General features: G+C 43.3%; 5 protein-coding genes, 2 non-coding genes and 2 pseudogenes across 12 annotated transcripts; 5 read left to right on the top strand and 4 right to left on the bottom strand.

The window, feature by feature from the left end:
* Nucleotides 1–34,636: 34,636 nt before the first annotated feature.
* On the top strand, nucleotides 34,637–39,284 carry LOC122703118 (annotated as a pseudogene).
* An 8,684-nt stretch (nucleotides 39,285–47,968) lies between these two features.
* LOC122703515 lies at nucleotides 47,969–55,761 on the bottom strand (annotated as a pseudogene).
* Nucleotides 55,762–61,195: 5,434 nt separating this feature from the next.
* LOC122702803 (endogenous retrovirus group PABLB member 1 Env polyprotein-like) lies at nucleotides 61,196–67,951 on the bottom strand. The gene is made up of 2 exons (XM_043916636.1): nucleotides 67,887–67,951; nucleotides 61,196–63,165 (listed from the first exon to the last, which is right to left on the bottom strand). The coding sequence occupies exon 2, from the start codon at nucleotides 63,162–63,164 to the stop codon at nucleotides 61,608–61,610; it is 1,557 nt and encodes a 518-aa protein (XP_043772571.1). The 5' UTR covers nucleotide 63,165; nucleotides 67,887–67,951; the 3' UTR covers nucleotides 61,196–61,607.
* A 32,609-nt stretch (nucleotides 67,952–100,560) lies between these two features.
* Nucleotides 100,561–135,719, top strand: TTL (tubulin tyrosine ligase). Its single transcript, XM_043917871.1, has 7 exons — nucleotides 100,561–100,901; nucleotides 106,084–106,162; nucleotides 113,048–113,280; nucleotides 118,199–118,334; nucleotides 120,008–120,277; nucleotides 125,015–125,158; nucleotides 132,086–135,719. Exons 1-7 carry the CDS (start codon nucleotides 100,745–100,747, stop codon nucleotides 132,198–132,200), a joined length of 1,134 nt encoding a protein of 377 aa, XP_043773806.1. The 5' UTR covers nucleotides 100,561–100,744; the 3' UTR covers nucleotides 132,201–135,719.
* LOC122704178 lies at nucleotides 124,004–124,126 on the bottom strand. The gene has a single exon (XR_006343792.1). It is a non-coding gene; the product is annotated as a small nucleolar RNA SNORA26 (small nucleolar RNA).
* A 4,994-nt stretch (nucleotides 135,720–140,713) lies between the features above and the next one.
* On the bottom strand, nucleotides 140,714–140,786 carry TRNAG-UCC. The gene has a single exon. It is a non-coding gene; the product is annotated as a tRNA-Gly (tRNA).
* A 2,040-nt stretch (nucleotides 140,787–142,826) lies between these two features.
* Nucleotides 142,827–169,937, top strand: POLR1B (RNA polymerase I subunit B). Its single transcript, XM_043917870.1, has 15 exons — nucleotides 142,827–143,090; nucleotides 144,797–144,964; nucleotides 145,797–145,943; nucleotides 147,775–147,907; nucleotides 148,745–148,881; nucleotides 150,033–150,256; nucleotides 150,957–151,128; nucleotides 152,551–152,722; nucleotides 153,827–154,108; nucleotides 156,786–156,919; nucleotides 159,412–159,582; nucleotides 160,132–160,288; nucleotides 165,474–165,670; nucleotides 166,287–166,540; nucleotides 167,451–169,937. Exons 1-15 carry the CDS (start codon nucleotides 142,914–142,916, stop codon nucleotides 168,331–168,333), a joined length of 3,408 nt encoding a protein of 1,135 aa, XP_043773805.1. The 5' UTR covers nucleotides 142,827–142,913; the 3' UTR covers nucleotides 168,334–169,937.
* Nucleotides 169,938–178,089: 8,152 nt separating this feature from the next.
* CHCHD5 (coiled-coil-helix-coiled-coil-helix domain containing 5) lies at nucleotides 178,090–244,884 on the top strand. Of its 6 annotated transcripts, XR_006343516.1 has the most exons (6): nucleotides 178,090–178,533; nucleotides 180,121–180,261; nucleotides 180,344–180,509; nucleotides 203,152–203,265; nucleotides 223,025–223,114; nucleotides 232,369–233,475. XR_006343516.1 is itself a non-coding variant. In XM_043917867.1 (4 exons), coding segments are annotated over exons 1-4 (354 nt in total). In that variant the 5' UTR covers nucleotides 178,096–178,531; the 3' UTR covers nucleotides 180,818–180,824. The 6 variants fall into 6 exon arrangements, 3 of the variants coding, with proteins under 3 accessions (XP_043773802.1, XP_043773804.1, XP_043773803.1); XR_006343515.1 differs by lacking the exon at nucleotides 223,025–223,114 and having other exon boundaries at nucleotides 203,152–203,916; XR_006343517.1 differs by lacking the exons at nucleotides 203,152–203,265; nucleotides 232,369–233,475 and adding an exon at nucleotides 244,361–244,884 and having other exon boundaries at nucleotides 178,097–178,533.
* Nucleotides 244,885–245,022: 138 nt separating this feature from the next.
* SLC20A1 (solute carrier family 20 member 1) lies at nucleotides 245,023–261,862 on the top strand. The gene is made up of 11 exons (XM_043917866.1): nucleotides 245,023–246,666; nucleotides 247,157–247,772; nucleotides 247,955–248,095; nucleotides 248,286–248,371; nucleotides 253,247–253,343; nucleotides 255,883–256,002; nucleotides 257,688–257,957; nucleotides 258,076–258,634; nucleotides 259,221–259,406; nucleotides 259,776–259,860; nucleotides 260,899–261,862. The coding sequence occupies exons 2-11, from the start codon at nucleotides 247,427–247,429 to the stop codon at nucleotides 261,070–261,072; spliced, it is 2,064 nt and encodes a 687-aa protein (XP_043773801.1). The 5' UTR covers nucleotides 245,023–246,666; nucleotides 247,157–247,426; the 3' UTR covers nucleotides 261,073–261,862.
* The last annotated feature ends 26,496 nt before the right edge of the window (nucleotides 261,863–288,358 follow it).

Genomic DNA, 288,358 nt, shown 5'->3' with positions numbered 1-288,358 from the left:
CTCCAGTCCTCCCCCGGAGCTGCAGCCTGCATGTGGAGCCACTTTGATGTGAAAGACTTGTCAGGGGCAATGCTGTCCTTCTGTAGCACATTTCTGAAAAAGAGCTTTGATTTGTCTGTTCTCAGTTCCCCGGGGCCATGGATGAGTACGATGGCCAAGTTGGGGTTTTGGAAACTCCCGTGATGCCCAGCCAGCTGTGTACTCATCGCAAGCTTTAACTCAGCTCCAGAGCTTCAAAGGCCCAGACACAGCACAGGCTCAATAACTGACTTGCAATGATATGTGAGTTTCTGGTGTACAGCAGTGATTCAGCTGTATTCTTTTTTCATATTCTTTGTTTAATTTTTACAATGTTGTGTTGGCTTCCACCATACAACAATATGAATCATCTTCTGATTGCTTTTTATAGTTTCCAGTTGGCTGTTTAGATTCTTCATCTTGTCATCTAATTTTATGACATCTTAATCGTAATTTGCCAAATTCTATCAATATCGTTAGCCGAGATGATGAGCAGGAAGTTACCAAGTATCTGCTGTGTGCCCAGCCATGCTCCACATGGTCCTCTGTGTTGCCTGGACCTTACTCAAGATCCTCCTTACTCAGTGTGGTCCTCTTTTCCGTGCTGACCACAGAAGTAGAGAAAGGGGTGACAGGACCACACAGTGATCTAAATAGAGGATGTTCAGTTGAAAGAATTATTACGCAGTGAGTTTAAAAAGTAAATGTAAGATGTAAAGAGATTTCTCCATGGCTCCCAGGGTGGAGGGATGATGTCCAAGGAGGGACAAACTTGGGAAGGACCACCCCAAGGCCGGTGCAGACCTCCCAGGGAAGTGCAGCTGCAGCCCCTGGATGGAGGAGCTGCTGGCAGGAATGGCGGGGTGGGACTGGTCCGCAGGCCCTGGGCGAGCAGGAATCCCTGGGGCGCAGGTGAGCCTCCACCCGTGTTCAGCTGCGCAGACCTGCTGGTGGGAGGGGCCCGCAGTTGGGAGACTTGGGGCTTGTGAAGAGGGGTTGCAGGGAGGTGACTAGAAGGCCCCTTTCTCATGTCCTGCACCTGAGACCGGCTCCCTCCAGAGGGGGCATGTGAGGACATGCTCTGGAGTTCAGCCCCAGCTGTGCAGACGCTAACAGGAGCTGCGATCTGAGAGGCACATCAGGATGACCAGTATGTGGGAGGCTTCAGGGGAGGACGGGAGTGAAGCCCTCGGAAGCCTGGTTCCCACCAGCTGCTCTAAGAGCAGGCCTTTCTCTTTAACCTGAGTTTGCCTTTGGCAAACTTGATCCACTTAATTTATGGCAAATGCCAGTAAGCCCATTTCTAGAGGCCTGGAGGATACCTCCCAGAGACCAACATGTGGACAGAAAACCAGGGAGGAAGCCCAAGGCCAGCTCCTGTCCATGTAGCTGCTCACGGTCCAAACACTGCCCCCACCCTCCCTGACATGGCTCGCCTCTGAAATGCCAGCTGCCAGTGTTGTGTGAGAAGAAAAGGCAAGAAGAACCAACCATTCCCCTTGTCATCACCACTCCCTCCCCAGCTGTATCAGGTTCCTAAGGCTGCTGTGACAAAGCCCATCCACCAGGTGACAAGCAGCACCAGTGCATTGTCCCCGGTTCTGGAGGCCAGATGTCAGAGGTCACGGGGTCACAGACTCGGTCCCTCCTGTGGGATCTTACCGAGACTCTGTCCCAGGCCTCCTGCCCCCCACTGGTGTCTCCTAGCCTGCTGGAAACTGACTTGCCTTGTAATGTGTGCTTAGTCGCTCAGCTGGGTGCAGCTCTTTGCAACCCCGTGGACCGAAGCCCACCAGGCTCCTCTGTCCATGGGAATTCTCCAGGCAAGAATACTAGAGTGAAGTTGTCATGCCCTCCTCCAGGGGATCTTTCCAACTCAGGGATCGAACCCAGATCTCCTGCATTGCAGATGGATTCTTTACCATCTGGACTACCAGGGAAGCCTTTGCCTTGTAACGCGTTCCCCCTAATCTCTGCCTTCAGGCTTACCTGGTCTTTCTCCCTGTGTTCTTGTTTATGTCCAAAGTTCTCCTTTTTATAAGGAAACCAGTAGTACTGAATAAGTGCCCACCTTCCTCCAATATGACTTCATCTTAACTGATTCTATCTGCAGCCACCCAGAGTCACATTCTGGGAACTGGTGGTTAGGTCTTTAAGCTGTGAATTTGGAGGGACTCAGTTGAACCCTTAGCATCAACCTCTTGCCCTCCTCAGGCTGCTCCCTTGTGGGCAGCAGTGAGGATGAAGCCAGTGTGGGGCTTGGGGTGAGCTCAGTGGACGAGAGCGGGGGCCAGGACTGGACAGGGCTACAGGACTCTGTCTAAGAGCTCTTCTTTATTAAATTGCTTATTTTTATTTGGAGGACATTTGCTGTACAATATTGTGTTTGTTTCTCCCATATATCAACATGAATCAGTCATAGGTATATGTATGTCCCTCCCTCATGAATATAAACACAAGATGCTCAGCATCACTCATTATTAGAGAAATGCAAATCAAAACTACAATGAGGTATCAACTCACATGTGTCAGAATGGGCATCATCAAAAAATCTATAAACAAATGCTGGAGAGGGTATGAAGGGAACCCCCTTGCACTGTTAGTGGGAATGCAAATTGATATAGGGCCTATGGAGAGCAGTACAGAGCTTCCTTAAAAAAAACTATGAATAAATTTACCTTAGGACTCAACAATCCCACTAAGAGCTCTTCTGTCTCCTTCATCCCTTCCCTCCATCGTCATCCTTTTGGGGTGTCATTTTCTCCTGTCCCAAGTGTCCCCTGCTGAGCTGACCTGCTGACTTTCCATCCCATCTTTCAGGTTTGCCTCGCCATCTAGAGATCACCTGTTTCCTACCAGCTCCCTCCCTGCCTCATGGCTTCAGGTGTCTGGTTTCCCAGCCCCAGCGGCCTGGCCAGCTCCCAACTGAGCTGCCTTCCAGAAAAGTGTAGTCCAGGGCTTCCCTCGGAGCAGGGCCAAGTCTCACTAAGTCTAGGGTTGTCACTGTTGTTTAGTCGCTAAGTCATATCCAACTCTTCGGTGGCCTCATGAATTGTGGTCTACCAGGCTCCTCTGTCCATGGGATTTTCCAGGCAAGATAATGGAGTGAGTTGACATTTTCTCCTCCAGAGGACCTTCCTGACCCAGGAATCAAACCCACATCTCCTGCATTGGCAGGCAGGTTCTTTACCACTGAGCCACATGGGAAACCCTGAGCTAGAGGAACCAGGCAGTAACTGATGTTCATATGAGCATCTGAGTCTCGGAAGAAAGGGGCCATTGGGTTCACCATGGGCAGTAAGTGGGTTCTTGTCTTTGAAACACTACTACAGTTTTTAAAAATCTGTAACAGGTTTCAGTTACCCAGGGAAAACCACTCAGCTGGTGTCATGAAAATTCTTTGTAAAGGTAGAACTGGGTTAGCTGTTATTATTATTATTATTTTAAGAAAGAAGCTGCAATAACCTGTTTATGCACCAGATGGCAGAGTTGATTTTCCTTTGGCTTTTAAAAACCATTCCGAAATAAAGAGTTGGTCCCTTTCAGGTGGATACAATTTGACTTACACCTTTTCATGCAAGGACATCGAACGCTGCAATTCCTTTACTCTGAGCATTTTCTTGCAGAAGTAGAATTCCCGGCCATCCGAAGGGTGTGATTTGGGCTACTTCATACCTATTTTGTCAAAGGAATAAGTGTTTAAGGACTGACACAATTTTTCGTGTGGTTTTTTAAAATGTTTTGCACAATTATACAACCATAAAGAAGGCTGAGTGCTGAAAAACTGATACTTTCAGATTGTGGTGCTGGAGAAGACTCTTGAGAGTCCCTTGGACAACAAGGAGATCAAACCAGTCAGTTGCAAAGGAAATCAACCCTGAATATTCACTGGAAGGACTGATGCTGAAGCTGAAAGTCCAATGCTTTGGCCGCCTGATGTGAAGAGCTGACTCAGTGGAAAGGACCCTGATGCAGGAAAAGATTGAAGGAAAAAGGAGAAGGGGGTGGCAGAGGATGAGATAGTTTGATGGCATCATCGACTCAATGGATATGAAATTGAGCAAACTTTTGGAGATGGTGGAGGACAGGGGAACCTGATGTGCTGCAGTTCATGGGCTTGCAGGGTCAGACATGACTTAGCGACTAAACAACAACAACATGCAACCTACTAGCTGATCATTCCAATAGTTTATATGAACCTCGATTATTCAGTTTCCCAAATGCATTTATCAGCTGTGCCACATGGCTCATGGATTCTTAGTTCCTAAACCAAGGATAGAACCCAGGTCCTTGGCAGTGAAAGCATCGAGTCCTAACCACTGGACCACCAGGGAATTCCCCCTCAAGTGCATTTTTGAAAAATATATGTCTGATAGTCTTAACATTTATAAGGAACTATTAATAATCTGCACTATTGTTCCTTCTCTTGCGTCTTATTTATTGTCTTCATTCTATTTTTTCCCTATTAAACTCAGAGTAAAAACTAAACTATGAAGAAAGAAATTCTTTTTTAACTCCTAGCAGAATAAACATTCAACATGCCTGAGATCACAAAATAGAGCTTCTCTCTGGTTCCAGCAACAAATGACTACTTAGCAGACACAAGTATCCATGCAGACTGTGCTACCATACGCATTTCAGAATTTAGCCCTGAACTCCGACAGTGTGATTATAACCAAAGTTTGAGAACATGAAATGTCTTCATTCATGTGTCGACTGTTGGCATTTATGTTGTTAGTGTATGTATCATCTTAGCACTGTTCTCTGATAGGAGCATGGAGGTTAGTTTGCCATCTTGCTCTCCCTGGAAAGCTGGGCTGCATCCCCTCATACATGCTCAACAGCACTGCAGTGTGGACAGATGCCCAGACAGGAGTGAGAGGATGGAGGCCATGTCTACTGATATACATTCCCCAAATGCTTGCATTTCATCCCAAATATTCCACAGTTCCATTCCTCTTTATCCCACATCCTGGATGCAGTCGTTTAAACCCAGACCTCTGTGCTTAGCCCATGATCAGAACTGATAATGTTATAATAATAACACCTTTCTGGTCTCTTCTTTTCTTTGGTCTATGATGAGAGCCCTTGGGAACACTGAGATTTAGGGTTTATGTTCTATGAAATGAACACTATAGTGCTGTGTCTCTGTGTTACGGAAGAACAGCTGAAAATCTGATCTCACCAAACACTGGAGCTGACTTGGCTAAAACAAGCCCAAAATATACCTGTGGGACAACTGTCTCCAACTCTGCACAAGCATTAAACTTGCTAATTTTTCTAACATCAAGTTCTTTACAGTCAGTCTAGAAAAGATTTTTATTTAAAGACAAGCCAAAGAACAATGGTGATGGTACTTTGAGAGCTGGACATCTTCCAGGAGGTAACATGGTGGGATGGAACATGCTCATTTTTCCCGTGACATTTTAACTAACCGATTCTTTGCAGTTTATACACTTTGAACATCCACACTGGACCAGGGTTTTGCTTTGTGTTTTTAATAGTTATGAAGAAAGGAAACCAAGAGTCTATGAAAAGCAAAGGTTAAACGGATTTCTCTTCAGAGAGTGTAATATTAATAAGAGCCAACCTCATTGGGCTTTGGGCTTCCCTTGTGGCTCAGCTGGTAAAGAATCCTCCTGCCATGCCGGAGACCTGGATTCGATTCCTGGGTTGGGAAGGTCCCCTGGAGGAGGGGAAGGATACCTACTCCAGTATTCTGTCCTGGAGAATTCCATGAACTGTATAGTCCATGTGATTGCAAAGAGTCAGACATGACTGAGTGACTTTCACTTTCACTTTCAAGCTTATTGGGAGTTTCCTGGTGGTCCAGTGGTTTAAACTCCATGTACTCAATGCTGGGAGTGTGTGTTCGATCCCTGGTTAAGAAACTAAGATCCTACATGCCACATGATGCAACCAAAAAGTAAAAAAAAACAATAGAAGAGCAAAGATTTGGGCTTCCCAGGTGGCACTAGTGGTAAAGAACCCGCTTTCCCTGGTTTAGGAAGATCCACTGGAGGAAGGAATTCTTGCCGGGAGATTCCCATGGACAGAGGAGCCTGGCAGGCTACAGTCCATGGGGTCGCAAGAGAGTCAGACATGCCTGAGCGACTGAGCACAGCACACAGAAACATGGAAAGTTGGGGGAGGCGCTAATTTCAACTAAAAATAACCCCTGGAAACCAGATCCACTGCAGCGGAATGTGTTTGTATATGTCACACCTGGCAATGGCCAGCCCCTCGGGAGCAGACATGACAGGGGCAGCTGGAGAAGACTTGATCCTGGGTTTACTGGTGTGAGGAAGACCCAAAGCAGCTGCATCCTGAGGCCAGATGCAGGCTGAAAGCCAGCTTGGTAAGGGATACCCATGAAAGTCAGAGGGATTGAACCGCAGGGCTCCGGGCCCCAGCACGAGGCTGGCCCCACCCTCAGGGGTGGCAGGAGGAGGGCCGACTTCTACATCGAAGCTATGGGAGGTCAGGCTGTCATCTCCCGGGGGCAGCCCTGAAGAAGTCCTGCCACGTTCTTGTGTGATGTGAGTGGCTGGGATTATCTGAATGTAAGTGGAAAAATGGATTTCAGCTTTTATACTTTGATGGCTTCATGGGCTCATTAGCTGGGCAAATGTACTCTAAAGAAGCCCCACTGAAGAGGGAAGCCAAGATGGCGGAGGAGTAGGTGGCTGTAGAGTACATCTCTCTCCACAGATACATCAGGAATACACCTTCAGACACAGAAGTGCTTACAGAACACCAGCTGAGAGAGGGCAGGCGTACCTGACCACAGGAAAAGAATATGTAGAACCACCCAAAACTGGGTAGGACAAAGGAACTAGGGGGAAAAACAGGAGTGTTAGTAGGACTGGACCTGCCCTCGGCAGGTAGGGAAACTGAAGCAGGGGTCCAGTCCCCACACCGGGGGCAATTGTCTGGGGCAGAGGAGAAATATTTGAGCCTGAGAGTGAAGCAGTTGATCTGTGACAGCCTAAATGGAAGGAGAATCAGGCAATCCTTGCCACAGCTTAACATAGGTCAGACAGGAATGCAGGTCCCCAAGATGGTGCAGCATCTGGGGGGTGGAGTGTAAGGATTGTGGAGCAATCCCACTGCTGACTGTGAAGAGATGGACTGAGGGGCCGTGAGGGAGGAGATTGTGGTGGGAAACGCCAGTGGAGGAAAGCTAGGCAGCCATGGAAGAAAGGCGATACTGCTAAGTCACGCGTGAGGGGTGGAGCCATCACCGTAGGCTTTCTCTCTCTCCCCACGTCAGCAGCTGAACAATAGAGAGGCTGGCTCATCAAGCGCCTGGCCCCAGAACAACAGAGTAGGACCCCACCCAGGGTGCTGCTTCAAACGCCAGAGGCACCAAACAACAGAGGAGGACCCCAGGCAAGGGAGCCCTCTAAGTGCCTGAACGAGTGGAGCTAATGGAGAAAGACTAGTCAAAGAGGCCTTCTGATCACCAGCTGCTAGAGGCTTGAAAAAAGACTCTGATAGGGCCATAACTCCTGTGGCTGAGGCAGTCGATGTCGCTTTACACTTGGCACCTCCAGGGTCCCCAAGACCCAAGGGGCTTCACTCTCAACCCTCATTGAGGCAGAGATGCCACAGGCAAAAGAAAGTCTTGCAAGAAAGACCTTGCGCGCGGGGTCACTTCAGTCATTTCCAACTCTTTGTGACCCTGTGGACTGTGGCCACCCCAGGTTTCTCTGTAAGGGGGGCGGTTCTCCAGGCAAGAATACTGGAGTGGGGTGCCATACCCTTCTAGAGCACTATATTTCCTGCTGCCCTAGGTGCCAACTCCACTGAATGCCTGGTACTGCCAGGGGCCCTGCAACCCAAGAACCTGCACCACCGCCACACCTGGGACTCGCTGGGGCAGACCCAAGTCCTCCAGGGCAGCCTCAGGAGCAAACCCCAGTGGATGACCCACCTGCAGAGGTGGAGATAAAACCACAATTGAAACTCAGGGGCAGTGTGGCTGAGGAAGAGGACCCAAAACCCTCCCACCAGCTGTACAAGGAGTAGGACCAGCAGTGTTGGAGGGCATTCTAGGGAGGTGAGGTGGACTGTGACTCCCAGCAAGGGAGAGGATGCTGACAGCAGAGACTCAAGAAAAACATTTATTATTCTTATACTTTGACTTGTCTGTAGTTTCTTTCGGATTTTTTTTTTTTCTTTTTCTTCACCCCCCCCCGCCTCGCCGCTCCACCATTGTAGTTGTCAATTTTATTAGCACTATGAAATCTATTTAAGCTTTTGGGATTTTTTTTTCAGTCAGACTTTTTATTTCTGTTATAAACTTCTGCCTGTCTGTTAGCCTTTTGCAGTTTTGTATTCTATTTCTTTTTTTAATTTTAATTTTAAAATTATTTAAACATTATTTTTCTACATTTATTCCTTTGTTTGCTTTCCCTACTGTTATTTTACCCTTGCAGTTAATCTTTAATATATATAAATCTTCTTATCTACCTCTATTTAACTTTGCATTTCTATTCTTTCTTTCTTTTCTTTCTTTTTCTCACCATATTTGTTAGTTTTGTTTTCATTGCTTTATTCCCCAGTTGATACCTTTGTTTAGTTTTGCTTTCTAGTTTGTGATTTAGTTTTATTCTTAATTGGTGAATATCATTTTTGGTTTCCTTTGTTCACTGGGTCAATCTACTGCACTTTATTGTCCTTGGACTGTTTTGATTTTGCTTATGGTTATACATAAGCATGTATGTTCCATTATTTTAATTATTATTTACCTGATTTTGTATTTGCCATTTGTGTGGGGTCATCTTTAGTTTCTCATTTTGGGGTATTTGTCTTAATCCCATTTAATGCCATAACAAACCTCCTGTGGAATCTCTGTTCCTGATCAGATATCAAGCCCTGAGCCTTTGGAGTGGGAGCACTGACTCCATGACCCTAAACTACCAGAAAACTCCTAACCCTAGGGAGTATCAAATAGGGAGAACTCCCACAAAGGCAACCACTTGTATACAAGATCCAGCATCACCCAACTACAAGTTGCAGGATGCCTCATCCAAACAACAAACAAGGCAAAAATACAAACCAAATCATCAGTAGACAGGATTACCAATTTACCCAGCCCTGCCCATCAGAGGAAAAGAAACACTCACCTCCTCCCACCAGAACCCAAGCACAGGTTACAGCCTACATGAAGCTTACACAAACCACTGGACCAAACTTATGAGGGCAGAAACCAAAAGAAAAAAAGAATTCACCCTTGAAGCCTGGAAAAAGGAGACCTCAAACACAATAAGTTTTTAAAAAGATAATGAAAAGACAGAGAAATACAGCACAAATGAAGGAAAAAACTGGAAACACACAAGTCCAAATAAATGAAGAGGAAATAGGCAAACTACCTGAAGAAGAATTCAGAATAATGATAGTAAAGATGATCTAAAACCTTGAAAATAAAATGCAGAAAATGCAAGACTCAGTTAACAAAGACCTAGAAGAATTCAAGAATGCAGAGACAAACACCACAATTACTGAAATTAAAAACACTCTAGAAGGAATCAATAGCAGAATATCTGAGGCAGAAGAATGGATCAGTGAGCTGGAAGATAAAATGGTGAGAATAACTGCTGAAGAGGAGAATAAAGTAAAAAGAATGAAAAGAACTGAGGATAGTCTCAGAGATCTCTGCAACAGTATTAAACACACCAGCATTTGAATTATAGGGTGCCGGGGTCCAGCCTCGGCAGGATCCAGGGGATACCCTCAGGATGAACGGCGTCAGTGAGAGAGAGAAGACATGTGAGACCAGCCTTGATAGGGCCAAGTCTGTGTTTTACTGTTTGACAACAGTTTTTACATCCTCACTCAGAACGTTTCCAAGGTACAAGATGCTTACTCATGCTTACACAGGATTAGTATTACATCAGTTTGTTTTTCAGGAAAAGCAAGATGTTTTCTGCTTTCTAATTCTATAATAAATCTTAACACATTATCTTCTGGCCTTGGGACCCATTAACATTTTATGCGGGTCAGGTGAATGCAAACCTATTTTCTGTTTCTGTGGTGACCTTAACTGAAAGGTAGCAGTCTCATAGGGCAACAGTACAGAGTAGAAGTATATCCTTGTTAACACAAAAATTAATCCTTCTGCAGAAGCTGTCAGTTGAGTTTATCTAAGAAGTTTACCCCACACTGACTCTGCGACTTTGGTGAGGCAGCCCCTGCCTAGCACTCCTGGCTAATAATTAACAACCGTTTCATTGTTACCACACTAGGGCTAACCTCTTATTTTTCTAGATCTTATAACTATATTAACAATGGTTTCCACAGCACAACCTTAGCACATTAAAAGCAAAAACACAGCAAGCAAAACACAGCAAGCAAACGTCAACCCAATAATCACCTTTAGAATAATTTTTCTTATGTTTTCTAATAGGACTCCTTCACCCCCAAAAAAGGCTCTATGTCTATTAGGGCCTTTATATGATCAGGTTCTTTATGCTATTTTATGAATAGGGTACTATAAGCAATCATGCATATTAGTACCAAGGGCATAAACGCATTTGCCAAACAAACTAAAATACCAACAAAGGAGTTTAAATTAAAACACTCCTCTCACCCTGGATAATCTCATAAAATACCACCACCCGGGAAACTTATTGATTAAAGTTCTAAATTGATTCTTATTTGAGAAGAGGTCGGGGAAGGCCTTCTGCCTGTGTCACAGAAATTAGGGAGTAGTCTATTGAAGCAAGCATCAGAAAGACAGATATCATCTTTAAGGTGAGCGCCGAGGGCAGCTTTTCGGAATCCCTGATAACCTGATCCGCCTTGCCTGTCAGGTTTTCTCCTCATGACCTTGTCATGGGTGGGATCTCGTGAGCTGGCTCCCGGCAATAGGGTTCCCAGAAGAAGAGAAAAAGAAAGGGTATGAGAAAATTTTTGAAGAGATTATTATTGAAAATTTCCCCAACATGGAAGACGAAATAGTCAGTCAAGTCCAAGAGGCGCAAAGAGTCCCATACAGGATAAACCCAAGGAGAAACACACCAAGACACATACTAATCAAACTAACAAAGATTAAACACAAAGAAAGAATATTAAGGAGCAAAGGAAAAGCAACAAGTAACATCCAAGGGAAATCCTTAATAGCTGATCTTTCAGCAGAAACTCTGCAGGCCAGAAGGGAATGGCAGGATATATTTAAAGTACTGAAAGGGAAAAATCTACAACCAAGATTACTACCCAGGAAGGATCTTATTCAAAATTGATGGAGAAATCAAAAGCTTTACAGACAAGCAGTTAAGAGAATTCAGTACGAGCAAACCAGCTTTATAACAACAGTTAAAGGGATGTATATAGTCAGGAAATACAAGAGAAGTAAGAGATCTACAAAAACAAATCCCAAACAATTACGAAAATGGCAACAGGAACATATATGTCAACAAATACTTTAAATGAAAATGGATTAAATGCTCTAATCAAAAGACACAGACTGGCTGAATGAATACAAAAACAAGACCCATATATATGCTGCCTACAAGAAACCCACTTCAGACCTAAAGACACATAAGAATGAAAGTGAGAGGATGGAAAAATATATTCCATGTAAATGGAAATCAAAAGAAAGCTGGAGTAGCAATCCTGTATCAGACAAAATAGACTTTAAAATAAAAAATATTACAAGAGATAAAGAAAGACACTACATAATGATCAAAGTATCAATCCAAGAGGAAGACAACAATTAGAAATATCTATGCACCCAACAAAGGAGCACCTCAATACACAAGACAAATACTAACAGACATGAAAGGAGACATTGACAGTAATACAATAACAGTAGAAGATTTTAACACCACACTTACACCAATGGACAGATCATCATAACAGAAAATAAATAGGGAAACACAAGTCTTTATTTTTTAATCTTTATAAACATTATTTTTTTTTCTTTTTTCTTTTCCCGTTTATTTTTATTAGTTGGAGGCTAATTACTTTACAATATTGTAGTGGTTTGTGCCATACATTGACATGAAAGAAACACAAGTCTTAAATGATACATTAGATGAGACGGATCTCATTGATATCTTCAGGACATTCCATCCAAATGCAGAAGAATACACCTTTTTCTCAAGTGCACATGGGTCATTTTCCAGAATAGACCATATCTTGGGTCACAAATCTAACGTCAGTAAACTGAAGAAAACTTAAATTGTATCAGGCATCTTTTCTGACCATAACGCTATGAGACTAGATATCAATTAAAAGAAAAAAACAGTAAAAAAAAAAACACAAACACATGGATATTAAATAATACATTTCTAAATAATGACCAGGTTACTGAAAAATCAAAAGGGAAATAAAAAAATTCCTAGAAACAAATGACAATGAAAACATGAAAATTCAAAACCTGTGGGATGCAGCAAAAGCAGTTCAGAGGGAGTTTAGTTCAGTCACTCAATCATCTCCAACTCATTGCAAACCCATGGACCACAGCATGCCAGGCCTTCCTGTCCAACACCAACTCCCAGAGTTTACTCAAACTCATGTCCATTGAGTCAGTGATGCCATCCAACCATCTGATCCTCTGTCGTCTCCTTCTCCTCCTGCCTTCAATCTTTCCCAGCATCAGAGTCTTCTCAAATGAGTCAGCTCTTCACATCAGATAGCCAAAGTATTGGAGTTTCAGCTATAACATCGGTCCTTCAAATGAACATTCAGGACTGATCTCCTTCAGGATGGACTGGTTGGATCTCCTTGCAGTCCAAGGGACTCTCAAGAGTCTTCTCCAACACCACAGTTCAAAACCATCAATTCTTCGGTGCTCAGCTTTCTTTATAGTTCAACTCTCATATCCATACATAACTAGTGGAAAAACCATAACTTTGACAAGACCAACCTTTGTTGGCAAAGTAATGTCTCTGCTTTTTAATATGCTATCTAGGTTGGTCATAACTTTCCTTCCAAGGAGTAAGCGTCTTTTAATGTCATGGTTGCAGTCACCATTTGCAGCGATTTTGGAGCCCCATAAAGTAAAGTTATCCACTGTTTCCCCATCTATTTGCCGTGAAGTGATGGGCTTGGATGCCATGATCTTAGTTTTCTGAATGTTGAGCTTTAAGCCAACTTTTCCACTCTCCTCTTTCACTTTCATCAAGAGGCTCTTTAGTCCTTCCTCACATTCTGCCATAAGGGTAGTGTCATCTGCATATTCTGAAGTTATTGATATTTCTCCCGGCAATCTTGATTCCAGCTTGTGCTTCATCCAGCCCAGCATTTCTCATGATGTACTCTGCATACAAGTTAAATAAGTAGGGTGACAATATACAGCCTTGGCATACTCTTTTCCCAATTTGGAAACAGTCTGTTGTTCCATGTCTGGTTCTAATTGTTGCTTCCTAACCTGCATACAGATTTCTCAAGAGGCAGGTCAGGTGGTCTGGAATTCCCATCTCTTTCAGAATTTTCCACAGTTTGTGGTGATCCACACAGTCAAAGGCTTTGGCATATTTAATAAAGCAGAAATAGACGTTTTTCTGGAATTCTCTTGCTTTTTCAATGATCCAGCAGATGTTGGCAATTTTATCTCTGGTTCCTCTGATTTTTCTAAAACATCTGGAATTTCATGGCTCAAGTATTGTTGAACCCTGGCTTGGAAAATTTTGAGCATTACTTTACTAGCGTGTGAGATGAGTGCAATTGTGCAGTAGTTTGAGCATTCTTTGGCATTGCCTTTCTTTGGGATTGGAATGAAAACTGACCTTTTCCAGTCCTGTGGCCACTGCTGAGTTATCCAAATTTGCTAGCATATTGAGTGCAGCACTTTCACAGCATCATCTTTTAGGATTTGAAATAGCTCGACTGGAACTCCATCACCTCCACTAGCTTTGATGTAGTGATGCTTCCTAAGGCCTACTTGACTTCATATTCCAGGTTGTCTTGCTCTAGGTGAGTGATCACACCATCGTGATTATCTGGGTCATGAAGATCTTTTTTGTATAGTTCTTCTGTGTATTCTTGCCACCTCTTCTTAATATCTTCTGCTTCTGTTAGGTCCATACCATTTCTGTCCTTTTATTGAGCCCATCTTTGCATGAAATATTCCCTTGGTATCTCTAATTTTCTGGAAGAGATCTCTAGTCTTTCCCATTCTATTGTTTTCCTCTCTTTCTTTGCACTGATCACCGAGGAAGGCTTTCTTATCTCTCCTTGCTATTCTTTGGAACTCTGCATTCAAATGGGTGTATCTTTCCTTTTCTCCTTTGCTTTTCACTTCTCTTCTTTTCACAGCTATTTATAAGGCTTCCTCAGACAGCCATTGTGCTTTTTTCATTTCTTTTTCTTGGGGATGGTCTCTATCCCTGCCTACTGTACAATGTCATGAACCTCCATCCATAGTTCATCAGGCACTCTGTCTATCAGATCTAGTCCCTTAAATCTATTTCTCATTGCCACCATATAATCATAAGGGATTTTATTTAGGTCATACATGAATGGTCTAGTGGTTTTCCCTACTTTCTTCAATTTAAGTCTGAATTTGGAAATACGGAGTTTTGATCTGAGCCACAGTCAGCTCCCGGTCTTGTTTTTGCTGACTGTATGGAGCTTCTCCATCTTTAGTTGCAAAGAATACAATCAATCTGATTTCAGTGTTGGCCATCTGGTGATGTCCATGTGTAGAGGTCTTCTCTTGTGTTCTTGGAAGACAGTGTTTGCTATGACCAGTGTGTTCTCTTGGCAAAACTCTTTTAGCCTTTTCACTGCTTCATTCTGTACTGCAAGACCAAATTTGCCTGTTACTCCAGGTGTTTTTTGACTTCCTACTTTTGCATTCCAGTCCCCTATAATGAAAAGGACATCCTTTTTGGGTGTTAGTTCTAAAAGGTCTTGTAGGTCTTCATAGAACCCTTCAACTTCAGCTTCTTCAGCATTTCTGGTCGGGGCATAGACGTGGATTACTGTAATATTGAATGGTTTGCCTTGGAAATGAACAGAGATCATTCTGTCATTTTTGAGATTGCATCCAAATACTGCGTTTTGGACTCTTTTTTTGACTATGAGGGCTACTCCATTTCTTCTTAGGGATTCTTGCACACAGTAGTAGATATAATGGTCATCTGAGTTAAATTCACCCATTCCAGTCCATTTTAGTTCGCTGATTCCTAAAAAATGTCAACGTTCACTCTTGCCATCTCCTGTTTGACCACTTCCAATTTGCCTTGATTTATGGACCTAAGATTCCACTTTCCTATGCAATATTGCTCTTTATAGCATTAGACCTTGTTTCTATCACCAGTCACATCCGCAACTGGGTGTTGTTTTTGCTTTGGTTCTGTCTCTTCATTCTTTCTGGAGTTATTTCTCCACAGATCTCCAGTAGCATATTGGGCACCTATGGATCTGAAGAGTTCATCTTTCAGTGTCCTATCTTTTTGCCTTTTCTTACTGTTCATGGGGTTCTCAAGGCAAGAATACTGAAGTGATTTGCCATTCCCTTCTCCAGTGGACCACATTTTGTCAGAACTCTCCACCAAGACCCATCCATCTTGGGTAGCCCTACATGGCATGGCTTAGTTTCATTGAGTTAGACAAGGCTGTAGTCCATGTGATTAGATTGGTTAGTTTTCTGTGATTGTGGTTTCAATCTATCTGCCCTCTGTTGCCCTCTCTCAGCGCCTACCATCTTACTTAGGTTTCTCTTACCTTGGACGTGGGATATCTCTTCATGGCCGCCACTACTGACCTTGGACATAGGGTATCTTCTCTCGGCCACTTACCTCTCCGAAGTTTATAGCAATACAATCCTACCTCAAGAAACAAGAAAAACATAGACACACGTAGCTTTACACCTAAAACAGCTGGTAAAAGAAGGAGAATAACAACAACAACAACAAATTATCAGAAGGAAAGAAATCATAAAGCTCATAGCAGAAATAAATTAAAAAGAAATGAAAGAAAGAATGATAAAGATTAATAAAACTAACAGCTGGTTCTTTGAGTGGATAAACAAAACTGACAAACCTTTAGCCAGACTCATCAAGAAAAAAAGAAGATTCAAGTCAACAACATTAGAAATGAAAAAGGAGAGGTTACAGCAGACAATGCAGAAATACAAAGGATTATAAGAGACTATTATAAACAACTATATGGAATAAAATGGATAACCTGGAAGAAATGGAGAGATTCTTAGAAAAGTTCAATATTCCAAGACTGACCAGGAAGAAATAGAAATTATGAGCAACCCAATTACATGCACTGAAACCAAAACTGTGATTTAAAAAAAAATCTCCCAGAAAACAAAAGCCCAGGACCAAATGGCTTCACAGGTGAATTCTATCAAACCTTTAGAGACGAGATAATACCTATCCTTCTAAAACTCTCTCAAAAAATTGCAGAGGAAGGAAAACTTCCAAACTCATTCTATGAGGCCATCATCACCCAGACAAAGACAGCAAAAAAAAAAAAAAAAAAAAGAACACTACAAGCCAATATCACTGATGAACATAGATACAAATATCCTCAACAAAATTCTAGGAAAAACAGTTCAACAACATATTAAAAAGCCCATAAACCATGATCAAGTCAAGTTTATCCCAGGGATGCAAAGATTCTTCAATATATGCAAACCAATCAATGTGATACACCATGTCAACAAATTGAAAGATAAAAACCAAATGATAATCTCAATAGATGTAGAAAATTTGACAAAATTCAGCATCCATTTATGATTAAAACTCTTCAAAAAATGGACACAGAAGGAACCTACCTCAATATAGTAAAGGCTGCCAGGAGCCGTTATGGGGGGTCCCGCCCGTGATGAGGTCATGAAGAAAATACCAGGCAGGCAAGGCCGTCCGGGACCCCATCCATGACGAGGTCACGAGGAAAGAACCTGACAGGCAAGGCCGTCTAGGATAAGGGACCCTCCAGGTTGGCCTCGGCCTCTACCCCACCCTGTATCCTCCCCGCTTTTCTGCTGTTGTTCTTGTTTGCCCTGTTGCAGATTCTTGTGTTGCCTGCCGAGAGTTCTCCTGCTCCTCTTTCACTGAATGAGGACCAACTTAAAACCCTAATTAATAAATCCCCTGGATGCTGCTGCCCTATGAAGGGGCCAGAGATGAAGGAAATGCTTCCATTCAAACATTTTGCTGGCATTCTGGCTTGTTTGATAAATGTGTGATCTCATTGCACAAAATGCTCTTGATTGTTCTAAACATCCTAAGCACAGCACGCTAACAAAAAAAACTATTAAGCGTAGGCCTCTTCACGGGGTGAGAAAAGCTCCACAAATATGATAGCCACAAATGTGCCTAATAGAAAATACTTTAGATAGAGATTAGCTGGCGACTTCTTGCAGGTAATTAACTTTTAGACTAAGAGCCTGTTTTGTGCCATATCTGCTGTTTTTGCAATCCTTTGCATTTCTGTCCTGTGAAAATGCAATCCTATCTAGTTCCCTTGGAGATGACACCTAATAGAAAGAAAATAGATTAACCACAAAAAAGACAGGGTCAGCTACTGAAGTTGCTTAAAGTTGCACCAGGTGCAAACCATAAATTGTCAACAGGCCTGAAAGCCAAAAGATATGATACATAGAGATTAACCATTAAAAAGGCCCTAATAGGCACAGAGCCCTTTGGGGGGTGAGGAAGCCCTATTAGAAAATACAAAAAATATTGTTTTAAAAGTGGTTATTAGATCAACGCTTGATTGATGTTATTGCGCTGAGGTTGTGCAGTGGAAACTATTGTTAATATAGTTAAAGATATAGTAAAATAAGAGTCTAGCCCTAGTGTAAAAACAATAAGATAATTGTTAATTTTAACCAAGAGCGCTAAACAGGGGCTGCCTCACCAGAGCTGCAGAGTCTTTGTGTGTTAAACTTTTTAGATAAATTTAGCTGAGAATTTCTGCAAAAAGACTGACTTTATGTTAACAGGATTGTACTTCTATTATGTTACAACTTGCTGTACCATGAGACTGCCACTTTTCTGTTTTCTGCTAACCTCAAGGCCAGAAGATAATGTACAAAAAATCTATGGGAAAAGACTCTCATAAACAAAAAACATACAGAGAACACCTTCGTGAAGGACAAGCTGATGTCATGTCAGCTTAGGACAAACTAAGTCTGTGTGCTTATCTCCCCCTTAGAAATGTACCGACTTAGGGTATAAAGGCTATGGTGAAAAATAAAGCAACTGCCAGACTCTGCTGCATATTCCTGGTCTGGTCTCTTTCTTTCTCTCTCTCTCCCTAGCAGACTTGGCCCTATCAAGGCCGGTCCTACGTGTCTCTCTCTCGCCGACGCCGTTCATCCTGAGGGTTCCCCTGGATCCTGCTGGGGCTGGACCCCGGCAAAAGGCCATATATGATAAGCCCCAGGAAACATTATTCTCAATGGTGAAAAACTGAAAGCATTCCACCCCCCACCTAAAATCAGGAACAAGATAAGGGTGTCCACTCCAACCACTGTTATTCAAAAGAGTTTTGAAAGTCCTATCAGAGAAGAAAAAGAAATAAAAGGAATCCAGATCAGAAAAGAAGGAGTAAAGCTCTCACTGTTGGCAGATAACATGATACTATACATGGATACTATCAGAAAATTACTAGATTTAATCAGTGAATTTAGCAAAGTTGCAGGATACAAAATCAATACACAGAAATCACTTGCATTCCTAAATACTAACAATGAAAAATCAGAAAGAGAAATTAAGGAATCAATCCCATTTACCATTGCAGCAAAAAAAATAAAATATCTAGGAATAAACCTACCTAAGGAGACAAAAGAACTGTATACAGAAAATTATAAGACACTGATGAAAGAAATCAAAGATGATATAAAAAGATGAAGAGATATTCCATGTTCCTGGCTGGCTAGGAAGAATCAATATTGTGAAAATGACTATACTACCAAATGCAATCTACAGATTCAATGCAATCCCTATCAAATTGCCAATGGGATTTTTCACAGAACTAGAAGAAAAAATTTCACAATTCATAGGTAAACACAAGAGACCCTGAATAGCCAAAGCAGTCTTGAGGAAGAAGAATGGAGCTGGAAGAATCAACCTTCCTGACTTCAGATTATACTGCAAAGCTACAGTCATCAAGACAGTATGATACTGGCACAAAAACAGAAATATAGACCAATAGAACAAGATAGAAAGCCCAGAAATATATCCATGCACCTACAGGTACCTTGTTTTTGACAAAAGAGTCAAGAATATACAATGTTGCAAAGACAGACTCTTCAATAAGTGGTGCTGGGAAAACTGGACAGCTATGTGTAAAAGAATGAAATTAGAACACTTTCTAACAACATACACAAAGGTAAACTCAAAAATGAATTAAAGACCTAAATGTAAAACCAGAAACTATAAAACTTTTAGAGAAAAACATAGGCAGAACACTTGATGACATAAATCAAAGCAAGATCCTCTATGACACACCTCCTAGAGTAATGCAAATAAAAACAAAAGTAAACAAGTGGGACCTAGTTAAACTTAAAAAGGAAGTTAAAAGGAAGTTAAACTTCCTTTTGCACAGCAAAGGAAACTATAAACAAGGTGAAAAGACAACCCTCAGAATGGGAGAAAATAATAGCAAATGAATCAACTGACAAAGGATTAATTTCCAAAATGTACAAGCAGCTCATACAACTCAATAGCAGAAAAACAAACAACCCAATAAAAAGTGTGTGTGTGGGGGGGTGATCTAAACAGACATTTCTCCAAAGAAGACATACATATGGCTAACAAACACATGAAGAGATGCTCAACATCATTCATTAGTAGAGAAATGCAAATCAAAACTACATTGAGATATCACCTCACACTGGTCAGAATGGCCATCATCAAAATGTCTACAAACAATAAATGCTGGAGAGGGTGTGGAGAAAAGGGAACCTTCTAGCACTGTTGGTGGGAATGTAAACTGATACAGCCTCTATGGAAGACGGTATGGAGATTCCTTAAAAAACTAGGAATAAAACCACCATATGACCCAGCAATACTACTCCTAGGCATATACCTGAGGAAATAAAAATTTAAAAAGACACATGTACCCCAACATTCATTGCAGCACCATTTACAACAGCTAGAACATGGAAGCAACTTAGATGTCCATCGACAGATGAATGGATAAAGAAACTGTGGTACATACACAATGGAATATTACTCAGCCATGAAAAGGAATGCATTTGAATCAGTTCTAATGACACAGATGAACCTAGAGCCTATTATACAGAGTGAAGTAAGTTAGAAATAGAAGGATAAATATTGTATACTAGCATATATATATATGGAATCTAGAAAGATGGTACTGATCAATTTATTTGCAAGACAGTAATCTTCCCTGGTAGCTCAGATGGTAAAGCGTCTGCCTACAATGCCGGAGACCCGGGTTTGATCCCTGGGTCGGGAAGAGCCCCTGGAGAAGGAAATGGCAACCCACTCCAGTATTCTTGCCTGGAAAATTCCATGGACTGAGGATCTTGACAGGCTATAGTCCATGGGGTTGCAAGAGTTGGACATGACTGAGCGACTTCACTTTTCACAATGTAGCTAAGTTGGTAAAGAATCTGCCTGCAATGCAAGAGGCCTGGGTTTGATTCCTGGGGTGGGAAGATCCTCTGGAGAAGGAAATGGCAACCCATTCCAGTATTCTTGCCTGGAGAATCCCATGGACAGAGGAGCCTGGCAGGCTATATAGTCCATGGGGTTGCAAGAGTCGGACATGACTTGGCAACTAAACCAACATCAACCAACAACCAATGGAGAAACAGACATGGAGAACAGACTTATGGACATGGGGAGAGGAGAGGAGAGGGTTAAATGTATGGAGAGAGTAACATGGAAACTTACATTACCATGAGTAAAATAGATAGCCAATGGGAATTTGCTGTATGTCTCAGGGAACTGAAACAGAAGCTCTGTATCAACCCAGAGGGATGGAATGGGGAGGGAGTTGGGAGGGAGGTTTGAGAGGGAGGGGACATATGCACACCTATGGCTGATTCATGTTGACATTCATAAGTCTAACAGAAAGCAATGAAATTCTGTAAATCAGTTATCTTTCAATTAAATATAAATAAAGAAACAAAAAAGAAACCCCGCTGCCAACCTTCCCTACATCTCAGCACAGTGGGAAGTGAGCTGAGCTTTGAAGTCCTTGATATTTAGAGTTTGGACTCTACAAAATGACCATTCCAATTGGGTCTCCTTTGCAAAAGGTACAAAGGAAGAGGTGTTTATCTGATTATTCCTCACAGAGACTGCCTTACATAAGAAGTACCTTAAAGATTCACATTAGATACTGTGACATGTGGTAAGGAAATGGGGGGAAAGTTGCAGAGGTCTTCATTTAGTTCAGGCACCATCCTTCCAGACCCACATACTCTAGTGTTTAGGTCAAATTTTACATGTCTTGTTCACGTGTCACAGCAATTCAACAGACGATGACCGAGTGGGACCAGCTGTGCAGTGATCACGTCACTGAATTGCTGAAATATGTCAAGGAAACCACAGGCTTTTTTGCCAACAGCAAAAAACTCTTGAGACAAGGCACAATGTATGTGTTTGTATCCCAGAAAGTATGCCTCAGGACTCCCCTGGTAGTGCAGTGGATAAGACTCTGCCTCCCAATGCAGGAGGCAAGAGTTCAATCCCTGCTCTGGGAAGTCTGGGAAGATTTCACATGTGGTATGCAGAGCAACTAAGTCCATGTGCTGTGACTACTGAACCCACCTGCTACAGCTACTGAAGCTCACACTCCCATGCCCATGTGCCACAAAAGGGAACACCACTGCAATGAGACTGAATTCAATGAGTCTCAAGAGACTGGTTCAGACTCTTTTGTTTTGTTAGAAGGCATGTCAGGTTTTCATCATATAAAAGTGCTAATTGGTTCAGTTTCAATGCTCTTACATGGTGCTTTCATCCAACACCCAGACAAGGACAATTATTTAGAATTTTGTTAGTGCATTTTCCTTACAAAGAATCCACGTGGTTGTGCTTTTTTTCTCTCCACCTTTAAGCACAAATGCTTTGTCAGGAGCCTCACCAGCTTGATCACATAAAATCCAAATCAGAATTTGAGCAGGAAGAAGAACATGTCTAAAAGGAAATCTTAATGTATTTTTTTCTGAAGAATAGAGGCTGTGACAGATCCTACATCACAGGAAGGGGTAGACCTCACTAATAATAATAACAACCTACCCCATAGAATTTCCCAAAGGGTTAAATAAATAGTACAGGTACAACACTAAGAACTAAGCTTGACATATATTGGGTTGACCAAAAAGTTCTTTTGTGTTTTTACATAACATCTTATGAAAAAATAATTTTTTTTGCCAACCCAATAATAGGATTCTGCCACTGGCAGCTATTACTGGCATTCTAAGGCAAAAGGAGAAGGGGTGGCAGGGGATGAGATGGTTAGATGGTTTGAGCAAACTATGTGAGATGGTGGAGAGTTCTGACAAAAGGTGGTCCTCTTAAGAAGGGAATGGCAAACCACTTCAGTATTCTTGCCTTGAGAACCCCATGAACAGTAAGAAAAGACAAAAAGATAGAACCTGAAAGATGAACTCCCCAGGCTGGTAGGTGCCCAATATGCTACCTGAGAAGAGTGGAGAAAAACTCCAGAAAGAATGAGATGGAGCCAAAGCGACAACACCACCCAGTTGTGGATGTGACTAGTGACGGAAGTAAAGTCCAATGCTGTGAAGAGCGATATTAATAGGAACCGGAGTGTTGGTCCATGAATCAAAGTAAATTAGAAGTGCTCAAACAAGAGATAGCAAGAGTGAACATTGACATTTTAGGATTCAGTGAACTAAAATGGACTGGAATGGGCAAAATTAACTCAGAAGACCATTGTATATACTACGGTAGCAAGAATCCCTTAGAAGAAATGGAGTAGCCATCATAGTCAACAGAAGAGTCCAAAATGCAGTATTTGGGTACAATCTCAGAAACGACAGAATGATCTCTGTTCCTTTCCAAGGGAAACCATTCAATATTACAGTAATCCAAGTCTATGCCCCACCCACTAATGCCAAAGAAGCAAAAGTTGAGTGGCTCTATGAAGACCTACAACACCTCCCGGAACTAACACCCAAAAAAGATGTCCTTTTCATTATAGGGGACTGGAATGAAAAAGAAGGAAGTCAAGAGATACCTGGAGTAACAGGCAAATCTGGCCCTGGAGTACAAAATGAAGCAGGGCAAAGGTTAACAGTTTTGCCAAGAGAATTCACTGATCATAGCAAACAACCTCTTCCAACAACACAAGAGACGACTCTACACGTGGACATCACCAGATGGCCAACACTGAAATCAAATTAATTATATTCTTTGCAACCAAATGGAGAAGTTCTATATACTTATCAAAAACAAGACCAGGAGCTGACTGTGGCTCAGATCATGAACTCCTTATTGCCAAATTCAGACTTAAATTGAAGAAAGTAGCGAAAACCACTCAACCATTCAGGTATGACCTAAATTAATTCCCTTACAATTATACAATGGAAGTGACAAATAGATTCAAGGCGTTAAATCTGATAGACAGAGTGCTTGAATAACTATGGACAGAGGTTCGCGACATTGTACAGGAGGCAGGGATCAACACCATCCCCAAGAAAAAGAAATGAAAAAAAGCAAAATGTCTGAGGAGGCCTTACAAATAGCTAAGAAAAGAAGAGAAGCAAAAAGCAAAGGAGGAAAGGAAAGAAATACCCATTTGAATGCTGAGTTCCAAAGAAGAGCAAGGAGAGATAAGAAAACCTTCCCCCGTGATCATTGCAAAGAAATAGAGGAAAACAATAGAATGAGAAAAACTAGGAATCTCTTCAAGAAAATCAGAGATACCAAGGGAAAATTTCTTGCACAGATGGGCACAATAAAGGACAGAAATGGCATGGACCTAACAGAAGCAGAAGATATTAAGAAGAGGTGGCAAGAATACACAGAGGAACTATCCAAAATAATACCTTCATGACCGAGATAACTGTGATGGTGTGGTCACTCACCTAGAGCACGACAGCCTGGAATGCAAAGTCAAGTGGGCCTTAGGAAGCACCGCTACAAACAAAGCTAGTGGAGGTGATGGAGTTCCAGTTGAGCTATTTCAAATCCTAAAAGATAATGCTGTGAAAGTGCTGCACTCAATATGCCAGCAAATTTGGAAAACTCAGCAGTGGCCACAGGACTAAAAAAGGTCAGTTTTCATTCCAATCCCAAAGAAAGGCAATGCCAAAGAAGGTTCAATCTACTGCACAAGTGCACTCATCTCACACACTAGCAAAGTAATGCTCAAAATTCTCCAAGCAAGGCTTCAACAGTACATGAACTGTGAAGTTCCAGGTGTTCAAGCTGGATTTAGAAAAGGCAGAGGAACCAGAGATCAAATTGCCAACAACAGTTGGATCTTAGAAAAAGCAAGAGAATTCCAGAAAAACGTCTACTTCTGCTTTATTGACTATGCCAAAGCCTTTGACTGTGTAGATCACAACAAACCAAGGAAAATTCTGAAAGAGATGGGAATACCAGACCACCTAACCTGCCTCCTTAGAAATATGTATGCAGGTCAAGAAGGAACAGTTAGAACCAGACATAGAACAATAGACTGTTTCCAAATTGGGAAACGAGTATGCCAAGGCTGTATATTGTCACCCTGCTTATTTAACTTCTAGCAGAGTACATCATGAGAAATGCTGGGCTGGATGAAGCACAAGCTGGAATCAAGATTGCCAGGAGAAATATCAATAACCTCAGATATGCAGATGACACCACCTTTATGGCAGAAAGTGAAGAAGAACTAAAGAGCCTCTTGATGAAAGTGAAAGAGGAGAGTGAAAAAGCTGGTTTAAAACTCAACATTCAGAAAACTAAGATCATGGCATCTGGTTCCATCACTTCATGGCAAGTTGATGGGGAAACAATGGAAGCAGCGACAGACTTTATTTTTAGGGGCTCCAAAATCACTGCAGATGGTGACTGCAGCCATGAAATTAAAAGACACTTGCTCCTTGGAAGAAAAGTTACCAACCTAGACAGCATATTAAAAAGCAGAGACATTACTTTGCCAACAGAGGTTCGTCTAGTCAAGGCTATGGTTTTTCCAGTGGTCATGTATGGATATGAGAGTTGGACTATAAAGAAAGCTGAGTGCCAAAGAATTGATGCTTTTGAACTGTGGTGTTGGAGAAGACTCTTGAAAGTCCTTCAGAGAGCAAGGAGATCAAACCAGTCAATCCCAAAGGAAATCAGTTCTGAACATTCATTGGAAGGACTGATGCTGAAGCTCCAATACTTTGGCCACCTGATGCGAAGAACTGACTCATTTGAAAAGACCCTGATTCTGGGAAAGATTGAAGGCAGAAAGAGAAGGGAACGACAGAGGATGAGATAGTTGGATGGCATCACAGACTCAATGGACATGAGTTTGAGTAAATTCCAGGAATCGGCAATGAAAATGGAGGCCTGGTGTGCTATAGTCCATGGGGTCACAAAGATTTGGACACAACTGAACTGAACTGAACAAGGCCCCAGTTCCCAGGTTCACAAACATATGCTTCCTAGCTGTTTCAGAGTTATGTAAAGACACTGCTAGGACACATTGTACCATTCCATGAAAAAAGATGTCATTGTAGAGTGTTCTGTGAGTGTTGGCTGCCATACCGGTTTTTACTCTGATTAGATGAAACTGCTGTCAAATGACTTCCCAGCAAGAAGAAGCAAGCAGCCTGTTCCTTACAGAAACATCAAAAACCTGACCAAATCTGTTGTTATAATGAAGAGAAACATGAACCAGTGTGCTTTCCTGGCAGGTCTGTGGCTGCGACTATACAGGTTTCACAGTAGAAAACTACTTCTTATGTCATCAGGCCCCAATTCCCAAGTTCACAAAAACATGTTTCCCAGCAGCTTCAGAGCTGTGTGAAGACACTACTAGGACACAGGGTGACATTCCATCAGAAGAGAGGTCAGGGGAGAGTGTTCTATGAGTGTTGACTGCCATACCTGTTGTCACACTGATTAGGTGAAAATGTACTGTCACATGACTTCAAGGAAGAAGTGTTAAGCAGCTTGTCTCTTTCAGAAAACTCAAAATCATGACCAAAGCTGTTTTTGTAATGAAAAGCAAAGTGAACCAGTGTGTTTTTCTGGCATGTTTAGGCTGCAATTACCCAGCTTCCATAGGTGGAAAATATAGATTTTTAGCATAAGGGCCCAATTCCCAGGTTCACAAAAGTATGTTTCCTGGCTGTTTCAGAGTTTTGTAAAGACAAACCTAGGACACAGTGTACTAGTCCATGAGAAAAGATGTTCAGGGAGACTTTTCTGTGAGTTTCCATTGCCATATCTGTTGTTACCCTGATTAGTGGAAAACAGTTTTGTCAGATGACTGCCCAGAAGAATTGGCAAGCAGCCAATTTTCAGTTAAGTCGCTCAGTCATGTCTGACTCTTTGAGACCTCATGGACTGCAGCACATCAGGCTTCCCTGTCCATCACCAACTTCTGCTCAAACTCATGGTGATGTCATGCAACCATCTCATCCTCTGTCGACCCCTTCTCCTCCTGCCTTCAATCTTTCCCAGCATCAGGGTCTTTTCCAATGAGTCTGTTCTTCTTATCAGGTGACCAAAGTATTGGAGTTTCAGCTTCAGCATCAGTCCTACCAATGAACGTTCAGGACTGATTTACTTGAGAATGGACAGGTTGGATCTCCTTGCAGTCCAACGGGCTCTCAAGAGTCTTCCCCAACACCACAGTTCAAAAGCATTGATTCTTTGGTGCCCAGTTTTCTTTATAGTCCAACTCTCACATCCATACATAACTACTAGAAAAAGCATAACTTTGACTAGACTTTGTTGGCAATGTAATGTCTCTGCTTTTTAATATGCTGTCTAGGTTGGTCATAGCTTTTCTCCCAAGGAGCAAGAATCTTTTAATTTCATGGCAGCAGTCACCATTTGCAGTGATTTTGGAGCCCAAGAAAATAAAGTCTCTCTGTTTCCATTGTTTCCCCATCAACTTGCCATGAAGTGATGGAACCAGATGCGATGGTCTTAGTTTTCTGAAAGTTGAGTTTTAAGTCAGTTTTTTCACTCTCCTCTTTCACTTTCATCAAGAGACTGTTAGTTCCTCTTCACTTTCTGCCATAAGAGTGGTATCTGCATATCTGAGGTTATTGATATTTCTCCCAGCAATCTTGATTCTAGCTTGCACTTCATCCAGCCCAGCATTTCGCAATTTTCAGAAAACTCAAAACCTTGACGAAAGCTGTAGTTGTAGTGAAAAGAAAAATGAACCAATTGAGATCCTCTTTTCTCATGGATTGGTATATTGTGTCCTAGGAGTGTCTTTACACAGCTGTGAAAATACAGGGAAACATGTTTTTGTGAACCTGGGACTTGAGGCCTGTTGGCAAAAAAAGTATTTTCGCACTGTGAAATCTGGATAGTTGCAGGCTAAAACCTTCCTGGAAGACACACTGTGAACAGTTAGTTGCAGCTGTGAGCTGTGAGCTTCGTGGAGATTCGTGAGGGTAGCAGGTAGGAAGGCCAGGGGTCCCCATGAGAAGGAAATAAACTGCAAGTGGCAGAGGAATTTTCTTTCTTAATTGGAAGTAGGAAATAAATTGCAAATCACAGACCTTTTTTTTCCCTTCTCTATACAAACGTAAAAAGAGGTTTCTTTTAAATTCTGTGTTGTCATGACGACACCAGGTTCACTTGAACTTAACTTTTCTCAAACCTTGAACTAATCAATGCGTTTTTCTGGTGGAAATGTTTATCTTAAGTTACCTTAATGAACTATGTATTTGCCTTGGAATCTGCCTTTCTTCATTTGTTCCACCTAAGACTCAAACCTTGAACCAATAATGGCTCAACAAACCAGTATTTCTTACTCATGGAAATGTTCTCTTAAGCTGTGTATTTGCTTGGAAATCTGCCTTTCTTTAAGATTCAGGTCAATTGTTTTGTGGTCAGGGATGATTCACCTTGTCCCAGTGCTATCTGAAAATGCATGTTGTTGGAGTGGTTCCTGATGCAACTCTCTCAGTTTTGATGTGATTTTTTGATCTGATTAGCAATTTGTTAACAGATATACAGCTCCTTGCTAAAAACTAGCAAGGGGGCACTCTTTCTGCCCCCTTCTGATGTGTGTACATCAGAAGATTCCTTTATCCCTTTTATACTTTAATAAAACTGTATTACACAAAAGCTTCAGGTAATCAAGCCTCGTCTCTGACCCAGGATTCAAATCCTCTCCTCTGGAGGCCACAAATCCCCACATAGCTCACAGCTCACAGCTGCAACCATTCACCATGTGTCTTCCAGGAAGGTTTTGTTGCAGGAAGGGGGACCCTTTCCAGGGCCCGAAACTGGGCTCTTGTCTAACACTCAGAAATGAATTGTCTGAGGAGACACATGCTGACAAAGCAAGAGATTTTATTGGGAGAGGGCACCCAGGTGGAGAGCAGTAGGTAAGGGAACCCAGGAGAACTGCTCTGCCGCATGGCTCTCAGTCTTGGGTTTTATGGTGATGGGATTAGTTTCCGGGTGGTCTTTGGCCAATCATTCTAATTCAGAGTCTTTCCTGGTGGCGCACGCATCGCTCAGCCAAGATGGATGCTAGCAAGAGGGATTCTGGGAAGTGGACAGACAGGCAGTGTCTCCTCTCGACCTTTCCCAAAATCTTCCAGCTGGTGGTGGCTTATTAGTTCCGTATTCCTTATCAGGATCTCCTGTCATAAAACAACTCATGCAAATGGTTACTATGGTGCCTGGCCAGGGTGGGCAGTTTCAATCAGTGTGCTTCCCCTAACAGTTTTAGCCTGTAACTATCCAGATTTCACGATGAGAAAACACTTTTTTTGCCAACAGGCTTCAAGTCCCAGGTTCACAAAAACAAGTTTCCCTGTATTTTCACAGCTGTGCAAAGACACTCCTCAATTCAGTTCAGTTCAGTTCAGTCACTCAGTCATGTCCGACTCTTCGTGACCCCATGGACCACAGCAAACCAGGCTTCCCTGTCCATCACCAACTCCCAGAGTCTACTCAAACTCATCTCCATTGGGTCGGTGATGCCATCCACCCATCTCATCCTCTGTCGTCCCCTTCTCCTCCTGCCCTCAATCTTTCCCGGCATCAGGGCCTTTTCCAATGAGTCAGTTCTTCGCATCAGGTGGCCAAAGTATTGGAGTTTCAACTTCAACATCAGTCCTTCCAATGAATACCCAGGACTGATCTCCTTTAGGATGGATTGGTTGGATCTCCTTGCAGTCCAAGAGACTCTCAAGAGTCTTCTCCAACACCACAGTTCAAAAGCATCAATTCTTTGGCACTCAGCTTTCTTTATAGTCCAACTCTCACATCCATACATGACTACTGGAAAAACCATAGCCTTGACGAGACAGGCCTTTGTTGGTAAAGTAATGTCTCTGCTTTTTAATATGCTGTCTAGGTTAGTCATAACTTCCCTTCCAAAGAGTAAGCATCTTTTAATTTCATGGCTGCAGTCACCATCTGCAATGATTTTGGAGCCCCCCAAAATAAATTCTGTCACTGTTTCCCCATCTATTTGCCATGAAATGATGGGACCAGATGCCATGATCTTAGTTTTTTTAAGACACTCCTAGGACACAATATACAAATCCATGAGAAAGGAGGGCAGGGATGAGTGTTCTTGAATGTTGACTGCCATGCATGTTGCTACCCTGATTAGGTGAAATGGTATATCATATTACTCTCAGCAAGATATGACAAGCAGCCTGCTTTTTCAGAAAATGCAAAAACTAGACCACAGCTGTTGTAATAAAGAGAAAAGTGTGCTTTTCTGGTAGATCTGAGGCTGTAATTATCCAGCTTCCCCAAGTGGAAAATACAGCTTTTATCGTAAGGACCCGATTCCCATCTTCAAAACCAAGTTTCCTGGCTGTTTCAGAGTTGTCTAAAAACACACCTAGAACACACCCTACCATTCCTTGAGAACAGATGGCATTGGAGACTGTTCTGTGAGTGTTGACTGCTATACATGTTGTTACTCTGATGACAAGAAACTTTTGTCAGATGACTTACCTGCAAGATGTTGGAAGCATCCTTTTTATTTTAGAAAACTCAAAATCATGAAAACTGTTGTTGTAATTACAGAAGAGAAAAATAAACCAGTGTGTTTTTCTACAACTATCAAGCTTTCTTGCAACTATCCAGCAACTATCCAGCTTTCACTGGGTGAAAACACTTCTTTTGCCATTAGTCCCATTCCCAGGTTCAGAAAAACACATTTCCCTGCAGTTTCAGAGCTGTATAAAGACACTTCTATGACACATTGAATCATTCTATGAAAATAGATGTCCGGGGAGAGTGTTTTGTGAATCTTGTTTACTACACCAGTTGTTTCTCTGATTATGTGAAACCGTATTGTCAGATGACTTCCCAGTAAAACATGCCAAGCAGATTGGTGAGCTTGTTGCTTTAAGAAAACTTAAAACTTGACCAGAGCTGTTCTTGCAATGAAGATAAGAATGAAACAGTGTGTTTTTCAGGCAAGTTTGAGGCTCCAATATTCCAGCTTCCACAGGTGCAAAATAAAGCTTTCACCATAAGGGCCAATACCCATAACAGCTACTTCTTTAGGGCAAAACACAGCAGCCAAAAGTGTCTCACTCTGTATTGCTGTAATGTAGAAATAAAAGAACCAAAGTTTTTCAAGGTAGGCCTCAACTATCCAGCTTCCACAGGTAAAATACTGCTTTTGCCATCTGACCCCAAGATCTAGGCTCACTAAAGCAACTTTCTCTGCAGTTTCTTAGCAGTGTAAAAAGACACACCTAGAACACACTGCACCCTTTCATGAGTAAAGATGTCTAGGGAGAGTGTTTTGTGAGTGTTGACTGCCATATCTGTTATTATCCTTGTTAGGCAAAACTGTACTATCTGACAACTTCCCAGAAAATAGTCGAAAGCAGCCTGTTTCAGAAAACTCACTTAATTGACCAAATTTTTAGCTTTAATGAAGAGATAAATGAAACAGTGTTCTTCGGGGAGTCTGAGGTTGCAAATTTCTTGCTTTCACAGGGAAAAAAAACTGCTCTTGCCATCAAGCACAATACTCAGGATCACAAAAGCAACTTCCCTGAAGTTTCCAAGCAGTGTCAAAGACACACTTAAGACACACTACACACTTCCATGAGAAGAGATGTTTTGGGAGAGTGTTCTTTGAGTGTTGACTGCCATACCTGTTGTTACTCTGATTAGGCCAAACTGTGATGTCTGATATATTCCCAGCAAAGGGTGGCAAGCAGCCTGTTTCTTTCAAAAAATTCAAATGCTCAACTAAAGTTTTTGCTGTAATGTAAATGATCCAGAGTGTTTTTCTGGCAGTTTTGAGACTGGAACTCTACAGTTTTCACGGGGAGGAAAACACTGCTTTTGCCATCTGGCCCGAACATACAAGCTCAACAATGCAACTTTCCCTGCAGATTCTGAGCAGTGTAAAAGACACACCAAGACACACTGCCCCTTTCATGAGTAAAGATGTCTGAGTAGAGTTTTTGGTGAGTGGGGACTATCATATCTGTTATTACCCTAATTAGGTGAAATTATACTGTCTGATGATGTCCTAGCAAGTAGTGGCATGCATCCTGTTTCTTTCAGAATACTCATATGCTTGACTAAATTTTTTCTTCAATGAAGAGATAAATGATCCAGAGTATATTTCTGACAGGTTTGAGGCTGACCTTTCTAGTTCTCACAGGGTAAAGTATGGCTTTTGCCATCAGGCCCCAATATTCAGGCTCAAAAAAAGCATCTTTCCCTGAAGTTTCTGAGCCATGTAAAACACCTAGGACATATTGCACCCTCCCATGAGAAAAGATGTCTGGGGAGAATTTTTAGTATACGTTGATGCCATAGACGCCGTTACCCTAATCAGGCCAAATTGTACTATGTGATGACTTCTCAGCAAAGAGTGGCAAGAAGCTTGTTTCTTTCATAAAACAAAATTGCTTGAACAAGGTTTTGCTGTAATGAAGAGAAATGATCCAGAGTGTTGTTCTAGCAGGTTTGAGGCTGAAACTCTCTCTTGATTTCAAAGGGGGAAAATACTGCATTTGCCATCAGGCCCCAATATCCAGGTTAACAAAGGCAGCTTTCCCCGCTGTTTCCAAGCAGTGTAAAAGACACAGCTAGGACACACTGCACTCTTTCATGAGTTAAGATGTCTGAGGAGAGTGTTCTGTGTGTGTTGACTTCCATACCTGTTGTTACCCTGATTAGGTGAAACTGTATGCCTGATGACTTACGAGCATATAATAGCAAGCAGCCTGTTTCTTTCAGAATACTCAGACACTTGACCAAATGTTTTGCTCCAATGAAGAGATAAATGACCCAGAGTGTATTTCTGGCAGTCTTGTGGCCTGACCTCTCTGGCTCTCGCAGGGATAAAATAATGCTTTTGCTGTAAAGAAGAGATAAATGATCTTGAGTGTTTTCCTTTCAGGTTTCAGGCTACAACTCTAGCTTTCATAGGAGAGAAGTACTGCTTTTGCCATCAGGCCCCAATATCCATGCTTACAAAATGAGCTTTCCCTGCAGCTTCTGAGTAGTGTAAAAGACACAACTAGGACACACTGCACCCTCTCATGAGTACAGATGTCTGGAAAGAATGTTCTGGAAGTGTTGACTGTCATACAATTTATTACCATATTATGCAAAATTGAACCTTCTGAAGACTTCCCAGCAACTACTGGCAAGCAGCCTGTTTCTTTCAGAAAACTCAAATGATTGACCAGAGTTTTTGATGTAATAAAGAGATAAATGAAGCAGAGTGCTTTTCTGGTGGGTTTGAGGCTGGAACTCTCAGACTCTCACAGGGGAAATATACTGCTTTTGCCATCAGGCTCCCATGACCAAGCTTACAAAGGCAGCTTTCCCTGCCGTTTCTGAGCAGTGTAAAAGACACAACTAGGACACACTGCACCCTTCCATGAGAAAAGGTGTCTGAGCCAAGAGTTCTGTGAGTTTTGACTGCCATACCTTCTGTTAACCTGGTTAAGTCAACTGTACTGTGTGATGACTTCACAGCAAGGAATGGCAAGCAGTCCATTTCTTTTTTTTTCCCCCCATTTATTTTTATTAGTTGGAGGCTAATTACTTCACAATATTGCAGGTGTTTTTGCCATAAAGCAGTCCATTTCACTCAAAAAATTCAAATGCTCACCAAAGTTGTTGCTGCAATGAAGAAATAAAGGAACCAGAGATTTCTTTCAAGGCAGATTTGAAGCCGCAACTATCTGGCTTTCACAAGTGGAAAATACGGAATTTACCATCAGTCCCTAAGATCCAGGCTCACAAAAGCAGCTTTCCCTGCAGTTTCTGAACAGTGTATAAGATACACCTAGGACACACTACACCATTTTATGAGTAAAGATATCTGGGGGGAGTGTTCTTTCAGTGTTGACTGCCATACCTGTTGTTACCCTGATGAGGCAAAACTGTACTATGTCTTCCTAGCAAGCAGTGACAAGCAGCCTGTTACTTTCACAAAACTCAAATGCTTGGCCAAAGATTTTGCTGTAATTAAGATATAAATGATCAAGACTGCTTTTCCGGCAGGTTTGAAAACTGCAACTCTCTAGCTCTCACAGGAAGAAAATAGTTCTTTTACCATCAGGGCCCAGTACCCAGACTCTCAAAAACAACTAACCTTACTTACCTTACAGTTTCCGAGCAGTGTAAATCACACACCTAGGACACACTACACACTTTCATGAGTAAAGGTGAATGGAGAGAGTATTCTGTGAGTGTTGACTGTCACACCTGTTGTTACCCTGATTAGGCCAAACTCTACTATATGAAAACCCCAGCAAGGAGTGGCAAGCAGCCTGTTTCATTCAGAAAACTCAGATGCAGACAAAAGTTGTTGCTGACATCAAGAGATAAAAGAATCAGAGTATTTTCTGAACAGGTTTGAGTCTACAACTTTCTAGCCTCAAAGTGGGAAAACACTGCTTTTGCCATCTGGCCCTGCAGTTTCTGAGCAGTGTAAAAGACACATAGGACACACTGCACCCTTTCATGAGTAAACATATCTTGGAAAAGAGTTCTATGAGTGTTGATTTCCATATAGGTTGTTACCCTGATTAGCTGAAACTGTACTGTCAGTTGACTTCCCAGCAAGTAGGGACAAGCAGACTGTTTCTTTCAGAAAACCCAAATGCTTGACCAAACTTTTTGTTGTAACGAAAAGATAAATGAACCAGAGGCAGGTTTGAGGCTGCAACTTTCTAGCTTTCACAAGGGGAAAATAATCCTTTTGCCATCAGGGCCCAATATCCAAGCTCACAAAAACAGCTTTGCTGCTTATTTAGCTGAATATTAAAACCACAAACAACTCAGTCAAAAATGGGCAGATGGTCTGAAAAGACATTTATCTAAAGAAGACATACAAATGGCCAAAGAACACATGAAGACACATGTGACATCACTAATTATTTTTAAATAAATGCAAAGGAAACCCACAATGAGGTGTCACATCACATGGGTCAGAATGGCCATCATCAAAAAACTTACAAACAATAGGAGGATGTAGAGGAAAGGGAATCCTCCTACTTTGTTGGTGGGAATGTAAATTGGTAGAGCCATTACAGAGAATGGTATGGAAGCTCCTTAAAAAACTAAAAATAGACCTACCATATAATATAGCAATCCCACTCCTGGGCACATACCCAGATAAAACCAAAATTTAAAAAGATATATGCACTGTTTACAATAGCTAGACATGGTAGCAATCTAAATGTCCATTGAGGAGTGGATGAATGAAAAAAGATGTGGTATATATCCTAAAGGAGATCAGTCCTGAGTGTTCATTGGAAGGACTGATGTTGAAGCTGAAACTCCAATACTTTGGCCACCTGATGCTAATAGTTAACTCATTTGAAAAAACCCTTATGCTGGGAAAGATTGAAGGCAGGAGGAGAAGTGGGCCAACAGAAGATGAGATGGTAGGATGGCATCACCAACTCAATGGACATGAGTTTGGGTAAACTCCGGGAGTTGGTGATGAACACGGAGGCCTGGTGTGCTGTGGTCTATGGGGTCGCAAAGAGTCGGACATGACTGAGGGACTAAATTGAACTGATACATATATATATAGATAGATAGCTATAATGGAATATTACTCAGCCATAAAAAATGAGATAATGCCATTTGCAGCAATATGGGTGGACCTAGAGATTATCATATTGAGTGAAGTAAGTCAGACAAAGACAAATATGATATTGCCTATATGTGAAATCTAAAAATAAAGTCACAACTGAACTTATTTACAAACAGAAATAGTCACAGGTATAGAAAAAAATGTATGGTTACCAAAGAGGAAATGGAGGGGGGAATAAATTGGAAGACTGGTATTGAAATATGTACATTACTATATATAAAATACTTAACTAATCTGGACCTACTGTATAATACAGGTAACTCCAGTCAATACTCTGTAATGACTTATATGGGAAAATATTTTTAAAAGTGCAACATGTATAACTGATTTTGCTGTATAACAGATAATAAAGCATTGTAAATCAACTATACTCTAATAAAAATTAATTTTAAAATCTCAGGTGAAATTGAAAGAAGAAGAGGAAAGCATACATTAATTCAAGTATATCAATGGTTTACAAGCATTTTAACAACAGAATTGTGTTCTGGGCTCTCAAATTTTATTTTAGTTCTGAGATAACTTCTGGAGTACCTCTCAAAAATTCGATATTTTCCTATGCACACTTGTCTTTTTTGTTGAACTTCTATTAATAGCCTTTTCTGGACAAACTGTGAGTTTTATGGGTTGATAATGTCAATATAAGAACTTAGACTGCAGGATGGATGCCTATGGTAGCTTAGGGTAGACTAGGATTCATGTTCTTAGTTCAGGGATTTTTGTAAATGATCACTCACTCATACATACAAATGTACACATGCTCTGTGTTTGCTTGTCTGTTTTCCATCCTTGTTCTTACTGATCTAATCCTGTTCAAAGAAATAACAATATGGGTTTAACTAACGTCTGTTGTCAATGGCTTATTAATATTATCAGTTCTCAAATGGGATTTCCAGTTGAAATCAAGTTGTCAATTGAAAAATCTTTAAAATTATCCAGATTTAAAAGTGTTGTTTCAGTTCAGTTCAGTTACTCAGTCATGTCTGACTCTTTGTAGCCCAATGGACTGCAGCACATCAAACTTCCATGTCCTTCACCAACTCCCAGACCTTGCTTAAACTCAAGTTCATCAAGTCAGTGATGCCATCCAACCATCTCACCCTCTATTATCCCCTTCTCCTTCTGCCTTCAGTCTTGTCTTGCATCAGGGTCTTTTCCAATGAGTCGGTCCTTTGCATCAGGTGGCCAAAGTATTGGAGTTTCAGCTTTAGTATCAGTCCTTCCAATGAATATTCAGGGCTGATCTTCTTCAGGATGAACTGGTTTCATCTCCTTGCAGTCCAAGGTACTCTCAAGAGTCTTCTCCAACACCACACTTCAAAAACATCACTTCTTCAGGGCTCAGCTTTCTTTATGGTTCAACTCTCACTTTCATACATGACTACTGGAAAAACCATAGCTTTGACTAGACGGACCTTTGTCGACCAAGTAATGTCTCTACTTTTTAATATGCTGTCTAGGTTGGTCATAGCTTTTCTTCCAATGAGCAAGTGTCTTTTAATTTCATGGCTGCAGTTACCACCTGCAGTGATTTTGGAGCCCAGAAATAAAGTCTGTCACTGTTTCCATTGTTTTCCTACCTATTTGCCATGAAGCGATGGGACCAAATGCCATGACCTTTGTTTTCTGAATGTTGAGTTTTAAGCCAGCTTTTCACCACTTCAGTATTCCTGCATTGAGAACCCCATGAACACTATGAAAAGGCAAAAATGCTATTTGGATATATCTAAAGATGTGAATGCATTTAAGCATAAGCTGATTATTGTTTTTATGGATCACCAGGCATCTTTTACAGGTAGAAACCAGAAGAAAGGACTGTTGTTTGCATGTTACTTGATGAACTCTCAATGACTGAATCCCCACTGTCTTCCAGTCTGATCCTATATGAGGATAGAGTACTGGCCAACATGAGTAAGTTAATAAAGAAAATAATATTGAATGATTTGTTCTTCTGTAGATATCAATGCTGTTAGCAGAGTTATGCTTCTGTATTTTTCTTAAGCATTTCTGCTTTCCTTATGTGCAGAAAAGAAGGATCACAGTGACAGGTATACTTTCCGTTCTAATGTTAGAACTACTGAGTCTCAGATTGTCTATCAAATCCAGAGTGATCTCCATTCCAGAAACAACAGCTTTCCCTTGTTTCTGAAAGTTTAAAAAAAACTTGAGTTAGTAGTAATATTAGAATTTATTTCCCTTTTATTATTTTATCAAAAAATTGTCATTTCTCTTGAGGTCTTTTTCATTTTACTCATTCTCTTTTCCTATTTTGTACCCTCTCCAGCATGTACTCTAATATTTTTCACAAAACAAACTCCTATTCATCTTTTAATAAACTTGTCCTTCCCAGATGGCTCACAGATAAAAGAATCTTCCTGCAATTCAGGAGACATGGGTTCTATCCCTGGATTGGGAAGATCCTCTGGAGAAGGAAATGGCAACCCACTTGAGTATTCTGGCCTAGAAAATCCCATGGACAAAAGAGCCTGGCAGTCCATGGGGCTGCAAAAGAGTCAGACATGACTTTGTGACTAAACAACAGCAAGGATCTCGAGCAGTATCTGGGAGTCTGTCAATTCCTCTGGTTTTTACCTACTTACAAAAAGAGACTTTTTCCAAAAGTTGAGGATCTGTGTACCTTTAGTAACATTCATGAGAGAGAGTGTCTTGATTCTGATTTTGTCCTGATAATGTGCCTGACTAGCCTATTCTTTTATACAGCAAGAGGTGGAAAAAAATCAAGCTCAGAATTTCTATCAGACTTCTGGAGAAATAGCTAAATAATGAATACATAGCTAAAGAGTGCAGACAGAGTGCGTTACTTACCTCGACTCTTAGTATGTCGGGGATGGTAACCAGGATCTGGTGTCTACTCCTATTGCCTGCACCTGCTGACCTATAGCCACCACGCATTAGTGCATCTCCTTCCACGTTGGCCGGGCTGGTGTCCAGATTAGCAATGCCTGCTGGGAGCTCTACTGCCTAGAACACAGCATCCAGCCTGATGGCCAGATGCCAAATGACAAGATTATTGGGGGAGGAGATGACACCTTCAACACCTTCTTCAGCAAGACAGGTGCTGGCAGGGCAGTGTCTGTAGACCTGGAACACACAGTCATTGATGAGGTTCGCACTGGGACCTACTTCCAGCTCCTCCACCCTGAGCAGCTTATCACAGACAAAGAAGATGCTGCCAATAACTGTGCCTGAGGTCACTATACCATTGGCAAGGAGATCATTGACCTTGTCTTGGACCAAATTTGGAAACTGCCTGACCAGTGCACAGGTCTTCAGGGCTTCTTGGTTTTCACAGCTTTGCTGGGAGAACTGGTTCTGGGTTTACCTCCCTGCTGATGGAACATCTCTCCGTTGATTACAACAAGAAGTCCAAGCTGGAATTCTCTATTTACCCAGCCCCCCAGGTTTCCACAACTAGTTTAGCCCTACAACTCCATCCTCACCATCACACCATCCTGGAGCAACTGATTGTGCCTTCATGGTAGACAATGAGGCCATCTATGACACCTGTTGTAGAAACCTTGATATTGAGCACCCAACCTACATGAATCTTAACTGCCTTATTAGCCAGATAGTGTCCCCCATCACTGCTTCCCTGAGGTCTGATGGAGCCCTGACTGTGGATCTGACAGAGTTCCAGACCAACCTGGTACCCTACCCCCACATTCATTTCCCCCAGGCCACATACACCCCCGTCATCTCTGTGGAGAAAGCCTACCAAGAACAGCTCTCTGTAGCAGAGATCACCAAAGCTTGCTTTGAGCCATCCAACCAGATGGTGAAAGTGACCCTCGTGATGGTAAATACATGGCCTGCTGCCTGTTGTACTGTGGTGACATGGTTCCCAAAGATGTTGTATCACCATTGCCACCATCAAGACCAAGTGCATCATCCATTTTGTGGACTGGTGCCCCACTGACTTCAAGGTTGGCATTAATTACTAGCTTCCCACTGTGGTACCTGGTGGAGATTTGACCAAAGTCCAGTGGACTATGTGCATGTTTATGATTAATTTTAAAAAATTTAATCCAAAGGATTTAATGCTTTAAGCTTAATGCTTAAAGTTGCTTATGTACAAAACTGCAAAATAAATTGTAGACTTACAGGAAAATTTTAAGAAAATCTTTAAAAAATGACACATGTAAGCAGATTGATATATATTTATCATAGTTTAATTAGGGATGTTAACAAACTAATACATTATATTGGCAACTTGCACTAGTGAAGATTCTTCCTCCTAAGAATGTTTTTAAGCTTATGAACTATATTTGCCTAAAGCAATCCTAGCAAGCTTTTTAGAAAACTGAAGCAATTATCAATCAAGGAGACACATGAGAATGTTCTGGTATAGGTTTTCAGAATATTCTTGTCTAAGATGGACAGGGAGGCCAGGTGTGCTGAGATTCACAGGGTTACAAAGAGTCGGACATGACTGAGTGACTGAACTGAACTGAAGAAATCAAAGATGACATTAAAAGATGAAGAGTATACCATGTTTCGGGACTGGAAGAATGAATATTGTGAAAATGACTATACCACACAAAGTAATCTACAGATTAAATGCAATCCCTATCAAATTACCAATTGCATTTTTCACAGAACTAGAACAAAAAATTGCACAATTCGTATGGAAACACAAAAGATCCCAAATAGCCAAAGCAATCATGAGAAAAAAGAATAGAGCAGGAGGAATCAAGCTTCTTGACTCCAGACTACATTACAAAGTTACAGTCATCAAAACAGTATGGCACTGGCACAAAAGAGAAATAATGCTCAATGGAACAAGAGAGAGATGCCAGAGGTAAACCCATGCACTATATCCTGACACCTTATTTTCAACAAAGAAGGCATGAATATACCATGAGGGAAAGACAACCTCTTCAATACATGGTTCTGGGAAAACTGGACAGCTTTGTGTAAAAGGATGAAATTAGAATGCCATACATGAAAACCAAACATGAAACCACCATACATGCGAATGAACTCAAAATGGATTAAAGACCCAAATGTTAGACCAGAAACTATGAAACTCTTAGAGGAAAACATAGGCAGAACACTCTTTGACATAAATCACAACAAGATACTCAATGATCCACTTTCTAGAGTAGTGGCAATAAAAACAAAAATAAATACATGGGATCTAATAAAACTTAAAGCTTCTACACAGCAAGGGAAAATATAAACAAGGTGAAAAGACAAGATCAGAATGGGAGAAAATAATAGCAACTGAAACAACTGACAAATGCTTGATCTCCAAAATATACAAGCAGCTCAACACCAGAAAAATAACCAATCTAATCAAAAAGTGGGCATAAGACCTAAATACGTTTCTCCAAAGAAGACATACCGATGGTTAATAAATATATGAAAAGATGCTCAACATTGCTCATTATTAGAGAAATGCAAATCAAAACTACAATGATGTATCACCTCACACCAGTCAGAAAGGCCATCCTCAAAAAATCTAAAAGCTATAAATGCTGGGGATAGTGGGGAGAAAAGGGAACCCTCTTGCACTGCTGGTGGGAATGTAAATAGATACAGCCACTATGGAGAACAGTACTGTTTGTTGTTCAGTCACTAAATTGTGTCTGACTCTTTGGAAACCCAAGGATCACAGCATGCCAGGCTTCCCCGTCCTTCACTATTTCCCAGAGTTTGCTCAAACTCATATCAATTGAGTTGGTGATGCCATCCAACCATCTCATCCTCTGTCATCCCCTTTTCCTTCTGCCTTCAATCTTTCCCAGCATCAGTGTCTTTTCCAGTGAGTCAGCTCTTTATATCAAGTGGCCAAAGTATTAGAGGACAGTATGAAGATTCCTTTAAAAACCTAGGAATAAAATTGACCAAATGACCCAACAGTCCTACTAGTGGGCATATTCCCTGAGAAAACCATGATTGAAGAAAACACATGTACTCCAATGTTCATTGTAGCACTGTTAACAAAAGCTAGGACATAGAAGCAACCTAGATGTCCTTTAACAGATGAATGCATAACCAAGCTGTGGTATATATATACACAATGGAATATTTCTCAGCCTTGCAAAGGAATGCACTTGAGTCAGTTCTAATGAGGTGGATAAACCTAGAGCCTACTATACAGAATGAAGTAAATCAGAAAAAGAAAAGCAAATATCATATATTAATGCACATACATGGAATCTAGAAAGATGATACTGATGAACCTATTTGAAGGGGAGCAGTGGAGATGCAGGCACAGAGAACAGACTTGTGGACACAATGTGGGAAGGAGAGGGTGGGATGACTTGAGAGAGCAACACGGAAACATACATATCACCATATGTAAAATAGTGGGAATTTGCTGTATGGTGCAGGAAATTCAAACCATGCTTTGTGACAAACTAGAGAGTTGGGATGGGGTGGGAGGTGGGAGGTGGGAGGGAGTTTCAAGAGGGAGGGGACATATATATACATATGCTAATTAATGTTGATAAATGGCAGAAATCAACACAATATTGTAAGACAGTTATCCTTCAATTAAAACTAAATAAAATTTTTAAATGCTCTTATTTACCCTTTAACTTCTCTCTTACCTGCTTTTGTCAAATTTTTCTACACAGTTGATAGAGCTTTTGTATAAGACAATGTAAATAAGAGCAACAGAAAAGGCCTCTTATAATAATTTATTCCCTTTGCTGAAGTTGCATCCTTTGGATCCTTCACCTTTGGGAGGGAGTTCTGAAGGAGGAAAAGTTTCTGCACACTCAGAAACCTTCTCACAGGCAAGGACCAGGGGAAATTTCAGAACTTCAGAGGGGAAGTGCAGCTACAAGTGTGTGGAAGACAAAGAGGAGAGAATTTGGCAGAGAGATCAGTGCTGACTAGCAACTCACAACCAAGAAGCTGTATGTAAGTCCATTGCTGCAAAATTGGTGCTGGGTGCTGAGGCTCAGGCTTTGGGGGTTGGACCCCAGGGAGAAGCCTGAGGTTGACTGCTGTGAAGAAACTCTGAGAGACTAATATGACAAAGCTGAGGGGTTTCAGGGAAAATTCTGCACCTGCCAGAGAGTAAGAGATCATTGTTAGGGGAATCTCTAACTCCTTGGATCCTGTAACTCTAAGTGTTCTCAGATTGCAGGATCCTGCCTTCACAAGTGCCATAGGTGGGATGAGCTGGCTGTGGTCTGCAAACCCAGAGATTGGCACACCTGTCGACCTGCTGTTGCCAAGTTCATGAGTGCCAGAAGTGTGGATGAGATAAGGCTGGGGTCTGTGACCCCAGAGGTGGGTGTGATGGTGGTTCCAGTGACTGCCAACCTGTGAGCAGGTGCATATCACTAACCACAACTTCCTGTGAGCCTGTGCAGCTTGCCTCTTTCTAGGGATCCATGACCTAGGGCTAATTCCTCTGGGAGAGCTCATGACCTGCCTCAGACTATAGCAACATATGGCAGGCCTCTACTCCCGCAGGCACTCCTTGTACATTCCAACTGTGGCTTCCATACCCCTCCCTCTCCCCAGTCCGACTGAACAGATAAGCCTTAATAAGCCTGGACCTTCACTCCCTCTTTTCTGGGCAGAGAACAGATGCTGGAGAGCAGCCTGCAAGCAAGCCTGCAAAGAGGCAGGACCAATACCAAAGCAGAACACGGGTGCTGTGTGAATAAAGAAAAGGAGAGAATTCACTCCTGCAGAAGCAGGTGCTTTGGATTTAAACCCTACAATTAGCTTGAGACTGTGGGCCCTGGGGGCAATTGTGGACTTTGGAAGCAAGAACAAGCTTCAGTTAGGGCATATCTGAGTAGGAGCTGACTCCACAGTGCCTGGAACAGGCCCAGAGACCTTCTGAGAAATACTGGAGGACTTTCTGAGTAGGCACTTTGACTGGAGCAAAATGTGTGTGAGGACAACTAATGTCACAGGATAATATTCTTCTTAGTACCTCTCTGTCTATATATCTATATATAGTTTTTTCTGTTTTTGTTTTGTTCTGTTTTTATTCCTTTTTAATAATCATTTAATTTTTATTTTTTGCTTGCCTTTTATTCTTTTTATGTTTTATTTTAAATAAATTTATTTTATTTCCCTCCTATTTCTACAATACATTTTCATTATAATGTATTTTCCCATGTTTTGGTTTTGTATTTTTGCTACTCAAGTTTTTAGTGATTGTTTTCATTTATGAATTTATTTATTGATTTGATTGTTCTTTTCTTTCTTTAGTTCTTCTCTTTATTCTTTCTTTCTTCCTTTTTCTGAGTATGAGTTTGAGTTTCTTTATGTGTTCCTGTCTAATTAATATTGTTTTACTGCTTATGTTGGGGATTTGTCTGCCTGTCAATTTTTTTCATTTTTGGGTGGGTTTCATTTTTTTCTCTCTCTCTTTCTTTTACAATTCTGTACCATGTGACTTGTGAAGGTCTGGTGCTCAGCAAGGGGTTGGGCCTGAACCTCCAAGATGAGAGACCTGAATCCAATATGTTGGATCATCAGTGAACCCCTAAACCAAAGGAATATTAACCAGTGAGAGTTCTCCCAAAGGCCTCCATCTTAACACTAAGACCTGGCCATATATAAAGGCCAGCAAGCTTCAATACTGGACATCACACAACAAACAACTGCAAAAACAGGAACACAATCCTACCCATTAACAGTCAGGCTGCCCAAAGTCATACCAAGCTCACAGACATCCCATATCACACCACTGGGCATGACACTGCCCCTTAGAGAGACAAGATCCAGTTCCATTCACCAGAACACAGGAACCAGTCCCCTCACGAAGAAACTTTCACAAAGCATTGGTCCAACTGCACACACTGGGGGGAGACTCCACACGTAAGATGAACTGGGACCTTGCAGTCTGCAGAAAGGAGACTCCAAACATAGTAATTAAACAAAATGAAAAGACAAAGAAACATGCAGCACATGAAGAAGCATGGTAAAAATTCACCAGATGCTGAAAGCAACTAGAAAAAGAAGAATAAAAAGCCCAAATTTACTAGAAGGAAAGAAATCATAAAAATCAGAGCAGAAATAAATATAAAAGAGATGAAGGAAAAAATAGCAAAGATCAACGAAACTAAAAGCTTGTTCTTTGAGAAAATAAGATAGACAAACCATTAGCCAGACTCATTAAAAGAAAAAGGGAGAAAACGGAAAGCAATAAAATTAGAAATGAAAAAGAAATTACAACAGACAGTGCAGAAATACAAATGATCATAAGAGAGTACTATGAGTTATATGCCAATAAAATGGACAACCTTGAAGAAATAGCCAAATTCTTAGAAAAGCACAACCTTCCAAAACTGAACCAGGAAGAAATAGAAAATATGAACAGACAAATCACAAGCACTGAAATTGAAGCTGATCAAAATCTCCCAACAAAAAAAAGCCCGGGGCCAGATGGCTTCACAGTCTAATTTTATCAAAACCCAGAGAAGAGCTAACACCTATCCTGCTCAAATTGTTTCAAAGATTTGCAGAGGAAGGAAAACTCTCAAACCTATTCTACGAGGCCACCATCACCCTGATACCAAAACCAGACAAAGATATCACCAAAAAAAGAAAATTATAGGCTATATCACTGATGAACATGGATGCAAAAATCCTCAACAAAATTCTAATGAACAGAATCTACCAACACATTAAAAGAATCATATACCATGGTCAAGTGGGGTTCAGCCCAGAGATCCAAAGATTCTTCAATATAAGCAAATCAATCAACATGATAGACCATATTAAAAAATTTGAAGATAACACAATGGAATATTACTAGTCATAAAAAGGAATACATTTGAGTAAGTTCTAATGAAGTGGATGAACCTAGAACCTATTATACAGAGTGAAGTAAGTCAGAAAGCAAAAGGTAAATATATTCTAACGCATATATACAGAATCTATAAAAATGGTACTGAAGAATTTTATTTACAGGGCAGCAATGGATAAACAGACATAGAGAATAGACTTATGGACATGGGGAGAGGGGAGGAGAGGGTGAGATATATGGAAAGAGCAACATGGAAACTTACATTACCATATGTAAAATAGATAGCCAACAGGAATTTGCTGTATGGCTCAGGAAACTCAAACAGGGGCTTGTATCAACCTAGAGGTGTGGCAAGGAGAGGGAGATGGGAGGGAGGTTCAAAATGGAGGGGGTGTATGTATACCTATGGCTGACTCATGTTGAGGTTTGACAGAAAACAACAAAATTCTGTAAAGCAATTATCCTTCAATTAAAAAAAAATGTTTAAAAAAATTTTTTTTTAATTGAAAGATAAAAACCATATGATCAAGAGGACCTTCAAGATGACAGAAGCATAGGATGGGGAGAATATCTTCTCCCTCACAAATATATTGAAAAATAACCTGCATGTAGAGCCACTCCCACAGAACATCTTCTGAATGCTGACAGAGGACCCCAGACTTCCAGAAGGTCAAACCAATCTCCCTGGAATGAAGTAGGGCAAAAGATAGATACTAAAAGGGCTACAAAGGATTTCAGAATGGGGACCTGTGCCTTGGGAAAGGGAGTCCTGAAGGAGAGGAGGTTTCTGCACGCTGGGAAACCCCTCACAGGCGGGATCAGGGGGTGCTTTGGAACCTCAGAGGGGAGTGCAGTGCAGCAAGACAGGTGCTCCAAAGGCAAAATAGAGAAAATTCACCACAGAGATTTAGCCAAAGAGCACTTCCCAGTTGAGGAGTGGCTCAAGTGCTCTCCTGTTGGGGTCCTTTAATGGGCCGGAAACTTGTGGTACGGAGTCGACGATAAGAAAGTGAAAGAGAGAAAGAGAGAGAGAGAGAGACAAAAAAGACCCGGGGACCTAAGTTCTGATGGAGCAAATGTGCTTTAATGATTTTTCTATGAGTATATATAGGCTGCAGTACAAGAAACTTCTTTCGGGAATGATAGAGATCAGAAAACCAAATGTACAGCAACCGTTACCAAGGGAACAAGGGGTAATGTTAGTCACAAGGTCAGGAGACAATCCATATCTCAAGAAAGGGGAAGGAGATTAAGCTGTTTTGTCCTATGGAGAATGTTTACTAAAGGAGACTCACGCTTGCCTCACACAATGACCTCAGTCCCTGGGAGCAGCGTGCTGTTCCGCTTGAAGAGGGACAAAGGACTCATGAGAGACAGCATGTAGGAATCCTCCCATCAAACATTCCCTGACACTCTCCTCGGCCCACAGTGAGTGGCGGCTAGCTGCCAAAGCCCAGGCTTCAGGAGTCAGACCTCAGAGAGGGGGGCCAGTGCTGACTGCCACAGAGATACTCTGAGGCAAACCAGGAAAACTCTCAATCTGCCAGAGAAACAAAGGATCATTCCTGCAAGAAGGCTCTAATGCTACACTTCGATTACGCACACTCACAGAACAAGGGACCCCTCCCAAGCAGATGCTGAAAGGGGGTGAGCTGCTTGTGGTCTGCAGCCCCAGAGACAAAGAGATAGGCATGGTGCCAGAGGTGGAAGGCAGAAGAACACTATGAACCCAGCCCCAGAGATCACAACTACTGCCAAGCTGTGAGTGTCACCACCCACATCTTCCTGGGAACCTTAGGGGCTTGGCTCTGCAAAGGGTTCCACAACCTGGGACCAACTGCCCTGGGGAAGCACACGACCTTCTTCAGACTGGGGCGACCCCTGCACAGCCTCGCTGCAGTGACCACTCCCTACACACCTCAGCACAGCTGAGCAAATGAGCCTGAATAAACTGCTGCTTTCACCCCCTCATGTCTGGGCAGTGAACAGACACGGGAGAGAGACTTAAAAGCAAAGGCGGCCCCAAACCAGAGCAGAACGCCAGGGGCTGTGTGAGCAAAGGAAAGATGGGAAAACTGTCCTAGAAGTTACAGCTGCAGTGACTTAAATTCTAGGATTTAGCCTGAGACTGTATGTTAGGGACAACTGTAGATTTGAGAGAAAATCTAAACTGGAGCAAGACCTGAGTCTGAGCAGAGCCCACACTGCCCACAGTAGGTCTAGAGACCTTCTCAGATATATTGGAGGACTTTCTGAGTAGGCAAGTCAACTGGAACAGGAAAATGGAGAAATTACTTGGACATTCTTCTCACTTCTACTCTCTACATATTTACCTGTTTCCCCCCTTTATATTTTTTTTCTCATACTGCCCTAATGTGGCTCTTTATTACTTCTTTAATTTGTATTTTTTTTTTTTTTAGTGGAGTGCAGTTTATTACACCGGCGGGCCCAAGGCAGAGTCTCCTCTTAGCCAAGGACCCCGACCAGCATTTGTGAAAATCTTTTATACCCCATGTGTACGTGTCCAAACCCACTACCCCAATTCCCTTGAGACTTACATAAACAAAGGAAGGGTAAATACAACTACAATAACCCCATCATTCACGTGTTATGTGTTCAAACAGTCAATAATCAATAAGCCTGCAGTTACATTCCAAATAGTTAATAACCGATAAGCCTGTGCTTACATTCCGATATATACTGTCCGGAGGCAGGGGTGATTAGTGTGTTTTCTCTTAGGCAATGAGTAACCTGGATGTGATCTTCAAGATTCTCCTGCCCAGAGGGGGGTCTTATCCTTCCATTGTCATTCCCACAGGCGCTAAGCACAGAGTTCAGAGTCCACTGGAGAGGTGGCCGTGCACGATCAGCACAGACAGGCCTGAGATGGAGTCCAGGCCCTATGAATTCCTTCTTCATTCCCCCCTCTTGATGCTCTTAGTTTCCATAACGAGCATCATTTATTGAGATATATTGTACCTTAGCCCTCCTGCCACCCACATGAGAGAATGCTATCAACTTCTGGGTTACAAAATTCACAAGGCATTGTAGGAAGCAGGGCCCACAAAGCAGTATGATCAAGATTACTATAACAACAGTTCATTAGACATGGCTTTCACTTGATTTTGCATATCCTCCAAGGCAGCAGATACATCTTCAGACAGGTCAGGGATGTACACACCATTCGCCAAAGTCCCTCCTTGGGCTGCTGTGAGTATGTCTAATGCCATCCTATTTTGAATTACTGCCTTCTTCATCTGAATCTGTTCTTCGTTCAAAGCTTGAATGGCTTTAGTACTGTCTAAGAGGGCCTGTTTATTGCAATTAGTTAAAGCCTCTACTTTAACCATGATATCCGTTGTCCCTACAGAGGGTATAAACAAGGCAGCAAGATAGTCATACCATTGGAACACAGATCGTGTCCATCTTGCATGCAGATAAGGCAGATTTACTGGAGGCTGGTGTAGGCTAGGCTTAATTCTGCCATGGGCGAAAGCAAATCCTAATGTGCAACGCCGCACCCAGACAACTGGTAACCATGGCCATAAGTTAAGCCCACAGAGCCACTGGGTCCCATTGGGGGCTACCCAGCGGATTCCAGGATTATATTTCCAGTCGGAACCGGGCCACTGAGCAGACTGATTGGGGTGATAGGTAACTTCCAAGATTTGTTTACTTAGTTCAGGGGACAAATAACAATTCTTTTGGGTCTAGGGGATGGTCTCCAAATCCAACTTTCTGTTCTTTTTTTTCCTAGCAAATAGTAGCAGGGGCAATCAACTGTCCTTTCTCAGGAGTCATCCAGAAATATTCATCTCAGACCTGGTAGTATTGCTCAAGGCACCGGGAGGCCTGTCCCCCTTTTGTAAGGGAGCCCTTTTCCTCTTTAATTCTCATATATGAGGTATAAGCCTTTGTTATCTCCGTAAGGCTGGTGTTCATGTTAAATGTAACCCTATGTCCCTGGCCCATTGATGGCTTCTTCTAACACCAGAGGGCAAAGAAAGGTTATGGTTGGTGAGAGAGAGGAAGGTTCCTTTCTGTTGTCAAAGTCTCCATAACGGAGTGACGATACCCACCAGGGGAGTCTGTCTATTACTGACAGGGGCATAGCTCCACATACCCAAGTTCAGAATTGCATTGGTGAGGCCGAGCAGCAGGAGTCGTTTACCCAGCTCTATCCTGTAGAGGGCTCGTCTGGGACCTAGTTTTCTTCTTTCTCCTCAGAATGATCTTGGTTTCCCGTGGGTCGGTGGGGTCCTTCTGGGTGGTCTACTCGGCGTCCTCCGGGTCAGCGTGGTATGCCTTCTTTGCTCTGGTGTGATGGATCAAGGGACAATACCTGCAACTTTAACTGAAGTAGGGGTAGTTAGAATAACATAAGGGCCCTTTCACCAAAGGGCTAGCAAATCATGTTTCCAATCTTTGACCCATACTTGGTCACCAAGTGTAAACTCATGAATCTGTTCCCCAAGGGGGAACGGCACCCTTTCTTGTACAAACTTAGTTACCCGATTTATTACCTTACCCAGTTCTATCTGCTGTGAAATCCTATCCCCCCTTATCTGAGGCAAATTTGTTGACACCTGTTTTCTTATGGGAGGAGGCCTCCCATACAAAATTTCGTGTGGAGAATAGCCTTGGGACTGTGGGGTCATCCTGAGTCTGAGCAGAGCCATTGGGAGCAAGTCCACTCAGGAGCAGTCAGTCTCTCTGATCCACTTGGAGAGTCTCTTTAAGTGTCCGGTTGGTTCATTCCACCATCTCAGAACTCTGGGCCTATATGCAGTGTGCAGTTTAAAGTTTTGCTTACTTGTTATACTAAATCAGCTACAAAAGCCAGGCCATTGCCTGATCTAATGCTGGTAGGAAATCTAAATCTAGGAACCATTTTCCTAATCAGGCACTGGGATACTTCTGATTCTCTTTCAGTCGAGGTAGGAAAAGCTTTTACCCATCTCAAGAATGCACATACCATGACCAGCAGGTAACGGTAGTGTCAGTGAGGTTTCATTTCAGTGAAGTCCACTCCCAGGTGTTCAAGAGGCAGTGTGCCTTTCAGTTGAATACCCGGAGGTTTTTGTCTGAATACCCAAGAGGCAGCATTAACCTGTGAGCAGGCAGCATAGCCTAGGTGGGTCGCTTGGTGTGTTTGGCTTACCAGAGTGTGTGCCAGCTCCTCCGGTACCAATAATTTGCCACTTGGCAATTCCCACCCTCTCTTTTCAGTTTTGATGGCCCCTTCCACTTTGGAATACCCGAGAGCTGTTGTCCTTGTTTTATCAGGCGAGTGCCATCAGTATATAGGACCCAATTAGGGTCTGGAACCTTGAGTCCTTCTTTAAAACAAACCCCAGATACCTTACCTCCTCTTTGTAGATTGTGCCTTCTTTTTCAACACCCGGTAACCTGCTTCCATCAACAGCTGGAGCAGTGCATTTGTCCCTTTCCAGCATTTTTCCTTGGTCTCAGGCAGCCAGCAGCAGGTCATCCCCCTATTGTAGGAGCTGACATCCATACTCTTCCGGATGGAATGAGTCCAGATCAGAAGCCAAGGCTTCCCCAAAGATGGCTGGGAAGTTTTTAAACCCTTGTGGGGGAGTTCAGATGAGCTGTTGTTTGGTGCTCTCCACTGGATCTTCCCATTCAAAGGCAAAGATGGGCTGTGACGCTGGGGCGAGGTGTATGCAGAAGAAGGCATCCTTGAGATCTAGGCAAGTGTAAACTTTAGTCCTCGGTGGGAGGAGGCTAAGTAAGGTATAGGGGTTTGGAACAGTGGGATGTAAAGTCACAGTAGCCTGGTTGACTAGCCTGAGATCTTGTACAGGCCTATAGTCCTGTCCTCCTTCCCTTTTGACTGGCAGGATCGGCGTATTCCAAGCCGACTGGCACTCTACTAGAATGCCTGCTTGTTTCAATCTATTGATGTGGGGCAATATGCCGGTTCAGGCTCCATCCATAGCGGGTACCGGCGCCCTCTAACCGGGATGGTGCCTGGTTTGAGTTCTATTATCACTGGGGCGTGATGTTTAGCCAGCCTGGGGGGAGGGGGGGTTGTCTTCCACCCAGACCTCAGGGAATAATTGAGTTAGCTCTCTCATGCTCTTCTGGCCCACCCGGTTCTGCCTTCAGAGGCTCATGCAACCTCCACTCATCTTGCGTTGGTATTGAGAGAGAGGGCAAATAAGTCATAGAGTCTGTCCAGAAGGTGGGCCTCTCCTCAGGGGAGAAAGTCACTTGTGCTCCTAGTTTGGAGAGCAAGTCTCTTCCCAACAGGGGTACTGGGCACTCAGGAATGTAGAGGGATTTATGAATCACTTGGTGCCCCCCCCATCTGACATTTTCTGGGCTGGCAAAACGATTTAATCATCTCTTCTCCCGATACCCCAGTTACAGCGGTAGTCTTTGTGGACAGAGGTGCCACAGGTTTTGTTACTACCGACAGTTCTGCTCCTGTATCCACATGAAGTCAATGTTTTGGTCCCCCACTTTTACGGTTACCATGGGCTCTCAGGGACCTGATATCTCTGAGCCCTGGCAGCCCTAGTTAATTTCCAGGTCAGCAAGCCCCACAACTGCGGGAGCTTCCTCTTCCTTGCCTTAGGGCAATCATTTTTCCAGTGGCCAAAAGCTCGGCGCCGGGCACACTGGTTTGGCTGTAACGGGCCCAGGGCCTCCCTTGGGACCAGCTGAAGGACTGTCCTGTCCCTGGGGCAGATGAGGTTTTCCGGAGGGCCCGAGATAGACTTTTCCAGAGCAGCAGCTAGCACTGTAAGTCTCTTGTCTGTTCTCTTTTATTCCCTCCAGCTCTCTGGCAGAGTGCAGTCTCTGCTTAATTCCAACGTCTCCCTCCCCCTCTTGTCAGTACTCACTGGGAGAGGCGGGTATAGCTTGGGCGGTTCTGTTGGAGCCGGATTCTGAAAGTGTTGGCCAGAGGCTTCTGTCACCGGGATCGGAGCCTGACCAAACGGCGGCTCTACGAACTCCGGGAAAGCTGGCGGAGGAGCAGTGGCTGTTGCAGAAACTTCACCTGGCCCTGGATCGGGCATTAAGGCGGCCTCCGGTCCTGGTGAAGCACTGGGAGGCAGGCGTGTCATTATCCAGCATGGGGGAGGGGTCAGGTCATCCCCATCCAAATCCTGTAGAATTTCCTTTTTTATCATCAGTCAATTTTTGTGCCATTAATATTTTTCCCTTTTCCTTCTGGATATAGAACCTTGTCCAAGTAGGAGGGTCTCAAGCTAACCCTAGCCATGAGTCAATAGATGGATATTGATCCAGGTGTCCTGGCTCTCCTGTGACTACTATATAGATTGCTTCCACTATTTTTAAGTTCACGGTGTTCTCTGGTGGCCATCCTGCTCCCATAGGGGGCCATTCGACCTCACAGAGTATGTGGAGGCAGTTAGGCTTCATCTTCACCCCATAGTCTCCTCCTAATCCCTTCTTTAAATTTTTAATCATGCACTCCAATACAGTTGCCTTAGATTCACTTTCCCCCATCTTGCTTACCTTCTCGGACCTTCTTTTACTTTTCCTTTTCGTTCTGTCTACGAAGTTCTCAGTACCCTATGTACTTCTGATATTTCCACTCAGTGACACTTAAATTGCCATTCTGCCTCCTTCCTAATTGGGGTGAGAAGAGCCTTACCTGCCAGACCCCAGAGGGAGAAGGGGGAATCGGCATGTCTTCACCTGCCAGTCAGCACAGCTGAACCAGAACATCACATGGTCCAAGACTATTTCTCCCTTAAAGTCCATTCTGCCTTGGTGGGCTTGATCAGGTGCAGATGAAAACACAGATGGGTTAAATATCCCATGTCCCAGGACATCTCCGGAAAAGCCAATTCATACTCACTTCTGTATCCCCCTCCTTCTAGCCTAACAATTTCGAGGGAGTCAAGAATTTCACAGCAGACAGGACACCTCCTGGGGGAGGGCAGAATACGAGCATACAAGGACTAGTTTCCTATCCTAAAAATCTCCTGGCGATCGCTTGGTAATAATTTTCCCTGAGACGGCGTGGACACACCTCCTAAAGGTCCTTCACAAATTTCCTTCCTAAACCCTAGCACGCTCATTGACCTGTGCACCAAGCAATCGCCGCCTGCCTATTCCAGGCTCCTGTGGGTCCCCGCTCCTTCTAGTCCCTCCCAAGGGGGTGATCAGGCCCCCTCTTCCACCCTGCCGGGTGGGTTCCTCCTCACCTGAGCGCTCAGTTCCCCTGCTGCCGTCCGCTACCTGCTGATGTGAAAGGTCCGGGCGTTGAGAAGCAGAATCCTTCCAGAGGGGTGAGGCGCCTTCCCCCCTCTAGGAGATTCAAGCTACAAAGCCTCGGGTGGCCTCAAATGAGACCTGTCTCCTCAAAGTGAGGAGTTTCCCGGCCAATGCACCAAATGTTATAGCCACGCTTTCCGGGAAACAAACTCACTCAGAAGGACAATGCAGATAGTGGAGTGCAGTTTATTACATCGGCGGGCCCAAGGCAAAGTCTCCTCTTAGCCAAGGACCTAATTTGTATTTTTTTATAACCTAATTTTTCCTCTTTTAAAAAACCTTATTTTAAAGTAAATTCCATGTTTTTGTTTTTTGGTTTAGATGTCTTATTTTTCACTTTGTATTTTTGAGAGTTTAATTTTTTCTGTGCTTTTGATTTTTGTTTTATTTTATCTTTTGATTTCGTGTCTTTGAGAATCTATTTAAATAATTGTAGTATCTATATTCATTTAGGGGTTTGATTACTGTTTTGATTGTTCTCTTCTCTTTTGACTCTTTTTTTCTTTTTCTCCTTTTACACTCTTTCCTCCTCTGTATAAGTGTGTGAATCTTTTGGGATAATCATGGCTGTTGAGAGTAACTTCACCATTAGTCTAGGGATTTTGTCTTCTGTGCTGTGTGGCCTGTGAAATCTTGATGCTACGGTAAGAAGTCAGGCCTTAACCCCTGAGGGAGGAGACTCAACTCCAGGACTTTGGACCACTAGAGAGCTCCTGATCCCACAGATCATTAATAGGCCAGAAATCTCCCTAAGGCCTCAAGTGTAAATGGGCTAAATAGTCAAACCAAATGACATAGATTGACTGAATGGATAAAAAAAAAAAAATCCCTATATATACTGTCTGTAAGAAACCCATCTCAGACCTAGGGATGCATACAGATTGAATGTGAGGAGCTGGATAACGTAATTCCATGCAAAAGTAAATCAAAAGAAAGTGGGAGTAGCAATACTCATATCAGATAAAATAGACTTCAAACTAAACTCCGTTACAAGAAACAAAGGACAATGCTTAATGATCAATGGATCAAACCAAGAAGAAGATGTAAAAATTATAAATCTGTTTGCATCCAACATAGGAGCTCCTCAACACAAGCCAAATGCTAATATTTATTAATGAGGAAATCTACAATAACAGAATAATAGTGGGGAAATTTAACACCCTGCTCACAACAATGAACAGATCATCCAGCAGAAAATTAACAAGAAAATGGTATATTGAACCGGTTGGACCTACTTGATATCTATAGAGCATTTCATCCAAAAACAATAGATTTCACTTTTTTTTAAAGTTCACATAGGCTATTCTTCAGCATAGATCAAATCAGTTCAGTTCAGTTCAGTCACTCGGTCATGTCTGAATCTTTGCGACCCCATGGACTGCAGCACACCAGGCCTCCCTGTCCATCACCAACTCCCGGAGGCTGCTCAAACTCATGTCCATCAAGTAAGTGATGCCATCCAACCATCTTTTGTGTGTGTGTGTATGTGTAATAAAGTTTTATTAAAGTATAAAGGAGATAGAGAAAGCTTCTGACATAGGCATCAGAAGGGGGCAAAAGAGTACCCCCTTTGCTAGTGTTAGTAATGGAGTTATATACTCTCCAATGAATCCAAAGAATGTCTGGAGGTTGTAAAGACCTCACCAGACCTACTCCCATAATTTACTTTTTAAGATAACAGAGTTGGCCGGAAGGTTTAACCCAAAGATTGTCCTCAGGCAGGATACATCCTTGTAAAGACCAGACCTACTCCCATAATTTATGTTTTAAGATAACAGAATTAGCCAGAGGGTTTAATCCAAAGACTGTCCTCAGGCAGGATACATTATTGTTATATAATCCTAAGGAATGTAGAGGAAAAAAAGTAAAAAAGTTTGTTCCTTCTTCCTCCTTGAATATCCCAGACCTCTCTCTCCTTGGAGACCCCTAGACTTCTTATCAACCTGCCTAGGAAATGACTCTCATTCCCCCCTTTTCTTTTAGGAGAATTATGTTGCCTAGGGAAAAGGGACATCGTTCTCATTCCATAACTGCTTCCGAGCTGACAAGGGGCGTTGTCCCTAAATTGGTGAGGCAACATATTCTCCTAATCCTCATAGTGAGGATGTCTGATCCAGGGGCTCCAAGTAATAGTTAGAGGAGGCTGTGGCACTCATAGGAGCTCGGACAACTATTTGTAAATTAAAAGCTTTTAGATGGTTAGAAAACCCCATTATACAGTTACAGATGTAAGGCAAAATAGTCATTAAACCAAGTTAAAATCAAAATGAAGTCACATTATGTCCATAGTTAAGGTACAAAGTATTACACCAGTCCATTCTAGGGTGGTTAGATGTCATTAGAGGAAGAAGAGGCATCACATGTGATTGTTGTCGAAGGTATTCGCAGACTTGGAGAAAGTCTTTTCCTTGAAGTGGAGATGTCCACCACGGGAAGCCTTCCACCGATGAAGTGGGGAGTGCTCCGCAGACCCAGCAGTTAGACCGATTGTGGAATGCAGCATAGGAGTGAGCCCAGGACAGGAAGGCATTGTCTTGAGGATCAAACGGCAGACTCAGGATTTCTGGAGTCAGCAGAAGTAGGCTCACATAGATTATCAGGCCCATCTTGTCCTGAAGGATCCTGGATGAGCCCCCAAGATGAAATGTTGTTGCTGAACGATGAGACGCGGGATTCTTGGCCTCCAGAGGAGATGAATTCAATCCGGGGCCAGAGACGAGGCTGGATGGCTCAGAGCTTTTGTGTAATAAAGTTTTATTAAAGTATAAAGGAGATAGACAAAGCTTCTGACATAGGCATCAGAAGGGGGCAAAAGAGTACCCCCCCATCCAACCATCTTATCCACTCTCATCCCCTTCTCCTGCCTTCAATCTTTCTCAGCATGAGGGTCTTTTCCAATGAGTCCATTCTTCAAATCAGGTGGCCAAGTACTGGAGCTTCAGCTTCAACATCAGTCCTTTCAATGAGTATTAAGGACTGATTTCCTTTAGAATGGACTGGTTCCATCTCCTTGCAGTCCAAGGGACTCTCAAGAGTCTCCTCCAACACCACAGTTCAAAAGCATCAATTCTTCAGTGCTCAGCTCTCTTTATGGTCCAGCTCTCACATCCATACATGACTACTGGAAAAACCATAGCTTTGACTAGATGGACATTTGTTGGCAAAGTAATGTCTCTGCTTTTTAATATGTTGTCTAGGTTGGTCATAACTTTTCTTCCAAGGAGCAAGCATCTTTTAATTTCATGGCTGCAGACAAAATCTGCAGTGATTTTGGAGTCCCTAAAAATAAAGTCTGACACTGTTTCCATTGTTTCCCCATCTATTTGCCGTGAAGTGATGGGATCAGGTGCCATGATCTTAGTCTTTTGAATGCTGAGTTTTAAGCCAGCTTTTTCACTCTCTTCTTTCACTTTCAATAAGAGGCTCTGCAGTTCCTCTTTGCTTTCTGCCATAAGAGTGGTGTCATCTGCATATCTGAGGTTATTGATATTTCTCCTGGCAATCTTGATTCCAGTTTGTGCTTCATCCAGCACACATTTTGCATGATGTACTCTGTGTAGAAGTTAAATAAACAGGGTGAAAACATACAGCCTGGACATAATCCTTTCCCAATTTGGAATTATATGGAACAACCAATTTGCAAAAACCAGTCTGTTGTTCCATGTCCGGTTCTGTTACTTCTTAATCTGTATACAGATTTCTCTGGAAGCAGGTAAGGTGGTCTGGTATTCCCATCTCTTTAAGAATTTTCCACAGTTTATTGTGATCCACACAGTCAAAGGCTTTGGCATAGTCAATAAAGCAGAAGTAGATGTTTTTCTGGAACTCTCTTGCTTTTTCTACGCCCCAAAGGATGTTGGCAATTTGATTTCTAGTTCCTCTGCCTTTTCTAAATCCAAAATATCTGGAAGTTCTCAGTTCATGCACTGTTGAAGTATTGCTTGGAGAATTTTGACCAATACTTGGCTAGCATGTGAGATAAGTGCAATTCTGTTGATAGTTTGAACATTCTTTGGTATTGCCCTTATTTGAGATTGGAATGAAAACTGACATTTTCCAGTCCTGTGACCACTGCTGAGTTTTCCAAATTTGCTGACATATTGAGTGCAGCATTTTAATAGCATCATCTTTAGGACTTGAAATAGCTCAGCTGAAATTCCATTACCTCCACTAGCTTTGTTCACAGTGGTGCTTCCTAAGGACCACTTGACTTCAAATTCCAGGATCTCTGGCTCTAGGTGAGTGATCACACCATCATGGTTATTTGGGTCATTAGGATCTTTTTTGTTCTTTTGTTCTTCTGTGTATTCTTGCCACCTCTTCTTAATATCTTCTGCTTCTGTTAGGTCCATACCATTTCTGTCCTTTATTGTGCCCATCTTTGGATGAAATGTTCCCTTACTATCTCTAATTTTCTTGAAGATAGATCTAGTCTTTCCCATTCTATTGTTTTCCTCTATTTCTTTGCATTGATCACTGAGGAAGGCTTTCTTATCTCTCCTTGCTATTCTTTGGAACTCTGCATTCAGATAGGTATATCTTTCCTTTTCTCCTTTGCCTCCTCAGACAACCATTTTGCCTTTTTGCATTTCTTTTTCTTGGGGATGGCCTTGATCCCTGCCTCTTGTACAATGTCACAAACCTCCATCCATAGTTCTTCAGGTACTCTGTCTATCAGATCTAATCCCTTGAATCTATTTCTCACTTCCACTGTATAATCATAAGGGATTTGATTTGGGTCATACCTGAATGGTCTAGTGGTTTTCCCTACTTTCTTCAATTTAAGTCTGAATTTGGCAATAAGGAATTCATGATCTGAGCCACAGTCAGCTCCCGGTCTTGTTTTTGCTGACTGTACAGAGCTTCTCCGTCTTCAGCTGCAAAGAATATAATCAATCTGATTTCGGTATTGACCATCTGGTGATGTCCATGTGTAGAGTCGTCTCTTGTGTTGTTGGAAGAGGGCGTTTGCTATAACCAGTGTGTTCTCTTGGCAAAACTCTGTTAGCCTTTGCCCTGCTTCATTTTGTACTCCAGGGCCAAATTTGCCTGTTACTCCAGGTATTTTGATTTCCTACTTTTGCATTCTAGTCCCCTATGATGAAAAGAGCATCATTTTTTTTTTTTTTGTATTAGTTCTAGAAGGTCTTATAGGTCATCATAGAGCTGTCCAACTTCAGCTTCTTTGGCATTAGTGGTTGGGGCATAGACTTGGATTACTGTGATATTGAATGGTTTGCCTTGGAAGCGAACAGAGATCATTCTGTCATGTTTAAGATTGCACCATGTACTGCATTTTGACTCTTGTTGAATATGAGGGCTATTCCATTTCTTCTAAGGGATTCTTGCCCACAGTACTAGATATAATGGTCTTCTGAATTAATTTTGCCCATTCCAGTCCATTTTAGTTCACTGATTCCTAAAATGTCAATGTTCACTCTTGCCATCTCCTATTTACCACTTCCAGTTTACCTTGATTCAGGGACCTAACATTTCAGGTTCCTTTGCAATATTGATCATTACAGCATAGGACTTTACTTTCATCCACCACTAGGCACATTCACAACTGGGTCTTGTTTTTACCATGATCTTAGTTTTTTAATAATTAGTTTCAGGCTGGCTCTTTCACTCTCCTCCTTCACCCTCATCAAGAGGCTCTTTAGTCCCTCTTCAGTTTCTGCCATTAGAGTGGTGTCATCCACATATCTGAAGTTGTTGACGTTTCTCCCACCTATCTTGATTTCAGCTTGTAACTCATCCAGCCCAGCATTTCTCATGATGTGCTCAGCATATAGACTGAACAACAGACAGCCCTGTTGTACTCCTTTCTCAATCTTGAACCAGTCAGTTGTTCCAGACAGAGTTCTAACTGTTGCTTCTTGACCGGCATACAGATTTCTCAAGAGACGTGTAAGATGGTCTGGTATTCCCATCTCTTTAAGAGCTTTCCATAGTTTCTTATGGTCCACATAGTCAAAGGCTTTGATGTGTCAATGAAACAGAGGTAATTTTCTGGAATTCCCTAGCTTTCTCTATAATCCATTGAATATTGGCAATTTGATCTCTGGTCCCTCTTCCTTCTCTAAATCCAGCTTGGACATCTGGAAGTTCTTGGTTTGCATAATGCTGAAGCCTAGCTTGCAAGATTTTAAGCATGACCATACTAGCATGGGAGATGAGTGCAATTGTCAGATGGTTAGCACATTCTTTAGTACTATCCTTCTTGGCAACTGGACTGAGGATTGACCTTTTCCAGTCCTGTGGCCATTGCTGGGTCTTCCAGATTTGCTGACATATTGAATGCAATACCTTGATAGCACCATTCTCTAGGGTTTTGAACAGTTCTACTGGAATTTCATCACATCCACTAGCTTTATTAGCAGCAGTGCTTCCTAAGGCCCACATGACTTCACACTCCAGAATGTCTGGCTCTTTGTGGCTTAACACACCATGTGGTTCACTTGAATCTTTTTTATATAGTTCTTCTGTGTATTCCTTCCATTTATTCTTGATCTCTTCTGTGACTACTACGTCTCCACCATTTATGTCCTTTATTGTGCCCATCTTTGGGCAAAATGTTCCCTTGATAGCTCCAATTTTCCTGAAGAGATCTCTGGTCTTTCCTCTTCTGTTGCTTTCTTCTAGTTTTATACACTGTTCATTGAAGAAGGCCTTCTTGTCTCTCCGTGCTGGTCTTTAGAAATCTGTGTTTAGTTGGATACATCTTTCTCTTTCTCCCTTGCTTTTCTCTTCTCTTCCATCTTTAGCTATCTGTAAGTCCTCCTCAGATAACTACTTTGCCTTCTTGCTTTTCTTTTTCTTTGGGATGGTTTTGTTTGCTGCCTCCATAATATTGAAGGTACAATATTATGGACCTCCATTCATAGTTCTTTAGGCACGCTGTTAATTAGATCTAATCCCTTGAACCTCTACCACATAGTCATAGGGGATTTGATTTAAGTCATACCTGGCTGGTCTAGTGGTCTTCCCCACTCTTTAGTTTAAGCCTGAATTTTGCTATGAGAAGCTGATGATCTGAGTCACAGTCAGCTCCAGGTCTTGTTTTTCCCAACTGTGTACGGCTTCTCCATCTTTGACTACAAAGAATATAAACAATTTGATTTCGGTATTGGCCATTTGGTGATGTTCCATGTGTCTGGTGGTAGAAGTAAAGTATGATTCTGTAAAGAACAATATTGCATAGGAACCTGGAATGTCAGTTCCATGAATCAAGGTAAACTGTGTCAACTACAAATTGGCACTTACCAAGAGCATTGCCAACAAGTGAACAACAAAGGCAATTGCCATCTTCCTCTAAGGAGATTAAACACCATGCTGCTATAGCTATTGACCTTCAACAACCCAGGAGAAAGTTCAGCATGGAGTGAGTCACTCTGTGCTCCAGGGAATTTGGTGGGACAGGTCTTATAGATGGATGTTTTTAGGAATAGATTTTATGATCTCGATCCTTGCATTTCCTCATATCTCAGTTCAGTTCAGTCACTCGGTCGTGTCTGACCCTTTGCAAACCTATGAATTGCAGCATGCCAGGCCTCCCTGTCCATCACCAACTCCCGGAGCTTACTCAAACTCATGACCATTGAGTCAGTGATGCCATCCAGCCATCTCATCCTCTGTCGTCAACTTCTCGTCCTGCCCCCAATCCCTCCCAGCATCAGAGTCTTTTCCAATGAGTCAACTCCTCACATGAGGTGACCAAAGTATTGGAGTTTCAGCTTCAGCATCAGTCCTTCCAATGGACACTCAGGACTGATCTCCTTTAGGATGGACTTGTTGGATCTCCTTGCAGTCCAAGGGACTCTCAAGAGTCTTCTTCTGCCGGAGCCTGCCAGCAAACGAACCGGTCACGGACGCAATCGCCGAAATACCTAAGAAAATAAAGACTCGGAAAGATGGGGTTGAGAGAGACGGAGTCAGCTCTTGACTGAAACTGACAACTGACAACTTTATTGAGGGGTAACATACATATATATGCTAACAGGACTCACTGAATTTAGATCAAGGACATGTATACATGCAGAATCGCAGGCATTAGTCTTCGCTCAGGAATTTTATCTTAACTCTTTAAGACTAGCAGAGCAAGGGACTAGCGTCTTAGTATGATTACAATCAGTTACAGGTTACCTAGACATAAACCATAAACAGGAGCCTGACAATCAGGAAAATGGGTAAAAGGTCGCTACAGCAGTTTCCTTGAGGGAGGTAAGGAAGGCCAACCTGCACTTTAATAAATCAGGGGTGGCGGGACAGAGAGGGACCTCTTGATCTCTCTCAGGGCCAAGAAGGAGCCTGAGCAGTCAGGCCGGCTCCCTGCATCTCCCCCTTTTCTTTTGACTAATGGCCTTTATATCTCCCTCAAGGGAAATGGCTGCATTTGCAAACGGGAAAACATCAACAATCTTTTATTTATCATTTCAGATAGGCACTGACAAATGCAAGGGCCAAAACACAGCAATAATAATATGCATATAATAATAAAAATTATAGATTTCCACCAACCACCATGAAACCAGGTGGATATCTGACTCCAAATGCTGGAGTCAGAAAAATCCATAGCGGCTACTTGTTGTTTCATATCTTCTAAAGCATCAGAAACATTTGAGGAATAATCAGGAATATATACACAGCACTCCATTTTTATTAAGGCACATGTCCCCCCTTGAGAGGCTGTTAGAATATCCAGAGCCATACGATTTTGTAGAACGGCTTTTCTCATCTGTTTTTGTTCTTCATTAAGAGCCTCTAAAGCTCTTCTAGTATCTGTCAAAGCTTGTTTTGTAAAATTGTTCAAAGCCTCTACTCTGAGCAGAATATCAGTGGCTCCTAAAGAGGGCACAAAAATTGAGGCTAAATAATCATACCAATGAAAAACAGAGCGTGACCATCGGGCTTTAACATAAGGTAAATTAACAGGATGACTAATTTTTTGCTTATGAATTTTTCCAGGGGCAAACACAAACCCTAGGGTACATCTCCCCACCCATCCTACAGGGAGCCAGGGCCAAAGATTGTATCCACAAATCCATCGAGTGTTATTTGGGGCTACCCATCTTATACCAGGGCCATTTTCCCAATCTGTCCCTGGCCATTTAACAGACTTGTTGGCAATAAACGTTACATCCATTACAGTCTTACATTTTTGGGTAGGCAATAGTCCCATATGTTTCATGTGATATCTTGGAAATTCCCGGCCTCCAAATGTTGGTACATGAGTCTTTTGCTCCCAGCAAATGTCGGCAGGGGTCAGTAGCTGTCCTTTTTCAGGGGTCATCCAGAAATATTCATCCCAAATTTGGTAGTAGTCACCCTCAAATCGATTAAAATCATTAGGAGAAGAAACGGATCTATTTTCGTAATATGAGTATGCATTAACAATTTCCTGATAACTTTGTGTTACATCAAAATAAAAAGAAGAAGCGTCTAAAGGATCAGAGCATCGAGTATCTATATCAAAATTAACTGTAATTAAGCTTCGATGTTTCTTCTGATATTTTTTTAAAAAATCACATAAAGCCGAAGTTTCATTTTTTGGAAAAGGAAGCACCCACCAAGGCAATCCTTCGGTAACCGATAATGGCATGCTTGTGCAGACCCAACAGGCTGTTTCATTGTAGAAGTCAGCATAAGAATGAGCCCAGGAAACAAAAGCATTGGCTTCAGCCTGAGGGAAGGCTTGATTGATTATCGCACAAGCCAAAGTGAGCACAATGTAAGCTAGGGCTTGTCGAGGTTGAGCCGTCTCTGCAGCCATCCTCCTTGCTTGAAGAATAAACTCATGCATCTGCTGATTTGTCGGGAGAAGATTCCTCTGCTGAAGAGTCAGACGACTCATCTGCTGGTTTAGGGATCTCCTCCGTCTGGCGTACCAGCCTTTCCGGGAGCCAGCGCGGTGCTTCGGCATCCTGTGGAAAAACACGTACATGACCCCTCCCCCAAATTAACATGGGATCTGGGCCATGCCAGTTATTATCTAGCTGGTCCTTCCACAAGACCATCTGCCTTCTGCTGGAAATCTGAGGGTCCCAAAATCTCTGCGTGGCTGAATGTCCTTCTTTATCTAAAATTAAAAAATTTAAAATGTATAAAGCATGATTAAGGTAATTTCTGGGTAGAAGGGGGTAGAGCTCCCCCCTCTGTATTTTTTGAAGCTGTAATTTCAAAGTTTGATTGGCACATTCCACAATGGCTTGACCTTGTGGATTATAAGGAATGCCTGTTTTTAGGGTGATAGAAAAAGAGGAACAAAAATTTTTGAAGGCAGAGGAAACATAGCCGGGGCCATTATCAGTTTTTATAATCTTTGGCGTGCCTAAAATGGAAAAAGCATAAAGACAATGCGAGATAGAATGTTTTGCGGCTTCACCAGTCTGTAAGGATGCCACAATATATCCTGAAAAGGTGTCAATAGATACATGAACGTACTTTAAACAACCAAAAGAGGGGACATGAGTGACATCCATTTGCCAAAGATGATTCGGTAGAAGCCCGAGAGGATTAACGCCAAGATGTGGAACTGAGAGAAACTTATTGTCACCCTGATTATTTAATGTCTGTACAGAGTACATCATGCAAAATGCTGGGCTGGATGAAGCACAAGCTGGAATCAAGACTGCCAGGAGAAATACCTCTAACCTCAAATATGCAGATGACACCACCCTTGAGGCAGAAAGTGAAGAGGAACTAAACAGCTTCTTGATAAGGGTGAAACAGAGGAGTGAAAAACCTGGCTTAAAACTCAACATTCAAAAAACTAAGATCATGGCATCTGGTCCCATCACTTCATTGCAAATAGATGGGAAAATAATGGAAACAGTGAGAGACTTTATTTTCTTGGGCTCTGAAATCACTGCAGATGTTGACCGCAGCCATAAAATTAAAAGATGCTTGCTCCTTGGAAGAAAAGTTATGACCAACCTAGACAGCATATTAAAAAGCAGAGACATTACTTTGCCAAAAAAGGTCCATCTAGTAAAAGCTATGGTTTTCCAGTAGTTGTGTATGGATGTGACAGTTGGACCATAAAGAGAGCTGAGTGCTGAAGAATTGATGCTTTTGAACTGTGGTGTTGGAGGAGACTCTTGAGAGTCCCTTGGACTGCAAGGAGATCCAACCAGTCCATCCTAAAGGAGATCAGTCCTGAGTGTCCATTGGAAGGACTGATGCTGAAGCTGAAGCTCCAGTACTTTGGCCACCTGATTTGAAGAACAGACTCATTGGAAAATACCCTGATGCTGGGAAAGATTGAAGGCAGGAAGAGAACGTGATGACAGAGGAGGAGATGGTTGTATGTCATCACCGACTGGATGGATGTGAATTTGAGCAAGCTCTGGGAGTTAGTGATGGACGGGGAAGCCTGGTGTGCTGCAGTTCATGGGGTCGCAAAGAGTAGGACATGACTGAGTGACTGAACTGAGGGTGGGCTTGCTCCATGAGAAATCATTCCCAATGAACCAGTTCAGGATAGAGTCCAACAGTACCCCCCTCTGCAAATGGGTACCCCAACCAAACTGGCTTGTCCTGTAAAGGAAAAGCCCAGATTTAGGTGGAAAATGTTCTTGTTATGCACCCCGGAGTGACTTACCCTCCAGAATCAACAAACGAACTGGCTGAACAAGCTATCGAATTGGATAGACTTATCTTACAAACTGAGTCTGACTCTAGAAGTTTATCCGTTCCTTGTCTCAACTTCCAAGCCCTGGGGGCAGCTGGCGCTGATTCAGAGAATCTTGAAGGAAAGAACCTCAGACAACAAATTGTCCCAGCAGCTTCTAGGGTCTTGCCCAAATATTCCCTATTCAGAGCCAGCTAGCCACGAGTAGCAAGGCTTCTGGTAGGCTAAGCCAAATTTTTACCGATTGCTGCACAACAGGCCAATGAATTCATTGAGAGCTGAGGTGTTGAGGCAAGGAAGAGACTTTAATCGGGGAGCCAGCTGACTGAGAAGAAAGCAGGCTAGCACCCCAAAATAATCATCTTGTCAGGGCCTGGTTGCCAGGTCCTTTTATGGATGGCAGGGAGGTGAGGAAATAAAGAAAAAAAAGTCTATTCAATCCTTGCAAATGTCCCCTAGAATAGCAAGCCTCAGGCAGGGGAATGTGTTAGTTTCACTTCCTACAGCCCTTCACAGGTGGGAGGCTCAGGTGGCAGGCCATTTTGTTTGCTTACTGTAACAAAAAGGGCTAAAGTCACAGAAGCAGAGCCAGTGTAAATTTAAAATGAACCCTTCCAGGTTACACTTCCAATAGCAAAGACACACAACCAGAAAAATCTCCAACAAGGGGTTAAAGCTGGAACAAGATGTGGTACATATATACAGTAGACTATTTCTCACTCATTAAAAACAGTTACTGAAATTAAGGAATAGAGACACTGTTGGCCACAGATGGACCCTGAAGGATCATAGGCACAGGGAAGTCAGGCAGGCAGAGGAAGACTATGGTATAGGATATACCTTCCCAGCAGAAGAAAAATAGACATACAAGGCAAAAAACTTACAATCCGAAAAGAGACTCAGAGAATTCAAAGACAATAAAGGGTTCCAGGAAAAAAAGAATATGTGAAGGGCCTTAAATGAATTAGGAAGTCCTTATCCTCATAGACAAGAAATGTGACTCTGTAATCCACAAGGAATATTCTTTTCTCTCCTTCCAGCCTACCTTCCTTGCATAGATATGCAGAAATCTGTAACTCTAAGAGATAATCCACAATAATTATCTCCTAAGTTTGTTCTATGCATACACAGAAAAGTATAACTGAGATAGATAATTCAGAAGGACCTGATGTTCAGGATTCTTCTCATTCTTATATGGCAAAAAAAAAAAAAATAGAGCTATCCCATCCCATAAATAAGTATGCCGGAGTCAGGAGGCTGTACGCTGACAAAAACCACAAATTGCAGCTAGAGTGCGCTACACTGCAGCATGGACAAGATGGTAAGAAAAGGAGAGGAGAGGAAAGCAGTGCCTACGCTCTTATCTCCCCGACTTGGGATTCTATCACGTCCCCTGGAGCCTGGACAGGCTTCTGTCCCACTGGTGAGCAGGGGGTGGTTGACACAGCCTGGCAGGGCACCCATGGTCAACCCTTTTAAAGGTCTACTGTCGCCTATGTTCTGGCTGGGACCAGAGTCCCGTGTGGTATCAAGGCCTCAAGGGGTTTGAAGGCAAGGTTCAGCGAGCCTCGACCTCTCCTGGTGCTGGGGATCCCAGCTTAAGCCTCGTTCCTGAGAGTGCAGCCTCCTAGCACTAGCACCTAAGCACCTCAGCAGCGTACTGTGGTCCCGGAAGGCTGTTTGTGTGATGTTTTAGGGAGAAAGATAACTGAGATTCAAGCCCTTTCGGGTTAGCTCAGGCACATTCCTCCTTATTTCACTGCCCAAGAAGAAAACTTTCCCTAAGGTTTTGGTTACCGCAGGAACCAAAGGTAGGCTGAATAATGCTGCTGCCTTGTGGACATTTTCTGTAACTACAACATTCTCTCCGGTGTTCACTGGCAACTCAAATCATGAGGGCTGGATTTCTGTTAATAACAGAAATCAACATTACCCGCCTCAGGAACTATCCTGGGGCAGGTAATGGAGAAATAAATTCCAAACACAGCCAACTTTCAGCCCAATTGTCAAAGGCAAATTCTCCTGACAACCTTTTAGGGAGAAAAAAGAAAAAAAAAAAAAAACAAAATCAAACTTCCACAACAGGACAAGATACTAAGGCTCCCTAATTGCTGGAGGAGTGCCATTCAAAACGACAATGGGAAATCAAATCCCACCAGTCACAGGGGTCATCATTGCCAACTACAACTGATAAATGCAAGAGAGAGCCTGGAGGAAAAAGAATCCCCCTCAACTGTCTCTGGGACAGTTTCTGAATGTCTGAAAACATACTCTCAGAGAGATTAAAACTAGGATCTGACATTCCCACACCTTGGGCTATATCCTGAGGAAACCATTGATCGAAAGGCACAGACACCCCAACAAAGCTTCAGCACTGCTTCTGATAGCTGAGACACACTACCAGCAAAATCTCCAACAAGGGATTAAAGCTGAAACAAGGTGTGGTACATATATACAGTAGGCTATTTCTCACTCATAAAAACCATCACTGAAATTAGGTAATTATGACAGTAGTAGCCACAGGGATGGTCCTTGAAGGATCATACTAAGGGAAGTCTGTCAGGCAGAGGAAGACCTGGTATATGAGGTAACTCCCAGGCAAAATAAATGTAGACATTCAAGGCGCCAAGCTTACAACCCAAAAAGAGACTGAGAATTCAAAGTCAAACAAAGGACTCCAGAGAAACTAAGTGACGGCCCAGGAATGAATTAGAATGTCCGTGTCTATGTACACAAGAAATCTGTACTGTAATAGATAATGTACAGTGATTATCCCCTTCCTTCCTTTCTAACTTCCTTCCATATATAGACAGCAATCTGTATCTCTAAAGACAGAAATCTGTATCTCTAAGAGATAATCCACAAAAATTATTTCCTAACTTCCTTCTTTATGTACACAGAAAAGTGTATCTGAGATATATAATTCACAAGGACCTGATACTTGGCACTCTTCTCGACCTTCTACAGTAAAAAGTTCAAAAATGCAGTAGATACACCATGGATATCTTATACCTGAATCAAGCGGCTATACACTGTGGACAAGCACAACGCTGCAAATCGACTATCCTCCAACACAGCACCAGCACAATGTTAAAGAACAAGAAACAAAAACAACGCCTGCTTTATTCCCTCTGACCTCCTTGACTTGGGCTGTGATCCATCCTGGAGCCTCTGCAGGCTTGGCTCTCCAGGCTAGACTGCTGTGTTTTTGTGACAGCCTGGCAGGGTGTTCATTGAGCCCTTTTTAAGCCTATACAGTCTGCTGTGCTCTGGTTGGGACCAGAGACCTGAGTGGGATCAAGTCCTCGAAGACCTTGGGGGCAATAGTCACCTAACCTCCACCTCTCCTGGTGCTGGAGCTCCCAGCTCGAGCCTCCTTCCTGAGAGTGCAGACTCCTAGGCCCTGAGCAAGGTGCTGTGGCTCCCATTGGGATTAGTGTGGAAGCGTGTGTGTGTGTGTGTCTGTGTGTGTGTGTGTGTGTGTGTGTGTGTGTGCGCGCGCGCGCGCGCGCGAGTGTGATGCTTTATGGTGGAAAAAGCAGAGAGACACAAGCTCTTAAATTTTCCTTCAGGCACATTCCACTCTGTTTCACAATGCTGGAAGCTGACTTTCCCTAAGGCTCTCTTTGCCCCAGAGTGAGCATCAAATAAGTGCTGCCAACTTGTGGACATTTTCTGTAACTACAACTTGACCAAAGGCATTTACCAGCACCTCCAATTCACAAGGGGGCAGGGGTGCTGCCATTGACAGCTTGCCTCCAGCAAGGTCCTGGGGTAAATATTAGAGAAATAAATTGCAAACACACCCAACTTGCAAGTTTCCAATCAAAATGTAAATTTTCCACACATTCCTAAAAATAAAAAATTTTTTAAATGAAAGAAAAAATACCCTAAGCACCACAAAACAAGATGCTCAGCATCCCTAATTATTGCAGGAGGAATGCTAATCAAAAAGACAACAAGAAATCAAATCCCACCAGTCAAATGGCCAGTCAGAATGGCCATTCTCACAAGTCTAAAACAATATATGTGGGAGAGAGCAGGGAGGAAAGGAAACCCCCAATGGTCAGCAGAAGGAACACTAGCAACAGCCACTAGAACTGACAGCTTCTGCACGGCAGAAAAAAAAATTTCAAGAGAGCTAACCCTAGGACCTGACATTCCCACACCTGGGCCTATATCCTGAGAAAACCATTATTCAAAAAGTCACATGCACCCCAACATTCACTTGAGCACTACTTATAAGAGTTAAGACACAGACCCAGCAAAATGTCCACTGATAGATTAAAGCTTTAAAAAGACCTGGTACTTACAGACAACGGACTATTATTCAGCAATGAAAAAATGGCCCTGAAATTATGAAATCATTCCACTTGTAGCCATAGAAATGGATGCTGGAGGATCACATACTAAGCAAAATCAGCCAGACAGGGGAAGACAAGAGCATATGATGTCCCTTCTAGGCAAAATTTAAAAAGAGATACAAAGGAACTAAACTCTAAGAATTCAAATACAAGAATTTAAAAAAATTAAAAAGGAAAGGCCAAGGAATTAATTAGGAGGTTGGGAATAACACATACACAGAAATTTGTGTCTATACTAGATACTCCATAAGGACCTGATGATTAGCACAGGGAACTATGCTGACCTTCTGCAAAAACCTCTATGGCAAAAGAATACAAATAGAACAGATATGCTGTATGTATATGTCATAAATGAATCGGGCAGCTGTACACGAGAAACAGAAAACTGCAAAATTAATATACTTCAACATAGCATAGGCATGAAATTAAAGAAAATAAAAGCATTGCCTTGTTTATTCCCTCCAACCTTCCTGACTTGGGTGCTATTCCACCCCTGGAGCCTGAACAGGCTTGAGTCTGATCACTGAATTGGGATGGAGTCGAGACAGCCAAGCAACGAACCCTTAATTGAGACCCTTCTTAAACCTCTTTTGTCTGGTTTCCCTGACTGAGACCAGAGTTTCTAGTGCTCCCAAAGGGTGGGGACCCAACCCTCTGTCTTCCAGGACCTTGGAAATGTCACCTAGTTCCCAGGACCTCTGGTGCTGGTCCTCAAGCTTCCTTCCTGAGAGTGCAGCCTTCTAGGCCCCTCAGCAGGGTGCTGTGGCCCCGGCTGGAATGCGTCTGGAGAGGAGGGGTGAAGCTTTAGGGGCAGGAAGTGAGACACAACCCCTTAGGTTGTTGCTCAGGCACGTTCCACTCCAATCACAGCCCAGGAAGCCAAGTTGCCCTAAGGCTCCGGTTGCCCAAGGAACCAGAGGGGGCCTGGGGGAAGTGCTGCCACCTTGTGGACACTTTCTGTAACTACAACTGCATCTCTGGCGCTTACTGGCACCTCTATTTCTCAAGCATTGGGGTCTGTTAATGACAGCTGTCCTCAGGACATGTCCTGGGGCAGGAATTGCAGAAATAATTTCCAAACCCAACCAGCTTTCAGGAAGCCAACTGCCACAGGTAACTTTTCCTCACACCGCTTATGGAAAAAAAAACAAAGACCGAAACCTCCACCACAAGACAAGATGCTCAGCATCCCTAATTACTGCAGGAATGCCAATTAAAGTGAAAACAAGAAATCAAGTTCCATCAGTCCCATCAGAGCATCCTCAGGAGGCCACAAACACTAAAGGCAGGAGAGCCTGAGGAAAGGGAACACCCCTATACAATAGGTGGGAAGGCACATTGACAACATCCAGTATAAAGACAGTCTCTGAATGCCTGAAAATACACTATCCAGAGAGGCTAAGCCTAGGATCTGAGATTCCCACGTCTGGGCCTAGATTTCGCGAAGTCCATCATTCAAAAAGCCACATGCACTCCAAGTAGCACTGCCGCACTACTCACAACAGCGGACACAGACAGCAAAATCTTCACCAGCAGGTTAAACTTAAACAAGATGTGCTACAAACATACAATGGACTATTAGCCATAAAAACCAAAACCGGAAGTAAGGAAATTATGCCACTGGTAATCACAGGGATAGATCTAGAAGGACTATACCCTAAAGGAACTCAGCCAGACAAAGGAAATAAAACAAGATGTCCCTTCTAGGCAAAGTTTTTTTTTTTTTTAAGTGAAACAAAAGAAAGAATTTACAACCCAAAGACAAACTCTGAGAATTCAAATTAAAACCAAGAGTTTAAAAAAAAAAAAATGAAGGGCCTGGGATGAATTAGGAGGTCGGGACTAACAGACACAGAAATCTGTATCTGTAATAATAATCCACAAGGATTATCAGCTTCCTTCCTTCCTTTCTCCCTTCCATATACACACAGAAATCTCTCTTTCACCTATACACAGAAACGTGCATTTCTAAGAGATACTCCGCATAGACTATTTTCTTCCTTCATTCCTCATATGCACAGAACACTGTATTGAGAAAGATAACCATAAGGACCAGATGCTCAGCGTGTTGCTCGACCTTCTGCAATAAGGTCTATGGCAAGAGAACCAAAAAAAGGCTAAATATGCTCCATGGATACGCCACACCTGAATCAGACGACTGTAACTGACAACAAGCACAGGGTGGCAGATTGACTGTACTCCTACATACAATCGGGATGAAGTCAAAAGAAAGGAGAGAAAATCAATGCCAACTTTATTCCTCCCAAGCTCCCTCATTTCGGCTTCGATGGCATCCCAGGCGCCTGAGTAGGCTTGAGTTCCAAGGCTGGACTGGGGTAGGGTCCAGACAGCCTGGCAGGGTGCCCTTCATTGAGCCCCTTTTTAGTTATTATTATTATTTCTGAGCCCCTTTTAAAATCACAGCTGTCTGCTTGTCTTGCCTGGGACCAGGTTCCTGAGTGGGATCAAAGCCTGGAGGACTGTAGAGGCAATAGTCACCTAGCCTGCACATCTCCTGGTGCTGGTGATCCCAACTCAAGCCTCCGTCCTGAGAGTGCAGCCTCCTAGCACCTAAGTACCCTCATCTGGGTGCTGTGGTTCTTGGTGGGGTTAGCCTGGGGGTCGGGTATGTGAAGCTTTAGGGGGAGGAAGCAGTGAGGCACAAGCCTGCAGGTATTTGTTCTGGCACGTTGCACTCCAATTCACAGCCCAGAAGACACTTTGCCTAATGCTCTGGTTGTCTGAGGAACCAGAGGCGGGCAGGTGAAAGTGCTGTCCCCTTGTGGAGATGTCCTGTATGACAACCACACCACGTGTGCTTACTGGCACTTCTACTTCAAAGGTCCTTGTTCCGTCACTCAGTCACGTCTGACTCCTTGTAACCTCATGGTCTGCAGCACGCCAGGCTTCCCCATCCTTCACCATCTCCCAGAGCTTGCTCAAACTCATGTCCATTGAGTCAGTGATGCCATCCAACCATCTCATCCTCTGTTGGCCTTTTCTCCTCCTGCTTTCAATCTTTCTCAGCATCAGGGTCTTTTCCAGTGAATCCGCTCTTCGAATCAGGTGGCCAAAGTATTGGAGCTTCAGCTTCAGCATCAGTCCTTCCAATGAATATTCAGGTCTGATTTCCTTTAGGATTAACTGGTCTCATCTTGCAGTCCAAGGGACTCTTAAGAGTCTTTTCAACACCACACTTCAAAAGCATCAATTCTTCGGCACTCAGCTCTCTTTATGGTCCAAATTTCACATCCATACATGACTACTGGAAAAACCACGGCTTTGACTAGATGGGCCTTTATTGGCAAAGTAATGTCTCTGCTTTCTAATATGCTGACTAGGTTGGTCATAGCTTTTCTTCCAAGGAGCAAGCATCTTTTAATCTCATGGCTGCAGTCACCATCTGCAGTGATTTTTGAGCCCAGGAAAATAAAGTCCGTCACTGTTGTTATTTCCATTATTTCCCCATCTGTTTGCCATCAAGTCATGGGACCAGATGTCATGATCTTGGTTTTGTGAATGCTGGGTTTTAAGCCAACTTTTTCACTCTCCTCTTTCACTTTCATCAAGAGGCTCTTTAGTTCCTCTTCACTTTCTGCAAGTAAGAGTGGCTTATCTTTAGGAATGCAACCAGTACGATTTATCACATAAAAGATCAGAGGGGAAAACCACTGTAATTTCTATTAAGAATTACACTTGAACCAGTGCACGTAGGCTACAAAGAAGAGATGAAAGTCATAGGAATTGGAAAGTAAGAAATACAAAACTGTCATTTATTGTATACGATGTGATTGTGTCAAAAATCCAAACAATTTTTAAAATAAATTTGAATTTAAGATGATCACTGTGCATAGGTCAGTGATCCATTGCATTCCTTTATAAAAATAAAAAGAAACTGAAAACAAAAGGATTTTAAATATGATTTACCAAAATGCATAAAAGACCAAATACCGGAGAAGGCATAGGTTACCCACTCCAGTATTCTTGGGCTTCTCTTGTGGCTCAGCTGGTAAAGAATCTGCCTGCAATGAAGGAGACTTGGGTTCAATTCCTGGGTTGGAAAGATCCCCTGGAGAAGGGAAAGGCTACCCACTCCAGTACTCTGGCCTGAAGAATTCCATGGACTGTATAGTCCATGGGGTTGCAAAGAGTTAGACACAACTGAGTGAATTTCACTTTCACCAAAAATACATAAAATACCTAGGAATAAATCTAGTACAAGTTAGATTGCAAACTGAAAAATATTATTGAAGAAAATTAAAGGGGAAACATTTAAAGACCAAATAGAGGATATATCAGATTTGTGGACTAAAATTTCAATATTGTAAAGCTATCAGTCCTCCCCAGATTGATCCATAGATTTATTCCTAATTAAAATCCCAGTAGAATGCTCCAATATATTTTTTAAAATCCCAGTAGAAGTTGTTGTAGAAATTATCAAGATGGCTGTAAAATCATATGGCAAGTCAAAGGGTTTAGTATGTCCAAGCAAGAAGAACAAACCTGGATAATTTACATCATCATCTATGGAGAACTTTTATTATAAAGTAATTAACACAGTAGGAAATTGATCCATGGAGAGAAAACCCAACTAAGGGAACAGAATTGAGAATTTAGAAGGACATACACACATAGGGAGAATTATCTGATTTATGATAAAAAGGACAGTGTAATGGAAAGAGTGACTTTTTAGTGATGGTTCTGGGTTGATTGGCTCACTATAGGGGAACAAAATGCCTTGAAACCCAGCATAAGAAAAAAACAAACAATGTCCAATGTATTTCAGCTGTAAAAGTGAAACATAGAATCATGTGACTAACTGTCTGGGAGTATTAAATATGCCATAAACACTGTTGTATTACATTGCTTCTCCATTTCTGTTTATGAGGTGTGCATGGGTGCTCAGTCGTGTCTCTTTGAGGTACTTACTAACTACTTGCTAACTGAATGAAGCAGTAGTTTAACTCAAAATATGAATTGGAGTATCACATTCTTTTTTTTTGTAAAACATATCTATGATTCCAACTATAACATCATTAATCTCTTTGCTATAGACATCTTTACTATGTGATTTTTAATGAGGTAAACCATCCATTGATGTAACACTTGCAAAAGATAGGTATTTTACTTTAAATTATATACTAATCGCATTAGAATGGTTTAAGAGAAAAACATCAATGCCTTTACAAATGTTGTCACTTTTATGCATTTCTGCACACCTAAAATGAATTCAGGAATGCTGTATTTTCTCTGTCCATCTAGAAAGGTCTGTATTCTCTTATCTCTCTATGGTATCCAAGAAATCTATCATGGTTATCCTTTCTTGAATAACATCAAGGATATTATTTTTGCTTCCTTCCTGAATCCCTGCACTCACTGTACTTGTTGGTCACTTATCAAACACTGCTTTTCTTTGTCAGAAAATTAAAATGTTAGCTCCTCAGTCATATCCCACTTTTTGCAACCCCGTGGACTCTAGCCCGCCAGGTTCCATGGGATTCTCCAGGCAAGAATACTGGAGTGGGTTACCATTCCCTTCTTCAGGGGATCTTCCCAACCCAGGTATCAAACCTGGATCTCCCACACTGCAGGCAGATTCTTTACCAACTGAGATATCGAGTATAGTATAAAGCTGTGTGGCTCCAGATGAATTTTAAACCCCTTTGCTAGAGGTAGAAATCACACCTATTTACCAATAATCTAACATTATATTTTGGACATAGCATAATTTAATTGACTTGTTACAAAGACTGATCAAGATTGAGCTAAGATCTAATATATGAAACAAATCTTCAAATATTAGGAGTAGTATCTCTTGAAGATATAGTAAAAGTTATAATTGACTTCCAAGTAATGGAAGTCACAAGATTGAAGAACAAAAACAAAACCTATTCAAGGAAGTCTGGGTTTAAAGAACAAAAATAAGACCTATTCAAAAACAAATAAATAAAACTGCCTATAAACCTTCAGAGATGGTAGAATGCTAAAATATTGTGAAAAATCAAACCTACTCCATTTAGTTCCTGACATATTCCAAAAAGACAGAGAGACGATCCAATAGGTTTCATCAAGTCAGTTGCTAAACAACTCACTGCTAAGATGGATGTAAAGTGCCTTGACAATGATAATGGGAATCAGGGGATGTCCTTGCATTAGTCCAGTGACACAATTGTAGAGAAATACAAAAGTAAAGAAGGATAAAATCCAAGTGGTCCTCAGATGTTAACCTCAAAATGACTGACCTTTGAAAAGGTCTTATGTCTTTAGCAGAAACATAAGTACTGAACACTTGACCATTTCACAGCAGATAGTCTTCATTACAGAAGTGCTTCACGAGTCACAAGAGTACTACAAAAACAATCTGAGTAATGACATGCTTGGAAAAGATCAGTTTTCATCCCAATCCCAAAGAAAGGCAATGCCAGAGAATGCTCAAACTACCACACAATTGCACTCACCTCACACATTAGTAAAGTAATGCTTAAAATTCTCCAAGCCAGGCTTCAGCAATACGTGAACCATGAAATTCCAGATGTTCAAGCTGGTTTTAAAAAAGGCAGACGAACCAGAAATCAAATTGCCAACATCTGCTGGATCATCGAAAAAGCAAGAGAGTTCCAGAAAAACATCTATTTCTGCTTTATTGACTATGCCAAAGCCTTTGACTGTGTGGATCACAATAAACTGTGGAAAATTCTGTAGGAGATCGGAATACCAGACCACCTGACCTGCCTCTTGAGACACCTGTATGCTGGTCAGGAAGCAACAGTTAGAACTGGACATGGAACAACAGACTGGTTTCAAATAGGAAAAGGAGTATGTCAAGGCTGTATATTGTCACCCTGCTTATTTAACTTATATGTAGAGTACATCATGAGAAATGCTGGGCTGGATGAAGCACAAACTGGAATCAAGATTGCCAGGAGAAATATCAATAACCTCAGATAGGCAGATGAGACCACCCTTATGGCAGAAAGTGAAGAAGAACTAAATAGCTTCTTGATGAAAGTGAAAGAGGAGAGTGAAAAAGTTGGCTTAAAGCTCAACATTGAGAAAACTAAGATCATGGTATCTGGTCCCATCACTTCATGGCAGATAGATGGGGAAACAGTGGAAACAGTGGCTGACTTGATTTTTGGGGGCTCCAAAATCACTGCAGATGGTGTTTGCAGCCATGAAATTAAAAGACGCTTACTCCTTGGAAGGAAAGTTATGACCAACCTAGACAGCATATTAAAAAGCAGAGACATTACTTTGCCAACAAAGGTCCATCTAGTCAAGGCTATGGTTTTTCCAGTGGTCATGTATGGATGTGAGAATTGGACTACAAAGAAAGCTGAGCACCGAAAAATTGATGCTTTTGAACAGTGGTGTTGGAGAAGACTCTTGAGAGTCCCTTGGACTGCAAGGAGATCCAACCAGTCCCTCCTAAAGGAGATCAGTCCTGAATGTTCATTGGAAGGACTGATGTTGAAGCTGAAACTCCAATACTTTAGCCACCTGATTCGAAGAGCTGACTCATTGGAAAAGACCCTGATGCTGGGAAGGACTGGGGGCAGGAGGAGAAGGAGATGACAGAGGATGAGATGGCTGGATGGCATCACCGACTTAATGGGCATGAGTTTGAGGAAACTCCGGGAGTTGGTGATGGACAGGGAGGCCTGGCGTGCTGCGATTCATGGGGTCGCAAAGAGTGGGACACAACTGAGCAACTGAACTGAACTGAACTGAATGGCTAATAATGTTTTACTTTCATATGAAAATAAATTCTTTTCCAGGAATTTTTTCATATGCTTACTTGCCATCTGTGTAGTTCCTTTGGTAAAGCGTCAGTTCAAATCTTTTGACCATTTTTATGAAGTTTTTTTCTCACTATTGAGATTTAATGGTTCTTTACACATTTTTGATATAGTTCTTTATCAGATTGTTGTTGTTCAGTTGCTCAATCGTGTCCGACTCTGTGATCCCATAGACTGCAGCATGCAAGTCTTCCCTGTCCTTCACCATCTCACGAAGCTTAAACTCATGTCCATTGAGTCAGTGATGCCATGCAACCATCTCATCCTCTGTCATCCCCTTCTCCTTCGGTCTTCAATCTTTCCCAGCATCAGGGTCTTTTCTAATGAGTCGGCTCTTTGCATCAGGTGGCCAAAGTACTGGCGTTTCAGCTTCAGCATCAGTCCTTCCAATGAATATTCAGGGTTGATTTCCTTTCGGATTGACTGGTTGGATATCCTTGCAGCTCAAGGGACTCTCAAAAGTCTTCTCCAGCACCACAGTTCAAAAGCAAGAATTCTTCGGCACTCAGCCTTTTTTATGGTCCAACTCTCACATCCATACATGACTACTGGAAAACCACAGCTTTGATTATATGGACTTTTGTTCAGATAGATGCTTTATTAATATTTTCTCCCAGTTTCCAGCTTCTTTTCATTCTTTTAGTAGTAGCTTCTTTTCATCCTCTTCTTTTGAAGAGCAAAAGTTTTTTATTTTTGAAAAAAATGTAATTTTTTCTTTTATAGATTATGCTTTTGACATTATGTCTATAAAATCTTTTGCTAACCTGAGATAGCAAAGATTTTTTCCCTGTATTTCCCTCTAGAAGTTTTATAGACTTAGAATTGATATTTATGTCTGTGATTCATTTGGGGTTAATTTTTATATATGATCTATTTTTGTATACCCAAGCCTCCTGTGTTGAAGGTAGATTCTTTACTGACTGAGTCAACAGGGAAGCCCTATGATCTAAGACAGTGGTCCCCAACCTTTCCAGCACCTCGAAGACAATTTTTCCACAGACCAGGGGGCAGGGAGATGGCTTCAGGATGACTTAAGTGCATAACATTTATTGTCACTTTGTTTCTATTGTTATTACATCAGTTCCACCTCAGATCACCAGGCATTAGAACCCAGAGGGTGGAGACCCCATTTTGAGGTATATATCAAAATTCATCTTTTTGGTATATGAACATCCAATTATTTCATCAGTATTTGTCGAAAACCTAACCACTTTCACTGATTTGCCTTTACACCTTTGTATTAATAAAAAATCATTACTAATTTATATTAGAGTCTAAAAAGTCAAGGATTAATGCCATAATGAACTAACTAATGCACAGTGTACAACATTAAAGGAATAATTTAAAGATATATAACTGCATAATGGAAGAGAAATCGTATAGAGTATTTACTGGACCACAATGTACATTGGACTAGAAATCAGAAAGATAACTAGAAAATATTCAGCTGTGTGGTCCAGGAGAGACTGAAGTTAGAAGTGAAGAAGAGAGAAGATGTGTTAAGCCAACACCTTTCCCAGGTTTGCTGTGATGCCCATGCGGGCTGTTCAGGCACAGCCCCAAAGGCACTGTTCACCCAGACCCTGAAGCACATGGTACCCCAGGGCCCTTTCCTGTCTGATCTAATGTGGCTTCCCAGGTGGCTCGATGGTAAAGAACCTGCCTACCAATGCAGGACACACGAGTTTGATCCCTGGGTCAGGAAGATTCCCCCAGGAGAAGGAAATAACAACCCACTCCAGTATTCTTGCCTGGGAAATCCCATGGACTGAGGAGCCTGGTGGGCTACAATTCACAGGGTTGCAAAAAGAGTCAAACATGACTGAGTGACTAAATGACAACAAAACAGCATGATCTAATATATTACACACACACATACAGATATACGCATTTGTGTGTGTGTATGTGTGTGTATTGATGAATAGATATGCTTTATATGAAATTTTAGATAAAAAGGGAGAGATAGGGAAGGAAAAAGGATAGGAAGAGGGAGTAGGAAGGAGAGAGAGAGAGAAAGAAAAAATCTCTGGAATCAGTATATACCAAATGTTCCCAGTGGGTGCCTATGGGCTAGAGGTTTATGGATAATTCTTTTCTTCCTTATCACATCCATATTTTCTAAATGTACATCCCATGATACATTTTTAAACAAAAGGAAACACACTTGTGTTGGCCTCTTCTCCTGGGGTCTCTCCTTCTGCCCACACTGACATGGCAAGTTCCTCTGGCCTCCTGAGAGCTTAGTCAGCAGAGAGAGACATGGAACTTGCCAGCCAGACGCTTAGCACATTCTCTACTGACTGCATCCACTTGCATTTTCCTGAGTACCATTGGAGGAGCTGCCCTGAAAGCTGAGGGAACCTGGGTCTCCTGCATTGCAGGTAGATTCTTTACCATCTGAGCCACCACAATTGCTGTATCATATGATAATTCTATTTTTGGTTTTTTGAGAACTTATGTACAATATTGAATTCTCTTTGCTTCTAATTCACATGCCATGTGAGTTGTGGGATCTTAGTTCCTCAACCAGGAACCAGTTCCTCAACCATGGAACCCAGACCATAGGAGTGAAAGCACTGAATCCTAACCATTAGACCACCAGGTTTGATCCCTGTGTCGGGAAGATTCTCTGGAGAACGGACTGGCTACCCACTCCAGTATCCTTGCCTGGAGAACCCCATGGACAGAGGAGCCTGGTGGGCTACAATCCATGAGGTTGCAAAGAGTTGGACACAACTGAGCAACTAACACACACACACTAATTTAATGCTCTTTTGTACATTCTAAGTTTTTAATGCAATACATTTTGTTATCACACACAAAAGGGGCACACTAAACTTTGGGAGAAGTTAAATATCATTTTTGTCTGCTTCATTATAAATGCCTTTGCTGTATCATCCATTATGGGCAAGCAAATTATTTATAAAGATCTATTTATAATGATCTTTGCTCATGACCATTGGAACTAGTCCAGCCCATCATATTGGAGCAACACTGCAAATAATTCGTATTCTGACAGGGATTGGTTCCCAGGCCATAGCAGTGAAAGCACTGAATCCTAACCATTAGACCACCAGGGAATTCCTTGGTATTTTATTAATAGATTTGGTTTTTACATCTTTGGAATTGATTTCACAGATGTGGTGCTGTGTCCTTCTCAATGGACCACATCAGCAGGTATGTGATGTTATTTTTGTCCCAATAATAGTAATATTCATTTTGACCACTTAGGTGGAGTGAAAAATGCCATGTTTCTCCTCTGTAAAACTACTATTTCCCCTTTGTAAGTAGTAAATACTCTTCAGGGAGAAACCTAAAAACAATGTAAATATCCTGCTGTTTGTTAGCACTTATTTTGGCATCTACCATGACCCTTGCCTGGAACAGCTATTACTATGATAGATGATTCTCTGTTCATATTAATTCTAGTTCTATATTAGCTTAAAAATTTTGTTTGAAAGCCTTCTTCCCCATTGTAAATCAATACTATAAGTATCTCCCCTAATTAACAAATGTTAATTAACACTTTGGGCTTCTCTGGTGGCTCAGAGGGTAAAGAATCTGCCTGCAGTATGAGAGACCTAGGTTTGATCCCTGGGTGGGGAAGAGCCCATGGAGAAGGGAGTGGCAACCTACTCTAGTATTCTTGCTTGAAGAATTCCATGCACAGAGGAGCCAGGGGCCTGGTGGGCAACAGTCCATGGGCTCACAAAGAGTTGGACACCACTGAGCTACTAACACACAGACACACACAATCGATATTTAAGCAACTACTTTGTTTTAATGTTTCACTATAAGGTTTACTAAACTAGGTCATTTTGCTTGTTTCTACTTTTCCCAATTTTAAATAATGACACAATAAATGTTCTGTAAATACATCTTAGCTCGTATTTGTCAGTGTCTCCTTAGGATTAATTAGTAAGATTGGAATTAATGAGTCAACAGGTACCTATTTCTACAGTCTTGGATCTATTTTATCAAACTATGCTCAAAGACACCAATTACCATTTCTGTCATGAGTATATGAGATGACCCATTTCTGCCAACATTGAATATTATCATTATTCTTTAATCTTTGCCAATATGTCGGGCCAGAAAAATAATGTCCTACCACTTTAATTTGCATTTCTTTGCTAAATGTTTGGTAAAATAATTATTGAGGATTACTAAGATTGAATGTATATTTCAGATTTTAAAATTCACTTTTATTTCTTCTTCACTGAAATAGTTGAGAAATAGTTTCATCACTTTTCTGTTTAGGTATTTGACTTTTCCTAATTGATATAGTTGTATGTTTTCTGTTTGCTCCACTGCTCATGAGAGCAAGGACTGTGAACATATTGGGTTTTTTTTTTTTTTGGCCATGCCTTGAGGCTTATGGGATCTTAGTTCCCAGACCAGGAATCGAACCCGTGCCCTCAGAAGTGGAAATGTGGAGCTCTGACCACTGGATTGCCAGGGAATTCCCCTGTGAGTTTCCTGTTCATGCTAGGTGGTCAATAAATACATGTCAGATGAAAGACACAAATATTTATGAGTTTTTTAAGATATAACTGAAGCAATCACGTGTCAGGTACCATGTGCCAGGCACTGTGCTCAGTGACTTGTGTGTATTATTTCTCATACCCTGATGACAGTCCTATGAGATTTAGTTATTATCTTTACCTTCACAGAGGAGACATGGAGTAATTTCAAGAACTTAGCTTTAACTGAACAATGAGTAAGTGGTGGGGATGGGATTCAAACACAGGAAATGTAGTTCCAGCATTTACATTAAAGTTTGGAGCTATAAAAATATAAAAGTTTTGTTGTAGTATTCAACTTTCATTTATAGAGTTTGGTTCTGTGGTTACAACTAAGCTCTTTTACATTAACCTTGGAACTGGAAGTTTAATATGGAAATAATTTGTGTGCCAATTTACAAGTAAAGAATCAGTCCCCATGTACCACATGACAGGCATAAAAACTATGTTTAGACAACTCTGATTATTTCCATAATAAAAAATAATCTGTGGAGGAGATGTCCCAAGATGATGGAAGGATAGGATGGGGAGATTTCTCCCCCACAAATTCATCAAAAGATCATTTGAATGTTGAGTAACTTCCACAAAACAACTTCTGAATGCTGGCAGAGGACACCAGGCACCCAGAAAGGCAGCCCATTCTTTTCAAAAAGGAGAGATGTGATTGATTGTCTGATTGCTCTCTACCCTTTTGACTCTCCCTTTTCTTACCCAGGTCACCTCTATCTCCTTCCTCTCCCTTCTCTTCTCTACTTAATTCTGTGAATCACTCTGGGTGTTCCAGGCTGTGGAGAACACTTAGGGAACTGATTACTGGCTAGACTGCTCTCTCCCATTTTGACTCCCCCTATTCTCCTCCTGGCCACTGCTATCTCCCTCCCCTCTCTCCTCTTCTCTATGTAAGTCTGTGAATCTCACTGGGTGTCCTTCATTGTGGAGAACTGTTTCACCATTAACCTAGATGTCTTATCATCTGTGCTGTATGGATGGAGAAGTCTTGAGGCTACTGTAAGAGAAAGATTGAAAGCCAGAGGCAGGAGGCCTAACTCCAAAACTTGAGAACATCAGAGAACTCCTGATTCCGGGGAACATTAATAGACAAGAGCTCACCCAAAAGTCTCCATACCTAATAACTACACTGAAATCAAGCTCCACCCAAGAGCCAACAAGTTCCAGTGCAAGACATACCATGCTAATTCTCCAGCAAAGCAGAAACACAACCCTAAGCATTAAAAGACAGGCTGCCCAAAGCCATGCCAAACCTATAGACACCCCAAAACTCACTACTGGACACTTCATTGCACTCCAGAGAGAAGAGATCCAGCTCCACCCACCAGGACACGGATGCAAGCTCTCCCAATCAGGAAACCTTGACAAGTCACTAGTCCAACCCACCCACAAGGAGCAGACTCCTCAATAAAGAGAAACCACAAATGTCCAGCCTCCAGAAAGGGCACAGCAATCTAAACAAAATGAAAAAGCAGAGAAATATTCAGCAGGTAAAAGAGCATGATAAATACCCACCAAACCAAACAAAAGATGAGGAGATAGGGAATCTACCTGAAAAAGAATTCAAAATAATGATAGTAAAGATGATCCAAAATCTTGAAAACAAAATGGAGTTATAGATAAATGGACTAGAGACAAAGAATGAGAAGATGCAATAAATGTTTAACAAGGACCTAGAAGAAATAAAGAAGAGTCAGTCAATAATGAATAATGCAATAACTGAGATCAAAAGCACTCTGGAGGGAACCAATAGTAGAATAACTTAGGCAGAAGAGAGGATAAGTGAGGTGGAAGATAGAATGGTGGAAATAAATGAAGCAGAAAGGAACAAAGAAAAAAGAATTAAAAGAAATGAATACAACCTCAGAGACCTCTGGGACAATGTTAAATGCCCCAACATTCAAATCATGGGTATCCCAGAAGAAGAAGACAAAAAGAAAGGGCATGAGAAAATACTTAAGGAGATAACAGTTGAAAACTTCCCTAAAATGGGAAGGAAATAGCCACCCAAGTCCAAGAAACCCAGAGAGTCCCAAACAGGATAAACCAAAGGCAAAACACCCCAAGACACATATTAATCCAACTAATGAAGATCAAACACAAAGAGCAAATATTAAAAGCAGCAAGGGAAAAGCAACAAATAACACATAAGGGGATCCCCATAAAGATAACAACTAATCTTTCAATAGAAACTCTTCAGGCCAGAAGGGAATGACAGGACACACTTAAAGTGATGAAAGAGAAACACCTACAACCCAGATTACTATACCCAGCAAGGATCTCATTCAGATATGAAGGAGAAATCAAAAGCTTTACAGATAAGCAAAAGCTGAGAGAATTCAGCACCACCAAACCAGCTCTTCAACAAATGCTACAGGATCTTCTCTAGACAGGAAACACAGAAAAGGTTTGTAAACTCAAACCCAAAACAACAAAGTAAATGGCAATGGGATCATATGTAATAATTACCTTAAATGTAAATGGGTTGAATGCCCCAACCAAAAGACAAAAACTGGCTGAATGGATACAAAAACAAGACCCCTATATATGCTGTCTACAAGAGACCCACCTCAAACCAAGGGACAAATAGAGACTGAAAATGAAGGGCTGGAAAAATATATCTCATGCAAGTGGAGACCAAAAGAAAGCAGGAGTAGCAATACTCATATCATATAAAATAGACTTTGAAATAAAGACCATGAAAAGAGACAAAGAGAGACACTACATAATGATCAAAGGATCAATCCCAAGAAGATATAACAATTATAAATATATATGCACCCAACATAGGAGCACTTCAATACATAAATCAAATGCTAACAAGTATGAAAGGGGAAATTAACAGTAACACAATAATAGTGGGAGACTTTAATATCCAGCTCATATCTATGGGTAGATCAACCAAACAGAAAATTAGTAAGGAAACACAAGCTTTAAATGATATAATGGACGAGTTAGACTTAATTAATATAAAAAAAAAAAGCAGAGACATTACTTTGCCAACAAAGGTCCGTCTAGTTGAGGCTATGGTTTTTCCAGTGGTCATGTATGGATATGAGAGTTGGACTATAGAGAAAGCTGAGCACAGAAGAATTGATACTTTTGAACTGTGGTGTTGGAGAAGACTCTTGAGAGTCCCTTGGACAGCAAGGAGCTCCAACCAGTCCATCCTAAAGGAGATCAGTCCTGGGTGTTCATTGGAAGGACTGATGTTGAAGCTGAAGCTCCAATACTTTGGCCACCTGATGCAAAGAGCTGACTCATTGGAAAAGACCCTGATGCTGGGGAAGATTGAGGGCAGGAGGAGAAGGGGTCGACAGAGGATGAGATGGTTGGATGGCATCACCGACTCAATGGACATGGGTTTGGGTGGACTCCGGGAGTTGGTGATGAACAGGGAAGCCTGGCATGCTGCGGTTCATGGGGCTGCAAAGAGTCAGACATGACTGAGCGACTGAACTGAACTGAACTGAGGACATTTCACCCCAAAACAATGAATTTCACCTTTTTCTCAAGTGCACATGGAACATACTCCAGGATACATCGCATCCAGGCCCATAAATCTAGTCTTGGTAAATTCAAAAAAATTGAAATCACTTCAAGCATATTTTCTGATCACAATGTAGTAAGATTAGATGTCAACTATAGGGAAAAAAAATACAAACATATGGAGGCTAAACAACACACTTGTGAATAACCAACAGATCATGAAAGAAATCAAAAAGGATATAAAAATATGCATATAAACAAATGAAAATGACAACACGACAACCCCAAACCTACAGGATTCAGTAAAAGCAGTGCTAAGAGGAAGGCTCATAGCAATACAAGCTTACCTCAGGAAACAAGAGAAAAGTCAAACAAATAACCTAACTTTATACACCTAAAGCTAGAAGAAGAAGAAGAAATGAAGAACCCCAAAGGTAGTAGAAAGAAATCATAAAAATCAGAGCAGAAATAAATGAAAAAAAAAGATACTATAGCAAAAATAAACAAAACTAAAAGCTGTTTCTTTGAGAAGATAAATAAAATAAACAAACCATTAGTCAGACTCATCAAGAAAAAAAGGGAGAAGAATCAAATCAACAAAATTAGAAATGAAAATGGAGAAATCACAACAGATAACACAGAAATGCAAAAGATCATAAGAGGCTACTATCAGCAACTATATGCCAATAAAATGGACAACCTGGAAGAAATGGATGAATTCTTAGAAAAAATATAACCTTCCAAAACTGAACAAGGAAGAAATGGAAAATCTCAACAGACCCATCATGAGCATGGAAATCGAAACTGTAATCAAAAATCTTCCAACAAACAAAAGCCAGACCAGATGGCTTCACAGGTGAATTCTACCAAAAATTTAGAGAAGACCGAATACCTATCCTACTCAAATTCTTCAACAAAATTGCAGAGGAAGGTAAACTTCCAAACTCATTCTGTGAGGCCACCATCACCCTAATACCAAAACCAGACAAAGTTTGCCACTAAAAAGGAAAACACAGACCAATATCACTGATTAACATAGATGTAAAAATCCTCAACAAAACCCTAGCAAACAGAGTCCAACAACATATTAAAAAGATCATACATCATGACCAAGTGGGCTTTATCCCAGGGATGCAAGAATTCTTCAATATTCACAAATCAATCAATGTGATACACCACATTAATAAACTGAAAGATAAAAACCATATGATTATTTCAATAGATGCAGAGAAAGCCTTTGACAAACTCCAACACCCATTTATGATAAAAACTCTCCAGAAATCAGGCATAGAAGGAACATACCTCAACATAATAGAAGCCATGTATGATAAACCCACAGCAAACATTATCCTCAATGGCAAAAAATTGAAAGCATTTCCTCTAAAGTCAGGAACAAGACAAGGGTACCCACTCGCACCACTACTATTCAACATAGTTTTGGAAGTTTTAGCCACAGCAATTATAGAAGAAAAAGAAATAAAAGGAATCCAGATTGCAAAAGAAGAAGTAAAACTCTCACTGTTTGCAGATGACATGATCCTCTACACAGAAAACCCTAAAGACACCATAGGAAAATTACTGGAGCTAAAAATCAATGAATATAGTAAAATTGCAGGATATAAAATGAACACACAGAAATCCCTTGCATTCCTATATACTAACAATGAGAAAACAGAAAGAGAAATTAAGGAAATAATCCCATTCACCTTTGCAATGAAAAGAATAAAATACTTAGGAATAAATTTACCTAAAGAAACAAAAGACCTATATATAGAAGACTATAAAACACTGATGAAAGAAATCAAAGATGACACAAATAGATGGAGACATATACCATGTTCTTGGATCAGAAGAATCAATATAGTGAAAATGAGTACACTACCCAAAGCAATCTATAGATTCAATGTAATCCCTATCAATCTACCAATGGCATTTTTCACAGAACTAGAACAAATAATTTCATAATTTGTATGGAAACATAAAAAAACCTCAAATAGCCAAAGTAATCTTGAGAAAGAAGAATGGAACTGGACAAATCAACCTGCCTGACTTCAGACTGTACAACAAAGCTACAGTCATCAAGACAGTATGGTACTGGCACAAAGACAGAAATAGAGATCAATGGAACAAAATAGAAGCCCAGAGATGAATCCACACACCTATAGACACCTTATCTTTGACAAAGGAAGCAAGAATATACAGTGGAGAAAAGACAACCTCTTCAACAAGTGGTTCTGGGAAAACCGGTCAACCACCTGTAAAAGAATGAAACTAGAACGTTTTCTAACACCATACACAAAAATAAACTCAAAATGGATTAAAAATCTAAATGTAAGACCAGAAACTATAAAACTCCTAGAGGAAAACAGGCATAACACTCTCTGGCATAAATCACAGCAAGATCCTCTATGACCCACCTCCCAGAGTAATGGAAATAAAAGCAAAAATAAACAAATGGGACTTAATTAAACTCAAAAGCTTTTGCACAGAGAAAGAAACTATAAGCAAGGTGAAAAGACAGCCTTCAGAATGGGAGAAAATAATAACAAATGAAGCAACTGACAAAGAATTAATCTCAAAAATATACATGCAACTCATGCAGCTCAATACCAGAAAAATAAACAATCCAATCAAAAAATGGGCCAAAGAACTAAACAGACATTTCTCCAAAGAAGACATACAGATGGCTAACAAACACATGAAAAGATGCTCAACATCACTCATTATCAGAGAAATGCAAATCAAAACCACAGTGAGGTACAATCTCATGCCAGTCAGAATGCCTGCTATCAAAATGTCTTCAAACAATAAATGCTGAATAGGGTGTGGATTAAAGGGGACCCTCTCACACTGTTGGTGGGAATGCAAACTAGTACAACCACTATGGAGAACAGTGTGGAGATTCCTTAAAAAACTGGAAATAGAAGTGCCACACGACCGAGCAATCCATCTGCTGGGCATACACACAGAGGAAACCAGAATTGAAAAAGACACATGTATCCCAATGTCCATATTTGGCAGCTGAATGGATACGAAAGTTGTGGTACATATACACAATGGAATATTACTCAGCTATTAAAAATAATGCATTTGAGTCAGTTCTCATGAGGTGGATGAAACTGGAGCCTATTATACAGAAAGAAGTAAGTCAGAAAGAGAAACACTAATACAGCATATTAACACATATATATAGAATTTAGAAAGATAGTAATGATGACCCTATATACAAGAGAGCAAAAGAGACACAGATGTAAAGAACAGATTTTTGGACTCTGTGGGAGAAGGCAAGAGTGGGATGATTTGAGAGAATAGCATTGAAACATGTATATTACCATATGTGAAATAGATGACCAGGCCAAGTTCGATGCATGAAACAGGGCACTCAAAGCCACTGCACTGGGACAACCCAGAGGAATGGGATGGGGAGGGAGATGGGAGGGGGTTCAGGAAGGGGGGACATGTATACACCCATGGCTGATTCATGTCAATGTGTGGCGGAACCCACCACAATATTGTAAAGTAATTAGCTTCCAATTAAAATAAATAAATTAATTTCTAGAAAAAGAAGTGCAAATAATAATAATAATCTGTGAAATAAGAATGACTCTAGAAACCTTTTGATGGGACATATGATGGCTTCTTAGTGGAAAGCTCAGCTAATTCTGAAATGTTTGCCTATTGAAATTACATCCCAACTAATAAATAAAAATATGTTAAGTAAGTTTGCTTTATGTTTTTATCAATTTATTTGTCACCTCTGACTTCTTCCCAAAAGTATCTGAGTCTATAATAAGGATGTGTTTATACTCTTCAGCAAACTGATCAAAATAAAGGGATCTTTAAAATTATTACCTTTGGGCAACTTGCACAAACTCTTCACTAGCTTGAACCAGTTCCTCTGCCATCTTCTCCAAAGATGCAAACACTTCATTCTCCATGCCTTTTTTCTCCATTGAGAGGATCAGATGACAAAGCTGAACAGTCATTGGCGAGATGATTCTCTCACTGGCTTTGTTGTGTATCATGGAGCTGACATCATTCAAGAGAAAAGACTCCATCTGTGGACAGAAGTGTGACATGAATGAGATGGAAAGAGGAAGGCTCGGACTTAACCGTCTAGTTAGGATGTGATAGATTACAACAGATCCAAGTCCCTGCTATGACAGAAGTCAGAGAAATTGTAAAAATACATTTCAAGCACATCAGAGAGCTGAGGCAGCAAGGATTATGAGACATTAAAATTCCAGAGATGGGAGAATCTTTTGGAGACGAGTTAGTATAGATGATTGTTCTTTTGGGGGAATTTGTTAATTCTGGGCACAGTGTGAGGAACAGCACCTGCATGATTTAGAAGTCCAGTGCTGAACTTCCCCAGTGGTATAGTGGATAGGAATCGCCTGCCAATGCAGGGGACACGAGTTCAATCCTTGGTCCAAGAAGATTCCACACACCAAGGAGCAACTATGCGCATGCCACAACTCCTGAAGCCTTCGAGCCCTAGAGTCTGTGCTCTGCAACAAACAGCAGCCCCCGCTCACTGCAATTAGAGAAAGCCCACACACAGCAATGAAGACCCAGTGCAATCAAAAATGTTAATAAATAAGTAAAAAAAAATTAGGACCAAGTTTAAAAAAAGAAGTGCTAAAGGAAACAAAAAGAAAATTTTTATAATAAAAACACCCTCCCAAACTTCAGAAACATTACATAGTCCAATTGCTGAAAACTAAATATAAAGAGAAAAAAAATTACAAGCATCCAGAGAAAAAATTATGCTATCTCTAAAGGAATACTATTAAATTTGACAGGTGACTTCCCCATAGAAAGAAAAGAATCCAGAAGATAATAGAATGACACCTCTAAAGCAATAAAAGAAAATAAATAGATATTTTTAACTTATTTCTTCTGTGTCCCACTTGAGCATTCTTGCCTGGAAAATCCCATGGACGGAGGAGCCTAGTAGACTATAGTCCATGGGGTCGCAAAGAGTTGGACACGACTGAGCGACTTCACCTTTACCTCTGTGTCTCAATGGTTAAAAAATTAAAACATAAAATTTGTTTTTATTTAGTATTTTTCTAATTTTGTTATTTTAGTGGATCATTTTTAATTGGACATCCACGCAATATTTTTAGTATGAACTCTGTTCATAAAACATTTTAATGCACCAAAAATGTATTATAAAATAAATTATTCCAGATAAGAAAGAGTTTAAGAGTTTATTCTAGATAAAAAAAAATTACTCCCTATAAGAAAAGGAGAATATGATTATTCCTGCTTCTGAGTATGCTTAGAGATCAATCAACACCATCTTACACCAAGAGCATGAGTCATAAAAACTGTTTGATTCATCTTTGATTGACAATCATGAAAGTGTAGCCACCCATAGAGAACCAACAAGGGGGAAACATGGACATTTTTGCTTACCTTGATGGGAAGATGCTTTCCACACTCTAAACCAAAGAGCAGAAGACTGGATTCAGTTTTTTAAAACCAGCCACAGAAATCTATTTACATCCACACTGCAGTTCAAGATTATGGTATCTCCTGACCGTTAGCTGACTCTGTCACTGACGTCACCGACAGTATTGCTGACAAGCAAACATCATAATTTATGCATGGAACTATTGAAGGTCTACTGTTTCTGCAGTATTGAAAGTCCTGCTTATTTACAGAAACAGGAATCAGATACAGTCTGAGAAAGAATCTAATTGTTTTAATCAATTCAGTCATAAAAATAAGACTCAACTGTGTGTCTTTGAAAAGTTTTGTTAAAAAAAAAAAAAAAAAGAAAAGTTTTGTTGTGGGCAACTGAAAGGAAAGTAGGCAGTTTTATTAACCTGGCTCCTTTCCAGCTCCCTCGTGGGTAGATTTTTGCAAGAAACTGGTTTGTGAGTGAATATTCAGGCTGCTGTTTCCTGGGGAACAATAAAAGAAATGTAGTCTTAAAGTGGAGAGGAAATAGAATTAAATATGTATTTAATGTGGTACTGAGGCCCAAGGGCCTCCCTGGTAGCTCAGATGGTAAAGAATCTGCCTACAATGCAGGAGACCAGGGTTTTATACCTGGGCCGGGAAGATCCCCGGGAGAAGGAAATGGCAACCCACTCCAGTTATTCTTGCCTGGAGAATTCCATGGACAGAGGAGCCTGGCACGCTACAGTCTATGGGGTCAGAGTCAAAGAGTCAGACAGGACTGAGTGACTAACACACACACACACACACACTCACTGAGTCTCAGATGTTTCCCGTACATCATCTTCCTTATTTCCTAAAACAATTTAATTAGATAAGTGCTATGAATTTCACTTTGATTTCTCTTTACAAGTGAGGAAACAAAAGATTGGGGCACATGAATGGTGCCAAACCTTTTGAGAATTATTTCCTATTCAAATTATCACTCATTCCTCGATTTGCAATAAGTTCCTAAAGGCTGCATGGTGTGTGAGTTGTGCCTAATCAGGAAAACAGAAGTCAGTTTAGGTACTTAAAACAGAGGGAATTTGATTCAAAGAATTAAATATGAAAGCTTTGGGAAGGATAGTTGATTTCAGGCAGTACTTCTGGATATGGTTGAGTGAGGAGACTGTCAAATGCTTTCCCCTAAAAACCACCATAAAAATGGACAAAGTTGCCCCAATCATTTCTGCACTCTGGAAATTGGCCAGAGGCATTCAACAATCTGAGAAGTTTACGCTTGAACAAATGCTGGACTTGGTGGAAATCAATGGCATTCTGGTCTGTGTCTAATCCCATCTCTCCCTTCAACATGGAGCTCTACCAGCTAGGAAAAAGCCATGAGAACTAGCAACTTTTCTTTTGCCTAAAGGGGACTCACTCAATTTGGAGCTGCAGACAATGGCCACACTCAGGATCCTACTCAGTGAAAGTAGTTTCCCAGAGCCAGGATAGTCTAGGAGAGTCAAGGACTCGTTTCTACTGGCCAGAGGTTGAGGTTGTGATAAGGGTAAGCACATTCCCAGCTAACACTTTGCATATATGTAAGAGAGATCAAGAATCCTCAAGCTATTTATGGACTCCTGACTGTCGCTAAGGTCTTGGACATAAGCATAGAAAACCCAAAAGCACCCATCAGAAATGAAACCACTTGCACAGACCTGAGAACAGCCTACATCATGAATGTGCTCTTCTGACTACATAAAAAAATGCATCAGCATAAGATGAAGCCTAACTGGTTTGAGGTGTTTGAGTACAATCTCTGTCCAATCACTGGCTGACCACTGAGCTGTGGAGACACAGGGAAACCATAAAAAACAAGGCTAAACAATAAAAACAAAAATATATTCTTGAGTAAAGCCATCTATGAATATGTGGTCACACACCACAGAAGAGATAGGCAGATTCCATAGATATAGTCCAAGCAGACTAGTAAATGTTATTGTTCAGTCACTAAGTCACGTTCCACTCTTTGCAACCCTGTGGACTGCAGCATGCAAGGCTTCTCTGTCTTTCACTATCTCCCAGAGTTTGCTCAAATTCATGTCCATTGAGTCGGTGAAGCTATCTAACCATCTTATCCTCTGTCACCCGCTTCTTCTCCTGCCCTCAATCTTTCCCAACATCCCAACTTTTCTAATGAGTCAGCTCTTTCCATCAGGTGGCCAAAGGTTTGGAGCTTCAGCATCAGTCCTTCCAATGAATATTCAGGATTGATTTCCTTTTAGATTGACTAGTTTGATTTCCTTGTTGTCCAAGGGGCTCTCAAGAGTTTTGCCCAGCACCATCGTTTGAAAACATCAGTTCTTCAGTGCTCAGCCTTCTTTATGGTCCAACTTTTACATTCGTTCATAACTACTGGAAAAACCTTAGCTTTGACTATATAGATCTTTGTTGGCAAACTGATGTCTCTGCTTTTTAATACACTGTCTAGGTTTGTCACAACTTTAGGAGAAAAAAGAAATCAGAGTCACTAAAGTGACCAATTTCTAACAAAAATTATGAGACATGTAAGAAAAAGGAAAAAAAAGCAGTCAGTAGAAACTGTCTCTAAGTGACTAAAAATGTTAAATTTATTCACAAAAAAGTTATTTTTATCAATGTTTTCAAAACAGATACAGTATGTTCAAAGAAAACTATGTGCAAAGACTTGAAAGAAATTAAGATAACAATGAATTAACAAACAGTGCTTCTCAAGGATGGTCCCCATCAGGGAACTAAGATTCCACGTGCCACGAGGCAAATAAGTCCAAGAGCCACAACTAGAGAAAGCTCGAAAGCAGCAATGAAGACCCAGTGTAGCCAAAAATAAATAAATACTTTTTTAACTTATGCTAAGTGGCAACTTCCTGGATGTCTTGGTTTGAAAAGATGCCACCAATATCTGATTAAGTTGGTTATTCACAGGTCTGTCACCCTGTGTGTAAACTCTGAGCAGGGATCACTTTGCAGCAACATGATCCAGGCAGGAGGAGGGTGTGGGCTCCACTGAACAGGAGGCGTGGGTGTCACCTCAGTCACTGGTACCCTCTAACTCTAGATTTCACAATGTCCTTTGACTGCAGCTCACTGAGTTATTTTTCTATTTTCCTGTATCTCTGCATGGGAGTCATTGCATTCATCCCAGAAAGAGCATGAAGACAAAGGAAAAATGACTTCCTCCAACAGGGTGAGGTGTGAGGTTTCCTGAAGGTATTCTTGTCCTTTACGACTGTCACTCCCACCCCAAACTGCAGCTGTGGAGATAGTGGAAATAAGTGCTCCTTCAGTTAAAATGCCTCTCCCTTGCATCCGGGAAAATCCAGACTTCCCCAGGAACAGAAACTCTGTGCAGGCAGCATCTTGCATGCTCTGTGCCTCGGGGAGCGAAGTCTGGAACAAGGATTTGTTAAATATTGAGTGAGCAGTTCATGCCTTGAGAATAAGGCATTTCCTGTGTTCCAAGGCCTCTGTTTCTATCACCCCTGCTGCAAGAAATACCAACACAGTCATTGCAATCTCAGCATTAAGAAGTTCAACTGAAGTGGAAAATATTCTTGTTGTGGTAAGAGAGATGCTTGGATGGACCTAAAGATGAAAAGGTCAAGGTGCTGTCCTCCAAGGACTTTACAACTTAGTGCATCAATTTGGTGTCCATTGGCTGCATGGATGGGCTGGATGAGGATAGAGGAGTGCAACACTCTCTGGGCAGAGTGGCTCAGAAAATGTTGAAGCTGTTAATTAGCAGATTAACACATTTTTTAAACTTATTTTTAATTTTAAGGTAATTGCTTTACAGTATTGTGTTGGTTTCTACCACACATCAATATGAATCAGTCATAGGTATACATGTGTGCTCTCCCTATTGTACACTCCCTCCCACCTCCCTCCCCATCCCACTCCTCTAGGTTGTCACAGAGCACCAGGTTTGAGCTTCCTCTGTCATACAGCGAACTCCCACTGGCTATCTATTTTACATATGGTGATGTATACTCTTCAATGATACACCGTCAATTTTGTTTCAATGCTACTCTGTCAATTTGTCCCACCCTCTCCCTCCCCCACTGTGTTCACAAGTCTGTTCTCTATGTCTCCGCAGACACTTCTTGACATAAAATGCAGTACAAAAAAAGCACAAAAAAACAAAACAATTCTCAGGACTTCCCTGGCTGTCCAGTGGTTAAGACTCTACACTTCCAGTGTAGGGAACTAGGGTTCAATCCCTGGCCAGGAACTAAGATCCCACATGCCGTGCAGTGTGGCTGAAATAAAGCAAAAACAAACCAAAAAAACCCCATCGATTCTGGTATTACCCACCATTGACAAACTTCGTAGCTTCCTCCAGTCCTTCTGTTCCATAGTCATAATTGTGGGTACATTCTGGTCTCTATTGGTCCTATTTCCATGGCTCTTTTCCATGGTTGGATGTGTTGTTGTTCAGTTGCTAATTCATGTCCAGCTCTTTGTGACCCCATGAACTGTGTGGAGGTAGGTCTCCTCTTTGTCTGTGTTCACAGGCTGCAAACCCATCCCACTCTCAAGGTCCAGCAGGAATCTGATGGGAAAGGAGTTATCTGGTCAGAACTTACCTCACTGCCTTAAAAGAATGGTACCAGGATGTGCAGTGGGGCCCTGGCTGGTGTGGGGTGTGGGCTGAGCTGGGGTAGGGTCAGGAAACTAGTTTCCACATGCTGCAACTAAGAGTTCACACGCTGAAACTACAAGATCCCACTTGCCACAACTAAGAAGGGGAGCAGCCAAATAAAATTTTTAACTCTTTCATTGAATGTTACAATATCACTTCTGTTTTAGGTTTCTAAGTATCTTTTTTTTTTTTTGCCCAAAGGCATGTAGGATCTTAACTCCCTAATGAGGGATCAAACCCACACCACCTGTTTCAGAAGGTGAAGTCTTAACCACACACCACTGGGGAAGTCCCAGTAAAAAATTATTAAAAAAAAAAAAAAAGAAAAAAAATCTGTGTGGTCCATGGACTTTTGTATACAGCATAATATGCAGGAAGAGTTTGCTAAAATCAGTCTATCAAAGGCAGAAGGAATGTTTCCAATTAAACTCTTCCTGTATGTGAAAGCTTTTCATTTTATAGTTTCATGTCCTTATTGGAAAAACAAACAAAATTCTCTCATCATGCTTTCACAACAGTTAGGACTATTTTTTTTTTCTTTCTTCAGAAAGTATTAAATACCTGCCATGGGAAAGTTCAGCAAGAAACGCTGAAATGTAAAACTGAACAACATGGTCCTTGAGCTTATGATCCAGTGAACATAACATCATGTGCTTAGCATCATGAGAACAGCAATATAGGTTCTCTGGGGGCAGAAGGATGTTGTGGGCATTCTTCTTCAGGGAGGGGGTCAACGGCTCCATTGAAGGGTATCTCCAAAATGCTTAGGAGCAACTGAGACCTCAAGCTAAAGAAATAGTAAGTCTTATTTTACTTAGCATAATTATGAAAAAGAAAATGCTGGCTCATTAAAGATTTTGATTAATAAGGACTTTACGATTCATATGGTATTTGGTTCATCTATTTGGGCAGGTTCAATACACACTCAACATTAAAACACAGTTTTATTTGACCTTGATGATGATCAGGGCACTTTAGAAACTGGCTGAAGAAGTGTGGGAGACACTGCAGGGAACGTCCAATGGGAAGATTTAATGAAAGGCTATGAACTTGAAACTGAGGATGCTGGCTTCAATGAACCATTGCAGTTTCTGATGGATGGACAGACATGATGAATGTTGTGTTTTAGAAAGATTAACCCAGTAATGATGTTCAGGGAAGAGGGGCGGTAAAGGAGCTAGAATAAGAAGAACAACCAGGAGACACATGCAGTAACGGAAGCATGGAATGACTGTGGTGATGTCACAGATGGTAGAAGGTAAAACAATTTTGAGTTGCTTTGGTGTCCAAGTAGGAGACACAAAGGGCAAAGAGAGGGGAAAGGGTGGTTGAGGATTTTGCAACTTGCATCTTCAGAGCATCGACCTTAGGCCGTGTAAAAAATGTCCATCCTACTGTATCCTAGAGAACTCTGTTCAATGTTATGTGATGGCCTGGATGGGAAGGGAGTTTGGGGGAGAATGGATATCTGTATATACATGACTGAGTTGCTCTGCTGTGCATGTGAATTTGTCACAACATTGTTAATTGGTTATACACCAATATAAAATAAAAAGTTAAAAAAAAAAAAGGTCCTTCTTTAGAAGCTCCCATTCTAGCCAAATCCTTCTCTACGTGAGATATTTGTGAGGTCAAGGGGATATGGCCACCCCAAGACTATAATCTTCCTGCTTTCCTGCTTTCTAGACTAGTCTAGGTATCTGAGAACCAGAATTCACTGGTTCAAACAGCCCAGCTCATGGCCTGGGCACTCACAGGCTTCTTCCCTGGGTCCATGCTCCCAAGGGTCAGTGGCATGGCTGGTGTAGGCACCTCTAGGCCTGCAGGGTGGGAGAAGACCAGCTGTTGTGGGAGGTGTTTGGTGAGTGAGTGGAGCTTAAATTCCCTGGATACGGTGTCCCCATGAATGATGCACAACTCTTCACAGCGCAGGATGGAGTCAAGGAGGTGGGCTGTGGGCAGGGGCCAGGGCCATCTCTTCTGGTCTTACCAAGGTCTGGCATGGAACTTCTATGAGTCAGAGAATTCTAAAAATCCTGACCTTCCGGGTCATTCTCATAAATGTATATTTGTAAGGTAGAGGGATAGACACATTATTTAGCAACTTATTGGCTTGGTTTATACCTTTAAAATATTTAGACATGTGGCTCCCTTTTTACTCATTGGAGGATAATTGCTTTACAGTGTTATCTTGGTTTCTGCCATACATCAACATGAATTAGCCATATGTATACATATATCCCTCCCTTCTTCCCTTTTCTAGAATCAATCTTTCTAATAGATATAAGATTATTCAGATTTTATAATTATGTGTCAGTTTTGGTAAACTGGGTTTTTCAAGGAATTTGTCTACTTTTATCCAAATTGTCAAATTAATTGGCAAAAAATTATTTCTAGTATCTTATTCTTTCTAATGTCTTCAGGATTTCTAGTGATGTCTACTTTTTTATTTTAATACTGGTTCTTTGTGTTACCTTTTATTTTTGTTTGGTTTGAATGTGTAACAATTTGAATTGTCTTAAAAAATTTTTTTAAACCTCCTTTTGGCTTACTTACTTTTTTTATTGTACATTTGTTTTCTATTTCCTTGGCCTCTTTTATTCCTTCTTTCCTTTTACTTACTTTGGGTTTGATTTGATATTCTTTTTTAATCTCATGAGGTGAAAGTTTAGATCATTGATTTTCAGTCTTTCTTCTTTTTCTAACATATGAACTATAGACTATAAATTTACATTTAAGGACATCTTTAGCTGTGTTCTACCAGTTTTGATATACCACATCTAAAAATGTTTGCATACTATTGTGATTTCTTCATTGACTCGTGGGCTATTTAGAAGGGTTTTATTTAATTTCCAAGCAGCTTGATTCCACCACAGTCACAGAAATTGTTCAGAATCAATTCAAATCTTTGAAATTTGTTGAGGCTTATTTTATGACCCAGCATTCAATGGGTTTTGATAAATTTCCTACAACTTTGCATTCCACTACTGTTATTGACTGTGCATCCTGCTTCCAGGAGAAGGAGAAGGTCTGTCCAAACTCTAAGGTCCAGACTTGGAAGAAATGCACAGCATTTTATTTACATAATATGACAAGTCCATATTCCTATACCTACATGGCAAGGCCTAATGCAAAGGAGGATGGGAAACAACTCTCAGACAGGGTTTTCCCCAACTAGTGTCCCACACAATCTCCAACCTAAGCAACTGCATTTAGGAAAAGAGGGGGAGAGAGTCTTTATCTTTATCCATAGCTCAGGTAGAAAATTTAGATTACTCTTTTATGTTTTACCAATCACAATGGCAAAAGGGATGGAGCTGTCCTGTTGGACCAAGCCTGGATGTTCATTTTCCAATGCCTATAATGTACAGTGTTGATCCCACCAGAATAGCACAAAGTGGGTTCCAAGCATAAAAATGAGTCGCAGATAAAGGATGCTGTGCAAAAACTAAAACAAACAAGATAATGTTCACTATAAAATGTAGGTAAGAAAAGGGAGAAAAGAAACGACTGGATTTAGACAGCCAGAGTCCTAATGAAATTCATGGCTGTGGAGCAGTAGAGAGAGAAGCCAGCTTGCAGGGGTGAGTGGGTGGTGCAGGAGGAGTGAGTGAGGAAGAAGGCTGAAAGTGGGTGTCACTGTCAAGATGACTGGCTGTGAATGGCACTTCCCTGGTGATCCAGTGGCTAAGACTCCATGCTCCCAATGCAGGGGCCATGGGTTCCAGCACTGGTCAAGGAACTAAGGGTTTGAATGCGGCAGCTGAAGATCTCGCATGCCGCAGTCAAATAAATATTTAAGATGACTGGCTGCGAAGAGAAGCAGTTACAATGTTTTCACCTGAGCTCCCCCAAAAGGTGGACCTGATAAAGGGATTGAGAGCAAGGAGTTTATTTGATACGTGATCCCAAGAGATATGGGACAGTAAACCAGAAGGAAGGAATCCAACAAGAGAAGATGCATGAATGAACAGGTTACAGCTGTGGACAACTGGAGTGCTTCTGCTGATGACCTTGAATTAAGGTGTAGGAAGTATGCCTCCCCTCAGACTCAGTCACTGGAGAGGTGAGGAAGCCGGGGGACTACCTACCAACTCTCATTCCTCAGGGATGTCCGACTGCTGGGGGTGGGACTTGGGGGGTGAGGAAATGTAATCACCCCAGCCCTCCTGGTCCTGCTCCTGTTTCCCCGCTGAGCCAGCTTCTCACTGCCAGTGATGCCTCCAGGTAGTGGCCCAACTGGATGCGAACGAGGAGCGCGCTTTTACAATATGCTAAGTAAATATCGTGAGCACTGGGACAGCAGGTCCCGGATGCTCTTTCGCTGAAGAAGAGTAAGAGATGTGAGGGGCCTGGCTTGATGTGGGTGATTTATAAGGAAGTCTAGGAACCTCTGCGAGAAATCCTCTCTCCTTCCCTCAAATGCATCAAAAATTGTTTGCTAAAAGGAATTTAGAGTGAGATCAGGACTGAACGGACTTCAAAGTACCACCCTCCCCTCACTCCTAAGGAGAAATCGGTCTGAAGAAGGGAAAACGAGTGACCCATCGCTGGTAAGATCAGGGCAGATCCAGGGCTCCCCAGGGCCTGTATGCAGGGGACCAACAACCTTAGTCGCTCCATCGTGACCCTCTCTTTGCGACCCTACGGACTGTAGATCGCCAAGCTCTTCTGTCCATGGGATTTCCCAAGCAAGCCTGCTGGAGTGGGTTGCCATTTCCTTCTCCAGAGGATCTTGCCCACCCAGGAATTGAACCCCAGTCTCTTGTGTCTCCTGCATTGGCAGGTGGATTCTTTATCACTAAGCCGTCAGGGAAGCCCCATGTCAGTGACCTAAGGAATCTAAAGTCACCTCCAACCCACGGCTGTGCGCCACCCAGGAGGTCTCAGAAAGTGTAAGGAGCATTCGCCCCAAAGGAAACCAGCAGCCACCGGAACGCTTCTGGTTCTCTGCGGTCTTTAAGCAGGAGAGTAAAAGGAGAGCATCGTAGACACAGTATGAAGCCTTAGAACTTGTTTCTAATCCATAAAATGTCCCCTTGAAATAGCAGGTGGAAAGCTACCTGCAAGCCCCCTGAAAAGTGATCCTCCGACACCGCCGAGTCCCCGCCCCTCTGCAGTGACCCAGGGCTCGGGAGGACCGCCCCAGTTTCCGGTCCTCTCCAGGGCCCGCTCCCGCCGCCGCGCTCCCCCTCCTCCAGCCAGCCCCTGCACCCTCAGGCTCAGGGAGCCGGCCCGGGAAGGGTGCCGGGCGCGCCTATAGGTGCAAGCCTCAGGGAGGGCCGCACGGAATCACGGGGCGGAGGCGGGGCCGCGCCGGTGGTGGGAGTGGCCGCGCCAGGGATGGGCGGGACCGCGCCGGGGGTGGGAGCGGCGTCCCGGCTGAGCTCGCTGCTACAGCAGACGCGCAGGCGCCCGACCGCGGGCAGCCTTCGGGACCCGGGAGTCGCTGGGGGCGGGCGCGGGGGCGCGGTCGGAGCGTGCGGGGCGGGGCCGGAGCGGGGCGGGAGCGCGGCGGGAGCCCGGGATGGTCCCTAGCTGAGCCGCAGCCCGGCCGGCTGATCCCTGCGGCGGCTGCCGGGGCGGCCCGGGCGCGCGGCCTTTCGCCATGTACACCTTCGTGGTGCGCGACGAGAACAGCAGCGTCTACGCCGAGGTGTCCCGGCTGCTGCTCGCCACCGGCCACTGGAAGCGGCTGCGGCGGGACAACCCCAGGTTCAACCTGATGCTGGGAGAAAGGAACCGGCTGCCCTTCGGGAGACTGGGTGAGCGGCCCCGTTTTGCGCCCTCCTGCTCCCTCCCTTCCCCCGTAGGACGAGCGCTTTTGTTTTAAGGTCGGAAACCTTTTCCCCTCCGTCGTTCCTCGGTCAGATCGAAAACTGCATCCCTAGTGGGCCAAGCGCAGCGTTTTTCTTGCCTTCTCTTGCCCTCGATCGAATTTGGGGCGGGAGTGGCTGTGCGGGCCCCCGGGACGGCAGCTGCCTCCTGACAATGACCGGCCCCCGCAGCCCCCTCCCCCCGGCGGCGTCGGTCTCTCCGGGGGCGGGGAGCCGAGGCCGCTTGTTCCCCGGATTCCCCAGGGCCCAACACCCCCAAATCTGGTAGGTCGGCTGGGCGGATCGCCGGGCGGCGCGAGGCTCTGCGAGCCGGGGACGGATGTCTGGCTGGAGTCCTCTTGCATAGTTCCTCCTCCGAGGATTCCGCCCTGCCTGTTTGGGCTCGGGAGGGGTGCTTGCGTGTGTTGAAAAAGCTCTGAGGATTGAGCTCCCCGAGTACTCAAACTGTCAGGGGATTTGGAAGAGACCTCTGAATTCCAAAACCTGTGAGCCCAGCCCGGCGAAGGGCGGAAGGGTGTCTGATTTTGGACATTTCCTTAGACCACCAAAGATCACGTTTTCACAGTTTCGTGTTGAATGCAGATTTTTTCGTGACACTGGGTTCTCTGCCTGCTCTCTCCGAGGGAGTTCCCTTCGTGCCCATGGTTGCAGCAGGCAGCACCACATCTCCATATCCGCCTGTAGGAAGGGGCTGGGGAAGGAGAGGACCAGCGGCTCCTTTTTAGATGACGTAATCCAGAAGTTGTGCGGATCACTTCCTTTCACATCCCATTGACCTGAGCATAGTCTCACGGCCACTCCTCACTGCACAGTCATCCGAGAATTGCAGCCTCACTCGAGGTCGCCAGTGTGCCCTGCCAAAATTCCCCTGGGTTTGGGACCCCAACGTATTACCAAAGAATGGAAGGGGAGGATCAATAATGAGGAAAAGTCATCTCTGCTTTGGAGGGCGTCCCAGAGAGGGCAGTGTCCTACCTCCAGTAGAGGAGACCGTTTTTTAGAAATAGGTGTGGTCAGAGGGTGGAGAGATGCAAGAGGCAAAGAATGAAAATAGCCATCTGGAATTGACTTGCCCTTGCTGAAGGCTTTCGTGGTGGCTCAGCAGTAAAGAATCCACCTGCCAATTCAGGAGACATGGGTTCGATCCCAAGATGGAGAAGATCGCCTGGAGAAGGAAATGGTAACCCCCTCCAGCATTCTTGCCTGGAGAATCCCATGGACAGGGAAGCCTGGCGGACTACAGTCCATGGGATCACAAAGAATCATACACAACTTAGTGACCAAACAACAACAATAAGCCCTTGGTGAGCTTGCATGGAGAGCACAGTTGGGTGGGGGCCTGTAGAATTGTAATGATTTGAGCAATGAAGGGGGTTCCCCTATCCTTACTGAAATTTCATTAAAATGGGACCACGAACAACTTTTTATTCTTACACAAATTTCTAATGTATGATGGGAACTCCATGGAAGAGCTGATTCCAACCCCCAGAAATTCTGGAATACAGAGAATGTGCCTGGAGATTGCCTTTTGTTAAACTGTCTCCCCAGGAAGCCCTCAGCAAGAAGAATGCCTTCCCTGAAAGAAGAAGACCTGCTTATAGTTGAGAATGTTAAATTTCCTCCTTACTCTCTCTGCTTCCCTGACTGACAGACTTCTTCTTTGGACTGGGTGGTGCCTGGCTGAAAGAGCTGAGGTTGGAATCCTAAAATTAAAAACTGACAACACACTATCTGAAAAAAAAATAAAAAAAAATAAAAACTGACAACAATCCTTCAATAAAAAATAAATAAATTAGAAAAAAAACACCAACTGATAACAGTGGCTCAGCGGTGGTGGAAGCAGGGGCCACCAGCACTGCTGTGGGGCTCAGCACTAGGATGTAGAAGCAGAATTCTAGGAGGTCCAAAACCTACACCGGTACCATGAAGTCAACAGTTGCTCAGTACACGTTTGGTTTGTATGAGAAAGCTGAGGGCTTCCTGCGGAGACAAGGGGCAATCTCCAGACACATTTTCTTTTTTTTTTTAAATTTTTTATTAGTTGGAGGCTAATTACTTCACAACATTTCAGTGGGTTTTGTCATACATTGATATGAATCAGCCATAGATTTACACGTATTCCCCATCCCGATCCCCCCTCCCACCTCCCTCTCCACCCGATTCCTCTGGGTCTTCCCAGTGCACCAGGCCCGAGCACTTGTCTCATGCATCCCACCTGGGCTGGTGATCTGTTTCACCATAGATAGTATACATGCTGTTCTTTTGAAATATCCCACCCTCACATTCTCCCACAGAGTTCAAAAGTCTGTTCTGTATTTCTGTGTCTCTTTTTCTGTTTTGCATATAGGGTTATCGTTACCATCTTTCTAAATTCCATATATATGCGTTAGTATGCTGTAAAGTTCTTTATCTTTCTGGCTTACTTCACTCTGTATAAGGGGCTCCAGTTTCATCCATCTCATTAGGACTGGTTCAAATAAATTCTTTTTAACGGCTGAGTAATATTCCATGGTGTATATGTACCACAGCTTCCTTATCCATTCATCTGCTGATGGGCATCTAGGTTGTTTCCATGTCCTGGCTATTATAAACAGTGCTGCAATGAACATTGGGGTGCATGTGTCTCTTTCAGATCTGGTTTCCTCAGTGTGTATGCCCAAAAGTGGGATTGCTGGGTCATATGGCAGTTCTATTTCCAGTTTTTTAAGAAATCTCCACACTGTTTTCCATAGCGGCTGTACTAGCTTGCATTCCCACCAACAGTGTAAGAGGGTTCCCTTTTCTCCACACCCTCTCCAGCATTTATTGCTTGTAGACTTTTGGATAGCAGCCATCCTGACTGGCGTGTAATGGTACCTCATTGTGGTTTTGATTTGCATTTCTCTAATAATGAGTGATGTTGAGCATCTTTTCATGCAGACACATTTTCTTATTCCAAGATTTCTGGGGGTTGGAATCAGTCCTTCGATGGAGTCCCCATCATACATCAGAAACTTGTATAACATTAACTCCCAAGCATCCTGATTGGGAGTTTGACATTAGCAGATGCAAACTATTCTATATATGTATAACTGAACCACTTTGCTGTATAACCAGAAATAACAACTGTGTGCATGGGCGCTAAATCTCTTCAGTTGTGTCCAACTCTTTGCAACCCTACGGACTGTTGCCCACCAGGCTCCTCTGTCCATGACATTCTCCAGGCAAGAATACTGGACTGGGTTGCAGTGCCCTCTCCAGGGGATCATCCCTACCAAGGGATGGAACCTTCGACTCCTGCATTGTAGGTGGATTCTTTACCACTAAGTCACCAGGGAAGCCCCAGTTCAACTCTAGTCCCATATAAAATAAAAATTAAAAAAAGAAATTCTAAAAAGAATGTCAGCCAAAAAAAAAAAACCAAACACACTTCAATAAAAAAAATTTAAAGGTTAGCTTCTTAAAAACAAGCAGAAAAAAAAAAAGCAAAACAGCATCCCACAGCCAAGTGGTTATATGACTTCAATGTTAGGGATATTTACCTTTTGTACACAGTGCAAAACCCAAAGAGATGGCCCAGCTGGATAAAGGCCCAAGAATGCTGGTGCCATGGAGATGAGAAAGTGGGCAGTTTAGGTGTGAACCAGTCCACCTGTTTTAGGGAGATAATAAGAGCTAGTTAGCACCTGAAACTTCTTATTTGGTTATATGCTGTCCTCAGATGAATTATTCTTACCTCTGGCATCTTCAATTCAAACTCCCTTTGTTTCATTCTACTTTTGTGTGGCTGAAAACTCAGTGCATTTTGTTAGGATGTTAAATATACATTGAGGCTTTTGTAGAGATTATCATACTGCGTGAAATAAGTCACACAGAGAAAGACAAATATGTATCACATATATGTGGAATCGAAAAAATATAGTACAAATGAATTTATTTACAGAACAGAAACTGACTCACAGACATAGAAAAGAAACTTACAGTTACCAGAGGGGAGGGAGGGGACGGGAAAAATTAGGCCTATGAGATTAACCAATTCACACTACTATATAGAAAATAGATGAAAAAGAAGGATTTATTGTATAGCACAGGGAATTATATTCAATATCTTGTAATGGATATGATTATTAAATACAGTGGAAAAGAATCTGAAATTCTTTTAGCCCAAGAAGATAGAGTGGGAAAAACCTATAAATAAAGAAGAAAACTATTTGTATTTAAAAAAAAAAAAGAATCTGAAATATATATATAGAGATACATGTATAACTTAATCACTGCTGTACATCTGAAACTAACACAATATTGTAAATCAACTACTTCGATAAAAAAAATTTTAATTGAGGCTTTTGTTTTTATTTGTATCCTTCTGCTTTAGTTTTATAGAGGAGGGGGGCATGCAGTGCAACCTACTGAAAATGAGTTTCCCAGTGGGAGTATGCACAGAAGAGTATTCTCAGGGCTTCTGAATTTATAGACACGACCTCTCCACCATCCCCCCTCAGCTAGCTAATGGCTCCCCTAGAAGCTTGCAAAGGTAGACATGCTTGAGAACAGCAGGATCTTAGTTCTACTGCCTTCCTCGATGGCTATAGAGAGCAAGGGTAGCAACATCAGAAGTTTGACCACTTAAGTTTTTACTGTATCTGTTCAGTTCAGTTCAGTCACTCAGTCATGTCCGACTCTTTGCGACCCCATGAATCGCAGCACGCCAGGCCTCCCTGTCCATCACCAACTCCCGTTTACCCAAAGTCATGCCCATCGAGTCGGTGATGCCAGAGATTATTAAATCCATGTGTTAAGCCACGAGTGGGGTACAGTGGGGATCCAGGAGAGGCAAAATAGAAATTACTCGTTCACACTAGGAACAAAGGCAGCAGTAGTCTTTGGCAGACCTTTGATACTGGTGTAATCTCCACTCTGGGGAGGGTGAGAATTGCCAGCCGAAAGCCGAGCAAAGGGGCATTGAGGTGCAGGGCAACAGAATCGCTCCCTTTCCAACACCCAGTCTGATAATGGGGGAAAGACGAGCTAAGCATGACACGCTGCTCTCTGTCCTGTATGTGGGTGCTGACATTGTTTTCCATCGGAGAAATGGTCTGTTTCCTTTCTGAACCTCCTCTTTGCTTCACAGGTCATGAGCCTGGGCTGATGCAGTTGGTGAATTACTACAGAGGGGCCGACAAACTGTGTCGCAAAGCATCTTTAGTGAAGTAAGTGTTCTTTAAGACCCAGTGTTTTCCATTGTCACCTAAACGTGAGCTTTCATCCTAAAGCATTTAAGCAGAATGTGGAGTTGTCTTTTAAGAGTGAAAATACTTTCATTTAGAAAGCAATCAAAGGTCAGTTTTGGTGTGTGTGTGTGTGTTGCCACATTGCCCGAATCTTAGTTCCCTGACGAGAGATCGAACCTGTGCCTCCTGCATTGGAAGTTAGGAGTCTTAACCACTGGACTGCCAGGGAAGTCCCCAAATAGTAGTTTTGATTGTTATCCAAACTTTGCTGTATATGTCTGGTAAAGCCTGTCTGTCTCTTACATGAGGGGCTTCCCTGGTGGCTCAGTGGTAAAAAAAAAAAAAAAAATCTACCTGCTAATCCACAGGTTCAATCCCTGGGTCTGGAATATCCCCCCAGAATGGCAACCACTCCAGTATTCTTGCCTGGAGAATCCCATGGACAGAGGAGCCTGGCGGGCTACAGTCCATGGGGTCGCAAAGAGTCGGACACTACTTAGCGACTCAACAACAATAACTCTTGGGTGAGGATCCCTTGAAGCAGAGCCTGAGACAGGGCTTTTCATGGCAGTGATTAATGAGGAGAGGCTCGCAGGAGAAACTCATTGAGAACCAGGGAAGCCGGGGAAGCAGCCAAGCAAAGAGGTGGTTTCAGCTGAAATCTCAACTCAGCCTGATTCCATGGAAATTGGGAGCAAACGGTCCCTTAATAGTCTAGACTCTGATGTTGGTCAGCCACTGGCTATGGGAGGACGCACCTTCCCAGCATTTCTAGGCAGCAGCTGGTCCCTAGAGAAGGGGTGCACATAAGCTTATAGCAATAAACTTGCAGCAGCCAGGGGCCCCTCAGAAGGGACACCTGGGGAGAATATACCAGTATCTACCACACTGCCCATCTCTGAGCAGTTCACTTATGGCTTACTGCCAAAATAACAGCATCATGGGACTTCCCTGGTGATCCAGTGGTTAAGACACAAAGAGTCAGTCACTCTTTGTGACCCCATGGACTGTAGCCTGCCAGGCTCCTCTGTCCATGGGATTCTCCAGGCAAGAATACTGGAGTGGGTTGCCATTTCCTCCTCAATGCAGGGAGCATGATGAGTTCCATCCCTGGTCAGGGAACTAAGATCTCACATGCCTTGCGGTGTGACAGAACAAAAAAAGAAGAGCAGTGTCATAAGATGGAAGGGAGCAGCCTGATCCAGTGATTAAGATCTAGGATCAGCAGCTTGGGTTTTAATTTCAACTCTTCTTAACAGCTTGGGCAAATTTTCTGATCCCTCTAAGCCTCAGTGCATCCTTCACAAAGAGGTTGTAACGCACATAATGTCTGTAACAGTGGCACAGAGTGAGCATCTGACTCTATGCCTTAGTTTCCTTTTCTGTAAAATGAGGATATTAATAGCAACTACCTCGGGGTTGTTGTAAGGATTAGTTGAATTAATTTATGTAAAGTCTTGGACTCATGCGAGGGTCAGAGTCCATACTGTATAAATGAAAGAGGGATGGGGCCCCTCAAATCAGGTCTCCAGGATTGCCTCTACGGTGACTGGTGTGAATGCGTATGTAGCCAAACACATCACTTAGGTAAGACACTAGAAGGCGTGACTCAATGAAAATACTCTTTTCCCCAATCATACTGCTTTCCGGGCTCTAGATATTTACTGACTTGTGTTGATAGGAGTATTTCCACCTCTTGGCTCAGACTCACTGCCCTCAGTAACTTATGTATCCACGTCTCCCTGTGATGGATTTTCATGATTTATCAGCTACTCCTAAAGGAGAACAAAGCTTCATAAAGTCTTCTTTTTACATATTTACGTATTTATTTGTTTTTTAACGTTTATTTACTTGACTGCATCAGATCTTAGTTGTGACATGGAATCTTTGTTGCCTTATGCAAGATCTTTAGTTGTAACGCATGAATTCTCTAGTTGTGGTGTGCAGGCTTAGCTATTCCACAGCCTTTGGAATCTTAGTTCCCTGACCAGGGATCAAACCCATGTCCCCTGCATTGCAGGGTGGATTCTTAACCACTGGACCACCAGAGAAGTCCCCTTATTTACATATTTAGAAGTCAGAAGTTTGTTTCATAAGAACTAGGAGTAGAAGTGGGATTATTTATTGAGGTTATTCATTTAGATATTTTGATAAAGTGCTTGTTCTTTCTATGATTTTTTTCCTAAAGATAAAGGTAGGATTTTTTTTAAGTGAAAAGCAGAGGATACTGTGAAAAGTAATGTTCTCTATATTTGCATACTTGGCAGCTAAGATAAGATGGAGAGAGTTCAGAGCTAGAGGCATGAGTAGATCTGAGTAAGTGTCTGGATCTCTGTGACCTTGGACAGTGCCACTCAGAATCTCCGTGTCCCATCTGTGGGGATGTCGGGGATCATGCCCGCTCTTTGCCTGCCCATGGCATGTGATGTGGTCTGTTATGGCACCCTATACATGGCGATGTGACTTACACGGGCTGGGGGTTGTCATCCTCTAAGCTCCCTTCATTCTCTCAGGTGTCCTGTGAAGGATGGTGGTCATTCCCTTTGTCCCGTAGTTTATATGGCTCAAAGTGAAAGTAAAAAGTGTTAGTCGCTCAGTCGTGTCCAACTCTTCGCGACTCAGTGGACTGTAGCCCACCAGGCTCCTCTCAGTGGGATTCTCCAGGCAGGATACTGGAGTGGGTTGCCATGCCCTTCTCCGGGGGATCTTCCTGACCCAGGGGTTGAACCCAGGTTCCCTGTGTTGCTGGCAGATTTAAAATAAAGTAAATAGAGTGCTAGCTGCATGTGTCACTTTCAATTGCCTAGTAGCCCCATTAAAATGAGTACAAAGAAGGCTTCCCTGGTGGCTCAGTGGTAAAGAATCTGCCTGCCAATGCAGGAGACTCGATTTCCGTCCCTGATGTAAGATCCCACGGGCCTCAGAACAACTAAGCCCATGTACTAGAGCTACTGAGCCTGTGCCCTAGAGCTTGGGAGTCACAACTACTGAGCCCATAGGCCCTATAGCCCGGGCTCTGCAACAAGAGAAGCTGCCACAATGAGAAGCCTGCGCACCACAGCTAGAGAGTAGCCTCCACTTGCCACAACTAGGGAGAAACCCGTGCAGTAATGAAGCCCCAGACAGCCCCAAAAATTAATTAATTAATTTTTAAAAATGAGTACAAAGACATTGTACAATTTATTTTAGTAATATATTTTATTTAACCAAATAATTCTAAAACGTCAGTTTGACATGTAATTAATATAAAAAACAACTAATGAGATATGTTATTTTTGTATTCAAGTCTTCAAAATCTGGTGTGTATTTTATATTTATATTTATCTAAACTCAAACATTAAATTTCCATTGGTGTACTTCCCAGGAGGTGTAGTGGTTAAGACTCTGCTCTTTGACTGCAAGGGGGCACAGATTTGATCCCTGTTTGGGAATTAAGATTCTGCATGCCTTGGGTGTGGGGAAAAAAAAGAAAGAAAGACACATGCAGCATGGATATAGGTGAAAAAATATAAATCACAAGGCCATTTTTTATCTTTGACTATTGAGTGAACTAATAATTAAAAAGAATGATTTGGTAAGCATTCCTCTTATTTTAAGAGAATGTGAATTGGAGTTAACAGTACAAGAATCCTGGTAAAATTCTTCTATCTCTCACTCAGGGGCATTGGTAAAGAACACAGGATGATTAAATTCATCATCTTGTGTTTCTTCCATTCTTCATTGTATCATTTGCAAGTATGTATTGAACCATTTTAACAATTTATCCATACTGAGTACAAATGTTTTCAGTATGTGTCGATATGTATCATGCAGTAAAATATAGCAATAAAGAAAAAAAAACAACAACAACCAAGCAATCATCAGTTTATTAAATCCCAGTAAATCCAGACTTTAACCCAGGTTAGCTGAAGTAATGTCTGTCATGACAGAAACTATTTTTTCACATGTAGATGAAATTCTTCTGACAAATGTAAAAGATTAGAAAGTATCTTTACCATGTGTTTATATTTTAGGCTGCAATTTGACAATATTTTTTCATATATTTGGAAATCTTTTGAGGCAAAACATACAAATTATTAATTGGGCAGCTTCTGTCACCCAACTCATCTAACGCTAAGGAAAAATATTTCAAATTTTTCAAATTTTGATTGAATCTTTGATATTGTTAGAAATGCTTTGTACTCTCTGGGCAGTTATTGATGGCTTAACTAAAGACCATCCACTTTTTGTAAAATATTTTTTTAGGCTTTCCTCAAAATTCTTTTACTACATTTCCATCTAAAACGATACTGTTTTTTTATGTAAGAATCCAAGCCATTTCATAGCTGAACAAAGTTACAAACCCAGATCCTATTAAAAATGTGTTTAAAGTTTTTTTCTGTTGAATTTTTAATTCTGATTTTAGCCACTAATTTCATTGTTTGTTTTTTGACTGTTGAGAGGTAAACACTTACCAAATTCCTTATGTTTCTTGAAAATGTCCCCTTTATACAACAAACTTCATTTTTTCTTCCACAGCAGATTTTAATTGCCATCCATGTTGAAATTTGTGACACACATTGAATGTCTTCAAGTGCTTATTTTTCCTTTATTATGTAGTTATAGCTCTAGCTTCTGCATCTCTGCTCAGTTTTGAATCAGTAGTATACCTTTGTTTTAAATTGAAGAACTTGTCCATACACATTTTTTTTTATTTAAAAAAAATTATGCTTGTTTACCAATTATGATTACCTAGCTATTACTAGGGCTTCCCAGGTGGCTTAGTAGTAAAGAAACACCTGCAGGAAATAATAGGTTCAATCCCTGGTTCAGGAAAATCCCCTGAAGAAGGAAATGACAACCCACTCCAGTATTCTTGCCTGGGAAATTTCATGGATAGAGGAACCTAGAGGGCCACAGTCCATGGGGTCATAAGGAGCTGAACACAACTTATTGAGTAAACAACAACAACAAAGCTATTACTATAACTTGTGCTATGAGCATAATAAGCATGTTATAATGTTTCATCAGTGGCTGGAAAACAATTTGCATGAATCCATCTATTGTCCACAAAGAGAACAGTGATGCTTTTATGTTTTATGTTTAATACTAGAAGCAGCGTGTGCCCCCGACACACAGGCCACCCTCCAACAACAGCATCTTAGGTCACCCAGTGGTTAAAGGGAAACATCATCTTGCCAAAACAGTACTGTTGTGCTTCATGGAAACATATCTTACAATGCTTCAACTTTTAAATTAAAACTAAACACAATTGGAAATTGGGTTCCTGAGTTGCATTGGCCACTTTTCAAGCGCTGTGAAGCACTTGAAAGTTCCATGTGGCTCATGGCCACCATATTGGACAGTGCAGATAAAGCCGAATGATCTGTGAGAAGAAATGTATGGTTTTTTTTGTTTTTGTTTTTTGGTTATTTTGAGTTCTTTAAGTTAAATTCCATTGCCTCTGACTTAAAGTGAAAGTGAAAGTCACTCAGTCGTGTGTGACTCTTTGCGACCCCTATAGTCCATGGAATTTTCCAGGCCAGAATACTGGAGTGGGTAGCCTTTCCCTTCTCCAGGGGATCTTCCCAACCTAGGGATCAAACCCAAGTCTCCCACATTGCAGGCGGATTCTTCACCAGCTGAGCCACAAAGGAAGCCCAAGAATACTGGAGTCGGTAGCCTGTCCCTTCTGCAGCAGATCTTCCTGACCCAGGAATTGAACCAGGGTCTCCTGCATTGCAGGTGGATTCCTTACTAACTGAGCTATCAGAGAAGAGCTTTATTTAAAAATCTAAATTTATAGCTTCTTTTCATTATTTCTGCTGTTGGCTCGCAGACTGAGTTTTGCTGATTACAGACCAGGCTCTGCCGTTTCTGTTTTAGAGAGACAAAGAAGTTCAGCTCAGGAGACACTTGTGAGTGTCTTTGGCTAGGTTCTTCCCTCCTCTGATTCCTGGGGACCAAGAATGGGTTTAGAGTTAGGACTTGGGAACGATTCAGAGCTTGCATCCTACCTGTTCCTCACTACCTTTATGATGTTGGGAAATTCATTTCTTTGTGACCCAGTACCTCATCCATGAAAGGTGATGCTGGTGCCTCCCCCTAGAGATCTCATTGGGAAGGAGATGCCGAGGGAAGCCCTTGTGTGTATTAAGTGCCTGATTTTATATCCCCCTTGTTATGTTATTTGGGAGGCAGGAGATGTGCTTAGTTATGACCACCAGAGTCCTGTGTTCCATCAGAAAGACTCTTCCTGGGAATTCCCTGGCAGTCCAGTGATACAGGTTCAATCCCTGGTCTGGGAACTAAGATCCTGCAAGCTACATGGGGCTGCCCCTCCCCTCACCAAAAAAAGATTCTTCTTACTCTGCCACTGTAACCAGGCTGAGCTAAAAGCAAGAAGTAAAAGACTAAAATAAATCTTTAGATAATTCAAATTCCAGAGTATTAGGCTTTTCTCTCCAGAGTTGGGCCAAGGTAGTATTTTTGCTAGTAATCCAGATAGTTTCCTCAATTCTCCACTTGGGTTTGTTAGTGCAGGTCTAGCTTGGCTACAGCGTATTTGTTGGAAATATGTTGGTTCAGGATCATTGCAAGTTAAGTTTCCTTAGTGATGCATTTTAAGAGGAGTTAAAGTTCTGGACATTAAGCCCCTTTGGAATTCCATGGAGTGTGCCTGTAAGGTCCTGCGTAACAGCTGTGTGCTGCTCTGTGGTCCATTGGAGGTCTGCCCAGTGAGGCCAAGAGTGGGGCGTGGTATGCCCCAGGCTCTCCAGGCTCTGGCCATGCCTCCTTGGAGAGCTGTGGAGCGAAGCACTGGCTTTTCTGAATAGAGGGAGAGAGTGTCCTCAGAAGAGAGACTGACCTTCTATCGTCTGCCAGGCTCATCAAAACCAGCCCAGAACTGGCTGAGTCCTGCACATGGTTCCCCGAGTCCTATGTGATTTATCCAACCAACCTCAAGACCCCAGTTGCTCCAGCTCAGAATGGAATCCATCCACCGTTCCATAGTTCAAGGACGGACGAGAGAGAATTTTTCCTGGCTTCATATAACAGAAAGAAAGAGGAGGGAGAGGGCAACGTTTGGATTGCGAAGTCATCAGCCGGAGCCAAAGGTGAGTTGGCATCACTGCCCCTCTCCCTTCCCTGTGGGTGCATAATATGCTTTGTTAGATTCAAATGATGTCTTTAGATCAGTGACTATTCTAATCTGAATCCTCCAGAATAGAGACCACATCTAGTTACACAATTTAAAATAACTAGGTTCTGATGACCTAGAAATGTGTATCTCCAAATCACTTACAGAAAGTCCTACGTTCGAATTAGTTCCATTCTGAGAGCACATTCATAAGCCCAGTTTGTTTGTGCGTGTGCCTAGTAGCTCAATCGTGTCCGACTTTTGGCAACCCCATGGACTGTAGCCCACCAGCCTCCTCTGTCCATGGGATTCTCCAGGCAAGAATACTGGAGTGAGTAGCCATTCCCTTCTCCAGGGGATTTTCCCATAGGTACCCAACTAACACAGTCGGCCATATAGTACTGTACTGTAATAGATTTATAATACTTTTCACACAAATAAGACATTAAAAAAAAATAAACATTTTTCATCTTACACTACAGTACCACGAAAAGTACAGTAGTAGAGTACAACAGCTGGCACACAGGGGCTGGCATCGAGGGAACAGGCAAGAAGAGTTACTGAAAGAGGAGGGAGAGGAGGTGGGAGATGGCCGAGCTGAAGGGTCAGGAGCAGCAGGAGACGAAGGGCAAGCTGCACAAGCGGTTGTGGAGGACGCAGCACGTGACAGCGTGCTCCAGACACGTGAACTGCCTTACGTGATTTTGACATACAAACGCACGTTCTCATCTTTGAAAGTTTGCAACTTCAAGGTTCGTATGTAGGGGACTTACTGTATACTAAAAATAAAGTAAAATAAAATAAGCAAAAGTGTCTCTGAGCTGAGGGCTTTCTCTTTAAGCTCCAAACCCAACGGTAAGCATTTTCAACTTAATATGTCTGATGTAGAACCTTTTGTTTCCTTCCAAACTATACCCACCCCAACCTGCTCCTCTTTCTGCCTGCTCATGGAGTACATGATCCCACTTTTCACCCAGCCTCTGGACCCCAAACCTGGGAGTCCTTCTTGCCTGCTCTTTGCTTTACAGTCAATCTCTAACACATCAGCAAGTCTTGCTAACTCTACCTTTAAAATAGTCTCGAATAGAACTTTTCTTGCCATTTCCACTGCTCTCACTTGACATCAAAGCTCCTGTTCTCTCTAATCTGGGTAATTACAATGCCTTTTCACAGCAGCTCTCCTGCTCTCGGGCCCAGTGATGTTTTAAAAATGGAAACATGATCATATAACTCCCCACTCAAGACTTACCAGCTGCCTCCCTGAGGCAACTAGAATAAACTCAAGTCCTGCTGGAAGTCGACACCACTTGATATTTGCCCATATCTCTGATCTCACCCCCTATTCTTGGCCTTGCTCCCTGTACTGTAGCCAGGAAGCCTGCCTAGAGTCCCTCAAATACTCTAAATTCATCTCTGTACCTGGAACGCACTTCCATGGGCTGTTTTTCGTTTCTCAGCTCAGATGGTGCCTTGTCAGAGAGGCTTTTCTGATCTAAAATAGCCTCTATGTCCATTGCTTTCTATCCTTTCCCCTGTTTTAATTTTCCATCCCTGCACTAACCTTTTCCAGCACTCTATTACTTATTAATTTATCTCTTCATCTCCTCCATAATCCTGCAAGCTCCATGTAAACACAGATTTTCTGTTTTCTTCATCTCTGTACTTTGCCCACAGGCACTTAATAAATGTGTGAGAATCAATGCACTAAAGGTATGAGGTATGTCATAACTCAGTCTTAAAATAAGACAGTTGCCAATGTATCGATCACATAGACATGGTCCCTCTCTATAACTACTATCATATGCTATCTTAAAAACCATTCCATTTTGAACTTACACATCTCTGATTGCCTTGAAAGACCATCTGGCCATTGGTACTCTTTTTTTTTTTGAGTCAAAATCAACTTCATTATTATTTCCAACCTCACTTTTGATCTTATAAACAATATGGGTTCATTACAGGAAGTTAGAATGTACAGATACTATTATTCCCCTATTACAAATTAAAACACCTATTACCATCATTTTGGTAATTATCTCTTTTTTTTTTCCCCCTCCCTAATTATCTCTTTTTTAAAAAAAAACTTTTTATTTTGTATTGGGGTATAGCTGATTAACAGTGTTGTGATTTTATAGTTTAGATAAACAGCTAAGGGACTCAGCCATACATACACATGTATCCATTCTCCCCCAAATTCCCCTCCCATCCAGGCTGCCACATTACTGAATCGAGTTCCCTGTGCTGTATAGTAGGTCCTTGTTAAGTTATCCATTTTAAATACAGCAGTGTTACATGTCCATCCCAAACTCCCTAACTATCCCTTACCTCATTCTTCTCCCTGACACATTGGTACCTATTTTTATCCCAGGTCCAGTGGACCTCACCTTCTTTTTCACCAACTGTGAGACAGAAGGGCATCACCTAGAATCTTCAGGTGCCTCACCTAATTCTCCCTCTCCTCCTGTGACCTCTTCCCCAGAACTGTCCCCTAGCTTTGTTCCAATAGTAAACGGGGGAATTGGAAGAGGAAATAGTCATCCACAGCATTCCAGATTCCTCCTGTGGATGGAGAATGGAGTCAGGGTGGCCACCGTGAGGACATCTTGCGTCCTTGTGTCATGGACTTGACTGGCACGAGAACAAGGAGTGAGGCGGGCCTTGGGCAGAAGGACATGACAGGTCATGGCGGTGATCCCACCTGGGTGGTCCCTGGACCCTCCCCAACACAAGACAGAGAGTGATGCTCAGCAGCAGATGGAGGTACAGAGAGAATTAATGCCAAACAGAGGAGACATTTCACTTTAGGAGCTGAGGAGATTAGTGGTGTGGATTTGTTTTATTTGGGAATTACAAAATGAAATGAATAGCTGAATAAATGAATTGTATTCTTGTTAAACAGACACATAGTACCTAGTGCATTCTAGGTATAGTTGGTGTAACTTTATACTATATTCAGAGCAAGCCACTGTTTACCATCTCCACCACCCATCTTGGATCTGAGTCACCTTCACCGTCACCTGGGGCATTGCTCCCTGTCCTCCTATTCTCGGCCATTCTCCCGAGTCTCCACACAGTACAGCAGACAGAGATCCTATTAGAGCAGAGTCAGACCATGTCACATTGGTACTCAGCACTGTCCCTGGGACCAGGATAGCACCTGACAGTCAACAGAGGATCAAGATATATATTGAGTGAATGAATGAATGTATAGATGGATGGATGAATAAGAGAAGTAATGAACATTTGGAGATAGAGATAAATGAGACAGACATGGGTCTCTTGTGCTCATGGACCCACAGTCTAGTCAGAAAGAAGGCTAATGATGCTAATTTCCAAAAGAGATGGAAACATTTTTCAAAAGTTTTTGAAAACAAAAACTATGATACAAGTCTCCATAGCACCTTTATAAGACCCAAACAAAAATATATGTATTTGTATAACCGAATCAATTCTGCTATACCCCTGAAACTAACACAACATTGAAAATCAACTGTACTCCAGTATAAAAGTTAAAAAGCCAAACTACAATGGATACAATCCAAATGTGCATCGATTGATCGATTGAAAAAAATGTGGTGTAGCCATCCACACAGTGGAATATTTAGTCATAGAAAGGTGGAAAGGCATATTAACACATGCTGCAACATGGATGAAGCTTGAAAAAAACTTTATTAATGGAAGAAGCTAGACCAAAAAAGGCCTCTTACTATCTATTTCCATTTATATGAAGTCTCTAGATTCGGCAAACCTGTGGAGATAGAAAGTAGGTTAGTGGTCATCAGAGGCTTGGGTGAGGAAGGAATGGCTATAACTGCTTAGTGGATATGAAGTTTGGGGGGAGGTGATGAAAAACATTCTAAAATTAGATTGTAGTAATGGTTGCAAACCTCAAATATACTAGAGACCATTGAATTTTACACTTTAAAAGGGTGAATTTTATAGTATGTAAAATGTCTCAAAGCTCTTTTAAAATATTGCATCATTTATTTAATGTTGAGGGACACTTTTTATTGGAGTCTAGTTGATTTACAGTGTTGTGTTAGTTTCAGGCATACAGCAAAGTGAACCAGTTATGCATATACATATGCATATCCGATCTTTTTAGATTATTTTCCCATATAGGTCGTTATCAAGTATTGAGTAGAGTTCCCTGTGCTATACAGTTAAGTCCTTATTAGTTACCTGTTTTATAGGTAGGAGTATGTATATGTAAATCCCAATCTCCCAGTTTATCCCCATCCCCTTTCACCCCTGGTAACCATAAGATTGTTTTCTACATCTGTGACTCTATTTCTGTTTTGTAAATAAGTTCATTTGTACCTTTTTTTGCTTTAGATTTCACATATTAGTGGTATCCTACGATATTTGTCTTCTTCTGACTTACTTTACTCAGTATGATTATGTCTCGGTTGATGGACACTTTGAATGTACCCAGTGTGTTCTATCACAGTGCTTCAAGAATGTTCTATTGCATTTGTCTTCATGCCGTAACCTTACTGATGTTTCTGTAAAATATAGTGTTTCCAGTGGGTGTATTGGTTATAAGCAACACACAACCTTTATTGTGATAGCCGGTGATCAAGAGTAGTGGCCTGTAATCAAAGTGCTCAAATTTTGAATATCCGTCAAAATGAAATTTCATGGTCGGAGCCTGCCATGATGGTGCTTACAATCCTATGTAAATAGAGAGTGGGGTTGGATAATGCAGGTGCTTTTGTAGGGAGACAGGAAAGTGAGAGATGGAAGGAGGGAAGGGATGGAGAAGAAAAGCAAGCCGGCCATTAACAGCCTCCTGTCGGCTTTTTCCCAGCGTTTCCCTTCTGGCTTTGCGGAGAGCTTTTCTTTTTCCTCCTGGGATGAATTGAACTGATCTTGCTTTGCTTTTGCCCTGTTAGGTGAAGGCATCCTCATCTCCTCAGATGCTACAGAACTGTTGGATTTCATAGACAACCAAGGCCAGGTGCACGTGATCCAGAAATACCTGGAGCGCCCACTGCTCCTGGAGCCTGGTCATCGCAAGTTTGACATCCGGTAACGCATCCACATCTGGAGTTTTTGTTTTTCAAATCTGGGAAAAATGCAATCGTGTGTGATGAGCAGTGTGATCTGGAGTGTGAGAAAGTATTGGGCTGCATTCAACGTCACCCAAGTTGGGCTTCCCTGGTGGCGCGGACAGTAAAGAATCTGCCCGCAATGCATTGATCCCTGGGTGGGGAAGATCCCCTGAAGAAGGGAATGGCAACCCACTCCAGTATTCCTGCCTGGAAAATCCCATGGACAGAGGAGTTTCACAGGCTACAGTCCATGGGGTCGCACAGAGTCGGATATGACTTAGTGACTAGCACTTTCAAGCTGAGAGGCTGAATGGAACTGTTGCTACACTTCATTTTCTGTTTTTCTTTCACTCTTGTCTTTCTATACAATGTTACTAAGACGATGAATTTTCTCTCTCTCTTTTTCTTTTAGTATTCTCTCTTTTAAAAACTATTTATTTATGGCTGCCCTGGATCTTTGTTGCTGCACACAGGCTTTCTCTAGTTGCGGCGAGTGTGGACTACTCTCTAGTTGTGGTGCGCAGGCTTCTCATCGCAGAGGCTTCTCTTGTTGTGGCGCACAAGAATCTAGGGCTTTTGGGCTTCAGTAGTTGTAGCACATGGGCTTAGTTGCCCATGGCATGTGAGATCTTCCCAGACCAGGGATTGAACCCATGTTCCTGCATTGGCGGGATTCTAAACCACTGGTCTACCAGGGAAGTCCCTTTAATATTCTTTTTACTAGAGATGACTAGTGGATCCAAAAGGAAGGGCATCAGTGTGTGGGGCTTGCTTATGAAAGAAGCAAAGAGATATACACAGAATACATAGTCAGACACAGCAGATCACATGAGCCTGCTAAAGGCTGTGTCCTCCCTCTGTTATCTGAGTCCCACTTTTTAAGGGTTTCTTGAACACACCTTAGGGTTTTGGACTTTATGTTTCCAAGAAAGGACTTGGCAAGGAGAAAGAGGTTGTAGGTGCTTTCAAAAGCTGAATAGCCCTGGCCCCAGCTTGCCCTGGGCCTTGCTGTCATCACCCAACCAGGACTCTGTCACCTTCATGCCTACACTTTGACTTACTGCTTCTCAAACACCTGTCTTGTCAGACCAGCTTCAGTAGGAACAGTCTTCTTAAGATTACTAAAAGAGCAAACATGGCAACTGGGGGTTTCATATTAACCGTGAAAAATGGCCCACTCAGATCACTTCAAAATACTGTATCTTTTGAATGGACCAGAGTCTCCTTGTCAGTTATGATGAAATGTTTTCTTTGCCTCATTACAGTGATAATTCACTCTTTTGGCTAATTGTCATGACTTGCCTCATATAATTTTATTTATTTATTTAATATTTGTTTATTTATTTTTGGGTGCATTGGGTCTTCCTTGCAGCACGTGGGCTTCTATGTAGTTGTGGTGTGCAGGCTCCGTTGCCCCACGGCATGTGAGATCTTAGTTCCCCGACCAGGGCTCAAACCTGCATCCCCTGCATTGCAAGGCAGATTCTTAACCACTGGATCACCAGGGAAGTTTGTAACCTCATATAATTTTAGAAACTACCTCCTTCCTCTGTTTCCTCCCAGAATAGTCAAGGTGTGGGGATGATAAATAGAATATGGAGAAGCTTTGGATAACTTGAATAAAATAGTGTTTTTTTTTTTACTTTGCAGAAGCTGGGTCTTGGTGGATCATCAGTTTAATATCTACCTCTATAGAGAGGGTGTCCTTCGGACTGCTTCAGAACCATATCATATGGATAATTTCCAAGATAAAACCTGCCACTTGACCAATCACTGCATTCAGAAGGAGTACTCAAAGAACTATGGGAAGTATGAAGAAGGGAATGAAATGTTCTTTGAGGCGTTCAATCAGTACCTAACAAGTGCTTTGAACATCACCCTGGAAAGTAGTATCTTACTGCAAATCAAACATATAATAAGGTAACCTAATCCTATCTCTTTTGGTTAAATGTGTCTTGAAGGAGCTTTGGGAGTTTGTGCCTTTCAAGGAATTGTTCCATTTCAGTTGTCTAATTTAAGGACAAAAATTATTTGTTATATCCCTTTATTATCCTTTTAATACAATCTGTAGTGATGAAGCTTTTTAAAACCCTTATGCTTAATCCTTCGATTACCTTATATTGGTAATTTATATCTTCTCTCTTTCACTTGGGCAGATTGGTTAGAGGCTTATCAGTTTTATTCATCTCTTCTAAAAGTCAGCATTTGGCTTTATAGCTTTGCTCTGTTGTTTTTGGTTTCAATTTCTTTGTGTTCTTTATTATTTTTATTCTTCTGTGTTTGAGGGGTTTGCTTTTCTCTTCTTTTTCTAGTTTCCTTAAAGTATAAGGTCATATCACTGATTTGAGATATTTAGTTTTCTTAGAAATATAAGCATTTAATGCCATCAGCTTTCCTATAAGAACTCGTTGGCTGCATCCCATGGATTTTGCTGTCATGTTTTTGTTTTCATTTTATTAAAATACTCTCTAGTTTCCCTTGTGACTTCATCTTTGACTTGTGTGTTATTTAGAAATTTTTGCTGAATTTCCAAATATTTGGGATTCTCAAGGAATTTTCATTTCATTATGGTCAGAGAACATACTTTGTATGGTTTTAAATTTGTTAAAGTTTGTTTCATGGTCCAGAATATGGTCTATCTTTACTTATGTATTTATTTAAAATTTTTTCTTAATACGGTCCATCTTAGTGAATGTTCCACGTGTACTAAAAACCATGTTTATTCTGCTGTAGTTGAGCAGGTGTTCTACAAATGCCCATTAGGTGAAGGCAGTTGGTAGTGTCATTCAAGTCTTTTGTATTCTTGCTGATTTTCTATTCTACTTGTTCTGTTCATTATTGAGAGGTAAAACTTTGGAAGTCTCCAAGTATAATTATGGATCTGTCTATGTCTCCTTTTAGTTTTATTTGTTTTTTGCTTTGTGTATTTTGAAGATCTGTTGTCAGGTGCATATACATTTAGAACTATTATTTCTTTGGGAAGAATTGACCTCTTTATCATTAAGTAGTTTCTGTCTTTGTCTCTGGTAGTGTTTCTTATTTTGAGGTCTGTTTTGTCTGATATTAACGTAGTCACTCCAGCTTTCTTTTGATTAATAATATATATCTTTTCATCTCTTTATTCCTCCTCTCTACTGTATAATTAAAATGGGCTTCTGATAGACACATCATTGGATTTTGTTTTGTTTTGCTTTTAATCCAGTGTATCATCTCTGTTTTTCAATCGTTGTGTTTATACCATTCAAATTTTAAGTAATTGCTGGCTTGATGCAATTTACATCTACCGTGTTATCATTCATTGTCCATTTGTCCCTTCTTTTTTTTTTTTTTTTTTTCCATTTCCTTCTTTCTTGCCTTCTTCTGAATTGTCTGAACTTTTTTTAGAGTTCTGTTGAGTATTTGCATATATCTCTTTGTATTTTTGTTTGTTTGTTTTAATGGTTACTCCAGGGGCTATGATATACTTAAACCTAATATGTAATGGATTACCTTGTTGGATTAAAAAACAGACCAAGCTGTATCCTGTTTACAAGAAACCCACTTTAAATACAAAAGAGGGAAACACTCTTTTACATTTACCCAGATATTTGCTGTTTCCTTTGCCCTTGCTTCAGCCCTAAAATTCCAAGTTTCATGTCCCTTCAGACTTCATCATTTCTTTTAGAGCAGTTCTGCTGGTGATAAGTCCTCTTGATTTTCCAACATCTTAGAATGTCTTGGTTCCTCCTTATTCCTGAAGGATTTTATCACTAGAGTTACCCAAATACAATGCCAAGCAAAAAATTACAAATTGGCCCTGTTCATATAAATTGAAAAACAAGCAAAGCTAAGTAATACATTATTTGGAGAAATGTACATATATCGTAAAAATCTAGTGAATTTTAAATTATTCATACATTCATCTAATCATAGTGTAAATCAGGATAGAAAACATTTATGGCATCCTAAAAGATACCCTTGAACTACCTCAAAATATATACTCTCTGCCAGAGATAGCCACTCTCCGACTTTTATCACCATAGATTCCTTTTGCTTGTTCATAAACTTTATTTAAGTGGAATTATACTGTAATTCTTGCTTTGTGTTCCGATTTTTTCAATATTGTTTCTGTGTCATATTTCATTGTGTGAATGGTCCATGGTTTATCCTTTCTGGAGTTGATGGACCTCTGGGTTTTCTCCCATATTTTAGACCTGTAATCTCTTTGAATTGTTTTATGTCAAGTGTCGTGTTTTTCTAGAATATATTCTGTTGACCCAGGGTCACTTGTACATATGACTGTCCCTTCCCCACCACGTTGTGGTGGCCCTTTCTGTTACAAATCAGGTGGTCATTTGTGCGAGAGTCTATTCCTGGGATCGCTATTCTGTTCTGTCGCTGCTACCCTCTCATGATGACTGAAGCTTTTTCCTTAATGTATTCTTATACTGGGCTTCCCTGATGGCTCAGTGGTAAAGAATCTGCCTGCCAACACGGGAGATGCATGGGGTTTAATCCCTGGGTTGGGAATATCCCCTGGAGAAGAAAATGGCAACCCACTCCATTATTCTTGCCTGGAGAATCCCCATGGACAGAGGAACCTGGCGGGCTACAGTCCACGGGGTCGTAAAGAGTCAGACACGACTGAGCAACTAAACAACAAAAATAACAACATTCTTACATAGAGTCCAGCAGGATAATTACAAGGCTCAGAGTTCCATTTCTTCAGGGATTATACGTGCTTAGAACACCAGATAAATCAAATATACTGAAGAAAGAATTCCTATTTCAGCAAAAGATATATTTGATATTTGCTATCCCCCTCCTTCTCATTGTTCTGTGCCATTCAGACAGTGTTCCTACTTAAGTTCTATAAATGCTCCTCCTGGATCTTATGTTCTTTTTTTTCTCCCCCAGCTAACTTCCCCCAGACTTCCTACTCCAGCTAAAAAAAAATTAGCTATATAAAAAAAAAATTCTTCTAAAGTGATTTATTAACTTGAACTCCGAACAAATAATAAATATTTTGTTTTGATTTGGTTCTGACTTCTGGTTTTTCCTATAAGTGTTGGAGTGTAATGTTTCTTTCACTTTTTATCCTTTATCCTTTAGTATTGTTTTTTTATTTAAGAAAAATTTTTAAATGTAATAGATTTTTTATCATGAGAACCCATTAAATTTTAAATGTTTTCTTAATTATAATATTGTAAAGGGCATTTTAATTACAGAAGTCAAGGGTATTCTCTCATAGAGATGTAATACAGAAAATGCAGAATACAGAAGCCCCGGTTCTTCTTTAAAGTCATAAGCCAAAACCTACTTATAAGACACATCTTTTTCCTTCTAAATATACAGCTTGGGTAGAAGGAGAGCTGTCTCTGATATTCTTAGAGTCATCCTAACATACTGTATTTACTAAAATAAATATTTTGCCCCAACATCCAGTTGAGGGAAAAATCAGGGAGGAGTTTTATAAAATAGAAATGGTATAGACTTTCTGGGATGTTGTACTAGATAAGAGTCTTTTTCTTTTCTTTTTTTTTTTTTTAATCGCAGTAAGTTTATTTATTTATTTATTTATTTATTGAAGGTCAAGTTTAAATTTAATGACTTTGGTATTAACTACACACATACTAGTAAGTGCTAAGACTTAAAATCTTCCGGTTCAGTTGTGACTCCAGACAGGATCCAGAGAAGAGTTCTAAAAATCTCTTCTCTGGGTTTTATGGAGACTTTCTTTACCCTCCTGTGTTAGCCTCTTATGGCACTGCATCAGCCTTAAAAGGGCACTGGAAAGGGTGAAGAGTCTTTTTCATTCATAAGTAATAGGTTCATGATTATCCAAAATTAATGATAAATTAATAAAATATAACAACAATAAAATAAAACAAACAAGTAAATATACTTGTTCACTAATAACAACATTCATTAGATGCCTCCCAGCTTCCAGGACGTATGACAAGTTCCTTATGTAATTATATTATGGAACCATCTCAGCACTGGGAATATGTGTTATTTTTACCCCAATTTCACAGACAATGAAGTCAACACTTGGCTTAAAGAAGTTAAAAAATTTGTCTGAGATTCTGGCTTCGGCAGCATGACCTCAGGCTTCGTGTACTGTTTCATCATGGTTTCTAAGATTCACTTTCAACTTTTCCTTGTCGCTAAAATCCTCTAATTTTTGCAAACAGTAGTTGATCCTAATAACAGTCCCATATCTCAATATCTTGTTTTAGCATATAAGGCTTTTAGTTAAAAGCAGCGAACTGGAGCTTGTGAAAGAAATGAGATCAGCCTTCTCCTTGCAAATTCTGTGTCACAAAATGGTGGGCCATATTTTTAATATGGCAAAAATATATAGAAGTGGTTTGTTTATTATCAGCAAATGTGGTAGCAGCCCACCCATTGGAGGAATCCACATTTAAAGGGACCATGATGACTTAGCGCTTGCTGGGAGAGCAGCCACTACTTGTAAGAACAAGGGTGATGGCAGAGTTTTCTAACAAATAAGTTGCATCGCCTTGAATAATCTATTGGTAATACATTTAAAAGAGAGAATTAAGCCAAAGCCAGTTTTCATCGGCACATTGGATGTAAAATCACCCCAGCACCTCTGCCCTGGTCTTGCTGCCCAGACCACCCCACCCTCAGCAAGCTCTCCCCTGTGCCCTGTAGGAGCTGCCTCATGAGCGTGGAGCCCGCCATCAGCACCAAACACCTCCCTTATCAGAGCTTTCAGCTCTTCGGCTTTGACTTCATGGTGGACGAGGCGCTGAAGGTCTGGCTCATCGAAGTCAACGGCGCCCCTGCTTGCGCTCAGTAAGTCTCAACACCACTGGGGGTTTTTGTGGGTGTGTATTTTTATTGGGGTATAGTTACTTTACAATGTTGTGTTAGTTTCTGCTCTACAACGAAGTGAATCAGCTACATGTATAATATATCCCCTCCCTCTTGAGCCTCCCTCCCACCCCCCCATCCCACCCCTCTAGGTCATCACAGAGCACCCAGCTGAGCTCACTGTGCTATACAGCAGCTTCCCGCTAGCTCGACTTGATAGTGTATATATGTATCAGTCCTAATCTTCCAGTTTGTCCCTCCCTCCCCTTCCCTAGTGTGTCCACCTGCCCATTCTCTACATCTGCATTTCTGTTTCTACCCTGCAAATAGATTCATCTGTTCCATTTTTCTAGATTCTACGTATATGCATTAATATGTGGTATTTGTTTTTCTCTTTCTGACTTCACTCTGTATGACAGACTCTAGGTCCATCCATGTCTCTACAAATGACCCAATTTCATTCCTTTTTATGGCTGAGTAATATAGTCACTGTATATGTACCACTTCTTCTTTATCCATTCATCTGTCCATAGACATCTAGGTTGCTTCCATGTCCTGGCTATTGTAAATAGTGGTGCAGTGAACATTGGGATGCCTGTGTCTTTTTGAATGAGGTATCACCTCACACGGGTTAGAATGGCCATCATCAAAAAATGTATAAACAATAAGTGCTGGAGAGGGTGTGGAGGAGAGGGAATCCTGTAGCACTATTGTTTGGAATGTAAATTACTGCAGCCAGTATGGAGAACAGTATGAAGGTTCCTTAAAAAACTAAAAATGGAACTACCACCACTGGATTTTAACAAGTGGGAATTTGGTTCCACAGGTGGGGTAGTCTGTCTTGACACGGGGTGAGCTCCCATTTCCGGGGTGTCCAAGAATATGCATGTGTGCTTGCTAAGTCCTTCAGCATGTCCAACTCTTTGCAACCCCGTGGACTATAGCCCACTAGGCTCCTCTGCCCATGGGATTCTCCAGGGGATCTTCCCAAACCAGGAATCGAACCCATGTCTCTTGTGTCTCCTGCAATGGCAGATGGGTTCTTTACCACTAGCACCACCTGGGAAGTCCATTACTGGGTGTTCTAGCATAGACCCTTTGAATGATGTCAAGGAGGATGTACCAGCAATGGTAGTGCTTTGGTTGGACCCTGGCCAGCAGGGGGCCTTATCGGGTCATTCCCTTTTCCATCTCCTTCCCATATGAGCTGAGCATTTAGCCTGTGCTGAGGTGGGTGGTGGATGCTGTAAAAGTTCCAAACAAAGCCAGTAGTAGCAGCCGAGACCCTCTTGTGTGGCAAGGTGATGGGTCAGCAGGTCCCGTGAGTGGGGGAGAGAGTGATGAGCAAGCATTTCAGGGGCTCCCTGGACAGGAGGTGGTCTGAGAAGGTGCCGTGGACATAGTGGAGCTGAAGCTGAGTTGGAAGAGGAGAGAGTCACCTATGCCAAGGGGAAAGGGACCCAGCCTCCAGCTGCACCTTGATCTGGGCCAGGCTCTAGGGGAGATGTACAGAGAACAGACCCTGCCCTCAGGGAACTTCCAGTCCTCCTGGGAGGAGTCTGGCTGCAGCATGGCATGAATGTTGTGGGGTAAGGAAAGGTGAGGGTATAGTTGAGTTGGGGTCTACCTGTGGGAAACCTTTCATGTAAGGGAGTCATTTGCATTTCATCCTCAAAGGTTGCAGCTTCATCTGTGCCTGCAGCTAACGGTATTTGTTAGGTCCCTGTCACATGCCAGGCCCCGGACTGGGCTCTGGGTCTTAGCCTTTGTACCGAGAGACCTCAGCCCCGCCCTTTGTAGAGGGAGACTGGGAAGGACCAAGGACAAGACAAATATAGATGACAGACTGGGACACACGCTGTCATAGAGTGAAAGATGTTAGAAGATAATAAAATTGAGCACAAGGGTCCCCTTGGGAGGTGATGCTTGGGACTGAGATCTGAAGGAGGAGGAGAGTGAAGGAGGCTGGGGTGGAGGGGTATGGAACGTTTCACATCCTCCCTCCATCACGTCCTTGGGGTGCCCACCTTCTCCTGTCCATCCTGTTGGCGGTACATCCCTCCTTGTGCTCTGGGAGGCACAGTCCCCTCCCTCCAGGCAGGAGGGTAGGATGAGGACGCTGTGCTCAGCTACCTTCTCCCTCTTTGCTGCATACTTCCCACCAGCATGTGGTACCCAGCAGGTTTCCCCAGTGATTACAAAGAGCCCTCCTGGACTTCCCTCGCGGTCCAGTGATTAAGACTCCATGCCTCTTATACAGAGGGCACAAGCTCAGGCCCTGGTCAGGGAACTAAGATCCCACACACCTGCTGTGCAGTGAGGTCAAAAGCCCTCCTCTGATGCCCTGTCCTGCTCCCCTGACCACTCCCTCCCTGCTCCCTTCACAACCACACTTCCTTATTTTTTTGGCCACTCTGCATGGCATGTGGGATCTTATTAGTTTCCTGACTCAGGATCGAACCTGCACCCCTTGCACGGGAAGCACAGCCTTAAACTCTGGACTACTAGGGAAATGCCCACAGCCACACATCTGGAGAAGCCACGTCTGCACACACTATCTCCTCTTCCTCAGTCCCCATCCACACTGTGGTCTGCGCCAGGCTGAATTCCATCCACGCTCACAGAAACTGCTCTTTCCAGGTCTCCAGCCAAGTCCATCTTGCACTCCTAGATTTTAAAGCCAGCCAATTACATTGCATCCCTGAGTCCCAGGCCAGTATCTGCACCTGTCTTCCCGGCATCCTGCAAGGAGCTGTGTGGATGTCCAGTGGGCATCCCACCCCAGAGCTGCCCATCTCAGTGAATTTCCAGCTCCCCTCTTTTGGAGTCCTGAGCCAGAAACCCACCTAAGACCCAGCCTCCCCCTTTCCATGACCCCCAAGGTTCTGTCCATCAGGCCTGGTCAATTCTGCCTCCAGCTTTGGCTCAAGGGTTGACCTGTAGTCTCTGGATAGGAAAAGGTGGATCTGCCTCTTTTATTCATGTAAGGATTGAAGGCTAGGGAGGGCAGAGAAACAGCAATTTCTCAGTTCATTTGGAGTGATGAGTAATATCCTTGACCTCTTTTCCCATCAGTGGCATCCACACACTGGCGAAAGCTCACCTGCTTGCTGAGATGCTCTGCAGGGTCTGGTCATGCTGGAGCCTGACAGAGGCCTCTAGTGATAAGCCACTGGGCATCAGGGTTCGCTGTCTTCTCTGGGCTCCATCTCACTAGCCCCTCAAAGCTACTCCCTATATGCTGGATCCCCTTTGCTCAGAGTCCTGATGAGAGCAGTGGGGTCTAGCAGAAGAGCGGGGTTTTGAGAAACATGTGAAAATGAGCATCCTTAAAGAATCCACTGGAGGAGGAAGCCAGACACTGCCCAGTTAATTATTGTATGAATTATTTTGAGTTACAGTTGCTGTTATAGAAAAGAAACAGATTCTATCTTCTAGAAGAAGTGAAGTGAAAGTGTTAGTTACTCAGTTGTATCTGACTCTGCAACCCCATGTATGTAGCCCGCCAGGCTCCTCTGTCCATGGGATTCTCCAGGGAAGAATACTAGAGTGGATAGCCAACCACTTCTCCGGGGGATCTTCCTGACCCATCAATCAAACCCAGGTCGTATGCATTGAAGGTGGATTCTATACCACCGAGCCAGAAGGGAAGCTCTTCTATCTTTTAGGTGCATAATTTTGAGTAGGGAGAGCTCTTGGAATGGGGGGGTTACTGTGGGGTGGCTTGGAAAGCCCCAAGGGACCCAGGCCACACCATGAGGTGGATGGATCCTGTTCTTATGCCGAAGGAAGTAAACATTTTTTTTTAATACAACAATGATATGATTTTTCCTGATTTTTTTTTTTTTTTGACTATGCCTCGAGGCATGGAGGATCTTAGTTCCTTGGCCAAGGATCAAACCTGTGCCCTCTGCATTGGAAGGTGAAGTCTTAACCACTGGACCACCAGGAAATAAATAGTCCTTGAAGGAAATAAACTTTCAAATGCCTTTATCCTTGCTTCCTAAAGGACAAATGGGGAAGAGAGTTGATAGAGATGATGATACAATGGCGTAGTCAAAGGAAAGTCTTTATTCAGGAAGCACGGTTTCCATTGTTGTGCAGGTGTTAAAACAGGACTTACTTGTCTTGCTGTGTGAACATAGCAGGATGTTCAAAGACCCATACTTGCTTGTATATTGGGCACCTCCTATGCCAGAAATACCGAAGTTGTGAGTTGACTTGACGAGGTTGAAGCTGTGTTTCTCCCCCCGCCCCCAGCATCCCCTTCAGAAAATCTTCCCCAAGGTGGCTAATGACACCCTTCATGGAACACCAAACACTGTCTATTTCAATGGTTTTGGCTCTTAGTGACTTGCCAAGACCCAGGGCTACCAAGACCCAAGCTACCATCCCTCCCGTGCGGGCCTCCTGATCATTGTCCCATCAGAAGGGGAAGGTTGAGTAGTGTAGCCTTGACCATGGGGCTTGATCCATGTAGACAGAAGAAGCAGGCTGGGGGTTGGGGGGAAGGGAGATAGGAAAGAGCAGACATCTCACAGGAGAAACGAAGCTCAGCCGGCAGTTAGGGCTTACCAAGACAGACAGCAGAAGCATGGCTTTGCATGAGCTCTCTTCCCAGAGGGCCTTACAAAAGGTTAGGACATAGCAATTCCAGCCTCAAGGGAAGTAGAAGGGGATGAGGGGTGGGAGAAAGTTTCTATGATGAGGATAATAGCAGAGATTTGCCACTGGATCAGGAGGGACGGGAATTCGGTTGTGAAAATTTCCCACCTGGTGGAGATTGGGAAATAGCATCTTCTTGAAGTCAGGATAGTGAAGACCTCTGTTCCTCCAGGTTGGGCTGGCCTAGACTCCTGCCACCTGTATCCCAGCAGTGTCCTGAGCAAGTTAGGCACATAGCAAATAGGCATATCTGGCCCAGAGCATCATCTCAGATGAGGGTTTTCTCTTTGAACCATATGTCTCTGGTTTTTTGCTGCGTTGACATAAGTGTGTGCTAAGTTGCTTCCGTCCTGTCCAACTCTTTGCAACCCCATGGACTGTAGCCCACCAGGCTCTGTCCATGAGATTCTTCAGGCAAGAATACTGGAGTGGGTTGCCATGTCTTCCTCCAGGAGATCTTCCTGACACAGGGATCAAACCTGAATCTCTCACATCTCCTACATTGGCAGGTAGGTTCTTTACCACTAGCGCCACCTGGGAAGCCTTCCCTGTGTTGGAGCCAGTCCTAAAAGAGCTCGCCCTGGGGCTTCATACACTGCTGTGTGAAGCAGATAAAAATCCTGTAGGGAACAAGGCGGTGTGGAGTTTGAGGGCCTCCTTATAGCTCTGGATGGGAGGTTTTCCTCTTTGGCTTTGGTGGTTCCTTGGCCTCTGGCTGAAGTCCAGGTGCCAGCACGTGGCATCAGGCCCCTCCTTGTCCCCTGCCTCACACTGCGACAGTCCCCTTTCCCAGATTTCCTGAGTTCGCTCTCCTTGGTGAGTGCCCCTCCCTCTATTTGCATGGCCCCTCCTCTCTCTTTCTCCCTCCCCTCCTTTGTCTGTGTATCTCACCCTTGTTCTTTTTAATTATTATCTTTAATTTTTATTGGAGTATAGTTGCTTTACAACAAAGTGAATCAGCTATGGAAGTTTTGTCACTTGGTCCTGTCCGACTCTTTGTGACCCCCATGGACTGTAGTCCATCAGGCTCCTTTGTCCATGGGATTCTTCAGGCAAGAATGCTGGAGTGGGTAGCCATTCCCTTCTCTAGGGGAATCTTCCCGACCCAGGGATCGAACCTGGGTCTCCTGCATTGCAGGCAGATTCTTTACCATCTGAGCCACCAGGGAAGTAATCAACTATATATATATGCCCTCTTTTTAGATTTCCTCCCCATTTAGCTCACCACAGAGCATTAAGTAGAGTTCCTTGTGCTATGCAGTAGGTTCTCATTAGTTATCTATTTTATATTAATGCATAGTATATATGTATCAATCCCAATCACTCAGTTCATCCCACCCCTCCCTTCCCACTTTGATGTCCATACATTTGTTTCTACATCTGTGTCTCTATTTCTGCTTTGCAAATGAGAGGACAAGACAAAGAAGCTGTGTGTATATACAGTGGAATATTACTCGGCCCTAAAAAGGAACAGAATTTTATCATTTGTAGAGACATGGATGCAACTAGAGAATGTCATACGGAGTGAAGTCAGTCAGAAACAGAAATATTGTATATTAACACACATATGTGGCCTCTAGAAGAATGGTACTGATGATCTTACCACCCTCGTTCTCTGTCTGACTCCCCTCTCCTTCCTCCTCTTTTCTGCCCTGTCATCCATTCTCTGTCCAATGTCACTCATTCTCCAGGTCTCAGCTGAGCTGTTGCTCTGAGGAGTCTTCCTTAAAGGCTGTCTTTGGAATTGCCTGTCTTCCCTGCAGTTAGTTAGAGCAGGCATTGCCTTGTCTGTTCACCTGCAAGACCTTCCAGAAATATCCATTGAGTGGATGCTTTATCTTCATGCAGTAGTACTTCCTGCAGTATTTGTATGGACAGCTGACACATGTCTTATAAATACCAGCTGGAATTTGGGGGCAGATCGTGGTAAAAGAGTTCCCAGGTGGTGCAGTGGTAAAGAATCCACCTGCCAATGCAGGAGACACCAGAGACTCGGGTTCAATCCCTGGGTCAGGAAGATTTCCCTGGAGAAGGAAATGGCAACCCACTCCAGTATTCTTGCCTGGGAAATCCCATGGACAGAGGAGCCTGGCTGGCTATAGTCCATGGAGTTGCAAGAGAGTTGGATAGGACCTAGCAACTAAACAATCCTGATTTAAAAAAACAAAACAAAAAAACACCTTTCATTTTCTCACCTGCACTTTGATGTGCATCCTCAATAATAGATCTCCGAACCCATTTCAGGAAGCTTTATGCAGAGCTGTGCCAGGGCATCGTGGACATAGCCATTGCCAGCGTCTTCCCGCCCCCGGACACGGAGCAGCAGCCCCCCCAGCCGGCCACCTTCATCAAGCTGTGACCCAGGGCCGTGCGCAGAGATGCCTCGGAAGAAGCACGCGGGGGTCCTGCCCCAGGGGAAGGAGATGTGTCTGAATTGCTGTCAAGCCAAAAGGGAGGAAGAGAGGCAACTCGGAGAGACGTGCTGGGAGAAAACAAAGGAGCTTCCCCCAGGAGCGATTGGTTGCCCAGAGGTCCCCGGGTGGAGCTCTCGGCCCTGCTACGGAGATTCGAAAACTGCAGCACATTTCTCAGACGGGAGAGCCAGATATTCTTCAAAGGGGCAAAAACAGGGATGTACTTACTTTACCTTCTCATTCTTTGAAATATATCCTAAGGCAGCGCTCCGAGCAGCAGCGCCTCTCCCGACCAGGGGTGGCAGCCGTCGGACCTGGCTGTGACTGTCCACCTGGTGCGTTAGTGCCTTAGCTCTGTGCCCAGCTGTGGCCTCCGGTCTGGGGTGGGGACGGGATGTGAGAGCACTCAGGAGGTGGCCGATGGGTGCCCCCCCCCGCTTGTCCCGTCACTCCCCCAACCGCCTGGACACGTGCTCACCATCTGTCCCTGGGGCCTGGCTGTGCGGGCGCCGCCTCGCCGCCAGGGGGCGTGCTCGCCCCGATCCTGATGGTGTCTGGCCGGTCACCGGTCAGGGCTGGCGTGGACTGGGCACCAAACGCTGCTCTGTCTGACCTCTGCATGTTTTAGAGACCAGGCAACAAAGTTTGCTGTGAACCCATAAGCATCCAAGAAGCATGAGAGAGGAAAAAACGCGGTCTTGCTTTACTTAATAGCTGGGTGTGTGTGGGTGGTGGGGCGGGTCTTTGAAATATGACGATTATGGCGATTCTCAAATCTTGTTTTAACCAGAATTCTACATGCCCTTTGGACAGGTTCTCTTTTGTTAATTTTTCGGAGGATTTAACTTTTGTTAAAAGCCCTCCAGGAGAGTAGAATTCCACTCACCCCCACCCTCACCCCTACCCCACCCCAGGGGCCTCCTCCGCATTTTGTTTTTCTTGCTCTTTCAACACCTTCTTTAGGAGTTGGAAGGTTAGGTTTTGTTCCAGGGAAGATTTTTCGTCTCCTTGTTCCTCTCAACTTCCGGGAGAGGCTATGGATCAGTGTATGTCTCGCCAGAATGAGGAAATCTCCTGAAATGGAAAAGTTGTGGTTTCAAAGCGGCACATGGCACCCTGTCAAACAGCAAATGTAGCAGTGTCCCCTTAGGTGTAGTTTCTACTACCCACGGCATGGATGAATATTCTACAGACTTTCCAGGAGGCCACGTCAGTAGCAAGAAGAAGCCCCCGCATGCCACTTGTGTCCAGTGAGAGCTGAATGCACAGTGCATGGGAATCCCCGCAGACCCAGGAAACAGGCATGCACCCTCCACCCCAGGACCGGCAGTGGCCGGTGCGGTCCTTCTCTCTGGCACATGTGCCCTCCCTTATTCATCTCCACTTGTCATCAGAAAAGAGTTCTGCAGCCAGGGGAGACTTTTTTACAGAGCAAAGAAAAAGCAGCCTCAAATATGATGAGATGTGGGAGCTGATGGTAAAAAAAAGGAATCATGATGGAAATGATTTCATGGATGCAGCAGTGGGTGTGGGGTGTGAAAGTATTGTGTCTCAGTGAAGTGGAGGAAGGCCCAGCCGGCTGGGCTCGCCCTGCAGTTTGGAATTAAAAAATAAACATGCCAGTGGTTACCCAGAATATATAGATGATGAAGTTTGCATCCAGAGCAAAATAAAAGAAGTGTTACTGGAATCCTAGAGGCCCAGAGCAGTTAGTGTTTGGGGAGATTCTGAGTAGATTGTGGGCAGGTGCACAGCCATGGAGAAAGTGTAGGGTCCTGGGGCTTGGGAAGTCTGTGTGGGCTGGTGATGGGAAAAGTAGGGAGGTTTTCGGGACTTCCCTGGCAGTTCAGTGGTTGAGACCCCACACTGGCACTAGAAGGGGCACAGGTTCGATCCCTGGTTGGGGAGCTAAGATCCTGCATGCTGCCCAGTGCGGTCAAAAAACAAGAGGGAAAAAAAAAGCAGGGAAAATTTTGTAGTCCTGTCACAAGCAAATGCAGATTTGTAATGATCTTTTGGACCTAAATTACAGGGATATTTGAGAATTTTCCAGTGTCTCTTACAGTGACAGAACTAAGAATCCAGGTGTTAGGAAGTCTGTGGATTTTGATGGGTTTTCTAAGAAAACAGAATTGATAGCAATATATGTGAGGGAAGAAAGGCTTTAAAGAGGAAATTATGCTTCATTCCTCACGTGGTTTCAAATAAGTATCTGTTTTGTGCATTTATGTCTGATCAGGGAGAACAGCTGGCACAGGACTCTTCCATACCCTTCAGTGATATCCTTGGCACAGATGGTCCCCCAGTCAGTCTTCATCCGTGTAGTCTGTGTTCATGTCGCCTGTTGCTAGGGAAGGAGGTGGTGCTGTTGTTTTGGAGATGTTGATTTCTGTCTCGACTGGTTGGCTGCACAGCATCAGAGAAACCCATGAGCCTCTGTGCCTTAGTTTCTTATCTTGTGGAAGATCTTGTTGCCTGATCCAGGGACTACCTCAAGGGCATTCAGTGAGGACACATGAGATTAGGAAGGCTGGAGAACCCTGAGGACCGAGGTTCTCAATGCGGATAATTTGCTGGAGTCACTGGGGAAGCTTTAAAGAATGTTGGTGTCCACACCTCCCTCCTCCCTGACCCCTGGCCCGTTAGGTCTGAACCTCAGGCGTCAGATGCATTGAGATGTCTCAAACCACTGCTGGAGAAGGAAGGACAGATAACATTATTACCTTGGAAGAATCTGATAAGGTTTAGAGATTTTTTTAAAATTCCTTTTGGAAAGCCAGGCATTTCTTTAAGGATGACCGGATGCTGGCGTGATATACAGCATATTCCATCCAAACAAGTTCTCTCTGCTCCCCGTCATAGCCTTTGGAAACTCAGCCGTGCTTTCATCTCCTTAAATCTGCTTTCATCTACTTTGTGAAGCCTTGTTGTCAAATGTAACCAGACATGAATTTATAAATCTGCTAAATATGTGTTAGGGTTACAAGTGAATTATTGAGAGGAAAGCCCCTTCTGTCTCACTGGATTCCTATGATGACTGTAAACTCCATTTCCCCAGGACATGAAAGTGCCTCAGTGTCTGATATAGTGGAGCAGGTGCTGGTGGACTTAACCAGCTAATGTGGTGTTTCACGAGCGCCTCAGGGTGATGGCCCCAGACTTGGAACATCTGGTTGTGCTGGAAATGGACGGACCCACAAGCAATAGTAACACTACAAAGGGTGTTTCCATTAAAGTGGAGGTTATGTCAAGCAGGGGTGCGTCCAGCCTTGCGATGGGTTGTGGGGACTCTACCAGAGAAGACAGAGTGCCGGAGTGAGTCCCCACAGCACCAGTGGGTGCCATGGAGAAAGCTGTCTCTGCTCCTGGACACAGAATCTGTACCTAAGAGGAAACGACTTCTGAAACAAGGCGATTCTATGAATGTTTGAATGCCTGGAGCATTAAAGGAATCGTATTCAAGTGTTTTTGTCCCCTTTGGTTCTCTCATCTTACTGTGAGTGTTTACTGTCGTCCAATATGCCTGGTTATTGGAATCCGTGATTCTGTTAACCTAGAGGCAGGCAGACTTTTTCTCTAAAGGGCTAGGTAGTGAATATTCTAGACTTGGCAAGCCCAACTGGTTCTCTCTTGCATATTCTTTTTTTTTCTTAACTCTTAAAAAATATTAAAAAAACAAAACTTAGCTCACGGGCCATGCAAAAATAAGCACATACATGGCCATTGTTTGTTGACCTAAGAAAGTTGGTATGTAAACCAATAGACTTGTCCTTTGAAACTGTGAGCTGCTCCAGGGTGATGCACTGAAACAATTTCAGCTGCCAAAATCTAGTCCATCATGTTTTACATGTCATGTGTATTATCTGAATCATGCTGCAAATTGTGTGCTTTAAAGAGAGTATCCTTCTGCAATTAGCCAGAAGTTCAAGAAGTCCTTCTTAAGACTTTACCAAGGCCATATAAATACCAGCAGGCATATCCTAGGGTCTTCTTTTGTAGCTCAGTTGGTACAGAATCTGCCTGCAGTGCAAGAGACCTGGGTTCAATTCCTGGGTCAGAAAGATCCCCTGGAGAAGGGAATGGCAACCCACTCCAGTATTCTTACCTGAAGAATCCCATGGACAGAGGAGCCTGGCAGGTTACAGTCCATGGAATCGCAAGATTCGGACACAATTTAGCGACTAAACCACCACCACCATATCAATACCTACTGGTCTCACCTCAGACCCTTAGTCACATGGCCAGAAAGGGCTTCACATATGTAAACTGTAATTAAACTTGTAACTGGTGGACAAACCATCCAACTGAGGCCGGATGCTTTGAATTCCTTTCCTGTGTATAGCTGGCCTGCCTTGCATAGCAGCTTCCACACCAGAAATCTTGGCTTAAACACCCCACTCCAAACAAGTTTCTGATGTGACATGACATACCCACTGGATTCAGTGGGGACTACACAGGTTGGGTGCAGAGGTCAGCAGACATGCATGAACCCTGCAGGCAGCTACTTAGAATCCTGAGAGTGGACAGGTTCAAAGGACTTCTTTTAGAGTCTGGTCCCATTTGCTGTTAGTAGCTGCCCCTTCCCCTTAAGCTGATGTTCTCCTGTGGCCTAAAAGTTCCAGTAATACTTTAAAGAGGTTTTCCCCAAAGCATCCCTAAAGACAAAGGAAAATGAGTCCCTGTCCATAGGATACTTGGTGGCACAACTTGAAGACTGCTACAATCAAAATTCCTTTTCAGAATTCACAGGTGAAGACATCAGGGGGAATAGTAGAGTAAGAGCCTCTGAAAATCCCATCTTGCATAAAAGCAATGAGAACAGTGGCAAATTAGCCAAAAGCTTGCAACAATCCAGGAAGCGTTTATTAAAGAAAAATGTTTGCATATTGATAAAAACAGCAAGCTTGGTGGTGTTTGAACTTGCCCCATTTTCATCCCCTTTATCTAGCTCTGTGATAGCCTTGGAAACCAAGAGCCCCAGAGTCATGGTGAAACCCAGCAGCCCAGCAGCCATGAGAGGGTACAGAATGGTGCCGGAGCTCACCCCAAGCTCCATTCCTAGTGAGGTCTTCTTGTTTGGCCTGACTGGCAGTTTCATGTAAGTCCTCAGTTTATTTTATTTGACCTCTCTTAGAGTGTGCCCACTCTGAGCAGCCTATCCCTGGGTGCATTTGTTAAAAATAATCAGTGGCAACTGTTTAACCCCTCAACTTGCTGAGATGGTTTTAGCAGCTAGAACAACAACAAAAAGACTTAGAAGGGAAAGATGGGGAATGAGATATTCATAAGTTTTGAAAAGCGTCAGTATATTCCTAAAAATACAAGTGTAGGCAGTGTATGTGCCAAGAGGAGAACTGAATTCCCTCAGCCTTCACCTCTGTCTGACAAGGAGGATCTTCACAAGCAGGAAGTGAAGACTAAGGCAGAGATGTAAACTGCCTGCTTGAGCATGAAGGCATACCTTTCATACCCACACAAACATACACACACAGTCCTGTGCCAAAGACTGGGAGATGTACTTGTTCCAAGTGTTTAAGGAAATCTCTGTAGAATCATTAGCTGACCACTAAGCTAATAGAGCAGACACTTCAGTGGTCATACATAAAAAAATACAGGCTTGACAGAATTAGTTCAGGAAAGTCACTAAAAAAACAATGATAAACCCTGAGGAGGGAATTGCCCCATTGTATTATTAACGTTTTCATAACAAGTTATAGGACATGCAAAGAAAAAGAAAGCATGCTTCACAGAGGGAACAGTCAATAGGAATCATCCCTGAAGAAGTGCACACATTGAACTTAACTACATAAACACTTTAATTCAGCTATTTAAAATATGTTTAAAGAAATAAAAGAGATAGAATGATGTGTCACCAAAGACACAATATCATAATAGAAATTGTTTTCTGAATAAAGCAAAGTAGAAATTTTGGCATTGGAAAGTATGATAAAGCAAATGAAAAATTTAATAGAGGTGTTCATAAGCAGGTTTGAGCTGGCAAAAGAAGGAATCAGTGACTCTGAATTCAGTTGAGATCATCTAGTCTGGGGAATAGAAAGAAAAAAGAATGAAGAAAAAATGAACAGGCTCCAGAACTTAACTGTTGGTATATATGTACACCAACATAGACATAACAGGAATCCTAGAAGAGAGGCAAGAGAGAGAGTGTGGCAGAAAACATACTGGAAGAAGTAGTGGTCAAAAACTTTCCCTCTTTGATGAAAACCATTAAACTGCATTCAAGAGGTTCAATGAACTCTAAGTAGAATAGATTCAAAGAGATCCACCCCAAGACACATTAACCACTAAGAAAATGACTTTAAGTATATAGTAAAAAGGGACATGGGAACTAAAATATTACACTGTGCTGCTTAGTCACTCAGTCGTGTCCACCTCTCTGTGACCCCCATGGACTGAAGCCGCCAGACTCTTCTGTCCATGGGGATTCTCCAGGCAAGAATACTGGAATGGGTTGCCATTCCCTCCTCCAGGGGATCTTCCCAACCCAGGGATCGAACCCAGGTCTCTTGCCTTGCAGACGGATTCTTTACCATCTGAGCCACCAGAGAAGCCCTGGTGGAAAATATTACACTAGAAACTATTTAACAAACGAAAAGGCAGTAGTGAAGGAATGAGGGGAGGTAGGAGGCATATACAAAGCAAGCAGCAAAATGTAGACATAAATTCCTATCTTATCAGTAATTTCATTAACTGCTAATGGATTAAAGACTCAGTCAAAAGGTAGAGACTGGCAAAATGGATAAAAAGCCAAAACAACCACAGTCCAACTCTATGCCATCTACAAGAGACAGTCTTTAGATTCAAAGACACAAGAGGTGAAGGTATGAGAAAAAATATAACATGCAAACAGTAACTCAGAGCTTAGATGGCCATACAAATATTAGATAAAATAGGCTTTAGGAAAAAAAATTGTCACTACAGGCAAAGAAGGACATTTTATAATAATAAAAAGATCAATCCATCAGGAGATACAACAATTATAAACACAGGTACCTAACAAAAGAGCCCCAAGATACATGAGGCAAAAAATGGCAGAACTGAAGAGAGAAATAGACATTCAATAATAATAGTTGGGAGTTTTCAATCTCCCATTTTCAATAACGTCTAGAAGATCAACAATGAAATAAAAAACAATATAAACTAACCATATCTAACAAGTATCTATAGAACACTCTACCCAACTATATATTTAATGTATTTGTATAGCAAATATATATTTTTTCAAGTACATGTGAAACATTCTCAGGAATAAACCATATGGTACACCATAAAGCCTCAATGAATTATTGAAATCATACTACATATGTTCTCTGACCAAATGAAATAAAACTAGAAACCATTAACAAATCTGGGAAAATCACAAGTCTTTGAATATTAAAAAACACATTCCTAAATAGCCAATGGATTGAAAAAAGAAGTCACAAGGGAAATTAGAAAGAACTTTGAGATGAATGAAAATGAAAACACAACATACCAAAACTTCTGGGATGCAGTTAAAGCCATATCTAAGGGGAATTTTATATCTTTAAATAACCTAACCTCCCACCTTAAGAAATTAGAAGAGTAATCTAAATTCAAAGGAAGTAGAAACAATAAAGGTACGTGGAAATACATGAATTAGAGAATAGAAAAACAATAGATAAAAATCAATGAGTCCAAAAGTTGGCACTTCAAAAAAGATCAACAAAATTGAGAAACCTTTAGCTAGACTGGTGAAGAAAAAATATAAAGAACTCAGATTAATAAAATAAGGAATGAAAGGATATTACTACAAATAAAAAGGGTTATAGGGGAATCCTATGAACAACTGTAGGCCAGCAAATTAGATACCATGGGCATATTCCTAGAAAGACATTTAAAATTATGAAACTGACTCAAGAAGATAAATGCTGAATAGACCTAAAAAGAGACTGAAAAATGGACCAAGTATCTAAACAGACATTTCTCCAGAGGAAATATACAAATGGTCAGTAACACATGAAAATGTGCTCAATATCACTAGTCATTAGAGAAATACAGAAATCACAAATAGATACTACCTCACATGTACTTAGGTGGATATAATTTTTAAAACACAGAGGGTAAGTACTGGTGAAGACAGGAGAAAGTGAAACCCTCATACATTGCTAGTGGGAATGTAAAATTGTACAGCTGCTTTTGGAAAAATTTGGCAGTACCTCAGTTAGTTACCATATGTCCCATAAATAGCTGTAGTACCCAAGAGAATTGAAAACATATGTCTATACAAAAACTTGTGCTTGGATGTTTCTAGCAGCATTGCTCCCAACAGTCAAGGCGGAAACAATCCAAATGTCCATCAACAGGTGAACAGATTAACAAAATGGGTCTCCATACTATGGGTTCTTTTTTTTTTTTTTTAATATATATTTTATTTATTTGACTTCATGAGGTCTTAGTTACAGCACATGGGATCTTGTTCCCTGACCAGGGTTTGAACCCGGGCCCCCTGCATTGGAAGCACAGAGTCCTAGCCACTGAACCACCAGGGAAGTCCCCATACTATGGGTTCTTAATCAGCTGTGAAAAGAATGAAGTACTAAATATGCTGAGACATGGATGAACCTTGAAAGCAGTGGAGAGACAGGAATGATGATCAACCATTTAAAGATCCGTGTTCTAAAGGGGACAAGAAAGAGATCAGTGAGTTGTTTTTTGTCTAACAGCTTTTCCAGCAAGTTTGTATGCTGATGGAAATGATCACACCTGTCATAATCCCCTCATTCTCCTGCCTTCCTGACCAAGGGAAAGGGAATTGAGGAAGAGAGTTTTCCTTAAAAAGAGCAGTCGCTGTAAAGGAAGAGAAGGCAGAATTTAGGTCACAACTGCACACATCTCGGGAGATTTGATGGTGTAAACACAAGAAAGAAACAGAAGATAATTTTTTTTTAATTGATATAGGAATGAGAATTACCACCTGACCTAGGTAAAGGTGGAATTGGGTCAGGTGGACATTTCTGTAAGTGGTGAATGAATTCATTATCTTAGTTGTGATGATAGCTTCATCACGGAAGCCCAGGGTGTATGGGCTTCAGTTCAGTTCAGTCGCTCAGTCATGTCCAACTCTTTGTGACCCCATGAATCACAGCACACCAGGCCTCCCTGTCCATCACCAACTCCCGGAGTTTACTCAAACTCAAGTTCATTGAGTCCGTGATGCCATCCAGCCATCTCATCCTCTATCGTCCCCTTCTCCTCCTGCCCCCAATCCCTCCCAGCATCAGGGTCTTTTCAAATGAGTCAACGCTTCGCATGAGGTGGCCAAAGTATTGGAGTTTCAGCTTCAGCATCAGTCCTTCCAGTGAACACCCAGGACTGATCTCCTTTAGGATGGACTGGCTGGATCTCCTTGCAGTCCAAGGGACTCTCAAGAGTCTTCTCCAACACCACGTTCAAAAGCATCAATTCTTCAGCGCTCAGCTTTCTTCACAGTCCAACTCTCACATCCATATATGACCACTGGAAAAACCACAGCCTTGACTAGATGGACCTTTGTTAGCAAAGTAATGTCTCTGCTTTTTATATTTTATTTTATTTTATTTTATTTTTTTGCTTTTTAATATACTATCTAGGTCTTAAGTCAAAACTTACCAGCGCGTACCCTTTAAATGGGGGTAGTTTACTGTGTGTCAGTTATACCGCAGTACACAAGAGAGCTGTTAAACGCACATACACAGGAAAGATTAAGCTGAAAGACAGCTGCAGACAGTCTCCGATAAATCGTTTTTTGGGGAGATGAATGGATTATAGGAGTTACAGAGACTCAAAGGATCACTGGAGGTCCAGTGGTTAAGAGTCTGCATTTCCACTGCAGGGGGCACAGGTTTGATCCCTGGTCAGGGAACTAAGATGTCCGGATCCCTGGGTTGAGGAAAATCCCCTGGAGAAGGGAATGGCAACCCATTCCAGTGTTCTTGCCCCGGAAATCCCATGGACAGAGGAGCCTAGCGGGCTAGAGTCCATGGGGTCGCAGAGTTGAACTTGACTTAGCAACTAAATAACTACAGGATCTTAGGGCTAGGACGCCCGCCTGCACACACGTCGCCGGCTCCCGCTCAAGACTCGAGTCTAGACGGCGGAGAGGGGCTAATGGGGGGTGGACCACCGCTAGATGGTCCCAGTGGTGAACCTTCCTGACTTTGGGTAGAGGGCAGTCGGTTTGGTGCCCAACTGCTTTTTCCTTGAAGCCAGGACTCCGGTTGGCTGTCACCCCGAGAGTCTGCATCAGTATTGGATCGCAAAGTGGTCTAAGAAAGAAAAGGAAGTCTTTGAACACCACTTTCCGCCGGTCCTAAAGCGCAAATGAAAGATGGAGATTTCACACGCGGAATTGGCCGTGGAGCGGATTTCCGCTTTCTGAGTGGAGAGCGGAGATCTACACGGGTGGACGCCGGAAGAGAGGAGACGGGGCCGATCCGCCGCTCTCCGGCTCTGCAGGGTTTTGAACCGGCCCACTTGCTCCATAGTATTAGTTTCTAGTCGACCCTGTAAAATCGGAGGACCCAGGGCCGGCAGACCCAGAGGAACTACATTTCCCAGCAGGTCGTGGGTGCTGGGCGCCGGGCATTCTTTCTGGTGCGTGTGGAGCAGTCGCTGTCGCCCGGTGTGCAGGCAAATTCATGGATCCCGGCGGCCGGTGGCGAAACCTGCCCAGTGGGCCTAGCCTAAAGCACTTGACCGACCCCTCTTACGGGATCCCGCGGGAGCAGCAAAAGCCAGCGTTGCAGGAGCTGACGCGGGCGCATGTCGAGTCTTTCAACTACGCTGTGCGCGAGGGGCTCAGCCACGCGGTGCAGGTGAGCCCGGCGTCCTCCCAGGCGCTCCTCAATTCTGGGTTCTCCCGCGCCGCTAGCCCCTGCTACAGGCGGGTGGAGCAAAGGGGCCTGGCGGCGGATGGGATGCGGGGTGTGTGAGGCTCTGGAGAAGGAAGAGGGAGAGGTGAGTGAGGCTGGGGGCCTGGAAGAGGGAGGGGGAGATCCAGGAGACGGGGAAGTGGGGCACAGGCCCAGCGCCGGGCTATGTCGAGGAAGGTGCCAGTGAGGCATTAAAGCGATATTCGGTGGGAAACCTTTGGTCCTCCTTAAGAGATTGATAACATCATTAGGTAACATTTACTCCAAACTAAAGTGATTGGTCTAGAGGATGATGGTAGCAGGCTTTAGGTGAAAATAATGGAGTAGGGTCTCATTTAGTAAGCATCCCAGTGTCTCCGGTCACTGGGCTCTGACAGTGAGGGAGAGGCAGACCAGTGTAAGAGACAGTTCTTGCTTGCGATCGTGTTTTGGGTGGAGGTGGTGGAGATGTGATGGAGAAGGAAATGGCAACCCACTCCGGTATTCTTGCCTGGAGAATCCCAGGGACTGAGAAGCCTGGTGGGCTGCAATCTATGGGGTCGCACTGAGTCGGACACGACTGAAGCGACTTAGCAGCAGCAGCAGGTGGAGCTGTGAAGGCAGTGAGTGCCAGTACTCTGGAGCAATGCTCTTGCCAAGGGGCTATGTAGGGTACTTCGGGGGCACAGAGAAGGGAGGTGCAGCTAACCCAGGGCAGGACCTCATGAATCCAAGAGGAGAGTGTTCCTTCCAGAGGAAGTACAGGAGCACAGCTCAGGGGTCTCTACTCTATGCTTTTGTTGGGTAGGGCTTGTTCTGCGGGAGGGGTGGAGAGAATCTTGAAAGCTGCGCCAGTCTCTGATGCTTGAACTCTCTTCTACAAATAATGGGAGAGCCATTGAGGCTTCTTCGAAGATTAATACTGCTTCAACCGTTTGCAAAAGATGAGATATTTTTGTTTGATGGGAAATAATTTCTATCATGCCTGGACTCATTGTATCACGTGTATGAGAAAAACTGTAAATCTGCTTATAAGTTAATTGACCCTGGGATTTATTAAAACAATGAAAAAGAGTCCAGTGTTAAGATGATCAAGGAACGTTTGTGCTAAAATGGGTTCTGTGGTAGCTCAGATGGTAAAGAATCTGCCTGCAATGCAGGAGACCCAGGTTCAATCCCTGGGTCAGGAAGATCCCCTGGAGGAAGGAATGGCAACCCACTCCAGTATTCTTGAGGAAGAGCTTGATGGGACTACAATCCATGGGATTGCAAAGAGTGGGACACTGCTTAGCAACTGAACAACAACATATGCACACAGAGGGTACAAAGTAAAAATGTGGAGCAGAGATAAATTAGGAGTTTGGGATTAACATATACACACTACTGAAGTCAGGTACTTGGTTCAGAGAACAGCTTTGTCTCATAAACAGCTGTATCCCTAGAACCTATTATAGAATCCAACAGTCAGTAGACCAAAAGATCTGCTTAATGCTGTTTAAGGTATTTAGTGAGGATATGAGTAGACCAGATGTAGTGTTGGCTCTTTTTAGATGTGTCGCATTAGCATTAAGATAGCCATCAGTGCTTGTAGAACACTTGAGATTTGAAAGAGTCTTCGAGAGAAAGTGCCTTGAAAGTGCAAGCAATTGACTGTCTCAACTGTATTTCAGGCCGTCCCTCCCTTTGAATTTGCTTTCAAAGATGAGCGGATCTCTCTCACCATCGTGGATGCCGTCATCAGTCCTCCAGCCGTTCCCAAAGGGAGCATCTGCAAAGAGCTCAACGTTTATCCAGCAGAGTGCCGAGGCCGGAGGAGCACCTACCGGGGAAAGCTGACAGTGAGTATGAGTGACAGCGTGCGGCTCACACACTGCATTTTTTTGAATAAGCCCAGTGCCTAATATGGTTTATACCAGAATTTGGCTTTCTCAGTGCTGTCATCCGAGAGAGCCCATCTTTTAAACCTAAAGCATAGCATATATATGGAATTTAGAAAGATGGTAACGGTAACCCTATATGCAAGACAGAAAAAGAGACACAGATGTATAGAACAGACTTTTGGACTCTATGGAAGAAGGCGAGGGTGGGATGATCTGAGAGAACAGCATCGAAACATGTATGTTATCAAGTGTGAAACAGATCGCCAGTCCAGGTTGGATGCATGAGACAAGTGCTCAGGGCTGGTGCACCGGGATGACCTAGAGGGATGGGATGGGGAGGGAGGTGGGAGAGGGATTCAGGATGGGGAACACATGTAAATCCATGGCTGATTCATGTCAATATATGGCAAAAACCACTACAATATTGTAAAGTAATTAGCTTCCAACTAATAAAAATAAATGGAAAAAAAAAATAAACCTAAAGCATAAAATCATTTATTTTATGGTCCTCTGCTTAATCTTTTAAAATAACTCATCTATTCTTTTTTCTATACATTTTTTTTTTTCAGTATTCTATTGTGGTTTATCACAGGATATTGAATATAGTTCCCTGTGGTATGGAGTAGGACCTTGTTGTTTATCCATTCTAAATGTAATAGTTTGCCTCTACCAACCCCAAAGTCCCAGTCCATCCCTCTGTCTCCCTCCCCTAGAATACTCATTTCCTACAAATCTAGATAGTCCCTTTTTTTTTTTTAAACTTTTCTCTCTCTCTCTCATTTTCATTTAGGCCGATATCAGCTGGTCAGTGAATGGAATCTCAAAAGGAGTCATTAAGCAGTTTCTGGGCTATGTTCCCATCATGGTGAAATCCAAGCTTTGCAACTTATACAACCTTCCTCCAAAAGCCCTCATCGAGCACCATGAGGAAGCAGAGGTACCTACAGAGGAGCCTTGCCCTGAAAGACCTGGTGACCGTAGAAAGGGCCAGAACTGGGAATGCGAGAACAGAAAGCTTGTCAGGGAGTTCAGTTTTCTTTCTCTGCTTTAATTTCTAGATAGGTAACAAGGGCCTTGATGTCTTGTCTGTGCTTTATGTAGGCTTCATAACAAGTCTCAGATGAGACAGTGTATGAAAAAGAACACTCTAGGGGCTTCCCTGATAGTCCAGTGGTTAAGACTTCATGCTTCCACTTCAAGGGTGTGGATTCAATCCCTGGTGGGAGAGCTAAGTCCCACATGCTTTGTGGCATCAACAAAAAAAGGAAAAAGAGGAGGAGCAAATGACAACCCACTCCAGTATTCTTGCCTGGGAAACCCCATGGCCAGGGGAGCCTGGCCAGCTACAGTCCATGGCGTCACAGAGTTGGACATGTCTTAATGTTTAAATGACAACAAGATGGATTTGTCAGTTTCTGTTTTGTGAGTACTATAAGAAGCTAAATTCTTTACCCCTAGCACCACCTGGGAAGCCTATAAGAAGCTAAATTCTTAAAAGCATTATTTGTGATTTGAAAAAAAAAAAAGAACTCTCCAGTTAGAGAATATTACTATTTGTGAGGGGTAATTGGTAGGTTTTTCCCTAATTTTCTGAATGATACATATTTAGAGATGTATTTGAATTTTTACAGCTCTCTCAACATTTTAACCCACAAGACTTGTCTAATATGTCTGCTTTACCTATAGTCGAAGTCTGTGGATGTATTAAATGCCTCATAAACCCTCCCTTCAGCATTTCCTTCAGCTCTGTTAGGTGGCTTGGGTTGAAGTAATCAAGATGTGCAGACTCTGCCTACAACAGGGAGGCTGTATTATGTGGTGGGAAGAGGCCTTTGGTGGCAGATCTGGGTTTGACAGCCAGCTATTCCACTTTCCCCTTGTGCACCTTTGGGCAGTTTAATCTCCCTAAGGTTCAGTTTTCTCTTTTGAAAATGGCATGTAGTTCTCCCACGTGTGCTGACATAGAGCACCCAGCATGATATACCTGCTGCGTGTGTGTGTGTGTGTGTGCATGTACGCACATGTGGACTCAGTCGTGTCTGACTCTTGCAACCCCATGAACTGTAGCCCACCAGGCTTCTCTGTCCGTGGGATTTCCCAGGCAAGAATACTGGAGCAGCTTGCCATTTCCTCCTCCAGGGAATATTCCCAACCCAGGGATCAAACCCACGTCTCTTACGTCTTGTGTCTCCTGCATTGGCAGGTGGATTCTTTACCAATGAGCCACCAGGGAAGCCCATGCCGAGTTCACAGTAGCTCCTATGTGATGTTATAGAAATGTGTTATTAACTGGAACTTATTAAAAATATTTTCCTATTTAGCTTATCTGAAATTTCTGATTTCCAGAGCTTTCATACAGTCAAAAGTTTTTAAACTTATTTGAGAAACCATACTTGTGTGGAAGCAAAACCATTACTGTTTTCAACTTTAGACTTTGGAGTAAATTGTTTTTGGTTTTTAATGTCATTGAAGAGTTTAATCATTTTAGGGATAAGAATGTGGCAGGTTATGTCCAACCTGTCTGGTCGGAGGAAGTACCATGATTTCCTTCCGTACTTATCTCCCAAGTCTTCTAGAGCCTTTTTAATGTACCTGAGAAGATTTAATTAAGTCACCAGTTTCCCAGGGACCCACAGTTCTTCTTGAGCAAGGGCACTTCTTGTGCACATCTGGTTAGGAATGAGGGTGATACGTGCCCTTGGTCAGTATCATATTTGCAGGTAGTTATATGTCTTTGTTTAAGAATTTTTAATTCATCTCTTTGGCAGGAAATGGGAGGCTATTTTATCATCAATGGCATTGAAAAAGTCATCCGAATGTTGATTATGCCTCGCAGAAATTTCCCCATTGCAATGGTAAGACCAAAGTGGAAAAGCAGAGGGCCTGGCTACACTCAGTATGGTAAGTTGCAGGGATTTTTGGAATGTTCTTTCAGAAATATTTAAGGTATTTTATTAAAAGTAGATGTTTCCACGTAGAGTCTGATATTTTTCTCTCATATATATAATTTTTGGTTTGTTTTTCTGTTAAGCAATTCTGTGCTATAAATTCATAGTGGGACACCTACTTTCTACAGTGTTCAATTTTTTTTTTCAAACTGAATAAACATTTTTTTTTTTTTAAGAAATAATTTTATTTATTTATTCTTTATTGTGCTGGGTCTTCGTTGCTGCACAGGCTTTTCTCTAGTTGCAGCGAGTGGGGGATACTCTAGTTGCAGTGCATGGGGTTCTGTGTGACTTTGCACAGGCTCTTAGGGTGCCATGGGCTTCAGTAGTTACTGCATGTGGGCTCAATAGCTGTGGCTCACAGGCTTAGTTACTCTCTGGCATGTGGGATCTTTCCAGATCTCAGGGATCAAACCCATGTCTCCTGCATTGGCAGGTAGATTCTTCACCACCATCAGGGAAGCCCCTGAACATGGGTTTTCATGTTATTGCTTATGATACTGAAGGCTGGCTGACTTGGCCAGAGGTGGGTCTGGACCTCTGAATTCTTCCAGTTCAGGGGCCATGGCATTTGCCTTGGTCCCTGACTGATAGCAACCTGACCTCTGCTTGATCACTCTCCATGACAGGGCCTGGCTTCTCAAGATAGCATTTTGCAGTCTGGAGTCCTATAGTTAAACAGTTTATTCTTACAGTTGAGCTAAAAATCAGCCTCTAATGATAGCTGTGGATACTATGCTTAATGGGAGTGTTGGGAGTTTCTGATCATTTGCTCTGTTTGTGTCAACAGGAGTTTCAATGCACTGCGTGAGAGAGGAGCATTCCGCTGTCAACATGAACCTTCACTATTTGGAGAATGGCACAGTCATGCTCAACTTTATTTACCGGAAAGAACTGTTTTTTCTTCCTTTGGGATTTGCACTTAAGGTGTGACTTACTGAGTATACTTCTTTTATTAGGAAGCGACTCGTTGGAAGTGCAAAATGGATAGGTCATCCTCATCAGTGTTCATGCTGTGCTAATATCCACTGCTCCATAACGAGGTACCTCAAAATGCAGTGGTTGAAACATGACTAAATATTTCTCTCTCTGTTTCTGTAGTCAGAAATTTGGAAGTAGCTCCTGACTTGGGCAGTTCTGGCCAGGATCTCAGCAGGTTGCCATGAGATGTCAGTAGGGGCTGCTGTTTGTGTAGAAGGATTGCCCGGGGTTGGTGAATCCCCTTCTGAGGTCGATCAAGCATGGCTGGCAAGTCAGTGCAGGCTCTTGGCAGGAGGTCTCAGGTCCTCTTCACAGGCCTTTCCACGGGCTTCTTGAGGCACCTGTCTTCCCCAGAGAGTTCACCAGGAGAGTGAGGCTGGAGCTGCAGTGCCCGTCACGACCCAGCCTTGAGAGTCACACTTCAGCTTCTCTGCTATACTCCCTTGGTTACACAGACCAGCCCTGTTCAAGGCAGAGGAGACCAAGGTTGTGGGTACCAAGAGGGAAGGGTGATTGGGACATCTTGGTGTCTCCCATACAAGTGTGACCCTTATTTTGAAGAGCTAGCTTAGATTCAGCAATAGTAGAGGGCTGATTTTTCTTGGGTTTTAAAAAGAAATAGGAGAGAACTATTACTAAATGATAAAGATGGCTAACAATTTTGATAAGACAACTGTTTTTTGCATATATATGGAATTTTAAAAGATGGTAATGATGACCCTATATGCGAGACAACAAAAGAAACACAGATATAAAGAACAGACTTTCAGATTCTGTGGGAGATGACGAGGGTGGGATGATTGGAGAGAATAGCATTGAAGTATGTATATTACCATATATGAAATAGATGACCAGTCCAAGTTTGATGCATGAAACAGGGCACTCAAAGCCGGTGCACTGGGACAACCCAGAGGGATGGGATGGGGAGGGAAGTAGGAGGGGGGTTCGGGATGGGGGAATACATGTACACCCATGACTGATTCATGTCAATGTATGGCAAAAACCACCACAGTATTGTAAAGTAATTAACCTCCAATTAAAATAAGTTAATTACATTTTTTAAAAAAAGAATCTTTTTTTCTTTCTTTCTTCTCTAGGCACTCGTCAGCTTTTCCGATTATCAGATTTTTCAGGAGCTCATCAAAGGAAAGGAGGATGACTCTTTCTTTAGGAACTCGGTTTCTCAGATGTTAAGGATCGTAATGGAAGAGGGATGTTCCACACAAAAACAGGTCCTTAACTATCTGGGGGAGCGCTTCAGAGTTAAACTCAGCCTTCCTGACTGGTACCCGAATGAACAAGCTGCAGAGTTTCTGTTCAAGTACGTGAAACTGTTTCTTGGGGTTGGAGGGTGTCTGTGGTTACCGGTATGGATATACTTGGGGCTGGTGAGTCATCTGGAAATCAGAATAGCCCTAGGGGTGGGATTCTGGTGTAGCGAGATAGGGGCTAACTTTGTTCCTGCAGCCATCCTCACCTTTCTCTTCCTGCTAGCTTCCTGTTTTATATTGTACTTTTAAGGTTTTATGTTGAAATAACTTCAGACTTCCAGCTCACCAGTTTATTAACACCTTTCTTACTTTTTCTGCATATACATCATTTTTCTTTCTGCATTATCTGAAAGCTGCAGGCATTGTGTCCATTTATTTCCCCAAGGCTAGGACTTTGTCTTCTGTATACACTGTGTAATTGTTAAAGGAGCCCTGCTGTAGTCCTCCACTGAGCAATCTGTAGCCACAAGTCATATTCAGGGCCATTTCAAGTGAGAAACTGAGTCTTTTTTTAAAATTTTAATTTAATTTTAATTTATTTAAATTTAAATAGCCACTTATGGCCTGTCCCTACAGTTCTAGATTTTGTGAGTCTGTTCTGTTCTTTTGCTAATGTTGCCAGCAAAAGTGAAAAGCAGTTTTTGGAAAATGACTAAAGACGTTTAGGGTAAATGTGGATTGGGGACCTTGGTTAGTAGGACATTGAATAGTATCAGTAGCTGGATTGTTTTAAGCTTTCTCTTTCGGCAGCCAATGTATCTGTATCCACCTGAAATCCAACACTGAGAAGTTCTATGTGCTTTGTCTCATGACCCGGAAGCTCTTTGCTTTAGCCAAAGGAGAGTGCATGGAGGAGAATCCTGACAGTTTAGTGAACCAGGAGGTTCTAACTCCTGGGCAGCTCTTCCTCATGTTTCTGAAGGTAAGTGCAAGCTGTTTCACCCTGGAGCATCGTTACCTCTTGTGGGATGGTGTGGCCATATTCAGCAGTATTGTTTCTTACATGCTTATAATTCCTAGTTTGAACATTTTTTTGGTAGGGTTGTGGGTTTTTTTTTTCTTCTATTTTTTGTTTGTTTAGCAGTAAGGGTGGAGAAGGCAATGGCACCCCACTCCAGTACTCTTGGCTGGAAAATTCCATGGACAGAGGAGCCTGGTAGGCTGCAGTCCATGGAGTCGCACAGAGTCGGACACGACTGAAGTGACTTAGCAGCAGCAGCAGCAATAAGGGACTTAATCAGAGGTCTTAGCTTATGGCAGGTTCAGGACTTTCTTTAGTATCTTTATAGATGCTAAATAAAAACTGTCAAATCTTGGTCATAACATTAATGATGAAGTGTAAATGGCCAATATACTCACTTATAGTCAGTCCCCATTATTTGCAGATTCTGTACTATTAAATTAAACTACTCACTAACATTTATTTATGACCCAGCAATATCAGTACTAGCGGCACACTCGTGTCATTTGCAGACATGCACAGAGTGCTGAAGGGTTAGTCTTCTGAGGCACGAGGCCCAGCTCAGTGCTGATGAGCAGTAAACAAGTGTCTCGGTGCCATGTTTTTCACATTTTTCTGCTTTTTTTTTTTTGGTGATTTTGCTGTTTAAAATGGCCCCCATGCTCAGTGCTGAAGTCCCTTTCCATGGTCCTAAGCTCAAGAAGGCTGCGTTATGCCTGCCTAACAGAGAAAACACTTGTGTTGGACACACTTTGTGCAGGCATGAGTTACGATGCTGTTTGCTCTGAGCTCAGTGGTAAAGAATCAACAGTGTAAACTAAGATGTCTGTTCACAAACACAGAAAACAAGGTCATGTGTTGATCAGTTGACAAAGATATTGTCAGTAAATGAAAACTCAACTGACATCTGACCCTGCATTTCCTCTGGGAGCAAGAGTTCTTTGCATTGTTCACAGAGACATTGTAGGACGTGATTACTGTAAATAATGAAAACTCTGAGTGTCTGTGTGTGTCTAGGGAGAGAATGTTATAATAATTTTATAAGAAAGTTGATTGGATAGCATTTTATATTTTTAATATTATCCCTAAAAAGAATTTAATCTAAGAGATAACATAATGACAGGAAAGATGGAGAGGACTGAAGTAAAAATCTCCCATTATCAATAATTAGGGCTCCCCAGGTGATGCAGTGGTAAAGAATGCGCCTGCCAATACAGGAGGTGCACGAGACATAGGTTCAATCTCTGGGTCGGGAAGATCCCCTGGAGAAGGAGGTGGCAACCCACTCCAGTATTCTTGCCTGGAAAATTTCATGGACTGAGTAAATATGAAATTTGTGGTTAATTGAAACACCTAAAAATTAAACTGTTTTTCTTATTTCAGGAAAAATTGGAAGCTTGGTTAGTGTCTATTAAAATAGCTATAGACAAGAAATCTCAGAAGACCAATGTGTCCTTAAACAGTGAAAATTTGATGAAGATTTTTAGTCTGGGACTAGACCTTACAAAACCATTTGAATACCTTCTTGCTACTGGGAATCTACGTTCTAAAACAGGTGAAATTAAATATATGGGCTTCATTTTGTTAACAATTTTCAAATTATTTGCTTAATGTCAGTTTGTATATTGCCATGAGAGATGTTTTTTTGTTTTGATTTGTTTTGGTTTTTTGCCCACACCACATGACACCTGGATTCTTAGTTCCCTGACCAGGGGTCAAACCTGTGCCTTCTGCAGTGGAAGCTCGGAGTCTTAACCCTGGACTGCCAGGGAAGTCCCGAGAGAGGTTCTTTTTAAAAGTGAGCTGCTCACTCATTAAGGACTGATTTCAGGTTGTGAATTTTGACAGGTGTATGTTGGGCTGAAGGGCTTTAGACAGGTTGTCTGTATAGCTTAAATCTGATTTTAATGATCAAATGCATTTCTCGTGCCTCCTTCTAGAAAACCGGAGACAGCTTAGATCTCTGAGGAAAGGTTAACTAGGTGGTGGTCTGGGAGGGTTTTTAGACACACCCATCCCTAAACCAGTCGTATCAGAACAACTGGAAAACTTTACAAAGTGGTTATTGAAGGGCCAGAAATCTTTTTTTTTTTTTGAAGGAAATGATACTGATGCAAATTCCTTAAGGGCTAACAAGTGCTTGTGTGTTATACAACTCTCTCTCAGATGAATCCCGTTTAATTGCTGTTTTGTTACTCATTTATGTTTTTCTGTAGAGATCATATGGAGAAGATGGGGAAACAGTCAAGACTAATACAGTTTGTGAAATCTGGGGATTTTTACTGTATTTTTTTCTTTTGTAAACTCTTCCCCTCACCACAGCTGAGTAAACTTTGTGATAACCCACTCTGTGATCTCTAGTGTGGGCTTCCCAGATGGCTCAGTGATTAAGAACATGCCTGCTGATGCCTGAGTCGGGAAGATCCCCTGAGAAGGAAATGGCAACCCACTCCAGTATTCTTACCTGAGAAATCCCATGGACAGAGGAGCTTGGCAGGCTACTGTCCACGGGGTCCCAAAGAGTTAGACACAACTTAGCGACTGAGCATGCATGATCTCGAATGTGTTCTGAGGTTTTATTATCTTTTCAGAGCCTCCAATAAAAATAGGCTTTTTTTTTCAGTTTATTCCATTTTTCAATGATGTCTGTTTTATTAAGGTCTTGGCTTCCTACAAGATTCTGGACTTTGCGTCGTGGCTGACAAGCTGAACTTCATTCGCTATCTCTCCCATTTCCGCTGTGTGCACAGAGGGTCCGATTTTGCTAAAATGCGGACCACCACCGTGCGCAGGCTGCTGCCAGAGTCCTGGGGCTTCCTTTGTCCCGTGCACACCCCTGACGGGGAGCCCTGTGGTCTGATGAACCACCTAACTGCCATCTGTGAGGTTGTCACACAGTCTGTGTACACAGCATCCATTCCGGCTCTACTCTGCAGCTTGGGTAGGTGGTGCGCGGCAGTCAGCAGCCTGTCTTGTTTGCTTGTGTGGGTTTTACAGGTGCAGAGCTATTAAGTTGTGCTTCTCTGGGGTTTGAGCAGAGAATTCTTATAAGGGTGATGGTGTCATACTGTGGATAACCTGTGCCATTCTGTAAAGCACCTGCTGTCTTCAGAGGGTGTTGACGGCTCATGGATGAGTGTTCTTTACTTAACTAGAGTAGATTCTTGTTATTTGAGTACTTCTCTAAGTCACCACTGGCACTGAATTAGCAGACAGTGAGTCATTGGTCCTGGGGAAGAAGAGATTAGGTTCCTGCATACCTCTCATGACAGCATTTTCAGATGGGTCATAGCCTTGCTTTATGCATGTTTCTGTTTAAAGATGCCTTATTTAATATATATTGTCGATTCATTAATACTGAGCTTTCAGCTAGCTACACTGTAACTATAAGCTCATCTAACATGCAGTTTTTTCATAAGGCTCAGCAGAGCCCTGTGCTTAGGGGCCAGCACTTTGGCACTGTGCTTGAAGGCCATTTTAAACAGCAAAAGCACAAAGATGCAAAAAATACAGCACTGAACTGCCGGGGTCCAGCCCCAGCAGGATCCAGGGGAACCCTCAGGATGAATGGTGTCGGCGAGAGAGAGACACGTAGGACCGGCCTTGATAGGGCCAAGTCTGCTAGGGAGAGAGAGAGAGAGAAGAGAAAGAGACCAGACCAGGAATGCAGCAGAGTCTGGCAGTTGCTTTATTTTTCACCATTGCCTTTATACCCTAAGTTGGTACATTTCTAAGGGGCAGATAAGCATACAGACTTAGTTTAACATTATATCAGCTTGTCCTTCATGAAACCAGGTGTGCTCTGTATATTTTTTGTTTATGAGAGTCTTTTCCCATAGATTTTTTTGTACATTATCTTCTGGCCTTGAGGTTAGCAGAAAACAGAAAATTGGCAGTTTCATGGTATAGCAAGTTGCAACATAATAGAAATACAATCCTGTTAACATAAAAGTCAGTCTTTTTGCAGAAATTCTTAGCTAAATTTATCTAAAAAGTTTAACACACAAAGACTGCGGCTCTGGTGAGGCAGCCCCTGTTTAGCACTCTTGGTTAAAATTAACAGTTATCTTATTGTTTTTACACTAGGGATAAACTCTTATTTTACTATATCTTTAACTATATTAACAATAGTTTCCACTGCACAACCTCAGCACATTAACATCAATCAAACGTTGATCTAATAACCACTTTTAAAACAATATTTTTTGTATTTTCTAATAGGGCTTCCTCACCCCCCAAAGGGCTCTGTGCCTATTAGGGCCTTTTTAATGGTTAATCTCTATGTATCATATCTTTTGGCTTTCAGGCCTATTGACAATTTATGGCTTGCACCTGGTGCAACTTTAAGCAACTTCAGTAGCTGACCCTGTCTTTTTGTGGTTAATCTGTTTTCTTTCTATTAGGTGTCATCTCCATGGGAACTAGATAGGATTACATTATCACAGAACAGAAATGCAAAGGATTGCAAAAACAGCAGATATGGCACAAAACAGGCTCTTAGTCCAAAAGTTAATTACCTGCAAGAAGACACCAGCTAATCTCTATCTAAACTATTTTCTATTAGGCATATATGTGGCTATAATATTTGTGGGGTTTTTCTCACCCCGCGGAGGGACCTATGCCTAATAGTTTCTTTTGTTAGCATACTGTGCTTAGGATGTTTAGAACAATCATGAGCATTTTGTGCAATGAGAGCACAAACAAGCCAATTTATCGAAGAAGCCAGAATGCCAGCAAAAGGGTTTGAATTGAAGCATTTCCTTCATCCCTGGCCTCTTCATAGTGTACCAGCATCCAGGAGATTTATTAGTTAGGGTTTTAAGTTGTTCTTTATTCAGTGAAAGAGGAGCAGGAGAGCTCTCGGCAGGCAACACAAGAATCTGCAACAGGGCAAACAAGAACAACAGCAGAAAAGCGGGGAGGATACAGGGTGCGGTAGAGGCCGAGGCCAATCTGGAGGGTCCCTTATCCTAGATGGCCTTGCCTGTCAGGTTTTTTTCCTCATGACCTTGTCATGGATGGGGTCCCGGACGGCCTTGCCTGCCCGGCATTTTCTTCATGACCTCGTCACGGGCAGGACCTCCCATAACGGCTCCCGGCACTGAACAGTGCAGAAAGGACCCTTGTTTGCAGCATGAGCTGAAACTGTGCATCCCCTTATGTGACCTTAGCCAGAAACATGTTTCTGGCGACTCAGAAATTTTCACTAGATGTCCTCAAATGATGTGAGAAGCGCCACTAGTATTGATGCTGGGGTTTCAGATACATTTTAGCAAGTTGGCAAATTTGTGATGTGTGAATAATGAGCAAATATAATTAGGTTTTGGGGGAAAAGTTAATATGTTTACCTGGCTCAGAAACAAAAATATAAAAGGTATACAGAAAAAAGCCTCCTTTATACCCCTGTCCCCCTGCTACTCTCCTCAAAGCCAGAGACCCTAGATCTGGGGGTCCTTGGTAAAAGACTTAAATGTTTCCTCAAGCAATATAAAAACATTCTGGTCTAGAGACAAGGTGACTAGATGTCTGGAAAGGTAAAGCTGTTGTTGAATCTGAAGGGAACTTTAAATGTTGGGAAAGCATCCTGATGAGATCATTCCATTTGTTCACTTCACCAGGGGTCACTCCAGTTGACGGAACTCCACATCGGCCGTACAGTGAGTGCTATCCCGTCCTGCTGGATGGTGTCATGATTGGCTGGGCCGATAAGGAGATTGCCCCTGGCATTGCCGATTCTCTCCGACATTTTAAGGTGATCTTGAGTCTCTATGAAGTGTTTTGTCGCTCCATCTTAGGTTTTCATGTCTTTTCTAGTTGTTGAGGTAGCCCTAGGATATTATTGAGTGTCAAGGGGTTGGAGGTCAGAAGCTAATTCTGGAATTGCCCATATGGTCCTTCTGGCATCTTGCGTTCACTGACCTCATCGCTTAGGGTCAGTGACAGGTATTTGAGCTACATGCATTTTTTTTTTTTTTTGGTTTGTTTCATTGAGGCCCTAGTCTACTATTCTAACACATTTTTAACTTTTTTTCTCTTTGTAATTACTAGTGGCAAATAGGGGATCTCAAAACATGGACTTATATTTCAAGTAATACTGAAGCTAATCAAGGTAGAAGTCATAACTGGTTGCCTTCTGTTTCTTGAAATACTTTTTTATAAAAGTCAAATAGAATAACATTCTTTGAATAACTAATCTTTAGAATTCTCTCTGGGAAAGAATCTTTGTTGCTTAGATAATGGCCATGAGTTTGGCAGTAGGATGAATTTGTAGTTTATGCTCTGTCCTGTTTAGTTGGGTTTTTTATTTGTTTTTCAGTTTTTTCATTGTTTTACTTTGATAATTTTACACTGAAAGCATGTTTGAGCAGCATAGAGAGCTCACACATGCCCATTACCCAGATACACCAGTTGCTATGTTTTCCCCCACGTGCTTTATCATTTGTATGCTCTATAAATACTAGGTACATTTTATTTCCAAACCATTTGAAGGCAGTGTACAGACATGTCCACTTTTCCATGAAGATTTCAATGTATATTTTCTAAGAACAAGGATTTTCTCTTTATTAACTACAATGCACTTAAAAAAATCTCAGGTTGGTGAAGTCTGCCGCTGATACTCAGATTTTTTTTGTCTGGGACCCAGTCCAGAATCCCATGTTACATGTGGTTGGCATGTTTCTTCAATCTCCCTTAATCTAAGACAGTTCCTCAGCCTTTAATGTCTCACTTTTTTGTTTTTAAAGAGTATGGGCCAAATTGTGTATGCTGTCTCTTGATGTATATAGCTTTCTTATGATGAGACTCAGGATGTCATTTCAGGAAGCACTTAATGCAAGCTGGGCTCCTGGCTGCTGCTGTTACCTGTGGTTACTTTGAGACTGTGTTCTTTAGTCCCCACGCACGATTCTTTTGTGTGTATACCTCGCCTATGGAGAAAAAAATTGTGAGATTTTCTCCTTAGACATACTAAAAGTATTACATTCATTCCCTGACAGAGATCATTCTTTAATAATAAAGATGAATAACCTTCCATTCCTGGAATAAATCCCACTTGGTTATTATTTTAATACCTAATAAATATGGATACTTTCTCAATTTTATTTAAGGTTTTTTAAAAAATCGACATTCACAAATTTCTGCTTGATAAAAAGCATTAGAAAGTTTTCCTTGGTGTTCAGTGCTCTGGAGCAGTTTGTGCAGCAGTGAGTCCTCTGGTCTCAGATCTTCTAGAATTCACCTGTGAGGCCATCTGGCTCTAGTGTGCTCTTTGGGGCAGCTCCTTGATACCTTTATGTCTAATACAGAAGTTGGTCTTGAAGCTTTCTACTCTGCTGAGGTCTGTTCTGGTAACCTGCATTTTATCCATTTCATCTTGGTTTCAGAGATACGCAAAGCAGGCTTATGGTTTTAAAATTTTGTTTCCATGCTTTTCCCCCCTTTGCCTTTTTTTACTCAGTATATTCATACCCTTGCTTTCCCCGCAAGGAAAAAGAATACCCATCCCCTTCTCAATTACATCAAAAGAACTAAAAATGTTTTATTACTTTGAACCTTTTTCTGTACTCTGCTTCTGTAATTTCAGATTTTATCTTTGATTTCTTGTACTTTGTTGTTTTACCTTTTGGGCTAAGAATTAATTCATTTATTTTTATTCTTTCATTTTGTTAATAATATATTTAACTGTAAATATATAAGTTCTACTTATATATTATATATTTAAGTATTATATATATTTAAATATGTTATACTTATTGCCATAAGTTCTACTGTACAGATTTCATTATTTTTTTTCACATTTCTGTGATTTTAGTATTTCTCCTTTCACCCAAGTGTTCATAGAAGATTTTTTTGTTTGTTTTTTAATTGCCAAGTGGAAGGGCTTTTTCACTGAATACATTTTAAAATAACACAGGTGATCTTATATTTTAGACATCAGCCAATAGAATTTCACTTACTATGTTTACCCACACATTCTTGGTTTACCTTTTGCTCAGTCTCAGTTGTTACTAGTTTCCCTGATAGTGAGATTGAGTCCCCAAGAAAGTAGGGCTTTTGCCAGCTTTCACTGTGGGGAGAATAGCCATCTGTGGGGGGCTGAGGCTGGCAGGGTACTAGGTGTGTTACCTGCAAAACTTTCAAGATACTGCTTTTCATGTTAGATCTCCTTCACTGTACCCACCTCCTAGGTGGCAGGGGGATAGACGTCACTTACTCTTCATTGAACTCTCTTTTTACTGAAAACAGGTGTTGAGAGAAAAAAGAATCCCTCCCTGGATGGAGGTGGCCCTGATCCCCATGACAGGAAAACCAAGTCTATACCCAGGATTGTATCTTTTTACCACTCCTTGTCGACTGGTGCGGCCAGTGCAGAACTTGGAACTAGGCAAAGAAGAACTGATTGGAACTATGGAACAGGTACATAGACCCCTGTGATTATATAATATGCAACTTTCAGAGACTCAATAACTGTTAAAATGTTACAGTTATCATGACAGGCATTTGAAAGAAAGTCACAATTTATTTTCTGCTTCCTCTGTGATCAACATGAAGCAGTTTTCATGCTCATCAAACCTGGGACGGTTGGTGGTCACCTTAGCTGCCTTTCCCATCCCACTCAGCTCCCCAAGTTTCTTTGCACCCGGCTCTGCCTTGGGTGGTGAGACTGGAACATTCCACTAAAATCACTCACAATCTTTGCTTACATCTCTGTAGTTGCAAAACTCTAGACTTTGTGCTACTTATAAAAAATTTTTCCTCCTTCCTCTCCCCCTTCATAGCTGGACCAGGGTAGATTTAGAATGAAATGTTTAAGACATGTTATTTCTTACTGTGCATCCCTTCAGTGTTCATGATACTGGGTGGGTGGGAAGGTTTTCTTAAACTCTGATCAATAGTAAGAGTTAATACGTGTTAGCAGTCACAGTTACCTTGTGCCTTGAACTTCCTGGTCCTTCCTCTTTCCAGCTCTTCATGAATGTTGCCATCTTCGAGGATGAGGTTCTGGCCAGAGTCACCACGCACCAGGAGCTCTTCCCTCACAGCCTGCTGAGTGTGATCGCCAACTTCATCCCTTTCTCAGATCACAACCAGAGTCCGAGAAACATGTACCAGTGTCAGATGGGTAAGACGGGCACAGAGTGGTGGTGGTCACAAAAGAAAATGGACTGCAGTTTTTAACACTGAGATAAAGATAACTTCAAACTCAGAGAAAAGCTAAAAGTTATAAGAATAGTACAAAGAACTTCCATAGACCCTTTACCTAGATTTTGCCTCATTTGCACTGCTTCCTATTGGAAAGTGAGCTGCTCCTTTACCCCCTGAACATCCTGCTATGTATTTCCTAACAACAGGGTGGTCTGCTTACATAGTTTGGTTCAGTCGCTCAGTCGTGTCCGACTCTGCGACCACATGAACCAGCACACCAGGCCTCCCTGTCCATCACCAACTCCCAGAGTCCACCCAAACCCATGTCCATTGTGTCGGTGATGCCATCCAACTATCCTTCCAAGGAGTAAGCGTCTTTTAATTTCATGGCTGCAATCACCATCTGCAGTGATTTTGGAGCCCCCCAAAATAAAATCAGCCACTGTTTCCACTGTTTCCCCATCTATCTACCATGAAGTGATGGGACTGGATGCCATGATCTTAGTTTTCTGAGTGTTGAGCTTTAAGCCAACTTTTTCACTCTCTTCTTTCACTTTCATCAAGAGGCTTTTTAGTTCTTCTTCACTTTCTTCCATAAGGATGGTGTCATCTGCATATCTGAGGTTATTGACATTTCTCCCAGCAATCTTGATTCCAGCTTGTGCTTCCTCCAGCCCAGCGTTTCTTATGATGTTCTCTGCATATAAGTTAAATAAGCAGGGTGACAATATACAGCCTTGACATACTCCTTTTCCTATTTGCAACCAGTCTATTGTTCCATGTCCAGTTCTAACTGTTGCTTCCTGACCTGTATAAAGGTTTCTCAAGAGGCAGATCAGGTGGTGTGGTATTCCCATCTCTTTCAGAATTTTCCACAGTTTGTTGTGATCCACACAGTCAAAGGCTTTGGCATAGTCAATAAAGCAGAAATAGATGTTTTTCTGGAACTTTCTTGCTTTTTCCATGATCCAAAGGATGTTGGCAATTTAATCTCTGGTTCCTCGGCCTTTTCTAAAACCAGCTTGAACATCTGGAATTTCACGGTTCACATATTGCTGAAGCCTGGCTTGGAGAATTTTGAGCATTACTTTACTAGCATGTGAGATGAGTGCAATTGTGTGGTAGTTTGAGCATTCTTTGGCATTACCTTCCTTTGGGATTGGAATGAAAACTGACCATTTCCAGTCCTATGGCCACTGCTGAGTTTTCCAAATTTGCTGACATATTCAATGTAGCGCTTTCACAGCATCATCTTTTAGAATTTGAAATAACTCAACTGGAATTCCATCGCCTCCATTAGCTTTGTTTGTAGTGATGCTTCCTAAGGCCCACTTGACTTCACATTCCAGGATGTCCGGCTCTAGGTGAGTGTGAGTGATCACATCTTCGTGATTATCTGGGTCATGAATATCTTTTTTGTACAGTTCTTCTGTGTATTCTTGCCACCTCTTCTTAATATCTTCTGCTTCTGTTACGTCCATACCATTTCTGGCCTTTATTGAGCCCATCTTTGCATGAAATGTTCCCTTGGTATCTCTAATTTTCTTGAAGAGATCTCCAGTCTTTCCCATTCTGTTGTTTTCCTCTATTTCTTTGCATTGATCACTGAGGAAGGCTTTCTTATCTCTCCTTGCTATTCTTTGGAACTCTGCATTCAAATGGGTATATCTTTGCTTTTCTCCTTTGCTTTTGGCTTCTCTTGTTTTCACAGCTATTTGTAAGGCCTCCTCAGACAGCCATTTTGCTGTTTTGCATTTCTTTTTCTTGGGGATGGTCTTACTCCCTGTCTCCTGTACAATGTCACGAACCTCCATCCATAGTTCATCTATACACTCTACCAGATCTAGTCCCTTAAATCTATACACTTCTACTGTATAGTCATAAGGGATTTGATTTAGGTCATGCCTGAATGGTCTAGTGGTTTTCCCCACTTTCTTCAATTTAAGTCTGAATTTGGCAATAAGGAGTTCATGATCTGAGCCACAGTCCACTCCCGGTCTTGTTTTTGCTGACTGTATAGAGCTTCTCCATTTTTGACTGCAAAGAGTATAATCAGTCTGATTTTGGTGTTGACCATCTGGTGATGTCCATGTGCAGCGTCTTCTGTGTTGTTGGAAGAGGGTGTTTGCTATGACCAGTGCATTCTCTTGGCAGAACTCTGTTAACCTTTGCCCTGCTTCATTCTGTACTCCAAGGCCAAATTTGCCAGTTACGCCAGGTGTTTCTTGACTTCCTACTTTTGCATTCCAGTCTCCTATAATGAAAAGGACATCTTTTTTGGGTGTTAGTTCTAGCAGGTCTTGTAGGTCTTCATAGAACTGTTCAACTTCAGCTTCTTCAGCATTACTGGTTGGGGCATAGACTTGGATTACCATGGTTACTTACATAACCAAGGACAATTACTAAAATTGGGAAATTTAACAATAATATTATTATATTATTTTATAGCATAATAAAGTTTGTGGAAATTTTTCCCTGGGTAGCACCATGTTGTATTCAGTTCTCTTGTCTCTTTAGTTCTTTAAGTTAGATCTTTAGCCTTAACTGTCTGTCTTACCTTATTTTTAAGAAAAAGATGAATTTATTTTGTAGAATGTCCATCAGTTTGGTTTTGCCTGAGGTCCTGTGATTAGATTTGTTAAGAGTACAAACCATGTGGTCACCCGTCATTATCATCTCTAATGCTTTCATTTGTGCCTGGTGATTCAAGTTTCCATGGAGTGTCATTTCAGCCTGAAATTTTCAGCCTGAACAACTTCTCTTTAACATTTTTTATAGCTGCAGGCTGCTGGCTGCAGATTCTCTTAGTTTTCATTTCTGAGGATGTCTTTATTTCATCTTCACTTGCAGAGACTGGATATATAATTCTGATTTGATAGATCTTTGGGGTTCCTCCCACCCCCAGCACTTAAAAGATGTTGTTATGCTCTGTTTGATCTTTGTCATTTCTAATTAGAAGTCAGTGGTTATGTGTATTATTGTTTGCTGGATTATAGTGTTATTTATTTTTCTTCTGTCCTTAAGATTTTCCCATTATTTTTGGTATGTAAGCTGATTGCTGTGATATGCCTAAATATGTTGCTGTTTGTATTTATCTTGCTTGGAGTTTGCTGATCTTCCTAAACCTGTTTTAAAAAATTAAGTCAAATCTGTAAGATATTCTGTCATTATTTCTAGAAATACTGTTTCTGTCTCATGTCCTGAGATGTCTGTTATGCATCATATATGTTAAGCCTTTTAACACATTGTTGACCGGAGGACTTTTGCAGAAACTAAGGCGTGTGGCCGATGATTTGTTATGTAAGTTAATATTGAAATGTCTCTGGTAAATAACATTTGGGTAACAAAAGACATACTAATAACGTCTCCAGTCAATAAGTTGTTAATATTATCCCATAAGCCGTTGAATTTCTGTTCTCTTCTTCCATCTTTTTTTCTTTCTTTCGCCTTCAGATTGGGTCATTTTATTGATTTGTCATATTCACTGACTTTTCTGTCATTACTGAATTTTTATTTGAGATACTTAAATTTTTTAGCCTAGAGCTTTCATTTGTTTCATGTTTGTAGTTCCTATTTTACCTGAGATTCTGATCTCCATTCATTGTGGAAGTATTTTCCATTACATTTTGAGCACAGGTGTAACAGGTATTTTAAAGTCATTACCTGCCAATTCCAACATTTGGATCGTCTCAGGATCAGTCTCCACTGATTGCATCTTTCTTGAGTCTCGGTCATGTTTTCCTGTTTCTCTGCATGGCTAGTAATACTGGCTAGTATTGTAGATGGAAAATACGTGATAAAGACTGGAATTCCGTGGTGGTCCAATGGTTAGGACCCAGTGCCTTCACTTCTGGGGCCCAGGTTCAATCCCTAGGTGAAGAACTAAGACCCTGCAAGCCGTGTAGTCAAAGGAAAACAAAAAAAGTGGATTCTATTCTGTTCTTCTGGAGAGGGCTGGTTTTTAGATTTCTGGAAGCAAGCTTCCAGTGGTTGAAATGTGCTCTTTAGCCTAGCCTTAGCTGGACTGCTTATGTCTGTCCCACCCTGCATAGTTCTGGAGTCCACCAAAGATTTGGATTGCTGTTCTGACTGGGCCATCAGACAAAACATAAAAAACAAAACATTCAAAACTGAGAAAACTGGAAGTTCACTCATCGCAGTTCCTTTTGTCCAAGTGTTAATCCCTCTCTAGTTTGTAACTACCTGTGGTTACATTCCAGGGCTTCCCTGGTGGCTCAGAGGTTAAAGCGTCTGCCTGCAATGCGGGAGACCAGGGTTCGATCCCTGGGTCGGGAAGATTCCCCTGGAGAAGGAAATGGCAACCCACTCCAATATTCTTGCCTTGGAGAATCCCATGGACGGAGGAGCCTGGTAGGCTCCAGTCCACGGGGTTGCAAAGAGTCGGACTCGACTGAGCGACATTACATTCCAGTGCTTTCAGCTAGTATGTGTATGTATGTAATTGGCTTTCGTTTTTCTTCTGGATCTTTTACTTATACATGTTGAGAGTGATATTGTAGGAGTAGCCCTCTCTTACTGGAAGCTGCAAATCTCCTTTTCTGTTTTTTAAAAGTTCCCCTATTATATATTTATCTATTTTAGTTTTTAAAATCATTTTGTTTTGAATTGATTCTCTGTACTGTAAGGAACTACAAAAAAGAAACTTATCTATCCCGTACCTGACTACCTAGTTAACGAATACTGACATTTTGCTCTGTATGTGTGTGTGGGTAGGTGGATGTCTGTGCAAGAAAGTAATCTATATAATAGTTACTATCACCCCTCTCCCACCAGTAGTAGTAATATCCTATAGTTTTGTATGTATCCTTTAAATTCTCTTTTTATGCTTTTTTTACATTACACATTTCCATAAACTAGTTCTAAAACTGTTCAGATTGTATGGCAAATGTACACAAATATATCCTAGTAAATGTCATTCCCTACTTTTTCTCACTCAGCATTGTTTTCATGGTTGGGTCATGTTCATGACACATTTGTCTACTTCACTTTCATACCAGGTATTAGTCTGTAGTAAACATAACCAGCATGACTTACTCATTTATTCATACCCTTATGATGAATGTCTGGTTTCCAATTTTATATGTTATCTTTAACATCAAGGGGGAAAAAAACAAAATGTTAATTTTTTTTTCCCTTTGTAGGTAAGCAGACCATGGGCTTTCCACTTCTTACTTTTCAAGATCGATCAGATAATAAACTGTATCGTCTTCAGACTCCACAGAGCCCTTTAGTAAGACCGTACATGTATGATTATTATGACATGGATAACTATCCAATTGGAACAAATGCCATTGTTGCTGTTATCTCTTACACTGGCTACGATATGGAAGATGCCATGGTAAGTGCTGCCAAGAGATGTACTTCCACCCTTTCTCATTTTTAACTTCTCTGTTTACTATCAGATCACTGAAGGAGTATTTCTTATGTGCCTGAGCACCTAGTATTTGGTGTATGAATGTTCTATTAATTAATGCCTGGTCTAAGTTAAAAGTGACAAGGGGACTTCCCTGGCGGTTCATTGGTTAAGACTCCATCCTCCCAGTGGTGAGGGCACAGGTTCCGTCCCTGGTTGGGGACCTAAGATCCCATATGATGCTCAGCAAGGCCTCCCACCCTGCAAAAAAGTGACAAGCTTTGAGGGATATCACTAGATATTTCATATGCATATAGCCTGCATATTTGAGTGTACAGTACAAGTAGATGTCAAATGAATGTAAAGTAGTCTTAGAAATATCTACTTTTTATATTTATGCATGATTGGGTTCTAAGCCATCTATATGTGTCTGGATTTTAATAGGTGATTTGGGAGATGTGGAGTTTTAAAATCAAATGCCAAAAAAAAAAATAAAATAAAATGCCAGTTATCCTAAACCAGTTATAATGCTAACCAGCTTTATTTTGAAAACCCTTACTTGGCCTCAGTCTATTGAATTAATGATCCTCTGACTTCACAGATTGTGAATAAGGCCTCTTGGGAACGAGGCTTTGCCCATGGGAGTGTCTACAAGTCTGAATTCATAGATCTGTCTGAAAAAATTAAACAAGGAGATGATAGTCTGGTCTTTGGAGTCAGACCTGGAGACCCACGGGTTCTGCAGAAGTTGGACGATGATGGATTGCCCTTTATTGGAGCACAGCTGAAGTATGGAGATCCATATTACAGCTACCTGAACCTCAACACCGGGGAAGGCTTTGTGATGTACTATAAGTAAGTTTGCATACCCGGGGCTATTTCTTATGGACTATTTCTCAGTGAAATCTCTGGAACTCAGTGAATGTTGTTTTTCAACAGGAGAATTTCTGGAGTAAATAAAAGGGGTAGCTTAGTTATTAACTGAATGGACATTTCTTATATGAGATGAAGTTCTCTGGTCTGTTGTACTGCCTTTGTTTTCCTACTTTTCTTGTCAGTCTGTTACATCTGATGAGTTATCTGTGATTTATTTTACAACTGTTATTATTCAAACTTGATCATCTCTCTCAGACATGTTGTTAATAATGTGTCTTAGCTAAAAAGTTGAATTCATTATCCCTGTTACTAAAACTGGACTTTTTAGGTCTTAGCTGCCTTTCTTGGTACCGTTCTTTCAGACAATCACAGTTCTGTAGTGAAATAATCAATAGCCCTGTCCATAAGTATTTTTAGGGATACCAGCTCTATTTGTAGTGAAGAATAGAGGTAAGAATAATTTTTGCAAATATCCATATGAAGCACTAAATATTAATATATCAGTAAAAGTATCTCTGGACATTTATTTATTAAACAACAGAAATTTATTTTCTCACAGTTGGAGGGTCAAGAGTCCCAGATCAAGGTCAAGGCAGGTTTGGTTTCCCAAGGCCTCTTAGCTTGCAAGTGGCCGCCTTCTCCTTGTCCGCACATGGTATTTTTTCCTGTGCACGTGTACCTCTCTTCTCTCTCCTTGTATCCAAATTTCCTCTTCTTATGGTGACACCAGTTATTAGATTGCATTCGGGAGGGACCAGCCTAATGGTCTCATTATTAACTTCTATTACCTTTTTAAAGCCCCGATGTCCAAATACAGTCACATCCTAAGGCACCCTCTGTTCATTTTTAACAAATATTTTGACATTCTGTCTGGTTTACTTTTTCCTAGGAGTAAAGAAAACTGTGTTGTGGATAACATCAAAGTATGCAGCAATGATACCGGAAATGGCAAGTTCAAGTGTGTGTGCATCACGATGCGAGTCCCCCGGAACCCAACAATTGGGGATAAGTTCGCCAGTCGTCATGGGCAGAAGGGCATCTTGAGTAGGCTGTGGCCAGTGGAGGACATGCCATTCACCGAGAGTGGGATGGTCCCTGACATTCTGTTCAACCCCCATGGTTTTCCATCCCGCATGACCATAGGCATGCTGATCGAGAGCATGGCTGGCAAGTCCGCAGCTCTGCACGGGCTCTGCCACGACGCGACCCCCTTCACCTTCTCAGAGGAGAACTCAGCCCTGGAATACTTTGGCGAGATGCTGAAGGCCGCTGGCTACAACTACTATGGCACTGAGAGGTTGTACAGCGGCATTAGTGGGCTGGAGCTAGAAGCAGACATCTTCATAGGCGTGGTATATTACCAGCGTTTACGCCACATGGTCTCTGACAAATTCCAAGTGAGGACCACAGGAGCCCGAGACAAAGTCACTAACCAGCCTATAGGGGGCAGAAACGTCCAGGGTGGAATCCGTTTTGGGGAGATGGAGCGGGACGCCCTTTTAGCTCATGGTACATCTTTTCTCCTCCATGACCGCCTCTTCAACTGCTCGGATCGGTCAGTGGCCCACGTATGTGTGAAGTGTGGCAGTCTGCTCTCCCCGCTGTTGGAGAAGCCGCCCCCATCGTGGTCCGCCCTGCGCAACAGGAAGTACAACTGTGCCCTGTGTAACCGCAGTGACACCATCGACACCGTCTCCGTGCCTTACGTCTTTCGGTATTTTGTAGCTGAACTGGCAGCTATGAACATCAAAGTGAAGCTGGACATCGTTTAACCTGACGCAGGTCTTTTGGGTCAAGACTGCTATCAGATTAAAACAAGATGTCGTTCTGGTGAGGCTATTAATAGTTATTACTCTGGAGTTTTTCATGGTTGTCAGAGCTCTCAATCAAGACCTGGCCACTCAGAAGGCAGACTTTCTCAGTTGCTCTAGTATAACTACTGAAGGTGACTTTCAGTATGTTTATTCTTTAAAAATCATATGCTGACAAATAAAAGGATATTCAGGGGAAAGTGTTTAACCCCAGGTTCTCTGCATCCTGCTTTCAGCAGGCAGTGTCTGTCAAACATCTATCTGTCCATGTAGAGCAGAGCAGTTCAATATAAACACAGTGCAAGCATCTATGTAATTTTATATTTTCTTACATTAAAAAATAGAAGGTAGAAATTTTTAACAGCTTTATTGAAGTATATGTTTACACAAAAAGTGCACGTTTAATGTATGTAATTAAGTGGGTTTGAACATAAGCACACACCTGTGAATGATCACAACAGTCATGGTAATAAACATCACCTCCACAAGTTTCCTTGTGCCCCTTTGGGTTGTTTTTGGTGTTTTTATGGTAAGAACACAGAACCTGACATCTATGCTCTGGACTATGGATAGAACACAAATTAATATATCTCTCCATAAAAAGTTATTCAAAAGATTGATGTGTGTCTCCAGAAACTGGGTCTTTGTATAACAAAAAAACAATGTCTTTATTGAAAGTGAAAGTTGCTCAGTCATGTCCGACTCTTTGCGGAATTCTCCAGGCCAGAATACAGGAGTGGGTAACCTTTCCCTTCTCCAGGGAATCTTCCCAACCCAGGGATTGAACCCAGGTTTCCAGCATTGCAGGGGATTCTTTACCAACTGAGTCATCAGGGAAGCCTGTATTTACTGAAGGAGTGATAATATTGAATCTGTATATAACATATCTATGAGTGAATGGTTGCTAAAACACATAAAAAGATATAACTCAAAATTGAATTTTATACTTACGTGACTATAACAAAAATACATCTAAAAGAGCTATATTCAACATGGAATGATACAAAATATATTAACATCTATGAATGGATAGTTTGTATAAAACAATTTACTGAGGAAATAGCTGAATGCAAGAATGATTAGTATCTTTTGGAATAAACTACTGTAGAGTAGGAACAGCTATACACACCCAACTCAGCTATATGCTATGTATCTATAGTTATAATAGGAAAATAGAATATAGAAGAAAATATTTCAATATAAGAGAAATTTCTATATACATACTTGAATATATCTTTTATATCTCCATGAATGGCTTGTCAATCTAAATGAGTGTATCTACTAAAAGGAAGGATTTATACACAAAAGTGAGTGACAGAAAATATGTCTAAGTGGCATGTTGGTAGAAAACAAAAAAGGTGTCAGGAATTCCCTAATGGTTCATGTGTTAGGACCCTGTGCTTTCACTGCAAGAAGCCTGGGTTCGATCCCTGGTCAGGGAACTAAGGTCTCACAAAAAGTGCAGCCAAAAAGAAAAAAAGAAACTGTCTACTGAAAGGAAACATCTATATAACACGTACTATGAATCTGGAATAAAATGTGGCTAAAATGGAAATGACTATATCTACTCAAGGGTATAGCTGAATGATCGCTTACTTATCTCTGAATTGAATGTTGGTGTAATGACAAGTGTATCTAATCAGAATGAGTGATGTGTTTGTATCTATGAATGAAGTGTTTATGAACACAAGTCATGTATCTGGAGTATTAGAATACAAGTAACTGTCCCTATTAATAGGAAGATTTAGAAATAAGACTGAAAGGTTTCTTCCCTATGAATGGGTTGCTGGGTGTCTGTGGAAACAAGCTGCCACATTGAGTGATGTTTTATGTCTCTGAGTGGAAAGTGTTGGTGAACCCAAATGAATACACCTACTCAGATAAGAAGGTATACACAAGGTCTGTGTGTGTGAGAAACTCATGTGTAAATATATATATAAATATATAATCTCAATTAATGAACAAGCCAAAATTACTTAAAGGAAAAATATATTCAAAAGATTTAATTATATGTTATGCAACTTGCAGAAAAATATCTTCAGTGAGAGGACAGGGCTAAACATAAAACTGAGTAAGTAACTTATACCCATGAATGGAGTGTTGAATAATGAAAGAATTTGAGTATCTCATAGAAGTGAATACCCAATTGAATAGCAGATTTTAGTTCCTGGGTGCTGCTAGAAGCCAGACCTCCGGATCTAGCCCACTTGGAGACAAATCTACGGGATAGGTTCAGCCTTCAATTCCTCAGGCAATCAAAATACTTTCACATAAGTACCTAATGAGAAGCCACTTTTGATTCCGTCTGTCTTGTGTATCACAGGGCAGCACTGCGGCCCCACCTGTCTGGGCAAGTGGAGGACATCCAGCCTTAGACTTTTTTTTTTCCATTTATTTTTATTAGTTGGAGGCTAATTACTTTACACAGCCTTAGACTTCTCACCCTCACCCAGATTTGTTAGGGGTCCTGCATCACTCTTTTTATCCAGCTGTGCAGCATGTGGATCTCAGTTCCCCAGACCTGGGATGGGATCCCTGCCCCCTGCATTGGGAACCAAGTTTTAGCCACTGGGCCACCAGTGAAGTCCCTATCCCTTGCCACTCTTGGCACATCTTCAGGTTATAGTGTTGCTGTAACAATCCTGCCAACTTTGTTCACCCAACTGTGCCCTTGAAACACGGACCTGCCACACACCTAGTGGTTGTAACTGGTACTGCGTGATGTATTATAAAAACACCTTTCAGTGACTGGAGGGATTCTCTCCATGCTAAGGGCTGCTCCCACTGGGAAAATGTTACAATGACAACAGCAGCAATGGGATGAGCACACTTCTGGGACCTGTCTGGCACCCCCAGCCCAGCCATGTGGTGTGGGAGAAGCAGTGTAGGACTAGAGGGGAAACCACTGCACTGACATTTAAAATGTGGTGCAGGCAGGTGTGCCTAAGAAAGCAGCCAGCAGACTAGTCTGCCCTTCCACTCACACCAGTCAGTCCTGGAGTGCCTTTGAATTTCAAGTGGTAATTACTGACAATTATACAGAGTGCAGCCTGTGGCAAAGGATGTGAGCAAACATGGCCCCTAGAGCTTGGGACTTGGTATCTTTACAAGAGGAGAGGACACAGAGACACAGGAGATTGCTTTTAGTGAAGGCTGAATGAGTACTAGTAGAGAAAGGCCAAGGACTGTCGGCAACCACCAGAAGCTGGAAACAGGCCTGAAGATTTTCCCAGTCTCCTGAAGGAATCAACCTGCCAGCACCCTGATTCTGAACATCGGGCTTGAACTGTGAGAGGATATGTATCTGTCTTCTCAGTTTGTGGTTGACTGTTCAACAGCCTCAGGAGTCTAAAGACCAAGCTCGGCGCCAGGCAGAGCACACTGTTGGATAGTATGGGCTCTAAGTGAAATTTAGATGCCTCCCTTGGGACAGTATGTTTAACACTGGGATCAGTGAAGAGGGGGTGAAGGGGCCCAATGGAGGCCACTCTTTCCCTGGCCAGTCACCTGGACAATACCCTTCCAGACGACCTGCTCCCCTTTGCCTTTCTTTTCACCACACCCTCCTCCCTTCTCGCTGAAATGTGCAAATCTCACATAAAATCAAACAGCTGATTCCTCCTCCCTTCTCAACCTCTCCCAATTCTTAGTGCTATTCTCAGCTAAACTATCAAGAAGAAAGTAATCATTAACCCTGCCCAGAGGGGTTTGCATTTTTAAGTAGGTACTTTTTAACCCACATTAATTCAAGTGAGTGTACTCAGTCCCTTCAGTGATGTCTGACTCTCTGTGACCATAAGGGCTGTAACTTGCCAGGCTCCTCTGTCCATGAGATTCTCCAGGCAAGAATACTGGAGTGGGTTGCTATTTCCTCCTCCAGGGGATCTTCCCGACCCAGGGATCAAACCCGAGTCTCTCATGTTCCCTACATTGGCAAGGGGTTCTTTACTAGTGCCACCTCAAGGGCGAGTAGTTTTTGTGTGTCTGTTTTGAGTGTTTCTGCTTCTAGGACATTCCTCAGCAGAGGGCAGCAATACTAGGACCTCCCTTCTAGATAAACTGTCCTAAAGAAGGGGCTTCCTTTCTGCCTCTCTGGCTTCTCACTGAATCCTCAAACACTATTACAGGTAGATTTGCCTTGGGAAGCTTACTGAAAACACAGAATCCGGAGCCCCAAACACCACCTCACTCAGTATAAAAGCCAGAGTCCTGGTAACTGTCCCCCACGGCCACACGCATCCAGCCTCCTGGTAGTGCCCTGACCTCCCTCATCATTCACCATGTGGCTCCCTGTACTCCAGCTCAACTGCCCTGTCCTCGGGCTCCTTGAATGGATCCTGCATGTTCCAGCCTCAGGTGAGGGCCTTTGCATTTGCTGTTTTCTCTCCTGGGACACTTGTCCCCGGGGCTCCCTCTCTCCCCGTCTCAGGTCTTTGTTCAGTGTACCCTCTCCGGGAGGTCCTCTAAAGTTCTGCAGCAATTCCAGTGGGTGAAGGTCTCTACCACCAACCCAATTTTTCAGATACCAGCTGGGTGGCCTACAATTCAACTGAATTCTGACTATACTGTTACCAAACCAGGGGTCTGCAACAAAGAAAGAATTTGTTGTGAATAGAGTTATTCACAGAGCAGCCAAGTGAGGAGATGGCAGAACAAGTCTCTGATCCGCCTCCCCAAAGGCAAGGGGCTTGGGATATTTATGGGATACAGAAGCAGGGTGGCCTTAGGCACTGGGATGGGTGGCCGGCCAGAGGTGGGAAAAAGATGAAGTAACTGGTGTTCTGCACAGGATATCCAAGTTACGTGCTTCTTCATGAGATGCCTGCTCAAAGGTGGAGGCATCAGCAGGATCTGAGGGTGGAGTTTCCAGCCCTCTGACGTCAAAAAGTCATTCATCCAACATTTGTGCAGGCCCAGTTTCAGGGCCAGTGGTCTCAACCAATCTTAAGGAAATTGAGCGGAACCCTACAGGGCTATCCCAGTTGCAGGCCCCACCAGGTTCCCCAACCTCCTGCCTTAAAAAAAAAAAAAATCCACCTTAGTTTCCCTGCCCTCTCAAGTTTCAGAAGAAAGACTCAAGCAATTAATTATTTAAGAAGTGACAAAAGCAGGGAAATTCCCTGGTGGTCTGGTGGTTGGGACTCAGCGCTTTCACTGCCATGTGCCCAGGTTCAACCCCGGGTCAGGGAAGTAAAATCCCACAAGCTGTATGGCGTGGCCTCCCCACCTAAGGAGAAGGGGAGGGCAAAAGCAGGAACTAAGAAAAGTTCAATCAGAAGAAAGTAACACACACACACAAAAAGAAAATCACACATCCTGCAGCCTTCACCCTATACTGTCTATAAACAACACCCCCCGCCAAAAAAATCTTTGGAGGGTTTGGGGTTTCTGAGTACAAGCTACCCGTTCTCTTTGCTTGGCCCTGCAATAAACCTTTCGCTGCTGCAAACTTCCAGGTTTCAGTTTATTTAGCCTCACTGTGCACTGAACACATTAACTTTTTTTTTTTTTTTTTAGCAAGCTGTTTCCTTTACTGCTGTAAGATAAGCTCAAGAATCTCTGTTAGTCACCAGGGTCTGTTAACCAGGTGGGGCTGGGTTTCCCTGTCTACAGGGAGATAGCATCGGATTCCACAGGTTAAGGGCTTGGTCCTCCAAGGCTGCCTTCCTTTGCCCCCCCAAAAGCAGGTAAACTTCAGGGGGCAACCCTGAGCCCAGACTGTGCTAACCTGTGCTTCTGGCCAATTGGCTAGAGAAGATGGGAGTTTTCAACAGAACCCTGCGTGTGTTCGATTAATTTGCTAGAGAGGCTCACAGAACTCAGAAACATTTTACTTGCTGTTGGACCAAGATATAACTGAGTATGTCACTTGGAAACAGCCAGATGGAAGAGAGGCATAGGGCAAGGTATGGGGAAAAGGCATGGAGCTTCCAAGCTCTCCACCAGGCCACCTCCTCAAATCTTTTTAGGTGTTTATCAACCAGCAAGTTCTCCAAACCTCTTCCTTTTGGGTTTTTACTGGAGGATTCATTACACAGGCCGGAGAAGGCAATGGCAACCCACGCCAGTACTCTTGCCTGGAAAATCCCATGGACGGAGGAGTCTGGTGGGCTGCCATCTATGGGGTCGCACAGAATCTGACACGACTGAAGCGACTTAGCAGCAGCAGCAGCAGCATTACACAGGCATGAGTAATTAAGCCACCAGTCATATGTAACTGATTTAACCTCTAGGCCCTTCCCTCTCCCCAGAAGTCAGGAGGGTGAGATTGAAAGTTCCAACCATCTAATCACACGGTTGTTTCTCCTAGCAACCAATCCCCATCCTTAGGTGTGGTCCTCATTAACATAACAAAAGATACCTCTCATTTCTTAGGAAATTCCAAGGATTTCAGGAGCTCTATGCTTCCCTGATGGCTCAATCCAAAATGAATTTGCCTGCAAGATGGGAGACCCAGGTTCAATCCCTGGGTCAGGAAGATCCCCTGGAGAAGGAAATGACAACCCATTCCAGTATTCTTGCCTGGGAAATTTCATGGACCAAGGAGCCTGGTGGACTACAGTCCATGAGGTCACAAGAGTTGGACACGACTTAGTGACTAAACCATGCTGAACAGTTAGAATCAGACACAGAACCACTGGTACAAAATTGGGAAGAGTATGTCAAAGCTATATATTGTCACCCTGTACATTTGATGCTTTTGAACTGTGGGGCTGAAGAAAACTCTTGAGAGACCCTCGGACAGCAAGGAGATCAAACTAGTCATTTCTAAAGGAAATCAACCCTGAATATTCATTGCAGGGACTGATTGGAAGCTGAAGCTCCAATACTTTAGTTACCTGATGTGAAGAGCAGACTCACTGGAAAAGACCCTGATGCTGGCAAGGATGGAAGGAAAAGGGAGAAGGGGGCAACAGAGGATGAGATGATTTGACAGCACCACTGACTCAATGAACATGAATCTGAGCAAACTCCGGGAGATAATGAAGGACAGAGCAGCCTGTTGTGCCACAGTCCATGCAGTCCTAGAGTCAGACGCGACTTGGCAACTAAAGAAACAAACTCTGACGAGGACAGAGAGAGAATACCAAGTGCTCCATACCAGGTGCTTGGTGTATGTCATCTCAGTTCCTACTTCCAAAGGTATCCTGAAACATGTTATGAGGAAACTGAAACCCAAAGAGAAGCATTCTCCAAGAGTTCAAGTTCAAACCCAGCTCTGCTTCACTCCAAACCTCATGATCCCTTACATTTGATCTCTAGAGAGGAAGTCAGTTACACTCTTGAGCCACAAAGGCAACTAGAAGTTTGGAAGCGTGACTGTCACACTCCCAAGGGGGCTGGGGTGGGGAGGGGAGTGCGGTTCTCCTGCTGAGGTCTGCATTGTACCTACTTAGAAGCCCAGCCATTTGAACCCGTTCCTGGGAGGAAGCTATTACCTAGACTTTGGGATAAGACTCAGGGAGAGGCCATGGAACAGCTTAAGATTTCATTCTCCCAGGAGGGGAGAAATCTGAGACTTTAGTCTACATCTGAAGCCAAAGAGAAGAGATGCTGATGCTGTTCCCTTCCTCTCTTTCAGGCTTCGTGCTAAACTGCTCACATGCACCATGTCTTATGTGAAAAATGTCACTGTCATCATCCCCATTTTACAGTCGCACACACTTGTAACCAAGCAGGATGCCATGGGGCCTTCTCAGAACAGACCTCCCTCCCCATGTCCTCTACCTGCCTCTTGTCTGTAGTAAAACTTTAGCCTTGCATGTCTTCCCCAAAGAGTAAATTTAATCAGAGAAGTGAGAAAAAGCAGAAAGGGTAACAGTCAAACAAGACAAAACTGCTTAGCCATTAAACAAAGCCAAGGACCTTTAGTTCCTCCTCGTGGCTATAGTTAATATTCTGAGACATACCCTTTGAGCTGTTTCGCAGATACCAAAACCCACACCAGGTTGAGGCAAATGGAACCCAGACTGGTTGGAACCAGAAGGCTGACGATGCTGACTCCTGGTTACCTGACCACTAACCAATTAGAAGAATGTCCAGAACTGATCACACAGCCCACAACCCCCTCCCTCACCCTGTCTTTAAAACCCATTCCCTGGGAATTTCCTGATGGTCCAGCAGTTAGGACTTGGGTGCTTTCACTGCCAAGGGCCCAAGATGTTCTGTCCCTGGTCGGTTGGGGAACTAAGATGCTGCAAGCTGTGTGTCGAGGCCAAAAATTAAAAGAACAGCATAGTGTTGTTGGTATAACAAAAACCGGTTAGAACCAATTAACCCCAAGAGGGAGGAATTCAACGTCCAGTAGACTTTGAGCCCCATGATACACTCACCGTAAATACATTAGCACATGCAAATGACACCCCACTGGCACCATGACAGTTCTGTGCTCAGTCGCTTCGGTCGTGTCTCTCCATCTGTGACCCCATGGACTGTAGCCCACCAGGCTCCTCTATCCATGGGATTCTCCAGGAAAGAATACTGCAGTGGGTTGCCATGTCCTCCTCCAGGGTATCTTCGCAACCCAGGGATGGAACCTGCGTTTCCTGTATTGCAGGCAGACTCTTTACCACTAGCACCACCTGGGAAGCCCCATGACAGTTTTAAGGGAGATGACAAGAGGGCAAAAAGTGGGCGATGGCCTAATCCCCAACCCCTTCCCCTAAATAGTTGGAATATCCTCCTACTCCTTAGCCTAAGAAATTACCCAGCCCCCTCAAAATTAACCACCCCATATTTCAAGGCTGCTCTCCCCTTTTGAGAGGGATTGCATTCTGCTTATAGAGTGTGCATCTCTGGAAATAACTCTACTTAATACTTAACACTTTGTCTCTCAATGAATTGTTTCTGTGAAGAGACATAAGGAACTTTAGCTTCATTAAGTCCTGAGACCAGGTGAGTTTAAAAGACAGTGGGTTAAAATCCCAGTCCATAGGTTCCAGTCCCATCTGAACTGTGCTGTTTCAGCTGGGTAACATTCGGAGACTCCAAGCAATTGTCAGGCACGCTAAACGTGTGCATCACTCAGTTGCTCAGTGTGTCCGACTCTTTGCGACCCGTGGGCTGTGGCCGGCCAGGCTCCTCTATCCATGAGATTCTGCAGTCAAGAATACTGGAATGGGTTGCTGTGCCCTCCTCCCGGGGATGTTCCTGACCCAGGGATCAAACCTGGGTCTCCTACATTGCAGGTGAATTCTTAACCGCTGAACCACCAGAGAAGCCCAAGCAATTGTCACTTGCTCACAAACGACTATTATTTCTTTTAGACATTATGATTAACTGCATTTTACATTCATTTTGGCTGGGAACACCTCTGTGTACGAGACAGCAGGACTGATACTCAATTGTCTAACCAAGGGATTACTCACACAGAGCCTCCACACCTGAAGACACACCGAGGAGGCGGAAGTAGTCATAACATGAAGAATTACAGAGAAGTAACTAATTCCCCCATGGCGGCAGAGAACCGAGATGAAAACTCACGTCCGTCCTTAGATTCAAGTGTAAATGCCCTGGGTAGTGGTCAAGGCCTGGGTAACCCAGCTTGAGTAAAGGAGACTTCCAGGTCTCCTAGTGCAGCTCTTGGGGTGACTTCGCCCCTCCCGCCCACTCGGCCATGCGCAGGACCAGCCTCCGTAGTAGCGGACGTCCGCATGCGCAGACAGAAGGTGCAGCGCGGCCTCAGGGGACAGGTTCCGCGTCCGAGCGCTCAGCAGCCGGCAGCCACAGAACCCAACCAAGCAACGAACAGCAGCATGTTGAGGGGTCGCAGCAGCGGAAGCCGCTCGCCACCAGCTCCAATCGGGAGGCTTACAGAGCGATCGGCGGCGGCGAACTCCCGGCGTTCCGCAAACCGGCACGGCACTCCCAGTATGGCGGCGGTACCGCGATACCTCCAAGTACTTCCGGGGAATTCCTCACGCAGCCAGGGCAAGCCGGAAACAGAAGGGCGTCAAGTACCCCAGCCTGCCGGAGGCGGAAGTCGCTACGCAGGGCGCCGCCATGACTGGGCCTGATGGGAAGGGACCTTCCTGTCTGCTTTGCGACCGACCGAAACTAGAAGTCAAGGAGGCTGGGCTGGGCGCCGCCATGACAACTTGATATCGGAAAAGGCGGGACTATTCTCCCTCATTGATCCTCCTCCAGCATCGGCCTCAGAATGTGAGTAGCTGGAGCGCCTACTCCGTACCTACCCCTGTACTCCTCCTCTTCCCAGTGCTCTGGAGTTAGGCCAGAACACCGGGAAGGACTGACTTCCCTGTTCCCTGAAGATTCGAGCCTCAGGGTTCAGCTCAGTCCTTCACAGGCCCTAGTTCTCTGCGTGTTCATAGAGCCCTCTGAGCGTTTAAATTACACTCCTCTTTCGGGTCCAGTCTCTTAACACCCCAAAGTTTGCCTCTGAAACCCCAGGTTTGGTCACTTACCTTGTAACCCTACCACTCCGGAGTGTCTCAGGAGCTCTAGGACTTTTAATAAACTTGTCCTTAGAGCTCCATATTCCTCGCCCTGGATTATCTGACCGTACCTGTTGAACCTTTCAGATCTGTCCAGTACTTCAGAGTTAACCTATAAGGCCCACAGACTTGTTCTTAGACATCTTTGATCTCACTCTGGATTTCCAGACCGTGTTCCTGAAACTGGGAAAAGCTCAATTGTAGAACCCTCCAGATTTACCCCAGAGCCTCGGCCTCAGCCATGGCCTCCAGGTCATGCCCCTAGGACCCCGAGGCCTCCCCCAGGACCGCAAAATCCGCCCCAGGGCTTCAAGTCTCACTTTCAGTACCCCTGTCTTCAGGCCTCATCTCTAAGATCCTCTGGTCAAGAGACCCTTCCCCAGGACCCAAGAAGTCACCCCTTGGACCTCTAAACCTCACTTTTAGGACCTTCAGACTCATTTAGTGCTCCCAGGTTCTCTCAGAGAACTCTAGGTGCTAGTCCTAAGGCCCTAAGACTTCTCTGCATGATTCCCAGGCCTAAACTGGGGGTTGCTGGGACTCCAAGACCCTTCTTCCAGGACCCTTAAAACCTGCCTTAGATAATCCATAATCCAACTTTTTTTTCCAGGGCCTTCACTATCTCCCCAGAAGCTTCCAGCCTGCTCCACAATCCCCAAGGCTCATGCTTAATTCTCTACTCCTTGGCCCTTTTCCAGGAATCTTCAAACTTTCAGATTTACCCGACCCCAGTCCCACTCCTGACTCTGATCAGAACTACCTCCCTTTTTAAAAAAGTGTTTCTTATTTATTGTTTGTTAACTTAGGAAAGGTCACAAACAAGCAGAACCATCTTTTTGATGTGACAGTAAGAACATGTAGTGTCATTTCTTTTCAGAAAGTCTTTAAGAACAGAATTTTAAATTTTAGTTTAGTTTTAGAAATGATTTTGCTTTTTCTTTCCTAATGGTAATAGCTAAAAGCAGTGTACAAATATGAATACTTGAACAGTAAAACTATAGGCAGTTTTTTCAGTTATTCTGTTGTGTCTTAATGTTTTCATTGGATGCATTGGTACAAGAAACATTAATAGCTTGTCTTCTACAGTATCTAAAATGGGATGGTACACACATACACTTTCATTTATTCAACAAATAATTTTTGAACACTCACTATGTACTGAACACTGAGGGTACAGCGCCCAGTGTTTTTTACAGTGGGTACAGCCATGAACAAAATGGGCCAAGTGCCTGCCCCTGAGTACTCCCTTTCTTGCCTTCTGCCTGGAATTTTCCTAGTGTATTATGTCCCACAGGCAGGCAGCCCTGGAGATCACTGCTCGCTACTGCGGCCGGGAGCTGGAGCAGTATGGCCAGTGTGTGGCAGCCAAGCCGGAGTCATGGCAGCGAGACTGTCACCACCTTAAGATGAGCATTGCCCAGTGCACGTCCGCCCAGTGAGTGTGGGCTAGTACGGGACAATGGGGGTGGGCAGCGGCGTGGAAGTCTCCCTGGCTTGAAATGCCCTGCATCCCGCAGCCCAATCATCCGTCAGATCCGCCAGGCCTGTTTGGAGCCTTTCAAGGCCTTTGAGGAATGTCTTCGACAGAATGAAGCCGCCGTGGGCAACTGTGCGGAGCACGTGCGCCGATTCCTGCAGTGTGCGGAGCAGGTGCAGCCGACACACAGACCCTCCACCTTGGAGGTAAGCTGGGGCTCAGCAGTTCATCCCACCCTGTCATCCTTCTGGTTGCTCAGAGTAAAGACCAGGGAGTCACCCTCAGCCCCACACAGAGCTTCACCATGCATCCTGACCCCAGGACATCAGAACACAGTCCTCTCTTACCCCTTACATAGCCCCTGCTTTTAGTCCAGCCACCTCCACCACCAGGAGACCTGCCCCAGCCTTCTCCCTGGTCTCCCTGAATCCCCTCTTACCTTTCTAAAGATTTTCTTTTTTTTTTTAAGGTTTTGGCGGTGGTGGTTGCTTCTCTTGCAGAGCACAGGCTCTAGATGTTCGGGCTTCAGTAGTTGCAGCGCATAGGCTCAGTAGTTGTGGCTCCCAGGCTCTAGAGCACAAGCTCAGTAGTTGTGGCCCACAGGCTTTGTTGCTCCACAGCATGTGGGATCTTCCTGGATCAGGGAGTGAACTAGTGTCCCTCGCATTGCAAGGGGGTTTCTCAACCACTGAACCACAGGGAAGCCCCCCTCTTACCTTGTCTCCATGCAGTGGCCAGAGCGAACATTTAGGAACTGAAAACTAATCACATTACATCTTTGTCTAAAGTTCTTTAGCAGCTTCCCATCCACATTGAGAACAGAATCCCAGCTTTCTGCTGGTTCTCTGTGTTCTTTTCCAGGCTGACCCCATCTGCCTCCTCCCTTACCCATGCCCCCTCTCTCTCCTCCTCACTGCCTCTCAGCTCTGCAGGGATGGGGCAAAAAAATCATAACTGGTTTTAATGTATACAGTACATAAGCAGATGCACAATATATCTATGGTATTAAAATGTCATGGATGGGTGCTTTTTTTTTTTTTGAATGTTCTAAAAAGACTCCTTGGGTGAAGGGGGAGCAGTAATCTTAAAAAAAGAAAAGTTGAGAAATGGTGGTTTAGATGTTTACTGTCTCCTCCACTGGACTTCGAGCTCTGAAGGTAAAAGTCAGATCTTTCACCAGTTCCCTCTCAATCCCCCTTTATTTGTCCCCCTCTCTCAGTTCTTGGGGCACCATCTTCTCTTCTTGAACCCAGAAGAGAAGCCTTCTCTTAGGCTTCCATGCTCTGTCTTAGCTCTTTCAGTCCATTCTCTGTGATGGTCCCAGGGTGATTCCAGAGGAAATCTGATAATGTACCACTTTACTAAGAAACCTTTTCATGGGGGAGTGGGAAGGAGGCTCAAGAAGGAGGGCGTATAGGTGTATATATAGCTGATTCACTTTGTTGTATAGCAGAAACTAACACAGCATTGTAAAGCAATTATACTTCAATAATAAAATGAAAAAAAGAAACCTTTTCATGTCTCTTATGTTGATCAGGTCTAGTCTACCCCTCCTCCCCGACTCTGGCACAGCCTCCAGGGCCCTGCAGAATGTGGCCTCTGACCGTCCCTCTCCCCATATTCCCTTCAAGCCCTGTGTTCCCACCCCAGTGAACCTGCAGTTATTCAAATGCCCATTAAACTCACCTGTTTCCAGGCTTCTGTCTCACTGTTTCTGCCTGGACTGCCCTTTCCTACTCCATCTGACTCATTCCATTTCCAGCTTAGATGTTCCCTCCCTCAGGAAACCTCCCCTTGTGGCCTATCTCTATCCTCCCAGGATCCCTGAGCTCCTTCCACTATGGCTTATATTTTACCCCTTGTAACTGCTTCCCTCCTATTGCCAGTTTCAGAGGAGTTCTTTGCTAAAGACTGGGGAGCGGCCCTTCTACCAAGTCCTGTAGTCAGTGGGCTTTTTTCATAAGGCAGAGATGAGTTCAAATCCTAATTGAGTCATCTGTGAGACAGACTTAATTCTTTCCAAAAAATATTCAGTAAGGACTGCATAATATTTATACTAGTTTATTAATCATATGTTGGTGACGTTTCTTTCAAGTTATTGGGCATCTGACCAAAGACCTCATCTTCCCATCTCAGGGCCAGTTCCTCCCTCCCTCCCTCCCTGAGTGAGCAACCAAGCCTCTCCCTCATCTTCCTGTGGTCACCCCTGCCCTGCTCCTCAAGTCTACTCTCCCCTTGAAGCCAAACGAGCTTTTTATTTGTTTGTTTTTTTAATTATTATTGATAAATAATTGACTTACAGTGTTGTGTTAGTTTCTGCTGTACAGCAAAGTGAATCTGTTAAACATAAACATATATCCACGCTTTTTTAGATTCTTTTTTCATATAGGTCATCACAGAGTATTGAGCAGAGTTCTTTGTGCTATGCAGTAGGTTATCTGTTTCATTCATATATATATATATATATATGTATATGGGCTTCCCTGGTGGCTCAGACAGTAAAGAATCTGCCTGCAATGCAGGAGACACAGACAGAGGTTCAATCCCTGGTGGAAAAGATCCCCTGGAGGAGGGGATGGCAACCCGCTCCAATAGCCTTGGCTGGAGAATTCCATGGACAGAGGAGCCAGTCTATGGGGTTGCAAAGAGTTGGACCGACTGAGCGACTATCACTGATTTTTTTCGTCTGTGTGTGTGTGTGTGTGTGTGTGTGTGTGTGTGTGTATACACGTGTATATATATATACGTATACACACACAATGTGTTTTATTGCAGTTTATCCCCCCTTCCCTTTTCCTCTTGGTAACCATAAGTTTGTTTTCTACATCTGTGAGCTATTCCTGTTCTGTAAATAAGTTCATTTGTACCATTTTTCAGATTCCACACATAAGCGATATCCAGAGGAGCTTTTAAAAACAGAAATTGGGTCACATCTGCTCCTTTAAAGCCAGGTGGTTCTCCAGTGCACTCAAAGTAATTAACCCCACACCCAGCTCCTCCTCAGTGTCCTCTCCTTCCCTGTTTTAACATCCCAGTTGTAGCTTTTCCTCTTTGATTGGGTGCATTGAGATTCAGGCCTCCTGTATCCTCTGGTCTCCAAAATAGCAAACGCACAGGCTCATTTAGTACAACATGGTATAAAGACATCTCGTGTTAGCTTAGCTGACAGCATAAAGTGCTACTTGTACCCCCATACACACACACCACATACCTCTGCTCTTCACCTTGATGTAGTTATTTTGTCTTTTCTTTCCGTTTTCTGTTTTTTTTTTTTTTTTTGTCTGAGAGGCATGTGGAATCTTAGTTCCCTGACTCGGGGATCAAACCTGTACCCCCTGCAGTGGAAGCTGGAAGTGCAGACTGTTAACCACTGAACCACTGGGGAAGTCCGTAGTTTTCTTCATGGGAATTATCAGCTGACAAATTTTTGTTCACTTGTTATCTGTCCCTCCCTGGAGTCAGAGATGTGTGTCTGCCTCCACTGCTGGGTCCCTGGAACCTGTCACAATCCTGTATGTACACAGCAGGTCCTCTGTAAACCCAACAGAATGCTGCGTTTCTGCCCCCAGTGACAGTTTCCCTGCTCCCGAGGTGTTCACGTGACAGACAGCTGAGGTCATCACCTGACGCCCTTTCCCTCCAGTCTGAGCTCTGCCAGGGCAGCCTTTGCTGTGTCTACAGTCTCCCCAGCGTGGTCCCAGGGCCAGCCAGGCACACTAGAGGTGCTGGTAGATGCTGATGTCTCTTTTTCCTCAGGCACACCCACTTCCTGCCTCCTGAGGACCCTTCGGATTATAGGAAAACTGGACATGAGTGGTTGGCCACAGGATGTCCCCGCCCCTGAAGAATGGCCAGGTGGAGTCCTGAGGGCCCTGGATGTGGGCCTGGCTTCCCTGGACATCAAGATTCACAATAAAGACTGTATAAAGACTGTATACCAGGCTTGAGTCCTGCCTTCAGCACCTGAGGGGGTCCTGTTTCCCCACCTTAACTTAGTGTACCAAAGGGGTCCTGGGGCACCGGCCAAGCCACGCCAACTGTTCACCAGGGTTAAGACAACCCCTTTTCTGTCCTCGGCTCTGCCAACATCCGCTTCCTGGTTCCTGCTGCACAGATACGGAGAAGAGCTCTCTCTCCCTTTAACTCTAGCATTTACCAAGTCTTCACTGAGTGTTTCCTTGAGGCTTTGGGGGCAATAAATAACATACCTCCTTGCCGCCTGAGTTCAGAACCAGCTGGGTGATAGACACAGACATGAGGCAGTGTAGGTAAAAATACTTGCTTTTGTATTGAAAACATCTGCATTGAAGGATTTGGCTTAGGGTTTGCCACCCTGGACTTCTTTTCTGTCATGGTTTCCATCCTTCCAGGATCTAACCCTGGCTTCCTCGGCTCAGTGGTAAAGAATCCTCCTGCCAATGTAGGAGACACTGGTTCAATCCCTGGGTCAGGAAGATTCTTTGGAGAAGGAAATGGCAACCCACTCCAGTATTCTTGCCTGGGAAATCCCATGGACAGAGGAACCTGGTAGGCCACAGTCCATGGGGTCTCAAAAGAGTCAAGACATGACTGAGTGATTAAAGCAACAACAACAAAGGGTCTAACAGAATGTGAATGCAGGTAGTGTCTGGGGGGCATGATTCCAGAAAACACCAAGGGGTAGTAGACAGGAAGGCAGCCGATAAAAGGTGCATCATCAAGCCAATTATTCCTGAGGCTCTGTCCCACCTGGGACTTCTGGGAGATAGCAAAGAACATCCCTCAGTTTCCCCTTCCCAGGGGCAAGGAAATTGGGGTGTATGTACACCAGCTTCCCATCTGACGTTGAGGGATGTTTTCACAGGCATTGACTGCCTGGTATGTGGTCAGGTGCCCTCCCACCAGCAGAAGAACCCTGAGCAGAGGGCAGCAGGGAATGAAGTGAGCAGCCTTCAGCACACAGGAGAGTGTGCTCAGGGGATGGGTAGATGCCAGCTGTGGCTACTGCAGCTTCTCTGTGTTTGTTTTCAGGATCACAGGCTCCACAGGCATAGTTGGTTGATCCATCTTCCTGCAGAGGCAAGTCCTAAAGGGCAGAGGGTAGATGGGCAGGTGTGCAGGAGAGAGCGAGTCCAGAGCCTGCATCCAGCTTCACTATTCAGATAAGTTATTCCTCTTTTGAGGGGACTCGTTACAGTGCTGACCAGATCCTAAAGCTTGCACTTTGGCTTGGAAAAATGAGCGGGGAGTCTCTCCAGGGGATTTGATTCCTGAAACAAAGGGCATTGTTAGTTGGATTAGGAGCCAGAGTGGAAGTCCTGTGCAGCCAAGGTTGACGATGTGAGACCCAGACAAGAAAACCCAGGTAGTGGACAGTGGATTGTTCTCCCTTCCTGTGGTTCCTGTAAGGGTGGTGTGGGTCTCGGTGGCTTTCTGTTCTCAGCTTCAGTTTCCCTGGGCTGTGGGTTGAGCCCTCAGATTTCTGTGTATGTTTTCAGCCTAGCCCTCTATTTGAGTAAGCTGCTGTGGGGTTCTCTCCAAGTGACTAAAAGAACTGGTAAGAACAAACAATGTGGAAGTGGAGACTGTTTTAGAATATCTTTAAGGGGCCTCTCTTATAACAGGCTTCCTTATAGTTGGGTCTCAGGGTTCCTGGAGAAGGAGTTGGCACCCCACTCCAGTATTCTTTCCTGGAAAGTCCCATGGATGGAGGAGTCTGGTGGGCTACAATCCATTGGGTTGGAAAGAATCGGAAACAACTAAGCAACTAACACTTTACTTTTACTCAGGGGTCCAAGAGAGCAAAAAAAAAAAGAAAGTTCCCGCCTTTACCACATTCTATTGGTCGAAGTAAGTCATGAGGCCAGCCCAGGTTAAAGGTGCAGGAAGAGGGAAGACTGCCTCTTGATGGCATTTGCCTGCAAAGAATTTTTGCCTATATTTGCCCACAAAAACTTCACAGTTTCTATTCCTGTGTCTGTTTGGGTAAAATATATTTTCTAGGAATTTTTCGCATGATCTGAATTTTTTAATTGCTATTAATTTGTTTTTAATATCCTCATTATATTTTTAAGGTCTAATCAAATCTGTAACAAAAGGCCCCTTTTTCATTTCCGGTTTTGTTGTTTTTTTGTTTTTGTTTTTGTTTTGACTGCACTGCCAGGCTTGTGGGATCTTAGTTCCCACCTGGACTCTGGGCAAGACTTTTTTTTTTTTTTTGATGTGGACCATTTTTAAAGTCTTTATTTGTTACAGTATTGCTTCTGTTTAGCCAGGAGGAATGTGGGATCTTAGCCGGAACCCACTAAGTGTGGGTTGAACCCACATCCCCTGCACTGGAAGGCAGAGTCTTAACCCCTGGACTACCAGGGACGTCCCCTTTCTCATTTCTGATGTTGGTTATTTGTGCCACCTTCCTTTTTACCTTGGTCAGTCCTGACAGGAATTTATCTATTACTAATCTTTTCACAGAATCTACTCTTGGCTTTGTTGGTGCCCTCTTTCTATATTTGTTCTTAATTTAAATCTCTTCTTTATTATTAAATCCTTTTCTTGGATTTAATTTTGTTTTCTACTTTTTAAATGTTTGAAGTGAAGTGAAGTTGCTCAGTCGTGTCAGACTCTTTGCGACCCCTTGGACTTGTAGCCCACCAGGCTCCTCCAGCCATGGGATTTTCCAGGCAAGAATACTGGAGCGGGTTGCTGTTTCCTTCTCCAGGAGATCTTCCCGACCCAGGGATTGAACCCAGGTCTCCCGCATTGTAGGCAGATGCTTTACTGTCTGAGCCACCAGGGAAGTCTTTAAATGTTTAGCTCACTGATTTTCAGCCTTTTCCTTTTTCTAATATGCACACTTAAATTTCCTCAAAGCCTAGCTATTTCACTGATCTCAGATCACTTAGATGTTTAAAATTATGTTTTAAAATTTCTAAACATATAGAGATTTTTCTAGTTACCTTGTCTAATTGCAGTTGAGCTGGGAACACATTTTACATGATTTCAGTCTTTTGGAAAGATGTTGAGACTTGATGGCTTGGCATATGGTCTGTTTTTGTTATGTGCCATATGTGCTTGAATCATAATCCTCGGTTCATGATGCATTATCTTAGCTTGGATTCCCCCAGAAACAAACTTTGGAACAAGGATTTGGGAGATGATCCCAGAAAGCACTGGAAGGAGCATGGGAAATGAAACAGACGGGAAAGCAGCTCATCAGAGGTGCATTAGCAAGCAAGTTACCACCATGCACAACAGCTTCATCCTCTTGGAAATCTGGGAAGCGGTGGAAATAGGTTTCCCACTCGAGTGGTGAGGGTGTCTGTACACTGACCCCCACCGTTTATTTGACTGAGGGCTGCTTAAGGGGATGGGCTTTGTTTTTATTTTTATCTTAGTTTGACCTGCAGGATCTTAGTTCCCCAACCAGGGATGGAACCCATGGCCCCTGCAGTGAAGTGTGTAGTCTTAACCACTGGGCCACCAGCAAAGTCCCAAAGGGTTGGGTTTTTAATTTCCTGCCACTTGCTGCTTTCCACACACTTGGTTGGGGTGAGCTCTGTAGAAAGTTCTCCAACAAAGAGCTGCTATCTTGGCTGCTTCACCCACTGAGTTCTCTTCAGTGGGCTCCACCTTGTGACCATTCACTTCTGTGGCCACAGCTGCTACTGCTCCTGTCTGTCATGGCTGCCTCATCAGCAGCCACCATTATCCCGACCACCTTTGCTGCCTGCCACTACTGATGCCATCACCGCATCACACTACAGCCACTGTCAGTGGGAGTATTGAGATAGTAAGAATGCCTTCAAAATGCTTGACTCAGTTCACAAGGAATAGCTATAGTCAACCCAGGAGGCCAATGAGAAGTGGTGGGCATGAAGCGGGTAAGCACTGGAAAGAGTGTGGGGAGGGGCAGGCAGCAATGTTGAGGGAATTTGTGTGGATGCTGAAGTGGTTGAGTGAGCTGACAACAGAATTCTGAGGAGGCAGAATTCCAGTCAAAGAAGTGTGCAGGTGATGAGGCAGGAGTATATGAACCAGGAAGCAGCATCTTTAAGGGTCATTATTTTCACCTTTGATGGTTCAACTGAGCATTTTGTGCTTGTCACTGAACATACTGACTTAGTTGATAATCATTCACTATGTGAATGATAATAAATAGTTCAGTCAGCATTTATCTTCAAAGGATAAATACCTCATTTACACCATCAAAAACTTTCAGGCAGAATGTGTGCAAATAGAAGCCAGATCTCTAAAGAAATGGACAATCTTGAAAGAAAGCAAGCTAGCTTTTACCATAAAATGTGCTGCTTTTCAAAAAAGTTCTGTTGCCACACTCTAGACCAGTTTAATCAGAATATCCTGGGGAAAGACCCAGACATTGATTCTTTTTCTTTTTCTTGGCTTCGAGTCATGTGGGATCTTAGTTCCCCAACTGGGGATCAAACCCATACCCCAAGCATTGAAAGCCTGGGGTCTTAACCACTGGACTGCTAGGAAAGTCCCTAAATACCAATTTCAAAATTGATTTCAATATGCAACCAAGAACCACTGCTTTGGTGGAATTACTAATTTTTGATGGACTACATTTTTGGACACTAACTTGCTTGGAAATAAGGTTCTGAAAGTTTTTGACCCTATTCTGAAGCCCCTGATAAGACAAAATTTGCAAATTCTGGGAGCCGATGAGTGTCACAATATATATATTTTAATTTTTGGCTGTGCTCGGTCTTCGTTGCTGTGTGGGCATTCTCTAGCTGCAGTGAGTGGAGGGATACTCTCTAGTTGTGGTGAACAGGCTTCTCCATGCAGAGTATGGGCCCTGGAGCACTCGGACTTCAGTAGTTGCAGCACGTGGATTCAATAGATGAGGCTCTCAGGCTCTAGAGCATAGGCTCAATAGTTGTGGCTCACGGGCTTAATTGCTCGACAACGTGGGATCTTCCCGGATCAGTGATCTGAGCCGTGTATCCTGCATTGACAGGCAGATTGTTTGTCACTGAGCCACCAGGGAAGCCCACGATAGTATTTCTTTTTAACACAATGAATATTTACCAGTGAGGTGGTGACATATAAATAAGGTCAGATCCAAATAACATACTTTCTGCCTTCTCTGATGGGCCAGAAATTATGGGACGCAAGGTGTGTCCGTTCAGCCAGTCAGAAGGAAAGGGTGTCACTCTAAAAAGCGTTAAGCAGTAAAAAAGTGTCAAGAACATAGACAAGTTTGTGCAATAAGGGGAACCCACGCTCCTGAGTCTCCCAAGGGCCAAGGCCTGGACACCACCTCTGGGCTGTGCTGGCTGCCAAGCATGGGTGGATAGCCCCAAGGCAAAATCTCTGACTTCCCAGGAGATGACATTGAGGATAAAGTAACTGCGATGCAGCAGTGTGAGGTGCTGGAAAGGAAAAGGGGGAAATGCAGATGGGAAAAATGAAGAAAAAGAGCAACTCCAAAGAGTATGTACCCGGCAGAGCGCAAGCCACAGGAAACCTGGTCCAGGGAAGCTTGTATGTTCTCAGCATACAGAAATGCGAGACTTTAAAAAAGAAGACTGCAAATAAAATAGTACTAATTGAATGAAGTAGATATAGGACCTGCCTCCTGGCACAGTGGATAAGAATCTTCATGCGAAGGCAGGGGACACGAGTTTGATCCCTGGTTCAGGAAAATCCCACATGCCACAGGGCAGCTAAGCCCATGCACCACAGCTGCTGAAGCCCCTGTGCCCCAAAATAAGAGAAGCCATGGCACAGCAACAAAGAGTAGCCCCCATGTGCAGTAGCAAAGACCCAGCGCAGCCAAAACTAAATATTTTTTTTAAGTAGATGTATAACCTATACAGAATAAAAATAACAATGACATATTTCTTCCTGTCTGATGATACAGTATTTAATAGTTTTGCTTTTTCTGTTTCCTTTTCCAGTAATAATTCCGTAAACTGCCTGCAGTCTTTAGGGTGTCTTGTGTTCTTTCACTTATTGGTAAAACAGAATCCTCAAGATTCCATTTTCAAAGCTTTTGTTGAGAGAATGTTTAGCTTGATGTCATCACATTGACCTGACACGAGGAATCAGTGTGATGTGGGCCTGCTGAGAGTAGAGTTTTGAGGCAAAGTGAATTTTATGTAATAGAAAAGTAAGGGAAAAAAATCTCATTTAATTCTTAACATTTTGAGGAAGTGGCAAAATGACAAAAATGTGCATTATGAAAGCCTCTATATCACAGGGAAGTAAATCACATCTCTTTTTAGCAAAATATGTCCAGGACACTTAGCAAGTTAACATCTTTTCATTTTCTTTGGTAAGGAGTGTATACACTGAATGGGATTTGCCAAAATTTATAATTGCACTTTCTGCCAAATATGCAAATAAATGAAGTCTTGGTAGCTCAATTGGTAAAGAATCCACCTGCAATGCAGGAAACCGGGTTCGATCCCTGCATCGGGAAGATCCCCTGAAGAAGGAAATGGCAACCCACTCCAGTATTCTTGCCTGGAGAATCCCATGGGCAGAGGAGCCTAGTGAGCTATAGTCTGTGGGGTCACAAGAGCTGGACACGACTTAGCAACCAAACCACCACCACCAGTTTGTATTTGAATAAGAGATTAGCAGTCTTTTGTCTTCTGCAATTTCAAGGCAACCTTGGTAGAAATTAAAGAGATGATTTGAAACTCTAGTTTTCAAATCAAAAAATCTAATCACTAGGGGAACATTTGCTGTGGCTGCCATGCCTTGGCCGAGTCTGTATGCAATGTGGGATCATTGGGGAGAGCTGCTGGAGTCAGTTTGCACTGTAAGGATCCAACACATCTGTTATGCTCTAGCATTTCCCCTTTTGTTCGCCCACAAGATATTTTAGTTGCAGTATCTGAATGAGGAAATGTAAGTCTGCTCAGTTTCATAGAACAGCCAAGGGAACAATGCACTAATTGTGCTTGTTCGTGTCAATTCAGTGGCTGCTGTTTTCAGCTGAGTTTTGGTGTCTTTTGGGGAGAAAAACAAACACACTTTTGCTAGATTTAGAAGGACTTGCCTATCTCATCCTGAACTTGTGAGTTTCAGTTTCCACATGTGCTTTCAGATACTCTTTTCCACCATGTGCAATCCCAAATTCTTTCCTGTACAGTGTACAGTCTGATCTATTTTGATTACTTACTTTCCTATTCAGTTATAAGTGTCCTTCCATTTGTGCATCGTGCTTAGTCATGTCTGACTCTTTGTGACCCTATGGACTGTAGCCCCCCAGGCTCCTCTGTCCATGGGATTTCCCAGGCAAGAATACTGAAATGGGTTGCCATTTCCTTCTCGAGAGAATCTTCCCGAACCAGAGATCAAACCTGTGTCTCCTGCATTGGTAGGTGAATTCTTTACCACTGAGCCACCTCAGAAGCCCACATAAACATTTAGTCTGTATTTTATGTGCTGTCTGGATCGTGCTGCATTGTGTTTTTTTGGTCCATGCTGTGCAGCACGTGGGATCTTAGTTCCTGGATCAGGGATTGAGCCCCCTGCAATGGAAGCTGCTGCTGCTAAGTCGCGTCAGTCGTGTCCAACTCTGTGTGACCCATAAACGGCAGCCTGCCAGGCTCCGCCGTCCCTGGGATTCTCCAGGCAAGAACACTAGAGGGGGTTGTCATTTCCTTCTCTAATTCATGAAAGTGAAAAGTGAAAGTGAAATTGCTCAGCCATGTCCGACTCAGCGACCCCATGGACTGTAGCCTACCAGGCTCCTCTGCCCATGGGATTTTCCAGGCAAGAGTACTGGAGTGGGATGCCATTGCCTTCTCCGCTGCAATGGAAGAGAGGAGTCTTAAACACTGGACCACCAGGGAAGTCCATGGCATTGGTATTATAATCATTCTCATTTTCATTGTCCTGACTCCTAGGAAACAAAGTCACTATATTCACAATGTTAAAAATTAAACCATCACTGTCCCAGTGCAAAGCACAACAGTTAATCTGCAAAGACAGACTGTTCACATACAAGTGCAGTGTACTGAAGTTACACGTTTAAGCTGCATTAGTCAGAGTGAGGCAGCGAAGGAGGATTCATTACTCTGAGTTGCAAATTATAGATTGGGGGAGAAATAGCAACAGCAACAGTGGCAGGGAATTCGGTCGTGGTCCAGTGGTTAGGTCTTCGTGCTTCCACTTTAAGGGGCATGAGTTCAATCCCTGAATATCTAACTAAGATTCCCCAAGGAATATAGCCAAACCAAACAATAGCAGGTGGTCAACTTGTGACATTTAATCTCCATTCAGGCTTCTCTCCCAAACTCCAGACTTGCATATCTATTGCCTACCCACGTTTTCATTTTATGTCCTGAAACATCTCAGGATTACAGTGTGCAGAGCTGAGCCTTTGATTCTGCTCCTAAAACTGCTCCACTCCTGCTTTTCTAAATCAGGCAGATCCATTCTTTCAGCTGCTCAGGTCAAAGGCCTTGGGAGCCTCCTTGACCCTCCTTTTCTCTCACACCCAGTATCCAGTGTGTTTGGAAATCCTGTTGACTCCCTCAAAATATATCCACAATCCCATTACCTCTCAGCATCTCCTGTTCCCAAATCCAGCAGAGCCACCATCCCTCAAAGCTGGATTTCTGTGTCCCTTCTATCCCAGTTTCTCCTTCCTCCCACCCTGAGTGTGTACTTAATACAATGACCAGAGGGATCCTTTTATTTTTTACATTTTTTGGCTGTGTTGTGTGGCATGCAGGGTCTTATTCCCCCAACCAGGGACCCAACCTGTGGCCCCTGCATTGGGAGTCTTAACCACTGGATTGCCAGAGAAGTCCCCAAAGGGGATTGTTTAAACATGTAAGTTAGAATATCTGTCACCTCTCCACCTAAAACTGCAAATGTACATCATGTCAGAGCAAAAGCCAAAATCCGCAGAGCAGCCTCCAAAGCCCTGGGCCATCTGGGCACCCTTCTCACTCACTCCTTCTGACCTCATTTCCTGCCAAGTTCCCAGCCACAAGGTCTCTTTCCTGCTCTTGGACCGCTCCAGGCGTGGCCCTGCCTCAGGGCCTTTACTTCGTTGTTTTGCTGGGAACCTTCTTCTCACAGAGAAACACAGGACTGTCACCTCTAAGTCTCTTCTCAAACGTCACCTTCTTACCACCCTACTTGGCATGGACACCTACTTCTTGCCTCGCGCTTCAGATAACCAGCTCTTTTCCCTTTATCACCTCTTCGTGTGTTTGTGCATGAGTGTGCGCGTGCTCAGTTGCTTCAATCTGTCCATGGGATTTCCCAGGCAAGAATACTGGAGTGGTTTGCCATTTCCTCCTCCAAGCGATCTTCCCAACCCAGGGATTGAACTCACATCTCTTGAGTCTCCTGTGTAGCAGACAAATTCTTTACTGCTGAGCCAATGGAGAAGCCCTGTTACCTCTTCACCTACTTTACTTATTAGTGTTATTGCTTATTCTCTGTCTTATCTGTTCACTGGTGTATCGAAAGGCTTAAGAATAATGTCTGGTAGGTGCTCAGTAGACTTTTCGGTTTTTTTTTTTTTTGAAGATTTATTTGTTATTAGCTGTGCTGGATCTTTGTTGCTGCAAGAGGCTTTCTCTAGTTGCTGAGAGCAGGGGCTACTCTCTAGTTGCAGTGCTCTGGCTGCTCATTGCAGTGACTTCTCTTGTTGTGGAGCACAGGCTCTAGGCACTCAGGCTTCAGTAAGTGCAGCACATAGGCTCAGCAGTTGCAGTGCATGGACTTAGTTGCCCTGCGGCATGTGGGATCTTCTCAGACCAGGAATCAAACCTGTGTCCCCTGCATTGCAGGTAGATTTTTAAGCACTGGACCACCAGAAAAGCCCAAATATTTTATTTTTTGATTTAATTTAATTTTATTTTTGGCCACACTGGCAAGGCCTGTGGAGTCCGCATGCCCTGACTGATATGGAACTGGTGACCTCTCCTGTGGAAGCTTGGAGCCCTAACCACTGGACCATCAGGGAAGTCCCTCAATAAGTATTTTAGAATGAATGAAGGAGGTGATTACCACACTTTGATCACCTCCTTTGTTCAGGAATAGTATGCCCAGATGGTGCAGGGCTTCAGAGACTTCTCTAAGGACTTTAGCCTGAGAAATGTGGCCAGCGTTGTCCTGGTAAGGTACAGGGCCCCAGAGGTGGTGGAGTGGTGACCTGAGGTCTCAGGGCCCAGTGTTTGACCACTGTTCTCCCTCACCTCTGCCCTACATGGCTCCAGCCAGTTTTTCAAGGTTGCACCATCATCTAGGGAAGAAGGGTCATTGGAAGTACAATTATCAGCTTACCTCGGAAGACAGCCATGTCCCTCAAAGTTGCTCAGATATGTAGGGCAGGGGGCAGGAGGCTATGCTAGGTCAGGTGGTGGGGAATACCCTCTGAGAAGTTGACATTTGAGCAAAGACTTGGTACCAGGTCCAGGACATGGGATCAATTCCCAGGGAAGAGAGAGGGGAGGGGACAACAACGAGAGATGGTTAAGTTCTTAAACATTAACGTATCCATAATCCCTTTTTAAATGATCATTTTTATTTATTTGTTTGGCTCCACTGGGTCTTAGTTGCAGCATTCTTTGTTGTGATATGTGAACTTTTAGTTGTGGCATATGGGATCTAGTTCCCTGACCAGGGATCCCACCTGGGACTCCTGATTGGAAGTGTGGAGGCTTAACTGCTGGACCACCAGGGAAGTCCCCTGGTTAAAGTTTATTCCTCTGCTCAACCTAATGCTCTAGGGCTTGGAGAGCTCCTCATTTGAACTTCTGCACAGGTCAAGCAGATGGAGGAAGAAGGAGAGAGAAACTTGATCACGGGGAGGGTTTTTAGAAGCCAGTTGTGCAAGTCCTGCTGTATATCTTTACTGCCACTAACCAGGACTCAGCCTCACCTCATGGCAAGGGATGTAGGGAAACAGCCTACTTGTGTGTCCTGGAGGCAAAGCAAGTGAGCACTCAGTATTGTCTTTGCCACAAAGGTACCCTGCACAATTTGTGGACTATGCACAGGGCTATAGAATAGGTACAGTACTAGGAACACACTGGTGTGGAAGGGAGAGGTGTGTGGCCTGGAACAGTCTTTCTGGAAGACAGTGTGGAAGTATCTTGTTCCATTTGTAAGCATTTATGCTACAGAATCTTGAGTATACACAGACTTACCTGGTGGTCCAGTGGTTAAGACTCTGTGCTTCCAATGCAGGAGATGTGAGTTCAGTCCCTGGTCAGAGAACTAAGATCCCACATGCGATGCAGTACAGCCAAACAGGGGGGGAAAAAAAAAATCGTGAGTGTGCACATGTGAATGTACAAGAACACATCCTGAAATCTAATTCACAATTATAAAAACTTGAAAACATTGGACAAAAAATGGGATGCACATAATTTAAAAACAAAGACAGGGACTTCCCCAGTGGTCCAGTGGTTAAGACTCTGCACTTCCATTGCAGGGAGCACAGGTTCCATCCATGGTCAGGGAACTCACATCCCACATGCCATGTAGCATGACCAAAAATAAATTAATAAATAAAAAAGGAGACTCCTTATATGGTCATCTGAACAGATGTCCAATAAAATGCAAATTGTACTATAATTATAGTGTGATCTCAATAAGTATTTGTTTACACATTAATTTTAAATACACATAATACAAAAACTTGAAAGGTAGAGAAAGCTGTCTATTGAAAAATCTCCCTTTCACCCTTGCTTCATCAAGTTCATTTCCTTAGAGGAAACCTATGCTACCAGTTTCTTGTGTATCTTTAAAGAATCATCTTATGTATACACCAGTAAATGCACATTCCCACATGTATGTATGTGTATTTTTAAAAAATATTTGTTTGGCTGTGTTGGGTCTTAGTTGCGGTATTTGGGATCTAGTTCCGTGACTAGGAATCAAACCTGGTCCCCCTGCATTGAAAGGTTGGAGTCTTAGTCACTGGACCACCAGGGAAGTCCTTGTATGTGTATTTTGATCTTCTTTCTTTTTATGCAAATGCTAACTTATTAATAGTATACATTTTTTTCAAAATAAATAATTTTTATTGAAGTATACTTGATTTACAATGTTGTATTATTTTCAGGAATACAGCAAAATGATTCAATTATATGAGAATATTTCAGATTCTTTTCTGTCTCAGGTTATCACAAGTTACTGAATATAGTTCCCAGTACTACACAGTAGGTCCTTGTTGTTTATGTATTTTATATATAGTAGTGTGTGTATGTTAATACCAAACCTGTAATTTATCCCTCCCTCTCCCCCACTTTTCCCTTTGGTAACCATAAATCTGTTTTCTGAGTCTATTTCTGTTTTGTAAATAAGTTTATTTGTATCACTTTTTAAGATCTACATGTAAGTGATATGTGATATTTTGTCTTTCTCTGTCGATTTACCTCACTTAGGATGTTAACCTCTACATCTTTTTCCACCTAAAAATTTAACTTGGTAATCATTCCATTATGAGTATCTAAATGTGTGTGTGTGTGCTCAGATTCTTTACTGTCTGAGCCTGCAAAGTGGGAGACCCAGGTTTGATCCCTGGGTGGGGAAGATCCCCTGGAGAAGGAAATGGCAACCTACTCCAATTATTCTTGCCTGGAAAATCCCATGGACAGAGGAGCCTGGCGGGCTACAGTCCATGAGGTCTCAAGGAGTCAGACACAACTGAGCATACACACACACATTTAGATACTCATAATGGAATGATTACCAAGTTAAACAAAACAAAAGTTGAGTCAGTTTCTCCCAGGCCTTCTCTTGACTAAGTCTTAACCTTGGCTGCCATCCTGCTTTGCCTAGTCTTAGCAAAAAATCCTCTGAATTAATTTAGGGAGAATTCCCTCAGGTGGTGCTAGTGGTAAAGAATCTGCCTACCAATGCAGGAGACTCAAGAGACTCAGATTCGATCCCGGGGTTGGGAAGATCCCCTGGAGAAGAGAATGGTATACTCCAGTATTCTCGCCTGTTAAATCCCATGGACAAAGGAGCCTGGCGGGCTACAATCTGTAGGGTCGCAAAGAGTCCGATGTAACTGAGCACTGCACTGAGCCCTCACTTTTGACAAGTGATCAACTTCCTCATCCCCCACCTTTGATATGTATGTCCTTCACCTGCCTTAACAGCAAGGATTCTGCTGTCAGTTTACCAGGAATCCTTTGAAGTCTCCTCTCGGTCATTTTCTATCCACTGAGCCCTTCAAGCTGCCTTTTGGCTATAAATCCCCCTTGTCCTGGTGTGTTCAGAGTTGAGTCAGATATCGCTCCCCTATTGCAATACTCCTGTTGCAATAGTCCCTGGGAAAGTCTTTTATTTTTTTTTTTTTTTTACCATTTTAACAAGTGTCAGAGTTAACCTTTAACCTTGCTCCTCATTCCCTGAAATTCGTATACCCATGTCTTTCTTTACTTCTTCCTCAGGCCTCCTCCTGCCTCTCTGGCCATCCCTTCACCTGCTCCCACCCCTGGTGATATTCTTCTAGGCTTAAACCAGGCCTCTTTTATCCCGTACTCTCTGCAAGGATGTAATTTGTTATGGAAAATTTCAAACAATTCATTAGGTCACAGGTGGTTTCCTTGAGCCCAGATCTCTGCCACAGGCTTCCCCCAACTACCTGAATTTTTTTTTAAAAATTAATTTATTTTTCACTGCTACTGAGCCTTTGATGTTGCACACGGGCTTTGTTTAGTTTCGGCAAGCTGGGGCTACTCTTTGTTGCAGTACTTGGGCATCTCATTGCAGTGGCTTCCCTTGTTGTGAAGCACAGGTTCTAGGTGTGCAAGCTCAGTAGTTGCGGCTCGTGGGCCTTAGAGCACAGGCTTGGTAGTTGTGGCGCATGGACTTAGTTGCTCCACACCATGTGGAATCTTCCCGGACCAGGGATCAAACCCATGTCCCCTGCATTGGTAGGTGAATTCTCATCCACTGTGCCACTAGGGAAGTCCCGAACTATATGGACTTCTCTTCAGATTTTTCAAAGGGAACACCCACCATCCAGAACTAAAGGCATCATCTTCCCCAGCCTGTCATTTCCTTTGGCCCCCTTGCTCTTTCTAGAGGCCATATCATTGTACCTAGATGTGGAGCAATCTTTCTCCCGATGGCCAGTGTGTTTAGTTAATTTCATTTCATTATTCATACCTGAGCTAAGCCCAGAGTCCCTTAGAGAGTCTGCTCTGTCCCCACACTCCTCAGAGTCCAGGTTCCACAACTGTGTTTCCACAGCAGTACCATAAGCCTCTCACTCATGACCCTGCTTGAAAGAGGGAACCTCGGACAGATCCACATGGAGCATCTGCAAAACAACCATTTCAGACTCTTCAAAAATGCCAGTGTCATGAAAGACAGAAAAAGTTCAGCGACTGGTGCAAAAGACACATTGCTGGATCATCTCCAAGCCATTACAATATTGGCATGACTTGGAATATTTTAACATAGACTGCATGTGTGCGTGCTCAGTCGCTCAGTCTTGTCCGACTCTTTGTGACTCCTTGGACTGTAGCCCACCAGACTTCTCTGTCCGTGGGATTTCCCAGGCAAGAATGTTGGAGTGGGTTGCCATTTCCTCTTCCAGGGGATCTTCCTGACCCAGGGATAGAACCCAGGGCTCCTTTGTCTCCTGCATTGGCAAGCAGATTCTTTACCACTGAGACTCCTGTATATTAAATAATAAATGTTAAATGTCTTGGATTTGATGATGATACTGAGTTAATATATGAGAATTATAGGGAATTTCCCTGTAGTCCAGTGGTTAGGACTCCAAGCTCTCACTGCCAAGGGCCTAGGTTCCATCTCTTATCAGGGAACTAGGATTCCGTATGACACATGGCTTGGCAAAAAAATAGTTGCTTAATTTATGAGAATTATGATATATAATATATAAGAATTATTTAGGAGAAACACATTGAAGTGTCTCGGGATGAATTCCAATAAGAAATGTAACTTATTCTCAAATAATTCAGAAAAAGTGTCAGTGTATATGTCTATATACCTATAAATATAGGTGTATACATATATGCCTATATTTATCATTCACATCTATTTATACATATATAATGTATATCTGCATACTATATGTAATCAACGGGCTTCCCTGGTAGCTTGGACAGTAAAGAACCTGCCTGCAATGCAGGAGACCAGGGTTTGATACCTGGGTTGTGAAGAGCCCCTGGAGAAGGAAATGAAACCCCACTCCAGTATTCTTGCCTGAAGAATTCCATGGACAGAGAAGCCTGGTGGGCTACAGCCCAAGGAATTGCAAAGAGTCGGACATGACTGAGTGACTCTCACACACACACACACACACACATACACACACACACACACATATCTAGGTATCTATAGAGAAAACGTATAATAAGGCTAACAATAAATCAAAGTAAAGGGTATATTGTGTTATGTTTGCAACATTTTGTAGATTTGAAGTTTTCTAAAATAAAAAAATTGGAGGAAAATTAATAAACATGTAAAGTGTAAGAAGACCTTACACATGGACATCACCAGGTGGCCAACACAGAAATCAGGTTGATTATATTCTTTGCAGCCAAAGATGGAGAAGCTCCATACAGTCAGCAAAAACAAGATCAGGAGTGGACTGTGGCTCAGATCATGAACTTGCTATTGCCAAATTCAGGCTTAAATTGAAGAAAGTGGGGAAAAACCACTAGACCATTCAGGTATGACCTAAATCAAATCCCTTATGATTATACAGTGGAAGTGAGAAATAGATTTAAGGGACTAGATCTGATAGACAGAGTGCCTGATGAACTATGGACAGAGGTTCATGACATTGTACAGAAGACAGGGAGCAAGACCATCCCCAAGAAAAAGAAATGCAAAACAGCAAAATGGCTGTCTGAGGAGGCCTTACAAATAGCTGTGAAAAGAAGAGAAGCCAAAAGCAAAGGAGAAAAGGAAAGATATACCCATTTGAATGCAGAGTTCCAAAGAATAGCAAGGAGAGATAAGAAGGCCTTCCTCAGTGATCAGTGCAAAGAAATAGAGGAAAACAATAGAATGGGAAAGACTAGAGATCTCTTCAAGAAAATTAGAGATACCAAGGGAACATTTCCTGCAACGATGGGCTCAGTAAAGGGCTGAAATGGTATGGACCTAACTGAAGCAGAAGATATTAAGAAGAGGTGGCAAGAATACACAGAAGAACTATACAAAAAAGATCTTCACGACCCAGATAATCACGATGGTGTGATCACTCACCTAGAGCCAGACATCCTGGAATGTGAAGTCAAGTGGGCCTTAGGAAGCATTACTATGAACAAAGCTAGTGAAGATGATGGAATTCCATTTGAGCTATTTGAAATCCTAAAAGATGATGTTAAGAAAGTGCTGCACTCAATATGTCAGCAAATTTGGAAAACTCAGCAGTGGCCATAGGACTGGAAATGGTCAGTTTTCATTCCAATCCCAAAGGAAGGCAATGCCAAAGAATGCTCAAACTACCACAGAATTGCACTCATCTCACATGCTAGTAAAGTAATGCTCAAAATTCTCCAAGCCAGGCTTCAGCAATATGTGAACCATGAACTTCCTGCTGTTCAAGCTGGTTTTAGAAAAGGCAGAGGAACCAGAGATCAAATTGCCAACATCCGTTGGATCATGGAAAAAGCAAGAGAGTTCTAGAAAAACATCTATTTCTGCTTTATTGACTATGTCAAAATCTCTGATGGTGTGGATCACAACAAACTGTGGAAAATTCTGAAAGAGATGGGAATACCAGACCACCTGACCTGCCTCTTGAGAAACCTGTATGCAAGTCAGGAAGCAACAGTTAGAACTGGACATGGAACAACAGACTGGTTGCAAATAGGAAAAGGAGTATGTCAAGGCTGTATATTGTCACCCTGCTTATTTAACTTATACGCAGAGTATATCATGAGAAATGCTGGGCTGGATGAAACACAAGCTGGAATCAAAGATTGCTGGGAGAAATATCACTAACCTCAGATATGCAGATGACACCACCCTTATGGCAGAAAGTGAAGAAGAACTAAAGAGCGTCTTGATGAAAGTGAAAGAGGAAAGTGAAAAAGTTGGCTTAAAGCTCAACATTCAGAAAACTAAGATCATGGCATCCGGTCCCATCACTTCATGACAGATAGATGGGGAAACAGTGGCTGACTTTATTTTTTTGGGCTCCAAAATCACTACAGATGGTGACTGCAGCCATGAAATTAAAAGACGCTTACTCCTTGGAAAGAAAGTTATGACCAACCTAGACAGCATATTAAAAAGCAGAGACATTACTTTGCTGACAAAGGTTCATTTGGTTAAAGCTATGGTTTTTCCAGTAGTCATGTATGAATGTGAGATTTGGACTATAAAGAAAGCTGAGCGCCAAAGTATTAATGCTTTTGAACTGTGGTGTTGGAGAAGACTCTTGAGAATCCCTTGGACTGCAGGGAGATCCAACCAGTCCATCCTAAAGGAGATCAGTCTTGGGTGTTCATTGGAAGGACTGATGTTGAAGCTGAAACTCCAATACTTTGGCCACCTGATGCGAAGAGCTGACTCATTTGAAAAGACCCTGATGCTGGGAAAGATTGAGGGCAGGAGGAGAAGAGGATGACAGAGGATGAGATGGTTGCATGGCATCACTGACTGAATGGACATGGGTTTGGATGGACTCCGGGAGTTGGTGATGGATGACAGGGAGGCCTGGCGTGCTGCGGTTCATGGGGTCGCAAAAAGTCGGACATGACTGAGCAACTGAACTGAAAGTGTAACAAGATTTGGAGAAAGAAAATAAGGTTTTGGAGAAGAACTTTTTGGTAACAGTCATTCAGGCCATGTTGTCATCCTCTTGTTTTCATATACAGTCCCAAAAGATGGATTTAAAAACAAAAAGATTTTGAGATACAATTTAGTGATTTAAAATACAATCCAATTGATAACAATCTAATTGCTCAAAATCATAGAGATATAGCTTATTCTTTCCAGTTCTTAAGTTGGACATAGACTGTGCATCTGTTTGTTCTATTATATTTTATTTTTGGCCATGTCTCACAACATGGGGACCTTAGTTCCCCTACCAGGGATCAAACTCACACCCTCTGCTTTGAAAGTGCAGAGTTTTTACCACTGGAGAGCCAGGGAAGTCCCTGTATTATATTTCAAAAAATAAATAAATAAAGCAGGCCATTCAAAAAATAATGATGAGAGTATAAAGGAAAAAAGATTTTGTTTGGTCCAAGTCTGAGATCTTGAGGTACACACACACACACACACACACAAAAGAGGGGATTAGTAAAATTAAACTCTGATGTTAATGAAACAGAAAATAAAAACAAAGCAAAAAAGGCTTAGAAGGATTAATCCCAAGTTGTTTCTTCAGAAGCCTGATCAAAGAAAAAGAAAGTAAAAGGTTAAAGGACATGCATTAAAAATTAGAAAGGAAATATAGCCAGAAATTGCCTTGAAAGTATTGTGTGCCACTCTATTACAAAAATTTAAGGATCAGATCTGACATAAGAAGAAGAAAGCATGAGTATCTCAATTACCATGGAAAAAATGGGAAAGGTGATTCAAGAGTAGTATAAAAACCACCTGTATACCCTTACTCAACTGGCTTCCTAGGTGGCTCAGTGGTAAAGAATCTGCCTGCTAGGCAGGAGACTCAGGTTCGATCCCTAGATTAGGAAGATCCACTGCAGAAGGAAATGGCCACCCACTCTAGTATTCTTGCCTGGGAAATCCCATGGAAAGAGAAGCCTGGTGGGCTACAATCCATGGGATCTCAAGAGTGAGACACAACTGAGTGACTAAGCAACAACACAGACTCAGATTTTCTTATTGCTAAGATTTTGCCTCCCTTGCCTTATTGTTTGTTCTCTCTCTCTGTATATTCTTAACATTTTTTTTTTCCAGAACAATTTGAGAAAAAATTGCAAACATCATGGCCCTTTACTCCTTATGTGATACAAAGTGCACTCGTGGCAGTGAAAAATTCAGTGGTGGGGTCCTCCATAGGCTGGAATGATGGTAAGACACGGCAACAGTGAACTGGACTCCCTGGTGTTACTGGAAATAATGAGATTCTGAAATAGCAGAGGCAGGTGGGAGCACTTAACCATCAGAGGCAGGGTGGACATAATTACTGGAATGGGCAGCAATCTTGGAGTGGCAACCAGGGTGTCTTGATATACAGAGACCTGGGGCAATGGCTAATGATCCATAATTCTTTGGGGAAGAGATATGATGGCATCTGAATATTGTTTGATTGTATAACCAGAAAACATGGACAGCTGGAATGCAAAAGCCTGGTGCCCTTCACTTCAGTGGAAAATTACAAGTCCTCACCCAGTTTCTGGATGAGTCAGTTTTTACACTGACAGACATGCATTCCAGTTCCCTGTGAGGAAGGAGTTGGGAAGGCCACTGCAGAAATGTATAGTGTTTCTTTAGTTTTTTCTTAAACAGACCTGTGGCTGTTTTCTGGAGAAACTGTCCACCACAGAAGAGAGAATACAGAGACTTCTTATAGGTGGCAAGGCCAGCAGAATACATTGACTGTCCTGCCCCAGTGCTGCGTTAACTCTCCTGCTTTCTGTTACAACATAATCCACAGGGATCTTGATCATCTTGATATTCTACAGAACATGATACTAATTGAATTTTGTTGAACAAAATATGGTAAGTACTCTGGATGCCCAGATGCCAGCTAGCAGGGAACAACAACAACAAAAAAAAAAACTTTCCCCAAAATTCATATTTTTTGCCATGTTGGTGAAATTTTTATGAACCCACTGGTTTGGGACAAATGCTATACCTTAACTACCTCCGTCACTATGGAAGATGCAGATAGTATTAAGAAAGAAAGAACTAGTATTTTGGGGAACTGGGCTTCCCTTGTAGCTCAGTTGGTAAAGAATCTGCCTGCAGTAGAGGAGACCCGGGTTCAATCCCTGGGTTGGGAAGATCCCCTGGAGAAGGAAATGGCAACCCACTCCAGTATCCTTGCCTGGAAAATCTCATGGACAGAGGAGCCTGGTGGGCTGCAGTCCATGGGGTCGCAAAGAGTCGGGCACGACTGAGCGACTAACACTTAACACTTGAGACAAAACAGCACTGATTCATTTACTTTCTAGTTCAAATAATGTCCAGAGCAAGAGGAGATTTATCGTAGATCCAGAGCACAAGGCAAATTGCCTGCTCCTTGGCCACTGAATGTAGCAGGACCTGTGATGCCCAGGTGTCCGTGATAGGTAAAGATACCCTGTGGAGTCAGGAAGGGCCAAAAGGAGGTTTGCAGCACAGACCTCTAAGGATCTGGAACAGGTGTCAATGTGTGTATGTGGGTTGGAGACCCCTTGTTCAGTCGCTCAGTTGTATCCAACCCTTTGCAATCCCATGGAATACAGCATGCTAGGCCTCCCTGTCCTTCAGCATCTCCCAGAGTTTGCTCAAACTCATGTCCATTGAGTCAGTGATGCCATCCAACCATCTTATCCTCTGTCATCCTATTCTCCTCTTGCCCTCAATCTTTCCCAGCATCAGGGTATTTCCCAGTGAGTCGGCTCTTCGCATCGGGTGGCCAGAGTATTGGAGCTTCAGCTTCAGCACCAGTCCTTCCAATGAATATTCAGGGTTGATTTCCTTTAGGATTCACTGCTCTGATCTCCTTGCTGTCCAAGTCACTCTCAAGAGACTTCTCCAGCATCACAGTTCAAAGGCATCAATTCTTTGGTGCTCAGTGTTCTTTATGGTCCAACTCTCACATCCATACATGACTACTGGAAAAACCATTTTGACTATACAGACCTTTGCTGGCAAAGTAATGTCTCTGCTTTTTAATATGCGTCTAGGTTTGTCATAGCTTTTCTTCCAAGGAGCAAGCGTCTTTTAATTTCATGGCTGTAGTCACTGCCCACAGTGATTTCGGAGCCCGTGAAAATAAAATCTGTCACTGTTTGCATTGTTTCCCAATCATGGTCTGTGTGCAGATTGGAAAAGAATTTCTGGACATGAGGTAGAATGAGAGGAGTAGAGAGTACTAGAGTGAGAGATGCCGTTAGAACAGTGGGCTGGCTCAGGGGAGAGTTGACCCCTTTCTCAGGCTTGTAGACAATTTTTATATCCTAAAGACAGAGATAATTCCTACTGCAAAGGTGGCATTAGGTGACTGGTTAAGATGCTATAGGGTGGGTAATAGGGTGGGATATTTTAACCTAATATGGGGTCAGAGAACTGGTGGGTTTAGATCTGGAGGCTCATGGGGACAGTTGCTATGAGGCTCAGTCAGTTCCAGAGATATTTTTCCTGTGACCCTGGTACAGGGCTCCACACCTGTGACCTTGGAATGGAGCTCCACAACAAGGTTCTACCTTCTGTAACAAAAGAACTATTTGCCATTCCATCTGAGAAGCAGCTCCTGTAATGCCTTGTGTATTAGTCACTCAGTTATGTCTGACTCTTTGCAGCCTCATGGACTATATAGCCCACCAGGCTCCACTGTCCATGGACTTCTCCAGGCAACAGTACTGGAGTGTGTTGCCATTCCCCTGTCCAGGGTATCTTCCTGACCCAGGAATTGAACCTGGGTCTCCTGCATTGTAGATGGATTATTTACTGTCTGAGTCACCAGGGAAGCCCCTTGTAATGCCCCTGAGCCTTTAAAGAGACTTTGAAATTGATCATAGGGCATCCAATGACTTTGCAACTGGAGCTGCCTTTCAAGTTGCAGCAACAATTCATCATATGATGGAAATGGTCTTTTAGGAACAGGTCCAGAGAACACAAATAATTTAGCTAGATAAATGGTCCAGGTTCCTATGTCATCCTCTACTGCACTGACACCATTCTCTCAGCTTGTGTATATAACCTCAGGGGATCTGTGTGATCAGTTGATGGGAGAAAATGTTACGTCTTGTTGGTGTGAGCCGAAATGGACAGCTACCACATTACAGTCCACTCAAGGTGGCCCTAAAAATAGGGATGAGGAGAAATCTTCCCAGAAATCAGAGTTGTGACTAGTGTATATCCACTGAAAACAAAAAACAACAAAAACAAAAGGTACAACCTAAAGTTATAGAGTTTCTGTTTGTTCTTTGTTCTTTATTATACAACACAGAGAATAGTCAATCTTTTATTTATTTTCCAGTGCCAAATCCAGACCAATTCATTCATTTACTTATTTTTAAATTTTTGTTGGAGTTTAGTTGCTTAAAGGTTTCCCTGTGGCTCAGATGGTAAAGAATTTCTGCTGCAATGCAGGAGACCCAGGTTCAATCTCTAAGTTGGAAAGATACCCTGGAGAAGGGAATGGAAACCCACTTCCATATTCCCATGAACAGAGGAGCCTGGCAGCCTACAGTCCATGGGGTCACCAAGAGTTGGACATGACTGAGCAATTAACATGTATTCTGGAACTTCCCCAGTGGCTCAGCGGGTAAAGAATCTGCTTTCAATGCAGGAGACCTGGGTTCGATCCCTGGGTTGGAAAGATTTCCTGGAGAAGGAAAGGGCAACCCACTCCAGTATTCTTGCCTGGGAAATCCCATGTACAGAGGGGAGTGGCAGGGTCACAAAGAGTTGGACAGGACTGAGCAACCAAGCATAGTTGCTTAAAGTTATGTTTTATTTGGGGACCTTACTGAGGACTGTAGTATATGGGAGACAGCCTCTCAGATTCATAGGCACTGTTCCAAAGAGGTAAGGGAGGAGACAGTATATATAGGAATTTTTGCTGGAGTAAAAAAAAAAAAACCCATGTAGTTGAACATCAAAAGACTACTGCTAATCAAAAGAAAACCCAAACATCCCAGGTTAATAATTTTAGTGCTTTCTATACATGAGAAGATGCAATAATCTGGGCTCATTGAAATTATTCCTTTGATATGCATCTTAACTGTCTAGGAACAGTATCTATTTTTCTCCATCCTGAAGAATTCTCAGGGAGCGCATGCAGTAGCTGATGGCTCTATGGCAGGCAACATTCATAGTTTACTGGAATGGCAAACAGTTTTCTTTTAAGTAGGATTTTATTCTAAGAGTATACAACATTGGAGACAAAGGAACTTTTTTTTTAATTGGAGGACAACTGGTTTATAGTGTGTTGATTTCTGCTGTATAACAACTCGAATCAATCATAGTAATACATACATCCCCTCCCTCTTGAGCCTTCCTCCATTCCCCACATCCCATTTCTCTAGGTCATAGCAGAGCTGGGATCCCTGTGTTATATAGCAGCTTTGCATTAGTTAACTATTTTACACACTATAGGGTATATATGCCAATGGTACTTTTTCCACTCATCCTACCCACCTCTTCTCCCACTGTGTCCACAGATTCCTTCTCTACATCTGCGTCTCCATTTCTTCTTCATAAATACATTCATCCGCAAAGGGACATTTTAACCAAATACAATTTTTTCCCCTGTGGAATAGCAATTTTTGTCCACGTACAATTTGTATTTTGAGAGAAGAGTCCTGAAGTAGGTAGGTGTATGAATTCCTGAGGTGTGGTGAGTAGTTTGGCTAGGAGGTCGGGGACCTGGAAAATGTAAGGTGGGAAGATTAGAGACAAGGGGTATGAACCTGTGTGCACAGGATGTTTGTATCTTTGTGTTTCAAGTCAGGGCCCACCAAAAGCGTCCCCCTGAGGAGATACACTCAGCAGCCGTGTGAACAGGGTGACATGACAGGTGAATGTCAGCTAGCCTCTGTCTTTCATAACCCCATTGTTCGTGTGATTGACAGCTGAAGAAACAGTGTGGACTCCTCCTGTCCAAGATTGATCAAACAACATTTACCATGTCACCAACTGTGCCACGTGGTACCATCCCTTGGAGGAAAGCAGCCAGTCCATTGGTGGCAGATTGATTACATCTATCTCTTCTATTCTGGACATGACAGTGATTAATTTTTTTTCAGCTGGGGTATAGTTGCTTTACAATGTTGTGTTAGTTGTGCTGTACAACAACGTGAATCAGCTATAGTGTGCATATATACCCTCCCTCTTGGGCTTCCCCCATCCCCTCGATTCTTTTTTATTATTTATTTATCTGGGCCTCAGGTGGCTGAGTGGCACAGAATCCACCTGCTATTACAGGAGACATGAGTTTGATCCCTGGGTCAGAGAGATCACCTGGAGAAGGAAGTGGCAACCCACTCCAGTGTTTTTGCTTGGGAAATCCTGTGGACAGAGGAGCCTGACGGGCTACAGTCCATGGGGTCACATAGAGTTGGACATGACTTAGCTACTAAACAATGACAACAGTTCATTTATTTTTCTGGCTGTGTTGGGTCTTGGTTGCAGCGTGTGAGAACTGCCATCTTTGTTTCATCATGGAGACTCTCTATTGAGGGGTATGGAATCTAGTTCCCTGACCAGAGATTGAACCTGGTTCCCCTGCATTGTGGGGGAAGATTCTTAGCCACTATACCACCAAGGAAGTCCTCCACCCATTCTTACCAAAGTTTATGCCTACTGCACACCTGGTTGTAATTCACTGCCTGCAGTGTCTCTACCAGCACCACTGTGAAGGCTCATGGAAGGCTTGATTATCCTTGAGTGTGAATGAGACATAACAATGGGTACTTATTATAATAATGGGATCCACTAGTTCTACCATATATCAGACCTCCCAAAAGCAGCCAACCAGGTAAATATTTGGATGACCCATTAAAACCTCAGCCCTGGTGCCATTTTAGGAACAACATTTAGAGTTAAGACATTCTTCTTTCTCCAGGGATGCAGCCTGTGCATTGTATCAATATCCAGAGTATGCAGGTTCTGGAATCAAGGGGAAGAATCAAGAGTGCCTTTTCTCACTTCAACTCATAATGAGCAGGTTGTCAACCTGAGGCTCTACTGGAACCAAGGGCCTGGTTTATAGAAAATGAATGCTTGTTCCAGGGGATGAAGTAGGGTTTTGGCTCTTTTGGGTTTCTTTTGTCTTTTTTGCAACTTCTTTTTTCTTTTTTTGCAACTTCTTAAGTCAGATATTTCTCCATTATTCTTGCCTGGGAATTCCCATGGACAGAGGAGCCTTGCAGGCTATAGCCCATGGGATTGCAAAGAGTCAGATACGACTGAGCAACTAAGCTTTCCTTTCCCACAAGTAGGATATTTACATGAATCTCTAATTTGCAGCTTCTATTTTTCTCTAACAGGAGCATTTAAGACTATGAATATCTAAAGAGTGTTTGTGGGGACTTCCCTGGTGGTCCAGTGGCTACAACTCCTTGCTCCCAATATAGGGGGCCCAGGTTTAATCCCTGGTCAGGGAACTAGATCTCACATACTGCAACTAAAGATCCCGCATGCCTTAACTAAGACTCAGCATGGCCAAATGAGTAAATTAACTAATTAATTTAAAAAATAGTGTTTGTGATATGTTAGTATATTGTCATTATTTCTGCATACTAAGTGATTTCCACAATAGTTTCTTCTTTGGCATATCAGTTATTTAGAATTTATCTTATGAATTTCCAAATATAGTATTCTTCTAATTTTCTTTTGGTTAATACTTTCAAATTTAAATGGATTACAGTTAAAGAATGACATCAGTCTTTTAAGATTTGAGGAAATTAGCTCCATGAGATCTTTTTTCATAAAAGTTCCATGTAAGATTCAAAATAACCTGTATTCTACAACAGTTGTTCTACTTCTGCTTCAAAGTTAAACTTCCTGGCTGCAGACTTTAGTTAATATAGTAACATCTTGATCTAAATATTGCAGAAGGTAATGTGTAAACTATTCCATGGGTGGTAGCTCTGTGAATTTCTCCTGGTAGTTCTGTTCATTTTTCATTTACATACAGTACTTTGAAGCTATTTAGTTAGGCTCACACAAGTCTGTACTAGTTTTATGTTCCTGGTGTAATAAACCTTTTATCATAATGGAGTGATCCTCTTTATCTCTAGTAATGCTTTTTGCCTTAAATTCTGTTTTGCCTGATCATAACATGGCTACATCTGCTTTCTTTCCCTTAGTTTGCCCATATACCCTGTTGTATTCCTTTGTTAATTTTTTTTTCTTTTGGCCACGTGGGGCGTGTGGGATCTTAGTTCCTGGACTAGAGATGGAACCTTTGGCCCCTGCAGTGGAAGCTCTGAGTCCTAACCACTGAATCTCCAGGGCATTCCCAATCTTTGTTTTTTTTAAGTGAAAATGTTCCATTACTTGTATTTTATATACTCCTTTAAAATTTATATGATAATCAGCTCTTATTTTATTATCTCTAAAGATTGTTTATAATCTTTAAAGAGATTATTATCCCTCTAGATTATTTTATCCAGATTTATTTATCTAGGTTTATTTTATTGTGCTTTATATTTGCCTTCTTTTCTATTTGTGTTCCTCTCTGGTGGCTCAGATGCTAAGAATCTGCCTGTAGTGTAGGAGACCCAGGTTTGATCCATGGGTTGGTAAGATCCTCTGGAGAAGGAAATGACAACTCACCCCAGTATTCTTGCCTAAGAAATCCCATGGACAGAGGAGCCTGGTGGGCTATAGTCCATGGGGTCACAAAGAGTTGAACATGACTGAGCTACAATTCTTAAAGAGATAGGAATACCAGACACCTGACCTGCCTCCTGAGAAATCTGTATGCAGGTCAAGAAGCAACAGTTAGAACTGGACATGGAACAACAGACTGGTTCCAAATCAGGAAAGGAGTATGTCAAGTCTGTATATTGTCACCCTGTTTATTTAACTTATATGCAGAGTACATCCTGCAAAATGCCAAGCTGGATGAAGCACAAACTGGAATTAAGATTGCCGGGAGAAATATCAATAACCTCAGACACACAGATGACACCACCCTTATAGCAGAAATTGAAGAACTAAAGAGCCTCATGTTGAAAGTGAAAGAGGAGAGTGAAAAAGTTGACTTAAAACTCAACATTCAGAAAACTAAGATCATGGCATCTGGTCCCATCACTTCATGACAAATAGATGGGGAAACAATGGAAACAGTGACAGACTTTATTTTTTGGAATCCAAAATCACTGCAAATGGTGACTGCAGCCATGAAATTAAAAGACGCTTACTCCTTGGAAGAAAAGCTATTACAAACCTAGACAGCATATTAAAAAGCGGAGACATTACTTTGCCAACAAAGGTCCTTCTAGTCAAGGCTATGGTTTTTCCAGTAGTCATGTATGGATGTGAGTGCCAAAAAATTGATGCTTTTGAACTGTGGTGTTGGAGAAGACTCTTGAGATTCCCTTGGACTGCAAGGAGATGAAACCAGTCTATTCTAAAGGAAATCAGTCCTGAATATTCATTGCAAGGACATGCTGAAGCTGAAACTCCAGTACTTTGGCCACCTGATGCAAAGAACCGACTCATTAGAAAAGACCCTGATGCTGGGCAAGATTGAAGGCAGGAGGAGAAGGGGACAACAGAGGATGAAATGGTTGGATGGCATCACCAATTCGATAGACATGAGTTTGAGCAAGCTCTGGGAGTTGGTGATGGACAGGGAAGCCTGGCGTGCTGCAGTCCATGGGTTGCAGAGAATCGGACACGACTGAGCGACTGAACTGAACTGAACTGAGCTACTAACACACACTGGCTTCTTTGGGATCAATGAAATATTTTTTCTAATTCCTTTTTTAATTTTTACAAGTATGAGATTTATATATTTTAGCCTAATAATTTTTACCCCAGGTATTTTGATATTCGTGATTAACTTGGTAAAATCTAAAATAAATAGCTTTATAGCCTTCAAACCACACAAGGATATTTGAATACATGAACCTCAGTTCCTCCCCCGTTTACCTGTTCATTTTGCTGTTTTAAGCCCAGCAGACAGTTTTCTTGTTTTACAGCATCAGTGTTCTTCATTCTTTCCTGTATTTCTGATCTTTTTTGTGGATTGCTTCCCTTCTGTCTACCTAAAGTACATTCTTCAGGGACTTCCCTTGTGGTTCAGTGGTTAAGACTCCTCACTTCCAATGCAAGGGTTAAGGTTTGATCCCTGGTCGGGGAACTATGATCCCACATGCGGTGTGGCCAAAAAATAATAAATATGTAAAGTACATTCTCTAGAATTTCCTGAAGTTCTGTTGGGGACACACCCTTTACAGCCCAATACCCATGGAGGGCAGTTTCCTAGAGCTGCCGGGGGTGCTCTAGTACCTTATATAAAGTAGTGTGGTACAATGAATACAGTCGGCCCTTGTATGGGCATGCTTAATCAACCGGTGATGGAAATATTTGTGCACAAATGACAGAGAAAGAGAATACACGGTAAGACGAGACTTCAGGTTATTAAATAATGGGAGACTTTCCTGCTCAGGATAACTTGTGACCTGATTGCCTGAAAGATTACTCAGGCCTGAAAATGAGCAAGAAGCTATCTCCAGGAAGAAAAGTTAAAATATTCTTTTAGAGGGAATTGGGCAACTCTGTAGCATCTGCCTGTGTCTGCTGGACTTAGATTAATGCCACAGGGCAGGTTACATATGGGAGGCACAGGCTACGCCTCAGAAGCTAAGGGTCGAGGCATCCTGGAAGTAGGGGGAGGGAGGCTTAAGGGCCCACAGGTACAAAGACAGGGAGGTCCCAGCTTCATTTTAAGCTGGAAGGAACAAGTTTCTGGTTTAGAAAGGCTGGGAAGGAAGTTTTATATTATAAATGCAAATATCTGCAGCGTACAGTCAGGCCCCAGGGCATGAGAGGGAGCTGGATCTATGGAGAGAGGCTGAAAAGCTTGCAGAATTAACCCTTCTCATTGCTGTCAAGGTCTTTCGCCCAGTCCATGCTTCGGGAGGAGAGAGTGTACAGGAAGTGAACACAGATTCCCAGAGTTTGTTGTTCCGAAAGGGTGGCTTGGTGAATGCAATTCCTTGTACGCACTCTTAGTTGTTCTGCTTGTGACATTGCAAGAATTTTTTTTTTAACCTAACCCAGACATGCTCCCAGGGACCCTAATTCAACTCCAAGCCCTCTCTGACCAGAACCAGAGGGTGGGAGAGTTATGCATTGTGGTAAGATGATAAATGGTCTGGTAGGGGTACAAAATGGCTTCCCAGGTGGAGCTAGTGATAAAGAATCCCCCTGTCAATGTAGGAGATGCTAGAGATGTGGGTTCGATCCCTTGGTCAAGAAGATCCCATGGAGGAGAAAATGGCAACCTACTCCATATTCTTGTCTGAAATCCCATGGACTGAGGAGCTTTGCAGGCTACAGTCCATGGGGTTGCAAGGAGTCAGACAAGGGTGAAGTGACTTAGCATGCATTTATTTATTTAGGCTGTGCCAGCTTTTAGTTGCAGCACTCAGGATCTTCGCTCTCTACTGCAGCATGTCAGATCTTTTAGCTGTGGCATAGGGGATCCGATTCCCTGACCAGGGATTGAACTCAGGCCCCCTGTAAGGGGAGCTTGAAATCTCAGCCACTGGGCCAGCAGGGAAGACCCAAAGTAAGCTGTATCTTGTCCCATGGGAATACTAGGCTCCGTCACCAGCTCTGCAATTCTCTTTGGGAGGATATTCCTCCGGCTACCATGTATTGCATCTGCTCTTGTCAAGTGGTAAGGTCATCTCACCACCTCCCTTCTGGCAGTGGAGTGTTGCCCCCTGGCCTCTATTTCAGGACTCCATCAACCCCATTAGTAGAGGAGCACAATTCTGCCTCCCCCACCAGCCCTGGTCTAGTGAGGGCAGCCATAGCTGATTTTCTCACTGATGGTGCAGGCCCTTCTCACCAGTGCATCCTTACTGCTTGGTTAATTAGAATGCTCTCCAAGTCCTCCTGTGGGTTTTCTGTCCTCAGTGATATATCTGTTCCACTTCTCTGAACCTTTGAGCTCTTCACCCGCTCTTTGCCATGGTGGTTCTGGCAGTTCTACTTCACTTAGTGGAGGCCATGGCTTTTCTGAGCTTCCCTGAACCAGGGAAATAGAACATCAGCACCGTCTCCAGCTCCTTGCCAGGGTGTAAGTCCTATGCCATATAGCAGGGCTCCCAAATCAGCAGTGTGTTCTCCTTTACCCAGCTTTATATTTCATCTCTGATGAAATATATATTTCTAGCTCCTGCTGGGCACACCTGGGCCATGTCCTGCAGTTCCTTTGATAGACAATTCCTTCCTACCCTCAGCAGACCCAGTATCTTTCTGTCAAGTAGCGAGCGATCCCTAAGCAGCTGTAAAGTATCAGGCACAGGCAAGGCCTGGCTGGTAAAGAAAGAAGGAGCCACTAATAAGGACCTACTCTATACCACAGGGAACTCTACTCAAGACTCTGTTATGACCCATATGGAAAGAGAATCTTAAAAAGAATGGATATATGTATGTAAGGGTAAGAGGAGAAGGGGGTGACAGAGGATGAGATGGTTGGATGGCATCACTGACTCAGTGGACATGAGTTTGAGCAAACTCCAGGAGATAATAAATGACAGGGAAGCCTGGCATGCTGCAGCCTATAGGGTCGCAAAGAGTCTGATATGACTTAGTGACTGGACAAAAACGTAAGTGACTCGCTTTGCTGTACACCTGAAACTAACACAACATTGAAAACCCATTATACTCTGATAAGCATTGTAAAAGAACTTCGCTGGTTGTCCAGTGGTTAAGAATCTGCCTACCAATGCAGGAGACCTGGGGTTGATCCTTGATCTGGGAAGATCCCATGTGCTGTGGAACAACTAAGCCCATGCAGCACAACTGCTGAAGCCTGTGTGCCTTAAAGCCTATGCTCCGCAAAAAGCCACCACAATGAGAAGCCTGAGCACTGCAAGGAAGACCCAGTGCAGCCAAAATAAAGAAATAATTAAAAAAAGAAGAAATGAGCCCATTTTCAGATTAGGCCGTTTATCACTCACATAGAAAGTGAAGTGTGAAAGTCAGAGGTCCCAGATCCCTGTGGTCCTTGTGCAGGTGACAGCCAAACAAAAGGGGCCCAACGCAGTAACATGGGTGCTGCCTGGTACACAGCCTGTGTGACAGCAAAGCGGCTTAGAGCTGCAGACATGCTCCAAGCAGGAGGAGGGATGGGGGCAGAATTCCAAGTGGCCCCGAGTCCACCCCCTGCTGTACTCACCTTCCCTGTGTAACCTCCTCCCCTTGAGTGTGGTGCCCCCTCTCCTTGCAGAAGTGCTCTGGACAGGGTAGGCAGAGCCCGTAGAGGGTGTCTAGGCTGACTTACCCTCATTCTCCGACACTGCTGGCCTGTGACGCCGACCAGATGGGTAAGAAATGTTGTAGAAATCCCTAGACCCGCATCTTTCAAATCTTTTTGGAACTAGTCTCTGTAATATCCCCAGGAGTACACAGTTGTTTTTAGGTTACTGTCTTGGCTGTGAGAGGCCCTTTCCAGGACTCCATTTGGCCATTCCTACCAACATACACCTTATTCCTCTTTCAAAGGATTACAAGGCTGGCAAAACAGCCATAAGGTGTGTCTAGGATCCCACTAGACACACTTGACCCTCTGTGAGATGAATGGACTCTGGTCAAGACTTATCTCCCTCCTGACCTCCCAAAGCCTCTCTCTCTCTCTCTCTCTCCAGAGAATCCTAGTCCTCCAGGGATTAGGCTCAGATAAGCACCAGTATCTACAAATGTGGTTTTCAGTAAAATGAGCACAGACTGAAATTAAAGAATCCAATTCCAGCTCCTCTCATATGCTAGGCATATACCAAGCAAGATCCTGAAGCTTCCCAAGCCTGTTTGCTCATCTATAAATTAAAGCCCAAAATGTTCTTCTGATCGTTTCTTGTTTGTGCTGCTGTTATAAAATTGCATACTATGTGCTTTCCACACTGCCTGGAATAGCGCCTAATGACCTTTACTACCATTCGCTGCTGCTTTTGGAAAGGGCTTCCTGGGTGGCGCTAGTGGTAAAGAACCCACCTGCCAAGGCAGGAGACCTGAGAGATGTGAGTTTGATCCCTGGGTTGGGAAGATCCCCTAAGAGACTCAGGTTTGACCCTGGGTTGAGAAGATCCCTGGAGAAAGGAATGGCAACTCACTCCAGTATTCTTGCCTGGAGAATCCCATGGATAGAGGAGCCTGGTGGACTACAGTCCATGGAATTGCAAAGAGTTGGACACGACTGAAGCAACTTAGCACACATGCAGAGAGGAATAAAAACATATATTACTATTTATCTGTATTTTAACAACCCACATCATCAGTTTTTGGTTAATTCCTTGTTTATTTCCAACTTTTGTTGCTTTTTGATTACATGGGATTTAGGACTAGGTCACCCATCCAGTTGGCTTCCCTAGTGGCTCAGATGGTAAAGAATCTGCCTGCAATTCAGGAGATCCTGGTTTGATCCCTGGGTTGGGAAGATTCCCTAGAGAAGGAAATGGCTGCCCAGTCCAGTATTCATGCCTGGAGAATCCCATTTTTAGGGGAGGACTACAGTCCATGGGGTCACAAAGTCGGACACAATTGAGTGACTAACACACACACATGACAGATTGGGTAGATTTAAGTCCTCAGGAATCACATGAATTGATCCTCATTTTCAAATAATTGAGCTATAAAGTTTGTATTTTATTTATCCTATTTTTATTTTTTTAAGATGTTTTTGACATGGACCATTTGTAGTCTTTATTGAATCTGTTACAATGTTACTTCTGTTGTTTATGTTCTGGGTTTTTAGCTGTGAGGCATGTGGAATTTTAGGGCTTTCCAGATGGTTCAGAGGTAAAGAATCTGCCTGCCTATGCAGGAGACTCAGGAGATACAAGACAGGAGTTCAATCCCTAGGTCAAGGATTTTCTGGAGTAGGAAATGGCAACCTACTCCAGGGTTCTTGTCGGGAAAATCCCATGGATAGAGGAGGCTGGCAGTCTACAGTCCACAGGGTTGCAAAGAATCAGATATGCCTGAGTTACTGAGCATGCACACACACGTGGAATCTTAGCTTTCTGACCAGGGATCAAATCCACATCTCCTGCATTGGAAGGCGGATTCTTAACCAGTGGACTGCCAGGGAAGTCTCTACTTCTCCTACCTTTAGTGATTCGTGGTTTTTATAGATTATACTCCATTTAAAGTAAACTTAACTTTTACTTGTTAACATATAAGCTCTATCTCTAGTCTAGGATTTCGTCTGGAAAACATTTTTTTAAGATGCCTAACTCTACAAAATGTGTGCTTATGACCATAATTGTTAGGAATGTGAATTAGTAAAGTATTTTTGTAGAGCAGATGTTGTGTGTGTATGTGTTAATTGCTTAGTTGTGTCTGACTGTTTGTGACCCCATGGACTATAGCCTGCTAGGCTCCTCTGTCCATGGAACTCCAGGCAAGAATATTAGAGTGAGTTGCCATTTCCTCCTCCGGGGGGTCTTCCTGACCCAGACAATGTAGGTCTCCTGCACTGCAGGCAGATTCTTTACCATCCGAGTCACCAGGGAATCCCAGAGCAGACCTTATGGCTAGTTAAAACAAATTTAGGGACTCCAGCCCTAGAGTCTAAGATCCAGTTAATCTTAGGGGGCTTAAGAATTTGCATTTCTGACAAGTTCCCACGTGATGCTGGTCCTGACGCTGCTAGTCCAGAGACCACTTTGAGAACTACTGATGTAGAGAATTCTAATAACATTTAGTTAAAGACAGAAAAACATTCATAGGGAGTTCCCTGTAGTCCAGTGTTTAAGAATCTGCCTTTCAATACAGAGGTCACAGATTTGATTTACAAGTGTCAAGCAACAACAGTTAATAATTAATGGACAAAAGAGGCCTTATTAAAGGCCTGTGGCTGCTTCAGGCAGAAGAGACTATCTCAATGTCCAAATGAAGAACCCTGGTGTTCAAAACAGAGACAGAGGAAATGTTTAAAGAGAGCGAGAAAGGAAAGAAGCTGTGAACTAGACCCAGCGTGATTTGTAAGCATCTCTGCTGGGAATGGAGAGCTTGGTTGAGGGGATTAGAAGAAAGATGCCTGGTGTGGGTGTGTTAGTTGATCAGTCTTGTCCGACTCTTTGAGACCCTACTGTGGCCCACCAGGCTTCTTTGTCCATGGAATTCTTCGGGTAAGACTCCTGGAGTGGGTTGCCATTACCTTCTCCAGGGGATCTTCTTGACCCAGGGGTCAGATCTGGGTCTTCTGCATGGCAGGCAGATTCTTTACCACTGAGCCTCTAGGGAAGCCCAGAAAGATGCCTCCAGGGTCCCAAAGAAAGGAGGCCAGGTTGGATCTCCCGTAGAAGCAGCTTGAAACTGGGAGAGCTAGGTAGAAGGACCTATCTATTAGGAATTTCAGAAAGAGGGTCAATACACTGGACCTGTTCTCTTGGACAAAGCCAGGAGCAGTTTCCTTATTTTTACTTTAAAATATATATTTACTCATTTGGCTGCACTGGGCCTTAGTTGCGGCACTTGGGGTCTTCGATCTTTGTTGTGGCGCATGGAATCTAGTTCCCTGACCAGGGTTTGAATCCAGGCCCCCTGCATTGGGAGCTGGGAGTCTTGGCCACTGGACCACCAGGCAAGTCCCTCAGAAATGGTTTCTATGGTGGGTAACTGCTGAGCTAGTTATTTATTCCATTAATATTTAGTGGGCATATCATTGGGTCAGACCCTGTGTCAAGAAAAATCATTCTGATTAAAGGCAGAGGACTTACGTGACTTGAGACTTTTACTAGAGATATGTCAGGAGGCACCGATACCTTCTCCAGCTTTTCGGGGAAGGTGGTGGAAAAGCAGAATGCCTTTCCCACCTCCCAGATTCAGGGGGTTCCAGGAGAGAGGGGCACCTCTTTCTCTGGGAAGCAGCTTCTGTACTTGCCCAGCAGAGGGCGGCTGGAACCTGGACACTATGGTTCCAGCCACCAGCTTTAGGACACCAGACAGATGGGAACCTAGCCCCCTCATTGCCCACTGCAGGATGGGCGTGATGCCCACTTGCTGGCAGTGACAGCCCTAGAGAGACAGGAGGTACCGGGAGGTGTCAGAGATGCTGTTTTGAATTCCCTCTAAGCTGTGTCACTTTTGCCTAGTGTAGGCTCAGTCCTGATGCCTTGCCAGGCTCGTCCTCTCTAGCCTGCTGGGCGAAGAGCATTTCCTTCTCATCCCAGGGCAGCCTGCTCACCCTGTTTCTAGTCACTGTTGAAAAATCGTTTTTTTCCAGGACACAGACTCCTAGAGCCCCAGAGGTGGGAGGAACTTGCAGTGCTGCTTGTCCAGGAGTTGACATTTCAAATAATTTCAGAGGCAGGTGCAGAGTGGAGCCTCAATTTGTGATGCCAACGTAGGGTGAGATAGTGGCCATGGTGAACTGGAGAGCCCATATTTGTGCAAAGTCACCTCTAATCAAGTATTTTTCTTTTTTTAAAAAAGAAACATTTATTATTATTAATCATTTTTGGAGACACCATTGTGGCATATAGGATCTTAGTTCCCAGACAAGGAATTGAAACAGTGCCCCCTGCATTGAAAGTGAAGCGTCTTAACCACTGGACCACCAGGGAAGTCCCCAAGTGTTTTTCTAATTACAAGTAAAATAAAGCATGGCTCTGGGCTCTGTCAGGATGCTGGCTGCCAGGTCTTCCCCAGCTTGGGGAAAGAAAGATGGAACTATTTGCCCAGAACAGGGCCCAATTCCCTTCCCCAGGCAAATCCACTCTCTTCCATGATGTTTGTCCCTTGGGGTCTCAGGGTAACAATATGGAGTAGCAGCAGTTGGGGACAACTTGGACTCCCATCTCGGGTTGCCCCGAGGCTACTCATCAATCCTGGATTGCTTCATTTCCTTCCTTGGCCACCGCTCCCCTGTTTGGAGCAGGCAGCCTCCCCCAGAGTACAGGGCACTCCTTTTTCTCGCCGCGGTGAGTCACAACCTCGGAGCTGACTTGGGGCCAGCCTGACTCCTCAGAGTCAGGAGCTTCTCCGCCCACTGCTGTTTCCAATGAATACCTCTAGCTGTGGGCCTCTGCTTCCTCTAGCCGCCTCCCTATGGCTGGGCCCTTTTATTTACTCAGGGTTTTTTTTTTTTTCCTCCTTGAAACGAGGTCCTGTGGAGAAGTGCCTAGGAGCTTTTCAAACTTGATCCCTCAGATCCCAAGGAGAAATAAGAATTAGAAGCAGAAAGGGCGGCTTTCCCATCATGAACAAAAGTCACTACATATGCTTGGGTGTGGATTTTTTAAAAATGCAATCACAGGGATGTCCCTGGTGAATCAGTGGTAAAGAATCTGCCTGCCAATGCAGGAGACATGGGTTCGGGTTTAATCCCTGATCCGAGAAGATCCCACAGGCCTCAGAACAGCTAAGTCTGTATGCCTACTGAAGCCTGCCTGCCCTGAAGCCCATGCTCTGCAACAAGAGACGCCACCATAATGAGAAGCCTGTGCACCGCAACTGGAGAGTAGCTGTGGCTCTCTGCAGCTAGAAAAAAGCCTGCGTAGCAAGGAAGACCCAGGACAGCCAAAGATAAATAAATAAATAAAATTCTTTAAAGGGACTTCTCCGATGGTAAAGAATCCACCTTGCAATGCAAGGAACACCGGTTTGATCGATCCCTGGTCTGGGAAGATCCCACATGCGGTGGGGCAACTATGCCCGTGTGCCACAGCTACTGAGCCTGTGCTCTGGAGCCCTGGAGCCACATGTACAGAGTCCACACTCTGCAACTACTGAAGCCCACACACCCTAGAGCCCACATTCCGTAACAAGAGAAGTCAGCCCAATGAGAAGCCCACTCACTGCAACTAGAGAGTAGCCCCCACTCTCCACAACTAGGAAAAGTTCCCTCACTGCAATGAAGACTCAGTACAGCCATAAATAAATAATTAATTATTTTTAAAAATCCAATCATATACTTTTGAGTCAGGCCCTGTGCTCTTTGGGAGGACAGGCCCCCTGGGCTCTGTGGGGATACTCCATTAGGGCATGACACTTTCCCTTCAGCCTCTGGGAGTAGCAGGAAGTCCCAAATAGCAGGAATGGGGCTATGGTCCCTTTACCAGTCACAGAGATACCTTGGGACCTGAGGCAAGTATTTACAACAGTCCCGTGAAGAATGACAGCTCTTTCTCACTATGACTAATCCCTTGAGGATTTGTCCCAACTAACCCCATTGTCATGGAGCGCCTGCTTGCAACACCTCCCAAGCTGAAGGGTAAAGATGACTAGGGTCCCGAGAATCAGGTCTCAAAAGAAGGCAGTCTTAAGAGTATCATTTGAGAGGAGGAAATAAGGACAAAAAAAAAAAAGCCCTAATGAGATTAGTTACCTGCAGGGCATAGTGGGAACAGGATAAAAGGAAGAAGGAAATTGAGAAGAATGACACTTCTCTGAAATAGCTTTTTGTTCTGACTCGCTTTTGGAACCATTGTAATTGTTTTGAAATATTACATATTTCAAAAATAAGTAAAAATGTAATAAAATTCACAAGGATGGGGAAAACCTTAAGACTGGACAGAGAAATAAGCAAAGTCCTTTGACTTCTATCTTACCAATTTATAGTAAATAACCTATCCCGTGCTGTGTGTTAAACATTTACCTATAGTTTTGTTTAACCTCTGCAGCATCTCTAAATTGTAGGTACTATTATCATCCTAGTTTTACAAGACAGGAAGTCATACCCTAGTGGCATTAAGGAAGCTCCCGAGGTCCCAGAGTCTTGAACTCAGATTTTGTATCAGATTTGTGACAGATCTCAGTTCTGAGGTCCTATTATATATTCAGCTCCGTGCCAGGCACAGAAATATAAATTGGTGTCTCTGGGGTTCCAGGAATTTGTGATCTCAGTGATAAACATTTAACATGACAAAGCTATAAAAATAGGGAAATGAATGAGCCCCTCATTCATAAAGATTTAAAAGGATAAAAAATTTTAGGAGTACTAAGCCCTCCTTGTGGGTTGACTTCCTAGAGGAGATGGGATTTGAATGGCGTTTTGGAGGCAGAATTCAGGTAGGTGTAAAACAAGGGCAAATGGATTGCAGGCAACAGAACCCACTGGAAGCAGAGGTGTGGAGAGGGACTTGGCGTGTGGAGAGCCAAGGAAAAGACCAACCTTTGCACAAGAATGGACAACACAGAAGGGAACTTTACGACTCTCTAGGGTACCTCTTAAAAAGAGTTAAAAAAAAAAAAAAGTTCAAAGTATAATGGAAAGAAAGTGGATTCCCAACCCCCCAAAATTAGCCCTTTGCATTGTTAATCAACTGTTAATCAATCGCTAAGTCGTGTCCAACTCTTAGCATCCCCATGGACTTCGTGCAGCCTGCCAGGCTTCCCTGTCCTCCACAGTCCATTGAGTAGGTGATGCTACAATCTTTTCCAGCATCAGGGTCATTTTGTACTCCAATATAAAATAAAAATTTATTTTAAAAGTTAGCCCTTTGGTTGCTGCATATTAACATTGCCTAGTTCCTTTCCAATTACTGGACTCAGAGGGATGACTAGGAAACTGCTGCTAAGTCGCTTTAGTTGTGCCTGACTCTTCGACCCTGTGGACTGTCGCCCACCAGGCTCTTCTGTCCATGCAGGATTCTCCAGGCAAGAATACCAGAATGGGTTGCCATGCCCTTCTCCAGGAGATCTTCCTGACCCAGGGATCAAGCCAGCATCTCTTAGGTCTCCTTCATTGGCAAGCGAGTTCTTTACCACTAGTGCCACCTGGGAAGCCCCTGACTAGGAAAAGGCACACAGTATATTCTGGATCTACAGACAAAAACTGTTTTTGCTTTAAGGGAAAATAGAATCTTAGTCCCTTTGGTTACTTTTGCTTTTCTATTTATACTTTTTTTTTGAAACTTTAATCTTATTTTTAAATTAACTTTTCTTTGTGTTAAGTTGCTTTTTCCATTTCTACTTTTACAAGCAGAAAGAGAGGCCAGTCCCTGTTTGCTGAGCTGAAAATCAGACCATCAGCCCTGCTGTATCCTTCTCAGCTAGTTTGCAGGCAGCCCCCCAGGTATGTAAGGAGGGGTGTTAGGGGGTAGGCTTGGGTTTCCCTGGGGGTTCAGATGGTAAAGAATCTGCCTGCAGTGCAGAAGACCAGGGTTCAATCCCTGGATGGGGACGATCCCCTGGAGAAGAAATGGGTACCCACTCCAGTATTCTTGCCTGGAGAATTCCATGGACAGAGGAGCCTGGCAGGCTACAGTCCGTGGGGTTGCAGAGTTGGGACTGAGTCACGACTGAGCGGCTAACACACTCTTTTCCCTGAACCTGTCCCCTGCTGGAGGGTTTGGTGCTCAGCAGGGATAAGAGAGGAAGGAAGCCTGGCAGGCAGACACCAATGCTGGGTCTAGCTGGACTGCAAGGCAGAAATATGAAGAAGAGCAAAATATGGATAGTCCTATCAGGCTAATAAATGATTAACTGTAGACTAAGTTTTCATCTGGACCAATGTTCACATAAATTTGAAAAATCCTTGAACCAGGGACAAATGCAACATCTGGTCCTCAAACTGCTGCCCCAGCCCCTGCCTCGAGCCACCCCCTTCTAAACAATAGGGATAATTTCACATGTCCTAAAGGGGAAAGTCTTCAGCTCTCCCCTCAGATCCTTCTATTCTTGCTCAGCCCCACTGACCCTGCTTCCCTCCCCACCTCCCGTCAAGCAGCCCCTGGCTCTGGGCAGCCACACCAGCCCCTGCAGTTCTGTGTTCACACCCCCCACCCCTAGTTGGGAGCACTGGGACCCTGGCAGGGCCGTGGCCTGCCTCCCCTGGGCACACCCCTCTGTCATTGTGGTTTTTCTCATCCTGTCCTACTGGTGTGTTTGTCTTTTCATCCCCAAATTCAGAGCTTAATTGCAAGAGCCAAGTCTTGCTTTTTTTCTCTACCTAAAACAAGATTCAATTTTTGATAGTCTTCGTTTAATAGTTGATAGATGGATGCTTTCCCTTAAAGCAATGGTTTCTTCAGCTTTTAAGACCACAACCCTCAGGAAGAAATTTTTTTTTACAGGGACTTCCCTCGTGGTCCAGTGGCTAAGGCTCTGCATTCCCAATGCAAGGCATCCAGGTTCGATCCCTGGTCGGGGAACTGACCCCACATGCCACAACTAAAACTCGATACAGCCAAATAAATGATCTGAAAAAAAAATTTTTTTTTCCATTACAACCCAATTTACACATTCATCCACACAGCCACAATCACATGTATATATTAATATAACCATAAACAAGAGTTTCAAGAAATAGCACTTACTCTTGTTGGGTGTGCTCTGGTGTTTTCTCCTTTATTCCATTTTACTCCTAAGTGCTTTGTTGGGACTCGCGGGTGGAAAGTCACAGTCTGACAGCAGAAGAGAAGGGCTTCCCTTCCAGCCAGGATCAGATTAGGATTAAGCTGTAACAAATGAGGGCCTCTGCCAACTCTGACGTGTAGATAAGGGTCTTGGCCTCATTATGAAGCAGGGGCCCGGGTGGGCTTAGTGGCTACGTGTTGGAATCATGCTCTGGCCTGGACCTGCCCTTTGCAGCTTTCTCATCCAGTCTTTTCTATCTTCCCTTCATTCCTTTACCAGAGTCACCTCCATGGACAGAGGAGCCTGGCAGATTGCAGTCATGGGGTGGCAAAGAGTCAGACACGGCTGAGCACGAGCATTCCAACTCACAAAGACTTCTTTCCTCTCATGGTGCTCAGGGCCTCACCTATATTTCGTGCATACCTCTCTGATTGCCCTTTATCACAGGCTTGTGAGGCAATTCTTTTTCACTTAGGTTGTGGCTCAGCTGAGCGCCTGGAGCAATGCGGGCCTGATAAAGCGGGAGCACAGGAGAGTGATGTTTGAAGTTGAGTTGAGTTGAAGGACTGCTTTCGGGGTCCACTGGTGCCATCTCTTCCAGATTGTTACTGGGCCAGGAGTGGCCTGAGGACTCAAGGCTGCAGTGGGGACAGGCAGGTGGGGGCAGGCTGCTATGAGCAGGTTATCAGGAGCTGCCCGGGGCAGTGAGTGGAATTCAATGGTGAAATTTCAAAACTCAGTTATCTCCTCACTTTGCACAGAAAGCTCATAACTTAAGACATCAAGATGATCAACCTGGGGTGCAGAGTGAACTTGCGCACTCAGAGGCACCTCCGAGGACTGACATTCCTGGAGTCCTGATTTCAATGGTGGGTAGATGACTCAAGGCCAGGCATCAAGAGTCTGAATGTGACCCAGGTCCCTCCCTGCTGGTACAGTCAACCCTGGGGCCTGTCTCTTGCTGAGCCTCACCCTGAGCAGATCATGAGTATAATCCTATGCAGGAGGCAGTTAGTGCTGGGTTTCCACCTCCCACTCCAAGGTACCAATATTCCCGGTAGAAAATGTTTTGGCAACTGTCGGAAATGACAGAGATCCTGAAACATAAATAGTACATAAATCACATGATGTCGGAAAATGTAAGTCATGGTTCTGCTGGTTCAGTGTTCCAGGTAACCACACAGCTTCCATGAAGACAGAAACCACAAACACAGAGCTCCTCTACACAGAGGGTCTGCCACCTCCGAAAGGAAACCGGATCAAAACATTCCAGAACATTCCAGCAGACCTCTGCCTTCGTCTGGGCTCCGCTCGCTTTGTGTCTTTTGCTCTTTCAGTGTCTTTCAGGGGGAACAGCATCATTGCAGTCTGTGATGCCAGGGGGTAGGGGGTGGTGGGGGGGAGTTCAATTTTTTCAAAATGAATTTCAGCAAAAGGATAGATTATAAGCAAACACAAAACTAATGAATGTTCCTCTTAACTGTTTACCTAGCTCTGCCCTCTAGTTGTTGCATTGTTTGTCACATGAAAAAGAGAACCTGCACCTTGTTCTCCAGGAGCTCATGGTGTTCATTTAAGGCAGGTCCCAGTGGGAAGGCCTCCAGGGCGAAGCATAGGAGGGCTAGCTGCTCATAAACCCTGTAGTCTCAGGAGTGGACTGACACCTTCTGAGCTCCAGTTTCTTCTTATTCGTGGGTTTAGAATTACTCCACTGCGCTCTTGGGCTTCCCAGGTGGCGCTAGTGGTAAAGAACCTGCCTGCCAATGCAGGTTTGATCCCTGTGTTGGGAAGATCCCCTGGAGGAGGGCATGGCAACCCACTCCAGTATTCTTGCCTGGAGAATCCCGTGGACAGAGGAGCCTGGTGAACTACAGCCCATAGGGTCGCAAAGAGCTGGACATAACTGAAGCGACTTAGCATGCACACACTACTGCACCTGGTGGCTCAGCAGTAAAGAATTCACCTGCCAGTTCAGGAGACGAGGGTTCATGGGGTCAAAAAGAGTCAGACACGACTGAGTGACTGAACGCACACGCTCACGCACACATACATACATTACTGCACCCAGGCCTTCTGGGAAGAGGGAAATGATGGGGTGTAGGTGGCAGCTGACGTTTGTGAGGAAGTCAGTAACTTTCTCAAGTGACCTTTGAGGCTGTTGCCTTCAGAGCAGGGAAGGGAGGTGGTGGAAAACAGCCTGACTGGGCTGATTAGATTTTTCCCATGGTGAATCAATGGACAAGAAAGCGGGATGGACAGAGGAGAGCACCAGGCAGCCAGAACCTTCTGGATTGTGCCCTACTGTAGGCAGCGGTCGTTGAGGGAGGCTTCATGAAAGTCATGGTCTAGCCGATTAGTCTGGGCACCTGTGTAGCTTGGTTGGAAGTGGGATGAGGCTAGGAGCCGGGGGTGAGTGGCTAGATTTAGGGAGGAGGGAGTGAGAAGGGAGTGGGTGTGAGAGAATGGCCACAGGAGGAGTTAAAATTAGGTTTCAGGACTTCCCTGGTCATCCAGTGGCTGAGACTCTGAGTTCCCAATGCAGGGTGCCAGGTTCAATCCCTGGTTGGGGAGCTAAATCCCACATGCCACAGCTAAAGATCCCATGTGCCACAACTAAGACCTGGTGCAGCCAAAGGAAAAAAAGTATTTTAGTTGGGTTTCTACATGCACTTGGCCAGGCCCCCACCCCCACTGTGGCTCTTTGCACCCCACCGCCCACCACCCATCTTCTCTCTGCCTTTGCCTTTCTCCTCCAGCCCTTCTGTCTCCACCCCACCCCCACTCCCCACATCAGCCTTGTATGTCATTCTGCCACCCAGGTTGGGGCACATAGGAGGCTCAGCCAAGGCTTCAGAGGATGTTCATGCCACCTGGTAGGTGCTCCCAGGGTGCACTTGGTCAGGCAGGCTCTGATTGGGTCATGAGCAGCGGGAGGGGCAGGTGGCTCTTTCTTTAGTCTGTGAGTGAGAAAAGCTTCTGCTGGTTAGAACTCACAGGAAGCTGGAGCCAAGGGGTAGCACCTGACATCGGGTGCAGTGCTATGGGCTGGGTGAGAAGGGGAGGTAACACCTCTGGGCTGTTGAGGCCGGCTGCTCCTCCTATGCCAGGCCAAGGAAATCAGGTCACCCTTCCCCTCTCTTTGCTAGATGCTGCTTCAGAGAGATAAAAGAAATATTCATAGCCTAGCTGACTCAGGCAAGACATCTAGGTGAGGGTCACAAACCGGTGGCCTGCAGGGCCATCCCCCTGCAGATGGGTTTTGCTTTGTCCACAGTGGTGGTTTAGTCGCTAAGTTGTGTCCAACTTTTGCAATGCCGTGGACGGTAGCCTGCCAGGCTCCTCTGTCCATGGGATTCTCCAGGCAAGAATACTGGAGTGAGTTGCCATTTCCTCCTTCAGGGGGTCTTCCTGACCCAGGGATTGAACCCAGGTCTCCTGCATTGCAGGCAGATTCTTTACCGAATGAACTAAGAGGGTCCACAGGGATCCTCCTAGTCTTTTACACATGTCTTCGTCCCCTTTCTGCCTTCTTTATTTGCCTTCCTTGTCTTGCTCCTGAGTTTATGAATTTACTGGCCTCATCCTAAGAAACACAAAGATGCTCCAGGAACTTCTGACATGGCTGGGAAAACAAGACTAACACACAGGCCAAGAGGGCTGAGTGTGCCAGATCCAGACATATGGGAGTTTAGATGAGAGATCTCCCATGGAGATTACCATAGAGGAATGTGTAGGGGAGAGTTGAATACTGAGCCTCAATGGAAGAGGAATGTCCCAGGATTGGGAAAGACAGGAGGGGCAGCCTGGAGAAGTTTCGCTGGGTTGGGCTTCATTCCACCCACAGCAGGGGGCACCTCTGAGATGTTAGCATAAGGAATTGATGATGGAGGCACAGAAGAATCCAGGAAATGTGGATGGGGGCAGGGAGCTGAAAAGAGGTACCAATTTGAGAAAGTCTGAAGGAGGTAAAGACGGTGTTGTGGAAGCTGAAGGAGGATCCAAGAATACTAAGCTTGGCGCTTCAGAGCATCTCAGAGACAGCTGCATACTAAGTCGCTTCAGTCATACCTGACTTTGCAACCCCGTGTGCTGTAGCTCACCAGGCTTCTCCGTCCCTGAGATTCTCCAGGCAAGAATCCTGGTGTGGGGTGTCATTGCCTCCAGGGAATCTTCCCCACCTGGGATTGAACCCAACCCCAGTCTCTATGTCTCCTGCATTGGCAGGCGGGTTCTTTACCAGTGCCACCTGGGAAAGCTATTGAGTCATGAAAATGGGGAAGTCATCAGAAGGCGGCTGCTTGGGGTACGGGTGAGAAGTTGAGAAATTGTGGTTGAAATTCATTTGATGGATGAAATGGGCAGCTGGCATCTAGATCTGTGGACCTGGAGATGGAGGTGGTGATTTAGGGATTACACTGAGATTTCGAAGGGACATGTTGGGAGAGAGAGGGGGTGTGCAGAAAAGAGAGAGCCCTGGAGAGGAGGGAGAAGAGGACCGATGTGGAATTGGAGAAGCAGAGAGCACATTGATGTCAGCAGAGAGGACAATCAAAAGAAAGAGGTCCACTGACATCATCAAGTACAGAGGATTCAGGGAGAGCAGAGCAAAGGCTGGGGTTTTAGAGCTAGGGCATGGCCGAAATTTTGATGGGCGTGGAGAAGATGACCACATATTTCAGAATCAAACAGACAGCATGGGTGGAGAAGAGGCTGTTTATCTCTAGGAGCGCGTGGTAGATAGAAGTGATGTCACCGATCTGCTCGCCCACAGCACAGCAAAGCCAATTTACCCAGACACAGAGTTGTGATGAAGGAAGGTACAGCATTCATTTGCAGGGCCCTAGGCTCAGTGGGTAAAGAATCTGCCTGCCATGCAGGAGATGTAGGAGACGCGTGGGTTCAATCCCTGGTTTAGGAAGATTCCCTGGAGGAGGGCATGGCAACCCACTCCCACATTCTTGGGAGAATCCCATGGACAGAAGAACCTGGCAGACTACAGTCCATAGGAAGATTCAGACATGACTGAAGTGACTGAGCGTACGCACACAGTAAGAGTACTGAAAGTGCGTGCCCGAAAGACCTGAACCCCACATGCCACCCTAGCCCATACCCGTGGATTTCAGGGAAGGATTCGCAAAGGCAACATCTGGGGTGAGGGCTGCAGGGGACGTGACTCTCTTCTGATTGGTTTGTGATGAAGTAACAGAGTGATGTTTCAGGAATCTTAGTCATCTACTTTCTGGTTCCAACCAGTCTGAGGTCTAGTGCCTAGTATCAGCTCAGCCTGTAGTTGTCATCCTCCACTTGGGTCAGAGTGGGGGGTCTTAGTTTCGGCAGAAAACTCTAAGATAGTGTCAGATTGTGATGTATATCCCTTGAGGAGGAACTAGGACCTTCTTTTATCACTGAGCTATTGTCATTACTTTTCTCCTTTAACTGTTTCTCCTTTGTTTCTGCATTTCCTCACTTCCCTGTTAATAATGACTTGTTCCTGCTCTGGAACTCAGGGATGTTCCAGCAGACTAAAGCCTTATTCTACAAATGAGAAACGGGGATGACGGAGAGGCTTTTGTACCCAGGAGGGCCCTGCAGGGTCCTGCTAGGTGTCAGTGACAGTAAGAACAAAAGGAGATTTATGGAAGTTTGAAGGCAGAAGGAGATAGTGGTGAAAAAAGTACTGAATCTACTAAGGAGAGAGGATAAAATGAAGAAAGTACCCAGATGTGGTGGAGGGGGTGGATGGAGATACTAAGCTTTGATTTCACACTAGGCTGCATTCCCCCATCCTTCATTTTGGGCCCTGTCTTGGGTCCCCCCCCACTGTCCATGGTTCTCACTCTTGGGCTTAGGCAGCAGGGGGAAGTCAGGAGGCTGGTCAGGTGATGTTACAGAGTCCAAGCTTGCTCTGCTTGCTTCACAATAGGTCAATAAATCGGAAGGTGTTGAGGCAAGGAATAACAACTTTATTCAAAAAGCTGACAGACCGAGAAGATGGTGGACTACGGTTCCAAAGGGTCTCCCAAGGGCTTCCCTGTTGGCTCAGGCTGTAAAGAATCTACCTGCAATGCAGGAGAACCGGGTTCGATCTCTGGGCCGGGAAGATCCCCTAGAGAAGGAAATGGCAATCCACTCCAGTATTCTTGCCTGGAGAATCCCATGGACAGAGGAGTCTGGCTGGCTACAGTCCATGGGGTCACACAGAGTCATACACAACTGAGCAATTAACACAAACACGGTCCCCCAAAACCATCTTATGATGTCTGAATGCCAGTTTCTTTTCTAGAACAGAGAAGGGGAGGAGGTGAGGAAGTAGAGTAAAAAGGCCATAAGTCTTGCAAAATATCTCCTGGAGTGGCTAGGCTTGGGGTGGGGATGTGTTCATTTCTCCTTTTCTGTAGCCATTCACAGGTAGGCAGGGGCAGATTGCCTCTTTGTGAGCCGAACAAAGGCATTTTAATATTCAGGCAGAGGAACTGAGTTCCCTGTGACAGGCCATTCTGGATGCTTACAGGTAGTGCTTATCAGAACAAAAGCATTGAGAAGCAAAGGTTAAAGTGAAAGAAGCATATTCAACATGGAGTCAGAATTTGCTCTTCCCTGTCACAGTGAGGCACTCTTGGGGATAGTGGTGTGTGTTAGTTGTTCAGCTGTGTACAACTCTTTGAGACCCAATGGACTGTAGCCCACCAGGCTCCTCTGTCCATGGGATTTCCCAGGAAAGACTACTAGAGTGGGTTGCCATTTCCTCCTGCAGGGTACCTTTCTGACCCAGGGATCGAACACTCGTCTCCTGCATCGCAGGCAGATTCTTTACTGTCTGATCCACTAGGATAGGGGAGGGTGTTCTTAGTTCAGGACTGGGACCCAGAGCAGCACCAGCAATGATTCCTTTTCCGTCTTGCCCTGGATTCCTCCCTCCTTTCTCAGAAGCTCCCATCAAAAACGGTGCCTTACACTGTTGGTGGGAATGCAAACTAGTACAGCCACTATGGAAAACAGTGTGGAGATTCCTTAAAAAACTGGAAATAGAACTGCCATATGACCCAGCAATACCACTTCTGGGCATACACACTGAGGAAACCAGATCTGAAAGAGACACGTGCACCCCAATGTTCATCGCAGCACTGTTTATAATAGCCAGGACATGGAAGCAACCTAGATGCCCATCAGCAGATGAATGGATAAGGAAGCTGTGGTACATATACACCATGGAATTTTACTCAGCCGTCAAAAAGAATTCATTTGAACCAGTCCTAATGAGATGGATGAAACTGGAGCCCCTTATACAGAGTGAAGTAAGCCAGAAAGATAAAGAACATTACAGCATACTAACACATATATATGGAATTTAGAAAGATGGTAACGATAACCCTATATGCAAAACAGAAAAAGAGACACAGAAATACAGAACAGACTTTTGAACTCTGTGGGAGAAGGTGAGGGTGGGATGTTTCAAAAGAACAGCATGTATACTATCTATGGTGAAACAGATCACCAGCCCAGGTGGGATGCATGAGACAAGTGCTCGGGCCTGGTACACTGGGAAGACCCAGAGGAATCGGGTGGAGAGGGAGATGGGAGGGGGGATCGGGATGGGGAATAAGTGTAAATCTATGGCTGATTCATATCAATGTATGACAAAACCCACTGAAATGTTGTGAAGTAATTAGCCTCCAACTAATAAAAAAATTAAAAAAAAAAAAAAAAAAAAACGGTGCCTAGATATTGTCCAAAGGTTTGAAAACATCAGTAAAGCCCTCTGATTGGCCCCTGTTTTAGGCGCCCCAGGCACAGGCAAACAGGAAGTAAAAGTGGGTAACCACAAGGAAGGTGGGGGCGAGGCCTGGGTTAATCATCAGAGTTCTTGGCAGCAAGTTCTCATCCAGCCTGGGCTGAAGCAGCAAGTAGCTACAGTTTTAAAGTTTTCAGTGGCAGAATCTGTCTCTTCAGTGCCTGAATCTGTCTCTTCAGTGCCTGGTTACCCATGCTGACCCCATAACAAGCACCATGCCAACAGGCCCAGCGGCCATAGGAACATCAACAAGCAAGGAGGTAACTTCGAGGATGACTTCACTGGAAAAGTAAACACACACCCTGAGGGGAAGGAGACCAGAGTGTTCACAGCTGGGCGGGGCTGGGGATGCTGCTCTGGAGAGTGCAGGGAGGGAAGGGAGGATGGATGGATGGAGAGTGGACTTGGTCTAGATTGGAAGGGACGGTGTGAAGGAAAAGACAGATTTGTGCAGGAATTACAAGAGCCAGAAGGGGGAAAAAAAAAAAATTAACTGCTGAGGATGACAGTCAAAAGGTCTCATTCTTACTGCAAATTCAGAGATGCTAAAGAGGGAGGTCGTTATTGATGAAGGAGATGTAGGTGGGCTATTAGGCCACTGACCACATGTGACCCGAAGGAGATCTGAAATATCCTGAACCTTGAAACTGGCATTTTCTCTCACAGGCTCACAGGTGGGCATCTAAATGGTAGTTTGGCAATACCATATAAATGAGAACATTCATGTAGCCTATGACCCAGCTACTCCACCTGTGCTAGACTACACACACACACACACACACACACATTATGATCTATTGTTACTCAGCTTTTAAAAGAATCAAGGAGTTCCATATCCAGGTGGTGCTAGTGGTAAAGAACTCACCTGCCAATGCAGGAGATGCAAGAAACATGGGTTCAATCCCTGGGTCAGAAAGATTCCCTGGAGTAGGAAATGGCAACCCACTCCAGTATTTCTGCCTGGAAAATCCCACGGACAGAGGAGCCTGGTGGGCTACCGTCCATAGGGTTGCAAAGAGTTGGACACAACTGAGCACACATACATATGTGATGACATGCAGAGGTTATCTAAATATGTTAAGTGAAAAGAGCCAGTTGTATAACTGTGTGTGGTAGGATTTCATTTTATGAAAAAGAGAAAAATGGGGGAATTCCCTGGTGGTTTAGTGGTTAGGACTAGGCATTTTCACTGCTCAGGGCCTGGGATCAAACCCTTGGTTGGAGAACTAAGATCCCACAAGCTGCATGGAAAAAAAAAAAAGAAAAAAAAAGGTATATATTTTATATCATAGAAAAACATAAATACTTTCTATGTTTGTATTACAAGAAATTTTTTAAGAAACCATTTGGATGTTTCGAGAGAACAGCATGTATATTATCTATAGTGAAACAGATCACCAGCCCAGGTGGGATGCATGCAACAAGTGCTCGGGCCTGGTGCACTGGGAAGACCCAGAGGGATCGGGTGGAGAGGGAGGTGGGAGGGGGGATCGGGATGGGGAATACGTGTAAATCTATGGCTGATTCATATCAATGTATGACAAAACCCACTGCAATGTTGTGAAGTAATTAGCCTCCAACTAATAAAAATAAATGAAAAAAAAAAAAAAGAAACCATTTGGTTGAGGTATGATTGACATACAAAAAGATGTACATACTTAGAGACTTCCCTGGTGATCCAGTGGCTACAATGCCACACTCCCAATGCAGGGGGCACAGGTTCAATCCCTGGTCAGGGAACTAGATCCCATGTGCTACAACTAAGAGTTCTAATGACACAACTGAAGATTCCTCACTTGGCAACAAAGATCCTGGTGCAGCCAAATAAATAAATAGTTTTGTTTTTTTTTAAGCTGTGCATATTTAATTATATTAAATAATGTCATGAGTTCACAAGGAACTCAATAGTAGTTATTTTGGGGGTTAGATTAGAAAACTGAGGTTTCAAGCAGAGGCACTTTTTAACTCAAAACTCTTCTGTAGGGTGTAGTGTTTTTAATTTAATTTTTAAATTAAAAAATTCTAAATTTCATGTTGGAGTATAGTTGACTAATAATATTTTAGTACAGCAAAGTGATTCAGTTACACATATAAATGTATCTATTCTTTTTCAAATTCTTTTCCTATTCAAGTTATTATAGAGTATTGAGCAGAGTTCCTTTTGCTATATAGTAGGTCCTTGTTGATTATCCATTAAGCAGTGTGTACATGTCCATCCCAAACTCTGTAACTATCCTTCTTCTCTACCCTCCCCCTGCCACCATAAGTTCCTTCTCTAAGTCTGTGAGTCTGTTTCTATTATGTAAATAACTTCATTTGTATCTTTTTAAAAAGATTCCACATATAAATATCATATGATATTTGTCTTTCTCTGTGTGACTTACTTCACTTAGTATGATAATCTCCAGGTCCATCCATGTTGCTGCAAATGGTATTAGTTCATTCTTTTTAATGGCTGAGTAATATTCTATTGTATATATGTACCACATCTTCTTTATCCATTCCTCTGTTGATGGACATTAAGGTTGCTTCCATGTCTTGGCTACTGTAAACAGTGATACAATGAACATTGGTGTGCAGCCATCTTTTTGAACTATGGAGTGGAATTGCAGGGTCATATGGTAGCTCTATTTTTAGTTTTTAGTTTTAGTCTTTAGTTTTAGCTCTATTTTTAGTTTTTTAAGGAATATCCATACTGTTCTCCATAGTGGCTGTACCAATTTACATTCCCACCATGTACGGTATAGTTTTCAACATGTGTATGTATTATTTAGCCTGATCATTTTGGTGACCACAGTTTGATAATGAAAATCTGATAAACATGAATTCTCTTGGGGACAATGGAGAAGGAAATGCAACCCATTCCTGTATTCTTGCCTGGAGAGAATCCTCATGGACAGAAGAGCCTGGTGGACTGGGCTACAAGTCCATAGGGTAGCAAAGAGTTAGACATGACTGAAGTGACTTAGCATGCACATGGGGACAATGGAACAGAGTATTTGCAACTGAGGTCTCTCTTTTTGGTCTCTCTCTATTGTCTGGCCTGAAAGCTGTACCCCTAAAAGTCACTCCTCTGGTTTACATTGGAGGCAACCGTAAGTGGTGGGAAGAACATTGGATCTGGAGTCATTCATTCATTCCCAGCCCGCCGGGGCTTCCTGTGCCAGCCAGCATTCCAGGTTCTGCTTCCCTACTCTGTGTGGTCATGGGCTCTCAGGTTCTCATTTCCTTGTACAGTAAGATATTAATACTGGTTCTTAGGACTTCCCTGGTGGGCAAGTAGTTAAGAATCCTCCTTCCAATCCTGGGGACTCGGGCTTGATCCCTGGTCCAGGAACAAAAATATCACATGCCGAGGTGCGATTAAGCTCTCACTCCACACCTTGAGAGCCGGTGCACTGTAACTACTGAACCAGCATTCCAGAGTATGTGAGCTGCAACTACTGAGCCCACACACCCAAACTTCTGAAGCCTGTGTGCTGAGGGCCCCAACTCTGCAATAAGGGACGCCACGGGAACGAGAAGCCTGTGCACTGCAACTAGAGAGTAGCCCCGACTCACCACAACTAGGGAAAGACTGCTGGCAGCAAGGAAGACCCAGAAAAACCAGAAATAAATCCTAAAGAAAGAAAGAAAGAAAGTTTCTGAAGGTACCTGGAACCAGGAGGGTAAGAGCCCTATATACATATTCAGTTCAGTTCAGTTCAGTCACTCAGTCGTGTCCGATTCTTTGCGACCCCGTGAACCGCAGCACGTCAGGCCTCCCTGTCATCCATCACCAACTCCTGGAGTTTACTCAAACTCACGTCCATTGAGTCGGTGATGCCATCCAACCATCTCATCCTCTGTCGTCCCCTTCTCCTCCTGCCCTCAATCTTTCCCAGCATCAGGGCCTTTTCCAATGAGTCAGCTCTTCCCATCAGGTGGCCAAAGTATTGGAGTTTCAGCTTCAACAGCAGTCCTTCCAATGAACACCCAGGACTGATCTCCTTTAGGATGGACTGGTTGGATGTCCTTGCAGTCCAAGGGACCCTCAAGAGTCTTCTCCAACACCACAGTTCAAAAGCATCAATTCTTCGGCGCTCAGCTTTCTTTATAGTCCAAATCTCACATCCATACTTGACTACTGGAAAAACCATAACCTTGACTAGACAGACCTTTGTTGACAAAGTAATGTCTCTGCTTTTTAATATGCTGTCTAGGTTGGTCATAACTTTCTTTCCAAGGAGTAAGCGTCTTTTAATTTCATGGCTGGAATCACCATCTGCAGTGATTTTGGAGCCCAAAAAAATAAAGTCAGCCACTGTTTCCACTGTTTCCCCATCTATCTGTCATGAAGTGATGGGACCGGATGCCATGATCTTAGTTTTCTGAATGTTGAGCTTTAAGCCAACTTTTTCACTCTCCTCTTCCACTTTCATCACGAGGCTCTTTAGTTCTTCTTCACTTTCTGCCATAAGGGTGGTGTCATCTGCATATCTGAGGTTAGTGATATTTCTCCCAGCAATCTTTGATTCCAGCTTGTGTTTCATCCAGCCCAGCATTTCTCATGATGTACTCTGCGTATAAGTTAAATAAGCAGGGTGACAATATACAGCCTTGACATACTCCTTTTCCTATTTGCAACCAGTGTGTTGTTCCATGTCCAGTTCTAACTGTTGCTTCCTGACTTGCATACAGGTTTCTCAAGAGGCAGGTCAGGTGGTCTGGTATTCCCATCTCTTTCAGAATTTTCCACAGTTTGTTGTGATCCACACCATCAGAGATTTTGACATAGTCAATAAAGCAGAAATAGATGTTTTTCTAGAACTCTCTTGCTTTTTCCATGATCCCACGGATGTTGGCAATTTGATCTCTGGTTCCTCTGCCTTTTCTAAAACCAGCTTGAACAGCAGGAAGTTCATGGTTCACATATTGCTAAAGCCTGGCTTGGAGAATTTTGAGCATTACTTTACTAGCATGTGAGATGAGTGCAATTCTGTGGTAGTTTGAGCATTCTTTGGCATTGCCTTCCTTTGGGATTGGAATGAAAACTGACCATTTCCAGTCCTGTGGCCACTGCTGAGTTTTCCAAATTTGCTGGCATATTGAGTGCAGCACTTCCACAGCATCATCTTTCAGGATTTGAAATAGCTCAACTGGAATTCCATCACCTCCACTAGCTTTGTTCATAGTAATGCTTCCTAAGGCCCACTTGACTTCACATTCCAGGATGTCTGGCTCTAGGTGAGTGATCACACCATCATGATTATCTGGGTCGTGAAGATCTTTTTTGTATAGTTCTTCTGTGTATTCTTGCCACCTTTTCTTAATATCTTCTGCTTCAGTTAGGTCCATACCATTTCAGGCCTTTATTGAGCCCCTCGTTGCATGAAATGTTCCCTTGGTATCTCTAATTTTCTTGAAGAGATCTCTAGTCTTTCCCATTCTATTGTTTTCCTCTATTTCTTTGCATTGATCGCTGAGGAAGGCTTTCTTATCTCTCCTTGCTATTCTTTGGAACTCTGCATTCAAATGGGTATATCTTTCCTTTTCTCCTTTGCTTTTGGCTTCTCTTCTTTTCTCAGCTATTTGTAAGGCCTCCTCAGACAGCCATTTTGCTTTTTTGCATTCCTTTTTCTTGGGGATGGTCTTGCTCCCTGTCTCCTGTACAGTGTCACAAACCTCTGTTCATAGTTCATCAGGCACTCTATCAGATCTAGTCCCTTAAATCTATTTCTCACTTCCACTGTATAATCATAAAGGATTTGATTTAGGTCATGCCTGAATGATCTAGTGGTTTCCCCCACTTTCTTCAATTTAAGTTTGAATTTGGCAATAAGGAGTTCATGATCTGAGCCACAGTCAGCTTTTTTTGCTGACTGTATAGAGTTTCTCCACCTTTGGCTGCAAAGAATATAATCAATCTGATTTTGGTGTTGGCCATCTGGTGATGTCCATGTGGAGAGTCTTCTCTTGGTTGTTGGAATAGGGTGTTTGCTATGACCAGTGCATTCTCTTGGCAAAACTCTATTAGCTTTTGCCCTGCTTCATTCTGTATTCCAAGGCCAAATTTGCCTGTTACTCCAGGTGTTTCTTGACTTCGTACTTTTGCATCCCAGTCCCCTATAATGAAAAGAACATCTTTTTTGGGTGTTAGTTCTAAAAGGTCTCGTAGGTCTTCACAGAACCGTTCAACTTCAGCTTCTTCATACACATATTCAAAGTTTTCATAAATCATCATCAGAGGCGTTATCCAAAGTCACAGCAGAAAAGTTCAATTCCCTGCAGATGGTGGGGATGGAATAAATGAAATGGACAGTCCTGAAATGAATATATTTGGGGGAGGGGGTAACAGTAGGTTGCCTCCAGAAATAAAGTCACTTATAGAAAACTGCGAAGTATCTGTGCATAATGGATGAGACCACCAACTCCAGAAGCATTTCATCCTAACAGATGGTAAGTGGAGTGTATAGAAAACTGGGGGACACCCAAATCCAATTAGTATCCAAGCGTATTTCATGCTCGCTAAATGCCAGGTACACGCCAAGCACTTTATTTTTAATCCTCTGTGTGTGTGTGTGTGTTTAGTCGCTAAATCATGTTCGAAATTTTTTGTGACCCCATGGACTACAGTCTGCCATGGGATTCTCCAGGTGCGAATACTGGAGTGGGTTGTAATTTCCTTCTCCAGGGGGTCTTCCTGACCAAGGGATCGAGCCCGTGTCTTCTGCATTGGCAGGTAGATTCTCTACCGCTGAGCCAGAATGGAAGCTCATTTAATCCTGAGAACAACTCTATTATCTTCACTGTACAGAAGAGAAATGTGAGGCAGCGAGAAGTAAGAGAATTTGCCCAAGGTCACAGCATGAAAATGGTACAGTGGGATGCTCATTCCATATAGTCTGACCTCAGAAGCTGTGAAGTCCTCCTTAGCTAAAATGGTCTGAGTGCTTGCTGAGGAAAATCAGGCTTATGAAACAGTAGTGGCTTTTCAACTTCTGACTGAAGAAGAAGGTACTATCATATTGTTTTCTAAACTTTCCAGATAACAAGTCATTATTCTTCTTATAACTGCTACTTAAAATGTAAGGTGCCTATGAGTTCCACAGGGACCTTGTTAAAATGCAGATTCTACATAGAGAACAGATTTGTGGTTGCCAAGGGGGGTGTGGGTGAGGGAAGGAATGGGAGTTTGGAATTAACAGATGCAAACTATTATATATAGAATGGATAAACAAGAAGTTTCTACTGTATAGCACAGGGAACTATATTCAATAACCTGTGGTAAACCATAATAGAAAATAATATGAAATACACACACACACACACACACACATAACTGAATCACTTTGCTGTTCAGCGGAAATCAACACATGGTAAATCAACTGTGCTGTAATAAATTTCTTTTTAATATTTATTTATTTGGCTGCACCAGGTCTTAGTTGTGGCATGTGGATCTAGTTCCCTGATCAGTGATTGAACAAACCCAGGCCCCCTGAATTGGGAGCATGACGTCTGGATGACTAGACCACCAGGGAATAAAATTAAAAAAAAAAAATGCCGACTCTGATTCTACAGGTCTGGGCAGGTCTGAGATTCTGCCAGCTCCCTTGTTACTGGTCTAAGGACCAGCTTTTTCTCTAGCTTCACCCATGGAGCCCTGGGAGTTGGGGGCGGGGTGGGGGGAGTTGCTCTTCTTGGAGCAGTTTCTCTTGCTGAGGGGATTAGGTGATTGAGGGTCCCTGAATCGGTTTGGGGGGTGCCCATGGAGAGCAGGGGACAGCCTCCACTGCTCTGTAAATGTTTGCTTTCAAGCATAATGATAAATAAGAGTGACCTGGATGATGAACTGTGTGGGTCAGTATAGCCACTGAGGTGGGTGGAAAGTCGACTTTGACTGGTGTGTTCAGGGCCGGTCCTCAGTGTAAAATTCTGGGTGTGAGAAGCAGTTTGTGTTTTGTGAGGGCAAAGGCTCTGGTCAGTCTTGTTGCTCTGCCAGATCCTCGCTAGACTATTTGTTGCCTGAGTGAAATGATGGGGAGTTGGGGGAGCAGCAGAGTGACTGAGACCATTACTAGCTACCCGGTCTGTGGGACGGCGCTGCCCTATGGATGACTCACATCCTGTTGCCCACTCACTCTCTCAGACTGAAGCCACATGTCCCTGGCGGCGGTGGCGAGGGGCTGACCTCTTTCCCCTTCTGCCATGGAGCATCATTACACACAGCTCCTGAGTTTCCAGCAAGTTGCCTCTCTTCCCTGCTTTCCTGGCAAGAGATGAGAAAGTTGGGTCTTGGGGAAAACAGAGTCCTGGTTGAGGTCCCCGGACAGGCATTACTGAAGAAGTGTGCAGGCACACCTGGCTGTCCAGAAGCTTGTTTCGGGATCATTTCAAGCTCTAAGAACTGTGTTTTTCTGCCCCCTCTGTCTGGGTTGTATGCCGCATCTTGCCCAAGTGTGTGAACTCAAAACCAAAGGGAAGAGACCGGGGAGGGAGCAGTCAGGAAGGAGACACATAAAAATCTAGAGTGGGTGGACCGGTCCCCCACCCCTTGTGTTGGCAGAGGAACAGACTGACCTGTTTCCCCGACGACTAAAATCCAGCTCTTTATTGCTGTGAGTTGCTGGTTTGAGGCCATTCTCAACCAGTGAGTCTCCACATCAGAGCCTGGCTGTGCAGGTGCTTGAAAGCACTCTTTCCCTACCTCCCCTCTCTGTCTGGAACTTTCCCTGGACCTTGTCAGGGCAGAGCCGCGGATACTGGGTGGTCAGTGCTGTTGGATGGGGAATGAGGAAATGTTTGAAGACAGAGGCCAGCCACACGCAGAGCAGGTGGGAGAGTAGTGGTGAGGATGGTGATGTGTGGTCCATACTTGACTCATTGTTTTGAACCTATTTCTGAAGGAAGTGACTAGGGCCACAGCAGTGAAAGCCTGGAATCCTAACAACTAGGCCACCAGGGAACTGCCTGGTTTTCTTTCTTGAGAAGTCTTCAGACTTCAGGGAACAGGGTTTTCAGTAACTCTAAGATAAGGTCAGGCCACTGTATCAACTTTATTTCTGGGAAGAACATGTGCCTCTTCTTACTCTGGGGAAAGGGCGGGGGCAATCTTTTTTAAAATTTTATTTTACTTTTAAATTTATTTTTTAATTGGAGTATAATTACTTTACAATGTTGTGTTGGTTTCAGCTGTACAACAGTGTGAATCAGCTGTAAATATATATATATCACCCCTCTCTTGAGCCTCCCTCCCACCACCCCCAACCCACCCCTTTAGGTCATCACAGAGCATGGAGCTGAGCTCCCTGTGCTATGCAGCAGCTTCCTATTAAAGGGGAGCAATCTTGAAGTCAGGTCTCCTAAAACTGCCTTCTTCTCTTCTAACAGGGTTGGAAGAGGCTTAAAATACAGGCTGTAAAAGCAACAGAGTTAGTGAAAATAAAGAGGAAAGAAAGGGGAAGTAAATACATTAACTTAAGTGCAAAGAAGAGTTACTACCTCAAGGCATCCTATTTACCTCTGCACTTAACTGACAGCCGGGGAAAACTTAGACTCCCAAGTTTGTGGAGTTCTTGTTTAACTGTTGCTTCATTCTCTGTGTCTCAGTTTCTTTGTAAAATAAGGTAAAAGAGGACTTCCCTGTTGGTCCAGTGCCTAAGACTCCGTCCTCCCCGTGCAGGGGGCCCAGGGTTCGATCCCTGGTCAGGGAACTAGATCCCACATGCTGGAACTAAGAGGCTTGAATGCCACAACCAAGGTCTGATGCAGCCAAATAAATAAATAAAAATAAATATTACCAAAAAGAGCATAAGAGTGATCAAGATGGTGTAGTAGTAGGTGAAGATTGCTCTCTCAAAAATGAAAGAAGTTAAAAAAAAGAGAAATTAAGGTAAAAATACATCAAGAGAGTTTTACTGGAGCATCATGTGAGATAAAGCACGAAGAGCTCTTGATAGGGTGACTGGCTTTGAGTAAAAAGTGTAGGTACTACTACAACTTCACTCATCTGTGACTGCAGCCAAGCCGAGGGGAGTGGCGAGTAGGGAGGGGGTGGTTTTCCTTTACCCTAAGGCTCCCACTCTCTCTTTCCTGGATATCTCCCCCTTCCCTCCCCCATGCCCCATCCAAGTCCTAATGAACGGAATGAATGGTCTCTGAAACTGCCTTGGACCAGGGCCTGGCTCCACAGTGCTCCCATCTTCTGCTGCAGTTCCCCCCTCCTCTGAGCAGATCATTTCCTAGATGCTTCCTTCCTGCCCAGTGAATGGTGACCTCAGACTGCAAGTCTCTCTGAGCTCAGAGAGTACACAAGGGGCCTTGCCTCTTCCTTTTGTCTGTGCCTCTGCACATCTGGTGGGGCTGGTGAGTCAGATTTCCCGGCTCTCAACAGTTCAACTCCACTCATGTGGAGTCAGTGAGAGAGGGAATCATCTCCAAGAGAACTCCTAACCCACAGTGCCCAAGCTGGTGTTCAGTGGCACTCAGCAGGCTGCCTTATGCAGTTCTTTTGGAAGTGAGGGTGGGTGACAGATCCTTAAGCTCCTGGGCTCTGTGGCAGGGATTCACCAAAGATCCTGGGGGTGGTCAGAGTCTGGGCCAGGCCTAGGCTTCTTATTCCTAAGCCAGCAAGCCCATTCACCTGCCACATACCATACCCCATCTTGCCATCCTCAGGTTCCTGGCAGTGGACCCAGTTTCTCATGGGTCCCATTCTTTTTTTTCCACATTTAAGTTCTTTTATTCTTTTTTAAAAAAAAAATTATTTTCAATTGGAAGATAGTGAAAATGTTAGTCGATCAGTCATGTTAGTTTGTGTTAGTTGCTCAGTTGTGTACGACTCTTTGCGACCCCATGGACTGTAGCCCATCAGGCTCCTATCCATGGAATTCTACAGGCAAGAATACTGGAGTGGGCTGCCATGCCTTCCCCTGGGGATATTCTGGACCCTGGGATTGAACCCGTATCTCCTACATTGCAGGCAGATTCTTTACCATCTGAGCCACCAGGGAAGCCCAATTGGAGGATAACCGCTCCACAATGTTGTGCTGGTTTCTGCCATACATCAACAGAAATCAGTCGTTAAGTGTACATGTCTCCTCCCTCTTGAAGCTCCCTCCCACCTCCCACCCCATCTCACCTTCTAGGTTGTCATAGGGTTTGAGCCCCTGCGTCATACAGCAAATTCCCACTGGCTATCTATTTTATAGATGGTAATGTATATGTTTCCATGGTACTCTCTCAATTCATCCTACCCTCTCCTTCCCCTACTGTGTCCACAAGACTCTTTCCCTTCCACCCTCATTCTTTATCAGCAGTGGGAGAAGTCGGAAAGAGCTTGGCTTGAATGACAGCTCTGACACGTGACACACACATCTCTTTAAACATGAGCTCTGCACAGTAGGCCTTCAGCTAGTTGTTGAATTTTTTCTTTTATTTATTTATTTGGTTGTTCCAGGTCTTAGTTATGGCATTTAGGATTTTCTAGTTGTGATGTGTGGGATCTAGTTCCCTGACCATGGATTGAACCCAGGCCCCCTGCCTTGGGAGTATGGAGACTTAGCTACTGGACCATCAGGGAAGTCCCTATTTGTTACATTAAGAGTGCGGAGATTGAACTAGCCATGGATTAGACATCCTTTCTAAGGACTTTACATACCTTGATTGAGTCCTCACAACAACCCTATGAAGTAGCAACTCTCAACCTCTCCACTGTGCGACCCTATGGACCGTAGCCCGTTAGGCTCCTCTGTCCATGGGATTCTTCAAGCAAGAATACTGGAGTGAGTTGCCATGCCCTCCTCCAGAGGATCTTCCCAAACCAGGGACTGAACCCACATCTCTTATGTCTCCTGCATTAGCAGGCAGGTTCTTTACCACTAGTGCCACCTGGAAGCACTATACAGATAAGGAAACAGAGATATAGAAGGTACTTGTCCCTGGTCAAGCGACTAGTGAGTAGCAGAGCAGGTAGCTCGGGTTAACTGTCTACACATTTAACCACTAGACCAAATGTCCTTGCTAGGGTCCAAGAGCGCACCTTTATTCTGACAGAAACATTATCCTTGGGATCTCTGCCCTCTTTCCTGTGTTCAGCCATAAGGTCAGAACCAGTGCCATTTGTTTGTGAATTGGTGATCCTCATACCTCCTCTATTTTTCCATTTCAAGGCCCTGAAACTTCTCTCCACAGAATCCTACCTCTCCTCCCCATGAGAGGATGAGGCATTTCAGCCAAGAGAAGTCCAAGTCTCTTACGGGCTACACCCTACTGATCCTCTCTCCAGGTGAGATGGCCAGGACCCACCCCAACCCCCACCTCTCCTGACAGCCCCATTAGCAGAGGCGCTGTGAATGCTGTCCTGAAGAAGGGTATAGTCCTTCTACAGCCTGAAGATGCTCGCAGAATTCACATGCATCGCAAGGGGAATTGCCTGAATCTTTGCCCGAGCGCTCTCCTCAAATCCCCCCAAGGGGCTTGGCTTGTGCTCTCAGCTTGCTGGATATTCACCATGGCTGCCCCACTGCCTTCAGCAGAGGTTGTCCAGCAAGTGTTTGCCAACTTAAAGGGCTAGTACCACAGACTGGCAAAGTATGTCCATGGGCAGAATGAAAAAACAAACACATACCAGGGAAAGTTCTAGGTAACTGCCTTAATAACTTGCTTTGGAAATTACTGTTTTAAATGACAGAACACTAAAGACCTGTAACATGTCAGTCCTTTATTTTTTCATAACCTTGCAACAAAGTAAAGGCGGAGAGAGGTGTACAATTTAAGGTGCCAGAATTACATCAGATTTGCACTCCAGGGTCAGTGCTCCCGGACATTGCCCGCTTCCTTTTTTTGGCCACGACCCTGGGACTCAGAACTTTGTAAGTTACTGGTAAAACGCCACCAGATTTTCTAGGTAGGTCAGAGGAAACTCAGGTGGAGTTTTAAGCCTCCATAGATGAGCCAGACATAGCAATGATTTACAATGTCTTTGTTACTGCTATTCAGTGCCCAGCTGCTAGAGATGGCTAAAGGCCAGGAGGGCTCCAGAACATTCTAAGCCTGGTAAATATTTCTGTTGGGAATTCTTTAATCTCACTACAAACTCTGACAAGAGACCACGACCTTAATCTCCCCCGGCATGAGTGGTTAGTCTTGATCTTAGGCCGAATAATGAAATGCCCCCAAATGTGCAAAGTAAATCTTATTAATGTTAATACTACATTATATATACCATGTAGGGGCACCAGAAATCAATTTACCTCAAAACAGGAAAGTTTCCGGTGGTCCGAAGAGAACACCTCAGACATCCTTTTCTACATCAGAAACCAGGAATATGCACGGAAACCCCAAAACGGAAATTAGCATTCACCGAACACCTACAGAGTTCTAGTTCCATTCACACTCGTTAACTCGTTTAATTCCCGCTACCAGGTAGGTGTAATTGTTAACAATTTACATTCCCGATTACACAAGAGATTTGAAAGTCGCTCAAGGTGACACACTGCAGCAACAAGAATCAGGATTTGAATCCGGAGAGGAGTCCTTCCCCAGGCACCTCAGCCCCGGCGCAGAAAACGGTCTGCCGCGGGGAAATTAATGACCCACAGCCACCCTGTGGCTCTGCGCCATAACTGGGAGACAACCTGGTTCTCGTGACTCCGCAGCAGTACTGTTTTCACCCAAGTGCATGACTGCGGGAGTAAAGCGACCACGTGAGCCCTCTCCCTCCCCGGGCTAGGGACAGTGCCTGTCTGGCCAAGGGCAAGTCACAGGTGCGACAACGTGCCTGGACCGGATCCGGAGCCCCAGGGCGCGAGCTCCCCCGCAGCGTCACCAGGATGACCTGAGGGAGGGAACCTGACCAGGTGTGGCCTCCCGATGCAGCAAGTTACAAGTGCGCTGAAGTGTGGCTCGGGGCTCGGACAGCTCCGTAATACTGGGATCGCGAGGAAGGAACTATGACCTCGGTCGCGGCCTCTATCTATAAGCCTCGCTTGACGACCTCCAGGGACCGGGTGAGGGTCCCCAGCGGCCTCCGCCGCTGACTCCAGGCGGTGCCAAGACGCAGAGGCAAGGCCGCAGGGAAGGGGCTGGCCCTCCCCACGTGGACAAGCTCTCCTCTGGGGGCGTGACCACAGCGCCGGGCCGACCTATGAGCGCCGCCGTCTGGCTCATCCGGCCGGGCTGGCGGGGTCTGCGTCATCCCGGGGGTGGGGCTCCTGGCCGGCGCGAGGCGCGGCGGGTCACGCGGGGCGCGGCGCCGGCTATAAGTAGGGGCTAGCGGCGTGCGCTGCCAGAGTGATGGCTGCCGGCGCGCGCTGCGTGCTTTCTCTTCTCCGCTGCTGAGGCGTCAGCGGCTGCTTCCAGGGTCGGTCGCCAGCCCCGCGGAGCCATCCCCAGAGCCTCCGCCCCACGTCGTGTGCTCTTCGATAGAAGGTGCGTGCGTCCGTGGTTCTAGCCCTCCGCCTGGACCTCGCCTCCCGTTTGGCTCCTCGTTTTCTTTGGTGAGTGGAGGCGCCACCTTGGAAAGGCTCTTTCTTCTCCCCGGGGCCCAGTGTGGGCGCGGCGGCACTGGGGTTGGCCGGTTGGGCCGGGGCCGGTGGCGCAGTGGGGTTCTGCTTTCGTCGCTGACCGCTTCCCCATCCCACCCCGCCCCGCCCGCCCGTCTGTTCGTTCGTTCGCTCGTTCGCCTGCCCGCCCGCGGGCCTTTTTGGCGGTCCCCTGGTGGCGCGCGCGCGCGCGGGAACGGCCCTTTTCCGGTTTTCGTGGGGAGGGCGCGCGCGGGCCGGCTGCTCGGGGGCCGGGCCGGGCGCGCGCTGGCGGAGGTGGTCCCCGGCGCCACGTGCCCGACCCGTTCTCTCCGGGTCGGGGGACAGCGGATCGCGGATGGCGGGTCCGGCCGGGGCCCCCTAGTCCCAGTGGGTCGGCGTGGAGTGCGGGACCAGCCCCCAAGGGCCCACTGCTATTGTTATTCCTCTCCCTTCCTCCTTCCAGGATGAACTTGCGTCCTTTCTCTTCTCCGCCATGGAATTCTGCTCCGTGTTCCTAGCCCTCCAGAACCAAAGAAACCCCAGACAACAGATGCCCATACGCAGCGTATAGCAGTAACTCCCCAGCTCGGTTTCTGTGCCGTAGTTTACAGTATTTAATTTTATGTAATATATATTATTTATTATAGCATTTTTGATACCTCATATTCTGTTTACACATCTCGAACACCGCTCAGTAATTCTCTGATTCATTCAAGAACCACTACTCTAGAGAATGGCAACGACCGTGGCTCCGCTCATTACCACTGCTATTGCTGCTACTGCCGCTTCTAGTCCGTCAGTGAACTACCTATGGATGCTCATCCTGGGTTTTATTATTGCGTTCGTCCTGGCATTCTCCGTGGGAGCCAATGATGTAGCAAATTCGTTTGGTACAGCCGTGGGATCAGGTGTAGTGACCCTCAAGCAAGCTTGCATCTTAGCTAGTATCTTTGAGACAGTGGGCTCTGTCCTCCTGGGGGCCAAAGTGAGCGAGACGATCAGGAAGGGCTTAATTGACGTGGAGATGTACAACTCGACCCAGGTGCTGCTGATGGCCGGCTCCGTCAGTGCGATGTTTGGTGAGTTCTCTACCACCACCGCCTCCGCCCCGATTGTCCTCCTGGTGGGTGAGCGAATTCTCATCATGGGTAGTTCCATTCTTGTGTTCTGAAGCTTTTCAGATGGTTACGTTCAGTGACATGCGCTGCGTACATTACTGGAATTCTGCCTTGTGTCTTAATCAGACTTGACGTGTTTTCAGGTTCTGCGGTATGGCAACTAGTGGCTTCTTTCTTGAAGCTGCCCATTTCTGGAACCCATTGCATCGTCGGTGCAACCATTGGTTTCTCCTTGGTGGCAAAGGGGCAGGAAGGTGTCAAGTGGTCTGAACTAATAAAAATTGGTACGTTTCATTCTAAATATCTTTTTATTGTCGTGTTACCACAAGGAGGAGGCGTTTTGTGTGGGAGTAAGTAGATGGTGTCAAGTTGGAGGGATGGATTAAAGTTTTGAAAAAGGAGGACTGAGAGGGAGGAGTGTTTGGGTTTCTGATTTTCATTAGTTGATGTTTCTCTTAATGTGTTCTATTCCAGTGTTGTCTTGGTTCGTCTCTCCTCTGCTTTCTGGTATTATGTCTGGGATTTTATTCTTCCTGGTTCGTGCATTCATCCTCCGTAAGGTAATCTTTCTCCCCCCACCCCCACCCCCCACATGACCTGGAGTAGGTCACATTCAGTGGTATTCAAACCGATAGCATTTTTACAATTGTGATGGGTGTGTAGGAGTGTGACCTTGGAGAGTTAAAAACATTGTTTTGTACCTAACTTCTTTGAAAGAAGAAAGTTTTCAATACCCAAGAAGGCATTTGGAAAGGAGAAATTGAATGAACACTAAGGGGTGCCAAGAAATTGGAGAGATTGAAAGCAGAAAAAAATTAATGTATTTGGCGTGGCTTTGTTTAGCTGTATGCAGGTTACTACTTTAAACCACCATCATAGGCAGACCCACCTTTTTTTTTTTTATTTGAGGATAATTGCTTTACAGTGTCATGTTGGTTTCATCTGTACAACAACTTGAATCAGCCGTAAGTGTTAACATGTATCTCCTCCTCGAGCCTGAATCAGACCTCCCCACCCCCAGGTCATCACAGAGCACTAGCCTAGGGCTCCCTGTGTCACACAGCAGCATCCCACTAGCTGTTTTACACGTGGTAGTTTATGTATGTCAGTGCTACTTTCTCAATTCGTCCCAGCTTCCCCTTCTCCCCCCGCTGTGTCCACAAGCCCATCTGCTGCTCTATCTCAGGCCAGTTTGAACTGTAAGCTTGAGTGCCCCAGGTGGCTTTTTCTTAACTGCCAGTTAAAATGGAATAGTTTGGGTCCCTACCTAATTACCTTTGTAGTGTTGATTATTGAAACCAGTTTATGAACTTCATGGTGGGGACTCATACCTCTCACAGTGACGTGACTTTAATATCTCAGAATAGGTAAAAAGGGACCAAGAAAGGTAAAAATCACAAAAGTCTATTTAGTTGGCAGAAAAATTTCAGATAGCCATTTAATTTCCTGTCCCTTTGAAAATCCCTTTTGAGGGACCCGATAGCATTTCTTTTATCATGAAGTCTGATGCTGGCTCCAAAATAAATGTAGACAACAAGGGATGTTATTGGACTGAACAAACTTGTCCTTTTTCTGAGGTGAATGACTTTAATAGTCTATTGTAAGTTCTTAAATTCTTCTAAACTGAAGAAATCTGAGTGAAAGGAGACAGGTAGCTTAATCTCAAGTGGTAAGAATGTACTGAGCCATTTGTTTGGTCTAGTTCTAAGCTTCTCTTGGGAGGATTTGTACTTTCTATGGAAATTCTATGATTGGTATAAAGTGACTCACTAATCTGTTTACCATGGCCTGAGTCTGGCAAAAGATAGCAATGTAATACTTTGAAAACTTGAAACCTCTATAGCTTGGTATAATTTGAGAGTAAAAATTGTCTTATTAAGGAAGCAGGTAATGATTTGCACCTACCCTCCCACTCCCCACTTCTGTAGAATATAATAGGATGCTTCAGTTTGAGGGCAACTTAGCCAGGGATCAGAACGCAGGAGAATTAATAGAACCCCCTGTTAGGAATTCCTGCTCATAAAAGTTTTTTTTCCATAGTTTTATTTATCTTTGGCTGTGCTGGGTCTTTGCAGGTGTGAGGGCCTTTCTCCAGTTGCAGTGTGAGGGCCCCTCTTTGCCATGGCCTCTCCCACTGGGGCTCCTGGGCTCTAGAGCACAAACTCAGTTGTGGTGCACAGGCCCAGTTGCTCCCTCTGGCACGTGGGATCTTCCCAGACCAGGGATCGAACCCATGTCTCCTTCATTGGCACCCCACTGGGCCACCAGGGAAGGCTTTGCACATAAAGGTTTTACACTGGGGTCTGATTCTTTTGATTCTGCTGAGGCTTTGTGTGTCTCAAACCAAAATAGATTTCTTTTCTGGAGTAGGAATGGTCATGCTCTCAGGTGCAGAGTGGGATTTTCAGCTGCTCATACCTCTCATTTGGGGAACACATGCCAGGTATTTTTACCCTCAGTACTTGAGAGCTTAAGTTAGCTATATTAACTTGTAAACTATATATTCCTCATGGGGTATGAGGATGAACATGATCAAGAATGACTGGAATTGCATTTAAAACTACTCAGGATGAACTTGGAGAATCGACACTGGCACAACCTCCCCCTCCCCAGGGGCAGGCACATGCCCTTGTTTCTAATCTACCAATAAGAGATAGATTTTTAGGTGATAAGACTGACTATTTCTGGTTACTGTTAGACTTAAAACATCTCAAGAAAACATCTTTAGAATGGTCCTGGCTGTTAAAATCTAAATATTTGACCATTAAGATACTTTTCAACTAAGAATTCTGTTTCGGAAATTAATAACATTAAAAGGGCTTTTAGACATTTTCAGTCTTCTGAATGTTCTGAGGGTGTTGGTTAGCCTTGTAGGGAAGAGCAGAGTGAAAGTTAAGGACTGGGACAATAAACAAGGGATAGAGTAAAGAAGCCTTCCTGTTGAGTGTTTAAATTCCAGTCAAAGAAAATGGGTCTTTCAATGTTCCTCCTGTCAGAAATCATGTTAAATCTATCTAGGGCATCTTTTCAGACATGTCCAGTGTATAAAAAAAGAACTGTCCTGGTTGAAAATGAGTTGGGAAGACCACCCCCACTTCCTTTCCCACCCCATATAGCTAGGTGATGAGATGTTTACTTTGAGGTAAAGTTTTAAGTGTGTGTTTAGATGAGTCAGATGTTGGTAAACATTCTCATAAAACAGCCCTGGTTACCTCAGGGGAGTGGTTGAGTGGAGTTTGGAGGTAGCAGAAGGGAGGAAGAGAAGCCCCTACATAATGTCTGGAACCCTCATGGATTTTGATGTGGGTGTGGAGCAGGGGGAGTCTTAAGTTCCTTGGAGAATTTCTTAAAACCATAGATTATTCTTGAAAAAGGTATACACAGCTCAGGTTCATATCCTTACTACCCTGGGGGTGGGACCCACATTGAGTGGCTCAGGGGTGCTTAGGTTTTATTGGCTCTTTTTATTTTGTCAGTTTCCTTATCTGTAGCATTCTTTTAGACTGCAGATTGTCGAGCTGATGCTCAGGTGGTTTTCATCAGGGCCCATCATCTCTGCTGATTGGGAATCGCACCTCTGCTTTCTGGTTCCTTAATTTTAAGCCATTAACTCAGTCTTCCCATGTATTATTGATGAGTCTTTTCCTTGTCTCTACCTCTCCCAAGATTTTCCATTGGATCTAACATAGCATTAAACCTTTAGGCTGACAAGATCTTTGAGGTTTAGCCTTCCCATGTGTTAAGAAGTGCTCTTTTTTTTCCTTAGAATTTATTTTTGGCTATGTTGGGTCTCCGTTGCTGTGCGTGAACCTCTCATTGGGGGTGACTTCTTGTTGCAGGGCACCGGGTCTAGGCACTTGGACATGGGCTTAGTAGTTGTTGCTTCCAGGCTCTAGAGCACAGGCTTAGTAGTTGTGGTACACATACTTACTTGCTCCTAGGCCTGTGGGATCTTCTAGGAACCAGGGATTGAACCCGTGTCCCTTGTATTGACAGCTAGATTCTTAACTGCGCCACCAGGGATTTGCTGATGGCTCAGCGAGTGAAGAATCTGCCTGCAGTGCAGGAGATGCAGGTTCAGCCCCTGGGTTGGGAAGATCCCCTGGAGGAGGAAATGGCAACTCACTCCAGTATTTTTGCCTGAAAAATCCAGTGGACAGAGGAGCCCGGCAGGTTACAGTCCATGGGGTTGCAAAGAGGTGCCGCCAGGGAAGCCCTGTGCTCTTGTTTCCAGTCACACCGGCCTCCTTGCTGTTCCTCAAGATAATTCAAGCATTTGCTTCAGGGTCTCTGTATTTGCTGATGTCTCTGGGACATTCTGCCTTCCAGATAGCTTATTCTCTAGCTCCTGTTTCTCCACTTGGGTGTGTACCTGGCTACATGGCTTTATGGCTTGTTGACGTAATACATCTGTGTCTTGGCTCCAATAACAGTCTTTGGACTACCCCCTCCCCGAAAATTAAAAGTGTGCTCCTCCTTCCATCTCCTTCCCCTTCTTTTTCTTCAGAGCATCATCTTGTGTTAGAATGTCAACGTCAGCTCTGTGAGAGCAGAGACTTTCATCTCATTCACTCCCATATTTTCGTGCCTGAATTGGTGCTTGGCACACAGTCTGAATGAGATGACCTCGTATATGATTGATTTTTATCTTAGCACTTTGGTAAATCATTAGTTGTGGCTTATTTATCAAATGTCTAGATAAGATGGTTGTCGCTAGTATATTCTACATGTTTTATATTTGAGAAGTCATTGCAGGTATAAAGTCAGGTAAGAGATGTTGTAATAACTCAGTCTGTTTTTTGACCTCTCACAAATGTAGAATACATCTTCAGGTGTGTGCTCAGAGTTTTATCTGGACATAAGGTACCTTAGAGCCTTGGTCCCCACCCCCCTGTTACGAACTGGGCCACACATGAGGTGAGCGGTTGTCTTCCATGAAACCCATCCCTGGTGCCACAAAGGTTGGGGACCACTGCCTTAGAGGACTGGGGGTTGAAACTGACCGTCCAGGACATCACTAGTCATCCGTAATAGGTAGCCTTGTTAATGTGATCAGTTGCTCAGTCCTGTCCAACTCTTTTCGACCCCATGGACTGTAGCCCACCAGGTTCCTCTGTCCATGGGGTTTTTAGGCAAGAGTACTGGAGTGGGTTGCCATCCCCTTCTTCAGGGGAGAATAATAGCAACAAGAAAAACCCTGACCAACCCCCCAAACATAAAATCAAACACAAATTCAGATAGATGTAGATCAGCCTTGGTAGGGGGACTTCCAGGAGCAATGTAGGAAAAGACCATTTGTCCTCAGACTACCATGGAGAGAGTTACTGGCTGGTACTGTAATTCCTGGAGCTGCCCTTTGATAAGGTTCTGTGGAAATGGGTTAACTTTTTACAGCTTTTAAGGTCTTGATCTTTATGATAATGATCATTTTACAGGCAGATCCAGTTCCTAATGGGTTGCGAGCTTTGCCAGTGTTCTATGCCTGCACGATTGGAATCAACCTCTTTTCCATCATGTACACTGGAGCACCATGTAAGTACACATCAGAATATTTAAATGTGAATTTAAAGTTGTTTCTAAAACTTGCATTAAATGCCCAATTTACCCCTTTTTGCTTTACAGGGCTGAAATCTACTAGAAGGTGACTGGCCTGCGCCCATTTCAGAAGGCTGCAGGCTAGTGTACGCTGAGTTTAACCTAGATAGTTTTTCAACCAAAGAGACCTGCTCAGATTCTAAATCACTACAGACCTTTACTCTTTAGTCTTCACAGGATCCACCGATAATTTGATCTTATCCCTCCCTCTCTCCTACCTGTGCTAAAAATACCTGGAATTGATGTTAACCTCAACTTCTGACTGCCGAAGAGTCATTAGTTATATGTTGTCTTCGAAATATCAGTCGTTTATGACTGGTTTGCTGGATATTCTCATTTTTCTCTCCCAGTTGGAGCTGCTTTGTTTTCTAAGTCCTAAATTTACTCCCTGAATCTGCTTGAATAAGAAGAGTTGGGATGTTTAACACCTGCTCTGTGTGTACTTGGAAGAAGAATTGATGCAGCTAAGAGGAAAAATATTTGTGAGAATATAAAGCTTGAAATGTTACCTTTATGTTGGTACAAAGGCAAAGCACGGATTAAATTAGGATGATACATGTTCAATTTAGCCTCTGAAAAAATGGATAACCTGTAACTTGTCAGACAAAGTCTTATGCCTTGATTAGTCAGTTTCACTCTTGGGTTCATTTGGTTGTATGGCCTCTGACTCATTGGCTCAGACTGTTGTGACTGTTGGGAGAAAGACATTGTGCATTGCTGCTAGGACAGAGTGTGCTTATAGAGACGAAGTTTGGGGAAAAGATAACTGGAATGGTATCTTGAAGCTACTTATCCTTATTCTGTGTGCTCACAATTGCAAATACTCTTTTTTAAAAATGCTCATTATGGCCCACTAAGTTGATTTCATATCTGACTAATGGAGTGTAACTTGCTTCATAAATCTCACTGAAGTAATAAGTCACTGACCAAAAATGGAGTGAGTGAAGTATTTTTTCTTTTAACTTTTTAAAATATTTATTATTAATTGAAGGATAACTGCTTTACAAAGTTGGTTTGATTTAGTGAAGTATTTTTTTTTTTTAGTGAAGTATTTTTAACCTTGTCTCTATTCTTGGAATAATCAGGAAAGAAATTGGACAACTTTATGAGACTATTGATCTTATTAGGGGTTACCAGACTCCTTAACAAATAATAGAGGCAAAGAAAAGCTTGCATGCTGCATTTCCAATCTGCTTTAATTTGGGCTCTTCATGTCAAACTAAATTCTCCATGAGGCTCTAAGCACTCATGTTGCATGTGGTAGCAGCACAGCTTATAGTTCAATGAAATTAGAAACTCAAGTTTTCAATCATTCTTTGAAAAGGGAACATGGATATTTTTTTGTCTTGTCCTTTGGTGGATCATTTACAAGAAAAACCAGTCTCATTTCCAGTTTTTGACTTGGAACGTAGACAAATTTAAATTGTGATAGATTGATTAATTTTCATGTATATTTTAGTTTGTGTGACTAATTGCATAATTCAGATTGATAACAGTTAAAATGGAAAGGTTGTGTCACTACAGAACTTTAGTTTTGAAGGGGCCTCCATTTATATCTGATTTTTAAATATGAATTACTTTGAGGGAAAATAGTTTCCATTTTATAAGTAATACCTAATAAGCAAAAGAGTCACAAGTACCTAAGATATTCTTGTATAAACCACAGATCATTATAGCATCTTTTTAGGCTTAAATAGTGATCTCTGGTGCTTTACCCTTATCATTAATATAGGCTAGTGGCTTGGAGCCTGTTGGCACTTGTGATAACCAGGTGACTAGTTAATGATCTCTGAGCCATGTGAGAAGTAGGCAAAAGTCTGATTAAATGTGACTTTTTAGTGTGATTACTACCCTACTGTTTTCCTTTTGTGTAAGACAGCCCTTTGAACCTTTCTTATCTTTTGATAGATAATGTCCAAGTTTTCTGTATCTTAGTTTGATAAAGCATCCTAAGAGATAATCTTGCTCTAGATAGTTTACAATGGATGTAATAACTTCCACAGAGAACTAATGATATCAGCATGAGAGAAGTGAAGACTGAGGTACTTGCCTTCTTTAACGTTAAAATCCATGTGCCAACATAACACATGGATTTGGTGTGTGCAGCTATTCCAGCTGGAGGCTGGGCAGTGGAATGCTTCCATTTGCTTCATAGTTGGTTGCAGATCCTCAGTGTTAATGATCCTTTACTCTTCAAAGCAAAGAAAGGAAAAAGCCTAGTATGTGAAGGAGCTTGGGAGATGGGTAGTCTAGCTGGTGTGGGCCAGACGGTTGTGGGTTTCAGATGCTATGGGATTTTTCTCCCAAATTCCTCTAGCCAGGAGCACAGTAAAGCCTGTGGGCCTCAGGCTTGGCAGCAGCAGTGAAGGATGATGGGCTGGCATGGGAACCCCGGAATCCCCAGAGGAGGGTTTACACATTGTTACATGGGGGCTGTTGCCCTGGGGTTTTCAAGATGCACCGTTTTATCTCCTAGTGCTGGGCTTTGACAAACTTCCTCTGTGGGGTACCATCCTCATCTCGGTGGGCTGTGCAGTTTTCTGTGCCCTTATCGTCTGGTTCTTTGTATGTCCAAGGATGAAGAGAAAAATCGAACGTAAGTAACAAATCATAGCAAAAAGATTCTAACTCATGATGTGTTTGCCTTTTTGTTTGTTTGTTTGGCCATCTGTAAAAATCCTCTACTTGGATAGGTTGGTAAAGCCAGAAACATTTAAATGGAAATTTGGGGATATAGGTTTATTGTCCAGAAGATGTTCTTATTAACATAATATGACCTGAGACCTAGTCACGAGGCACATTTGACCTTATTTGGGCTGCCGGACAGGCTAGGCAGTTCATCTACTGTTCCTTTTTTTTTTTAACTGTACCTTGATCACTTGCCAGTGATATGCTAGATAGATACAAAGAAGCTGTAGTCTACATTAATTGAGAGGATGAGGATTCACTGATGAAAAATAAAAGGTATGAGATACCTTCACAGGAAACATTTACCAAAACGACTACCATATATAGCTTAAGTCAGGTTCAAGTATTCAGAACTAGGTTCGTATGTACCTCTGACTTTAGATTTGGTTAATTCTCAGCACTGGAGCGCACATGAAGGGATACAGAGTATTCCAGTAGAATCAAATATGGAATGTTTTGATTGGTATCAGTCTCTATACCTTATATTTCTGTGCTCACTGATTGAGCTCTCTTGAAGTCATGTTTTTCTGCCCTTCTCATCTGTGAATGCTGGGGTGGTGATTTCACTTGTTTCTTGGAAGCAGCGGAGAGCCGCATGGACTGCAGTGGCAGCAGCAGGATGCTGCGTCATACAGCTGGGCTGAGGAGCCTCTGAGAGGCTCTGAGCTCAGTCCTTCAGGCCTTTGTGACCTCGTTTTTCCCTCAGGCTGGGAGGAGACAAATCTTGCTAAGGTTTGATATCCTGGGCTGTTGCCTGACTGGGATGTCTAAATGCCCCCGGGGCATTGGTACGGAAGCAGAAAACATTCCCTCCTCATCATGGGATCAAGCACCATAAGGCACTTCTCTTTGTTTATATAGAGGCAGAAATTCAAGTCACCTTGAGTTGCCTGCATTGAGCTGAGTCATGTTGCTTGAACTCATGAACTGAAATTGCAGGCCATTCCTTTTTTAAAGGAACATGCAAGAACTTCCCTGGTGGTCCAGTGACTAAGACTCCACACTCCCAGCGCAGGAGGCTTGAATTTGATCCCTGGTCAGGGAACCAGATCACCTACTGCAACTCTGGCCCAATGCAGCCAAATTCATTGTTAAATTTTTAAAAAATGCATGAAATTCAGTTACTTTTCAGTTGCCAGTCAACGTCTCCCTACTTGAGTTACTTCCTACTACAGAAGGGATCAGCAGGACGCTCAGAATTTTTTTTTTCATTTGACTGTACTGGGTCTTAGTTATGGCACATGTATCAGGTTCTCTGAGCAAGGTTCGAACCCAGGACCCCTGCATTGGAGGCTCAGAGTCTTAGACACTGGGCCACCAGATTTTACTGTCTGGGCCTTCCCTGAATAAAGTTTACAACCCCTGATACTAGGATGTTCTGCATTTGCATCTCTGGTTCCTTCCTAAATGAGAAATAGGAGATGTGGCAAATAAAGCAGACAGAAAAATTATCCCGAATTTTCACCTAAGTTTACATGTGGCCTTACTTTGAGATGGATTTTTTTTTTTTTTTTTTTGAGGAGGAAAAGGGGAAATGAACAAGTTAGTTTGGTCACAACCAAAGAAAAATATGCTTCTATCCTTCTTTTCTAGGAGAAATCAAGTCTAGTCCTTCGGAAAGCCCCTTAATGGAAAAAAAGAATAGCTTGAAAGAAGACCATGAAGAAACAAAGTTGTCACTCAGTGACATTGAAACAAGGAATCCTGTTTCGGAGGTGGGCTCAGCCACCGTGCCCCTCAGGGCTGTGGTGGAGGAGAGGACAGTCTCATTCAAACTTGGAGACCTGGAAGAAGCTCCCGAGCGAGAGAGGCTTCCCAGTGTGGACCTGAAAGAGGAAACCAGCATCGACGGCTCTATGAACGGTGAGTGGGCTCCTTGGTGGGGACAGGCGGGTTTCCCTGTTGCCTGCACCACTGGGGGGCTCGTTCTTTGGATCGGATGCTCTTGGCATTGAGTGTTGGTACCTTTTGGTCTTGGCAGGTGCTGTGCAGTTGCCAAATGGGAACCTCGTTCAGTTTAGTCAAGCTGTCAGTAACCAGATTAGCTCCAGCGGCCATTACCAGTATCACACCGTGCACAAAGACTCCGGCTTATACAAAGAGCTCCTGCATAAGTTACATCTTGCCAAGGTGGGAGACTGCATGGGAGACTCTGGTGACAAACCCTTGAGGCGCAATAATAGTTACACTTCCTACACCATGGCAATCTGTGGCATGCCTCTGGATTCCTTCCGCGCCAAAGAAGGCGAACAGAAGGGTGAAGAGATGGAGAAGCTGACGTGGCCTAACGCAGACAGCAAGAAGCGAATTCGAATGGACAGCTACACCAGTTACTGTAATGCTGTGTCTGACATTCACTCAGCGTCAGAGATGGACATGAGTGTCAAGGCAGAGATGGGTCTGAGCGACAGGAAAGGGAGCACTAGCTCCCTGGAAGAATGGTGCGACCAGGACAAGCCAGAAGTGTCTCTCCTCTTCCAGTTCCTGCAGATCCTCACGGCCTGCTTCGGGTCCTTTGCCCATGGTGGCAATGACGTCAGGTCAGTCAGTCAGGATTCTTGGCACGCTCCTTCTATTTTTATACTGCATCATCCTTTTATATAAGGCTCGGTTTGTGGGACATTGAATAATGCAGATTGAATGAGATAAGAGCAATTGATGTACAAAACAGGAAGAAAAATTTCTTCAGAGAGATTACAAAGAATGCTTGTTTCCATTTCTGTAGGTGATAAACATATCTTTCACAGAGAAGCCATTTATCAAGATAGGATCTAGTTTTTTGATAAGAGTTACTGCCTCTAAAAAAAAAAAAAGTTACTGCCCCTAGAATGAGTTTGTAGGCTATTAATCCTAGTTCTGTGGTTTGTAAACTATTCATGAAATTCAAATTTGCCTCAGATGGGCCTATAGAAAGACAGGCCACCAAATGTAGGGTGTTCCCTCTGAGAAGAACTCTCACGGTCTCCTGCTGTGTATGTTGGGAGCAGGGGGTTCCATTTGTTTCCCTTGAAAGACAGTTTGCTAATGAAAGCTTTGCTTTAGAAAACTTAGTAAAGCATTTAACAAATAGGATCTTGCCGAGTTGTAGTTTTGCCTGCAAAGTCATCTTTGCTCTTTTTCTTCCAGCAATGCCATTGGTCCTCTGGTTGCTTTGTATCTGGTTTATGACACTGGTGATGTTTCCTCAAAAGTAGCAACACCAATATGGCTTCTGCTCTATGGTGGTGTTGGTATCTGTATTGGTCTCTGGGTGTGGGGAAGGAGAGTCATCCAGACGATGGGGAAGGATCTGACACCCATCACGCCCTCTAGGTAAGTTGGTAAAGCAGGTTCTCAGGCTAATGATCTTGTTCTTAAGATAACATATGAGAAAGATGTGTGAGCTAAGACTTAATGACTGTATATTTGGCTTTTATCTGTGTTTATGGAGCCAATACTGATGTTTACCAAGTTCCTCAAAGTAGAAGTGCAAGCCTTTTAATAGTGGGCTTACAGAAAACCTTAAAACCTTAAACATTGGAAACCAGAAGAGGAATCTCATGGTCTGATTTAAAGCAGATTTCAGAAGTTTAGAACAAACTGAAGATGTCGGGTAGATAGCACTGCAGGATTGTGCGAACTTTTGCTAATTTACCACAATTTAAATTCCATTCTTGACTAGTGATCTATTTGTGTCCACAGCGGCTTCAGTATTGAGCTGGCATCTGCCCTCACTGTAGTAATTGCGTCGAATATTGGTCTTCCCATCAGCACGACACATTGTAAAGTAAGTGATAAAAGGGTACTGTGTCTTTTGAATGGTTTTAGTAGATATGTGGAGAGGTGTTTTTTGTTCTTTATTTCCTTTGATACTTTGGTTTAGAAAGTTTTACACTGTGGGAGTGTTCAAGAGTTCACAAGTGTAGGACAAGTGACTAAGAATGTAAAGACCCATTTTGCAATTCCTTGTGTCTGTTTTATTTAAGCAGATAATATATTTTATTATATCCTCCAAAATGTGAAAGCCCTTTTGAGGTAGCAAGCCTGTGAGGCTTGTTGGTCTGTCGAAGGGCAGTTTATAAAGCAAGCATGCACTCCAAGCCTCTTAGAATTGAAGCACCGAGAAACTTCCTGAATCCTAAGGTTGCTTGATGAGTAATAACTATAGGATATCTATAGAGAAGGAAACAAACTGGCTTTCTTAAGGAAATTTAAGTTGGTTCATCATGGAGCCTTTGAGTCATTTTTCTTCCAGCGAGATATGCAAATGATTTAGTTATTAGGTCTAATAGCAGCCTCCCTCTAGAATCTTTGGGAAACCTAACACTAAAAAAGAATCTGTTACTAAAGCAGTTTTTAATATGAGTGAAAGTATCAGTTGCTCAGTTGTGTCGGACTCTGCAGCCCCGTGGACTGTAGCCTGTCAGGCTCCTCTGTCCATGGGATTCTCCAGGCAAGACTACTAGAGTGGGTAGCCATTCCCTTCTCCAGGGGATCTTCCCAGCCCAGGGATCAAACCTAGGTCTCCCGCTTTGCAGGCAGATTCTTTACCATCTGAGCCACCAGGGAAGCCCTGTTATTAATAGTTCATTAAGTTCCAGCATCTCGGAAAAAGAGAATTTTCTTTTCCTATTCTGTTTTGCCCCAGTTACCACAGATTCAGTGCTTGGATTTTATGCGGCCTTCATCTTGTTCCTAATACAAACCAGTTCTCATGGATCAGTGTGGTAGTCTGGGGCTCCTCACCTGTATAAGGTCACAAGTCTTATTTAGCACAGTACCCTGGCACGTCAGTAACTAGTTCCTTGGTGGTTTCCTCCCACAGGTGGGCTCTGTTGTATCCGTTGGCTGGCTCCGATCCAAAAAGGCTGTCGACTGGCGACTCTTCCGCAACATTTTTATGGCCTGGTTCGTCACGGTCCCCATTTCGGGTGTCATTAGCGCTGCCATCATGGCAGTCTTCAAATACATCATCCTCCCAGCGTTAGGCTGTGTGTGATGGGAATTCGGGTCAATGTTTGGGACCACCTGACACATTTCCTGCTCCTTTGAAGAGTGACTGCAGTGTTACCGAAGACTGACAAAAGAATCTCTTTCGAGTTTGGGAGCTGTGGGAGGGAAGCTCTACTTGTGCTGTAACTGCTTTCGTGCTAAATATGACTTGTCTCAAAATTAGCTATGTAAAATAGCCAGGTTTCCACTGGTTCCTCTTGAGGTCCCTTTTCCCTCTGGGCTGTGAATTCCTGTGTATATTTCTCTACTTTTTATATCAGGCTTCAGTTGCATTATGTTTTAATGTTGTCTCTGAAGATAACGTGATTTCTTTTCTTTTTTTTTTTTTTAAACAACCATCCAGAGCCATTTGACAGAGTGTGCTCTGCTTTGTTGGTTTCACCAGCTTCTGCCCTAACATGCACGGGGACTTAACAAGAAACACCGTAACCCAAGCTTCCCTAGTAGTCTTAGAGAAATAGTCACTTGTACCCTGCCCACCAGTCGGCAGTGGCGGGTTCTCTTGGCATCTGTGGGAACGTCTAATAGGGTCTTAGGAAGTGGTGAAAATTTAGGTTAGTAGTTCCTTCTTTGCAAGCAGTTCATTGACAATTCTTGCTAAGAAGAAGTAGGAAGAAAAATCCTTCTGGCAGTCTTGGGTATTTCTTTAAGATTTCTGACAGTGCAGGATGGATGAATGCTGTGGAATATGAACTTCAGGCAAAGTAAAATGGGCCAGCCTTCCATGTTCATCTGTCTACCTCTTAATAAATAAAAAGCCTACCGTTTTTAGAAAACTTGTCTTTGCTGGTTTTGTTCATACACATCTGTTTGCAGATCAGTTAGCCTCATGCATTCTTAGGAGAATGTAGTATCTTAGCAAGTGAGAACTGCCCCTTAGCAGCAGGCTCCCTTCTCCCTGAAACATTTCTTAAGATCCCAGAATATACATGACATTACTCCACGGGGGCTGTTCTAACAGACTAGGTTTGTTTTTTTTTTTTTTTTAATACTAGCACATCTTGGACATTTCGTTAGCATGTATCTACTTGTTTTTAATAGCCACAAAGTTTACCTGTTCCGATGGATTATCTTATTATCAGATTCTTGTTGAGATTGTTTGTAGCATCGCTGTTAGGAAGAAGGCTAAAATGAGGGTTGTGTGTAGCTTAGCTACATTAAAAAATTCTCTGTTGGGAGAGTTCCCTGGTTGTTCAGGGAGGCACACGTGCTTCCAGCCTGATGGGCGGCCAGGGGAGGAGGGTATGTGCATAGATGTGATCCCTGGCCGTGGAAGTAAGATCCCACATGCTGTTGCAGTGTGGCCAAACAAAGAACCCTTAAATTCCCAGTGTTCGGATTTTTCAATCTTGACACATTATCTCTCTTTATACTTGATCAGAATGGTTAAGCAAAAGTACATGGCTTAAAAAAGTTAACAAAACTAGGTTGATATGTCCTGTCCTCAGAGTTTTAGTTGTTTTTTTGGAAGCCAGACAGTAACAAGAATAAGGCTATGCCTACCTGGCCTGTGCCTGAGAAGTTAGATATGTGGTTAAGTACTTACCATGAAGTCACTTAGTAAATGCTCATCACTGCATGTCAGGCCTTGCACTAAGCATTCCATTCTCAAGACCTCTTGCAGTAGGTTTTATAATTGTTTTACAGATCATGGAACTGGTCTAGAGAACTTCTGTATCTGAACCAATACTAAGTTAACAGAATGGAGAGTCCCGGGCCAACTGAAAGTACCCATGTAACTTCACTTGAGGAAGGAGATGGGAACTTTGGTAGTAAGGGGAACCTAGCATTAAGCTCAGAATTGAGGGTTCTGCAGGAGGCCCTCTTGAATTTTGGTTCTGGCTTCCTCTCCTGATACTGTCCTCAGAAACCCAGAAAATATGTTTTTAATAACATTAAATGGAGAATAGTAACCCTCCCCAAGATTTTTTCCTTGGCCCAGATGGGGCAGCTGAGGAAGCTCTTGAACCAAGAACAAAAGAAGAGCAGCTAGGTCTGGGGAAGAGGAACCCCAACAGCCAATAAGAGGTCAGAGGGGATCTGTATTTCCATATAAAGCAATACGTGGGACTTCCCTTATGGTCCAGTGGTTAACAACATGTCGCCTTCCAATGCAGGGGACGTGGATTTGATCCCCTGGTCAGGGTACTAAGTCCCTACATGCTTCAAAGCAACTTAGCCCATGTTCTGCAACAAAGACCCAGGGCAGCCAAAATTAAAATAACTTCTCTGGGCCAGGGACACAGGCTAGTGTGAACTCAGACCTAAAAGTTGCTTTTCTTTTTTTTTTTTTTACCCTCCCTTCAATAAGCTTATTTTCATCAAGGTTACATGTATCCATGATAAAGTAGCCAAGTGATTGAACAAGGCTTGTCAAGTACAGGAGTCTCCCTCCGTCTCCCCCTTTCCAGAGGCAACCACTTTTAGTATTTGTATTACTACTTGGCTCTCTCAGTTTGGGGCCCTTGACACCCCATAGTGTTTCAGTCTTCAGCTGTTATACACAGACCCTAACCTCCCTCCTTTGCTGTTTAATTATTAAGACCTAATTGGTCTTAATTTGGGGAAGGTCAAAATTTGTATTTGAGAGTATTTGAAAAATATCACTGAGCTGCTGAGTCATAGTGCATCTATTGTGATCATTGTGTTTTCCCTAGAATAAGCTCCCCTCCCTTTTATTAAGTGCTGGTCATCAGTCATTCCAGAACTTTCCACTGGTTAATTTCCTTTTAGGACTATGAGAAGCAACAGGGAAGCTCCCAGTATTTTAAGATAGCCTCACTCAGAGCTTGAGATCTGTTCCAGTCTAGAGACAAAAGTTTCAGGTCTGCATCCTAAAATTCCCCTCTACTATTCTGGGGATTTCTTTTATCTCCTTTGTTGGATTTCCTAGAGCCAATGTTTGTTTTCTTTTTATAATTATTTTTTTAAAAGCTACTTTATTTTTTTGTCTGTGATGGGTCTTCATTGCTGTACTTGGACTTTCTCTGTCTGCGGTGAGTGGAGGCTACTCTCCCGTTGCAGTGCCCAGGCTTCTCATTGTGGTGGCTTCTCTTGTTGCAGAGCATGGGCTCTGGAGCGCAGTCTCAGTAGTTGTCACACAGGGTTGCTCCAGGGCATGTGGACTCTTCCTGGACCAGGGATTGAACCAGTGTCCCTTGCCTAGCAAGGTGGATTAATTTTTTTTTTAATTTATTTTTATTAGTTGGAGGCTAATTACTTTACAATATTGTAGTGGTTTTTGCCATACATTGACATGAATCAGCCATGGATTTACATGTATTCCCCATCCCGATCCCCCCTCCCGCCTCTTTCCCCATCCTATCCCTCTGGGTCATCCCAGTGCACCAGCCCTGAGCACTTGTCTCATTCATCCAACCTGGGCTGGTGATCTGTTTCACCCTTGATAGTATACTTGTTTCAATGTTATTCTCTCAGAACATCCCACCCTCAAATGAAGTAAGCCAGAAAGATAAAGACCAATACAGTATACTAATGCATATATATGCAAGGTGGATTCTTAAAACACTGGACCACCAGGAAAGCCCCCAAGAGCCCATGTTTTTATTTGGTTTATTCCCTTGTTTGCGGGGAGAACACCATACAGCAGCTTCCTGAAAAAGAATCTCGAGGAGTAAAGGCCTAACTGCTCAGAGTTCTGGAGAAGGCAATGGCACCCCACTCCAGTACTCTTGCCTGGAAAATCCCATGGACGGAGGAGCCTGGTAGGCTGCAGTCCATGGGGTTGCTAAGAGTTGGACTCGACTGAGTGACTTCACTTTCACTTTTCACTTTCATGCATTGGAGAAGGAAATGGCAACCCACTCCAGTGTTCCTGCCTGGAGAATCCCAGCGACGGGGGAGCCTGGTGGACTGCCGTCTATGGGGTCGCATAGAGTCAGACACAACTGAAGCCACTTAGCGGCAGCAGCTCAGAGTTCTGGGGCTCAGTGGGGGAGCGGTCATTATGTATTTTAGTATTCCTATTTTTAGTCTTCCTGTACCTTGCTTTTTTGCAACACTCCAAATGCATACATCCATTACCATGGTTTTCAGGTAAATGACACCAGTTCCCCCGGTAACACGGTTGGTTCAGATTTCAGTGCATGGCGTATTAACTGAGTAATTGCATACAGTGCAAACTTTAATTCGAGCTCTTTTGTCCACAAATCTCATTTATAAAGGAGCAGATGCACACTGACCCGATGAATGACCTCTTGGGTCGCTTTTTTCAAAGTCTTTTTGGTGTCTGGTTGCTGTGCAACATTTATTCAGTTCACTCACAGACAACAGAGCTTTTTAGTAGTGATCCCCGCAGTAGAGAAATGCTCTAGGCTTTTTAGCACTGCCATTGGCTTATGTTCCAGATTCTTCTGGGGGCTTGAGTGAAAGTGCGAAATTGCCTTTGACCATCAAACACAGATTTCATTGATCCAGCCAATGGACCAAGAGGTTATTTCATCTTTTAACAGATTTGGACAGACTATAGGTGCTACATCTGGAGATTTTGTGATTGCTTCAGCCAAAGTTTGGAAGCTATTGAAAGCTTCATGGCAGAAAGAAGCAGTAATTTGTAGTGTGGCAGAAACTTACTACACCACAAATAACTTTGCAGGATTCAAAGTGGACATGAATTGAGTTTATCTGAATGTGGGAGGGTTGACACTGCTACTGTTTGGGAGATTCTAGATAGGCAGTCAGAGGCACTTAGTGAAGGTGAGCTTGTCAGCATAAATGAGGAAGGTGGTGGTGATGAAAAAGATGCAGACATCGCAGAGGAAGTGATTCTGGCCTGGCCTCACATGTAGGGACTTCCCAGAGCTATTTCTCAACAGTGAAGAGTAGGTAAGACTTCCCTGGTGGTCCAGTGGTTGAGTTTGCCTGCCAATGCAGGGGACATGGGTTTGATCCCTGCTCCGGGAATATCCCACATATGCAACTAAGCAACTAAACCTGCAACTACTGAGCCCATGAGCTGAAACAAAAGAAACCACTGCACTGAGAAGCCCATGCATGGTAACTAGAGAATAGTCCCCACTGGCTGCAGCTAGAGAAAAACCCTCGCAGCAATGAAGACCCAGTCAGGACAGCCAAGAATTAAATCAAAAACAAACTTTAGGGCTCCCCTGCTGGCTCAGTAGTAAGAATCCACCTGCCAGTGCTGAAGACACGGGTTTGATCCCTGGGTCGGGAGGATCCCACATGCCACAGAGCAGCTAAGCCCGTGTGCTGCAGCTACTGAGCCCTTTGTGCTACAACTTCTGGAGCCAGCGGGCCCTAGAGCCCATGCTCAGCTGCAAGAGAAGCCTGAGCAGCAACGAAGACCCAGCACCACCAAAAGTAAATAAATAAAATTTTTAAAAAAGTTAAATTGTTGGAAGCTGATCCTCACTTTAATTTTTTGCTGATAAAATTTCAGTTCAGTTCAGTTCAGTTCAGTCAGTCGTGTCCGACTCTTTGCAACCCCATGAACTGCAGCATGCCAGGCCTCCCTGTCCATCAGCAACTCCCGAGTCCACCCAAACCTATGTCCATTGAGTCAGTGATGCCATCCAACCATCTCATCCTCTGTCGTCCCCTTCTCCTCCTGCCCTCAATCTTTCCCAGCATCAGGGTTTTTTCAAATGAGTCAGCTCTTCCTATCAGGTGGCCAAAGTATTGGAGTTTCAGCTTCAACATCAGTCCTTCCAATGAACACCCAGGACTGATCTTTAGGATGGACTCGTTGGATCTCCTTGCAGTCCAAGGGACCCTCAAGAGTCTTCTCCAACACCACAGTTCAAAAGCATCAATTCTTTGGCACTCAGCTTTAGATTTTTTAAAAAAATTGAAATAATATTGTACACAGAAAAGTGTACACAATTGTGTAACTGCTGACTTTTGGCACAGTGGATAAATCCATGAAACCAGCAACCAGAACAGGAAATGAACAATATCATTGACAGATAAACAGGTCAATGTCGAGTCACCTGGTTAAACTACAATATAGTAACTGAGAGCTAGATAAATGTTACACAATCATGTTTACTCGAAAGTTGCCATCACCTTTGCAAGCTGGGCTCAGCTCTAGGTAGGCTAAGCTAGAGTTTGCAACAGTTCGTTTCCTGACTGGCAGGAAGTAAAAGGATTTGTTTTCAACCTCACCCTTTCACCTTCAAGCAGCATCAAGGTGCTTAGAGACCAAAGGTGACAAATTTAAGACACTCACCCATTAAACACTGGGTCGTGGTGTTTCACCTACAACCTAGTGGTATTAGCTGTCTGGTACATTAAACCCTTTCTCCACTGTGTTTGTGCAGTAGGTATGATTTGCAGATATCTTGATTGTCAATGGTTTTCTCTTGCCTCACACAAAATTCTTGGGTAGAGCTCCAAAATTTCAAAAAAGTTACAGAACTCATAACCCATGTTGTGAAAATTGCTTTTCTCTCTTTTTTAAAAAAATTAACAGCCAAATAAATAATGAGCAGAATCTTAGCTGTGGCATGCAGCATTTTTATTTTTATTTATTTGGCTAGCCAGGTCTTAGTTGCAGCTTGCAAACTCTTAGTTGTGGCATGTAGGATCTCATTCCCTGACTAGGGATTGAACCCCCAGGCCCCCCACACTGGGAGCTTGGAGTCTTAGCCACTGGACCACCAGAGAAGTCCCTGAAAGTTGTTTCTCTTTAACTCTGTTTTCTACCTTTGTCTTTGCCTCTGCTTGAGAGATTTAAATTCTTTAACCATCCATTGTTTCACTGAGACACAGTGAGGAAATCTGAGCAGTGTCTGCTAACTGGAGATGGCTGAAGTGCTGTCTGCTTTTGTGACAGATGAAGACTTCATTAGTAGCTTTTTTAAATACTAAAATAAAACACTGGACTTCCCTGGTGGTGCAACGAATAACAATCCACCTGCCAATGCAGGGGTCATGGATTCACTCCCTGATCCGGGAAGATTCCACGTGCCACGGAGCAACAAAGGCCCAGGTGCCACAACTGCTGAGCCTGTGCTCTAGAGCCAGGTTGCTGAAACTACGGAGCCTGAGGGCTGCAACTACTGAACCCTTGGGCCTCCAGCCTGTGCTCTGTAAGAAGAGAAGCCACTGGAACAAGAAGCCTGTGCACTTCAATGAGGAGTAGCGCCACCCCTGCCCCCCGCCCCCACGAACTAGAGAAAGCCAGTGTGCAGCAATGAAGACCCAGTTCAGCCAAAAATAAATACATAATAAAAAAGATAAAAATAAAAACAGAGACGCTCACTGGCAGCAATCCTTGCCTTTCTAACGACCAGGCTCTTGTGGAAACCCCTTTTGTTAACGTTCAGAGATGATGCCGGCTTTCATCTCAGCTGAACACACTGTGATGCAGTGCCGACTGCTACTTAGGAAAAGGAGCAAGATGTTTATTTTCTGGGGACTGCTGACATTGGTGCAAGGTCTCCCCTCCCAGAGGATTTTTGCTGAAGACCTAGATAGCAGGTTTCTACTTCCCATTCATTCTATTTCTAGAAGGAAGCAAATGTTCTCTAATTGCAGGCTTGGGCTGAATGCCTCCGTCGTGTTTCCCACTGTGCTAATTGGAAAAATATAATTTTCAAGTAACTGTGTCCCGCTTTGCAAAATAATCGTTGGCAGCTGAGTTGCTGGTTTGGTTCCTAAAGTAAAATAGTACTTTTTTAGTACAGCATGAAGGATAATGGAGCTTTGGAAATCCCAGGGCAAGTCTATGCTATGTACAAGGACCATTAGAGATCCAGTTTCAGCCCATAAGAACCAACTGTCTATTGATTTGGTGTCTTTTTCTAGAAGCCTTTATTAAATTGAATCTCAATTAAAAACTGGAGGGGGGCACATTCTGAGAGTATTAGTCAATATTGCCCATTAGTTTTTTTTTTTTTTTTTTTTTTTTTTGCCCATTAGTTGAACAGTCATATAACGGGTCTTATGTGGACATTACTGATTTGGAAAGGAGGTAATTTTTTTGTAATGGAGGTCTTGGCTCCTGGTAAGCTCTCCATCAGTCTAAATGTGGTTGGTCTTGCCAGCTTTTTGGAAATACTGTCAGCTTGTGAGTATAGAGTTAATATGACACTTCTGTTTAAGATCTTCGGTTTTTCTGAGTAGTTCTGTCATGGCCCATGTAGAATGATTGTCTACCACCGAGAAGGGCTTTAAATTCGAAGTTACCATTGGAATCAGAGATTATAAAGGCAGTGATGACCTCTTGTGTGTGGTATGGTGTGGTGGCTACAAGCATAAGCTTTGGAGCCAGAGCTATCTAGCTTCGAATTCCAGCTCTACTGCTTTCATATACTGGAAATCATTTCATCTTTCTAAGCCTCAGGTCCTTGTCTAAAGACTGGTGGTAGTAGTGCTACTTATGTCACAGGATTAAATAAAATAATGCATGTGAAGTGTTCCATGTCTGACCCTTCATAAGCACTTATTAAAAAGTGTTTATTATTAATAACTGGTCTTATCCTCCAGATAAATATATGTATCTTTATATATTTTCTTGACATGGTAATGTTTAACTTAACATTGATCCCCTAGACACCTTTTTGAGTATGGCATGACTACTAAGTAATTTTTCGTAACTCTACCTTTATGTATTTTTAAAATCTGAAATGAAGGATTTAATTTTGGCAGTTTGCCTTTAAAGGAAAGTGTATTAAGACCCTGTACAAATTAGGATTTGGTTAAACTGTGAGTGAGCAAACATCTCAAGAACAGGGAAGAAAGCTGACTTCTTCCCCAAGTCAATGATGGACTGATGCTGGTGTCTCAGCTTGGAAGAGTCCCGTGGACCTGGGACCCAAAGCCCTGAGAGGGGCACTGGCAGTTATGACTTTTAAGAAGTGTGTGAAAACGGGGACATCCCTAGCAGTCAGTAGTTGACTCCTCCCTTCCAATGCATCAGGCATGGGTTTGATCCCTGGTCGGGGAACTGGTTCCCTGGTCACATGACACACCACCAAAAAAAAAAAAAAGTATGTGAAGAGGCTGATTCTTGTGAGGGCTGTAAAACTGCTAACAGAATTCAGCTGGCGGGGCGAGGGGGAACTACTGCTGTGGGAGACAAGAAATGTGATGAAATGTGTGGAACAAAAAGCAAAATAAGTAGTTTCTTTCCCCTGCGGTCTCCTCACAGCTCCCCCTACCGGCAGCTGGCAAACACAGGCGGTAGGAAGAGTTCCAGCCCAGGCGCCGCAGAGTAGGGAGGGCTGGGTTTGCTGAGGTGTGATCGCTTAGCAACCAACACAGGGGGGCGTCTTCCAGACTTCTCCATCTTCAAAGTTGTTGTTCAGTCGCTTAGTCATGTCTGACTGGTGCAGCACACCAGGTTTCCCTGTCTTTCACCATCTCCCAGAGTTTGTTCAAACTCATGTCCATTGAGTCAGGGATGCCATCCAACCATTTCATCCTCTGTTGTCCCCTTCTCCTTGTATGTTTGGAATGAATACCTTATCTGTGGCATGAAACTTTGAGATTGTGTGACTGTTTTCTCCCCTCCCCCCCCCCCCCGCCGACCCCCAGTCCCCGCAGCCGTCTTTCACTCAATGGCCTCAGTATTCATTGATGAATCTTGCCTGAATCCGTTATTACTAAAGTGTGAAAGTGCTAGTTACTCAGTAGTGTCCGACTCCTCGTGACCCCATGGACTGTAGCCCGCCAGGCTTCTCTGCCCATGGGATTTCCCAGGCAAGAATACTGGAGTAAGTTGCCATTTCCTTCTTCAGGGGATCTTCCTAACCCAGGGATAAAACCTGGGTCTAAACTAGTTATAAAATAATGATTTTCTATTTTTCTTACTCCTTGAATATTTATTAGTAGTTTTGGTAAAGGAGTGCTGCGGCCAGCACAGCAGGTAGGGATCAAACACACAGTTTGGGAAAAAGAAACTAGAGACAGAATTAAAGTTTTAAAGATGGGATCAGGGGACTCAAGACCTCTTGGGTCAAGAGCCCTGTTTCTCGGAGCCACATCACTTTTATTTAGTGTCTTGGCAAGCAGAAAGTATCTGTTGTGCTATGGTGAAGTCAGCCTCCAATGTCCCCGGTAACGTCTCCCATTTTATTGATTACTTTAAACTGTCTTTGTTATTTTCTTGTACAAGGGCTATAACCTAGCTGGAGGTCATAGACCCGCTTATACCTTGGGAAAACATCTTAGTGTGTGCACTAGCAGCGTTCTAAACTTGTGCTGATCCGACGTTCCAAGGTCCACACTATGTTTTTCCTTAGCTTAGCAGGGTATGACAGCCCCAACTGATCAACCTGATGTACTTTTATTTAGATTATGCTGTATTGCTATATTTTGCTTTTATTCCTTTCCCATGGTGATTTTCTCATGGCTTAGACAGAGCAACAGGTGACTGACTATTAACTCCTGCAAAGGAGAGATTTCTTTTCTCATCCTTTGGGAAATGTGACTTTCAGTGGGGTGATCGCGTCTTAGGTAAGAGTCAGAGTTGTATTATTAAGAGCTGGGTAGAAGAGACACGGTGTAAGCAGCTGGCACTTTGTCACAGGCCCAGCCCTAAGTACTCTTATTTCTGTAATTGGATCTATGATTGACTTGAATGATAAAAGCTTTGGAAGGAATAAAAACGAATGTTTTACATATGAAAGAACGAGGGAAAGCAACCTGAATTCACAGGTGGTGTCTGATGTTTCAGGGTATCACTTTCCTGAAAGGACCAAATAGGCCAGTGATTCTCTTCCTTGGCTGCCCATTGGACTCACTTGAAGACCTGAGGCCTGGGTGCCTTCCAGGGGCACTGGGATTTTTTTTTAAAGATATTGCTTCTTTTATAATTAAAAAAGTTAGTATTTATTTATTTTTGGCTATGGTGGGTCTTCGTTTGCTGGGCGTGGACTTTTTCTAGTTGCAATGCAACTTCTGATTGCGGTGGCTTCTCTTGCTGTGGACCACAGGCTCTAGGATGCAAGGGCTCAGTAGCTGTGGCACATGGGCTTAGTTGTCCTGCAGCATGTGGACTCTTTCTGGACCAGGGATCGAACTGGTGTCCCCTGCATTGGCAGGTGGATTCTTAACCACTTGGCCATCAGAGAAGTCAGACACTGGGATTTAATTGGTATAGGTGGGACCTGGGCATAGGATTTTTATTTTTATAATTTTTTTCTTCTTTTTTCCATTTTTATTTTCAACATTTTTATCTCATATATTAATTTCATATTTTTTTTACTGTACCATGTGGCATGTGGGATCTTCATTCCAGGGATTGAGTCCACACCCCCTGCATTGGAAGTCAGAATCTTAACCACTGTACCACCAGGGAAGTTCCATGGCAGCAGGATTTTTAAAAGTTCTCTTGGGAATTCCAGTATTCTTCCAGAGTTCAGAACTTGAAAACAGATGGCCTATGTTGGTCACATGGGGTAAATGACTGCTCTCTGTTACAGTCTGTTGAATGGGAATGAAGGAACTGAACTAGGTGTACTGGCATGCCTTGTTTTCAAATCAGGACTTCTGAAAAATCTTTCCACTGTTAGTGTTTGATCACGTAGCATATTTGTCAACTTCACTTCTTTCCCTTGGTGGAAATAAAGTTGACTCTTCTCAAAATCCAATCAGATTCAAGCAACCAGATAAATGTGTCTTCTCATGACCTTAGGGAGCTTCCTAGGTGGCTCAGTGGTAGAGAATCCATCTGTAATGCAGGAGACATGAGTTTGATCCCTGGGTAGGGAAGATCCTTTGGAGGAGGAAATGGTGACCCACTCCAGTATTCTTGCCTGGGAAATCCCATGGACAGAGGAGCCTGGAGGGCTACAGTCCACGGGGTTGCAAAGATTTGGACACAACTGAGCACACACACAGGCATGAGCTTAGCCACACATTCATTTAAACTCTTGTAAAAATGGAAACACCTTTTTCTAGTTTCAGGGTGGAGTGAGAGTCCCAAGGTTGAGTAAATAACAAGGGGTGGGATGTCAGTGTGAAAATGACGGCAGTTCCTACTGCATATTGAGCCTTTGCCTCATCCCCAGTGTTGTGCACATACTCACTATAAATAGGTCTTTATTTATTTATTTTTGACCATGCCTTGGGCATGTGGGATCTTGTTCCCTGACCAGGGATTGAACCCATGTCCCCTGCAGTAGAAGCACAGAATCTTAACCCTTGGACTTCCAGGAAAATCCCTCTAAATAAGTCTTTAAAACTTTCAAAATTTGATGTGAAATATTTCAGACATAGAGAAGGTTATAAAAATAATAAAATAATGAAGGCGCTTGTTCCCCATGAGTAGTTTAAGGTTCCAGAGTCTGGACTGCTTTCCCCCTGTTTCATTCAGGGTTGAATTTAGTGTTTTCTACTTCATTTTACTTTTGCTACCCATGACTGTTTCCCTAAATGAGACATAACATTGCTTTGCATGTTTCAAGCTAATTGTAAATGATTTCTCACTGTATGCATTTTCATATAATTTACTTTTTATATTTTGTAGTAGTGGGATTCCTCTGTGTTAGTATATGTAACTCTGGCTCATGTGTGATCATGCTACAGTTTATTATCTCTTTTCTTGGTCAACATTAAGGTGGTTTCCAATTTTTGGCTATTAAAAACAGTGCTACCATTAGTAGTCTTTTTTTTTTCTTCTTTTTTTATTAGTATTCTTATATGGGTTTCCTTGGGCACCTGGCAGGAATTTCTCAGGGTCCAAATCTAAACATAGAATCGCTGCATTGTAGTATATATTCCTCTTTAATCTTATCGTATATTGCCAAAATTCGTCTCCAAAATTGAAGCAGTATATGACTTCGTGAGCAGTATATACGAGTTCTAGTGGACTTCTCTGTTGTCCAGTGGTTAAGAATCCCCCTGTCAATGCAGGGGGACACAGGTTCAACCCCTGGTCCAAGAAGATTTCACATGCCATGGGGCAACTAAGCCCATGTGCCACAACTGCTGAAGCCCACGAGTCCTAGATCCCTTGCACCATAACTAGAGAGTAGCCCCCACTCACTACAACTAGAGAAAACCAGTGTGCAGCAGCAAAGACCCAGGGCAGCCAAAGTAAAAATAAATAAATAAAATTTAAAAAGAGTTCAGGTTAGTGCTATGCCTTTGCCAACACTTGCCATTGTCAGATTTTATAATTTTTGCCAAATACGTTGTTTATTAATCCTCCCAGTAATCTTATGAGGTAGGCTTCTTATTTCAGGTGAGGAAATTGAGTGTCAGATATTAAGTAATTGGTCCAGTCACAGCAAGTCATTAATAGAGTTGATTCTCACTCAAGTCTGCGTGCATGCATGTGGGCTAATTCACTTCAGTCATATCCGACACTTTGCTACCCTATAGATCGTAGCCCGCCAGGCTCCTCTGTCCATGGAGTTCTCCAGGCAAGGATACTGGAGTGGGTGGTCATGTCCTCCTCCAGGGGATCTTTCCGACTCAGGGATTGAACCCTCGTCTCTTACATCTCCTGCATTGGCAGGTGGGTTCTTTACCACTAGCACCACCTGGGAAGCCCCACCCAGGTCTACCAGATGCCAAAGCTCTTGACTGACAGTAAGTTACAGTGTAGTAGAGCTCCTGAATCTGTAACAGGAGATGAACATCAGCAGGTGTGAGAGGTGACAGATGGGCAAAGGACCAGGATTTTGGAAGGAATAGGAGAGGCTGAGGTGAGAGAGGAAGGATACAAACTATGAAATGGTAATGCCTTGTCTGTTGCACCGGCATGCAAGCTGACATAAGGAAAGGACAACTGTGGCAGCATAAGGATGGCCACAACACATCGGGTCGGGGGTGGGGTGAGGGAAGCAGAGGGTGGGGCGTATTGAGAGAGTAGCACTGAGACATATACATTACCATACATAAAATGAATAGCTAATGGAAGTTGCTGTATAACACAGGGAGCTCAACCTAGTGTTCTACGACAACCGAGATTGGTGTGACGGGGGCTGGTGAGAGGGAGGCTCAGGAGGGAGAGGATATATATACGCTAATGGCTGATTCACACTGTTGAGCAGAGGAAACCAACACAACATCGTAGAGCAATTATTCTCCAATTAAAAATTAAAAAAGGAATGGCCACAGATCCTTTGACCCTCTTCCCATAGACACTGACTCTCAGCATCCCTTCTCCTTAAGTCTGGGTGGGCTATCTCTGCTTTGAGTCATAGAATTTGGCAGAAGTGACTGCCAATTTCCAGACACAGTCCCTTAGAGCCTGGCACTTCCACCTCCCATCTCTTAGAGTATTTGATCTGGGGACAAGGTACTTTGATTACCGTGGGGCTACTGTGTTGTGACATAGCCCAGGCAGCTGTATGGGGAAGAGCCAAGGTTCTTAGTCTGAATAGCCAGCCCCAACTTGCCAGTCATGTGAGTGAGCCACGCTGGAAGTTGATTCTCTTTTCTCACCTGTTACTGAGTGGAGCAGAGAAGGGCAAATCAGCCACCTCCAAATTCCTGATCCTCCAAATTATGGACAAAATAAAATGCTTCTTTTGAGCTACTAAGTTTTGGGATAGTTTTGTTATGTGGCAATAGATAGCCAGAGCTGTAGTGAAAACAGAAACAGAAGGGAAGATTTTTTTAAACATTTTATTGGAATATACTTGATCTACAATGTAGTGTTAGTTCCGTACAGCAAAGTGAATCAATTATACACATACATATGTCCACTCTCTTTTAGATTCTATTCCTATGTTGGTCATTACAGAGTGCTGAGTAGACTTCCTTGTGTTGTGCAATGGATTCTTATCAGTTATCTGTTTTATACCTGATTCAAAGAGCCGACTCATTGGAAAAGATCCTGATGCCGGGAAAGAAATTGGAGGCAAAAGGAAAAGGGGGTGGCAGAGGATGAGATATTTAGATGGTTATTTAGATGGTTACTATTTAGATGGCATGTGGCCATTCTGTGAGATAGTTATTACAGAGGAAAGAGTCCTGACCATGAGATCCATGACCTGGACTTTTGGGGTCTTTAAAGCCATTGAAGATAAGTGGCAACTAAAGGAGAAGGAAAATAAAGAACAGGGTGATTACTGTTGGCTTTAGAGATGGTAGAGATGCCTCTGTTACCCATTTCTGGGGTTTTATCCTCTTTATTCATTGGCTATTGTCGGCCTTTGTTGCTGCATGGCTCTTCTCTAGTTGCGGCAAACGGGGTCTCCTCTCCTCTCGTGGGGCACGGGCTCTAGGTGCTCGGGCTTCAGTAGATGCAGCATGTGGCCTCCGTATTTGCTGTTCCTGAGCTTTAACACACAGACTGAAGAGTTGTGCACAGGCTTAGTTGCTCCAAGGCACATGGAATCTTCACGGACCAGGGATCGAACCCCTGTCTCCTGCAATGGCAGGAGGATTTTTTCCTGCTGAGACACCAGGGAAGCCTCATTTCTGGGGTTTTATCGCTGGGATCTTGTATTCTTGGAAAGAGTGCCCATATCAATGAACCATAGTTCAGTTAAACTAAACACAGTCTGATTGGCAGGCACAACTGTAAGGGTATTGACAATACTGCCGTTTTCTGAAACCCTGGCATGCAACTCTGGCATTATCTGTGCAACCCCATGGTCTATGGCAGCTTGGTTGACCCTGACTGCAGTAGGAATCTTGAGGCATCATGTTGCCAGAACAGGCTAAGTGTTGACTTGCCCTCCTTCCTCCCTCCACTGCCATCTTGCAGAACTTTCTGTTAAATAGAGCAGAGTTCATGGGTAGGAGCCAGGAATCTATTCGATGACGCCAAAGTGCTGGGACCAGCAGATGAGAAACATGTTTGGAGAAGATAGAGAGGCTGTTACAGGCATTGCTTATGCAAAGCCACTGGGCTGACAGCAGACCAGGGCTTGCTCCTTGCCTGCTTCCTCCCAAGCAGCCCTCCTGGCATCAAGAAGAAGCAGAGTGTCTCAGGAAGGACAGTGGTTATCACAGTCCAGCCTGCAGCACCAAGGTACTTTTTGCTATGATAGTTGCAAAGTGTTTCCCAGACAAAACACTGTGACATGGTCCCTGTCACTTAAAGCTTGTAAGTGCTCTTTATGGAGAGGCTGGACTGAACAGGCAGAGAGATACTGGTTTTGTCTGGGTATCTAGTTCCTGATATAGGTCACATGCATTTTCTGGCACATTTCTTTATATTTTAAAAATTATTTATGGCTGTGCTGGGTCTTCATTGTTGTGTGTGGGATTTTTCTAGTTGCAGTGAGTGGGGGCTATTCTCTAGTTCTGTGAACAGGCTTCTCATTGCAGTAGCTTCTCTGATTGCAAAGCATGGGCTTTGCAATGAGGTTGGACTCAACAGTTGTGTCCCACAGGCTTAGTTGCTCCATGGCATGTGAGATCTTCCTGGACAAGGGATCCAACCAGTGTCCCCTGCATTGCAAGGCAGGTTCTTAACCCCCGATCAGCAGAGAAGCCCTATATTTCTTTTACTTACTTGTTTTTAGCCACACTGGGTGGCATGTGGGATCTTAGTTCCTTGACCAGGGCTCAAACCCATACCCCTCTGCATTGGAAGCATGCAGTCTTAACCACTGGGTCACCAGGTAAGTCCCTGGGTCTACATTTTTTTAAGGGGCTGACAGGGTTTTTGAATCCTGTACTTGGGAAGAAATGATAAAGTGAAAGTCACTCACACATGTCCAACTCTTTGCCACCCCATTTACTGTAGCCCACCAGGCTCCTTGGTCCATGGAATTCTCCAGATAAGAATACGACAGTGGGTATCCGTTCCCTTCTCCTAGGGATCTTCCTGATCCAGCAATTGAGCCCAGGTCTCCTGCATTGCAGGCAGATTCTTTTCTATCTGAGCCACCAGGGAAGCCCCTGGGAAGAAATGATAAGGATATTATAAAGGAAAACGATGCTATGAATCTAAAATGTAAGGGACAAATTTCTCTGATAACAGAAGTATTTCTTTCCAAATTTCAGGCTTCAGATTGCTTCTCTCCTGGCTCATCCAGGATGCCTGGTGCAGTGGACACATAGTAGCTCTTCCCTCTTCCTTCTTCCCCTTCCCAGCTAGCCCAGATTTCCAGTGGGGACTTAAGTGATCCCAGCTCTAAGCTGATTAACAGAAGCCAATTCTACCCTTCTCTGGGGTGGCTCAGATGGTAAAGAATCTGCTTGCAAAGTAGGAGATTTGGGTTCGATCCCTGGGTCAGGAAGATCCCCTGGAGAAGAGAATGGCTATCCACTCCAGAATTCTTGCCTGCAAAATCCCATGAGCAGAGAAACCTGGTGGGCTACAGTTCATGGGGTCACAAAGAGTTAGACACAAATGAGAGACCAACACACAACCTTCTCCCAGAAGCACCTGTGAACAAGTATGGTCTAATCAAAGTGCACGTCAGGACTTTTGCTGGGAATTCTAGGGCAAAGAGTTTTCTGCTGTGTGATTATCAGGACAGTGCCATGGGAACCAGGCAGCCCTGGGTATCCATCTGGGAGTTCCAAGCCTTTAACCAAGGATGCCACTAACAGCGCAGAGCCCAGGAAAGAATCAGGTCCTTGAAATATCATTGAGCTGCTGGAGGAAGCCTCCCTATGGACTTTCTGTCACCAGGGCCTAGAAATTTCTTTTATTGTTTGAGTCACATTTCCTGTTTTCTTGCCACGGAAACCATCCTCAGTGGTACCCTTGGGATACCTGTCGCTTGAGTCTTTGATCTGAACTTTTTGTCTCTGATGTAGAGAGACGGAATTCTAGAACCCCTGGGCTGTTGGCTCCAGGGAGGAGGCAGCCCTGACCTATTTATCCCAACAGTAGTCCTGGCAGAGGTGGACCCGTCCTTCCCAGAGGTGTTCCGGCTCATGCTCAGTCCCTCAGTCATGTCCAACTCTTTGAGGCTTCATGAACTAGCCCACCAGGCTCCTCTGTCCATGGGATTTCCCAGGCAAGAATCCTGGAATAGGTTGCCACTTTCTTCTCCAGGGGATATTCCCAACCCAAGGATCGAATCCACATTTCCTGCATTGTAGGTAGATTCTTTACAGACTGACCCACCTGGAAAGCCCTCCCAGAGGTGAGCGGAATCTAAATTCCTGGTCCCAAAGGAATTTACCAGCATCCTTATGAATGCAGTCCATCCAGTGGGTCTAAAGGGCTAATTTCTTAAAGGGCTATATTCAACTCCTCTGGAAAAAGAGAAGCCTGAAAGTGAAAATAGTATTCTCTTTGCCACCCCAAGGACTATAACCTGCCAGGCTCCTCTGTTCACAGGGTTCTCCAGGCAAGAATACTGGAGTGGGTTGCCATTCCCTTCTCCAGGACATCTTTCCGACCCAGGGAACGAACCCAGGTCTCCTGCATTGTACACAGATTCTTTTCCATCTGAGCCACCAGGGGAAGCCCTTAAAGAGAAGCCTAGATACCCTGTGCTGTACTTGGTCACTCAGTCGTGCCTGACTCTTTGTGACCCCATGGACTGTAGCCTGCCAGGCTCCTTTGTCCATGGCGGTTCTCCAGGCAAGAATACTGGAGTGGGTTGCCATGCCATGCCATGCCATGATCCAAGGGATCTTCCTGACCCAGAGATCAAACCCATGTCTCCCATATTGCAGGCAGATTCTTTACCGTTTGAGCCCCCAGGGAAGCCCAGATACTTTGTAAATAATCATAACTGTCCTGTTCCCCCACTTCCTTCCCCCAGCCCCACCTAAAAATTCAGCAGATCAAAGGGCTGCCTTCTCTTTCTGATTTTATCTTCTGTAGCTCCTTCCCTTTGAGTCTCAACAGATGATCCTGGGGTTGTGACTTCCAGATCCTATTAGGCGCCTTTCCTCTTATCAGTCTCAGACAGACCCATGCCTGCCTGTTCCACCCAGTGTGGGCCTCTTTGACATGACGTGGGGGTGGGGGGCACCTCCCATGCCCTGAATTCCACTTGGGTCTCTTTTGTTCCTTTCCATTCAATCGCTCAATAAGATAAAGTATCCTCTGTGAAGAATAGAAAAGAAACTGGAAAAACAAGAGTGTATACTGATTAAAGGTTCATTCAAAACTACAATAATGAAAACAGTTTGGGACTCTTTTTTATATAGCCTAAGAATAGACATCAAATAATTGGAACTGCATAGAAAGTTCTGAAATGTCACCAAATGTATATGATATATAAGAATGTATTTTGTGGTCGAGATAGTATTTCAAATCATTTCAGGGGAAGGATAAATCAGTGGTTGTCAATTTGGGGTGCCAGGGGACCCTGGGCAACGTCTAGAGGCATTTTTGGTTGTCACAACTGGTGTAATGCTGCTAGAATTTGATAGTGATCAGAAATGTTGCTAAACATCCTGCAATGTACAGGACAACCCCCAAACAAAGAATTACCTGGCCCCAAATATCAGAAGTGCCACTGGTGAGAAACCTTGGGATAAATGAGATATTTGGAAGAATCATTCAGGAGGAAAAAGAAAAATGAAATTAGATTCTGAATCATAATAAAATTAACTTCAAGTTAGGTAAAATATAAATTAAAATTTTTTTTTTTATTTTTTTTATTTTTTATTTTTTTTCCATTTATTTTTATTAGTTGGAGGCTAATTACTTTACAATATTGTAGTGGTTTTTGCCATACATTGACATGAATCAGCCATGAATTTACATGTGTTCAAAATATAAATTTTTACAAGTAAAATCTTAATAAAATTTATGAGAAAACACAGAAAAATTTTTATTTTTATTGTGTAAAGACTTTTTAAAACCACACAAGCAAATCTGAAATAAGAAAGGAAATACTGGTAGACTTCACCCCATAATCATGAAAAACACCATAAGACCATAAAGGCACTATAAGAAATACCAACTAGTTTTTAAATGGAGCTCCACACGGGTGTGCCCATGTGGGACAGCTCAGTGTGTGGCAGAGATCCATGCTGCTTTGCTCTGCATATGCAAGGAACCAAAGTCAAGAATCATTTCAACCCTAGGCTTGTGCTCCAGACCAGATGGTGAGCTTCAGGCATCCCTTAGAACAGTATGACCCTTTCATGATGCCTAAAGAAACTTTCTATGCAGAGATGTGTTTTTCATCTTCTTCCTTAGCTCTGTGCTAGAAATGTTGCCCTCTGAGGAGCTTTCAATCCCTTAGGTCTTTAGGGGTCTGCAGATCCTCAGGCCTGAATCCTAAACAGTTTTTATTTCATTTTCTTTCTTTGATTTATTATTCAACATAAAGTTCAAGGTGATTATAAAGCTTTGGTTGGAATCCTTTCTCCAGCCTTGAACACTGGGCAGCACATTGAAAGATTAACTTCCCAACCAGTAGCCTGGCTCTCTCCGAGTGGTATAGCCTGGTGCTGAGGTGCCCAGATGCTGGCAGCAAACCACCAGGGTTTGAATCCTGAGTCTTCTATTTGTCTGCCACGTTAGTGGGCAAGTTAGTTAATGTCCATTGGGGCTCAGTTTCCTCATCTGGAAACTGGGTGCAGTAATGTTACCTATTTCAAAGGGGTGAAAGTGGAAGTACTTACCCCTGTGCCCAGCGCAGAGTGAGTCATGTCATATGAGGAAAACTTGAAATAGGCTGGGCTTCCTTGGTGGCTTAGATGGTAAAGAATCTGCCTGCAATACAGGAGACCTGGGCTCTATCCCGGGGTTGGGAAGACCTGTGGAGAAGGAAATGGCAACCCACTCAGGTATTCTTCCCTGGGGAATTCCATGGACAGAGGAGCCTAGTGGGCTACAGTCTATGGGGTTGCAGAGTCTGTAGCAAACTGAGTAACAATTTCACTTTTAGCCTGTCTTGACTTCTTTAGGAAACAATGTATCTAAAATACCCCTGGGGTCAGGCAAAAGAAAAAAAAAAAAAAAGAAATACCAACTAGAGTTGCAACAAATGTGACAAAAAATTAACACTTTTTCCCCCACACTTTTTTCTTCTTTTTCAGATTCTTTTCCATTATGTGTTTTAAAATTTAATTTTTATTCACATTGGAATATAGTTGATTTACAATATTGTGTTACTTTCAGTAGTACAGCAAAATGATTCAGTTACACATAAACATACATCCATTCTTTTAGAATTCTTTTCCCATACAGGTTATTACAGAATATTGAGTAGAGTTCCCTGTGCTATACAGTAGGTCCTTGTTGATTATTCCCACACTTTTATCAGCACTGGAGGAAATTAAACATCATTTTACAATGATTTTCCCCTCAACTTTATTGAGGTATGACTGAAATAAAAAATTGGACATATTTAAGGCTTACAATGTGGTGTTTTGATGTATATATACCTTGTATGGGCTTCCCAGGTGGCACAGTGGTAAAGAATTTGCCTGCCAATGCAAGAAATGTAAGAGACACACCAGTTTGATCCCCGGGTCGGGAAGATCCCCTGGAGAAGGAAATGGCAACCTGCTCCAGTATTCTTGACTGGAAAATTCCCTGGACAGAGGAGCCTGGCGAGCTACTGTCTATGGGGTCACAAAGAGTTGGACATGACTTAGCAACTGAGCACACACACATACCTTATGTAATGATTACTGCAGTCAAGCTAATTAACATATCCAACACCTTTGTGTGTGGAGGAGGTGGTGAGGGGGGAACCCTTAAGATCTACCCTCAGGGATTCCCTGGTAGTCCAGTGGTTAGGACTTCAGGCTTTCACTGCCCAAGTTCAGTCTCTAGTCAGGGAATTAATATCCCACAAGCTGTGGAGCATGGCCAAAAAACAAAAAAAATTCAACTCTCAGCAAATTTTAAGTACGTGATCTATTATTAATTATAGTTGTCATGCTTTATATAAGCTCTCTAGAACTTATTCATCTTCTAACTGAAAGTCTGTACCTTATGACCAATATCTTCCCATTTCCTTAACTCCCAAGTCTCTGGAAAACACCATTTCTTGTTTCTGTTTTCCTAAGTTTGACTTTTCAAGATTTTACTTATAACTGATAGCATGCTATATTTGTCTTTCTGTGTCCGGTTTATTTCACCTTGCAAAACACCCTCCAAATTCATCCATATGATTGCAAATTACAAGATTTCCTGTTTTTTACAATTCATTTTTATTGGCGTATACTTGATTTAAAATGTGTTAGTTTCAAGTGTACAACAAAGTGAATCAGTTACACATATTCATATATCCACTCTTTTAGATTCTTTTCCCATATAAGTCATTAAGTAGAGTTCCCTGTGCTATTCAGTAGGTCCTTATTAGTTATCTATTTTTTTTTTATTTTTTATTTTTTTTTAGTTATCTATTTTATATATAGTAGTTCAGTTCAGTTCAGTCACTCAGTTGTGGCCGACTTTTTGTGACCCTATGAACCGCAGCACGCCAGGCCTCCCTGTCCATCACCAACTCCCAGAGTTTACTCAAACTCATGTCCATTGAGTCGGTGATGCCATCCAACCATCTCATCCTCTGTTGTCACCTTCTCCTCTAGCCTTCAATCTTTCCCAACATCAAGGTCTCTTCCAATGAGTCAGCTCTTCTCATCAGGTGCCAAAGTATTGGAGTTTCAACTTCAACACCAGTCCTTCCAATGAACACCCAGGACTGATCACCTTTAGATGGACTGGTTGGATCTCCTTGCAGTCCAAGGGACTCTCAAGAGTCTTCTCCAACACCACAGTTCATAAGCATCAATTCTTCGGCGCTCAGCTTTCTTTATAGTTCAACCCTCACATCCATACATGACCACTGGAAAAACCATAGCCTTGACTAGACAGACGTTTGTTGACAAAGTAATGTCTCTGCTTTTTAATATGCTGTCTAGGTTGGTCATAACTTTCCTTCCAAGGAGTAAGTGTCTTTCAATTTCATGGCTGCAATCACCATCTGCAGTGATTTTGGAGCCCCCCAAAATAAAATCAGCCACTGGTTCCCCATCTATCTGCCATGAAGTGATGGGACTGGATGCCATGATCTTAGTCTTCTGACTGTAGAGTTTTAAGCCAACTTTTTCACTCTCCTCTTCCACTTTCATCAAGAGGCTCTTTAGTTCCTCTTCACTTTCTGCCATAAGGGTGGTGTCATATGCATATCTGAGGTTAGTGATATTTCTCCCGACAATCTTGATTCCAGCTGTGCTTCATCCAGCCCAGCATTTCTCATGATATACTCTGCATATAAGTTAAATAAGCAGGGTGACAATATACAGCCTTGACATACTCCTTTTCATATTTGGAACCAGTCTGTTGTTCCATGTCCAGTTCTAACTGTTGCTTCCTGACTTGCATACAGGTTTCTCAAGAGGCAGGTCAGGTGGTCTGGTATTCCCATCTCTTTCAGAATTTTCCACAGTTTGTTGTGATCCACACAGTCAAAGGCTTTGGCATAGTCAATAAAGCAGAAATAGATGTTTTTCTAGAACTCTCTTGCTTTTTCCATGATCCAAAGGATGTTGGCAATTTGATCTCTGGTTTCTCTGCCTTTTCTAAAACCAGCTTGAACAGCAGGAAGTTCATGGTTCACATATTGCTGAAGCCTGACTTGGAGAATTTTGAGAATTACTTTACTAGCATGTGAGATGAGTGCAATTGTGTGGTAGTTTGAGCATTCTCTGGCATTGCCTTTCTTTGGGATTGGAATGAAAACTGACCTTTTCCAGTCCTGTGGCCACTGCTGAGTTTTCCAAATTTGCTGACATATTGAATGCAACACTTTCACAGCATCATCTTTTAGGATTTGATATAGCTCAACTGGAATTCCATCACCTCCACTAGCTTTGTTCGTAGTGATGCTTCCTAAGGCCCACGTGACTTCACATTCCAGGATGTCTGGCTCTAGGTGAGTGATCACACCATCGTGATTATCTGGGTTGTGAAGGGTTTTTTTGTACAGCTCTCCGGTGTATTCTTGCCACCTTTTCTTAATATCTTCTGCTTCTGTTAGGTCCATACCATTTCTGGCCTTTGTTGAGCCCATCATTGCAGGAAATGTTCCCTTGGTATCTCTAATTTTCTTGAAGAGATCTCTAGTCTTTCCCATTCTATTGGTTTCCTCTATCTTTGCAGTGATCACTGAGGAAGGCTTTCTTATCTCTCCTTGCTATTCTTTGGAACTCTGCACTCAAATGGGTATATCTTTCCTTTTCTCCTTTGCTTTTGGCTTCTCCTCTTTTCACAGCTATTTGTAAGGCCTCCTCAGACAGCCATTTTGCTTTTTTGCATTCCTTTTTCTTGGGGATGGTCTTGCTCCCTGTCTCCTGTACAATGTCACAAACCTCTGTTCATAGTTCATCAGGCACTCTGTCTATCAGATCTAGTCCCTTAAATCTATTTCTCACTTCCACTGTATAATTGTAAGGGTTTTGATTTAGGTTATACCTGAATGGTCTAGTGGTTTTCCCCACTTTCTTCAATTTCAGTCTGAATTTGGCAATAAGGAGTTCATGATCTGAGCCACAGTCAGCTCCCAGTCTTGTTCTTGCTGACTGTGTGGAGCTTCTCCATCTTTGGCTGCAAAGAGCATAATCAATCTGATTTCGGTGTTGACCATCTGGTGATGTCCATGTGTAGAGTCTTCTCTTGTGTTGTTGGAAGAGGGTGTTTGCTATGACCAGTGTGTTCTCTTGGCAAAACTCTATTAGCCTTTGCCCTGCTTCATTCTGTACTCCAAGGCCAAATTTGCCTGTTACTCCATGTGTTTCTTGACTTCCTACTTTTGCATTCCAGTCCCCTATAATGAAAAGGACATCTTTTTTGGGTGTTAGTTCTAAAAGGTCTTGTAGGTCTTCATAGAACCATTCAGCTTCAGCTTATTCAGTGTTACTGGTCAGGGCATAGACTTGGATTATTGTGATATTGAATGGTTTGCCTTGGAAATGAACAGAGATCATTCGGTTGTTTTTGAGGTTGTATCCAAGTACTGCATTTCAGACTCTTTTGTTGACTATGATGGCTACTCCATTTCTTCTAAGGGATTCCTACCCACAGTAGTAGATATAATGGTCATCTGAGTTAAATTCACCCATTCCAGTCCATCTTAGTTTGCTGATTCCTAAATTGTCAACGTTCACTCTTGCCATCTCCTGTGACCACTTCCAATTTGCCTTGATTCATGGACCTAACATTCCAGGTTCTTATGCAATATTGCTCTTTACAGCATCTGACCTTGCTTCTATCACCAGTCACATCCACAACTGGGTGTTGTTTTTGCTTTGGCTCCATCCATTCATTTTTCTGGAGTTATTTCTCCACTGATCTCTAGTAGCATATTGGGCACCTACTGACCTGGGGAGTTTCTCTTTCAGTATCCTATCATTTTGCCTTTTCATACTGTTCATGGGGTTCTCAAGGCAAGAATACTGAAGTGGTTTACCATTTCCTTCTCCCGTGGACCACATTCTGTCAGACCTCGCCACCATGACCCGACCATCTTGGGTGGCCCCGCACGGCATGGCTTAGTTTCATTGAGTTAGACAAGGCTGTAGTCCATGTGATCAGATTGACTAGTTGTCTGTGATTGTGGTTTCAGTCTGTCTGCCCTCTGATGCCCTCTCTCAGCGCCTACCATCTTACTTGGGTTTCTCTTACCTTGGACGTGGTGTATCTCTTCACGGCCGCTCCAGCAAAGTGCAGCTGCTCCCTACCTTGGTTGTGCGGTATCTTCTCTCGGCCAGCACCTCCTGACCTTGAACCTGGGGTAGCTCCTCTCGCCCGCTGCTCCTGATCTTGGATGTGGGGTAGCTCGCCACACAGCCGCTGCTTGTGTAGTGTCAATTCCAATCTCCCAATTTATCCCTCCCCCTACTTTTCCCCTTGTTACCTGGTAAGTTTGGTTTCTACATCTTGACTCTATTTCTGTTTTGTGAATAAATTCATTTGTACCATTTTTCCAGATTCCAAAATAAATTGTATCATATGACATTTATTTTTCTCTACCTGACTTACTTCACTCAGTATAACAAGGATTTCCTTTAAGGCTGAAAAATATTTTACCATATATGTATATTTACCCATTTTATTAGTGTTGATAAAATATCTCCCAATTTCTTTATCTGTTCATCCATGGACAGACACTTTTGTTATTTCCAATATCTTGGCTATTGTGAATAATAGCATATTATTGCATATATTGCAATATATAGCATATTTAGCTATATGCAATATATGCAATATATATATAGCATATAGCAATATAGCATATATAGCATATGCAATAATAGCATAATATTGCAATAAACATGAAAGTGCACATATTGCTTTAAGATACTGATTTAATTTCCTTTGGATATATACTAAGAAGTAGGATTACTGGGTCATATGGCAGTTTCATTTTTAAGTTTTTGAGGAACTTCCCTACTGTTTTCTGTGGTGGCTTTACCAATTTACCTTCCTACCAAAAGTGTAGAAATGTTCTCTTTTCTTTAAAACCTCATGAACACTTCTTATCTCTTGTCTTTTTGATAATAGCCATTTTAACAGATGTGAGATATCTCACTGTGGTTTTGATTTGCATTTCCCTGATGGTTAGGAACGACGAACAAGTTTTCATATACTTGTTGGTCATTCATAAGTCTTCTTTAGAGAAACATCTATTCAGTTCCTTTGCCCATTTAAAAAAATAATTTTATTTGTTTTTGGTTGAGCTGGGTTTTCATTGCTTTGCTCAGGCTTTCTCTAGTTGCGGTGAGTGAGGGCTCCTTCTAGGTTTGGTGCATGGGCTTTAGTAGTTGCAGCACCCAAGCTCAGTAGTTGCGTCCTATGGGCCCTAGAGTGTGGGACCAGTAGTTGTGGCACACAGGCTTTGTTGCTCTGTGGCATGCGGAATCTTCTCAGACCAGGATTGAAGCTGAGTCCCCTGCATTGGCGGGCAGATTCCTATCCACTGCACCACCCTGGAAGTCCCCTTTGCCCATTTTTACATTGGATTATTACTGTTTCCAGTTGAGTTGTATGATTTCTTTATACATTTTGGATATTAACCCCTTATCTGGTACATGGTTTGCAAAGTTTTTCTCCCATTCTAGAGGTTGCCTTTTCATTTTGTTATTTGTTTCCTTGCTGTGCAGAAACTTTTTAGTTTGATGTTATCCCTCTTGTTTATTTTTGCTTTTGTTGTAGGTGCTTTTGGTGTCATCAAATAAATCATTGCCAAGATCTGTGTGGGGGGACTCATTCCATATATTTTGTTCTAGAATGTTCATTGTAGCATTTTTTAAAGTCTTTATTGAATTTGTTACAATATTGCATCTGTTGTCTATACTCTGGCTTGTTGGCCTGGAGGATGTGGGATCTTAGCTCCCCCACCAGGGATCTAACCCATGTACCCTGCACTAGAAGGAGAAATCTCAACCACTGGATCACCAGGCAAGTCCCTGTAGTATTGTTATAATGGAGAAAAACTAGAGGAAGC

The sequence above is a fragment of the Cervus elaphus genome, chromosome 11 (genome assembly GCF_910594005.1).
Source record: "Cervus elaphus chromosome 11, mCerEla1.1, whole genome shotgun sequence".
In the NCBI taxonomy this organism is placed as follows: domain Eukaryota; kingdom Metazoa; phylum Chordata; class Mammalia; order Artiodactyla; family Cervidae; genus Cervus; species Cervus elaphus.
Note: the sequence above shows the minus strand (reverse complement) of the source record. Positions and strands in the feature narration are given on the sequence as shown.

Excerpts from the sequence above, each read along its gene's own strand:
- CHCHD5 (XM_043917867.1), top strand. Across the intron at positions 180,262-180,343 it reads GCCCAGTGCACGTCCGCCCA|CCCAATCATCCGTCAGATCC; the intron begins GTGAGTGTGGGC and ends TGCATCCCGCAG. Across the intron at positions 180,510-180,772 it reads ACAGACCCTCCACCTTGGAG|GTTTTGGCGGTGGTGGTTGC; the intron begins GTAAGCTGGGGC and ends TTTTTTTTTAAG.
- LOC122702803 (XM_043916636.1), bottom strand. The coding sequence starts at position 63,164 with ATGCCGAAGCACCGCGCTGGCTCCCGGAAAGGCTGGTACGCCAGACGG.
- POLR1B (XM_043917870.1), top strand. The coding sequence starts at position 142,914 with ATGGATCCCGGCGGCCGGTGGCGAAACCTGCCCAGTGGGCCTAGCCTA. Across the intron at positions 143,091-144,796 it reads GGCTCAGCCACGCGGTGCAG|GCCGTCCCTCCCTTTGAATT; the intron begins GTGAGCCCGGCG and ends ACTGTATTTCAG. Across the intron at positions 156,920-159,411 it reads ATTCTCTCCGACATTTTAAG|GTGTTGAGAGAAAAAAGAAT; the intron begins GTGATCTTGAGT and ends TACTGAAAACAG.
- TTL (XM_043917871.1), top strand. The coding sequence starts at position 100,745 with ATGTACACCTTCGTGGTGCGCGACGAGAACAGCAGCGTCTACGCCGAG. Across the intron at positions 113,281-118,198 it reads GTCATCAGCCGGAGCCAAAG|GTGAAGGCATCCTCATCTCC; the intron begins GTGAGTTGGCAT and ends TTGCCCTGTTAG. Across the intron at positions 118,335-120,007 it reads CATCGCAAGTTTGACATCCG|AAGCTGGGTCTTGGTGGATC; the intron begins GTAACGCATCCA and ends TTTACTTTGCAG.
- SLC20A1 (XM_043917866.1), top strand. The coding sequence starts at position 247,427 with ATGGCAACGACCGTGGCTCCGCTCATTACCACTGCTATTGCTGCTACT. Across the intron at positions 248,096-248,285 it reads GTCTGAACTAATAAAAATTG|TGTTGTCTTGGTTCGTCTCT; the intron begins GTACGTTTCATT and ends GTTCTATTCCAG. Across the intron at positions 259,861-260,898 it reads TCAGCACGACACATTGTAAA|GTGGGCTCTGTTGTATCCGT; the intron begins GTAAGTGATAAA and ends TTCCTCCCACAG.